Genomic DNA, 288,358 nt, shown 5'->3' with positions numbered 1-288,358 from the left:
GAGCAACATCAGCTTCGGCAGACCTGATCCAACTTCGTCAAGGTAACCGAAGCATGGGACAATATGTCATCCAGTTCCAGACGTTGGCTGCAGAGATCCAGTGGAACAACCAAGCTCTGGTAGCAGCCTTCTGGCACGGACTTTCGGATCGGATCAAGGACGAATTGACAACCCGTGACATTCCTGTTCAACTGCCTGATTTGATCTCCCTATGTATTAAGCTGGACTCTCGCATCCGCGAACGCAATAATGAACGCGCTCGGAGTGAGTCTCGCAGACCAAGGTACATACCTCCTGTACAGTTCCAGTCTCCCTCTTCTGACGAGCCTATGCAGATTAATAGGTCCCGCCTATCTCCTGAAGAGCGGGCAAGAAGAATACGGGAGAGGCTCTGCCTGTACTGTGCTGCTGCGGGTCATCAAATTAACTCCTGCACGATGCGTTCGGGAAACGCCAGATCCTGACTTGTAAGGGAGGAGTCAAGTTAGGATCTCTCAGTCAAGCTCCTTCCCAACAAGACCTCATTCTTCCAGTGACGCTAGAAACCTCCGTTGGGCTCCAGTCTGCGTCAGCATTAGTGGACTGCGGTGCTGCAGGAAATTTTATCACCCAAGCTGCCGTAAATAAATTTCGTCTGTCTACCTGTGAACTTTCTTGTCCTGTATACATTACTGCTGTGGATGGTAGTAGAATCTCTAAGGGGAACATTTCACATCAAACTACCCCAGTGGTTCTGGGAGTTGGATTTCTTCATTCAGAACTGATCAAGTTCCTGGTCATCCCTCAGGCCACCCAGGAGATTGTCTTGGGCATGCCTTGGCTCCAGCTACATAACCCACAGTTCAACTGGACAACGTTGCAGCTTACCTCATGGGGTTCACATTGTCACCAATCCTGCTTAGCCCAAGTGTGTCCCATTAAATCAACCGAAGTAAAGTCACAGCTAAGTCTTCCAGCAGTTTATCAAGACTTCGCAGACGTCTTCTGTGAAAAGGCTGCTGATATTCTGCCGCCCCATAGGGAATGGGATTGTCCCATCGATCTCCTTCCTGGCAAGAAGCCACCTAGGGGGCGCACCTACCCTTTATCTGTTCCTGAAACAGAGGCGATGAGTAATTACATCAGAGAGAATCTCCAGAAAGGATTCATCCGTCCGTCATCATCACCCGCTGGTGCAGGTTTCTTCTTTGTCAAAAAGAAGGATGGAGGACTGCGTCCATGCATTGACTATCGGGGTCTCAATGACATTACCATCAAGAATAGTTATCCTTTACCACTCATTACCGAACTTTTTGATAGAGTTAAGGGGGCCCGCATTTTCACCAAGTTAGATCTCCGCGGTGCCTATAATCTCATCAGAATCCGGAGTGGTGACGAGTGGAAAACAGCTTTCAACACTCGAGATGGCCATTATGAATACCTGGTAATGCCATTTGGGTTGAGTAATGCTCCAGCGGTATTCCAACACTTTGTGAATGAAATTTTTCGAGATGTGCTGTATAAATACCTCGTTGTCTACCTAGATGATATTCTTATCTTTTCTCAAGACCTTCCATCTCATCGCCTACAAGTCTGTGAAGTTCTCCGACGTCTTCGTGAGAATCGTCTCTACGGGAAACTATCTAAATGCACCTTTGAAGTTCCCTCTATACCCTTTCTGGGTTATATAATCTCCGGATCGGATCTTCAGATGGACCCGACGAAATTGGAAGCCATTGCCAACTGGTCCATTCCAACTTCCCTCAAAGCTATCCAGCGGTTCCTGGGTTTCGCCAACTACTATAGAAAATTTATTCGAGGATTCTCCACTCTCATCGCTCCTATTACCAACCTGACTCGGAAAGGGGCAGATCATTCCAACTGGTCAGAAGAAGCCTTGGCAGCCTTCCGGAAAATCAAGCTAGCCTTTATGTCTGCTCCAGTGCTGTCACAGCCAGATGTCGACAGACCATTCGAGTTGGAGGTAGACGCCTCTACAGTTGGGGTAGGTGCTGTTCTCTCCCAGAAGGGATCTGATGGGAAAGTCCACCCGTGTGGATTCTATTCTCGCAAGTTTCTTCCTGCAGAAGCTAACTACTCCGTGGGAGATCAAGAGTTACTGGCAATCAAGCTGGCTCTCGAGGAATGGAGATATCTCCTAGAAGGGGCCAAACATCCGTTTAACATCTTCACGGATCATAAGAACTTGCTTTATTTAAAAGCAGCCCAGTGCCTTAACCCTCGCCAGTCCAGGTGGGCTATGTTTTTCTCACGTTTTAATTTTAAGCTTCATTTCCGCCCAGGTTCACAGAATGTGAAAGCCGATGCATTATCCCGATCCATGGAATCTGAAGAAGGAACATCTGACTCTGTGCCACATTCCATCCTGAGTCCCGTGGTTTTCGCTGCCTCTCAAGTCTCCCCAGCTCCTCCTCCTGGTAAGACTTTTGTTTCCTCAGAGCTCCGTCCCAAGTTGCTATCTTGGGCCCATCAGTCCAAGTTCACTGGTCATCCTGGTGTCCTGAAGACATTCAAGTTCCTTTCCGCATCATATTGGTGGCCAAAGATGAAAATGGACATCCAGGATTTCGTGGCATCCTGTCCTAAATGTGTGCAGCACAAGACTCCTCGTCAGTCACCAGCAGGTCAGTTACAACCCTTGTCTGTCCCTAGTCGTCCTTGGTCTCATCTGTCCATGGATTTTATCACTGACCTTCCATCTTCTCAGGGACATAATACCATTTGGGTTGTAGTGGACAGATTCACCAAGATGGCTCATTTCGTTCCCCTCCAGGGTCTCCCTTCTGCCCCGAAACTTGCCCAAATCTTCATACAGGAGATTTTCCGCTTACATGGTTTACCCTCTGAAATAATATCTGATCGGGGGGTACAGTTTGTAGCGAGGTTTTGGAGGGCCCTCTGTTCTGCCATGCAGGTAAAATTGAAATTCTCGTCATCATACCATCCTCAGACGAATGGGCAGACAGAGAGAGTCAATCAAGAACTTGAGACTTTTTTAAGGTTATATGTGTCATCTTCCCAGGATGATTGGTTCAATCTGCTCCCGTGGGCCGAGTTTGCCCATAACTTTCGATATCATACTGCCACTGATACGACACCATTCTTTGCAGTTTATGGGCAACATCCCCGTGTACCTGAATTCCAAGAGCTTCCTCATATGGATGTTCCAGCTGCCACTTCTGCACTAACTCAGTTTTCAACCATTTGGAAAAAGATTCACGTTTCCCTCAAAAAAGCCTCCAGTCGATATAAGATCTTTGCCGACCGCAAGAGACGTGCGGTTCCCTATTTGAAACCTGGGGATCGAGTTTGGTTATCAACCCGCAACCTTCGTCTCAGGGTTCCTTCCATGAAGTTTGCACCACGCTTCATTGGTCCTTACCCTATTGAGAGTGTCATCAACCCAGTGGCTTACAAGTTGAAATTACCATCTTCACTTCGTATACCTAATGCCTTTCACATTTCTCTCCTCAGACCTTTAGTTCTAAACCGCTTTCAGAATACTCTTCCAGCAGGTCCCAAGATCCGAACTCAGCGGGGCGTGGAATTTGAGATCAACAAGATTCTGGACTCCCGTTGCCGGTATGGACGTCTCCAGTACCTGGTCGATTGGTGCGGTTATGGCCCAGAGGAGAGAAGCTGGGTGAATTCATCTGATGTCCATGCTCCTAGGTTGGTCCGTGTTTTCCACAGCACTCATCCCTCCAAACCACGTGGGTGTTCGGTGTCCACCCCTAAAGGAGGGGGTACTGTCAGGAATCGACTTACCAGGCTGACATCCGTCCGCCGCTGCGGACTCCGTCCTGGCTCCCTGCGGTCACCGGTCGCCTATGCCCCTGCCATGGGTCATCATCTGGATCCTGGGGGCACTGCTGAGACAGCAGGCGTGTAGCGCGCCGCGTCCCCGCTGGGCCGCGGCGTGGGCGCCGCCATGACAGTCTGCAATAGCCAGTATGCTGCGGCCAATCCGGTGCGTGGCCGCACCCACCTTTCCTGCACTCATCCAATCCCTGCGTACCATGGGGTATATAGGAGGCTACAGGTACAGCTCACAGGCATCCTGGACTTTGTGTCTATCTGCGACCTACATGAAAGGATCGGTTCCTGTCTCTCCTGAGTTCCTGGTTCTCTGCTAAGAACATTATACTCCTGGTTACTCTGCATTCTCCCGTGGAACTTCAAGGCTCAGCAATACCTGCAACCTGCATAAGGCCTCACACTCATCACCACCTTGTGTGCTTCAGCCTGCAGTTGAAGACAAACTCCAGGTGCGTTCATTTCCTCCACCTGTGACACAGCTTGCTGCTGCCAGTGCCCATCACCTGCACTGTGAGTCGGTCTCCTGCTTATGCTCAGGTTTGCCATATCATCTACTGCCTAGTTTCCCGTTTTAACCCTGCACTGGTTTCCAAGCCAGAACCATTCCATAAGACATTCTGCTCTTCTGATTTATATTCTGGATATTATTTCTCAAATTCATTTATCATTCATTTGCCATAGACTTTCAGATTCATTACTGAGTGATTGACTTTTTTCACCTGTTATTATTATTTCTGCTGCAATAACTGTTATACATCTGCCTAATAAAAATACCTTTGCGCTCATGCGCAGGAACGTTATTCAACCTCCTCGTTTCCTTCCTTCCACCTCCACTGACCCACTAGCGCCCCCTCCGGGGACACAGACCAAACACAATCTGACACCACCCACCAGTGTTTTATCCCTAGCCGCCACCCTCCCGAATCTTAGCCCTAGCTGCCACCCCCTGTGTCTTAGACCCATTTGCCACCCCAGGCGGGTTAGGGTAGAGGGAAGGGGTAAAATAATTACCCTGTCCTCTGTCAGCATTCTAATTGTCAGGATGCCGGTGTTGATCATAGGTTTCGCGTCCTGTCCTTCCAAGGTGAAAATTAGCTAAAAGTGGAACATTTGTTGTTGTTTTTTTGTTTGTTTTTTAAATATGAAATCCATAACCTGCACTGATAATAATTCACATTATTGAAAACTACTGAAAAGCAGACAGTCCTACTGTAATACCAGCTGTCAGAGTAATTATGTTACAGATGTGGGTTAAAAAAAAAACACCTTATGTAAATGAGATTGAACATACACATGAGATTTGCTTTGAAAACAAATATTAAAAACTCTAAGCATTATTTTCCTCATTATATTATAATGTGGAAATTAATGTATGCCCTGTATATAGTATCTGGTTTCATAAACCCATGCCAGGTGATACTTAATAGATTAAATTGTGCTAACTGCAATTCTAAAGCTAACCCCACATGGTCTCAGCAGTGTATCTGAGGGTGTGGTTGGGTAGTGGTGTCCCTCCAAGGGGTGACACCAAAATGACTCCTCCTCCTCAGTGACAGGAGCCAATGTGCTGCACTGGGACATTAGGTGCATCGCTCTGATCCTGTGTAGGAGCAGGCAGAGACTCTGGGGGCAGCCCAGCATCTCCAGGAATGCTGGGCATTCCCCAGAAATAATTAAAACTGCCCCTTTTCTCTGACGTCCTAAGTGGATGCTGGGACTCCGTAAGGACCATGGGGGATTAGCGGCTCTGCAGGAGACTGGGCACAACTAAAGAAAGCTTTAGGACTACCTGGTGTGCACTGGCTCCTCCCACTAAGACCCCCCTCCAGACCTCAGTTAGATTCTTGTGCCCGGCTGAGCTGGATGCACACTAGGGGCTCTCCTGAGCTCCTAGAAAGAAAGTATATTTAGGTTTTTTATTTTACAGTGAGATCTGCTGGCAACAGACTCACTGCAGCGAGGGACTAAGGGGAGAAGAAGCGAACCTACCTAACAGGTGGTAGTTTGGGCTTCTTAGGCTACTGGACACCATTAGCTCCAGAGGGATCGACCGCAGTACCCGACTTTGGTGTTCGTTCCCGGAGCCGCACCGCCGTCCCCCTTACAGAGCCAGAAGCATGAAGAGTCCGGAAAATCGGCGGCAGAAGACTTCGGTCTTCACCAAGGTAGCGCACAGCACTGCAGCTGTGCGCCATTGCTCCTCATGTACACCTCACACTCCGGTCACTGATGGGTGCAGGGCGCTGGGGGAGGCGCCCTGAGGGCAATATATGACACCTTGGCTGGCAAATCTACATCATATATAGTCCTAGAGGCTATATAGATGTAAAATTACCCCTGCCAGTATTCCAGAAAAAGCGGGAGAAAGTCAGTTGAAAAAGGGGCGGGGCTTCTCCCTCAGCACACTGGCGCCATTTTCTCTTCACAGTGCAGCTGGAAGACAGCTCCCCAGGCTCTCCCCTGTAGTTTTCAGGCTCAAAGGGTTAAAAAGAGAGGGGGGGCACTAAATTTAGGAGCAATATATGTATACAAGCAGCTATTTGGGGAAAAATCACTCAGTTATAGTGTTAATCCCTGCATTATATAGCGCTCTGGTGTGTGCTGGCATACTCTCTCTCGGTCTCCCCAAAGGACTTTGTGGGGTCCTGTCCTCAGTCAGAGCATTCCCTGTGTGTGTGCGGTGTGTCGGTACGGCTGTGTCGACATGTTGGATGAGGAAGGTTACGTAGAGGCGGAGCAGAGGCCGATAAATGGGATGTCGCCCCCTGTGGGGCCGACACCAGAGTGGATGGATAGGTGGAAGGTATTAACCGACAGTGTCAACTCCTTACATAAAAGGCTGGATGACGTAACAGCTGTGGGACAGCCGGCTTCTCAGCCCGCGCCTGCCCAGGCATCTCAAAGGCCATCAGGGGCTCAAAAAACACCCGTTACCTCAGATGGCAGACACAGATGTCGACACGGAGTCTGACTCCAGTGGCGACGAGGTTAAGACATATACACAATCCACTAGGAACATCCGTTACATGATCTCGGCAATGAAAAATGTGTTACGCATTTTCTAACATGAACCCAAGTACCACATAAAAGGGGTTTTATTTTTGGGGAGAAAAAGCAGCCAGTGTTTTGTTCCCCCGTCAGATGAATGAATGAAGTGTGTAAAGAAGCGTGGTTTCCCCCGATAAGAAACTGGTAATTTCTAAAAAGTTACTGATGGCGTACCCTTTCCCGCCAGAGGATAGGTCACGTTGGGAGATATCCCTTAGGGTGGATAAGGCGCTCACACGTTTGTCAAAAGGTGGCACTGCCGTCTTAGGATGCGGCCACCTTGAAGGAACCTGCTGATAAAAAGCAGGAGGCGATCCTGAAGTCTGTATTTACACACTCAGGTTATATACTGAGACCTGCAATTGCCTCAGCATAAATAGGGCTGCTGCAGCGTGGTCTGATACCCTGTCAGATAATATTAATACGCTTAGACAGGGATAATATTTTGCTAACATTGAGCATATTTAAGACGTTGTCTTATATATAAAGGATGCACAGAGGGATATTTGCCGGCTGGCATCCAGAATTAATGCAATGTCCATTCTGCCAGGAGGGTATTATAAACCCGGCAGTGGACAGGTGATGCTGCCTGTAAAAGGCACATGGAGATTCTGCCTTATAAGGGTGAGGAATTGTTTGGGGATGGTCTCTGGGACCTCGTATCCACAGCAACAGCTGGGAAGAAATTTTTTTACCTCAGGTTTCCTCACAGCCTAAGAAAGCACCGTATTTTCAGGTACAGTCCTTTCGGCTTCAGAAAAGCAAGCGGGTCAAAGGCGCTTCCTTTCTGCACAGAGACAAGGGAAGAAGGAAAAAAGCTGCACCAGCAGCCAGTTCCCAGGATCAAAAATCTTCCCCCGCTTCCTCTGAGTCCACCGCATGACGCTGGGGCTCCACAGGTGGAGACAGGTGCGGTAGGGGCGCGTCTCGGGAACTTCAGGGACCAGTGGGCTTGCCCACAGGTGGATCTCTAGGTTCTGCAAATAGTATCACAGGGATACAGGCTGGAGTTCGAGGCGACTCCCCCTCGCCGTTACCTCACATCAACCTTGCCGGCTGCCCTCGGAGAAAGGTAGTACTGGCGGCAATTCACAAGCTGTACTTCCAGCAGGTGAAAGCAAGGTACCCCTCCTTCAACAAGGCCGGGGTTACTATTCCAAAATGTTGTGGTACCGAAACCAGACGGTTCGGTGAGACCCATTCTAAAATTGAAAGCCTTGAACACTTATATACGAAGGTTCAAGTTCAAAATGGAATCGCTCAGGGCGATTATTGCAAGCCTGGAGAATTTCATGGTATCACTGGACATTAAGGATGATTACCTGCATGTCCCTATTTACCCTCTTCACCAGGAGTACCTCAATATTGTGGTACAGGATTGTCATTACCAATTCCAGACGTTGCCGTTGGTCTGTCCCCGGCACCGAGGTATTTACCAAGGTAATGGCCGAAATAATTATCCCGTACTTGGACGATCTCCTTATAAAGGCGAGGTCCAGGGAGCAGTTGTTCGTCGGACTAGCACTATCTCGGGAAGTGCTACAACAGCACGGCTGGATTCTGAATATTCCAAAGTCGCAGCTGGTTCCTACGACGCGTCTACTGTTCCTGGGTATGGTTCTGGACACAGAACAGGATAAAAAGGGTTTCTCCCGGAGGAGAAGTCCAAGGAGTTGTTGTCTCTAGACAGAGACCTCCTAATACGTATACAGGTGTCGGTGCATCAATGCACGCGAGCCCTGGGAAAGATGGTAGCTTCTTACGAAGAAATTCCATTCGCCAGGTCCCATGCAAGGATTTTCCAGTGGGATCTGTTGGACAAGTGGTCCGGGTCGCATCTTCAGATGCATCGGCGGATAACCCTGTCTCCAAGGGTCAGGGTGTCGCTGTTGTGGTGGCTGCAGAGTGCTCATCTTCTAGGGGGCCGCAGATTCGGCATACAGGACTGGGTCCTGGTGACCACGGATGCCAGCCTTCGAGGCTGGGGGGCAGTCACACAGGGAAGGAACTTCTAAAGCTATGGAAAAGTCAGGAGACTTCCCTACACATAAATATTCTGGAACTGAGGGCCATTTACAATGCCCTAAGTCAGGCTAGACCCCTGCTTCAACACCGGCCGGTGCTGATCCAGTCAGACAACATCACGGCGGTCGCTCATGTAAACCGACAGGGCGGCACAAGAAGCAGGATGGCGATGGCAGAAGCCACAAGGATTCTCCGATGGGCGGAAAATCATGTGTTAGCACTGTCAGCAGTGTTCATTCCCGGAGTGGACAACTAAGAAACCTCCACCCGGGAGAGTGGGGACTTCATCCAGAAGTCTTCCAAATGATTGTACACCGTTGGGAAAGGCCACAGGTGGACATGATGGCGTCCCGCCTCAACAAAAAGTTACAAAGATATTGCGCCAGGTCAAGGACCCTCAGGCGATAGCTGTGGACGCTCTGGTAACACCGTGGGTGTACCAGTCGGTGTATGTGTTCCCTTCTCTGCCTCTCTTACCCAGGGTAATGAGAATAATAAGAAGGAGACGAGTAAGAACTATACTCATTGTTCCGGGTTGGCCAAGAAGAGCTTGGTAACCAGAACTCCAAGAAATGATCTCAGAGGACCCATGGCCTCTGCCGCTCAGACAGGACCTGCTGCAGCAGGGGGCCTGTCTGTTCCAAGACGTACCGTGGCTGCGTTGACGGCATGTCGGTTAAACGCCGGATCCTGAAGGAAAAGGGAATTCCGGAGGAAGTTATCCCTACGCTATTTGAAGCTAGGAAAGAAGTGAACGCAAACCATTATCACCGCATATGGCGGAAATATGTTGCGTACTGTGAGGCCAGGAAGGCCCCAAAGGAGAAATTTCAGCTAGGTCGATTTCTGCACTTCCTACAGTCAGAGGTGACTATGGGCCTAAAATTGGGTTCCATTAAGGTCCAGATTTCGGCTCTATCGATTTTCTTCCAAAATTGAACTGGCTTCACTGCCTGAAGTTCAGACTTTTGTTAAGGGAGTGCTGCATAGTCAGCCCCCGTTTGTGCCTCCAGTGGCACCGTGGGATCTCAACGTGGTGTTGGATTTCCTGAAGTCGCATTGGGTTGAGCCACTTAAATCCGTGGAGCTATAATACCTCACGTGGAAAGTGGTCATTCTGTGGGCCTTGGCGTCGGCCAGGCGTGTATCAGAATTGGCGGCTTTGTCATACAAAAGCCCTTATCTGTATTTTATATGGATAAGGCGGAATTGAGGACTCGTTCCCAATTCCTTCCTAAGGTGGTATAATTTTTTAATGTGAACCAACCTATTGTGGTGCCTGCGGCTACTTGGGACTTGGAGGATTCCAAGTTACTGGATGTAGTCAGGGCCCTGAAAAGTATATGTTTCCAGGACAGCTGGAGTCAGGAAAACTGACTCGCTATTTCTCCTGTATGCACCCAACAAGCTGGGTGCTCCTGCTTCTAAGCAGACGATTGCTCGCTGGATCTGTAGCACGATTCAACTTGCACATACTGCGGCTTGACTGCCGCACCCTAATTCTGTAAAAGCCCATTCCACGAGAAAAGTGGGCTCTTCTTGGGCGGCTGCCCGAGGGGTCTCGGCTTTACAACTTTGCCGAGCTGATACTTGGTCGGGTTAAAACATTTTTGGAAGAGTCTACAAGTTTGATACCCTGGCTGAGGAGGACCTAGAGTTTGCTCATTCGGTGCTGCAGAGTCATCCGCACTCTCCCGCCCGTTTGGGAGCTTTGGTATAATCCCCATGGTCCTTACGGAGTCCCAGCATCCACTTAGGACGTCAGAGAAAATAAGATTTTACTCACCGGTAAATCTATTTCTCGTAGTCCGTAGTGGATGCTGGGCGCCCATCCCAAGTGCGGGTTGTCTGCAATACTTGTTTATAGTTATTGCCTAACTAAAGGGTTATTGTTGAGCCATCTGTTGAGAGGCTCAGTTATATTTCATACTGTTAACTGGGTATAGTATCACGAGTTATACGGTGTGATTGGTGTGGCTGGTATGAGTCTTACCCGGGATTCAAAATCCTTCCTTATTGTGTCAGCTCTTCCGGGCACAGTATCCTAACTGAGGTCTGGAGGGGGGTCTTAGTGGGAGGAGCCAGTGCACACCAGGTAGTCCTAAAGCTTTCTTTAGTTGTGCCCAGTCTCCTGCGGAGCCGCTAATCCCCCATGGTCCTTACGGAGTCCCAGCATCCACTACGGACTACGAGAAATAGATTTACCGGTGAGTAAAATCTTATTTTTTTCTGCCAAGCACATGTCTTTCCAGTATATGGGGAGGGGGGCGGTATTACCTCCCAGCTGTCCCGATTTTCTCTAGACAGTCACATTTTTTGGGACTGTCCCGCTTTCCCACCCACAAGTCACGGTGTGTCCCACAGTAGGGGGGGGGGGTTGAGAGGCTCCTGTCACTCGCTGCCAGCGGTGAATAGACGGTGTGAACATGAGGGTCCCTCTCTGTCCACAATGTTGGGAGGTGACACCCTTGTGGTTTAGTCACTGTAACAGTTACTGTAGTATGACAGTAGTGCTATGTCAGCTAGCTGTAAATGTCTTGGAGGGGATGTAGTCATGTGACCGGCAATCAGGAGACTGACGGTCACATAACCTTCCACTACATCCCGCTCTCTCACAATCCCGATGGTCGCCATGCCGACCAACAGGGACTATTCCCACTCGTGCGTGTCCACAACACCCATAGAGTGGGAATAGAACCCTTGGCGACCGCTGGTCGCCACCGAGCACTCAAGGGGCTTACTGCACTCGCATATGCACTGTGTGCCATATATATATATATATATATATATATATAGTCCTTGGTGTCCGGCACCCCTAAAGAATGGTAACAATGGCCCAGGTGCCCTCTGTACTAAATAGTATATTGTCAGGTGTCACATCATATAAGCCAATGTTACGAGGCCCGTAGCCCAAAGGGGCAAAGGAGAGGCTACGGGCCCCGGAACATTGCTTGTTTGATGTGATACCTGACAGTATACTTGTAACACTTGAAAAGACCTGCCTGAGTGCCGATATATTTATATATTTATATATCTATATGTGTATAATATATATATATATATATATATATATATATATATATAGTACGTTGAAGCGGGCGGCACTCAAGCAGACTCATAAGAAGTGAAAAAAAGCGGTCCGTTTATTGATTTGGATCAATAAACGGACCGCTTTTTTTCACTTCTTATGAGTCTGCTTGAGTGCCGCCCGCTTCAACCTACTATATAGAGGACTTGCATTGTCTCTCAAGGAGGGCACCGCAGCACATTGCTTTTCGGAGAGGGAGTGCCGGGACGGTTTACCTTGTGTGTATATATATATATATATATATATATATATATGTATATATATATACACATACAAAAATAGACATATCTATATATAGATAGATATATATATATATATGCATATACATATATACACATACAGTATAATATATATACATATATACACATACTGTATATATAATATAAATAATAAACAATATATATATATATATATATATATATATATATGAATAATATATATAATATATATATATATATATATATATACATATTTATATATAACATATATATATATATATATATATATATATATCTATCCAAAAAGAGTACAGGCACTCACCACTTCCTTGATGATGAAAAATTTATTACAACTCACAGGTGTATCTCACATAGAGACAGTCAACAGCATGTCAGCAAAAGATGTCGACGTTTCGGCTCCATCTGAGCCTTTTTCAAGACAGATAGAATCACATCAGGTTCACATCCAGCAGCCCGTAACACACACCAAACCCTGAAGCACTTTTATAGCAGAGGCATATCGCAAACCCCGCCCATCAATCAACCAACCAACCAACAGGAAGTAGCTAAAACACTAATACTGCAGTGTCTAATCTGGAATATAGATATAGCCCATCCACTGTGTCATAGCGCCAAACATATACATAGCATGTGGACACATTAAAGTGTGTTGTTGGTCCATCAAAAGCGGCTAATTGCGGCTAGTAGCTGCGATGCCGGAAGTGATGTGCGTTCCATTACCCGTGGAACGCACTCGTCAAAATTGTTAATTGCGGATGTTGGCCATGGTACTGGAAGTGGTGTGCGTTCCACTGCCCATGGAACGCACCCATGTGACCGAAAACACAGGCTGCGTAAGACTGCTACCGGCCGTCGCTAAGCAACCTCACTGACAATACTGGTCACTGTGATGCACGTAATAGAACTGCATAACGCGATCACATGACCTGACTGAGCTGGCATGACAACAAGAGGAAACAAAATGATAGAAACCATAGTTATATCGTATAGAGTGTGTGAATCAGATGAAGCACACCAAACAAATATTAGATGCATTGAGCATGAATATGGACTCCATAACAGTCCTGGGTAAGGAACAAACACTTATCGCGATACACACATACTTGTTCAATTTCGATAAAAAATAATAATTTATATCACAATAAACACATATTTGTTCAGTTTCGATATTAACACAACCTAAGATAACCATATTCCTATGGTGAATACTGGTAGCCACCAGATAGTATCCAGGTGGCCCACCCACACTCCCCTATATGTAGACAGAACAGTTCATAAAAACTATCAAGATAAGCTGGAGGATGTGTAATGCAAAAATGCTAAGTCTAAAGAATATGGAAATACATATCCCAGGACATGTATGATTGCATATATGTGTGTTGTTTTGTTTGTGGTCTTTTATATTGTCTTCTATGTTGGTGATTACCCTGGATTACCTAATGGCAGAGGCTATATCACACACCCTATATGGATTCCATTATGTCCTGGGATATGTATTTCCATATTCTTTAGACTTAGCATTTTTGCATTACACATCCTCCAGCTACCTGTTGGTTGGTTGATTGATGGGTGGGGTTTGCGATATGCCTCTGCTATAAAAGTGCTTCAGGGTTTGGTGTGTGTTACGGGCTGCTGGGTGTGAGCCTGATGTGATTCTATCTGTCTTGAAAAAGGCTCAGATGGAGCCGAAATGTCGACATCTTTTGCTGACATGCTGTTGACTGTCTCTATGTGAGATACACCTGTGAGTTGTAATAAATTTTTCATCATCAAGGAAGTGGTGAGTGCCTGTACTCTTTTTGGATATGTTTTGGACTTCTTTGGACGATCATTTCGGCGATGGGTTCTGTTTTACAGCCACTGGCAATTTAAATTGATTCATTTCTTCAACCACTTGTAACGATGATGCCTAGTTACATTAGGGACACTGCGGATCTGCTTGACAAGATAGACTCCCTTGGCGTTATACCTGAGGATGCCTGGTTAATAACTATGGACATTCAGTCCTTGTACACAGTTATTCCGCATACAGAGGGCCTAGAGGCTATGCGTGATGCTTTGATTGCGGGTCCACCTGAGGGTCCACCATCTGAACTTTTGCTTGAACTTGCGGGTTTAGTATTAAAAAAGAACCATTTTGCCTATGGCAAGGACTTCTACATCCAGTGTAGTGGTACTGCGATGGGGTCAAATTTGGCCCCATCATATGCCAACTTATACATGCACAAATATGAATCTAATAATATCATACCAAGGTTTGGGTCTAAGTGTCTATTTTTTGTTTGTTATATTGACAACGTTTTCATTATTTGGCTAGGGACCGACACGGAGTTCTATGAGATGATTGATTATCTTCATAGTCTAGATAGCCCTATCCGCTTCACATATCACATTGACCGTGACTACAAGGTGGAGTGCAAGAGACTGCTCAATGACGAACAGACGTATAGTAAACTACCTCATGATCCTTCATTTGCGTATTTTGCCTCGCTCAGGACATTCCATAGGATGCTGGAGGCTACCAGCAGTAGGAGACAGACCACAAGACATCACAATTTACAACGAGAAGAAAGGGAGGCTCTCCAAAAACTGAGTAAGAGAAAAGACATTGTGATCCGTAACGCGGATAAGGGAGGAGCTATAGTGATCCAGGAGGTGACTGACTACAAGGCGGAGTGCCAGAGACTGCTCAATGACGAACAGACGTATAGTAAACTACCTCATGATCCTTCATTTGAGTATTTGGCAGAATTAAAGTGTATTTTGCAGCAAGCAAGGGATGAGGAAATTATTTCATCTGAAGTGCTACAGAAATTGGTGACTGAATATCCGGTGTCCCCACTGTTTTACACTATCCCCAAGGTCCATAAGGACGCGCAGAGACCACCGGGCAGCCCAATTATATCTGCCCGGGGGTCTCTGTGTGAGCCAATTGCGATCTTCCTGGATAGTTATTTGCAACCCTGTATACAGGGTACTTTCACTCACCTTAAGGACTCAACTACCTTATTACATAAATTTTCTTCTTTTGATCAGATTCCAACCGACATTACATTAGCCACTATTGATGTCACAAGTTTGTACACTTGCATCCCCCACGGGCAAGGGTTGCAGGCGGTTAGGCAATTGATCACAGGCAACTCTGCATATGTGGGCCCGGACATAGATTTCTTTATGGCATTACTGGAGTTTACACTAACACACAATTTTTTCAGTTTTGACGGACAATTTTACAGGCAGCTAACGGGGTGTGCCATGGGGTCTTCCGTGGCACCCTCGTTTGCGAATGCCTTTATGTGGGATGTGGAACGTAATCTGTTCTTCACTGATAGCAAGATATCTAGCAGATTATTTCTATATTATAGATATATAGATGATTTGCTCCTGATGTGGCATGGAAAGGTGGTTGATCTGGAAGAGATTGTCTTAAAGCATAATATCTCGGACAGTCCAGTAAAATTAACAATGGACAGCAGTCCCAGAGAAATCTGTTTTCTAGATCTTAAAATAACAATTCAAGAAGGCCAGTTGATGATGTCTTTGTTCAGAAAATCCACTGACCGCAATACCATACTGAGGTATGAAAGCTGTCATCCAGCATCCACAGTGAGAAGTGTGCCCTATTCTCAATTCTTGAGAGTATGTAAAAGTAATAGTTGCACACAACAGAGAGATATACAACTATATGAGATGGAGCTGAGATTGAGTGCTAGAGGCTACCCACGGCAGTTATTGGCTCAAGCAAGAGAGAAAGCTGAAAGAACCAACAGAAGAGGAGAGCCTTAAACCCAAGAAGGTGAAAGAACTGGGTGAAGTAATTCCCTGGGTTTGTGAATTTGATGTTCATAGCAACCAGACATGTAAGGAAGTCAGGCGTTTATGGCCCATGGTGGCCACTGATCCAGATTTACCTATGTTTCGGCACCAACGGATTATGCCCAGCTACGTAAGAGGCCGAAGCATTAAAGATATGGTACTCAAAACCGACATGGCCAAGTTTAAAGTAGCACCTGAGCATTTTTTAAAACGAAAAAACGGTTGTTTTAAGTGTACGGTATGCACAACGTGCTCGCACATGTCAGTGGGAGATCACATCGTGCATCCATGTTCAGGAAAAAAGTTTCCAATAAGATGGCCCCTGACCTGCACCACCAAGTTTGTCATCTATGCGATCATCTGCCCATGTGGCAGGTATTACATCGGCAAAACTGAGTGTTCCTTCAAAATCAGGATGGCACAGCACAGGTTGGCAATAAGAAATGCCCTTGCCTCAGGCAAGGGGGACCAACCTGTGGCTAAACATTTTGTGGAATATAGACACACGATGGCCACCTTTAAACATAGAATCATTGATCACGTGTCAGACTCCATGCGGGGAGGCAATAGGGGTAGGAAACTTCTGCAGCTAGAATCCATGTGGATTCATAGGTTAAATACCCTCAAACCAGCAGGTCTAAATGACAGTATAGGCCTCATCAATTTTATTTACGTCCTGATCACAAAGAATTCCAGCAATAGTGGTCCTACATATAAGGACTTATCATTTGAGTTTATGTAGTCTTGGACAACAGAACTGAGGAAAGGGATTTTAGTTGATATAGTAACAAGTGAGCAATATATATATCAGAAAAGAGGAGCTTGTAGTGGAAATTAAGGCACCTTGGGAACAAACAGGGGTTTGAGAGTTTTTTTATCATTATGTCTTTTTTTATATACAGCAAGGTATATTGTTGGTATATACTGAAAAATGCTTTTATGTTGTTGTGGTAAGCACCTGATATTTTAACACTCACAAATGTTTTAAGAATATATGATAGAGTATGCACTGATTTATTTTAAAGCCGTGTCGTATTATACAGTATTCACGGCGCTTTGTTTACACTGGTATTTATGTTTTTTTGTTGTAGACTCTAAGCTGGGTTGCTATGGATGCGCCTCCCGGCGCCGACGCGTCACTTCCGGTGAGACGACGGTGACGTCAGTCTGAGGCCCGGGACGGCGCGGCAAGCGACCTCGGACAGAAGGGTATGAACTGTAGGAGGGGGTAAGTTGTATTTAAACTCACTGTTGTTTGTATTGCACTTATCCTGACGAAGGGGGAAACCCCGAAACGTTGATTCTGCACCATTACAGTTTGGGGTATATTTACTAAGGTCCCGATTTTGACCGAGATGACGTTTTTTCTTCAAAGTGTCATCTCGGGAATTTACTAAACTCAAATCACGGCAGTGATGAGAGCATTCGTATTTATTTGGAAGTTCTTGTAAAAAAATACGAATGAATACACCTTCGGCCAAACGCGGCTGTTTAGGTATGAATCACGGTCATTTACTAACCATTCGTATTTGTAATGTGTACTGTGAAAATGCATTTGCGGTCGTGAAAAAATACAAATCGTAAAAAAGTCCTAAAAAAAAGTAGACCTGCTTTTGATAAGCGTGTTTACATGTGTATTCAATTATCCATTCGTCACACCTGAATGTTTGGCCCTATAAAAGAGTCCCAGGCACATTTTGAATAACTCTCACTCTGAAATGGCTGCTGCTGTGTGTGCTACTGATTTTTTGGTTGCTGGGGGATACCTGAGACTGCTCCATGAGTCTTCAAGAAATCAGGGCCAGGTAAGTGAACATGGTCAGCAGGTTGTACAGGTGCCGCGGAGGCTGCGCCGGCCTCGTTTTTTTAGGGGGCGTTTAAACTTAAACGCATTGTCTGATGATAGGGTCATACAGATATTTCGGCTAAATAGAAGCAACATTTTCCGTCTGTATGACCTTGTCAAACTGGACCTAGACCCTGAGACAGCATGCTCTCGCTCTGTCTCAGGCCTGCACAAACTCCTGGCTGTGTTGCACTTTATGGCTACTGGGAGCTTCCAGGCTGTGACAGGCGACGTCATTGGTATCTCCCAGCCCACCTTTTCCAAATATTTGAATCAGGTGAGTTGAAATATACATACACGTCTATGTCTAAGTGTTGCTTCTGTTAGGTCTTAGAACACAGTATTGTATTGATTACAGATCATGACACTCACCTTATATTTATTAATGTCCACTCAGGTTTTGGATGTCTTGGAACCCCATATAGATGCCTCTATCTGCTTCCCTACCCAGGAGTCGCAGTGGCATGCAGTCAGGGTAGCTTTCTATGAGCTTGCTGGCATGCCCAATGTGCTGGGTGCCATAGATTGCACACACGTTGAGCTGAGACCACCTAGGGGCAGGCAATATGTCTTTACCAATCGGCATTCTAGACAATCAACTAATGTCCAGGTGGTTTGTGATGCAAATCTAAAAATTATGAGTGTGGTTGCAGGTTACCCTGGTGGCTGCCATGACGCCTTCATCCTCAGTCAGTCATCCCTCTTTGATAAATTTGAGGACGGACAAATGCCTGATGGCTGGCTGCTGGGTATGTTCCAAGTGTGTTGTGTGTATGTGTGGTAACTTAAAACTCCTGTTTTTTTTTAGGTGTTTTTTCAAAATACACATGTACTAATGTTGGCTATATCTGTATTTCAGGTGATGGTGGTTATGGCTGCTACTCTTGGCTACTTACTCCATTGTCCCAACCTGATTCTCCTGCTGAACACAATTACAATCATGCACATAATCTACGTGGAATGTGATAGAAAGATGTTTTGGGGTGCTGAAATCTAGGTTTCGGTGTCTGGATAAATCTGCTGGGCTTTTGTTGTATAGTCCCTCAAAGGTGACTAGGATTGTGTTCTGCTGCTGTTTTCTTCATAATCTGTGTTTGTCCCAACATCTGCCACATGTTGATGAAGAAAACAGTCAGCAAGTAGGTGAGTTAGAAACATCTGGTGACAGTGTGAGTACAGATGTAGGGAGGCAGGTAAGGCAAGAAGTTATTCTGCGTTATTTTTCCGGTAAGTATTGTTTAGTTTCAAATAGCCTTGACTAACCACTTTTATTAAATGTATTGTAGGTGTGAATGTTTTTTTTGTTGTGTTTTTTTTTTTTTTTATAATACTGGTCTGTACATTTATACTGTAATTTGACTAACTTACAGTGTCACTCATTACCCCATTAAACCATACACATTGCGTCTTTTAAAATGATTTGCACGGACACAGGCATTTTTGGGTAAACAATACCAAAAAATTTATTTTGTAACAAACATTTGATGCATCCTTCCTTATTTTTTTTTTTTTTGTGCTGGGTGCAGAGGATTGACCAGGTTCGGTGGCCCGTGTTCTGCTGGAGCGTCTAACAGGGGAGGTAACTGGGGTCTGGCTTGGTGTAGTAGTTCCGGAGCTTGAGCTGACTTGTTGGGATGCCAACACATTAATGCTTTGGCTGAGGTTGTGTATGCTTGCATTCAGTTGGTTATTTGTGGCAGTGTTGCTGGCAATAATTCTTGATAAATTTTCGTGGACCACTTGGTTGTGTTGTATTATTTGGATTAGGGCTTGTTGCTGCCGCTGTTGTTCATCGATGATTCTTGTTAAATTGGCAAGCATTTGACTGTTGTCTGCCCTCATTTGTTCCATTGAATTTGCTATTCTGCCTACCTGAACTATCAGTCTGCCTGAGTTCCGACTGATGCGAGGAAGATGATGGGGCAGACTGGCAAGGTGTTGGGTGTGGGTGTTCAGGCAGGCATAGTTTTGTGCCTGTTGTGTGGCCCAACTGTTCCAAAAGTCAGGGGACATTTGTTGCTGGGGTGTTGTTGGCATCAATTGGGGGCTAACGGATGTTTGGGGTGTTTGTGTTATGTCCTGCTGCGGGGTTGGCTGGGTAGGATCGATGGGCTGCAGGTGTAGTGTGTAGGTAGGCTGCTGGTCACTTTCCTGCTGTGCGTCCTCGACCATGATGGGTGGTTCTGTATGGGGTTGATAACAGCCACTATTTAGCATAAATAATATTTCTTTGCTTGACCAAAACATGGCTTACTTAATAATACTCATGTTGAAAATGTTTCAGAGTTTGTGTGCTCAAATTACCTAGGAAGCTTACCTTTTGAAACACATATGTGCCTTCTAATTTTCAAAACTCAATTGTAAAAATAATTTGTTAGTTCTCGGACTCTAAGCCATAATTAATTTGCAAACACGAAGAACTTTCGCCATTTTACATTAATGCATTTCCAGATTGTGTATGCCCCTTCCTTTTGTGAAACACACACAATGCATTAAATGTGGTTTACACACTCATAAATTGATAAAGCCAGTCAGTGTTGTGTGTGTGTAACTTTTTAAACTAACAAATAATACTTTTTAAAACCAAAAAAAACAGGTAAATGTCTTAAGGTGGCCTATGTTTCGAAATGGAGATGTTGGCCACGGCAAACATTTGGATTCAAGATTACATTTACGTTTAAAAAAAAGAAGAAGATTTAAACAAAAAATGGTTGCTATGGCCAACATCACATCTGAAAATGTAAACTAAAAAATGACAAAAATAACATGTGCTTGTTGTTTGTGATTATTGGCTGGAATAAGAAATTAAACAAATATAATTCTTTTGACACTACACAAACAGTGGTGCAGATGAATTAACATGGAGAAGACCTAAGGATTTGTAAAGCCAATGATATGTGCAAGGTGATAAAGGCACAAGCCAAACAGGGACGAACAGATTTTTAAATGTTTTATTTTACACTTTTTCAGCATAGAACACCTTGCACATATCAGTGGTTTTTCAATTCATTAAGCCTTATCCAGGTTAATTCATAGACCACACTGTTTTGAATTTTTGTGACAATTATCTTTTATGTTTACTCACCAGACAGCTGAGGTGATTGTGGCTCCTCACTTTGTGGACTTGCCAAAATTGCCTGTGGTGGCAGGGGCAACACTGCGGAGATGCGCCGCCGGGGTGGTGATGATGGAGCAGCAGACTCAGCCTCAAGATGACGTCTCTTGGTTGGCCTCCTAGGCACACTCACCGAGCCCTGTGATGGTCGCCTTAGTGGAGGGCGGCTTGCAGAAGAAGAACCTATGTGATAAGAGAAACATTAATATTTTGATCTTCAATGTGTTTGCAGAATATGTGATTACAGTGAATTCTTACCTGCATTCCCACCATCTGCATCACTTGGCAGTGTTGGCTGTGGCCTGGCTGTGGTGCTTCTCTGGCGTACTGTTGAAAAAATAAGAATTTACTTACCGATAATTCTATTTCTCGTAGTCCGTAGTGGATGCTGGGAACACCGTAAGGACCATGGGGAATAGCGGCTCCGCAGGAGACTGGGCACAAAAGTAAAAGCTTTAGGACTACCTGGTGTGCACTGGCTCCTCCCCCTATGACCCTCCTCCAAGCCTCAGTTAGGATACTGTGCCCGGACGAGCGTACACAATAAGGAAGGATTTTGAATCCCGGATAAGACTCATACCAGCCACACCAATCACACCGTACAACCTGTGATCTGAACCCAGTTAACAGCATGATAACAGAGGAGCCTCTGAAAAGATGGCTCACAACAATATTAACCCGATTTTTGTAACAATAACTATGTACAAGTATTGCAGACAATCCGCACTTGGGATGGGCGCCCAGCATCCACTACGGACTACGAGAAATAGAATTATCGGTAAGTAAATTCTTATTTTCTCTGACGTCCTAGTGGATGCTGGGAACTCCGTAAGGACCATGGGGATTATACCAAAGCTCCCAAACGGGCGGGAGAGTGCGGATGACTCTGCAGCACCGAATGAGAGAACTCCAGGTCCTCCTCAGCCAGGGTATCAAATTTGTAGAATTTAGCAAACGTGTTTGCCCCTGACCAAGTAGCTGCTCGGCAAAGTTGTAAAGCCGAGACCCCTCGGGCAGCCGCCCAAGATGAGCCCACCTTCCTTGTGGAATGGGCTTTTACAGATTTTGGCTGTGGCAGGCCTGCCACAGAATGTGCAAGCTGAATTGTACTACAAATCCAACGAGCAATAGTCTGCTTAGAAGCAGGAGCACCCAGCTTGTTGGGTGCATACAGGATAAACAGCGAGTCAGATTTTCTGACTCCAGCCGTCCTGGAAACATATATTTTCAGGGCCCTGACTACGTCCAGCAACTTGGAGTTCTCCAAGTCCCTAGTAGCCGCAGGTACCACAATAGGCTGGTTCAAGTGAAACGCTGAAACCACCTTAGGGAGAAATTGAGGACGAGTCCTCAATTCTGCCCTGTCCGTATGAAAAATTAGGTAAGGGCTTTTATAGGATAAAGCCGCCAATTCTGAGACACGCCTGGCTGAAGCCAGGGCCAACAGCATTACCACTTTCCATGTGAGATATTTTAAGTCCACAGTGGTGAGTGGTTCAAACCAATGTGATTTTAGGAACCCCAAAACTACATTGAGATCCCAAGGTGCCACTGGAGGCACAAAAGGAGGCTGTATATGCAGTACCCCCTTGACAAACGTCTGAACTTCAGGAACTGAAGCCAGTTCTTTCTGGAAGAAAATCGACAGGGCCGAAATTTGAACCTTAATGGACCCTAATTTTAGGCCCATAGACAGTCCTGTTTGCAGGAAATGCAGGAAACGACCCAGTTGAAATTCCTCTGTAGGGGCCTTCCTGGCCTCGCACCACGCAACATATTTACGCCAAATACGGTGATAATGCTGTACGGTTACATCCTTCCTGGCTTTGATCAGGGTAGGGATGACTTCATCCGGAATGCCTTTTTCCTTCAGGATCCGGCGTTCAACCGCCATGCCGTCAAACGCAGCCGCGGTAAGTCTTGGAACAGACAGGGTCCCTGCTGGAGCAGGTCCTTTCTTAGAGGTAGAGGCCACGGGTCCTCTGTGAGCGTCTCTTGAAGTTCCGGGTACCAAGTCCTTCTTGGCCAATCCGGAGCCACGAGTATAGTCCTTACTCCTCTCCTTCTTATGTTTCTCAGTACCTTGGGTATGAGAGGCAGAGGAGGGAACACATACACTGACTGGTACACCCACGGTGTTACCAGAGCGTCCACAGCTATTGCCTGAGGGTCCCTTGACCTGGCGCAATACCTGTCTAGTTTTTTGTTGAGGCGGGACGCCATCATGTCCACCTTTGGTTTTTCCCAACGGTTCACAATCATGTGGAAGACTTCTGGGTGAAGTCCCCACTCTCCCGGGTGGAGGTCGTGTCTGCTGAGGAAGTCTGCTTCCCAGTTGTCCACTCCCGGAATGAACACTGCTGACAGTGCTATCACATGATTTTCCGCCCAGCGAAGAATCCTTGCAACTTCTGCCATTGCCCTCCTGCTTCTTGTGCCGCCCTGTCTGTTTACGTGGGCGACTGCCGTGATGTTGTCTGACTGGATCAGCACCGGCTGACCTTGAAGCAGAGGTCTTGCTAGGCTTAGAGCATTGTAGATGGTGTGAAGTGATGTCTCCAGGCTTGACCACAAGCCCTGGAAATTTCTTCCCTGTGTGACTGCTCCCCAGCCTCTCAGGCTGGCATCCGTGGTCACCAGGACCCAGTCCTGAATGCCGAATCTGCGGCCCTCTAGAAGATGAGCACTCTGCAACCACCACAGGAGAGACACCCTTGTCCTTGGTGACAAGATTATCCGCTGATGCATCTGAAGATGCGACCCGGACCATTTGTCTAGCAGATCCCACTGGAAGGTTCTTGCGTGGAATCTGCCGAATGGGATTGCTTCGTAAGAAGCCACCATCTTTCCCAGGACCCTTGTGCATTGATGCAATGAGACTTGGCCTGGTTTTAGGAGATTTCTGACTAGTTCGGATAACTCCCTGGCTTTCTCCTCCGGGAGAAACACCTTTTTCTGGACTGTGTTCAGGATCATCCCTAGGAATAGAAGTCGTGTCGTCGGGATCAGCTGCGATTTTGGAATATTGAGAATCCAACCGTGCTGGCGCAGCACTATCTGAGATAGTGCTACTCCGACTTCCAACTGTTCCCTGGATCTTGCCCTTATCAGGAGATCGTCCTAGTAAGGGATAACTAAAACTCCCTTCCTTCGAAGGAGTATCATCATTTCGGCCATTACCTTGGTAAAGACCCGGGGTGCCGTGGACAATCCAAACGGCAGCGTCTGAAACTGATAGTGACAGTTCTGTACCACAAACCTGAGGTACCCTTGGTGAGAAGGGTAAATTGGGACATGTAGGTAAGCATCTTTGATGTCCAGAGACACCATATAGTCCCCTTCTTCCAGGTTTGCAATCACTGCTCTGAGTGACTCCATCTTGAATTTGAACCTTTGTATGTAAGTGTTCAAGGATTTTAGGTTTAAAATTGGTCTCACCGAGCCGTCCGGCTTCGGTACCACAAATAGTGTGGAATAGTACCCCTTTCCCTGTTGTAGGAGGGGTACCTTGATTATCACCTGCTGGGAATATAGCTTGTGAATGGCTTCCAATACTGCCTCCCTGTCTGAGGGAGACGTCGGTAAAGCAGACTTTAGAAAACGGCGAGGGAGAGACGTCTCGAATTCCAATTTGTACCCCTGAGATACCACCTGAAGGATCCAGGGGTCCACTTGCGAGTGGGCCCACTGCGCACTGAACTTCTTGAGACGGGCCCCCACCGTGCCTGAGTCCGCTTGTAAAGCCCCAGCGTCATGCTGAGGACTTTGCGGAGGCGGGAGAGGGCTTTTGTTCCTGGGAACTGGCTGTTTGTTGCAGCCTTTTTCCTCTCCCTCTGCCACGGGGCAGAAATGAGGCGCCTTTTGCCCGCTTGCCCTTATGGGGCCGAAAGGACTGCGCCTGATAATACGGTGTCTTCTTAGGTTGAGAAGCTACCTGGGGTAAAAATGTGGATTTTCCAGCAGTTGCCGTGGCTACCAGGTCTGATAGACCTACCCCAAATAACTCCTCCCCCTTATAAGGCAATACTTCCATGTGCCTTTTAGAATCCGCATCACCTGACCACTGCCGCGTCCATAAACCTCTTCTTGCAGAAATGGACAGCGCGCTAACTCTTGATGCCAGTCTGCAAATATCCCTCTGTGCATCACGCATATATAGAAATGCATCCTTCAAATGCTCTATAGTCAGTAATATACTGTCCCTATCTAGGGTATCAATATTTTCAGTCAGGGAATCCGACCACACCAGGCCCGCACTGCACATCCAGGCTGAGGCGATTGCTGGTCGCAGTATAACACCCGTGTGAGTGTATATACATTTTAGGATATTCTCCAGCTTCCTATCGGCAGGTTCCTTTAGGGCGGCCGTATCAGGAGAGGGTAGTGCTACCTGTTTAGACAAGCGTGTGAGCGCTTTATCCACCCTAGGGGGTGTTTCCCAACGTGCCCTATCCTCTGGCGGGAAAGGGTACGATGCCAATAACTTTTTAGGAATTATCAGTTTTTTATCGGGGGAAACCCACGCCTCATCACACACTTCATTTAATTCCTCGGATACAGGAAAAACTACAGGCAGTTTTTTCTCACCAAACATAATACCCTTTTTAGTGGTACTTGTATTATCAGAGATATGCAATACATTTTTCATTGCTTCAATCATGTAACGTGTGGCCCTAGTGGAAGTCACGTTTGTCTCCTCATCATCGACACTGGAGTCAGTATCCGTGTCTGTGTCTGCCATTTGAGGTAACGGGCATTTTAAAGCCCCTGATGGCGTTTGAGACCCCTGGACAGGCACAAGCTGAGTAGCCGGCTGTCTCATGTCGTCAACTGTCTGTCGTAAAGAGCTGACACTGTCACGCAATTCCTTCCATAAGCTCATCCACTCAGGTGTCGACTCCCTAGGGGGTGACAACTCTATAATAGGCAATTGCTCCGCCTCCATCTCATTTTCCTCCTCAAACATGTCGACACAATCGTACCGACACACCGCACACACACAGGGAATGCTCTGATAGAGGACAGGACCCCACTAGCCCTTTGGGGAGACAGAGGGAGAGTATGCCAGCACACACCAGAGCGCTATATATAGACAGGAATACCACTATAAAATGTGCTTTTCCCTTTATAGCTGCTGTTAGTATCAAAACTGCGCCAAATTAGTGCCCCCCTCTCTTTTTTACCCTTTTCTGTAGTGCAGGACTGCAGGGGAGAGTCAGGGAGACGTCCTTCCAGCGGAGCTGTGATGGAAAATGGCGCCCGTGTGCTGAGGAGATAGGCTCCGCCCCCTTCTCGGCGGCCTTTTCTCCCGCTTTTTGGTGAGTTCTGGCAGGGGTTAAAATACATCCATATAGCCCTGGGGGTTATATGTGGTGTATTTATGCCAGCCAAGGTGTTTACATTGCTGCTCAGGGCGCCCCCCCCTAGCGCCCTGCACCCTCAGTGACCGAAGTGTGAAGTGTGCCTGAGTAACAATGGCGCACAGCTGCAGTGCTGTGCGCTACCTTGTTGAAGACTGATGTCTTCTGCCGCCGATTTTTCCGGACCTCTTCTTGCTTCTGGCTCTGTAAGGGGGCCGGCGGCGCGGCTCTGGGACCGAGCTCCGAGGCTGGGCCTGTGTTCGGTCCCTCTGGAGCTAATGGTGTCCAGTAGCCTAAGAAGCCCAATCCACTCTGCACGCAGGTGAGTTCGCTTCTTCTCCCCTTAGTCCCTCGATGCAGTGAGCCTGTTGCCAGCAGGTCTCACTGAAAATAAAAAACCTAAAACTAAACTTTCACTAAGAAGCTCAGGAGAGCCCCTAGTGTGCACCCTTCTCGGCCGGGCACAAAAATCTAACTGAGGCTTGGAGGAGGGTCATAGGGGGAGGAGCCAGTGCACACCAGGTAGTCCTAAAGCTTTTACTTTTGTGCCCAGTCTCCTGCGGAGCCGCTATTCCCCATGGTCCTTACGGAGTTCCCAGCATCCACTAGGACGTCAGAGAAATGTGAAAAAACATTATGAACATACTTTGAATACTCATTGTTATCTGAATTTCCTTATTGTGATGTAAACATCTGGAACCTAATGATAAGTAAACAATTTTATGTATATTTTTTTCTGGATGACTTCATTGGGTGTGTATCCTTTAAATAAGAATCAATTACACTAATTAATCCATACACAAAGCCAAATAATGCACAATATTATAATGGTGTTTTTAAAACAAAACATAGCTTGACTCAACAACAATATTGCACGCTAAGCTTACAAATTTTTAACAACAAATACAACACTAGCCTTAAATATCTGCATAAAAATGTTTTTGTCAAAAAAATATGCCTATAAATTTTTAAAAAAAAGGACAACACACAACAACACACAATAAACAGAAATGCAAATAAAGCATTTATTTTGTGTTTAAAAAAAAAACAGTTATGGACAAGCTGGGCCTCTGAATATGTAGTAAAACTACACATACCAGCATGCACTGCAACAGATGTAGCGTTCACTATTAACAAAAATTAGGCAATGCATGATGGGACTTGTAGTTTGCCAACACCTGTAGAGCCACAGGTTGGCCAGGCCTGCACGACATCACCAACACAAGGTAACAATTAACAAAGTGACAATCATAATTAGCAGGATTAAATTACAAACAACAAATGACAACACACAGATGTTAACACTTTTTAATTTTTAACAAATACTCACCATCCTGCCTTGGCCGGTCAGAATCCCGGACATGAAGCGCACCAACCACTTCGGGTGGAATAAGGGAACGCACAGGCTCATCCCAATCCCGATAAGAAGCACGGAAGGGGGGTCCACCCCCGGTTTGGCGGGCTGATTTGGCCTCCTTGGCCATCTTTGCCTTGACACGGCGCTTTATATCATAAAAGCGCTTGCGACATGTGTCCTCAGTCCGCCTCACCACACCCTCACTATTCACTGCCGCAATGACTTTCCCCCACAGTACAGACTTCCTACGTGTGGACACCTTGGCAGCATCATGGCCAAACAACTGCCGATGATGCCTCATCAGCTCCTGCACCAAAGCCATGTTTTCAGCATAGCTGAATTTCACATTGCGCCCAGTCTTTGAAGTGGTGCGTGGCTGCGGAGCCACAACACCATCACTATCACTGGAGAATGCAGCAACAGGGACCCCCTCCTCCCTCTCACTAACCTCCTCCACCTCACTCACCTCTTCCCTCACACTAACCTCCTCCACCTCACTCACCTCCTCCCTCTCACTCACCTCCACCAACACACTGACCTCTGACTGGGACATAATCCCGACAAACTACAAATAACACAGAGAGAAAAAAACAGAAAACACACTCCTCCACTACCACTACACACCACACACCCAACACACACACACACACACACACACACACACACACACACACACACACACACACACACACACACACACACACACACACACAATTACAATAGACTTGAAAAAAAAAACAAGGACAAAAAAGTAGACAAACTTTGAAAAAACTACACAACAAGTATGACAAGACTACTTACACACACAGTACAGCACTCAACAATCGCAAAAATCCACAACAAATCCACCAAAAACTCCAGAAAACTCACCAACTCCTAACACACCTTCCTCTCTCCTCTCCACTAGCTAAACCCACGAGGTGCGGTCGGTTTGGGGCGTTTTTTTAGTAATGTGCACAGACACTCCTCCATCACGAATCAAACCAATCACGAACGAGAGTGACAAAAACGAAACTTAAGAAAAAAAAGCGGCCGTGAACGGACAAACACTGCCATGACTAAAATGTGACGCAGCCGTAAAAAAAACACATAACACGGCCGCAAAACCACTAAATCGGCCGCATTCTACCAAACAAAACTACGAATGACATCGACATGGCAAAACACGAAGTAGAAAAATACGACAGCTTAGTAAATTAGTCGTAATAAATTCAAAAAGTTGCAAAATCACACTTTCGATGTCATTCGTGTTAGATCTTTAACCTCAGCCGGGAAATTACGAATATTAGTAAATATACCCCTTTGTTGTTATTTCACAAGACTCCGAGTGCCGCCTCATCATTATCGTTTGGTGTTATGCAAAGGGTTTTACCCCTGGAGTAGGGCACCTGAGCAAGTCAGCCCCATAGCAGGGGCTGAGCCGAGTGCCGGAGCAAAAACGTGTGTGTATTAGGTCCCAGGGTGCCGTGCAGGCACAGGGGTCCTCAGCTCAGGGCACAGGGCAATCTTCATCGGATACAGACTTTCCTATTCCTCATGAACACTTCTTCTGCACGTGTCACTTTTTTGTACATTTATGATAAAGCACTTTTTTGGTTTGCACCGCACTTTAAGCTTCCGCAAGGATGACGGCTCCTGCCATGGACCAAGGTGATTTTACTTCTTTTTTACTACATTGTGATACCTATGAGACTTTAAGTTTCTCTGACCTGGAGGCAGAGAACATTTTACATAAAGATCCCATTTTTTCTGAAACACAAGCTACCACAAATGAGGATGCTTTTAAAAACCTTTTGCGCTTAAAGAAAAGAGAACTAGACTACTTATACCACAGCCGCACCTTATCCGACTACTATAGAGCCAAACAGCTACCCAGGGGGTTCAGAGTGCACAATGTGCCTACGATTGGCAGATACAGCATGGAATTCTGCAAAAAGTGGATCTCCATACTTAATAAATGTTCCATGGATTTGATCCTGCTGGTTATTGATGAATCAACGAGGGAACACACCAAAACCAGAGAAGTGATTGACACGTTTGAAAGGGAACACGCGCAACTACTGGCAGCTGAGCAGTCCGTGAGCTGGCTCACCAGACTTAAAGAACAAGTGGACCAATATAAAAACAACCTATTAAAGTTCAAGAAAGAAAAACTCGTCAAAGTGCAGCTGGATTATGCTCACCATCGAGTATACCCATGGCTGGGGTCCACAATCACTGCCCACCCAGGAGGAAAGTTTCAACGCTATCGGAGGGAGAGACAGTCAGTCCGGTTCGAAAACACCTCGGCCAGTAAATCGGATGAGGGCCGCAATTCTTCACCGTCTTCTTCACAACGTGAGACCCCTTTAGGGACCAACACCCATGCTGGGGCCCCGGCACGGGGAAGAAACAGAAATGCACTAGACGGGGCGGACAAAACAAAAGACAGAACCTGGCCAAAATTGCCCAGGGGGAAGAAACATTAATATTTAACCTGTCCAAAACCACACTTTCTCCAGCGGAAACAAAAGTCCTTAGTAAGGGGCTTTCATATGTACCCACGAATTATGGTGATGACTTCAAATGGAGGATTAACACCTTCAAATTGCACCGCACTTTAAAATTGAAAGAACATTTCAGTAAACAGCCACCGATCAAACAAAAAGCACCTTTACCTCCTAGGATCCAAAAACTAGGCCCCAAGTCCCGGTTTGATCCTATCTCTCACAATGCCTCGCTCAGGACATTCCATAGGATGCTGGAGGCTACCAGCAGTAGGAGACAGACCACAAGACATCACAATTTACAACGAGAAGAAAGGGAGGCTCTCCAAAAAGAGAAAAGACATTGTGATCCGTAACGCGGATAAGGGAGGAGCTATAGTGATCCAGGAGGTGACTGACTACAAGGCGGAGTGCCAGAGACTGCTCAATGACGAACAGACGTATGGTAAACTACCTCATGATCCTTCATTTGAGTATTTGGCCGAATTAAAGTGTATTTTGCAGCAAGCAAGGGATGAGGAAATTATTTCATCTGAAGTGCTACAGAAATTGGTGACTGAATATCCGGTGTCCCCACTGTTTTACACTATCCCCAAGGTCCATAAGGACGCGCAGAGACCACCGGGCAGCCCAATCATATCTGCCCGGGGGTCTCTGTGTGAGCCAATTGCGATCTTCCTGGATAGTTATTTGCAACCCTGTATACAGGGTACTTTCACTCACCTTAAGGACTCAACTACCTTATTACATAAATTTTCTTCTTTTGATCAGATTCCAACCGACATTACATTAGCCACTATTGATGTCACAAGTTTGTACACTTGCATCCCCCACGGGCAAGGGTTGCAGGCGGTTAGGCAATTGATCACAGGCAACTCTGCATATGTGGGCCCGGACATAGATTTCTTTATGGCATTACTGGAGTTTACACTAACACACAATTTTTTCAGTTTTGACGGCCAATTTTACAGGCAGCTAACGGGGTGTGCCATGGGGTCTTCCGTGGCACCCTCGTTTGCGAATGCCTTTATGTGGGATGTGGAACGTAATCTGTTCTTCACTGATAGCAAGATATCTAGCAGATTATTTCTATATTATAGATATATAGATGATTTGCTCCTGATGTGGCATGGAAAGGTGGTTGATCTGGAAGAGATTGTCTTAAAGCATAATATCTCGGACAGTCCAGTAAAATTAACAATGGACAGCAGTCCCAGAGAAATCTGTTTTCTAGATCTTAAAATAACAATTCAAGAAGGCCAGTTGATGACGTCTTTGTTCAGAAAATCCACTGACCGCAATACCATACTGAGGTATGACAGCTGTCATCCAGCATCCACAATGAGAAGTATGCCCTATTCTCAATTCTTGAGAGTATGTAAAAGTAATAGTTGCACACAACAGAGAGATATACAACTAGATGAGATGGAGCTGAGATTGAGTGCTAGAGGCTACCCACGGCAGTTATTGGCTCAAGCAAGAGAGAAAGCTGAAAGAACCAACAGGGACGAGAGCCTTAAACCCAAGAAGGTGAAAGAACTGGGTGAAGTAATTCCCTGGGTTTGTGAATTTGATGTTCATAGCAACCAGACATGTAAGGAAGTCAGGCGTCTATGGCCCATGGTGGCCACTGATCCAGATTTACCTATGTTTCGGCACCAACGGATTATGCCCAGCTACGTAAGAGGCCGAAGCATTAAAGATATGGTAGTCAAAACCGACATGGCCAAGTTTAAAGTAGCACCTGAGCATTTTTTAAAACGAAAAAAAACCGGTTGTTTTAAGTGTACGGGATGCACAACGTGTCAGTGGGAGATCACATCGTGCATCCATGTTCAGGAAAAAAGTTTCCAATAAGATGGCCCCTGACCTGCACCACCAAGTTTGTCATCTATGCGATCATCTGCCCATGTGGCAGGTATTACATCTGCAAAACTGAGTGTTCCTTCAAACTCAGGATGGCACAGCACAGGTTGGCAATAAGAAATGCCCTTGCCTCAGGCAAGGGGGACCAACCTGTGGCTAAACATTTTGTGGAATATAGACACACGATGGCCACCTTTAAACATAGAATCATTGATCACGTGCCAGACTCCATGCGGGGAGGCGATAGGGGTAGGAAACTTCTGCAGCTAGAATCCATGTGGATTCATAGGTTAAATACCCTCAAACCAGCAGGTCTAAATGACAGTTTAGGCCTCATCAATTTTATTTAGGTCCTGATCACAAAGAATTCCAGCAATAGTGGTCCTACATATAGGGACTTATCATTTGAGTTTATGTAGACTTGGACAACAGAACTGAGGAAAGGGATTTTAGTTGATATAGTAACAAGTGAGCAGTATATATATCAGAAAAGAGGAGCTTGTAGTGGAAATTAAGGCACCTTGGGAACAAACAGGGGTTTGAGAGTTTTTTATCATTATGTCTTTTTTTATATACAGCAAGGTATATTGTTGGTATATACTGAAAAATGCTTTTATGTTGTTGTGGTAAGCACCTGATATTTTAACACTCACAAATGTTTTAAGAATATATGATAGAGTATGCACTGATTTGTTTTAAAGCCGTGTCGTATTATGCAGTATTCACGGCGCTTTGTTTACACTGGTATCTATGGTTTTTTGTTGTAGACTCTAAGCTGGGTTGCTATGGACGCGCCTCCCAGCGCCGACGCGTCACTTCCGGTGAGACGACGGTGACGTCAGTCTGAGGCCCGGGACGGCGCGGCAAGCGACACCGGACAGAAGGGTATGAACTGTAGGAGGGGGTAAGTTGTATTTAAACTCACTGTTGTTTGTATTGCACTTATCCTGACGAAGGGAGAAACCCCGAAACGTTGATTCTGCACCATTACAGTTTGTTGTTATTTCACAAGACTCCGAGTGCTGCCTCATCATTATCGTTTGGTGTTATGCAAAGGGTTTTACCCCTGGAGGAGGGCACCTGAGCAAGTCAGCCCCATAGCAGGGGCTGAGCCGAGTGCCGGAGCAAAAACGTGTGTGTGTATATATATATATAGATTAGAGATGAGCAGGTTCGGTTCCTCGGAATCCGAACCCCCCCGAACTTCACCCATTTTACACGGTTCTGAGACAGACTCGGATCTTCCCGGCCTGCTTGGTTAACCCGAGCACGCCCGAACGTCATCATCCCGCTGTCGTATTATCGCGAGATTCGTATTCTATATAAGGAGCCGCGCGTCGCCGCCATTTTCACTCGTGCATTGGAGATGATAGGGAGAGGACGTGCAGCGTTCTCTCAGTTGTGTTCAGTGTGCTGCAAATATCTGTGCTCAGTGTGCTGCAAATATCTGTGCTCAGTGTGCTTGCAAATTTCTGTGCTCAGTGTGCTGAAAATATCTACGTTCTCTGCTTGAAAAACGCTCCATATCTGTGCTGCATTGTAGTATATAGTAGAAGGACAGTGCAGAATTTTGCTGACCAGTGACCACCAGTATTATATCAGTACGGTACAGTAGTCCACTGCTCTACCTACTTCTGTGTCGTCAAGTATACTATCCATCCATACCTGTGGTGCATTTTGGGTGGTCTTCAGTATGCCGACTGATGGGATCCCAGAGCACAGTATACCGGCGCCGGGATCCCGACAGCCAGCATACCGACACTTATTCTCCCTCGTGGGGGTCCACGACCCCCCTGGAGGGAGAATAAAATAGCATGGCGCACATAGCGCGCCACCGTGCCCGTAGCGTGGCGAGCGCAGCGAGCCCGCAAGGGGCTCATTTGCGCTCGCCACACTGTCGGTAAGCCGGCGGTCGGGCTCCCGGCGCCGGTATGCTGGTCACCGGGAGCCCGTCCGCCGGCATACCATAGTGAACCCGTGCATTTTAGTTGTGCGCAGTATATATAGTAGGAGGACAGTGCAGAATTTTGCTGACCACCAGTATATAATATATAGCAGTACGGTACAGTAGTCCACTGCTCTACCTACCTCTGTGTCGTCAAGTATGCTATCCATCCATACCTGTGGTGCATTTTAGTTGTGCGCAGTATATATAGTAGGAGGACAGTGCAGAATTTTGCTGACCACCAGTATATAATATATAGCAGTACCGTACAGTAGTCCACTGGTATCTATGGTTTTTTGTTGTAGACTCTAAGCTGGGTTGCTATGGTCGCGCCTCCCAGCGCCGACGCGTCACTTCCGGTGAGACGACGGTGACGTCAGTCTGAGGCCCGGGACGGCGTGGCAAGCGACACCGGACAGAAGGGTATGAACTGTAGGAGGGGGTAAGTTGTATTTAAACTCACTGTTGTTTGTATTGCACTTATCCTGACGAAGGGGGGAACCCCGAAACGTTGATTCTGCACCATTACAGTTTGTTGTTATTTCACAAGACTCCGAGTGCCGCCTCATCATTATCGTTTGGTGTTATGCAAAGGGTTTTACCCCTGGAGGAGGGCACCTGAGCAAGTCAGCCCCATAGCAGGGGCTGAGCCAAGTGCCGGAGCAAAAACGTGTGTGTATATATATATATATATATATATATATATTAGAGATGAGCGGGTTCGGTTCCTCGGGATCCGAACCCCCCCGAACTTCACCCATTTTACACGGTTCTGAGGCAGACTCGGATCTTCCCGGCTTGCTTGGTTAACCCGAGCATGCCCGAACGTCATCATCCCGCTGTCGTATTATCGCGAGATTCGTATTCTATATAAGGAGCCGCGCGTCGCCACCATTTTCACTCGTGCATTGGAGATGATAGGGAGAGGACGTGCAGCGTTCTCTCAGTTGTGTTCAGTGTGCTGCAAATATCTGTGCTCAGTGTGCTGCAAATATCTGTGCTCAGTGTGCTTGCAAATATCTGTGCTCAGTGTGCTGAAAATATCTACGTTCTCTGCTTGAAAAACGCTCCATATCTGTGCTGCATTGTAGTATATAGTAGGAGGACAGTGCAGAATTTTGCTGACCAGTGACCACCAGTATTATATCAGTACGGTACAGTAGTCCACTGCTCTACCTACTTCTGTGTCGTCAAGTATACTATCCATCCATACCTGTGGTGCATTTTGGGTGGTCTTCAGTATGCCGACTGACGGGATCCCAGCGCACAGTATACCGGCGCCGGGATCCCGACAGCCAGCATACCGACACTTATTCTCCCTCGTGGGGGTCCACGACCCCCCTGGAGGGAGAATAAAATAGCGTGGCGCACATAGCGCGCCACCGTGCCCGTAGCGTGGCGAGCGCAGCGAGCCCGCAAGGGGCTCATTTGCGCTCGCCACACTGTCGGTAAGCCGGCGGTCGGGCTCCCGGCGCCGGTATGCTGGTCACCGGGAGCCCGTCCGCCGGCATACCATAGTGAACCCGTGCATTTTAGTTGTGCGCAGTATATATAGTAGGAGGACAGTGCAGAATTTTGCTGACCACCAGTATATAATATATAGCAGTACGGTACAGTAGTCCACTGCTCTACCTACCTCTGTGTCGTCAAGTATACTATCCATCCATACCTGTGGTGCATTTTAGTTGTGCGCAGTATATATAGTAGGAGGACAGTGCAGAATTTTGCTGACCACCAGTATATAATATATAGCAGAACCGTACAGTAGTCCACTGGTATCTATGGTTTTTTGTTGTAGACTCTAAGCTGGGTTGCTATGGACGCGCCTCCCAGCACCGACGCGTCACTTCCGGTGAGACGTCAGTGACGTCAGTCTGAGGCCCGGGACGGCGCGGCAAGCGACACCGGACAGAAGGGTATGAACTGTAGGAGGGGGTAAGTTGTATTTAAACTCACTGTTGTTTGTATTGCACTTATCCTGACGAAGGGGGAAACCCCGAAACGTTGATTCTGCACCATTACAGTTTGTTGTTATTTCACAAGACTCCGAGTGCCGCCTCATCATTATCGTTTGGTGTTATGCAAAGGGTTTTACCCCTGGAGGAGGGCACCTGAGCAAGTCAGCCCCATAGCAGGGGCTGAGCCAACTGCCGGAGCAAAAACGTGTGTATATATATATATATATATATATATATATATATATTAGAGATGAGCAGGTTTGGTTCCTCGGGATCTGAACCCCCCCGAACTTCACCCATTTTACATGGTTCTGAGGCAGACTCGGATCTTCCCGGCTTGCTTGGTTAACCCGAGCACGCCCGAACGTCATCATCCCGCTGTCGTATTATTGCGAGATTCGTATTCTATATAAGGAGCCGCGCGTCGCCGCCATTTTCACTCGTGCATTGGAGATGATAGGGAGAGGACGTGCAGCGTTCTCTCAGTTGTGTTCAGTGTGCTGCAAATATCTGTGCTCAGTGTGCTGCAAATATCTGTGCTCAGTGTGCTTGCAAATATCTGTGCTCAGTGTGCTGAAAATATCTACGTTCTCTGCCTGAAAAACGCTCCATATCTGTGCTGCATTGTAGTATATAGTAGGAGGACAGTGCAGAATTTTGCTGACCAGTGACCACCAGTATTATATCAGTACGGTACAGTAGTCCACTGCTCTACCTACTTCTGTGTCGTCAAGTATACTATCCATCCATACCTGTGGTGCATTTTGGGTGGTCTTCAGTATGCCGACTGATGGGATCCCAGAGCACAGTATACCGGCGCCGGGATCCCGACAGCCAGCATACCGACACTTATTCTGCCTCGTGGGGGTCCACGACCCCCCTGGAGGGAGAATAAAATAGCGTGGCGTGCGTGGCGCGCATAGCGCGCCACCGTGCCCGTAGCGTGGCGAGCGCAGCGAGCCCGCAAGGGGCTCATTTGCGCTCGCCACACTGTCGGTAAGCCGGCGGTCGGGCTCCCGGCGCCGGTATGCTGGTCACCGGGAGCCCGTCCGCCGGCATACCATAGTTAACCCGTGCATTTCAGTTGTGCGCAGTATATATAGTAGGAGGACAGTGCAGAATTTTGCTGACCACCAGTATATAATATATAGCAGTACGGTACAGTAGTCCACTGCTCTACCTACCTCTGTGTCATCAAGTATACTATCCATCCATACCTGTGGTGCATTTTAGTTGTGCGCAGTATATATAGTAGGAGGACAGTGCAGAATTTTGCTGACCACCAGTATATAATATATAGCAGTACCGTACAGTAGTCCACTGCTCTACCTACCTCTGTGTCGTCAAGTATACTATCCATCCATACCTGTGGTGCATTTTAGTTGTGCGCAGTATATATAGTAGGAGGACAGTGCAGAATTTTGCTGACCACCAGTATATAATATATTGCAGTACAGTACAGTAGTCCACTGCTCTACCTCTGTGTCGTCAAGTATACTACAAAAGTTCAGTAAAATGACCCAAAAATCTAAATTAAAAGCGTCTGATGAGAAGCGTAAACTTGCCAATATGCCATTAACGACACGGAGTGGCAAGGAACGGCTGAGGCCCTGGCCTATGTTCATGGCTAGTGGTTCAGATTCACATGTGGATGGAAGCACTCATCCTCTCGCTAGAAAACTGCAGTGCCACTCCTAGATGGGCCAGGTGTTTGTGTCGGCCACTTGTGTCGCTTAGCTTAGTCACACAGCTACCTCATTGCATCTCTTTTTTTCTTTGCATCATGTGCTGTTTGGGGACTATTTTTTAAATCTGCCATCCTGTCTGACACTGCAGTGCCACCCCTAGATGGGCCAGGTGTTTGTGTCGCCCACTTGTGTCGCTTAGCTTAGCCATCCAGCAACCTTGGTGCACCTCTTTATTTCTTTGCATCATGTGCTGTTTGGGGACTATTCTTTAAATCTGCCATCCTGTCTGACACTGCAGTGCCACTCCTAGATGGGCCAGGTGTTTGTGTCGGCCACTTGTGTCGCTTAGCTTAGTCACACAGCTACCTCATTGCACCTCTTTTTTTCTTTGCATCATGTGCTGTTTGGGGACTATTTTTTAAATCTGCCATCCTGTCTAACACTGCAGTGCCACTCCTAGATGGGCCAGGTGTTTGTGTCGGCCACTTGTGTCGCTTAGCTTAGTCACACAGCTACCTCATTGCACCTCTTTTTTTCTTTGCATCATGTGCTGTTTGGGGACTATTTTTTAAATCTGCCATCCTGTCTGACACTGCAGTGCCACTCCTAGATGGGCCAGGTGTTTGTGTCGGCCACTTGTGTCGCTTAGCTTAGTCACACAGCTACCTCATTACACCTCTTTTTTTCTTTGCATCATGTGCTGTTTGGGGACTATTTTTTAAATCTGCCATCCTGTCTGACACTGCAGTGCCACTCCTAGATGGGCCAGGTTTTTGTGTCGGCCATTTGTGTCGCTTAGCTTAGCCATCCAGCGACCTCGGTGCAAATTTTAGGACTAAAAATAATATTGTGAGGTGTGATGTGTTCAGAATAGACTGGAAATGATTGGAAATTATGGTTATTGAGGTTAATAATACTATGGGATCAAAATGACCCCCAAATTCTATGATTTAAGCTGTTTTTGAGGGATTTTTGTAAAAAAAAAACAACCGAATCCAAAACACACCCGAATCCAACAAAAAAATTTCAGGGAGGTTTTGCCAAAACGCGTCCGAATCCAAAACACGGCCGCGGAACCGAATCCAAAACCAAAGCACAAAACCCGAAAAATTTCCGGTGCACATCACTAAATATATATATATATATATACATACCCTCCAACTGTACCTTTTAGGCAGGTACAGTACCTTTTTTTTATGGTCTGTACCCATTTTTGGCTCTCCAAACTTCCACTGAAAGTATAGGAAAAGGGGTGCGGCCAAGCCCCCTTCTACCCATGGCCACACACCCTTTCCTAATTTGTTCCTATTTTTATGTGGAAAATGTTGGAGGGTATTTATATATACTGCATATATATTCCCCATAGATTGTAAGCTTGCGAGCAGGGCCCTCCTACCTCTATGACTGTTTGTTTTTACCCAGTTTTGTCTTCTAATTGTGTCCAGTTGTAAAGTGCAATGGAATTTGCTGCGCTATATAAGAAACTGTTAATAATAATAATAATATGGGGTCTCGTGAGGATATTTAATAGTATGTGCATACATCTTTATATTTGCATGCTCCATATTGTGTTCCGTCCTCCATCTGTACGTTTATTACTGCCCCTCTCCCCTCCCTCCTTCATATGTACTGTATTGTGCCCCAGTGCCTGTGTTTTCCCTATTATGTTGTTTACAAGTGCAAACTACCCATTGGGCTGTAAGATCTGTACTGTCTGTGGTCCCAGAGAAACCCCCATGGGTTACTTACCTAAAAGTTGTTTCCTTAGGGTGGTCTTCATTTTGCCGGCGGTCGGGCTCCCGGCGACCAGCATACCGGCGCCGGAATTCTGACCGCCGGCATACTGACACTTCTTTTCCCTCTTGGGGGTCCACGACCCCCCTGAAGGGAGAATAGATAGCACGCCACCGTGCCCGCAGCGTGGCGAACGCAGTGAGCCCTGAAGGGGCTCATTTGCGTTCGCCCAGCTGTTGGTATGCCGGCGGTAGGGATTCCTGCACCGGTATGCTGGTCGCCGGGAGCCCGACCGCCGGCATACCATACTACACCCGTTTCCTTGTTTTCCCTTGTAATTGGCAGGGTTCCTCTTACAGGCAGCAGCAGCAGCATTACAGTGACGCTGCCGGGAGCAGAAATGTAGTCAGGTGTTGCTTGCTGCTGGAGAGCCGGGATCCAGGGGCCTGGAGGTGGTGCATCAGGGCTATGAGGAGCGGCAGTGGGGGCGCCCCTCAGGAGCCATAGTTACATCCACCTCTTATGTGCCTCCACATGACCTGATGTTACATGTGTCAGTGCTGAGACACTATGTGGCACAGTCTGATAGTGGCAGCTGCCCCTGATTGGACGCACAGAGACATCCTTCAGTTTATTGCTATATTTATTCAGTGGCTCCCTCCATGGTCCAGCGCCCCTAGGCAGCCGCCTAACGCTGCCTGATGGCAGAGCCGGCCCTGTACATAGTGCTGTAACTGTATTACTTCGTGTGCTAGGTAATCTAGATATAATTGTATCTTTTTTTATTGACCTTACCTGTGTGATCTCTGAAGCTTTTTTTTTCAGGCAATGTTTATGGAGTTTTCAAGTATGATTATAAAAGAAAGAGGGTGAGACTTCCGGTGGGCGGGGCATCAAGTATGGCCGCATTTTAGTTCAGCTTCTGACACAGGCTACGGGATAATCATTATTTCTATGTTTTAATAGCCCTTTCATTATTTCTATGTTTTAATAGCCCTTCGGGGTGCTGTGGTCACACTTAACGGGAGGGTGTGATCTGAGGTATCCGCGGATACCCGTTTTGCTGAGGAAGCCTCTACCTGCACCGGAGTCCGGCCGCATCTGTTGGTGGCCTGCATGACAGCCGGAACTTCTGGAGCGAAACCTGGCGTGGGCGCTGGAAATGCTGTGTGCCTGCTATTACGGGCTATAACTCCCGACATTTCCCCCACAGCTAACAACCTCCTGTACTGAGGGCTAGCCGGACTGTGCTAGCTATACACAGCCATCCCGGTGCTTTCCCTATACGTTACCTGCCCGTGCCCCGGAAACTTTACGGACTGACAGCTGACACTGTGCCCTAGTTTGCCGCCGATGCCCCGGAGATCATCGTGGGGAGGTGGAGATCGAATCGGGAGAGGCTCCTTATTGTGGCCGTACCTTGGCGCCCTCAAACGGTTTGCGCTGCTGCCTCGAGCCCCTGTGTGACGACCGGCTCGGCATCCTGTGCGGATCGTCCAGAAGACGGAGGCCCCTGTCGGGTTCGGACTGCAGACGGTGCGGGTGCATGCGGGTCGAGCTTACCTGCGGGACGTCCGGGAGATCGGGATCCGTGCCCCCTCCCACCCTGTCTGAGATGGCTGCAGCTGGGAGTCCCTGACTGCTGAGAGCTGCTGCCCGGGTATGTGAGATCTGTTGCCGCCGGGGGCCCTCTGAACCCTGCGGGTGGCTCGGCTGCTCTCCCGGCTCCTTGCTGAATTGCGGGGGCGCCCGTGTCTCTGCTCCGTTGCCGAGTGGACGTCGGCTCTCTCCGCTCGCCTAGCCACTTGCTCATCTGATCTCCCAGCTGACCCCTGTTTACTTGCTCTGCGCATTGCAGCATGGACGCGGGTTAACGCCGATCACCGAAATACCCCCTGTCTCAGCCTACTGTGGTCGGCCAACACTGGGACACTGGCAGCTAATCCTAGGGATGATTTCAGGCTCATAGTATTCATCTACGGGTTATGCTGGTGACCCCATCGGTGCCCTCTCCTCTGCTGGACACTGGATGCACTGCGATCCTTCTGCTGAGAGTCCGATATTACACTATATGCTACGACCTGGTTGACTAGCTAAAAGTCTGGGTTTTCACAGACTCCCCAGGCACTACCATTGTTTGTTTCCCCTGCCTTCTTTTACTAACATTCTCTTCTCCCCTTTTCTGCTACCCCATACTTGATACCATCCCCCCTCTTGTGTGACCCTACTCCGTCCCTTACAGTGCGCCCCCCCCCCCCCCCCTTCCTGCCTGATTACATTTACCCTTGCTTGATTACTTTTTTCCTTCTCCCTTTTTATATTTGTGACCTGTGCACCTACTATAATACCTGAGGGCATCATTCAAGTGCGACAGTTTGGCTATTTCTCTAGCTGTTCCATGGCCTTCTCCCTCCGGTATGCTGGTATAGAGGTGTATCCATATTCCTTAGCAGCCGTACTGTTGCCCACTACAGTGCTCCCTTAGCTGATCCCTAGTTAGGGCTGTTATCCTCTCACGTTGTCTCCGGAATCCACTAGCAGCTGTGGAGATGCTCTGGACTGCACTCCGGTTGTTTGGGTGTGTGGTGGGGTTACTGTGGGGAGGCTCTGTGATGCTCACCTGCCTACCAGTCTGAAGTTGCGAGACGCTCTCATTGCAGGGGGACATTGCAGTCCAGTGTGTATTTGGAGGGGTGCTGGGAGGTTTGTGAGAGGGTTGGGGGACTTCTCCTGGAACATTATAGGAGACCATACGGCTAACTCCTAACCTTGCGAGTACACTCAGCATCGCAGGTTCTACAACGGAACCTGGGTGTTCGAGGGGAGTTATTCTGGAACATCGTCCTCCTGTTCCTTGTACAGGGTGGAAGTACAGTTTATTTTATTTTGAAAGCTTACTGTAACATATATTCGCTTTACTGTAAGTAACTGTATATAAGCTAGATACACGTGAGTACTTCACATATACCGTGTAATTGTTCAACTACTGCTATCACATTAGTCCGCACTATGGTTCTTGTCTCTCTTTTTGTTTTGGCAGTCTGAGACAGTTTTCATTTCATGTAAAAGTGTATGGTTATTTTTGGGCTCCCAGATCTAGGTCCATGTAATCTGAATTCATAATTTCTTCATACTTTGAAGTAATATTAGTGGTTTTACTGATTATATTGGAGCTGTAACTGACGGAGCAGTGCCATCTAGTGGCTCTCTAGTTGAAGGTTTATAGAGTGGATGTATGTCCATTCCACATTTTTCTGATAATTTTAAATACGCCTTCCATTCTGCCGACTCCTACTGAAGGCTAATTGTGACATTTGTTATTTTTCTCACACTAAGGATTGTATGTGATATTTCTTATTTTTCTCTCGCTGAGTATTATATGTGAAGTTTGTTATTTTTATCTGACACTTCTATACTGCTTGACACCTTAAATTGTCCTATAGCACATGTTTCTGTACACACCTGTGTCTGCCGTAGCTTGTTGCCGGAGACATTCCCGGATGTTTTTATTGAGATTTCAGTGGTTATAGGCTATCACTGAGCTGCTTTCCGTCGCTCTGCAGCTTTTTCATAATTCTAGATGTAATATCACAGTGTATATGGCTACGGCTTTCCTTTTCTTCTAGTAAGGATGCTGAACAATTGAAATATGTTCTAAATAATTTGGTTTAATTTCACACTATCGCCCGTACCTCATGTATATCTAGTTCTTTTTAGCACTGTTACCTGTGACTGTTCAATCGGTGACTTCAGGAGACACTGATTACTCTATACCTCATTCCCTAGGGTATGGACAAATACCTTGACAAAAACATGCCTCCAAAACAATCAAACACCTCCTATAAAGCGGGGAAGGGGAAAGAGGCACCCCCTTAGTTGGGTCCGTCTTCTCCTGCTGGTCCTGAGGCGGAATCACCTAGCTTAACCCCCCCCCCCTTCCTTGACAGCTAAAGAGATTTCGGATCTTCTTATGCCCCTGCTAAACAAACGATTCGATGATCTTCAAGCCCGCTTAGACGCGGGACTGGCTCGCATAGACTCACATGCGACGCGTATCTCTGCGTTAGAAATGAGAATGAGTGATACTGTGGACCTGGTCCAATCTTGTCAGGAGGAGGTATCAACCCAGGGTAAATCTACACAACAACTGCAGGAAAAAGTAGACCTGGAGAATAGATCCCGTAGGAACAACCTTAGGTTTATAGGTATACCAGAGTCCTTGATGGGCCCAGCCCTTTCCTCCTATCTTAGCACGGACCTCCCCACCTTGCTGGGAATCATAGATGACATTGAGGTCCCATACGTTGAAAGAGCTCATAGGTTGGGAGCGGTGCGGGACGGGACGCAGAAGCGTTCTCGACCAGTCATTGCCCACTATTTAGACTATAGGGCTAAGGAACAAATTTTGGCTGCGTACCGTAGAACCAGGGAATTGTTAGTCAAGGGTCACAAAATCTTGATATTTCAGGATTTTTCAGTAGCCGTGGCTCAGAAGAGAAAATAATTCTCTGCCGTTTGTTCCTACCTACATAACAAAAACATTCGATTTGGCCTGCTATACTCGGCTAAATTGCGGGTCTTAGAGAATGGAAATCAGGTATTCTATACAGACCCGGAGGTGGCGAGCTCACACTTTCTGACTCGCAGGTCCCCATCGAGATCGCCTATTAGTTAGGGTATCGGTCGTAGGACCGCCATGGGTTAAGCAGTTTATGTACCCTCGCCTCGGGCGTTTGTGTGTTTATCTACCATTATTTCTTGTTCCTTTTTTTTGTTATATTTCTTTTTAAATATAGCATCCCTTCTTAATAATTTTGTAGTTATTTTTGATAGTGTTCAGTGTGCGCACCACTAGACCTAGTTGGTGCCCACCAAGGTTATGGTTGTTAAGAAATTTTTTGAAAATGGAGTTATGAGTCATTATGGTTTATTATTAACATTTCAAACAGTACAATTGTGCAATGTATTTTATGTCACATTGGTGTTCATGCTTTTAAAATCTATGCTGAAATGGAGACCTTGGGTTAGGGGGGAGCCGCCATTGTGTACCTGAATATATTGATTATCTGTCAGACATTTCACTGCCCCGTGGGGGTTGGGTAGCCATGCCGTCTGAAGTTTCTTCCTCGTCTGAGGTATTGCCCCCGAAATCTATACAATTTATTTCTTGGAATGTTGGTGGTCTAAACTCCCCAGTCAAACGACATTGTGTGGCCACGCACCTCAAATGTTCTCACCCAGATGTGATTTTTTTACAATAAACTCATTGGCTGACAGGCGAAGAAAATGTATTAAAGGCTCCTTGGCTTGGCTCCTGTATCTCTGCTCCTTTTCGCAAGAAAGCCAGCGGGGTAGCCATACTTTTCCGAAATAATCTTCCTGTTACTGTTTTGGCAGAAGTTATTGATCCCGAAGGCAGATACATAATATTGGATATAGAGCTTTTTCATACTAAATTTACCCTTGTCAACCTGTATGCCCCGAACGTTAACACGCACGTGTTTATTCAGGACCTCAGTCACATTCTCCAAGGTAAAACTAACTTTCCCTTGATAGTGGGTGGGGATTATAACATGGTAGATGATCCCACAGTTGATAGGTCACCGATTATACCAAGAACTACTGACCCTCATAGTAAACACTTATTGGCATTTCGAGACTCATTAGACCTTTCTGATCTATGGAGATTGCTGCACCCTGCCGACAAAACACATACCCACCTGTCACTGGCCCACGGGACATTGTCTCGTATTGACAAGTTCCTAATTGCCGATGACTTGATCTCTCATGTCGCTGGGGTGGATATACTTGATTTCTGATCATGCCCCTGTCACGCTGGCACTCGCCCATCCTCATATGCATTTAACAGACCATATTTGGCGATTCCCGCAATACCTGGCTGACTCAGAAGACTTTAAGTTATATCTCACATACCATTGGACTAACTATGTTGATGAAAATATAGATTACTGGGATAGACCCGACATCTTTTGGAATGCCTCTAAGGCAGTGATGAGGGGTCATATTATTAGCTATGTCACCCGGAAAAAAAGGGAATCCAAAATGGAATATACTGCACTGAAAGCAGCAATGTCTATGGCTTTCCGAACCTATACTTCCACACCCACGGATGCCGCTCTCACTGAGTACAAACAAGCCAGACGCCTGCTTGAAACTTACTTAGCAACCCAGGTGAAACACTCGTTAGATTTTACTAAAAATAAATTCTATAGATGGGGTAATAAGGCTGGTAGGTTGCTGGCGGTCATTTCCCGACCTCCCAAAAAACGACATACCATAACTGCTATACACCACCCCGTGTCAGGTCGTATTATTACCAAATCTCAGGAAATAGTAGCGCAATTTCAAACCTACTTTCAGTCCTTGTTTAGTTCTGCACAGGTAGATGCCGATGTACAAACACAATTGCTCACGGATGAGGTGCTGCCTCCTTTGACTCAGAACCAGAGAGAAGCCCTTGTGGGTAATATTTCGGCGGAGGAAATTAACATCACCATTTCCAACTTGCCCCATGGTAAATCTCCAGGTCCTGATGTCCTGTCGGGAGACTATTATCGCATATTACAAACCCATATTGTTCCTGCTTTATTAGAGTTGTTTCGAGCTATACATGAAAGAAGCTCTCCGTCCCCTCTATTTAATGAAGCGTTTATTACCCTTATCCCTAAACCCGGTAGGGACAAAATTTTCTCTCTTCTTACAGACCAATCAGTCTATTAAATGTCGACTATAAATTATTGGCTAAAATAATGGCATTACGGCTCCAATCCATCCTCCCAGATATCCTCACCACGACGCAAATGGGATTTGTGACTGGCAGACATGCGGTTAAGGCAATTCGCATGGCACTGGCGGCAGTGGCAGCATCCCAATCTCCATGTACAGACTCGAATATGCTTCTTAGCCTCGACGCCAATAAGGCTTTTGACATGGTTCTGTGGCCACATTTGTTTACAGTATTGGGAAAAAGAGGCTTTGACACGGACTTTATTAACTATATTCGTTATATCTACAACAAACCATCTGCCTCTCTTTTGATAAACGGGATCAGGGGTCAACGGTTCTTTTTAGAAAGGGGCACCCATCAAGGATGCCCTTTATCACCGCTACTATTTAATCTTGCGCTTGATCCACTCCTTCAAACACTACAGGATTGGCCGGCCTTTCGGGGTATAAGCGTGGGTGGGCAGGGAATTAAACTATCAGCCTTTGCCGATGATATCCTTCTCTATATATCTGACCCAGAGCACTCCCTTACTCTAATTTTAGAAAAAATCCAATTGTTTGGCCACATTTCGGGTTTTAGTATTAACATGGACAAATCTAAAGCGCTATTGTTGTACGGTAATACCACATGTCCGCATTGGACTTCACATTTTCCACTGCCCTGGGTATCGACGTACATCTCATATTTAGGAATTATGGTGCCACGGTATATGTCTGAATTGTACAAACTCAATGTGAGCAAGGCCATACGTACTCTAACTAATGATATTAAGGAATGGGAACGTCTTCCGCTGTCATACTTGGGCAGGGCTAACCTACTTAAAATGGTGGCTATACCACGCATATTGTACCCACTACAAACGCTCCCTGTATTGCTGACTAAAAAGGACGCGCAATTGATAAATACACTTATCAGAACCTTTATATGGAAGGGGGGCCATGCACGTATTGCTTTGCGTAAACTTGTCCAGCCCAAATCCAATGGTGGAATTAATTTCCCCCGATGTGGTAGTTTATAATCAGGCCGCACTTTTGAGACATTTGAGGGATTGGCTACAAAACAGCTCTGCATATCTGGAAAACATTTTCTAACAAACATGGACTTAACGTGTTTTCTCCACCAACATGATCAGAAAATACTGGATCATATTAAGTCAAACCCGCTTTTGTGGTCTACCAGGAGAATATGGCACATATTGCGCCACAATGCGAAATTGAATCAATATCATTCTTTACATCTACCCTTAATCAAAAACCCAGAATTCTTGGACGGCATGGCTGCTCACCCCTTTACAGTGTGGAGGGAGGCTGGTATAACATCAATTCGATCATTGGTATCGGTGGAAGACCACCGTTTGCTCACTTTCTCAGAGGTATCAACGAAACATGTTGTGGTTGCTTCGTCTCCCCTTCCATTTTTGCAAACACAATTTTATGTTAGACATGTTCTTACACATTTTGCGGAGGGGGATTGGATTAACTCCCTAGACAGCCTCTTATTGCACCCCGTACCTAGTCATAAAACCATATCTATACACTATACATTTTTAAGGACAATATTAGATCATGCTACCGTAGCAGGCGGCATGTGCAAATGGTTGACTCACTTTCCTGGTCTGACTATACCCGTGAAGGAAAAAGCCCTATTATATTCCCGAAAAGGTCCTGTCAGCGAGTATGTACACCAAATTATTTCTAAATGTATATCATAATACTTATTTATCCCCGCTACGGCGTTTCCATATGGGAACATTGGAAATGCACTCCTGCCCAAAATGCCACCAGAGTGGGGCGGATACTTATCATTGTTTATGGGCATGTCCTATTGTGCAATATTTCTGGCACCTTATTAGGAGATATGCAGAAGCTAAACTAATAACTTATGTGCCATTTACCCCCGAATGGGCAGTTTTGGGTATCATTGATCCCACTCTCCGAATGTCATCGGAATGCAAAAAACTACTGATAGCCCTCAGTGCAGCGGGGAAAAAGACGATACTACAAGGGTGGATAGACAGCACGCCTCCACAGATACCTTTATTTTTGACTAAATTGCACCACCTATTCAGGATGGACTGGGTGGAAGCCATTGTGGATAGGGGTAAACAAGTGGGTCATTTTTTTCACTCCCTGGGAATCTTATATTTCCACTCTACCCCTCACCACACGGCTGCAAATTCATAACAGTTCAAAGAATACCACGTGGTACCAGACTAGATTAGCAGCACAAGACCAACCTGTATCTTTGGTCTGAGGACTGACGACTGTGGTGGCTCACCTTAGGGCTACCTGTATCATTCATAGTAACACGAGTGACCCAAATGAATGACTATACACCATATATAATCCTTTATTACTTTACATAACAATAGAAACATAGAAACATAGAATTTGACGGCAGATAAGAACCACTTGGCCCATCTAGTCTGCCCACTTTTTTTTATCCTTTAGGTAATCGCAACCCTTTTTGAACCTTAATTCTTTGTAAGGATATTCATATGCCTATCCCAAGCATGTTTAAATTGCTCTACAGTCTTAGCCTCTACCACCTCTGATGGGAGGCTATTCCACTTATCCACTACCCTTTCTGTGAAATAATTTTTCCTTAAATTTCCCCTGAACCTGCCTCCCTCCAGTTTCAGTGTATGTCCTCGAGTTCTAATACTTCTCTTCCTTTGAAAAATGTTTCCCTCCTGAACTTTGTTAAAACCTTTGGTATATTTGAAAGTTTCTATCATGTCTCCCCTTTCCCTTCTCTCCTCCATACTATACATGTTAAGATCTTTTAGCCTTTCCGGGTAAGTTTTGTGATGTAGGCCATGCACCATTTTAGTTGCCCTTCTTTGTACACTCTCTAATGTATTTATATCCTTCTGGAGATATGGTCTTCAGAACTGGACACAGTATTCCAGATGAGGCCGCACCAATGGCCTATACAGTGGCATTATTACTTCTCTTTTCCTGCTACTGAATCCTCTCCCTATGCAACCAAGCATCTGACTTGCCTTTCTCATTGCTTTGTTGCATTGCTTTCCTTCCTTTAAGTCACTTGAAATAGTGACTCCTACATCCCTTTCCTCCTCAGTAGTTTCCATTATAGTACCCTTGATACTATATTTAGCCTTTAGATTTTTGAGACCCAAGTGCATGATTTTGCATTTTTTAGCATTAAACTGTAGTTGCCATGTTCTTGACCATTTTTCAAGCCTAGCTAGGTCATCAATCATTTGTTTTACCCCTCCCGGTGTGTCTACCCTGTTGCATATCTTTGTATCATCTGCAAAAAGGCACACTTTCCCTTCAATACCATTTGCAATGTCACCAACAAAGATATTAAAGAGAACTGGTCCGAGTACAGATCCCTGGGGTACTCCACTGGTAACATTTCCCTCCATAGATTGCACTCCATTTACTACAACTGTCTGTTTCCTATCCTGCAACCAGGTTCTTATCCATTTAACTATTCTATAATCCACCCCCACACTTTCAAGTTTCTTTAGCATTCTGCGATGTGGGACAGTGTCAAATGCCTTACTAAAGTCTAGATATGCTACATCTACAGCTCCCCCTTGATCTATTATTTTCATCACAGAGTCAAAAAAGTCAATAAGATTTGTTTGGCATGATCTCCCACCAGTAAATCCATGCTGTTTTGGATCCTGTAAGTTGTTTGATTTAAGATATTCTACAATCTTTCTTTTAGTAGTTTTTCCATTACTTTCCCTACTACTGATGTAAGGCTTACTGGTCTGTAGTTACTTGCTTCTTCCTTGCTTCCACTTTTGTACAATGGAACTACATTTGCTGTTTTCCAGTCCTCTGGAATGGCACCTGTATTTAGTGACTGGTTAAATAATTCTGTTAATGGTGCCACCAGCACATCTTTTAGCTCTTTTAGTATCCTTGGGTGTATCCCATCTGGCCCCATTGATTTATCCACTTTTAGTTTTGAAAGTTCAGTTAGGACCTTCTCCTCTGTAAATATACTTTCATCTACCTTATTTTTATTAATGTCCTTGCAACATAACTGGGGCCCCTTCCCTTCTACTGTAGTAAATACTGAGCAAAAATAATTATTTAGGTGATCTGCTATTGCCTTGTCTCCCTCCACCAAATTCTTACTCTCTGTCTTAAGTCTTATTATTCCTCCATTTGATTTTCTCCTTTCATTTATATATTTTAAAAAAGTTTTGCCCCCTTTATCTACCGACTGGGCCATTGTCTCCTCAGCTTCTGCCTTTGCACGTCTGATCACTTTCTTAGCATCCTTCCGTCTGTCAAGATACACCTCTTTGTCATTATTATTTTGAGTCTGTTTGTATTTCCTAAAAGCCATCTTTTTTTGCTTTCACACTAGTTGATACTTCTTTTGTGAACCACATTGGCTTCCTTTTCCTGGTGCTTTTCCTAACCCTTTTGATACAAAGGTCTGTTGCCCTTAGTATTGCACTTTTCAGTTTTTCCCATCTCTCCTGCACTCCTTCCAAGTTCCTCCAGTCCGCCAATGAATCACTTAAACATCTCCCCATTTTTGCAAAGTCAGCATTTCTAAAATCCAACACCTTTGTTTTTGTGTGACAGGAGTTGGATCCTGTCTTTATACTAAACCATACTGCTTGATGATCACTGGATCCCAGGTGCTCACCCACATATATGTCTGATATCCTGTCACCATTTGTAAGAATCAAATCTAATATTGAGTCTTTGCGAGTGGGCTCCCTCACCAATTGCTTGAGAGATGCTCCCTGTAAGGAATTTAGAAATTTGTCACTTGTAGCTGAACTTGCAAAGGACCCCTCCCAAATTACATCAGGTAAATTAAAGTCTCCCATGATTATAACATCTCCCTTTAAAGCCATTTTAGAGATGTCCAACAATAGGTTCCTGTCCAAATCCTGCCCCTGGCCTGGTGGTCTATAGATCACCCCAATGTGAATAATGTCCTTCTCCCCAGTTTCCGTGGTGACCCAAAGGGCCTCAGTTTTGTCCTCAACATTTTGTATTAAAGTAGCATTTATGCTTTTTTTCCACATACATTGCTACCCCTCCTCCTATTCTTCCCATTCTATCCTTCCTAAATAAATTGTATCCTGGTATAGCTATGTCCCAGTCATGATTCTCATTGCACCATGACTCAGTAATTGCGACAATATCCAGGTTATCCCTTGTCATTATCGCAATTAGCTCTGGAATTTTGTCTCCTAAGCTCCTAGCATTTGCACACATACTGTAGCTTTAAGAATTTTGTCTGTGCATCTGTTATTAGTAGCCATGTCCAGACAGTACAAAAAATAACAAGTTTAAAGTTGAAATTACCTGTTTGGTGATGTTGTTCAGTGTTTGTTTGTCCTCCCCCCAATCAAATATGTGACTTAATTGTATAACGCACGATTGTGACTTTTCTTCATTCCAAATGTTACTGTTTTTACATTATCTTTGTATGTACAATCCATAATGTCTCAATAAAAACTGTTTAAAAAAAAAAAAGAAAGAGGGTACAGAAGGAAGAAACAGTGAATGGGGTATGTAAATTTTTCATGAAAATAGATCAGCAAGAATTCTCCAGTCTGGTATAAGTTTAATTTGCTGGCTGTCGGGATCCTGGCGTTCAGGATACCACCGCGGGAATCCCAGCAGCTGGCAATGCCGTCAGCCGGACTACCGCCTCAACAGGACTATTCCCACTTCTGGGTGTCCACGACACCTGCAGAGTGCGAATAGAACCTGTTGCGAGCCACCGAGCCCGTAGCATGGCGAGCACAGCGAGCTCACAAGGGGACTCTTTGTGCTCGCCCCACTGCCGGCATACTGGCGGCAGGGATGCTGCTGTCGGTATATTGTCGGTCGCCGGTAAATCATACTGAACCCTCCATTCTAACAGACTAGTAATAAATATAATTGCTTTGCTATCTGAATAAAGGTAATAAAGGTTTTCTGAACCTGTAAGCCCATTCGTAGACCTACATTTGTCAGAGTGCTGCTTCTCTGCAAAACCTTTTCTAAGAGACTGCATATGTAATATGATAATGGAGAACGAATGAGAAAACTACTAGCAACATGTAATACATTAGGTTTCTTACATGTGGAATTACCTATAGTAGGGAGTTACTACTACTGTGTGTGGGGTGTAGTATGGTTTGCCGGCGGTTGGGGTCCCGGCGACCAGCATACCTGCGCCGGAATCCTGTGCGCCGGCATACCGACAGCTGGGTGAGCGCAAATGAGCCCCTTGCAAGCTCGCTGCGCTCAGCACGATGCGGTCACGGTGGCGCGCTATGCGTGCCACACTATCTATTCTCCCTCCAGAGGGGTCGTGGACCCCCAAGAGGGAGAACAGATGTCGGTATGCCGGCGGTCAGGATTCCAGCGCCGGTATGGTGGTTGCCGGTAGGCTGGCCGCCGGCATACTTAATACCACCCCTGTGTGTGCACCACTTCCTGCAATTAGCCATGTTTAGTACTTGGAGCACACCACACATAGAAATCCCTGTTACAGAGCCATGGACGTCTGCATTTCTGACAATCCTCGCATTGTTTCTCTTTGTCTTCCAGGTATATGGATGATCATTCTGTAAACTCTGAAATGAGTGCTGCAGTTCTGAATGTTAATGGACGTCACTAATGCAGAGTGCTCTAGCCAGACAGCCAAACAACAGAGCAATGTGCATTTATTATATATGCAGGCTAAACACATTTAAAGGAGCATTATATTCACTTTGGTAAATATGGCTTAATAGCTCATATGGATAAGAAGAATCTATGGTACTGCATATATTTATGGAATACATAATTTAATAATACATATTCTGCCACTTGTAATAATTTTGATGGTAGATAGGGGGTAATTCAGCCTGATCGCTCGCTAGCATTTTATGCAGCGCTGCGATTCGGTCAGAACTGCACATGTGTATGCACCGCAATGCGCAGGCACATCGCACATGTACAAAGCGGATCGCCGCGCAGCGTTGGGTTTGTGCGAAGAATCCATTCACACGGGCGTCTGCAAGGAGATTGACAGGAAGAAGGCGTTTGTGGGTGGCAACTGACCATTTTCTGGGAGTGGTTGGAAAAACACAGGCGTGTTCAAGCGTTTGCAGGGAGAGTTCCTGACGTCAATTCCGGTCCCGGACAGGCTGAAGTGATTGCAGCGGCTGAGTAACTCCTGTGCTACTCAGAAACTGCACAAGATCTGTTCGTACAGCTCTGCTACACATGCGTTCGCACACTTATCCTAGCAATCAGGTCTGCATTAGGCCCAATGACCCAAGTGTCTTCAGTCAGTATTTACTATTAATGTACAAGATCGTGCGGTCTGAAAGACGCCAGTTTACGTAGGAATATAACCAATGTCATTATACATCAGATGTTCAACCAGACAATACATTGTAACAGAAATTTTTGTTGCAGGGATAAATGTGAAGTGCCCTGGTCAAACAATTTTAATTTAGTGTTTGTTTGTTAATTTGATATACCATTTGTATCAGTAATATGTTTATTTTACAGTTGGACATATTTACTAAAGGTCAGTTTTGATCAGCTTTGTTTTTCAAGCTGCTAAAACGCACACTTACTAACATTCAAAAATAGTTAGTAAATGTGTTTTAGCCTCAGCATTGATTTTAAATTGGTTATCGATCCTAATAAATATTCCCTCTTGGTGTCTTAAGATTCCCGTGCCCCAGCCTTTTCTTCTAAGCCTGCAGACTGTGAAGAGTCTCCATTCCCTTCTCCCTGCCCCCCCCCACACACACACACACTCACACTTGCAAAGCGAAAATACACTCCCTATGGGCGGCGACTATCTGTTCGCAGCAGTGCAAAAAAAACCTAGCGAGCGATCAGGTCTGAATTAGGCCCGTGGTACTGTTCTATTACAATTTATGGATCATACTTTATTTACTTCAATAAGTCAGGCAAATTGCAGATCCCAAAATCACACATACAGGTAGGAGGCGTAAAAAGAGAAGAAGCAAGTATGACTCTATTCAGGCACTACTAGGGTAGTTTTCCTGCAGCAGCTGTAAAACAAGGGATCGTCCATCGTTAGGATAGGAAAACACTGCAATGGATGTAAATAACAGCGCTCTGTAATATTTTATTGCAAATAAATGAGTATGTGAATTAAAACAGATTGAATGGATAAAAACATATTTAATAATGATCACGGATTAAAAATGCTTATGTAGGACATGCTATCAAATACCATAAGAAGAACCCCAATACCTCAAATCCATAATCTCCATAGGTATCTCTCTGTCAGAGGAAGAGATAATACTGGGTGACTGTTCCTCAGTTACTTTGTCCCTGAAGTAGAACTTCCTTTATGTAAGTATATATTGCCCAGCAATAAGGTATATTGGGGGTCATTCCAAGTTGATTACTCGATAACTAGTTTTAGCAGCCGTGTGTCACTGGCCTAGACTGAGGGTGTTGTGAACTCGGGGATTCTTCCAATGGTTGGGAAGAGGAACCACAACTGAGCTGGAAAAGGGGAGGCCTAATATAGGATTTCCTCATACAGGACGCTGACAGTGGAGTTTGATGAAATATGGAAGAGCTTTATTGCAGGGAAAAACAACTTAAAGTCAAATGCCAAAAGGGATAAATGAGGGAAATGTCCAGACCCACTGAAGGGTTTTGTGAGCAGTATTAGAGATGCTGGTAATTGAAGAAACTGTGGGTGATGTTTAAAAGTCACTGATAACTTGAGGAACTTATAAATGATGATTAAAGGCACAGATGGTTGAAGAACTTGTGAGCGGTGACAGAGACGCTGATGATGTGAAGAACTGAAGTGAAGGGGATTTTAGACGCTGTTTGATTTGTAGAACTTGTGAACGGTGACTGAGACGCTGGTGATGTGAGGAACTGAAGTGCAGGGGTTTTAGACGCTGTTGATTTGTAGAACTTGAGAACGGAGACTGAGACGCTGATGATATGAGAAACTGAAGTGCAGGGGTTTTAGACGCTGTTATTCTGTGGAACTTGTGAACGGTGACTGAGGCCCGCAGCCACGCTGATTCCTAGGAGTACTGGTGACTGGAACGCAGAGAGATATACCGGCCGCTGAATACACTGGAACCGGTGCAGCGAACTGGCAGCTGGAAATGCCGGAGACACTGGAGTACAACTGCAGAGATCCTTGCCGGGAACAAGAGCACTGGCATCTACGTCAGGGGAAGACGATACTCAGGCACTGAAGCTCTGTCCGGCGTCTGACTTTGAATCTCCCGCCAGCGCTGGATTGGCGGAGCAGTCTGATGACGTCACCTGCCCCCTGTCCACGTGATGCCGGGTGTCATGGCGGCGCCCATGCCCCGGAGAACCGCCGGGAGCCGCGCCAGCCAGACGCCGGAGCCCGTGGCCCACCGAAGGCAAAGGCCGCTACACCGACCAGCAGACACGCAGGGGTAAGCGCGGCGAACGCCGCCTCTGGTGTGTGACACCGTGCAAACGCTATGCCGCCGCCCACTGGGGAGTGTATTTTAGCTTAGCAGAAGTGCGAACGCTTGTGCAGCCGAGCTCTGCAAAAAAAGTTTGTGCACTTTCAGAGTACCTCTGAACCTACTCAGCACTTGCGATCACTTCAGCCTATTCATGTCCGGATTTGACGTCATACACCCGCCCAGCGAACGCCCAGCCACGCCTGCATTTTTTCAGAGACTCCTGCGTTTTTACAAACACTCCCTGAAAACGGTCAGTTGACACCCAGAAACGCTCCCTTCCTGTCAATCTTTTTGCGGCCGTCATTGCGAAGAAAAACTTTGCTAGAACCTGTGCACAACCACAACAGGCTTTGTACCCGTACGACGCACGTGCGCATTGCGGCCCATACGCATGCGCATAAATGCCGTTTTATCACCTGAACGCTGCGCTGCGAAAATGGGCAGCGAGCGATCAACTCGGAAATGACCCCCATAGTTACCACATCCGTGCACAGATCACCAGGGTCCTTAAAGATAACAGAAGGACTGCATCACAACCACAAAACGCTGGAACTTTATGTGGCCTCTCCTCGCAGCAAACATGAGAACACCAAGACCAGGCTTAGCACCTCTCTGGCTGAGAACATCAAGCCTGCCCCCGGCCTAACCCCCAAGATGAACAGGGAACTGTGGGGCACAGGACCAGGTTCAGCAGGGACATCCCCATTGCTTCGGAGTATTGAGTATGCCCCCCACATTCTCCTACCCACCCGTACTAGGATCTGATCAAAATGTTAGCCCAATCCTACTCTGCCACTAGTTACCTGCTATTTTTTTTTTTCCCCTCCATTGCTCGCTTCCACCCCACCATGTGTTTTTCCTGTAATGTTTACCTCCACTGATTGCACACCTTTCCATTGTGCCCTACATGCAGGGTACATCATACTACTACATAAGCATCAGTTTTCCCATATATGACCTTGGCCCTTGTATGGCTCACCTCCCACAGTGTAACCTCCAAAGTGCGCCCAACATGGCTGCCCCATATGGTACACTTGTGGATGGGATGAAAAATACATAGGCCTGATGGTTTTGATGGAACCCTACTCTGAACTGTAGGACTCTGAAATCACCCCCATTTTGTGTCATCACTTCTAGGGGTGGACTATCCCACCCTGGGTAATCCTACGCCGAGCGCCTAAGATGGCTGCTGCACCTGGTACCTTGTGAGGGTGGAATACACAACCCTTGGAAGTTATTACCCAAAATGCCTGCACCAATCCTGCGTTATGCTTTCTGTGGGCTTAAGGTTTTCTTTTATGTCTGTTGCTTATCAATTGTTGTATTACTCAAATCCTCTGTATCATGTGCATTGTTTTTGATGTCTGTAAAGCGCCTTGAGTCCTGTTGGAGAAAGAGCGCTATATAAATAAAATTATTATTATAAAGTGAAAATCACAATGCCCAGGAATAGGATCCCTCATGTGTGTGGTGTTTCTGGCGTGGTATGTCCACACTGTAGTAGATAAGGCTGGATTGTCCAACATACAGTGATCAGGTTGGTTAGATCTGGAATTTTGGTTCAGGCAACCTTGTAGTAGATACATAAGCCTTGTGAGGTAGCTAGAAGTAGGGGTATCTACACACCTGATGCGTTTCACTGTGTATGTTCACAGCTTTTTCAAAGGTAACTGTGTCCTAATCGGGTTTAGATACCCTTACCAATATGGCTGATGATTAGCACCTGTCAACGATTATCCAACCATTTGTTAAATGACATACTACATGTGTTTAGGAGGCAGACCTATCCTATTACAAATTCTGTATAAATAAAATGTAATTCTCCTGTGTTAGATGTCCTAGTGTGTAAAATGCAGACACATTCAGTAATAAAACTGAGTTATTTAAACCTGATCCAGTATAAGTTTTTTTGCTAAAAATGTCAAATAAAGTGTAAATACTGTAGATATTATTTAAATAATGTGATAATGAAAAAAAAAACTATTTTGGGACATTTTTGAAAAACATGTTTTATAGTTTTTAAAAACAAAAAAGTTTGCTGTGTTAGATGGAGGGGACAGAGTGAGGGGACAAAGGGCTTGACTGAGCCATGGCAGCAGGGGGTGGAGCCACACAGAGTATAGGACGGAACAGGGGCAAGCAGAGGTCAGAGATTGAAGTAACCCGGCATATCTATATATAGAGATATAAAATAACAATGGTGAGCCCACTCGCGAGAAAGGTATAAAACAACTTTACTCATAAAATCAGTGCTCACGTACATCTCAGTTTAAAACATCAAGTGTGTGAGCATTGAGTTTGAGTGAAGTTGTTTTATATCTTTCTCACAAGTGCGCTCTCCATTGTTATTATAATTTCCTAGAGATTTGACCCCGTGGCTTAGAGTCAGCAGCATGGGACATGTTCTAAAAAAACCTTGGAGCAACAGAAACTCCAAAGCGCAATACCGAATATTACGAACATATGTGTGCGTGTGTATATATATATATATATATATATATGTATATGTTTCTAAAAATACCCTCTCACCAAAGCTCACCCGACAAGGAAAAGGCTCTATGGCCAATCAGTAAATAATTGCCAATTTGTTTATTTTTGGTAAAAAAAAATAAAACATAAATAATTCATAAAAAATGCTTACAGCGTGAAGAAGGTGACAAAGTATCAACAATCATTGTACAGTTGAAGTAATGGTACGTATATACCGCCCACCATCCTTACAGGTGTGAGCTTTGTTGGCAGGATCCTCCCGCTTAGTGTATGGACACAGCACCAGAAACCCTTTGTTTTGATCTTTGTTAAGCGATGCAGAATCCTTGTGGCGACATATAATTAAAGAATAATAATAATAATAATACTTACAAAAAATGATCAGAAGATCCCACAATTAATCTTTTTTTAAATTAGAAGTGGCATTGCAAGTGGTGAAAAATAACTACAAGCTTTACTACCAGCTTATTCCTGTATTAGAGGGAGGCAGTCAATTGACCGCTGGTTGGGATCCCAGCGGTCAGGATACCGACACCGTAATCATGACACCAGCTGAAATACCGGTGGTCAGAGTCCTACCCGCCAACTGGTTCCCCCACTTGTGTGGTGGTCCACGCTACCACCCGAGGGGGAATAGAATCTTGTGGTAACCGCAGCGAGCCTGCGTGGGGACACGCTGTGCTCACCGCCGGGATCCCAACAGCCGGGATCTCATACTGACACCGTATTATATACAGTACCAAAAGTCCACAAGGACTTGAATAATCCCCCTGGCAAACCTATTATACCTGCCAGGGAGTCACTATTTGAACTGGTGTCGGAGCTCCTTGATGCATTATTACAGCCGCATGTGGTTAAGCAGCCAATATATTCTAAAAGACATTGCTAAATTCCAGAATCCCCTCACCCAGTTTAGTAAAATGAAGAATGATGTTATGCTATGTACAATGGACCTATGTATACATCCATACCACACATAGAGGAACTACTGTTAAATCATTTCTGTCCAGTCTCCAGGAGCCTTTTGAATTGGATGTAGAAGTTTTTCTGCAACTCTTACCCCTGGTGATGGAAGAAGCCAACAGACTAACCTCATCAATTAAATTCACGTTCCATTATAGCCGTACTGTAATTCATTATCTGGATGTGACAGTGAACATACAGGCTGGCAAACTATTTACGTCTGTTTATTACAAAGATACCGACAGGAATATAGATGCAAGCAGTCATCATCCTAGGGCTTTGAAAGATGGATTTCCCTTTTCACAGATGCTCTGCATCGCAAGAATTACTAGTGATCCTACGGAATTACCCGCAGCCCTCAGTGTGGTTATTAATACATTCAAACAAAGGGGCTATAGCTTCAACCTGCCAAATATAAGGTACTTCAAAAGGACAGATCATGTAATTTAAATACATCTAAGGTCTCACCCGCCAACCAAGTGATTCCGAGAGCAACAAAAGCATGTGCCCGAAAATTACCACTGATCAGGGATAGCCAGCCTTTAAAAATTCTAAGCCAGTGACTTGTTATAAACGTGGTAAGGATCGCAAAGATCTCTGGGTTAGCACTGACGTGACTGATTATGCTCCAGTTACAGGTATTTTTGGCCAAATGAAGAAGTCAGGCTACCATAGATATCCATCATGCTTCACGTGTGGATACCTCGTGACCGGCTCATTCTTCAAACATCCTCATTCAGACATAACATTTAAGATTAAACGGGTGTGGATCATTAGATCGACAGTGTCTAGGTCGACCACTATAGGTCGACAGTCACTAGGTTGACAGGGTCAGAAGGTTGACAGGATCAGAAGGTCGACATGTTCTAGGTCGACAGGTCAAAAGGTCGACATGAGTTTTTTATGTTGTTTTGGTGTTGTTTTCTTCGTAGAGTGACCGGGAACCCCAATTAGTGCACTGTGTCCCCTCGCATGGCTCGCTTCGCTCGCCATGCTTCGGGCAAGGTGCCTCGCTCCGCTACCGCTTCAGTCGGCACAGATTACCGTTCCAATCGTAGTCCACGTGGATCGTTAAGTATGAAAAAGTAAAAAAAAAATTTAAACTCATGTCGACCTAGAACATGTCGACCTTCTGACCCTGTCGACCTTCTGACCCTGTCGACCTAGTGACTGTCGACCTATATTGGTCGACCTAAACATTGTCGACCTAGACACTGTTGATCTTCAGACCGGATCCCGATTAAACATGTACTAAACTACTCGGCCAAAGACATTATTTACTACATCACTTGTCCATGCGGCCTATACCATATAGTTAAATTCAATTAAATTCAATTAAAAACAGGTTCTATGTAGAGATGAGCGGGTTCGGTTCCTCGGAATCCGAACCCGCCCGAACTTCAGTTTTTTTTACACGGGTCCGAGCGACTCGGATCTTCCCGCCTTGCTCGGTTAACCCGAGCGCGCCCGAACGTCATCATCACGCTGTCGGATTCTCGCGAGGCTCGGATTCTATCGCGAGACTCGGATTCTATATAAGGAGCCGCGCGTCGCCGCCATTTTCACACGTGCATTGAGATTCATAGGGAGAGGACGTGGCTGGCGTCCTCTCCGTTTATAGAGATTCGAGAAGAGAGTGAGACAGAGAGAGACACAGTAGTAATTTTGGGGAGCATTAGGAGGAGTACTACTACTACTAGTACTTGCTGAAGTGATAGAGATAGTGTGACTGTATTATCTGACTTGTGGGGGAGACACTGACAGTGGGGAGCAGTTAGAGTCTGAGAGCAGGACTCAGGACTCAGGAGTACATATAACGTACAGTGCACACTTTTGCTGCCAGAGTGCCAGCCACACTGCCATTGTTTGTGACCACACTGACCACCAGTATAATATATATTGTGATTGTCTGCTTAGGACTCAGGAGTACTACTTGCAGTTGCAAGTTGCTGATAGTGTGACCAGTGACCTGACCACCAGTTTAATAATCACCACCAGTTTATGAGTTTATATATATATATATATATATATATATATATATATATATATAATTGTATATAATATATATATAATATTGTATACCACCTAGCACCTACCCGTGTTTTTTTTTTTTTCTTTCTTCTTTATACATACTACTATAGTAGCTTACTGTAGCAGTCTGCGGTGCTGCTGAGCTGACAGTGTCCAGCAGGTCCGTCATCAGTCATTACATAATAAATATATATACCTGTCCGGCTGCAGTACTAGTGATATTATATAATTATATATATATATATATATATATATATATATATATATATTGATTTCATCTCATTATCATCCAGTCTATATTATCAGCAGACACAGTACGTTAGTCCACGGCTGTAGCTACCTCTGTGTCGGCACTCGGCAGTCCATCCATAATTGTATACCACCTACCCGTGGTTTTTTTTTTTCTTCTTTATACATACTACTATAGTAGCTTACTGTAGCAGTCTGCGGTGCTGCTGAGCTGACAGTGTCCAGCAGGTCCGTCATCAGTCATTACATAATAAATATATATACCTGTACGGCTGCAGTACTAGTGATATTATATATACATATATATTGATTTCATCTCATTATCATCCAGTCTATATTATCAGCAGACACAGTACGTTAGTCCACGGCTGTAGCTACCTCTGTGTCGGCACTCGGCAGTCCATCCATAATTGTATACCACCTACCCGTGGTTGTTTTTTTTTTCTTTCTTCTTTATACATACTACTATAGTAGCTTACTGTAGCAGTCTGCGGTGCTGCTGAGCTGACAGTGTCCAGCAGGTCCGTCATCAGTCATTACATAATAAATATATATACCTGTCCGGCTGCAGTACTAGTGATATTATATATACATATATATTGATTTCATCTCATTATCATCCAGTCTATATTATCAGCAGACACAGTACGGTAGTCCACGGCTGTAGCTACCTCTGTGTCGGCACTCGGCAGTCCATCCATAATTGTATACCTACCCGTGGTTTTTTTTTTCTTTCTTCTTTATACATACTACTATAGTAGCTTACTGTAGCAGTCTGCGGTGCTGCTGAGCTGACAGTGTCCAGCAGGTCCGTCATCAGTCATTACATAATAAATATATATACCTGTCCGGCTGCAGTACTAGTGATATTATATATACATATATATTGATTTCATCTCATTATCATCCAGTCTATATTATCAGCAGACACAGTACGGTAGTCCACGGCTGTAGCTACCTCTGTGTCGGCACTCGGCAGTCCATCCATAATTGTATACCACCTACCCGTGGTTTTTTTTTTTCTTTCTTCTTTATACATACTACTATAGTAGCTTACTGTAGCAGTCTGCGGTGCTGCTGAGCTGACAGTGTCCAGCAGGTCCGTCATCAGTCATTACATAATAAATATATATACCTGTCCGGCTGCAGTACTAGTGATATTATATATACATATATATTGATTTCATCTCATTATCATCCAGTCTATATTATCAGCAGACACAGTACGGTAGTCCACGGCTGTAGCTACCTCTGTGTCGGCACTCGGCAGTCCATCCATAATTGTATACCACCTACCCGTGGTTTTTTTTTTTTCTTTCTTCTTTATACATACTACTATAGTAGCTTACTGTAGCAGTCTGCGGTGCTGCTGAGCTGACAGTGTCCAGCAGGTCCGTCATCAGTCATTACATAATAAATATATATACCTGTCCGGCTGCAGTACTAGTGATATTATATATACATATATATTGATTTCATCTCATTATCATCCAGTCTATATTAGCAGCAGACACAGTACGGTAGTCCACGGCTGTAGCTACCTCTGTGTCGGCACTCGGCAGTCCATCCATAAGTATACTAGTATCCATCCATCTCCATTGTTTACCTGAGGTGCCTTTTAGTTGTGCCTATTAAAATATGGAGAACAAAAATGTTGAGGTTCCAAAATTAGGGAAAGATCAAGATCCACTTCCACCTCGTGCTGAAGCTGCTGCCACTAGTCATGGCCGAGACGATGAAATGCCAGCAACGTCGTCTGCCAAGGCCGATGCCCAATGTCATAGTACAGAGCATGTAAAATCCAAAACACCAAATATCAGTAAAAAAAGGACTCCAAAACCTAAAATAAAATTGTCGGAGGAGAAGCGTAAACTTGCCAATATGCCATTTACCACACGGAGTGGCAAGGAACGGCTGAGGCCCTGGCCTATGTTCATGGCTAGTGGTTCAGCTTCACATGAGGATGGAAGCACTCAGCCTCTCGCTAGAAAAATGAAAAGACTCAAGATGGCAAAAGCAGTAGCACCGCAAAGAACTGTGCGTTCTTCGAAATCCCAAATCCACAAGGAGAGTCCGACTCCAATTGTGTCGGTTGCGATGCCTGACCTTCCCAACACTGGACGTGAAGAGCATGCGCCTTCCACCATTTGCACGCCCCCTGCAAGTGCTGGAAGGAGCACCCGCAGTCCAGTTCCTGATAGTCAGATTGAAGATGTCAGTGTTGAAGTACACCAGGATGAGGAGGATATGGGTGTTGCTGGCGCTGGGGAGGAAATTGACCAGGAGGATTCTGATGGTGAGGTGGTTTGTTTAAGTCAGGCACCCGGGGAGACACCTGTTGTCCGTGGGAGGAATATGGCCATTGACATGCCTGGTGAAAATACCAAAAAAATCAGCTCTTCAGTGTGGAAGTATTTCAACAGAAATGCGGACAACAGGTGTCAAGCCGTGTGTTGCCTTTGTCAAGCTGTAATAAGTAGGGGTAAGGACGTTAACCACCTCGGAACATCCTCCCTTATACGTCACCTGCAGCGCATTCATAATAAGTCAGTGACAAGTTCAAAAACTTTGGGTGACAGCGGAAGCAGTCCACTGACCAGTAAATCCCTTCCTCTTGTAACCAAGCTCACGCAAACCACCCCACCAACTCCCTCAGTGTCAATTTCCTCCTTACCCAGGAATGCCAATAGTCCTGCAGGCCATGTCACTGGCAATTCTGACGAGTCCTCTCCTGCCTGGGATTCCTCCGATGCATCCTTGAGTGTAATGCCTACTGCTGCTGGCGCTGCTCTTGTTGCTGCTGGGAGTCGATCGTCATCCCAGAGGGGAAGTCGTAAGCCCACTTGTACTACTTCCAGTAAGCAATTGACTGTCCAACAGTCCTTTGCGAGGAAGATGAAATATCACAGCAGTCATCCTGCTGCAAAGCGGATAACTGAGGCCTTGACAACTATGTTGGTGTTAGACGTGCGTCCGGTATCCGCCGTTAGTTCACAGGGAACTAGACAATTTCTTGAGGTAGTGTGCCCCCGTTACCAAATACCATCTAGGTTCCACTTCTCTAGGCAGGCGATACCGAGAATGTACACGGACGTCAGAAAAAGACTCACCAGTGTCCTAAAAAATGCAGTTGTACCCAATGTCCACTTAACCACGGACATGTGGACAAGTGGAGCAGGGCAGGGTCAGGACTATATGACTGTGACAGCCCACTGGGTAGATGTATGGAACAGCAGCGGCGGCACCAGTAGCAGCATCTCGCAAACGCCAACTCTTTCCTAGGCAGGCTACGCTTTGTATCACCGCTTTCCAGAATACGCACACAGCTGAAAACCTCTTACGGCAACTGAGGAAGATCATCGCGGAATGGCTTACCCCAATTGGACTCTCCTATGGATTTGTGGCATCGGACAACGCCAGCAATATTGTGTGTGCATTAAATCTGGGCAAATTCCAGCATGTCCCATGTTTTGCACATACCTTGAATTTGGTGGTGCAGAATTTTTTTAAAAATGACAGGGGTGTGCAAGAGATGCTGTCGGTGGCCAGAAGAATTGCGGGACACTTTCGGCGTACAGGCACCACGTACAGAAGACTGGAGCACCACCAAAAACAACTGAACCTGCCCTGCCATCATCTGAAGCAAGAAGTGGTAACGAGGTGGAATTCAACCCTCTATATGCTTCAGAGGTTGGAGGAGCAGCAAAAGGCCATTCAAGCCTATACAATTCAGCACGATATAGGAGGTGGAATGCACCTGTCTCAAGCGCAGTGGAGAATGATTTCAACATTGTGCAAGGTTCTGATGCCCTTTGAACTTGCCACACGTGAAGTCAGTTCAGACACTGCCAGCCTGAGTCAGGTCATTCCCCTCATCAGGCTTTTGCAGAAGAAGCTGGAGACATTGAAGGAGGAGCTAACACAGAGCAATTCCGCTAGGCATGTGGGACTTGTGGATGGAGCCCTTAATTCGCTTAACAAGGATTCACGGGTGGTCAATCTGTTGAAATCAGAGCACTACATTTTGGCCACCATGCTCGATCCTAGATTTAAAGCCTACCTTGGATCTCTCTTTCCGGCAGACACAAGTCTGCTGGGGTTCAAAGACCTGCTGGTGAGAAAATTGTCAAGTCAAGCGGAACGCGACCTGTCAACATCTCCTCCTTCACATTCTCCCGCAACTGGGGGTGCGAGGAAAAGGCTCAGAATTCCGAGCCCACCCGCTGGCGGTGATGCAGGGCAGTCTGGAGCGACTGCTGATGCTGACATCTGGTCCGGACTGAAGGACCTGACAACGATTACGGACATGTCGTCTACTGTCACTGCATATGATTCTCTCACCATTGATAGAATGGTGGAGGATTATATGAGTGACCGCATCCAAGTAGGCACGTCACACAGTCCGTACTTATACTGGCAGGAAAAAGAGGCAATTTGGAGGCCCTTGCACAAACTGGCTTTATTCTACCTAAGTTGCCCTCCCACAAGTGTGTACTCCGAAAGAGTGTTTAGTGCCGCCGCTCACCTTGTCAGCAATCGGCGTACGAGGTTACATCCAGAAAATGTGGAGAAGATGATGTTCATTAAAATGAATTATAATCAATTCCTCCGTGGAGACATTGACCAGCAGCAATTGCCTCTACAAACTACACAGGGAGCTGAGATGGTGGATTCCAGTGGGGACGAATTGATAATCTGTGAGGAGGGGGATGTACACGGTGATATATCGGAGGATGATGATGAGGTGGACATCTTGCCTCTGTAGAGCCAGTTTGTGCAAGGAGAGATTAATTGCTTCTTTTTTGGTGGGGGTCCAAACCAACCCGTCATTTCAGTCACAGTCGTGTGGCAGACCCTGTCACTGAAATGATGGGTTGATTAAAGTGTGCATGTCCTGTTTATACAACATAAGGGTGGGTGGGAGGGCCCAAGGACAATTCCATCTTGCACCTCTTTTTTCTTTAATTTTTCTTTGCGTCATGTGCTGTTTGGGGAGTATTTTTTGGAAGGGCCATCCTGCGTGACACTGCAGTGCCACTCCTAGATGGGCCCGGTGTTTGTGTCGGCCACTAGGGTCGCTTATCTTACTCACACAGCTACCTCATTGCGCCTCTTTTTTTCTTTGCGTCATGTGCTGTTTGGGGAGGGTTTTTTGGAAGGGCCATCCTGCGTGACACTGCAGTGCCACTCCTAGATGGGCCCGGTGTTTGTGTCGGCCACTAGGGTCGCTTATCTTACTCACACAGCTACCTCATTGCGCCTCTTTTTTTCTTTGCGTCATGTGCTGTTTGGGGAGGGTTTTTTGGAAGGGCCATCCTGCGTGACACTGCAGTGCCACTCCTAGATGGGCCCGGTGTTTGTGTCGGCCACTAGGGTCGCTTATCTTACTCACACAGCTACCTCATTGCGCCTCTTTTTTTCTTTGCGTCATGTGCTGTTTGGGGAGGGTTTTTTGGAAGGGACATCCTGCGTGACACTGCAGTGCCACTCCTAGATGGGCCCTGTGTTTGTGTCGGCCACTAGGGTCGCTTATCTTACTCACACAGCTACCTCATTGCGCCTCTTTTTTTCTTTGCGTCATGTGCTGTTTGGGGAGGGTTTTTTGGAAGGGCCATCCTGCGTGACACTGCAGCGCCACTCCTAGATGGGCCCGGTGTTTGTGTCGGCCACTAGGGTCGCTTATCTTACTCACACAGCTACCTCATTGCGCCTCTTTTTTTCTTTGCGTCATGTGCTGTTTGGGGAGGGTTTTTTGGAAGGGCCATCCTGCGTGACACTGCAGTGCCACTCCTAGATGGGCCAGGTGTTTGTGTCGGCCACTAGGGTCGCTTATCTTACTCACACAGCTACCTCATTGCGCCTCTTTTTTTCTTTGCGTCATGTGCTGTTTGGGGAGGGTTTTTTGGAAGGGCCATCCTGCGTGACACTGCAGTGCCACTCCTAGATGGGCCAGGTGTTTGTGTCGGCCACTAGGGTCGCTTAGCTTAGTCATCCAGCGACCTCGGTGCAAATTTTAGGACTAAAAATAATATTGTGAGGTGTGAGGTATTCAGAATAGACTGAAAATGAGTGGAAATTATGGTTTTTGAGGTTAATAATACTTTGGGATCAAAATGACCCCCAAATTCTATGATTTAAGCTGTTTTTTAGTGTTTTTTGAAAAAAACACCCGAATCCGACAAAAAAAATTCGGTGAGGTTTTGCCAAAACGCGGTCGAACCCAAAACACGGCCGCGGAACCGAACCCAAAACCAAAACACAAAACCCGAAAAATTTCAAGTGCACATCTCTAGTTCTATGTCCTAATGACCATTTTAAGTATACCAAAAGATAAACCGAAAGGATAGTTTAATAATTCATGCATTTAATACTCAAAAAAGAACAATAAAAGAGGTACACAAACAGAGGCGGACTGGCCATAGGCTTTACAGGGAAGATTCCCGGTGGGCCGACGCACCCGTGGGGCCTGTTTTGTTTGAGGACATGTGGTCCTTTTTATAGACATAATGAATAAGATGCAAATTAATTTGCATATATGAAAATTACTTTGCTACTTAGCCTGTGATTGCAGATGATCTAGTATATGCTCTGTCTGCCTGCTTGGCTGACATATAAGATTGAGTGAATAGTGATTGGGATACGGTTGGTGTAATAAGCAAGAAAATATATCTTTCTAAAGAATTATATAGTTTCCGAAATTCTAAAGGTGTATCATATAATGTGCTCATAATATTTAATTTTATTTCTTTTTAACTTCCCCCTTGATGCTGGACATGCCCACTATCTGGAAAGCCTTGGGGGGAGGGTGCTGCTGCCATGGCCCATGGCTAGACCTTACACCTCTGGTGCTGCCCATGTGGGGCCACTAGTAAAAAAATTTCCAGGGCCGCTTTTTGTTCCCAATCCGCCCCTGTACACAAAACTAGATTATGTTATAAGAAAGAGTTTTAAAATATGAAATAATACCTTACACATTACAATTCCAAACTACGCCCTTATCTTAAGTCTGCAATATGAGGGTCCTGCAGCTGCTGCTGCACTTTATACAATATTGGGGGTCATTCCGAGTTGTTCGCTCGCTAGCTGCTTTTAGCAGCATTGCACACGCTAAGCCGCCGCCCTCTGGCAGTGTATCTTAGCTTAGCAGAATTGCGAACGAAAGATTAGCAGAATTGCGAATAGAAAATTCTTAGCAGTTTCTGAGTAACTCCAGACCTACTCACAGATTGCGATCAGCTCAGGCCGTTTCGTTCCTGGTTTGACGTCACACACACGCCCTGCGTTCGGCCAGCCACTCCCCCGTTTCTCCAGACAATCCCGCGTTTTTCCCTGGCACGCCTGCGTTTTTCCGCACACCCCCTGAAAACGGCCAGTTTCCGCCCAGAAACACCCACTTCCTGCCAGTCACACTCCGATCACCTCAACGATGAAAAGTCTTAGTTCGGACGTGAGTAAATCTACTAAGTTTTGTGCTAAAATACTTACTGCATGCGCACTGCGTACCATGCGCATTTTTGCGTTAATCGCTCCGTTGCGAAAATTGCCAACGAGCGAACAACTCGGAATGACCCCCATTGTTTGTTACCCTCAGCTCAGGCCCAGAATATTACATGGCCAAGGCTGCTGCTGTTTACTAAGTGTGTTTTTACTCATATTATAACAGAACTTATGACTAGGTCTAGGTGGTCACAGACACAGTCAGTCAGTCATACAGGAACTATGAGAGCAGCACTACTCCTCCTCCCTGGTGCAACACATGACAGAACAGAACAGCCAGGGGCGGGCGTGCGCTGCGAGGAGGATAATGATTGTATTTACTGGGGTCACATAGAGAGTCACAGACAGTGCAGTGCCGGCGGTGGCGCGGCCCGCCACCGCTAGTATTAGCGTCGTGTGGGTCCGCGATAAGCAGCAGCACGGGGCGGGTGGCAGGTGGCAATAACCGGAGGAGCAGGCGGCGTTGTGGGAGGTGGCAGGGTGAGGTCCGTGCGCCGCTTTCATGACGTCCGCACCCGCTGCGCCCCCCCCCCCCCCAGGATTCGGATTCTCGCTCCAGGCTGGTTGATCAGGCAGGCAGGCGGCGCTAGTTAGCAAACAGTTCGCAGAACCATACCTAACATTAGTATCGGTTCTGTGGACCGGTGCGAACTGGCTGAATCCCACCACTGGATGACCAGCAGGATGTTTAAAGAGAGGATGGTACTTCATAGATCGCTTATCAAGTTGGCACTAGCGGACAAAGATGTAGACCAGCCTGTTGTACCAACACTTTAAAATGATGAAACACCCTTTGTCAGCATTAAACTATGAAATTATAGATCATGTGCTCCTCTCTCCCTGAGGAGATCAGAATGCAGCATTACTTATACTTGAATCCCTCTGGATCTACACAAAGGACACATTATACCAAAGAGCAGTGCTTGAAGTGTGTTCCCCCCCCCCCCCCCCCCAGCGCAAAGGAATTGTGCGAGCCACAAAAATAGGGCCACAAAAAGAAATGGGCGTGGTCACGCATAGTATCCCCAATTCAAATTACGCAGCACAATAGCACAATCTTATTCACATTACACTACATAGTAGTTTCCCATGGGGGTAATTCCAAGTTGATCGCAGCAGGATTTTTGTTAGCAATTGGGCAAAACCATGGGGGTAATTCCAAGTTGATCGCAGCAGGAAATTTTTTAGCAATTGGGCAAAACCATGTGCACTGCAGGGGAGGCAGATATAACATGTGCAGAGAGAGAGAGATTTGGGTGTAGTGAGTTCAATCTGCAATCTAAATTGCAGTGTAAAAATAAAGCAGCCAGTATTTACCCTGCACAGAAATAAAATAACCCACCCAAATCTAACTCTTTCTTCACATGTTATATCTTCCTCCCCTGCAGTGCACATGGTTTTGCAAAATTGCTATCAAAAATCCTGCTGCGATCAACTTGGAATTACCCCCCATATTCATGGTATGGCACACATTAGTGCCCCTTATAAACAAAGCCCACAGTAGTAGCACCCCTAATACACACAACACCCACAGCAGTAGTGGCCATTATAAAATTCCCACAGTAGTAGTGCCCCTTATACAATGCCCACTGTAGTGGTAGTGCCCCTTATGTAGAACCCATAGTAGTGGTGCCCCTTATACAATGCCCACAGTAGTAGTGCCCCTTATGCAATGCCCTCTGTAGTTGTAGTGCCCCTTATGTTCCCAGGAGTGATGCCCCTTATGAAAAGCCCCCATATGCAATACCTTAATTAGCAGTGCCCCCAGTAGTAATGCCCCCAGTGTTAATGCCCCGTGTAGTATTGCCCCCAGTAGTAATGCCCCTGTGTCATATTGCCCTTGTGTAGTAGTGCCCCCTGTAGAAGTGCTCCCTGTAGTAATGCCCCATGTAGTATTTCCCCAGTAGTAATGCCCACCATAGTTATGCCCCCATGTAGTATTGCCCCAGTAGTTATGCCCGCCGTAGTTATGCCCCCTTGTAGGAGCGCCGCTTAAAACACACACACAAAAAAATAATAATAAACACAATACTCACCTAAAGCCCCGCTCCTGCGTCCAACTGCTGCTGTCTTTCTGGCTGCCTGCTCCTCGGAAGTCGGAACTATGGGAGGGACGTCTTGATGTCTCTCCCATAGCGCATACCGCCAGCGCCGGAAGCCAGAGTGAGATCCTGCTTCCGGCTGCCGCTGTGGGCAAGGAGCCGGGCACTCGCTGGTAACAAAATCTCAGCGGGCGCCCGGCATCTCCCTGTGCGCCAGCTGACGCAGTTCCGCCCCGTTCCAGCTAACTTTAACCCCTGCCCAAGAGGACTTAGGGTGTGTACACACGGTGAGATCCTTGCTATGTCCTATTTTTACTTGCGATTTCCCTTGAACTCCCCGGAGCCCAGATAGGACAGATTTTGACTAACTTTTCTTGAGATATGGACTATGTGTTCTTACGATTTTGGCTTATGTGAGATTTTGGCTTATGTGAGATGTCATTGACATGTGAGAAGAACTAGATAGTACACCGATCTAGCAAGGATTGACTTGCCTGCACAGTCTATCTTTTCTTGCGATGCCGACCTGGCGGGACCGCGCATCGGGATCGCAAGGTGACTTTCACCTTGCGATCTGCACTAACTTTTCTTACGATTTTGACTATATAGTCAAAATCTTAAGAAAAAATCTCACCGTGTGTACACACCCTTATTTATTTCTTTTTACTTTCAATCTTTTTCTATTATATTTGCTTTATCTAATCACTTTTACAAATGTAGAAGATACTAGCTCCCAGAATTGCATAGCAGGAAGCAGGGACGTTTTAAGAGAGGAGCAGTCCCGCGTGCAGCCTCCATTGCGGCCCCCCTCCTCTCCGGCAGCAAGTAGACAGGTCTCCGGGAACTTGGCGCCCATGCCTTGTTCCACGGGACATCGCCAATGTTCATGCACAAATCACTCGGAAATGGCCGCAGTGGTCATTTTCTGAGTGATTTCTGTCTGCAGCACCTTGGGACTCCAGAGGGGTAAGTATAATATATGGGTGCAGTGTGTATGGTGTGGGCCGCCTGGACCAAGGGGCCCGTGTGCACCGCACACACTGCACCCATTACAGAAACGCCTATGACAGGAAGCGAAACTTACAGCGGAATGTAACAATCTACACCCACAGGAACAGAGGCTCTAAATGAGCCAGTCCCTGTGATGTGTTCAGTGTGGTGGCAGGGCTCCTGCACATGTGCAGTCCCACTTACCTCACATGTGTGACCAGCCATTGCTGGGGAAGATCCCAGGAGAACCCTCTGCCGGCTAATTATATGAAGTATGGCACATAGGATACAATTGGCAAATGGGGGTAATTCAGACCTGATCGCTGCTGTGTGTTTTTGCACAGTGTGCAATCAGATCTGAACTACGCATGCGTATGCACCGCAATATGTAGGCACGGCCGGCGGCTGCTACGGGGATCAGCACTCTGCAACGGGATGGTGTGAAAAATCCGAACAATCGGGCGTTTGCAAGGTGATTGACAGTAAGCGGACGTTTTACAGGAGTGTCCGGAAAAACAGATGGGATCAAGCGTTTTCAGGGAGGGTGTCTGACGTCAGCTCCGGCCCCGATCAGGAGGATACAATCGCAGCGGCAGAGTAAGTCCTGGGCTGCGCAGATACTGCACAAAATCAGTTTGTACAGCTCTGCTACACATCCGAATGCATACGTACACAGCGAATTCTCCCTCCGCCTGTAGGCGGCGACTATCTGATCGCATGGCAGCAAAAATCGCAGCCTAGCGATCAGGTCTGAATTACCCCCAATGTTTCCTACAGGGGCCCAGTTCAGAAATGCTTCACATTTCTATGGGTAGCAGGAGCATGGCTTCCCGCTACCTCATTATAGTACCTCTGCCGGCTTCCCTGTGGCTGTTTCGGGTAGCAGCAGCATTGCTCCCCGCTGCACCAATCTGGTCTTCAAGCTACACTGTAAGGATAGCAGGAGCGTCCATACACACGTTCCCCGCTACCATACGATATGCCAGGGGCAAACGGCCTATGATGAAAACGCATTGTAAGCCAAGATGTAGGAAGACACATCTGTTTGGGGGTTGCTGCTGCTGTCGGCAATAGAGGGATTGCAGCAGATTACATAAATACTGTATCTACTGCGGTCGCTCAGTAATCTGTTTCCTTGTAGTCCTAGCTGCTCTGCAGCCAACGGGTTGTGGGAGCTGCTGGGCTTCTCAATCATTGTGGCCATCAGTGATCTGAACATACTGGCGGCGAATCCGGTGGTGCAGTGGAACCAGGAGATCTCTTTGATATAGATGGCTGCTGGATGATTATCTTCCGACAGCCGCCTAGTGGGCATTTCTGACTGGTTGCATCAGATGCGACCATGTTGGGGGAAAGCCCGGACTGGCATGGTCTCATCTGATGGGACCACACCAGGCAAGTGGTTAAAATACACATATTACTTTACTCATTGTAGTTCCATTTTCACAGAAATACTACACTACAAGGCAGCGGTTCCCAAACTTTTTTGAATTACAGCACCTTAGAGAGTCAGAATTTGTTTCACGGCACTCCAAGGTCAAAAGTTTCTTATTATGAAATTCAGAAAGAAATATATAATTAAGTAAATTGTGTTAATATGTCATTCTTAGGTTCAATTATGTGGTGAGGGACAGGATTCGCTTGTGTTTGACCACATATTTCATGACTGGAAGCCACAAGCACTTTTTTTGTCTATTATATTGGGCCTAATTCAGACCTGATCACTAGCAAGCGATTTTTGCACTGCTGCGATCAGATAATCGCATCCTACAGGGGGAGTGTATTTTCGCTGTGCAAGTGTGCGAACGCATGTGTAGCAGAGCTGTACAAACAGATTTTGTGCAGTCTCTGCACAGCCCAGGACTTACTCAGCCGCTGCGATCACTTCAGCCTGTCCGAGACCGGAATTAACATCAGGAACCCTCCCTGCAAATGCTTAAACACGCCTGCGTTTTTCCAAACGCTCCCAGAAACGGTCAGTTGCCACCCAAAAACGGCTACTTACTGTTAATCTTCTTGCGAACGCCCGTGCGAATGGATCCTTTGCACAAACCCATCGGTTTGGAAACCCACCTCCTCCACAGCCCTGTACAGTAATTCCAACAGAAAAGCCTGCATCACCACCTACATCAATCGATGATGCAGGCAGAGGTGTAGCTAGGCGACATGGTGCCCAGAGCAAGGGTATGTTTTGCCCCCCCCCAACTGAATTGGGGGGCTAGCCAAAATGTGGTTACATTTGGAAAGAAACAATATTTAAACATCCTAAATTGGTGACAGGGCCGGTTCTAGATCTAGTGGAGCTCATGGCGAAAGTTTTCTTTGAGTGCCTACCCCATGTTTAAAATAGGGTCAGTGCATTGCGAAAGCTTGCAACAACACTATAGGGGCATGGCTTCATTGGAATGGTGCGTGGCCACAGAATAGTACCAATTCACATTACACCACACATTAGTACCATTTATACATGTTATGCCACACAGTAGAGCCCCTTATACACGTTACACCACACAGTAGAGTCCTTTATACACATTACACTATGGTTGAGCCCCTTATACACATTATACCATGGTAGAGCCACTATGGAAGTAGCTGTATTTAACTATTTACTTGTTTAATTCTAAAAAATGAAAAACGCTATATATGCCCCAACTGACCTGACCTCACAACCCCTCAATTTCTCATTGAAAAAAAAAGCCCCAAATGTGAACCCCCAGCAGACCTGATAACCTCCCTAATCTCTGAATGGAAACAATGTCCCAAAATGTACCCCCTCAGATATGATAATCTCCCAATGCCTCAATGAAAATAATGCCCCAAATGTAACCTCCCACCCACAGACCTGACCCCCACAAATGCTCAATGAAAATAATGCACCAAAATTGCCCCCCTGACTTCATAATCCCCCAATGCCTCAATGAAAATAATACCCTGGAACTGTCATCTAAGACCTGATAACCCCACTATGCTTCAATGAAAATAATATCCCAGAATTGCCTGAGGGGAAGAGAGAGCTGTGCCGCAGCAGCCTGATTGGCAGAGAGAGCTGCACTGCAGCAGCCTGAGGGGAAGAGAGAGGTGGTGCTGCTGCAGCCTGAGGGGCAGATGGAGGTGCTGCAGCTTCGAATGCAGAGAGAGGTGTTGCAGCAGTAGCTGGGGCAGAAAGAGGTTGCTGCAGCATTAATGTAGAGAGAAGTGCTGCTGCAGCCGCGGCAGAGATAGGTGCTGCAGCAGTCGGGGCAGAAAGAGGTGCTGCAGCAGCAGCAGGGACAGAGAGAGAGAGTTGCTATAGCATCAATGTAGATAGAAATGCTGCAGCAGCCAGGGCAAAGAGAGGTGCTACAGCAGCCGGGGCAGAGAGAGGTTCTGCAGAAGCGACATGTGCTGCAGGTTCCAGGAAAGAGAGAGATGCTGCAGAATAGAAGTAACCCTGCTGCACTGCTACAAGCAGACAGTGAGACATATAAAGGGGACGGGCAGAGTTCCAGCATGTGCGGCTGTCAGTGTCTTCTGCTGTCACCTATGGCCTGCCCTGTACTCTACCTAGTCTCCGAGTACTATTCAATAAGCGCTGCCTATGCGTCTCCTCCGTCTGCTCCTTGGCTGCCAGTAGGGGGTGGCGGGCAGCAGCGCGCCCTCTAACTTTTTCGGCGCCCGGAGCTCGCGCTCCACCGGAGCCACCCTTGCTGCACCCCTGGATGCAGGTGGTGCTAATGTCACTGATGAGCTGCAGTCACCTCCCCTTCCTCACGTCTTGGCACCTCCATGGTCTTTCTCCACGTGTCCCACCCCTCCTGGTACTCATACACACTGTGTCTGTCGGACGGCGTTCATCCCCTCCTCAGGTCCCAACGGCTTCCTTTTCCGGTACAGAGTATGGGATGCCATGCCTTCACTGCCTGCTGCTACAGACAAGATGAGAGGAGGCTGGAGGGACACAGAGAGGCGGGGAAGCTGCTAGAGGGACACAGGACATGGAGCTGCTGAAGGGACACAGGTTGTGAGCTGTGGGCATTATGTGTATAAGGAGCACTACTGAGTGATGTAACATGAATAAGGGGCATTACTATGTGTTGTAATTAGAGATGAGCGGGTTCAGTTCCCCAAGAACCGAACCCCTCCCCGAACTCCACGTGGTTTATACGGGTCCGAGGCAGGCTCGGTTGTTCCCGCCTGACTCGGAAAACATGAACAAGGGAAAACGTCATCATCATCCCGCTGTCGGATTCTCGCGATATTCGGATTTCATATAAAGAGCCGCGTGTCGCCGCCGCCATTTTCACTCGTGCATTGTGGAGCGAGCAGAGAGGACGTGGCTACGTTCTCTCAGTGGCAACTCTCAATATCAGTGCTCAGTATCAGTGCTTATTGCTGCTCACTAATGCAAGTACAGTGTCTCTCTTGTGCTGCATCTTGCTGCTCAGTGTCAGTTCTCAGTAGTATCATCATCAGTGCTCAGTATCACTGCTCATTGTCTTGTGCTGCATTGTGGTGCTCAGTAATACTACAGTACATTACTAATACTAGTCCAGTGTCTTGAGCTGCATCTTGCTGCTCAGTGTCAGTTCTCAGTAGTATCATCATCAGTGCTCAGTATCACTACTCATTGTCTTGTGCTGCATTGTGGTGCTCAGAACTACTACTACAGTACATTACTAGTACTAGTCCAGTGTCTTGAGCTGCATCTTGCTGCTCAGTGTCAGTTCTCAGTAGTATCATCATCAGTGCTCAGTATCACTGCTCATTGTCTTGTGCTGCATTGTGGTGCTCAGTAATACTACAGTACATTACTAATACTAGTCCAGTGTCTTGAGCTGCATCTTGCTGCTCAGTGTCAGTTCTCAGTAGTATCATCATCAGTGCTCAGTATCACTACTCATTGTCTTGTGCTGCATTGTGATCAGTACTACTACTACTACTACAGTACATTACTAATACTAGTCCAGTGTCTTGAGCTGCATCTTGCTGCTCAGTGTCAGTTCTCAGTAGTATCATCATCAGTGCTCAGTATCACTGCTCATTGTCTTGTGCTGCTCAGTACTACTACTACTACTACTACTACTACTACAGTACATTACTAATACTAGTCCAGTGTCTTGAGCTGCATCTTGCTGCTCAGTGTCAGTTCTCAGTAGTATCACCATCAGTGCTCAGTATCACTGCTAATTGTCTTGTGCTGCATCGTGGTGCTCAGTACTACTACTAGTACAGTACATTACTAATACTAGTCCAGTGTCTTGTGCTGCATCTTGCTGCTCAGTGTCAGTTCTAAGTAGTATCATCATCAGTTCTCAGTATCACTGCTCATTGTCTTGTGCTGCATTGTGGTGCTCAGTACTACTACTACTACAGTACATTACTAATATTAATCCAGTGTCTTGAGCTGCATCTTGCTGCTCAGTGTCAGTTCTCAGTAGTATCATCATCAGTGCTCAGTATCACTACTCATTGTCTTGTGCTGCATTGTGATCAGTACTACTACTACTACTACAGTACATTACTAATACTAGTCCAGTGTCTTGAGCTGCATCTTGCTGCTCAGTGTCAGTTCTCAGTAGTATCACCATCAGTGCTCAGTATCACTGCTCATTGTCTTCTGCTGCATCGTGGTGCTCAGTACTACTACTACAGTACATTACTAATACTAGTCCAGTGTCTTGTGCTGCATCTTGCTGCTCAGTGTCAGTTCTCAGTAGTATCATCATCAGTTCTCAGTATCACTGCTCATTGTCTTGTGCTGCATTGTGGTGCTCAGTACTACTACTACTACTACTACTACTACTAATACTACAGTGCATTACTAATATTAATCCAGTGTCTTGAGCTGCATCTTGCTGCTTAGTGTCAGTTCTCAGTAGTATCATCATCAGTGCTCAGTATCACTGCTCATTGTCTTGTGCAGCATTGTGGTGCTCAGTAATACTACAGTACATTACTAATACTAGTCCAGTGTCTTGAGCTGCATCTTGCTGCTCAGTGTCAGTTCTCAGTAGTATCGTCATCAGTGCTCAGTATCACTGCTCATTGTCTTGTGCTGCATTGTGGTGCTCAGTAATACTACAGTACATTACTAATACTAGTCCAGTGTCTTGTGCTGCATCTTCCTGCTGTAGGGTGCTGTGGCAGTGTCCTGTCACTGTGCATAGGTCATCATCATTCCAGTCACAGTGGTATCTGGTATCTATCTTTTGGTATCTAATTCCAGACATTACTGCCGTCTAATTCCAGATATATTGCTGACCACCAGTATATATAGCAGTACGGTACAGTAGGCCATTGCTATTGATATATTACTGGCATATAATTCCACACATTAAAAAATGGAGAACAAAAATTTGGAGGGTAAAATAGGGAAAGATCAAGATCATCTTCCACCTAGTGCTGAAGCTGCTGCCACTAGTCATGGCAGAGACGATTTAATGCCATCAACGTCGTCTGCCAAGGCCGATGCCCAATGTCATAGTAGAGAGCATGTAAAATCCAAAAAGCAAAAGTTCAGTAAAATGACCCAAAAATCTAAATTAAAATCGTCTAAGGACAAGCAAAAACTTGCCAATATGCCATTTACGACACGGAGTGGCAAGGAACGGCTGAGGCCCTGGCCTATGGGGGTCATTCTGAGTTGTTCGCTCGTTGCCAATTTTCGCTATATTGCGATTAGTCACTTACTGCGCATGCGCAAGGTTCGCAGAGTGCATGCGCTTAGTTATTTTACACAAAAGTTAGGTATTTTACTCACGGCATAACGAGGTTTTTTCATCGTTCTGGTGATCGTACTGTGATTGACAGGAAGTGGGTGTTTCTGGCCGGAAACTGGACGTTTTCTGGGCGTGTGCGAAAAAACGCTGGCGTTTCTGGGGAAAACGCGGGAGTGTCTGGGCGAACGCTGGGTGTGTTTGTGACGTCAAACCAGGAACGAAACTGACTGAACTGATCGCAATGGCTGAGTAAGTCTGGAGCTACTCAGAAACTGCTAAGAAATTTCTATTCGCAATTCTGCTAATCTTTCGTTCGCAATTCTGCTAAGCTAAGATACACTCCTAGAGGGCGGCGGCTTAGCGTGTGCAATGCTGCTAAAAGCAGCTAGCGAGCGAACAACTCGGAATGAGGGCCAATGTTCATGGCTAGTGGTTCAGCTTCACATGACAATGGAAGCACTCATCCTCCCGCTAGAAAAATTAAAAGAGTTAAGCTGGCAAAAGCACAGCAAAGAACTGTGCGTTCTAAATCACAAATCCCCAAGGAGAGTCCAATTGTGTCGGTTGCGATGCCTGTCCTTCCCAACACTGGATGGGAAGAGGTGGCTCATTCCACCACTTGCACGCCCTCTGCAAGTGCTGGAAGGAGCACCCACAGTCCAGTTCCTGATATTCAAATTGAAGATGTCACTGTTTAAGTACACCAAGATGAGTATATGGGTGTTGCTGGTGCTGAGGAGGAAATTGACGAGGAGGATTCTGATGGTGAGGTGGTTTGTTTAAGTCAGGCACCCGGGGAGACACCTGTTGTCCATGGGATGAATAAGGCCATTGACATGCCTGGTCAAAATACAAAAAAAATCACCTCTTCGGTGTGGAATTATTTCAACAGAAATCTGGACAACAGGTGTCAAGCCGTGTGTTGCCTTTGTCAAGCTGTAATAAGTAGGGGTAAGGACGTTAACCACCTAGGAACATTCTCCCTTATATGTCACCTGGAGTGCATTCATCAGAAGTCAATGACAAGTTCAAAAACTTTGGGTGACAGCGGAAGCAGTCCACAGACAATTAAATCCCTTCTTCCTCTTGTACCCAAGCTCCTGCAAACCACACCACCAACTCCCTCAATGTCAATTTCCTCCTTAGACAGGAAAGCCAATAGTCCTGCAGGCCATGTCACTGGCAAGTCTGACGAGTCCTCTCCTAACTGGAATTCCTCTGATGGATCCTTGAGTGGAACGCCTACTGCTGTTGCTGCTGCTGGGAGTCAATCGTCATCCCAGAGGGGAAGTCGGAAGACCACTTGTACTACTTCCAGTAAGCAATTGGCTGTCCAATAGTCCTTTGCGAGGAAGATTAAATATCACAGCAGTCATCCTGTTGCAAAGCGGATAACTCAGGCCTTGACAACTATCTTGGTGTTAGACGTGCATCCGGTATCCACCGTTAGTACACCGGGACTTAGAGAATTGCTTGAGGTAGTGTGTCCCCGGTACCAAATCCCATCTAGGTTCCACATTTCTAGGCAGGCGATACCGAGAATGTACACAGACGTCAGAAAAAGTGTCCTCAGTGTCCTAAAAAATGCAGTTGTACCCACTGTCCACTTAACCACGGACATGTGGACAAGTGGAGCAGGGCAGACTAAGGAATATATGACTGTAACAGCCCACTTGGTAGATGTATTGCCTCCCGCAGCAACAACAGCGGCGGCCCCAGTAGCAGCATCTCGCAAACGCCAACTCGTTCCTAGGCAGGCTCTGCTTTGTATCACCGCTTTCCATAAGAGGCACACAGCTGACAACATCTTACGGAAACTGAGGAACATCATCGCAGATTGACTTACCCAAATTGGACTCTCCTGGGGATTTGTGATATCGGAAAACGCCACCAATATTGTGCGTGCAAATTCCAGCATGTCCCATGTTTTGCACATACAATTAATTTGGTGGTGCATAATTTTTTGAAAAACGACAGGGGTGTGCAGGAGATGCTGTCGGTGGCCAGAAAAATTGCGGGCCACTTTCGGCATTCAGCCAACGCGAGCTGAAGACTGGAGTGCCAGCAAACACTCCTGAACATGCCCTGCCATCAGCTGAAGCAAGAGGTGGTAACGAAATGGAATTCAACCCTCTATATGCTTCAGAGGATGGAGGAGCAGCAAAAGGCCATTCAAACCTATATATCTGCCTACGATATAGGCAAAGGAGGGGGAATGCACCTGACTCAAGCGCAGTGGATAATGATTTCCATGTTGTGCAAGGTTCTCCAACCCTTTGAACTTGCCACACGTGAAGTCAGTTCAGACACTGCCAGCCTAAGTCAGGTCATTCCCCTCATCAGGCTTTTGCAGAAGCAGCTGGAGAGATTGAAGGAGGAGCTAAAACGAAGCGATTCCGCTAGGCATGTGGGACTTGTGGATGGAGCCCTTCATTCGCTTAACCAGGATTCACGGGTGGTCAATCTGTTGAAATCAGAGCACTACATTTTGGCCACCGTGCTCGATCCTAGGTTTAAAGCCTACGTTGTATCTCTCTTTCCGGCAGACACAAGTCTGCAGATGTTCAAAGACCTGCTGGTGAGACAATTGTCAAGTCAAGCGGAACGTGACCCGCCAACAGCTCCTCCTTCATTTTCTACCGCCACTGGAGCTGCCAGGAAAAGGATAAAATTTCCAAAACCACCCGCTGGCGGCGATGCAGGGCAGTCAGGAGCAAGTGCTGACATCTGGTCCGGACTGAATGACCTGCCAACGATTACTGACATATCGTCTACTATCACTGCATATGATTCTGTCACCATTGAAAGAATGGTGGAGGATTATATGAGTGACAGCATCCAAGTAGGCATGTCAGACAGTACGTACGTATACTGGCAGGAAAAAGAGGCAATTTGGAGGCCCGTGCACAAACTGGCTTTATTTTACCTAAGTTGACCCCTCCCCCCTCCAGTGTGTACTCCGAAAGAGTGTTTAGTGCAGCCGGTCACCTTGTCAGCGATCGGCGTAGGAGGTTACTTCCACAAAATGTGGAGAAGATGATGTTCATCAAAATGAATTATAATAAATTCCTCCGTGGAGACATTTACCAGCAATTGCCTCCAGAAAGTACACAGGGACCTGTGATGGTGGATTCCAGTGGGGACGAATTAATACTCTGTGAGGAGGAGGATGTACACAGTGAAAGGGGTGAGGAATCGGGGGATGAGGATGAGGTGGACATCTTGCCTCTGTAGAGCCAGTTTGTGCAAGGAGAGATTGATTGCTTCTTTTTTGGTGGGGGCCCAAACCAACCAATCATTTCAGCCACAGTCGTGTGGCAGACCCTGTCGCTGAAATGATTGGTTTGTTAAAGTGTGCATGTCCTGTTTATACAACATAAGGTTGGGTGGGAGGGCCCAAGGACAATTCCATCTTGCACCTCTTTTTTTTATTTATCTTTGCATCATGTGCTGTTTGGGGACTATTTTTTTAAGTGCCATCCCGTCTGACACTGCAGTGCCACTCCTAGATGGGCCAGGTGTTTGTGCCACCCACTTGGGTAGCTTAGCTTAGTCATCCAGCGACCTCGGTGCAAATTTTAGGACTAAAAATAATAGTGTGAGGTGTTCAGAATAGACTGGAAATTAGTGGAAATTATGGTAATTGAGGTTAATAATACTATAGGATCAAAATTACCCCCAAATTCTATGATTTAAGCTGTTTTTGAGGGTTTTTTGAAAAAAAAACACCCGAATCCAAAACGCAACCGAATCCGACAAAAATTTTCAGGGAGGTTTTGCCAAAACGCGTCCGAATCCAAAACACGACCGCGGAATCGAATCCAAAACCAAAACACAAAACCCGCATAATTTGAATTGGGTACATTATTGTGTGACCACGCCTCTTCCTTGTGAGACCATTGTCAGCTTTTAAAGCATGGGAGGTAGGGCACAAATGTATAGTTTACAGGGGAGGGGTGTCCTAATAGGAAAAGGAGGGGGGTGGGGGTGTAGGTGGCAGAGGAAATTAGTTCCATCACCTCTCCAGGATCACTTTAAGCCCTGCTGACACTTATTCATTTAATCAGTTACCTGCCCATCACTACATGTGCTGTATCTGCACCAGGGCCGGATTAAGGTAGGGGCGACAAGGGCGGTCGTCCCGGGGGCCCCCACACATTAGGGGCCCCCACATACAGCTGTCGTTAAGCTGAGTATTACTCCTCCAGCAGCTGAGCTGTGCAGCCACCAAGGAGGTCGTCGGCGTCCAGCGAGTGAAATAATGTAATACAGTAGGCAGGAGATGGCAGCAAGGGGTGCTCCAGCGCTCTGGTCTTACCGCCGGCTGCTGCTTCATGTCCGTGTGGTCCCTGCCTCACCCGCGGATGAGGAGTTCCGCACTGTCCGATCACCCGCTGGAGAGACCTGGCTACCCTCACTTCTCCTCCGGCCTGTGGATCATGTAAGTGAGCTGCAGCCTTCCCTCCCTCTCCGCAGCAGCCACCCTGTCCCCCTCCTCCCTGTGCGGCGGCGGACCCCGATATTTGCAGCACCAAAGCTGTGTATTCCTGCTGTGTGTGGGATTACTGTGTGCCATGCTCCTGCTGTATGTGGGGGTACTGTGTGCCATGCTCCTGCTGTGTGTGGGATTACTGTGTGCCATGCTCCTGCTGTATGTGGGGGTACTGTGTGCCATGCTCCTGCTGTGTGTGGGGGTACTGTGTGCCATGCTCCTGCTGTGTGTGGGGGTACTGTGTGCCATGCTCCTGCTGTGTGTGGGGGTACTGTGTGCCATGCTCCTGCTGTGTGTGGGGGTACTGTGTGCCATGCTCCTGCTGTGTGTGGGGGTACTGTGTGCCGTGCTCCTGCTGTGTTTGGGGGTACTGTGTGCCGTGCTCCTGCTGTATGTGGGGGTACTGTGTGCCATGCTCCTGCTGTGTGTGGGGGTACTGTGTGCCATGCTCCTGCTGTGTGTGGGGGTACTGTGTGCCATGCTCCTGCTGTGTTTGGGGGTACTGTGTGCCATGCTCCTGCTGTGTGTGGGGGTACTGTGTGCCATGCTCCTGCTGTGTGTGGGGGTACTGTGTGCCATGCTCCTGCTGTATGTGGGGGTACTGTGTGCCATGCTCCTGCTGTGTGTGGGGGTACTGTGTGCCATGCTCCTGCTGTATGTGGGGGTACTGTGTGCCATGCTCCTGCTGTGTGTGGGGGTACTGTGTGCCATGCTCCTGCTGTGTGTGGGGGTACTGTGTGCAATGCTCCTGCTGTGTGTGGGGGTACTGTGTGCATGCTCCTGCTGTGTGTGTGGGTACTGTGTGCCGTGCTCCTGCTATGTGTGGGGGTACTGTGTGCCATGCTCCTGCTGTGTGTGGGGGTACTGTGTGCATGCTCCTGCTATGTGTGGGGGTACTGTGTGCCATGCTCCTGCTGTGTGTGGGGGTACTGTGTGCCATGCTCCTGCTGTGTGTGGGGGTACTGTGTGCCATGCTCCTGCTGTGTGTGGGGGTACTGTGTGCCATGCTCCTGCTGTGTGTGGGGGTACTGTGTGCCATGCTCCTGCTGTGTGTGGGGGTACTGTGTGCCTTGCTCCTGCTGTGTGTGGGGGTACTGTGTGCCATGCTCCTGCTGTGTGTGGGGGTACTGTGTGCCGTGGACCTGCTGTGTGTGGGGGTACTGTGTGCCATGCTCCTGCTGTGTGTGGGGGTACTGTGTGCCATGCTCCTGCTGTGTGTGGGGGTACTGTGTGCCTTGCTCCTGCTGTGTGTGGGGGTACTGTGTGCCATGCTCCTGCTGTGTGTGGGGGTACTGTGTGCCGTGGACCTGCTGTGTGTGGGGGTACTGTGTGCCGTGGACCTGCTGTGTGTGGGGGTACTGTGTGCCGTGGACCTGCTGTGTGTGGGGGTACTGTGTGCAATGCTCCTGCTGTGTGTGGGGGTACTGTGTGCCATGCTCCTGCTGTGTGTGGGGGTACTGTGAGCCATGCTCCTGCTGTGTGTGGGGGTACTGTGTGCATGCTCCTGCTGTGTGTGGGGGTACTGTGTGCCATGCTCCTGCTGTGTGTGGGGGTACTGTGTGCCATGCTCCTGCTGTGTGTGGGGGTACTGTGTGCCATGCTCCTGCTGTGTGTGGGGGTACTGTGTGCCTTGCTCCTGCTGTGTGTGGGGGTACTGTGTGCCATGCTCCTGCTGTGTGTGGGGGTACTGTGTGCCATGCTCCTGCTGTGTGTGGGGGTACTGTGTGCCGTGGACCTGCTGTGTGTGGGGGTACTGTGTGCCGTGGACCTGCTGTGTGTGGGGGTACTGTGTGCAATGCTCCTGCTGTGTGTGGGGGTACTGTGTGCATGCTCCTGCTGTGTGTGGGGGTACTGTGTGCCATGCTCCTGCTGTATGTGGGGGTACTGTGTGCATGCTCCTGCTGTGTGTGGGGGTACTGTGTGCCGTGGACCTGCTGTGTGTGGGGGTACTGTGTGCCATGCTCCTGCTGTGTGTGGGGGTACTGTGTGCCGTGGACCTGCTGTGTGTGGGGGTACTGTGAGCCATGCTCCTGCTGTGTGTGGGGGTACTGTGTGCCGTGCTCCTGCTGTGTGTGGGGGTACTGTGTGCCGTGCTCCTGCTGTGTGTGGGGGTACTGTGTGCCATGCTCCTGCTGTGTGTGGGGGTACTGTGTGCCGTGCTCCTGCTGTGTGTGGGGGTACTGTGTGCCATGCTCCTGCTGTGTGTGGGGGTACTGTGTGCCGTGCTCCTGCTGTGTGTGGGGGTACTGTGTGCCATGCTCCTGCTGTATGTGGGGGTACTGTGTGCCATGCTCCTGCTGTGTGTGGGGGTACTGTGTGCCGTGCTCCTGCTGTGTGTGGGGGTACTGTGTGCCTTGCTCCTGCTGTGTGTGGGGGTACTGTGTGCCATGCTCCTGCTGTGTGTGGGGGTACTGTGTGCCATGCTCCTGCTGTGTGTGGGGGTACTGTGTGCCGTGGACCTGCTGTGTGTGGGGGTACTGTGTGCCATGCTCCTGCTGTGTGTGGGGGTACTGTGTGCCATGCTCCTGCTGTGTGTGGGGGTACTGTGTGCCTTGCTCCTGCTGTGTGTGGGGGTACTGTGTGCCATGCTCCTGCTGTGTGTGGGGGTACTGTGTGCCGTGGACCTGCTGTGTGTGGGGGTACTGTGTGCCGTGGACCTGCTGTGTGTGGGGGTACTGTGTGCCATGCTCCTGCTGTGTGTGGGGGTACTGTGTGCCATGCTCCTGCTGTGTGTGGGGGTACTGTGTGCCATGCTCCTGCTGTGTGTGGGGGTACTGTGTGCATGTTCCTGCTGTGTGTGGGGGTACTGTGTGCCGTGCTCCTGCTGTGTGTGGGGGTACTGTGTGCCATGCTCCTGCTGTGTGTGGGGGTACTGTGAGCCATGCTCCTGCTGTGTGTGGGGGTACTGTGTGCCATGCTCCTGCTGTGTGTGGGGGTACTGTGTGCCATGCTCCTGCTGTGTGTGGGGGTACTGTGTGCATGCTCCTGCTGTGTGTGGGGGTACTGTGTGCCGTGGACCTGCTGTGTGTGGGGGTACTGTGTGCCGTGGACCTGCTGTGTGTGTGGGTACTGTGTGCCGTGCTCCTGCTGTGTGTGGGGGTACTGTGTGCCGTGGACCTGCTGTGTGTGGGGGTACTGTGAGCCATGCTCCTGCTGTGTGTGGGGGTACTGTGTGCATGCTCCTGCTGTGTGTGGGGGTACTGTGTGCCATGCTCCTGCTGTGTGTGGGGGTACTGTGTGCCATGCTCCTGCTGTGTGTGGGGGTACTGTGTGCATGCTCCTGCTGTGTGTGGGGGTACTGTGTGCCATGCTCCTGCTGTGTGTGGGGGTACTGTGTGCCGTGGACCTGCTGTGTGTGGGGGTACTGTGTGCCATGCTCCTGCTGTGTGTGGGGGTACTGTGTGCCATGCTCCTGCTGTGTGTGGGGGTACTGTGTGCCGTGGACCTGCTGTGTGTGGGGGTACTGTGTGCCGTGGACCTGCTGTGTGTGGGGGTACTGTGTGCCATGCTCCTGCTGTGTGTGGGGGTACTGTGAGCCACTGCTTTGTGTGCAATTAGTGGGGGCCCCACACAACTTTGTTGCCCTTGGGCCTCCACAAGACTTAATCCGGCCCTGATCTGCACTATAGTGACCCTATGAAACCTGCAAGTACAGGGACACCTGTCTGCAAACATTAGCATCCTGAGGATGGACATCCCAGAGAGGCTACAAGATGGGAGTTAAGCCTAAGACACAACCATCAAACCAGGGCATGGAGTTACACATACTCGGACGATTACATATAGAACAGAATTTACAAGAGATTCAGTGAAGGAAATTACATCATTGTATGAGTAATAAGCTGTTAGTCATGGATGTATTACACTAATCATTAGAGTGGCCTGGGAATAACATGCAGACCAAGTCTTGACCCAGCAGTTGCTTCTGATTTATCACAAATATATGTAGTAGAGAAAACTACATGATGTTTTTTCATAAGCCTATCACAAGGTTTGATTTACATTTTAACAGCAGTCTTAGTTAATTACATACATTTTAATCTAATACCCCTTTTACACCTACGAGCACGGGTCGCAGCCGGGAGCCTGACACGGGAGCTGCCCCCTGCTGCGACCCGTGCTCGGTCCCTTTCCCATTAGCAGTCACAACCCGGCATATGCCGGGTTGGTGACGCTTCTAGCTACACGGCAGGGGCGGCGCAGGGAGATCACATGATCTCCCAGCGCCGCCCATCCATACAGTGTAAACGGGAGCCGTGTCGCATCGACACGGCTCCCGTTTACACTACACCCTACCCGGATCATTCCCGTGTCCTACCCAGGTAAATAGCCGGGTAGGATTCACGGGTCACTTGATCCGGGTTTACCCTTTTCCACTTGCCAAAAACACGGGTAAATGCGCGCCCCCGTGCATTTACCCGTGTTTTTTGAGCTAGTGGAAAAGGGGTATTAGACTCTTCTAACCAGTAATAGGAAATATGACACCTGAAATGTAAAAAGAGAAAAAAAGAGAAGAAAACAACATAATGTAGAGGAGGGACATCATAACAGATGTGCTAAAATCGATATGAAGCGATTTTTGCACATCTGCGAATGCGCGTATGCCGGTAAGGCAAGGTCCTAAACTGAGTTCTCTTCAGAACGCAGTTTAAGACCCGGAGGGGGATGGGAACAGGGCATGGACACTGCGTTTTGGGGGCATCAGCACTCCGTTTAAGGGGCATGGTCCAGAAAACAAAGGCGTGTCTGCAGAGCCGGCCCTAACCAATATGATGCCCTAGGCAAGATTTTGGCTGGTGCCCCCTAGCACCGCCGCTAGTTCTGCAGGAGAAGCCTGGCATGAGTCAGCTGGCAGCTCTGCTAACGTGGGGCGCCTTTTGTTTATGAAAATGCATCTTATTTGCATTACTATGTGGCTAGGATGCACAAGCAGGTTCTGCTGATTAAAATGATATGCAGCATGCCTACATTCTGTGTGCGACTGCGGCTGTATCTGCATACAAAATGCTACATTACAGTGATTTCCAGGAATGCACTGCAACGTAGCATTTTATATGCAGATACAGCCGCAGTCGCACACAGAATATAGGCATGCTGCAGAAGCTGTTGGTGCCCCTAAGCATACCAAATGCCCTAGGCAGTTGCCTAGTTTGCCTATGCCTAAGGCCGGCTCTGCGTGTCTGGACCGTTGCTAGGGCAGGGCGCTGCATCTGCATGAAGTCACACGCATTCTCTGAAACCCTTAACATGGCAGGTAACTGTCTGCCTTCGCAGCTAGGATGCCTAGGCAGAGGGATACTCGAAACATGCGAAAGCTTTGACGCAGTGCGACGCTCTTGTATGTCTGTGTGTGTGTGTGTGAGGGGGGCAGGATCCGGCATGTGTGGCAGACTTGCCCTGTGCTGGGCATCCCCCGCATGCCAAAGAATTTGATCGTAGAGGTGCGTTTTTTCGAATTAGGCCCAGATTTTTTTTATTGGGGATGTTGAGACAACACGCAACTCAACTAGCCCTAGACTTTCCAGAATATCAAGTCTACTTGCCAATAAGTGGCTGTAGGGTTGGTTTACTCTTGCTGCTTATTGTAGCAACAGATTAAGGGGCTAATTCAGTAAAGATCGTGAAAATTACAAATTTGCAAAAACTGTGACCAATCTCAAAATTGCAAAAGCACGCCCAAACGGAAAATCTGCAACTCTAATTTAATGCTACAAAAAAAAGGTGGTGTTGTCAAAATTGCTAATTTTGCGTTGATATTTAAAAATCCAGTTTTTTTGCGTAAAAACTTACACTTATTCACAATTTTTGCGTAAGCAACTGTGTTTTAACCAGAAATATTGCACTACCGTTCATATCTTTGAGTGTGGAGGCACAAGTGATGAACGATGCGCGGCCCCGCGCTCGTTCATCGCTGGTGCCTCGTCGCCTGTGCATGCAGGCCAATATGGACGATTTCGTCCATATTTGCCTGCACTTCTATGGAGCCAGGTGACGGGGGAGTGAAGAAACATCACTCGCCCCGTCACTGCCCGCCCGCCGCCGGGTCTCTCGTAGGCCGTATCCACCGTCAGGCAGCTCGGCGGCGGATCAATCAATGTGTAGGGCCCTTTACAAACAAAACAACAATGTTTCCTACTCAACAAAGATTATTGAATATATGTTTGCTTGTCAAGGTAAAAAAAAACATTACACATGTATGTGGGTATGTTTCCTGTAAATAATAATTGTTTGTTGCTTTAAATAATAAAACAACTCAGTTTAAAAAAAAAAAGCCGTTAACCTAACAAAACAAAACAAAACTTGCTTGTAAATGTTATTGTACATGTTTGTAGGAAAACAATGAAAACAAGTGTTTTCCTGACAAACCTAGTTTGTTATTAACTTTAAACATTATTAGGTAACTAACATAAATTTTATAGTAATACATATGTTAAATAGTTTAAACTCCCTTACAAGTTGTGAAGTTTCAAAGCAGCTGAATAAACTGCATTTTGGTCTTCAGTGTGAGCCGCTTCAGCTGGGGGTAATGAAGCAATGATTGCAGTATATAATACATTGAACATTCTACAACTGAGGTCAGCTTGTGCAGATTTTAAGGTAGACCTGTAGTCACTCAGAAACTGCACACCATAAATGTGCGATCTGTTGCAAAAAATGCGTATGCACTGCCTATTGAAAATCTGCACAACACGCCCCTGCTCGTAATTTTTGCGAGGTCAGCCCCTTAGTACGCCCCCTACACGCCTAATTTTCATAGGGGGTCATTCCGAGTTGTTCGCTCGCAAGCTGCTTTTAGCAGCTTTGCACACGCTAAGCCGCCGCCTACTGGGAGTGAATCTTAGCTTATCAAAATTGCGAACGAAAGATTAGCAAAATTGCGAATAGACTCCTCTTAGCAGTTTCTGAGTAGCTCCAGACTTACTCGGCATCTGCGATCAGTTCAGTCAGTTTCGTTCCTGGTTTGACCTCACAAACACACCCAGCGTTCGCCCAGACACTCCTCCGTTTCTCCAGCCACTCCCGCGTTTTTCCCAGAAACGGAGCGTTTTTTCGCACACACCCATAAAACGGCCTGTTTCCGCCCAGAAACACCCACTTCCTGTCAATCACATTACGATCACCAGAACGAAGAAAAAACCTCGTAATGCTGTGAGTAAAATACCAAACTGCATAGTAAATTTACTTGGCGCAGTCGCACTGCGGCCATTGCGCATGCGCATTAGCGACTAATCGCTCCGTTGCGAGAAAAAAATACCGAGCGAACAACTCGGAATGACCCCCATAGTCTAGATGCAGTTTTTTGCTAAATCTGAAAAGTTGTAATTTTAGACATAGATTTTACTTTGCGCATGCGCACTATGCATTTTTTCGCAATTTTTACGATTTAGCATTCCTTCTTGAATTAGCCCCTAAAGCTGGGTCACTGGCATATTTATAATGGGTGCAGTGTGGCTTACACAGTAATTGTTTCCTCTCCCTACCAGCCAGCCAGCCAGCCAGCAATTCACCGCTCTATGGAGCAGAAAACCACCCGATGACAGGCTGGGAGCCATGGTAGCATCGGCCCCCGGGCCAGTCATCTTTTAAACTGTATTTGTAGTGAATTGATGGTGACTGAGTGCAGGGCAGAATACCATGCATCTTGCTAGGAAAAATGGCCACTTATAGCTGCATGTGGGAGACTGTATACAGAAGTCACTAGCAGGGGAACCAAATGGGGAAGACTGCTAGAACGTACCAGAGCCCGGGCTTGTCTTTTGGTGGCTGATATATTACTGCCCACAGCTTCAAAGCCATCGAAACTGTGCAAAGGAGAATTAAGCAAAATTGAACTTTGTGAATGTAAGGACCATACACATTGATATATTCGTATATGGGGGGGGGGGGGGGGGGGGTAATTCAGATCTGATCGCTGAGCTGCGATTTTTGCTGTCCTGCGTTCAGATAGTCGCCGTCTTCAGGGGGAGTGTACATTCTCCGTGCAAGTGTGCGATGCTATGTGTACACCAAGCTGCTAAAATCCAGTTTGTGCAGTCTCTGCGTAGCCCAGGAATGACTCCTTCAGTGCGATCACATCAGTCTTATCAGGGCCGGAGCTGTCGTCAGACACCCTCCGTGAAAATGCTTGGGCACGCCTGCGTTTCTCAGAACACTCCCAGTAAACGGTCAGTTACCACCCATAAACGGCTTCCTCCTGTCAATCACCTTGCGAACTCCCATGCACACTGATTTTTTGCATCATCCTGCCGCTGACCACCATTGTGGTGCATATATATGCGCATTTAGTACCTGATCGCCCACTGTGCGAAATCGCACAGCAGCGATCAGATCTGAATTACCCACATGGTACACATTGGTATGGCTGCTACTACACTCTAGGGACTTGAATGCATCTGTAGTCTGTGTGCTGAGCACCAAAACACTAATTTATAGTGTCTCCTGTGAGGGAAGTGGGAGAGTGACGCAGCTCAGAGGTGGGAAATCTTCTGTAAATGGCACCCAGAGCTGGGGGGAGGGGCTACAGGTCAAGCGCCATCTCCCCTATGCTGGTCTTCCACCCCAGGTACTGCAGGGCCATATTACACTAGGTGTTAATAAACCTAGACCTGTGCCCTTATGCCCTGGTGGTCTAGTGGGGTCCCTACTCGGTGACAGTGTCCACGCCAGCTACGCGGTCCGTCTCCCCAGACCATGGTCGTAACGCAATTTAATGGCGGGTCCCGCTAGGAGACCGACCCTCTTACCTGCCTCACAGTAGCAGCTATACAAACCCAGGGAGCATTCCACGGCTGTGCCTAAGACCGTGGACGTCGTCACAGCAAGTACCTGGGCAAGCCAACGAGAGTATGTGGCGCTGCTTAGGAGGTGATGGAGCTGCAGCGCTAAAGTCACCCTGACTTACAGCACTGTCAGCTCAAGAAAAAAAAAAAAAGTGAATTTCTTGGAAAAAACAAAAGCTTTCAGGAATGCCTGCGCAGCCCTCCTGTGCTACTGCAGGCACCAACTAGAAAATTGGGGCAAATGTGCCAACTGTGGGATTGTTCTTCCAAAATCAGGATAGTTAGGAGGCATCACAAACCAGTAATGGAGCTTTTGTCTTGCTACTGATCAGAGCAGATGTAACCGGTAAGTATCTGTGGAGTGTTGTTGTGAGTGCAGGTGTCGGTGGACATACCTGGATTCTTCACCCGGAATCATCTCCTGAACCGGATCCCACTGCGGGAACTCTAGGCAGGGGGACGAGGAACCCCTACCCCAGATGACCCAACACAATAGTCACATGTTAGGACGGTGACAAAAAGAGTTATTACTCAGGATCAGAATGGTCACCGCTGTGGAATTAATTAGTTAAGAGGCAAAGCAATGCATAACATAAATCAAGTAATACAAACTTGAATATACAGTAGTATTGCAAATATCAGCATGAAATTTCCTTGCACACGTGTAAGACCACAATATACCGTTCACTTTTACATTACGTAAGATATTAATCATGTGAAGTGACTCTAAACATCCTATGGGTAGCAGTTTAACCCTTCTCAAGATGCAAGTTAGTCTAACCAATGCCTATACATAGTTAAAAGTTCACGTTCAGAAGCAGTAGGAATATACTAAAGTTCAGAAGCGTAAAAGATATATTAATTGCAGACTCAACGTTAGCATGTCAAGTTAGTTGCTGGCAGTCAGTAACTGAGGCACAGTATGAAGAGTACTGTTCCATGCAAAGCGGACGGGGTATGTAAGTACTCAACTATGTTCAGTCAGTACGTAATAACGGCAGTCCCCAACTTAAAAGCAGGTAGTTGTGAAACATACAGGCACTCAGGTGATTGCAGATGAGTAGGTCAGAGGACCAATAGCATACAGGCAGCAGCAGGGTTCAATGAGAATGCAACTAAAGATCAGTTTTCAGTCAAAGCCGTAAGAATTTAAGCACAGCTGGTAGTTGCAGGCTATATTAGTAGCTGAGACTCTGAATAGCTAGAGTGTGTTCACAATACATATTCAGCATCCCATGAAAGGTGCAGATAGATTGCAGGCAAGGTATAATAAAGCAGGCTGATACAAGCTGTGGAGCGTCTAAAATACACAAGGGGTCCGCTCTTTCCTGTCACCCTGTTCACTACGGCAGTTTAGAGTTTATTTTGCTACCTGGCGCCTGCCTTTTCTGAGGTAAATTATAACCAAAAAGGGTCATGCTGGTCATTAAATGGACTCCCCTGTTGAAAGGTACAATATTTAATACTGTCCAATACTCTTAATACCTGTGTCTGCCAAGTAAAAGGAAGAGCGTCTCTATCTCTCATCTGACCCCTATTCAGCTGTGTATGCGGAGCTGGGTGACTCTGGGTTTCTAACTGAGGGCATTAGCTGGAGTGTTTGTGCGTCAGAGGTAGGTACCTGCTATCAGCAGCCTCACCCACTCCCCTCTATCACCTGAGACCTTTCCCGGCAGCTTCTCTCAGTACTGGGCAGGCTGGTGTCACTGCAGTGGCTGGCAGCTCTCACAGCAGTCTCCTCAGCGGCAGCTCCGCTCTCCACAGCGTGTCTCCTCACAGCGGTCTCCTCAGCGGCAGCTCCACTCTCCACAGCATGTCTCCTCAAACACACACTGATGCGAACCCCGTCTCCTCTTTTTCCCGGTCTGCCACAGCCAATCAAAACTCCATCAGCCTTCTCACTCCCTTCTCCATTATAAGTAAGTCCAAGGGTCCTAGTGCCTGTCTGCTCACCGGTCCTGCTGGCATCTCCCAGGCAACAGCAGAAGGGAGTGTTAACCCCTTCAGCATTAACAGGATGGGTAGTAATGGAAGCACAGCAAGGGGAAAATTCGGGAACCTTACTCATGTCTTATCCAATCCGACAGTTGCCTGCAATGCATACCTTTTGTAGTACAAATTGGTCCAGTTCAGAGTGTCACATATTCCTCCGCTAAAAGCATGCGTGTCCTCACGCAAGTTGCCACAATCAAGAGTTCTGAGCCACAGTTCTGCAAATCCTCACTCAAGTTTCTGAGTTGGACAAATATTCGTGAGTGCAAGGAAAATACTCAAGATAACCACATACACATTACATTATATACACTTTGATAAGTATGCATATACAGAAGCAGCGGTTAAACAAGCATACTGCATTATAAAATTTTAATCGCAGTACCTTAGAGGTAGCGTACCTCTTGTACTGCGTTCTGGCCTCTTAGGAACTGGGGTTTGCGCCCCTTCGGCTGGATCGGGTACAATACAAAGTGTGTCATCACATTCAATAGATATCTCTTCCCTGGGTCTTGGGGCTACCGGTTTCATTGAGCTATGTGTTGTGCTACCCATAAATAGTAAGAGCTCTATGGGGTCATGGAATGGAATGCCCCCTGGGTTTCACCGCCATTCTGCCAGAGGTGAGTCTTTCTCTACTGCCGGAACTTCAAAGGTGCAGAACTTCACCTGGTCACGGGAAACGGTACTCAAATGTCTATCAGGTCTCTGGATTTGGTAAGTGTATAGTCCATTAGCTGGAACTCGGACAATAACATAGGGAACATCTTCACACATGGCAGTTTGCTTGATCAGTGATTTTTCCTTTTCCAAACTTTATCTCCGATCTTGAGAGGCATTGGCCAGACATTCAAATTGTACTTTTTCTCCTGATGGTGATGCACCATTTCCATGCGTTGTTCAACCAGTTGCCAAGCTGTTTCTATCCGGTACTGATGTTCTTGCATCCAGTCAGTCCACATGTTGTCAGGCTCCTCCACCATTGGCATCAGCTCTAAATCCTTTGGGAGTTTGCCCTGTCTCCCGAACATTAGGTAGAATCCCGTGGAGCAGTGTTCTGTATTATTATAAAGGAAAGTCAGTTCCAGAAGGAGGTTAGGCCACTGGGTACGCTTCTCTGCTGAAAGACTTCGGAGCATTCCAATTACAGTCTGGTTGGCTCTCTCACATAGGCCATTCCCCTGTGGGTGATAGGCTATAGTCCACAGTTTCTTGCAACCGTAGAGAACAGAGTTCTTGAAACAACTGGGAATCGAACACAAGGCCTTGGTCAGTAAGAACTTTATCGGGGTAGCCATAAGGGCATACGAAGTGCTTGAGGAACAGTTCAGCCGTTGCTTTTGCTGTCAAGTCACGTGCTGGCACCACCAACAAAAATTTGCTGTAGTGATCTGTAATGGTCAGAGCATACTGGCACCCAGTGGAGCTATGTTCAAGTTTCACATGATCTAATGCAACAATTTCAAGTGGACGGGAACTTTGTATCGGATGTAGAGGATCTTTTTGGGATGAGTCAGCTGGTCTCTTCAGATTACATATCCTTCAATCACGACACCACTTGCTGATATCAGATATCATCCCGACCCAAAAGAATCTCTGTCGGAGCATTACCTCTGTCTTCTGGGTCCTGAAGTGCCCCGACTGACTGTAATATGCATTAAGCACGATGTCAGCTTGCTGTCTAGGTACTACAATTTGAGAGATGGGCTGGTGGGTGCAGGGATCAAGGCTGGTGCGGACAACAAGGCCCTGTCGGAGGCTGATTTTGGTCTTGGTGGTGCAACAGTTTAATCAGTTCAGAATCAGCAGCGGCTCTCTGGGACTTTTAGATTACTTTTGCTGTGGATGAGGCCCATTAGGTCTTGTAACACAGGACTCGCTTCCTGTACTTGTTGCCAGTCGAACCCAAGACTACTTGGCGAAGCATTTTCAGAGGTGAAATCTGCAGTGGCGGTAACAGGGTCAGAAGTAAATATTGGTTTCCTTTGCTTTGGAGGCTTACACACAGGGGTCTCAATGTCTTCAGACCATTCCTTTTCCTCCTTTGCGACATTGGCGGTTGGGAGGTGAGACAAAGCATCAGTGTTTCCATTGGACTTGCCACTTCGGTAAGACACTGTATATCTAAAGTTGGCAAGACGTACCATCCATCGCTGCTCTAACGCTCCAAGATGGGCAGAGGACAAATGCGCCAATGGATTATTGTCCGTGACGATTATCTGACTGTGGCAGTCAGATAATTCTTGAACTTTTCGGTGACAGCCCAGATGAGGGCAAGGAGCTCCAGTTTAAAGGTTCTATAGTTTTCACTGTTTCTTTCTGTCTTCCTTAGACCTCTGCTGGCATAAGCTATAACTCTCTCTCTCGTCCATCTTGTATCTGAGAGAGTACCGCTCCCAGTCCACAGTGGCTGGCGTCCGTATAGACCTAAAAAGGTTACTCATAGTCCGGATATGCAAGAAGAGGGGCTTCCATTAGTGACAACTTCAACCATTCAAAAGCGTTCTGTTGCTCCTCTGTCCATGCGACCAGTGCAGTACTTCGCCTCTCTTGACCTTACTTGCCTCGTACTAACTCATGAAGCGGTGCTGCCACATTGGCGAAATGTTGGATAAAGCATCGACAATATCCCACGAAGGCAAGAAAGCTGCAGGCGTCTTTCACTGTGTGGAGTACAGGCCAGTCCCGCACCACCTGTATCTTCTCGGGGTCAGGCTTCACCCCTTCAGAGCTAACTATGTGGCCCAGATACTGCACACTTGGTTTTAGAAGATGGCACTTGGACGGCTTTAACTTTAGACCACATTTGGTCAATTGGACAAAGACTTCCTCTAGATGTTGCAAGTGCTCATCATAGAACTTTGAGAATATGATGACATTGTCAAGGTACAACAGGACCACCTTGAAGTTCCTGTGCCCCAAACAGTGCTCCATAACTCGTTGAAAGGTGGCAGGAGCATTGCAAAGCCGAATGGCATGCGGTCAAACTCGAACAGACCCATGGGGGTCGTGAACACGGTCTTCTCCCTGTCTTCTGGAGTCTTTGGAATTTGCCAGTATCCGCTCGTCAGGTCAAGAGTTGAGAAGTACTGAACTGTCTTTAGCGCTGTTAACAATTCCTCTATCCGGGTCAGTGGATAAGCATCTTTGTACGTCACTGCGTTCAGTTTTCGATAGTCGATGCAGAATCTGAGGCTGCCGGGTTTTTTCCACACAATCACTAATGGTGCTGCCCATGGACTTTGGCTTTCACGTATCGCACCGGCTTCTTTCATCTTATGTATCATGTTTCTCACCAGTTGGTACATGGCAGGTGGTACAGGACGGTGTCTTTCCTTTACTGGCGGGTTAGTTCCCATAGGAATGTGGTGCTGGACTCCCTCAGCCTTCCTGTAATCTGATGGGTGCTGACTAAAGGCTTTGGAATTCTAGCGCACAAACTCTAGTATGCCCTCACACTGACTCTCTGAAGTATCTGGACCGCCGATCTGTACTTCACTCCAGCATGGAGCTTCACCAGTGGTCATACTTGTCTAGCCAGCCACCGCTCTCTCAGGAATCTTGGGTAAAGCCTCACCAAGGACGTCTTGAATGTCTACCAGAATTACTCTAGCCTCCGGACAGTGACAAAAAAATCGGACTGGATAGCTATGTGGGTTTAATATCCGGACAGGTACTCTCCCACGTGTCCCTTTACCCAACGTTCGTGCCACCGTTAACGGTTGCTGTCCATCGTAGTCACAGGGTTCCAGGATTGCCTCATAATCTCACTAGAGATGAGCGGGTTCGGTTTCTCTGAATCCGAACCCGCCAGAACTTCATGTTTTTTTTCACGGGTCCGAGCGACTCGGATCTTCCCGCCTTGCTCGGTTAACCCGAGCGCGCCCGAACGTCATCATGACGCTGTCGGATTCTCGCGAGGCTCGGATTCTATCGCGAGACTCGGATTCTATATAAGGAGCCGCGCGTCGCCGCCATTTTCACACGTGCATTGAGATTGATAGGGAGAGGACGTGGCTGGCGTCCTCTCCGTTTAGAATAGATTAGAGAGACACTTGATTTACTAATTTTGGGGAGCATTAGGAGTACTCAGTACAGTGCAGAGTTTTGCTGATAGTGACCACCAGTTTTATTTATAATCCGTTCTCTGCCTGAAAAAAGCGATACACAGCACACAGTGACTCAGTCACATACCATATCTGTGTGCACTGCTCAGGCTCAGGCCAGTGTGCTGCATCATCTATTATCTATATATAATATTATATATATCTGTCTGACTGCTCAGCTCACACAGCTTATAATTGTGGGGGAGACTGGGGAGCACTACTGCAGTGCCAGTTATAGGTTATAGCAGGAGCCAGGAGTACATAATATATTATATAGTGAGTGACCACCAGACACACAGTGCAGTTTATTTAATATATCCGTTCTCTGCCTGAAAAAAGCGATACACACAGTGACTCAGTCAGTCACATACCATATCTGTGTGCACTGCTCAGGCTCAGGCCAGTGTGCTGCATCATCTATATATATTATATATCTGTCTGACTGCTCAGCTCACACAGCTTATAATTGTGGGGGAGACTGGGGAGCACTACTGCAGTGCCAGTTATAGGTTATAGCAGGAGCCAGGAGTACATAATATTATATTAAAATTAAACAGTGCACACTTTTGCTGCAGGAGTGCCACTGCCAGTGTGACTAGTGACCAGTGACCTGACCACCAGTATATATAATATTAGTAGTATACTATCTCTTTATCAACCAGTCTATATTAGCAGCAGACACAGTACAGTGCGGTAGTTCACGGCTGTGGCTACCTCTGTGTCGGCACTCGGCAGCCCGTCCATAATTGTATATACCACCTAACCGTGGTTTTTTTTTCTTTCTTTATACATACATACTAGTTACGAGTATACTATCTCTTTATCAACCAGTCTATATTAGCAGCAGACACAGTACAGTGCGGTAGTTCACGGCTGTGGCTACCTCTGTGTCGGCACTCGGCAGCCCGTCCATAATTGTATATACCACCTAACCGTGGTTTTTTTTTCTTTCTTTATACATACATACTAGTTACGAGTATACTATCTCTTTATCAACCAGTCTATATATTAGCAGCAGACACAGTACAGTGCGGTAGTTCACGGCTGTGGCTACCTCTGTGTCGGCACTCGGCAGCCCGTCCATAATTGTATATACCACCTAACCGTGGTTTTTTTTTCTTTCTTTATACATACATACTAGTTACGAGTATACTATCTCTTTATCAACCAGTCTATATATTAGCAGCAGACACAGTACAGTGCGGTAGTTCACGGCTGTGGCTACCTCTGTGTCGGCACTCGGCAGCCCGTCCATAATTGTATATACCACCTAACCGTGGTTTTTTTTTCTTTCTTTATACATACATACTAGTTACGAGTATACTATCTCTTTATCAACCAGTCTATATATTAGCAGCAGACACAGTACAGTGCGGTAGTTCACGGCTGTGGCTACCTCTGTGTCGGCACTCGGCAGCCCGTCCATAATTGTATATACCACCTAACCGTGGTTTTTTTTTCTTTCTTTATACATACATACTAGTTACGAGTATACTATCTCTTTATCAACCAGTCTATATTAGCAGCAGACACAGTACAGTGCGGTAGTTCACGGCTGTGGCTACCTCTGTGTCGGCACTCGGCAGCCCGTCCATAATTGTATATACCACCTAACCGTGGTTTTTTTTTCTTTCTTTATACATACATACTAGTTACGAGTATACTATCTCTTTATCAACCAGTCTATATATTAGCAGCAGACACAGTACAGTGCGGTAGTTCACGGCTGTGGCTACCTCTGTGTCGGCACTCGGCAGCCCGTCCATAATTGTATACTAGTATCCAATCCATCCATCTCCATTGTTTACCTGAGGTGCCTTTTAGTTGTGCCTATTAAAATATGGAGAACAAAAATGTTGAGGTTCCAAAATTAGGGAAAGATCAAGATCCACTTCCACCTCGTGCTGAAGCTGCTGCCACTAGTCATGGCCGAGACGATGAAATGCCAGCAACGTCGTCTGCCAAGGCCGATGCCCAATGTCATAGTACAGAGCATGTCAAATCCAAAACACCAAATATCAGTAAAAAAAGGACTCCAAAACCTAAAATAAAATTGTCGGAGGAGAAGCGTAAACTTGCCAATATGCCATTTACCACACGGAGTGGCAAGGAACGGCTGAGGCCCTGGCCTATGTTCATGGCTAGTGGTTCAGCTTCACATGAGGATGGAAGCACTCAGCCTCTCGCTAGAAAAATGAAAAGACTCAAGCTGGCAAAAGCAGCACAGCAAAGAACTGTGCATTCTTCGAAATCCCAAATCCACAAGGAGAGTCCAATTGTGTCGGTTGCGATGCCTGACCTTCCCAACACTGGACGTGAAGAGCATGCGCCTTCCACCATTTGCACGCCCCCTGCAAGTGCTGGAAGGAGCACCCGCAGTCCAGTTCCTGATAGTCAGATTGAAGATGTCAGTGTTGAAGTACACCAGGATGAGGAGGATATGGGTGTTGCTGGCGCTGGGGAGGAAATTGACCAGGAGGATTCTGATGGTGAGGTGGTTTGTTTAAGTCAGGCACCCGGGGAGACACCTGTTGTCCGTGGGAGGAATATGGCCGTTGACATGCCAGGTGAAAATACCAAAAAAATCAGCTCTTCGGTGTGGAGGTATTTCACCAGAAATGCGGACAACAGGTGTCAAGCCGTGTGTTCCCTTTGTCAAGCTGTAATAAGTAGGGGTAAGGACGTTAACCACCTCGGAACATCCTCCCTTATACGTCACCTGCAGCGCATTCATAATAAGTCAGTGACAAGTTCAAAAACTTTGGGTGACAGCGGAAGCAGTCCACTGACCAGTAAATCCCTTCCTCTTGTAACCAAGCTCACGCAAACCACCCCACCAACTCCCTCAGTGTCAATTTCCTCCTTCCCCAGGAATGCCAATAGTCCTGCAGGCCATGTCACTGGCAATTCTGACGAGTCCTCTCCTGCCTGGGATTCCTCCGATGCATCCTTGCGTGTAACGCCTACTGCTGCTGGCGCTGCTGTTGTTGCCGCTGGGAGTCGATGGTCATCCCAGAGGGGAAGTCGTAAGCCCACTTGTACTACTTCCAGTAAGCAATTGACTGTTCAACAGTCCTTTGCGAGGAAGATGAAATATCACAGCAGTCATCCTACTGCAAAGCGGATAACTGAGTCCTTGACAACTATGTTGGTGTTAGACGTGCGTCCGGTATCCGCCGTTAGTTCACAGGGAACTAGACAATTTATTGAGGCAGTGTGCCCCCGTTACCAAATACCATCTAGGTTCCACTTCTCTAGGCAGGCGATACCGAGAATGTACACGGACGTCAGAAAAAGACTCACCAGTGTCCTAAAAAATGCAGTTGTACCCAATGTCCACTTAACCACGGACATGTGGACAAGTGGAGCAGGGCAGGGTCAGGACTATATGACTGTGACAGCCCACTGGGTAGATGTATGGACTCCCGCCGCAAGAACAGCAGCGGCGGCACCAGTAGCAGCATCTCGCAAACGCCAACTCTTTCCTAGGCAGGCTACGCTTTGTATCACCGCTTTCCAGAATACGCACACAGCTGAAAACCTCTTACGGCAACTGAGGAAGATCATCGCGGAATGGCTTACCCCAATTGGACTCTCCTGTGGATTTGTGGCATCGGACAACGCCAGCAATATTGTGTGTGCATTAAATATGGGAAAATTCCAGCACGTCCCATGTTTTGCACATACCTTGAATTTGGTGGTGCAGAATTTTTTAAAAAACGACAGGGGCGTGCAAGAGATGCTGTCGGTGGCCAGAAAAATTGCGGGACACTTTCGGCGTACAGGCACCACGTACAGAAGACTGGAGCACCACCAAAAACTACTGAACCTGCCCTGCCATCATCTGAAGCAAGAAGTGGTAACGAGGTGGAATTCAACCCTCTATATGCTTCAGAGGTTGGAGGAGCAGCAAAAGGCCATTCAAGCCTATACAATTGAGCACGATATAGTAGGTGGAATGCACCTGTCTCAAGTGCAGTGGAGAATGATTTCAACGTTGTGCAAGGTTCTGATGCCCTTTGAACTTGCCACACGTGAAGTCAGTTCAGACACTGCCAGCCTGAGTCAGGTCATTCCCCTCATCAGGCTTTTGCAGAAGAAGCTGGAGGCATTGAAGAAGGAGCTAAAAGGGAGCGATTCCGCTAGGCATGTGGGACTTGTGGATGCAGCCCTTAATTCGCTTAACAAGGATTCACGGGTGGTCAATCTGTTGAAATCAGAGCACTACATTTTGGCCACCGTGCTCGATCCTAGATTTAAAGCCTACCTTGGATCTCTCTTTCCGGCAGACACAGGTCTGCTGGGGTTGAAAGACCTGCTGGTGACAAAATTGTCAAGTCAAGCGGAACGCGACCTGTCAACATCTCCTCCTTCACATTCTCCCGCAACTGGGGGTGCGAGGAAAAGGCTCAGAATTCCGAGCCCACCCGCTGGCGGTGATGCAGGGCAGTCTGGAGCGACTGCTGATGCTGACATCTGGTCCGGACTGAAGGACCTGACAACGATTACGGACATGTCGTCTACTGTCACTGCATATGATTCTCTCAACATTGATAGAATGGTGGAGGATTATATGAGTGACCGCATCCAAGTAGGCACGTCACACAGTCCGTACTTATACTGGCAGGAAAAAGAGGCAATTTGGAGGCCCTTGCACAAACTGGCTTTATTCTACCTAAGTTGCCCTCCCACAAGTGTGTACTCCGAAAGAGTGTTTAGTGCCGCCGCTCACCTTGTCAGCAATCGGCGTACGAGGTTACATCCAGAAAATGTGGAGAAGATGATGTTCATTAAAATGAATTATAATCAATTCCTCCGCGGAGACATTGACCAGCAGCAATTGCCTCCACAAAGTACACAGGGAGCTGAGATGGTGGATTCCAGTGGGGACGAATTGATAATCTGTGAGGAGGGGGATGTACACGGTGATATATCGGAGGGTGAAGATGAGGTGGACATCTTGCCTCTGTAGAGCCAGTTTGTGCAAGGAGAGATTAATTGCTTCTTTTTTGGGGGGGGTCCAAACCAACCCGTCATATCAGTCACAGTCGTGTGGCAGACCCTGTCACTGAAATGATGGGTTGGTTAAAGTGTGCATGTCCTGTTTTGTTTATACAACATAAGGGTGGGTGGGAGGGCCCAAGGACAATTCCATCTTGCACCTCTTTTTTCTTTTCTTTTTCTTTGCATCATGTGCTGATTGGGGAGGGTTTTTTGGAAGGGACATCCTGCGTGACACTGCAGTGCCACTCCTAGATGGGCCCGGTGTTTGTGTCGGCCACTAGGGTCGCTAATCTTACTCACACAGTCAGCTACCTCATTGCGCCTCTTTTTTTCTTTGCGTCATGTGCTGTTTGGGGAGGGTTTTTTGGAAGGGACATCCTGCGTGACACTGCAGTGCCACTCCTAGATGGGCCCGGTGTTTGTGTCGGCCACTAGGGTCGCTAATCTTACTCACACAGCTACCTCATTGCGCCTCTTTTTTTCTTTGCGTCATGTGCTGTTTGGGGAGGTTTTTTTGGAAGGGACATCCTGCGTGACACTGCAGTGCCACTCCTAGATGGGCCCGGTGTTTGTGTCGGCCACTAGGGTCGCTTATCTTACTCACACAGCGACCTCGGTGCAAATTTTAGGACTAAAAATAATATTGTGAGGTGTGAGGTATTCAGAATAGACTGAAAATGAGTGTAAATTATGGTTTTTGAGGTTAATAATACTTTGGGATCAAAATGACCCCCAAATTCTATGATTTAAGCTGTTTTTTAGTGTTTTTTGAAAAAAACACCCGAATCCAAAACACACCCGAATCCGACAAAAAAAATTCGGTGAGGTTTTGCCAAAACGCGTTCGAACCCAAAACACGGCCGCGGAACCGAACCCAAAACCAAAACACAAAACCCGAAAAATTTCAGGCGCTCATCTCTAAATCTCACCCCCCAGGGCCGATCTGGGCGTTGCACCACACTACATGCTCAGAATCTGGTCGCAGGATGACGTGCTGATGATCGGTGATCCTCACCTTTCCAACTTCTCCTCTTATATTGGTGAATCTCTTTTGCCCCTCAAGCAACCTGACTGTCTGCTGTAGAGTCTTCCGCTCCATTGGGTCTGCGGACCGCATTTCCAACTTAAGAGCTTCCGCCAATGCATCATGGCAGTTCTTTAAGACATTCATCCCTAAGATGACTGGAGGTAAATATTCGTTCTACGTAGTGGTGACCAGACACCCTTGCCGCTCCATGTTAGCCTTGCCGACAGTAAGTTCAGCCTCCCAATAGCCGCGGAACTTGATTTGCTGTCCACTACTGGCCAATAGGTGTAACCAGGTATTTGGTGGGCTTACTATCTCGGATTTGTCCCAGTGTCTCTGAAACTCTGCAAGTTGGATTATTGTCACCTGTGAGCCTGTGTACAGAAGAGAAGATACCTATACCCTGTTAACTTGAATCTTTAGGTGAGGACACTCTCCGACATATCGAGGCCACCACCCCAGCTTCGATGGACCTACTGATGCATCTACACCTGAGGGTCGGTCCCTCGCCTCGGGGTCGGGTCATTTAAAGACTCATTGGGACACTGCCTCTCAATGTGCCCACTCTGTTTGCATCGCCTGCATATAGGTCTTCATTGGGCATCAAATTGATCCATGGGGCATCACTCCGATTCACGTGGCACATCCCACCACTGTCGTCCTTTTTTACCTTGATCCCAGCGCCATCCCTTGCATTTAGCTTCAGCCTGTTCCAGACGTATTTCTTTTAGCTCTTTCATCAACTCGTGGACGACACTGGTGAGTGCCCCCACTTGGTCTTGACCAACTTGTAACTGTTGCACAGCAGTCCCTCTTGAGACAAAAGGTTCGGCCACCTGACTTAGTTGTGTCTCCGTACATTCCACTCTTGAGTGGCCCCGACACAGGGGGTCATTCTGAGATGATCGCTCGCTAGCAACTTTTTGCAGCGCTGCAATCAGATACTCGCCCGCCTATGAGGGAGTGTATTTTCGCTTTGCAAGTGTGCAAACGCTTTTGCAGCCGATGGCACAAAAATGTTTTTTGCAGTTACTGAGTAGCTCTGGACTTACTCAGCCGCTGCAATCACTTCAGTCTTTTTGTTCCCAGAATTGGCGTCAGACACCCACCCTGCAAACGCTTGGACAAACCTGCGTTTTTCTAAACACTCCCAGAAAATGGTCAGTTGACACCCACAAATGCCCTCTTTCTGTCAATTACCTTGCGATCGGCTATGTGAATGGATTCTTTGTTAAGTCCATCGCCCAGAGCCGATCCTCATTGTACCTGTACGACGTGCCTGCGCATTGGGGTGCATGCGCATGCGCAGTTTTGCCGAGATTTAACCTGATCGCAGCGCTGTAAAAAGTTGTTAGCGAGCGATCAACTCGGAATGACCCCCACAGTCCCATACTCGACATGTGTATTTTGATTAAGGCCTAAGATGTCCATCATCGCCACCTTGAACTCTGAAAAAGTGCAGACAGGGTTCTGATGCCTCGACATCCGCAACTGAGCTATTGTTGCTACCCCCTTGCTCCTTCTATAAGCAAGTTTATCATGGTCTCATCTGCTTCCTCAGTCTCTTTTGTATCTCTGGCCTGTATCGCCTGCATGGCTTCTTGTAGCCCCAGTGCGAACTCTCATGTTGTTGTTGCTTCCGGGCATACAGACGACCCTTTAACTCTGCGATTGTCTGTAAGTTGAAGATACCGGCCAACTTATTCAAGATGCTATCAGCTGACTTTCACTCTTCATCAGACCAGGATCTTACTTCCCGTAATGCTGCACCTTTTAGTTGCCCAATGACGACCTCCGCTTTTTATTCCTTGTTAAGGGGGTACGGCCTGAACATAGATCTTACATTTTCTTTACATTCTTTAAAAGAACTCGTGCCAGCTGTTTTAGTATCTCCTGAGTATATGGGAAGCCATGGGGCCCCAAATTAATAAGGCATTATGATTGGTGCAGCCTGCGGTGTTGCAGCTGGTGGTGACTGGCCAGGTGAAGCGGATAGTCTGTGGTCAAAGTGGGCGTCTGAGGTTCCTCTGATTCCGACATCCTGAATCCTGTTCATGGATGCCAAGTTGTAACAGGTAAGTATCGGTGGAGTGTTGTTGTGAGTGCAGGTGTCAGTGGACTTGAACCCTAGGCAGGGGGATGAGGAACCCCCACCCCAGATGACCCAACACAATAGTCACCACATGTTAGGACGGTGACAGAAAGATTTATTACTCAGGATCAGAATGGTCACCGCTGTGGAATTAATTAGTTAAGAGGCAAATCAATTCATAACATAAAGCAAGTAATACAAACTTCAACATACAGTAGTATTGCAAATATCAGAATGAAATTTCCTTGCCCACGTGTAAGACCACAATATACCGTTCACTTTTACACTAAAATATTAATCACGTGAAGTGACTCTAAACATCCTATGGGTAGCAGTTTAACCCTTCTCAAGATGCAAGTTAGTCTAACCAATGCCTATACATAGTTAAAAGTTCACGTTCAGAAGCAGTAGAAATATACTAAAGTTCAGAAGCGCAAAAGATATATTAATTACAGGCTCAATGTTAGCATGTCAAGTTAGTTGCTGGCAGTCAGTAACTGAGGCACAGTATGAAGAGCACTGTTCCACGGAAAGCGGACGGGGTATGCAAGTACTCGACTAAGTTCAGTCAGTACGTGATAATGTATCCAAACAGACAGGTAAGTGAGTTGGTTGCAAGCAGCAAGCATAGGACTCTGGCTAGTCACAGTGGGAGCCGGCTAACAAATTCATGCAGTCTCCAACTTAAAAGAAGGTAGTTGTGAAACATGCAGGCACTCAGGTGATTACAGATGAGTAGGTCAGAGGACCAGTGGCGCACCCAGGGGGGGTTTCCGAGCACCCAGAAACCCCCCTCCACCTAAAAAAAATGTTTGTTTGTTTTTTTATAGCTGCATGAGTATTATTAATGGCTGTCTAGCGTCCTTTGCAGCCTGCTGTCTTCCTGGTGGCACTTGTAAGTGCTTAATAAAAGTCTATTTTATTTTAATTATAGTACATATATATCCATGTGCATACATATATACACATGTGTGTACATACATACATATAAACACACACATATATGATAGATATATATATATATATATATACATGTGTATATATACATGTACTGTATGTATGTATGTGTATATATATATATATATATATATATATATATGTATGTATGCATGTTTAATATGCTATGTATATGTATGTATATATACTGTATATAAATATATATATATATATAAGGTGTATATATGATATATATACACACACAGACATACTAGTTTTACAGACCCAGCATATGCTGTGTCACCTCAGTCCCCACCCCCGTGATTGGCTCCACCCAGTTCTGGAACCCCCCCCCATGCAAATCCTGCGTTTGCCACTGAGGACCGATAGCATACAGGCAGCAGCAGGGTTCAATGAGAATGCAACTAAAGATCAGTTTTCAGTCAAAGCCGTAAGAATTTAAGCACAGCTGGTAGTTGCAGGCTATATTAGTAGCTGAGGCTCTGAATAGCTAGAGTGTGTTCACAATACAGTTTAGTGTCCCATGAAAGTTGCAGATAGATTGCAGGCAAGGTATAATAAAGCTGGCTGATACAAGCTGTGGAGTGTCTAAGATACACAAGGAGTCCGCTCTTTCCTGTCACCCTGTTCACTAAGGCAGTTTAGAGTTTCTTTTGCTACTTGGCGCCTGCCTTACCTGAGGTAAATTATATCCAGAAAGGGTAATGCTGGTCATTAAATGGATTCCCCTGTTGAAAGGTACAATATTCAATACTGTGCAGTACTCTTAATAGCTGTGTCTGCCAAGCAGGGGTGTTTCTACAGAGGAGGGGACCCGTGTGCACCTCCGGGTGGGCCCCCTCCTCTGCACGACATTGTAGACTCCGGCATTGTACCGGAGTCTACTGCGCATGCGCAGGTCTCCTGAAACATGGCACCTGCCATGATCTGGAGACCAATTTGTCTACCGCGCATGTGCGGTGGCCATTTTGGCTGTGACTTCTGGCGCAATCACAGCTCCCGGTGCTGGACTCCGGAAAGGTAAGTAATAAAATGAGTGCAATGGGTGCGGTGTGGGCCCCCCTGGACCCAGGGGCCCGTGTGCACTGCACCCATTAAAGAAACGCCAATGCTGCCAAGTAAAAGGAAGAGCATCTCTCTCTCTCTCATCTGACCCCTATTCAGCTGTGTATGCGGAGCTGGGTGACTCTGGGTTTCTAAATGAGGGCATTAGATGGAGTGTCTGTGCGTCAGAGGTAGGTACCTGCTATCAGTGGCCTCACCCACTCCCCTTTATTACCTGAGACCATACTTGCCTATTCTCCCGGAAGCTACGGGAGGCTCCCATTATTTGGGGTAGCCTCCCGTACCCCGGAAGAGTAGGCATGTTTCCCGCATCCTGCTCGCACCCTAGTGATGCAGGCAGGATGGAGAGATAATCTCCCGTTTTGCGGGTCCATGGGGTGGGTAAGGTTTTAAAATGACCCAAATTGCGTCATTTTAGCCCCGCCCCCTTCCCACAGACCCGCGAATCGTGGATTTTCCCTATGTGGGGGCGGGGCTTGATGATGTCACAGCCCGGCCTCACCCCCCGAAGTCTCCTGCAGCGTCTCCTCTCCGGGCTTCTCCCGGAGAGGAGAAATTTAAGGTAAGCAAGCATGCCTGAGACCTTTCCCGGCAGCTTCTCTCAGTACTGGGCAGGCTAGTGTCACTGCAGCTGCTGGTGGCTCTCACAGCGGTCTCCTCATTTGCAGCTCCGCTCTCCACGGCGTGTCTCCTCACAGCGGTCTCCTCAGCTCTGCTCTTCTTTCCACGGCGTGACTCCTCATAGTGGTCACCACAGCGGCAGCTCCTCTCTCCACAGCGTGTCTCCTCTCACATACACTAATGCGAACCCCGCCTCCTCTTTTTCCCGGTCTGCCAGAGCCAATCAAAACTCCTTCAGCCGTCTCACTCCCTCCTCCATTATAAGTAAGTCCAAGGGTACTAGTGCATGTCTGCTCACTGGTCCTGCTGGCGTCTCACAGGCAACAGCAGATGGGAGTGTTAACCCCTTCAGCATTAACAGGATGGGTAGTAATGGAAGCTCAGCAAGGGGAAAATTAGAGGACCTTACTCATGTCTTATCCAGTCCGACAGTTGCCTGCAATGCATACCTTTTGTAGTACATATTAAGGGGGTCCAGTTCAGAGTGTCACATAGACATGCCCCATCAGGCTGATAACGCAACTGGTAGGAGGGGTCAGGGCCACTGCCAGGCTGTTTGCACACACTGGGGCCCATCATAGGCAAATGGGGAGTAAGGGGGGGAGAGGGTTCTAGTTGCCTGGAAACCCCCCTTTACACGGACTTATCTAGTGGCTTAAATAATGATCACAATAGCATTAGTAAATAATATGATTTTAGTATAAGGGACAGAATGAAGCTGTTGCGCAAGTCCAGTTCAAGTGTGCTAGCCTAGCCCTGCAGCTGCTACCTTAATGTGGTTGATGGCTCTGTAGATGTGATGTCTGAAGTATTACATACACTGCACTTGTACAGACTATAGTTTGCTAATTATGCCTTATTCATGGCCTTGCCACACTCACTCTGAAGCCAAGCATTTGGAAACCCCCCTCTAGAAATACTGCATTTGCCCCTGCCCATTACTCCTGTTACTACCCTTGCTCACAGCTTCACACAGCAGTAAATCAGCCATGTATGTACTAGAATAAGGATATCAATCAGAACAAGTACTTATTATGATGTCAGTATGTAATGCTCACTTGTAAAAACACAAAGTACTCAAGACAAAAGTATTTTTGTTTCCAAGACTACTTATGTGTGTTACTGGATGACTGCTCAGCTTAGATAGCTGTTTATTAATATGACATTTCTGGCTCTTTGCTGGTAGAACTTGGAAACTATTGAAGCATTTAAATATGCTTGTGTAATGCTATTCTTTGACCCACAGCAATCTGTAATAGGTAACACATGGATATTCTTGTGTCACAGGAAACACTAACAGTAAATTATTTTCAATAAACCGATGATAAAAAGTAAAAACATATGATAGCCACTTCCTGTTACTATAATTATTACAGACTTTTCTCATGTATTATATGAAAAGATGATGAGTAAAGCGGAGAGGTGACAGAAAATATGCCAGGAGCAGGGCCATTTCTGGGGCCAGACGAGCCCTGCAATCACATGGGGTGCCTGCAGCCAGTGTCTGCACAGTATTCAATGCGGTCTGGCTGTCTGCCTGGAGTACTGTTGAAAATGTCCCTCCCAAAATGGCCGCCACCTCAGAGGAGACAGTTCTGAAGGATGCTTAGAGGAAGGACATTTTGGGGGTATCCGGTCTTTAGGTCGACAATGTCTAGGTTGACCACTATTTGTCGACAGTAAGTATGTCGACATGGTTTCTAGGTCGACCTGTACTCTATGTCGACATGTAACTAGGTCGACATGACAAAAGGTCAACATCAGGTTTTCAAAAATTATTTTCATTTTTTGAACTTTTTCATACTTTACGATCCATGTGGACTACAATTGGGAACGGTAACCTCTGCCAAGTGCAGCGGTAGCGGAGCGAGGCACCTTGCCCGAAGCATGGCGAGCGAAGCGACACGGAGCACTAACTGGGGTTCCCCGTAATTTTACGGAGAAAACGACATTAAAGTAAAAAAAACTAATGTCGACCTTTTGTCATGTCGACCCAGAGTCCCTGTCAGGCCCGGCGGTACCCGCTCAGCAAAGGGATGCAGTGCAGGTAGGCGCCAGGCAGGAAAGATGCTTTACCTGCTCTGCATCCCCGCTGCTGGCCGAGTACGACTGATGCTGCCAGCTGCCGCGGCGCCTGTCATATTATACGACAGGCAGCGGCGCCGGCAGCTGTGTAGAAACTGGATTAAAGTGCAGCTCCTCTCCGGCACTACAATGGAGTGATCCAGGATGCAGCAAACCCCCTCCCTCAGCGTGTGGTACGTCGGTAAGCTCCACCCCCTTATGTCCTGCGGTGCATCATCACACTGCTGCTGTGGCCTGCCTTGCCCCCACAGTCCCACTCCCTTGTCAGCAGCGCAGCCCCCAGCAGTGCATATTAAGAAGAAGCGTTTCTCCTGGACCCACAGCAGCACCGGATCCAGTAACTCAGCATCCTGAGTGCAGCACTTCAGGTCACTGGGCTGGTGGTGGGCACGGGGGCGCAAGGATTAGCATAACCACTCAGACTGTGTCATCAGTGGTCTCTCTGTTCTATCACTGTTTCAAACACCCCCACTCCCGTATTCTATCCTACCCATTATGTAAAACCCACCCCATGTAATGTACTATTCCATCCCTCCCTGTTCAGTCCCAGCCATTGTGTCACCCGCCCCATGATCAGTCCTGTCACTGTGTCACCCCCCCTCCCATGTCCTGTCACTGTGTCACCTCCTCCCGTGTCCTGAAACTGTGTCACCCCCCCCATGTACTATCACTAAGTCACCCCCGTGTCATGTCACTGTGTCACCCCCCTTCCGTGTTCTGTCTGTGTCACCCACTGGTGTCCTGTCACTGTGTCACAACCCCCCCATGTCCTGTCACTCTGTCACCCCCCATGTCTTGTCACTGTGTCACAACCCCCCTCTGTGTTTTGTCCCAGCTATTGCCTCACGACCCCCCCCCCCCCCTACATCTTCTGTCCCAGAATAATAACATGAATAACGGGCAACACGAATAACATGAATAAGGCGCATTATTGTGTGGTGTAATATAAATAAGGGACACTATCATGTGGCGTAACACGAATAAGGGGCAACACCGTGTGATGCAGCGTGAATAAAGGCCACTACTGTGTGGTGTAATGTGACTAAGGGGCACTACTGTGTGGCATAGTTTGATTTGGTGGTACCAATGTGTGGCCACGCCCCTTTCTTGTGAGACCACACCCTTTTTTTGTGTCATGAAGTATAGGAGGGAAGGCGCAAATTTATAGTTCGCAGGGGGGGCGCCGAACACCCTAGCACCGGCCCTGGTCCCTGTCTACCTAGAAACTTTGTCGACCTACTTACTGTCGACCAATAGTGGTTGACCTAGACACTGTCGACCTAACTCTAGTCTATCTAACATACCACACCCCATTTTGGGAGGGACATTTACAAGAAGCTAAGGGCAAGGAGTCAGGTGCGAACAGCCGTACCCGGAAGTGCCAGGACCGCTGACTCATCGTGGGAGGGTTCAGAATCAAGATCAAGAAGCTGCAGCTAGAGGTGGCGTTAGCATGAAATGGTCTCACCCCTGACTACGAGAAAGTAGTGTGGCATAAATTATAATAGGCAAACAACATAAAATGTTGTGATGGGCATAATAGGGTGTCAGGGGCATTACTGTGTGGGGCATAATTTGGTGTCAGGGACATTAATGTGTAGGGTATAATATTGTTTCAGGGGCATTTCTGTGTGGGGCATAATATGCTGGAAGGGGCATTACTACATGAGACATAATATGGAGTCACGGGCATTCCTAGCAGCATAATATGGTGTCAGGGGCATTATTATGTGCAGCATAATATGGTGTCAGGGGCAATCCTGTGTTAGGCATAATATGGTGCAAAGAGTAGTGTTGTGTGGGGCATAATATGTGTAAGGGGCACTTAATGTTATAAGGGGCATTACGGTGTGTGACATAATGTGTAAGGGGCCTTACAGTGTGGTGCATAATGTGTAAGGGGCATTATGGTGTGCAGCATAATGTGTAAGGGGCATTATGGTGTATATCATAATGTGTAAGGGGCTTTACGGTGTGGTGCATAATGTGTAAGGGGCATTACGGTGTGGTACGTGATGTGTAAGGGACTTTATAGTGTGGTGCATAATGTTAAAGGGGCATTACTGTGTGTGTAATAATGTGTAAGGGGCATTACGGTGTGGTGCATAATGTGTAAGGGGCTTTAAGGTGTGCAACATAATGTGTAAGGGGCATTATGGTGTATAGCATAATGTGTAAGGGGCTTTATGGTGTGGTGCACAATGTGTAAGGGTCATTACGATGTGGTACATGATGTGTAAAGGACTTTACAGTGTGGTGCATAATGTTAAAGGGGCATTACTGTGTGTGGTGCATAATGTGTAATGGGCTTTAAGGTGTGCGGCATAATGTGTAAGGGTGCATTTTGGTGTAGCATAATATGTAAGGGGCTTTATGGTGTGCTGCATAATGTGTAAGGGGCATTACCGTGTGGTTCATAATGTGTAAGGGCAGGGCTTAAAGTGGCCCTGGAGAGGTGGTGCAACTGTGCTAGGGTTTTTGGCATCCCCTGCAAACTATAAATTTGTGCCCCGCCTCTCATACTTTATGAAGGGACAGTGGTCTCACAAGGAAGGGGCATGGTCACACAATAGTGCCCCCAATTCAAATTATGCCGCGCACAAGCACAATCTTACTCATATTACACCACAGGCATTGCACCTGATTCATAATACACCACTTTAGTGATTCCCCTTTTCATGTTATAACACACAGTAGTGCCCCTTATTCACATTACATCACGCAGTAGTGCCCCTTAGTCACATTACACTACACAGTGGTACCCTTTATACACATTATGCCACAGAGTAGTGTCTCTTATACACAATTCCCCCAGTAGTAGCTCTACTTACGGGTGGTATTCATGTGACCGCCGGTCAGCTGACCGACAGTCACATTACCTCCTCCACCAGCCCGACGGGTCACTGTCCCGATGGTCGGCATGCCGAACAACAGGGACTATTTCCACTCGTCGGTGTCCACGACACCCATAGAGTGGGAATAGAACCCGTGGCGACCGCAAGTCGCCACCAAGCCCGCAGCGTGGCGAACGAAGCGAGCCCGCAAGAGGCGTGCTGCACTCGCCCCTCCCCGACGGGATCCCGGCGTCGGTATGCTGCCGGGATCCCGGCGTCGGTAAGCTGACCGGCGGTCAGGAGACCGCCGGTCAACCGTACTACACCCCTACTTACACATAATGCTTACAGTAGTAGTGTCTCTTATACACATATTGACCACAGTAGTGCCACTTGCACATAATGCCCACAGTAGTGTCACTTATATACATAATGCCCACAGTAGTGCCCCTTATACATATAATGCCCACAGTAGTGCCTCTTATCTGCCTCTGTCACTCCAGCAGCTCACTGCTCTGTGTCCCTCCAGCCTCCTCTCACCATGTCATCAGCATGCATAGAGACTGCTCCTCTTCGTGGGTCTTTTTCACTTCAGTGGCGGTGATGGCATGACATCACATACTCCATGCCGGAAAAGGAAGCTGCTGGGACCTGAGGAGAGAATGAATGCTGTCTGGCATACACAGTGTGTGTTAGTACCAGGAGGGGTGGGCCACAGGAGGAGGAGGACCATAGATCTACCAGGACCTGATGAAGTGGGAGGTGGCTGCTGCTTCTCAGTGACACTAGCACCACCTGCATCATCTATTGATGTCCGTGGTGGGGTGGGCTATTCTGTTGTAATTACTGTGCAGGGTTGTAGAAGAAGTTCCGCCTACAATTACAAGTGATGGAACTTAGTTTTGTACCTTTTCCCCATCACATTAACCCCCGCATTACTATGAGGAGGACAAATTACAAATAATGTAAGGGGCATGAATCAGGAAAAAAAATTCACTGTGGTGACCAGGGTCAAAAAACAGTGGTGTGCAGGGTCAAAAACTGGGATGTATGGTAGTCTTTCCCGGCAAGGTCACGTCCGTTGAGGCAGGGGCGTCGGAATGGGGGGGGCAAGGGGGCAGTTCGCTCCCCCCAAACATGAGAGAGGCGCCATCCACCCGGGAGCGCGATTGCCCGCTGAGCCTGCAGCTGCCACCACTAGCGGCAGCATTCCCCGCTGTGTAAAGTGATAGCAGCGGTCAGTGCCGGCGCATCCCTCTGAGCAAAGGGATGCGGCCGGGGCAAATAACTTGAACGGTGGCTCTGCTACTTTCTACTGTAAACGTGTTTGTATACAGTAGCTACTGTATAAGCACAACACGTTCCGACCACACAGCGGGCGCCGGCCACTGCTGTGTGACACTGTCCACGAATCCGCAGCACGACAATGCGGCACACGGTGCATCGCATCCAGGAGGTCGGCGCACACCAGGTAACGTCCACCCCTCCCTCTGTATCTGCTGCTTATCGCCACCGCGATCGGAGCTCAGCTCCGATCGGGCAGCTCATACAGCAGGGAGTCAGGGACATGTCACACAGCAGTGGCCGCAGGCGCCCGCTGTGTGGCCGCACTGGCCGGGACGTGTTGTGCTTATACAGCAGCAGCTGGAGCGGAAAGCAGGGCAGTGGGCAGCAATAAAAATGGCCACTGGAGGAGGGCTGCTGCGCTTGCCCAGCCGCAGCAACTCCTCCTCCTACCAAACAGTCCCTACACTACAGCCTGCCAATCACGGAGCCGCTTTAACCCTGCCAACCCCACAGGGAGCAGAGCCTGAGGAGCGGACGCACAGCTAGCCAGTAAGCTTTACTTTAGTGAAAAATGTTTTGTTGAAACTTAAAATCAACTTAGGCTTGCTGAGCTGCCTCCTGTGGTGGATATACAGGTGCTGTGTGCTGGCCGGGTGAGGGGTGATTGCTGTTGGGTGTACCTGTGATCTATTCTGCTAGGTGAGATGTGCTGTGGAAGGAGAGGGCAGGGAGTTTCTGTATGAGGGGTCACTCACTGTCACCCTGTGTATATGTCCCTCTGTCCCCGTGAATGTCCCTCTGTCTCCCTGTATATGCTTGCCGCCGTCACCCTGTGTATATGTCCCTCTGTTTCCGTGTATGTCCCTCTGTCTCCCTGTATATACGTGCTGCCGTCACCCTGTGTTTCTCAACCTGTGTATATGTCCTTCTGTCCCCGTGTATGTCCCTCTATCTCCCTGTATATACGTGCTGCCGTCACCCTGTATTTGTCACCGTGTGTATATGTCCTTCTGTCCCCGTGTATGTCCCCCTGTATATGTGCCGCTGTCACCCTGTGTTTGTCACCCTGTGTATGTCCCCTCTGTCACCATGTGTATGTCCCTGTGTGTCCCTGTGTATATGTGCTGCTGTCACCCAGTGAATACGTGCCACTGTCACCCTGTCTATGTCCCTCTGTCCCCCTGTGTATGTCCCTCTGTCTCCCTGTATATACGTGCTGCTGTCACCCTGTGTATATGTCCCTCTGTTACCCTGTGTATCAGGGCCGTAACTACCTGTGTGCCAGGTGTGCCTGGCACACAGCACAGTTGCCCTGAGGGCGCAACGGCCAGCAGCATGTAATGAGTCAAATTGACTCATTACATGCCGCCTCTGTTGTGTGTGCCGTGCGCCGCCACCGCGCTGTGGAGGAGAGAACAGCGCCGGGCTACGGAGAAGGAGGAGGAGGGAGGGGGACTGGAGCCACAGCAGCGCTATTTCATTGGTAGTAAGCGCCGCTGCAGCTGTCCCCTCTCCTTCCGTATAGGCTGCCCGGCGCCGCTGTGGATGCTGGGATGCGGTTCCTCCATCCCAGCATCCACAGCAGCGCCGGGCAGCCAATACGGAAGGAGAGGGGACAGCTGCAGCGGCGCTTACTACCAATGAAATAGCGCTGCTGCGGCTCCAGTCCCCCTCCCTCCTCCTCCTTCTCACCTGCCTCCGGAGCTGCCAGCACGAGGAGCCTGACTGCCAGCGGGAGAGATGGTAAGTATCTCTCTCTCTCTCTCTCTCTCTCTCTCTTGTCTGCCGTTATGTATAAAAAGGGGGACTGTGCCTGCTGCAATGTGTAAAAAGGGGGACTGGCTGCCGTTATGTGTAAAAAGGGGGATGCTGTCTGCCGCAATGTGTAAAAAGGGGGACTGTGCCTGCCGCAATGTGTAAAAAGGGGGACTGGCTGCCGTTATGTGTAAAAAGGGGGAGTGTGCACTGCCGTAATGTGTAAAAAGGGGACGCTGTCTGCCGTAATGTGTAAAAAGGGGTACGCTGTCTGCCGTAATGTGTAGAAAGGGTGACGCTGTCTGCCGTAATGTGTACAAGGGGGACGCTGTCTGCCGTAATGTGTAAAAAGGGGACGCTGTCTGCCGTAATGTGTAAAAAGGGGACGCTGTCTGCCGTAATGTGTAAAAAGGACACGCTGTCTGCCGAAATGTGTAAAAAGGGGGACTGTCTGCTGTAATGTGTAAAAGGGGGACTGTCTGCTGTAATGTATAAAAGGGGCTCTACCTGGTGTAGTAGCACTACTGTGCAGCGTAATTTGAATAATGGAGACTACTGTGCACCGTAGTATGGATTGGTATTATTTTGTGGCCACACCCCTTCCCCATGAAGCCACTGCCCCTCTCTTGCATGGGAGGGGGGGCGCCAATACCGTTTCTTGCACACAGCGCTAAAATGCCTAGTTACGGCACTGCTGTGTATGTCCCTCTGTTACCCTGTGTATGTCCCTCTGTTACCCTGTGTATATACTAACCGTGGGGTAGGGAAGTAGAGCACAGGGATGAGAAGGAGAGGCGAGATGAATGAGGAGGAGTAGGCGCTCTACAATGTAAATAATGGGCTCTGTCAGGCATATTGTGTGTAAGGGGGTTCTACCAGAGTTCCGTACAGGAGTTCCGTACAGGTACAAGTGACCCATCTAAGGTGTCCAGTAATTAGGGGCGCCAAACTGAGATTTTTATCCTGCCCCCCCCAACTGAAAAACGTTCTGACGCCTCTGCGTTGAGGCCACAACCCTTTTTACTGGTCGCACTGGGAGCCAAATTGTGTACAAATAACTCTGCCAGGAACTATTTTGATGGCACTTACTACAGAGTGAGAGCAGAATAACTGTACAATGAACATTACATTTAGACAAAAGTGTTATGTGGGAGGGGTGTAGTATGGCATGCCGGTGGCCGGATCCCGGCGCCGGGATCCCGACCGCCGGCATACCGACAGCTGGGCGAGCACAAATGAGCCCCTTGCGGGCTCGCTGCGCTCGCCACGCTGCAGGCACAGTGGCGCACTAAGCGCGCCACACTATTTATTCTCCCTCCAGGGGGGTCGTGGTCCGACCCCCAAGAGGGAGAATAGTTGTCGGTATGCCGGGTGTCGGGATTTTGGCGCCGGTATACTGAGTGCCAGGATCCTAACAGCCGGCGTACTGAATACCACCCATGTGGGAGCTAGATGAGGAAGACATGCTCATTCTGCAGCTCTGACTATGGGACTAATTCAGATCTGACCGCAGTAGCAAATTTGTTAGCTAATGGGCAAAACCATAGGCCTAATTCAAAGTTGATCGTAGCCATACAAAATTTTGCACGGCTACGATCATTTACTCTGACATGCAGAGGGACGCCCAGCACGGGGCTAGTCCGCCCCGCATGTCAGGCCCTACCCCCGCCGCACAAGTACAAAAGCATCTTACAGCGGTAATACTTTTGTACTTTACAAGTAGCTCCCTACCTGCGCAGTTCCTGCGCGCTGACAGGGAGCTACTCGTCGCTGTCCGGGTCACAGCGGCTACATGTGACGTCACGCATCCGCCACGGCCCGCCCCCCGCATGGTCTGGGTATGCCTACGTTGCCCGGACCACGCCCCTAAAACGGCAGCCAAACTTGCAATCAGGCAGAGACGATCGCAGGGCTGAGATGGCCATCGACTGTCTGGCATGTGCCGGCGCATGCGCAGTTCAGAACTGATCGGCTGCTGTGCGAAAATGCACAGCAGCGATCTGGTCTGAATCAGGCACCATGTGCACAGGATTGGCAGATATAACATGTGTAGAGAGAGTTAGATTTGGGTGGGGTGTGTTCAAACTGAAATCTAACTTGCAGTGTAAAAATAAAGCAGCCAGTATTTACCCTGCACAGAAACAAAATAACCCACCCAAATCTAACTCTCTCTGCACATGTTATATCCCCCCCCCCACCTGCACTGCACATGGGGGGTGATTCAGACCTGATCGTAGATGTGCTAAATTTAGCACATCTACGATCAGCTTCCCTGACATGCGGGGGGACGCCCAGCACAGGGCTAGTCCACCTGACATGTCCACCTGACATGTCAGGCCATCGCACAGCGGCGGAAGAGTACGGAAGAGTAGCTCCCTGTCAGCACAGCTCCTGCACACTGACAGGGAGCTACTCGTCGCTGCTCATGTCGCAGCGGCTGCGAGTGTCGTCATGCAGCCGCCACGGCCCACCCCCCAAACGGTCCGAACATGCCTGCGTTGCCCGGGCCGCGCCCCCTAAACGGCGCCCAAACGTCCTCGGCCCGTCTCCTCCCGCCCAGCGACCGCCTCTGCCTGTCAATCAGGCAGAGGCAATCGCAGGGCCGAGACAGCCATCGGCTGTGTGGCATGCGCCGCATATGCGAAGTTCAGACCTGATCGCTGCTGTGCGAAAACGTACAGCAGCGATCAGGTCTGAATTAGCCCCATGGTTTTGCCCATTTGCGAACAAATTTGCTGCTGCGATCAGATCTGAATTACCCCTTATGATCAGGGGCGCGGAGAGGGGTAGTCCTATAGAGGGGAAGTGGTTAACATACCACCAGTCGGGATCTCAGCGATCACAATACAGATGCTGGAATCCCGACAAGCGGTGAAATGCAGACGCCAGAATCCCAGTGACACAGGCTATTCTCCCTCTGTGGGTGTCCATGACACCCATAGAGGGAGAATATAACCTGTGGCGAGTGCAGCGAGCTACCGTGCCCACAACATGGCAAATGCAGCGAGCTTGCAAGGGGCTTTCTAGCGCTCGCCCCACTACTGGCATACTGGTGGCTGGGCTCCGGCTGTCATTATTGTGACGACCGGCATCCTGGCCGCCGGTATATCATACTGAATCCCTATAGCAGAGGTTCCCAAACTGTGTGCCGTGGCTCCCTGGGGTGCCTCGGGACACTTGCAGGGGTGCCCTGGGTTGGTGGTCCAGGACCAATTCAAATTATTCGTGGTCAATATAATAGGCAAAACCAGTGCTGGTGGCTGCCAGTCATAAAATATGTGGCCAAACAGAAGCAAATCTCGTCCCTCACCACACAACTGACCCTAAGGATGACATATAAACGCGATCTACTTAATGTAATATTTCTTTCTAAATTTCTCAATAAGAAATATTTGGCCTAGGGGTGCCGTGAAAAAATTTCTGATATTTTAGGGCGCCGTGATTCAAAAAAGTTTGGAAACCACTGCCCTATAGAGATTATGCTTGCGAGCAGGGCCTTCCTACTGTACCTCTATGACTGTCTGCTATTACCCAGTCTTGTTTTTTCACTGTTGTTTCCAATTGTTTTGTTTTATGTTATCACTGTTTCCAATTGTAAGAGCAACTGAATCTGCTGGGCTATATAAGAAACTGTTAATAAATAAATAAATTAATAAATAAATAGTAGCTGGTACTGTGGAGGGGACTGGCAGCGCAGCTGAGTTGTAACCATATGTTCCCCGTTACCTAAAGTCTAAAGTAAACTGCACACAATGTAATGTAATAATTACTTTTTTCTTGCATTGTTTTATTTGCAAACAGACATTGTCAGACATAACCATATTGAGCGGAGCATAAAAATCAAACTCATACAGTGAACACATTCAATGCCCTGGAACCAGCCAAACTCAATTAAAAATCAAACCAGTATCTCAGCCCATAATCTACTACAAGACATTTTGTGGATCATTTGCTCCACATGGTAATATACCTAAATTAAGATCTCCATTAGTAAAGGGACAAAGGTTACCTCAGTCTGTCCTCCCCCTATCCCCTCACACTCCTCTATCCCACCCCCTCTATCCACTGCTCTGACTGCAGCTCTGTCTCATCCCCCCCCCCCCCCCAATTGCTCCACCCAGTCCCCCACCCGCCCCATACTTATTCCGTTTCCTCATGGTCCAGTAGGTCAGTCTCCATTGTCCAGTTGGAGCCACTGGATGGGCGGCACGGTGTCCCAATAAGTACAATGGGGTAAATTTACTAAGGCAGGAGTTTTCTTTTTTTTTAGAAATGGTGATGTTGCTCATAGCAACCAATCAGATTCTACCTAACATTTATCTAACTGCTTCTAGAAGATAATAGATAGAATCTGGTTGGTTGCTATGGGCAACATCACCAGTTCTAAAAAAAACTCCCACCCTAGTAAATTTACCCCAGTGTTGGAGATGGAACAAACCCTAGCAGATTATTATATAGCCTTAGAATATATAATAGAATCATGTATTTAGACTTTTGCAGCAATATTTTTATATCCTCAGGGATTTTAACTCTCGACCTTTGGGGAAAAAAGGAACTGTCTGGGAAAATCCAAAGGTATGTTGGGAGCTGTAATGTCATAGCAAATCAAACCTCTTCAGGCACAAAACTACCTGTATATGTAATTTCTCTAACGTCCTAAGTGGATGCTGGGGACTCCGTCAGGACCATGGGGTTTAGCGGCTCCGCAGGAGACAGGGCACAATAATAAAAGCTTTAGGATCAGGTGGTGTGCACTGGCTCCTCCCCCTATGACCCTCCTCCAAGCCTCAGTTAGATCTTTGTGCCCGGCCGAGAAGGGTGCAATCTAGGTGGCTCTCCTGAGCTGCTTAGAATAAAAGTTTAAGTTAGGTTTTTTATTTTCAGTGAGTCCTGCTGGCAACAGGCTCACTGCTACGAGGGACTTAGGGGAGAGAAGTAAACTCACCTGCGTGCAGGATGGATTTGCTTCTTAGGCTACTGGACACCATTAGCTCCAGAGGGAGTTGGAACACAGGTCTCACCCTGGGGTTCGTCCCGGAGCCGTGCCGCCGACCCCCCTTGCAGATGCCGAAGTTGAAGAGGTCCAGAGGTCCAGAAACAGGCGGCAGAAGACTTTCAGTCTTCATAAGGTAGCGCACAGCACTGCAGCTGTGCGCCATTGTTGTCAGCACACTTCATACCAGCGGTCACTGAGGGTGCAGGGCGCTGGGGGGGGCGCCCTGGGCAGCAATGTATTATACCTTTTTTATGGCTAAAATACATCACATATAGCCCTTGAGGCTATATGGATGTATTTAACCCCTGCCAGATCTCACAAACTCCGGGAGAAGAGCCCGCCGTTTTAGGGGGCGGGGCCTATTCTCCTCAGCACACGGCGCCATTTTCCTGCTCAGCTCTGCTGTGAGGAAGGCTCCCAGGCTCTCCCCTGCACTGCACTACAGAAACAGGGTTAAAACAGAGAGGGGGGGCACTTATTTGGCGATATGATTACATATGTGAAAATGCTATAAGGGAAAACACTTGTATAAGGGGTTGTCCCTGTATAATTATAGCGTTTTTTGGTGTGTGCTGGCAAACTCTCCCTCTGTCTCCCCAAAGGGCTAGTGGGGTCCTGTCCTCTATCAGAGCATTCCCTGTGTGTGTGCTGTGTGTCGGTACGTGTGTGTCGACATGTAGGAGGACGATGTTGGTGAGGAGGCGGAGCAAATTGCCTGTATTGGTGATGTCACTCTCTAGGGAGTCGACACCGGAATGGATGGCTTATTTAGGAATTACGTGATAATGTCAACACGATGCAAGGTCGGTTGACGACATGAGACGGCCGGCAAACAAATTAGTACCTGTCCAGGCGTCTCAGACACCGTCAGGGGCTTGTAAAAACGCCCATTTACCTCAGTTGGTCGACACAGACACAGACACGGACACTGACTTCAGTGTCGACGGTGAAGAAACAAACGTATTTTCCTTTAGGGCCACACGTTACATGTTAAGGGCAATGAAGGAGGTGTTACATATTTCTGATACTACAAGTACCACAAATAAGGGTATTATGTAGGGTGGGAATAATCTACTTGTAGTTTTTCCTGAATCAGATAAATTAAAGTGTGTGATGATACGTGGGTTTCCTCCGATAGAAAATTATTGGAGGTATACCCTTTCCCGCCAGAAGTGAGGGCGAGTTGGGAAACACACCTTAGGGTGGATAAGGCGCTCACACGCTTATAAAAACAAGTGGCGTTACCGTCTCCAGATACGGCCGCCCTCAAAGAGCCAGCTGATAGGAAGCTGAAAAATATCCTAAAAAGTATATACACACATACTGGTGTTATACTACGACCAGCAATCGCCTCAGCCTGGATGTGCAGCGCTGAGGGGGCTTGGTCGGATTTCCTGACTGAAAATATTGATACCCTTGACAGGAACAATATTTTATTGACTATAGAGCATTTTAAGGATGCATTTCTATATATGCGAGATGCGCAGAGGGATATTTGCATTCTGGCATCAAGAGTAGATGTGATGTCCATATCTGCCAGACGATGTTTATAGACACGACAGTGGTCAGGTGATGCAGATTCCAGACGGCACATGGAAGTATTGCCGTATAAAGGGGCGGTCCATCGGACCTGGTGGCCATGGCAACAGCTGGAAAATCCACTTTTGTTACCCCAAGTCACATCTCAGCAGAAAAGGACACAGTCTTTTCAGTCTCAGTCCTTTCGTACCCATAAAGGCAGGAGGGCAAAAGGCCAGTCATATCTGCCCAGGGTTAGAGGAAAGGGAAGAAGACTGCAGCAGGCAGCCCATTCCCAGGAACAGAAGTCCTCCACAGCTTCTGCCAAGTCCGCAGCATGACGCTGGGGCCATACAAGCGGACTCAGGTGCGGTGGGGGGTCATCTCAAGAGTTTCAGCACGCAGTGGGCTCACTCGCAAGTGGACTCCTGGATCCTACACGTAGTATCCCAGGTGTACATTGGAAATTCAAGACGTCTTCCCCTCACAAGTTCCTGAAGTCTGCTTTACCAACGTCTCCCTCCGACAGGGAGGCAGTATTGGAAAAAAATTCACAGGCTGTATTCCCAGCAGGTGATAATCAAAGTACCCCTCCTACAACAAGGGAAGGGGTATTATTCCACACTATATTGTGGTACTGAAGCCAAACGGCTCGGTGAGATCTAAAAGATTTGAACAATTACATACAAGGGTTCAAATCAAGATGGAGTCACTCAGAGCAGTGATAGCGAACCAGGACGATATGGTGTCACTGGATATCAGGGACGCTTACCTACATGTCCAAATTTTGCCCTTCTCACCAAGGGTATCTCAGGTTCGTGGTACAGAACTGTCACTATCAGTTCAGACGCTGCCGTTTGGATTGTCCACGGCACCCCGGGTCTTTACCATGGTAATGGCCGAAATGATGATTCTTCCTAAAAGAAATATGGACGCTTTCCTGATAAGGGCAAGGTCCAGAGAACAGTTGGCGGTCGGAGTAGCACTATCTCAAGTAGTTCTACGACAGCACGAGTGGATTCTAAATATTCCAAAATCGCAGCTAATTCCGACGACACGTCTAATGTTCCTAGGAATGATTCTGGACACAGTCCAGAAAAGGATGTTTTCTCCCGGAGAAGAAGACCAGGGAGTTATCCGAGCTAGTCAGGAACCTCCTAAAACCAGGAAAAGTATCAGTGCATCATTGCACAAGGGTCCTGTGAAAAATGGTGGTTTCTTACAAAGCGATCCCATTCGGTAGATTTCACGCAAGAACCTTTCAGTGGAATCTGCTGGGAAAATGGTCCGGATCGCATCTTCAGATGCATCAGCGGATAACCCTGTCTCCAAGGACAAGGGTGTTTTCTTCTGCGGTGGCTGCAGAGTGCTCATCTATGAAAGGGCCGCAGATTCGACATTCAGGACTGGGTCCTGGTGACCACGGATGCCAGCCTGAGTGGCTGGGGAGCAGTCACACAAGGAAAAAATTTCCAGGGAGTGTGATCAAGTCTGGAGACTTCTCTCCACATAAATATACTGGAGCTAAGGGCAATTTACAAGGCTCTAAGCTTAGCAAGACCTCTGCTTCAAGGTCAGCCGGTATTGATCCAGTGGGACAACATCACGGCAGTCGCCCACGTAAACAGACAGGGCGGCACATGAAGCAGGAGGGAAATGGCAGAAACTGCAAGGATTCTTCGCTGGGCGAAAAATCATGTGATAACACTCTCAGCAGTGTTAATTCCGGGAGTGGAAAACTGGGAAGCAAACTTCCTCAGCAGGCATAACCTCCACCCGGGAGAGTGGGGACTTCAGCGGGAAGTCTTCCACATGATTGTAAACCGTTGGGAAAAACCAAAGGTGGACATAATGGCGTCCCGCCTGAACAAAAAACTAGACAAATATTGCGCCAGGTCAAGGGACCCTCAGGCAATAGCGGTGGACGCTCTGGTAACACTGTGGGTGTACCAGTCAGGGTATGTGTTCCCTCCTATGCATCTCATACCAAAAGTACTGAGAATCATAAGAAGGAGATGAGTAAGAACGATACTCGTGGTTCCGGATGGGTCAAGAAGGACTTGGTACCCGGAACTTCAAGAGATGCTCACGGAAGAACCGTGGCCTCTACCTTTAAGAAAGGACCTGCTCCAGCAGGGGCCTTGTCTGTTCCAAGACTTACCGCGGCTGCGTTTGACGGCATGGCAGTTGAACGCCGGATCCTGAAAGGGCATTCCAGGAAGGATGTAACCACAAAACATTTTCACCGCATTTGGCGAAAATATGTTGCGTGGTGTGAGGCCAAGAAGGTCCCTACAGAGGAATTCCAACTGGGTCGTTTCCTACATTTCCTGAAAACAGGACTGTCTATGGGCCTAAAATTAGGGTCCATTAAGGTTCAAATTTCGACCCTGTCAAATTTCTACCAGAAAGAACTGGCTTCAGTGCCTGAAGTTCAGACGTTTGTAAAAGGGGTACTGCATATACAGCCTCCTTTTGTGCCCCCAGTGGCACCTTGGGATCTCAATGTTGTTTTGAGTTTCCTAAAGTCACATTGGTTTGATCCACTCACCACTGTGGAATTAAAATATTTCACATGGAAGGTGAAGATTCTATTAGCCCTGGCTTCAGCCAGGCGTGTGTCAGAATGGGCGGCTTTATCATATAAAAGCCCTTACTTAATTTTTCATTCTGACAGGGCAGAATTGAGGACTCGTCCTCAATTTCTCCTTAAGGTGTTTTCTGTTTTTCACATGAACCAACCTATTGTGGTACCTGCGGCTACTAGGGACTTGGAGGACTCCAAGTTACTTGACGTTGTCAGGGCCCTGAAAATATATGTTTCCAGGACGACTGGAGTCAGAAAATCTGACTCGCTGTTTAGCCTGTATGCACCCAACAAGATGGGTGTTCCTGCTTCTAAGCAGACGATTGCTCGCTGGATTTGTAGTACAATTCAGCTTGCACATTCTGTGGCAGGCTTGCCACAGCCAAAATCAGTAAAAGCCCATTCCACAAGGAAGTGGGCTCATCTTGGGCGGCTGCCCGAGGGGTCTCGGCTTTACAACTTTGCCGAGCTGCTACTTGGTCAGGGGCACACCCTGACTGAGGAGGACCTGGAGTTCTCTCATTCGGTGCTGCAGAGTCATCCGCACTCTCCCGCCCGTTTGGGAGCTTTGGTATAATCCCCATGGTCCTGACGGAGTCCCCAGCATCCACTTAGGACGTTAGAGAAAATAAGAATTTACTTACCGATAATTCTATTTCTCGTAGTCCGTAGTGGATGCTGGGCGCCCATCCCAAGTGCGGATTGTCTGCAATACTTATACATAGTTATTGTTACAAAAATCGGGTTATTCTTGTTGTGAGCCATCTTTTCAGAGGCTCCTTCGTTGTTATCATACTGTTAACTGGGTTCAGATCACAGGTTGTACGGTGTGATTGGTGTGGCTGGTATGAGTCTTACCCGGGATTCAATATCCTTCCTTATTATGCACGCTCGTCCGGGCACAGTATCCTAACTGAGGCTTGGAGGAGGGTCATAGGGGGAGGAGCCAGTGCACACCACCTGATCCTAAAGCTTTTATTATTGTGCCCTGTCTCCTGCGGAGCCGCTAAACCCCATGGTCCTGACGGAGTCCCCAGCATCCACTACGGACTACGAGAAATAGAATTATCGGTAAGTAAATTCTTATTTTTCTTATGTAGGTTCAGTGGGGTGTGGATCGTAGGGTCGACCACACTTAGGTCAACAGTCATTAGGTCGACCACTCTTGGTCGTCAGTGACCAGGTGGACACCTAAAATAGGTCAACACGGTCTTTAGGTCACCATAAACAAGGTCAACGTTGAAAAAGGTCGACAGGAGGTTTTTTTTTAAATTGGTGTAATTTTCTTTGTAAAGTGAACGGGAACCCCAATTAGTGCACCGTATCCTTGCATGGCTCGCTCGGGCAAAATGCCTCGCTCCGCTACCATTGCGCTCGGCACATGTTACTATTCCCAATCGTAGTCCACGTCGATCGTAAAGTATGAAAAAGTTCAAAAATGAAGAATTTTTTTTTTTTAACTCATGTCGACCTTTTTCCATGTGGACCTAGCACATGTCAACCTAGTGACCATGTCGACCTAGAGACCATTCCGACCTAATGCATGTCGACCAATAGTGGTCGACCTAGAGACCGGATACCGTTTCAGTGATGGAAGCTTGGCGACATTACTCAGCTGTACCTTAACCATCTGAAATTGAGTTTACTCTCGGAACATGAGATAGCAGACAAAAGATAATAAATTTACCTCAACTCACAATTGAATTTATTTTCTCCAGATTGCGTTGTCTGGTCTCCGCTTGCAAATGATTGTCTTCTGCTTCATGTTTGTTTTTTATTTCTGTTTTTCTCCTATTACCTGGCAGAACTCTCAGCATTTGTTTTGTGTGTGTTTTAATCAACATATTTTCCTTGAGGGCTGAGGCGCTTTCATACAGTGTCACAGATGCCTTGCAAACCAGCATAATCTGGACATTTTGTTCTCAGCCAAATAGATGCAGCTATGTGAGCATTTTATATACAGCAGCCTCACCCAAGAACATAACATTTCTAAAGAGTTCATGTCATGCACAATTAATATGGCTCCATTTCCAACTGTCTCAAACATGGCATAGTTCTCTTGTTTACTGTAAATTACTGTGCATTTGCTCTGAGCTTTAGGTCAGCTGATCTATGGAACAAAAGTAAGTCAAAATCTCATATTGCTGCAGCGCAATAACTAACATCTAAGAATAGAAATAGCCAGAATTGTTAGTGAGCTCTTGACAAAATCTATTGCAGCTCAAAATATTCCTGGCGCCTATAAGCGGCAAATGACTGTCTCTATAAAGCGCAATATAAATGCACTCTGGGGTTTTGGGACTGTGGGGGAGATGTACTAAGCAGTGAAAAGTGTGGAGAAGTGAGCCAGTGGAGAAGTTGCCCATGGCAACCAATCAGCTGCTCTGTATAATTTTATAGTATGCAAATTAAAAATGTTACGTTAATGCTGATTGGCTGCCATGGGCAACTTCTCCACTGTTTTCACTGCTTAGTACATCTCCCCGTGTTTGTCTTTTGAAGGTATTCTATGTACTTTGTATTATCACTGTATGGCTCTGAAGACACCTTACGGTGACCTATAAATAAACATTAAAAATTGTTTATGATAATAATTATCCTTATTTATGTAGTTTAAACTTACCTCACATTACGGGTACCAGGGGTATGTGGTCATTCAGCTGCTGTAGAACTACACATCCTAGCATTAGGGCAAGCAATATGAGCAGAGATAATTAGCTCTGGAAGTAAGCGTGTGGGGTGTGGTAGGACATGTCGGCAGTCATAATGTCGACATGAGAATCTTTACATGGCCATAATGTTGACACTGACCAATCCACATTCATCATGTAGACAGTGACGAAATGTCGAAATGTTAGAAATATCCCTGTGTCCCCAGTGATCACTTATCTACTCCTGGTGGCTGGAACAGCTTCCGAGCAGCTGCCTGTCACTTCTAGGATCAAACCACTTATATTCTAGCTAACCGGTAAGTATTTCTCCCCTATCCCTAATCCTCCCTCTAAAGGGCCCTACACACTGGGCGACCCGCCGCCGAGCTGCCTGATGGCCGATACGGCCGGCAGGCAACCCAGCAGCGGGGGGCGGGGGGTTGGGAAGGTGATGGGGGGAGTGAAGTTTCTTCACACCCCTCGTCACCCGGCTCCATAGCAGTGCATACTAGTATGGACGAGATTGTCCATATTGGCCTGCATGCATAAGCGACGGGGCACCAACGATGAATGAGCGCAGGGCCGCACATCATTCATCATTGGTGCCTACACACTGAACATTAATGAACGAGAACATTCATATCGTTCATTGACATCTTTAAGTGTGTAAGGCCCCCTATAATCTCACCCTACTCCACCCCCTCCCCTGCAGCCTAACCCTAATCCTCCCACCCACAGCCTAACCTTAATGTCGACATTCTGACAATGTTGACGTGTTGCCTGTTCAAACTTTAACAATGTTGATATAACTGTTGACATTGTGGTGTTGATGACCTAATGATTACTTTCTGCATGCACTATAACTTCTGCTACATATGCTGGGGAGAAATGCATGTGCTCTAAGATCTGTACTTCATGATCTTGTTTGTTTATAATGTAGCAATTTGTTTGTAGACTGAGTGTTCCTCATACAGTATGGGCTGTAACACACGGGCCGGTTTCTCCCGGATGGCAAAAAGCCGGACAAACTTTGTCCGGCTTTTTGCCATCCTGGAGAAACCGGCAGAGTCTGTCACACAGGACGGCTTTGAGCCGTGTGTGATGCTGTGCGCATGCGCAGCATCAGACACGGCTTGAAAAAAAAAAACGTTGTGTGTGAAAGCTCCCCTTCACACACACGGTTTACTGGCTACAAAGACGGCCCGGCGCCAGCCCGGCAGCCGGATCTTCCAGTGGATAGTTCTGGTTGCAACCCGGCAGCCGGGCCAGGGCCGTGCAGTGTGAAAGGCCCTGTAGCCTCTCACTGTTCATTACAATGCCGGCACGGGAAAAAGCCATCCGGCTTTTTCCCGGCCGGCAAATGCCGGCTCGTGTGTTTTAGCCCTATGTGGCTTCATACAAATACATCATTCCTTTCAGTTGTAGACCTTGAGCTTGAGTTAGAGTTGTTTTAATTGCTTATAACAACAAAGATGCAAATATTCTGTTCATTTGCTGACATCTGACCTTACTACTTTTAAAGAGCAGTTGTCTGGATGATCTGAAGAACTGTCTGTTTTCGATGAATGTCAGCCATTCATTCTTCTTTAGTATCCAAGCAATCGAAAACAAATTACTGACATTCTCTTTTCTTCATGGTTACATTTTCACACAGTGCAGGGCCTATTTTGTGTCCACTGTCCTCAGAATATGACATGTAGCTTCAGTGGACTGTAATAAATATACTACAAATTTTAACTGCTGTATTGAAATCTTAGGAAACTAACAACAACAATTATTATTATTTTATTTATTTCAATGTTGGTTTTCACTGGTAAGTGGATCGTGGCAATACTGGCATTACACGTGACCTATCGTCTAACTGTATTTTCCACTGGTTCTGATCAGATGTTCTGTTCCTTACACTCAGATAGTTGCAACTAGTTGAGTCTAAGGGGTATACTTACTAAAGTGCGAATTTACAAAAGTGGAGATCCTGCCCATAGCAACCAATCAGATTCTACTTATCATTTATCTAGCACCTTCTAGAAGATAATAGCTAGAATCTTATTGGTTGCTATGGGCAACATATCAACTTTTGTAAACGCGCACTTTAGTAAATATACCCGTTTAACCGTAAAAGGCTTACAGCTTTAACAGAAGTACGTTTCATGTGTATTAGCTATATCTAATCTACTGTACAAGATTATATTATTGCTGCATTTGTGTCCATTGTATACTTGTAAATGGTATGCAGTCAGATAGTCAACATTAACATCATAAATTTCGACATTACATCATTGTCAACATGCTAAATATCATCATTAGTGTTCACTCTAGGTGTCTTTCACAGGGCGCTGCGCCCTGCCCCTTTTTTAGACACCTGAATGCCGCCCTGCCCTCCCGCCCCGCACTTTGCTGCCCGCCGGACCCCGCCACGCCGCCGGACACATTACTGCAGTGTGATTACTGCAGTGTGCTTAATCACACTGTCTACCTGCATGAGAGACAGAGACCTCCGCGGCCCGCCCCGTCCCACCCGTCCTTAGTTGTCAGCCGCCGCATCTCCCCTCCTCTGCGAGAGACAGGAGGGCTGGGTTTGCCTCTCCCGCCGAGGCAAACCCAGCGCTCCCTCCTCTGTGCTGTGTGCATGGCCAGACACCCGCGGGCAGCCCCCATCTCCCACCAGCCAGTGCCACTGGCCAGCGTACCCACCTACCGGAGTGTGACCCTCAGCTGCCAGAGTGTGAGTAGATATACACAAGGTAATGTACATGTATTTTAATGCATTGCCATATCCTGCCCCCCCCCACCCCCTGCATGTGGCCCCATTTACCCCCAGCCTTTGTGTGTGGCACACTTTACCCCCCTCACCCTGGTTTGTGCCCCCCCTTGTGTGTGACACCTTGTGCCCTCCTGCCCCCCCCAACCCTCTGTGTGTGGCCCCACTACCCCTTGTCTTATGTGTGTGCGGAACCATCTACCCCCCCCCCCCCAACCCCCTGTGTGTGGCCCCACTACCCCTTGTCTTATGTGTGTGCGGAACCAACTACCCCCCCCCCCCCTCCTCCTCCCATGTTGTGTGGCCCCCTGTGCCTGCTGCACTTTGAAAATATCTGAGTGCCTCTGCCTGGTTCCAGTATCCTGCATCTACAGGGTGTATATATATATATATATACATATACATGAGAAGCGAGGTAAACAGGCGGCACTCGTCAGGCTGAATAAACGTGGTAAATTTATTGGCTAAAGGCTTTATTAACCCGATATCGCGACATTGGGTTAATAAAGCCTTTACTACAAGCATCTGGTTGGAGATACATCTATTTCAAGTTCTGACTGTGATCACCTGACTGTAAAATCCTCACATCAATTGGAATATGTTTATGCATAAGACTGTAACATTGTTTTATTGAATTTTTAGAATTTTGTACCAATGACGAACGTTTAGGATAAATATCGTTTGTTTCTGTATGAATAAAAACTTTTAATTATTGTCATACAAAAGGCATATTGGCTCCCACGAGAATCCTTTTCTATTCCATATATATATATATATATATATATATATATATATATAATCTATCAGTAACGGCCGGCACTCTGTCCTGGATGTAGTAAGCGCCTTGGTGCCCTCCTTACCACTCGAAGAAGTGGAATATAGAGACGGAAGAGATTAGGCGGCACTCACAGGACTGAATATGAAGAAATTAATATCGAGGCAACTAGTGCCTAATTATCATCAACGTTTCAGTTTTATTTAATAAAAAATAGTATCCTGACGAAAGTTTTTTTTTAAATAAAACTGAAACGTTGATGATAATTAGGCACTAGTTGCCTCGATATTAATTTCTTCATATTCAGTCCTGTGAGTGCCGCCTAATCTCATCCGTCTCTCTCTCTCTCTCTCTCTCTATATATATATAACAACTTTAAATTTTAGTCCATGGGGCCCCCCTGCTCTTTAGTGCTCCTGGCCTCCCAGAGCCTTAATCCAGCTCTGCAGGGATCATTGTGGTGGCCATTTTCAACTAGCTCCGCGGTGTGTGAGGGGGGAACCAGCGCGATCAACCTCCGCAGCATCAGCCCCCAGTAAGTAAAATTGGCAGAAAAAAAAGCGGAGATCAAAAATGTGCCCTACCTGGTGCAGTGTGTCTCAGTGCTCTCTACCTGGTGCAGTGTGTCTCAGTGCTCTCTACCTGGTGCAGTGTGTCTCAGTGCTCTCTACCTGGTGCAATGTGTCTCAGTGCTCTCTACCTGGTGCAATGTGTCTCAGTGCTCTCTATATGGTGCAATGTTTCTCAGTGCTCTCTACCTGGTGCAATGTGTCTCAGTGCTTTCTACCTGGTGCAGTGTGTCTCAGTGCTCTCTACCTGGTGCAGTGTGTCTCAGTGCTCTCTACCTGGTGCAGTGTGTCTCAGTGCTCTCTACCTGGTGCAATGTGTCTCAGTGCTCTCTACCTGGTGCAATGTGTCTCAGTGCTCTCTATATGGTGCAATGTTTCTCAGTGCTCTCTACCTGGTGCAATGTGTCTCAGTGCTTTCTACCTGGTGCAGTATGTCTCAGTGCTCTCTACCTGGTGCAGTGTGTCTCAGTGCTCTCTACCTGGTGCAGTGTGTCTCAGTGCTCTCTACCTGGTGCAATGTGTCTCAGTGCTCTCTACCTGGTGCAATGTTTCTCAGTGCTTTCTACCTGGTGCAATGATTCTCAGTGCTCTCTACCTGGTGCAATGTGTCTCAGTGCTCTCTAACTGGTGCAGTGTGTCTCAGTGCTCTCTACCTGGTGCAATGTGTCTCAGTGCTCTCTACCTGGTGCAGTGTGTCTCAGTGCTCTCTACCTGGTGCAATGTGTCTCAGTGCTTTCTACCTGGTGCAATGTTTCTCAGTGCTCTCTACCTGGTGCAATGTTTCTCAGTGCTTTCTACCTGGTGCAATGTTTCTCGGTGCTCTCTACCTGGTGCAATGTGTCTCAGTGCTTTCTACCTGGTGCAATGTTTCTCAGTGCTCTCTACCTGGTGCAATGTTTCTCAGTGCTTTCTACCTGGTGCAATGTTTCTCAGTGCTCTCTACCTGGTGCAATGTGTCTCAGTGCTCTCTACCTGGTGCAATGTTTCTCGGTGCTCTCTACCTGGTGCAATGTTTCTCGGTGCTCTCTACCTGGTGCAATGTTTCTCTGTGCTCTCTACCTGATGCAATGTTTCTCAGTGCTCTCTACCTGGTGCAATGTGTCTCAGTGCTCTCTACCTGGTGCAATGTGTCTCAGTGCTCTCTACCTGGTGCAATGTGTCTCAGTGCTCTCTACCTGGTGCAGTGTGTCTCAGTGCTCTCTACCTGGTGCAATGTGTCTCAGTGCTTTCTACCTGGTGCAATGTGTCTCAGTGCTCTCTACCTGGTGCAGTGTGTCTCAGTGCTCTCTACCTGGTGCAGTGTGTCTCAGTGCTCTCTACCTGGTGCAATGTGTCTCAGTGCTTTCTACCTGGTGCAATGTTTCTCAGTGCTCTCTACCTGGTGCAATGTTTCTCTGTGCTCTCTACCTGGTGCAATGTTTCTCAGTGCTCTCTACCTGGTGCAATGTGTCTCAGTGCTTTCTACCTGGTGCAATGTTTCTCAGTGCTCTCTACCTGGTGCAATGTTTCTCAGTGCTCTCTACCTGGTGCAATGTTTCTCGGTGCTCTCTACCTGGTGCAATGTTTCTCGGTGCTCTCTATCTGGTGCAATGTTTCTCGGTGCTCTCTACCTGGTGCAATGTTTCTCAGTGCTCTCTACCTGGTGCAATGTTTCTCAGTGCTCTCTACCTGGTGCAATGTGTCTCAGTGCTCTCTACCTGGTGCAATGTTTCTCGGTGCTCTCTACCTGGTGCAATGTTTCTCGGTGCTCTCTACCTGATGCAATGTTTCTCAGTGCTCTCTACCTGGTGCAATGTGTCTCAGTGCTCTCTACCTGGTGCACTGTGTCTCAGTGCTCTCTACCTGGTGCAATGTGTCTCAGTGCTCTCTACCTGGTGCAGTGTGTCTCAGTGCTCTCTACCTGGTGCAATGTGTATAGGAGGTTCTGCCTGGTGCAGTGTGTATTAGCTGCACTACTGTGTGAAAAACAACACCCCTAAATTTTTGCTGCGCGCCTCCGACGCGCACTGTCCATTCTTTAGCATGTGGGAATGGGAGGGCCAAGCATTATAGTATGTACCTAATTTTGCCCTTCTAACTGAAAAATGTGCCCTTCCGAATGAAAAATGTGCCCTCCCCGTGATCAGCACCCTGCCCTAAAAAATTCCTAGAGTGAACACTAATCATTGTGAACGCCATCCTAATTTACTGAACCTTTGCAGGCATGGCCAGTTTATTCTTTGCGTGTCTAACCATGGCCGCAACTAGGAGAGGGGGGGGGGGGCTAGGGGCATGTGACCCAAGCTCTGGATCAGAGGGGCACCAGGGCAGTCAATATAACCGCCATAACAAACCCTCTGCAGCTGCGGTTGCAAGGAGCCGGAAGCACTGCAATGAATAAACTGAAAGTAAACTACAGCTCTTCCAAGGGCTACTGGGAACTGTAGTTTATTTTCCGTTTTTTCACTGCAATGAGCCCGGCTCTTTTCAACCACAGGTGCAGAGGGAGGAGGTGTCATGGGGAGCCAGATTAAGAGGGATCAAGGCCCGGGGGCAAGTTACCTCAGCCCCCCAAGTCTTTCATCAGCCATGTCCAGTCACAGTGCAGCCGGAGGTGCAGCCTGAAAAGGGGGCCGGACTACAAGGCACTGCACTGTCAGTGCCAGGCCAGCATGCAAGAGTATCTCCCTCACCCCTCTCTCCCATCTCGCTCTCTCCCCCGTGGGAGGGGTGCAGTGTAATTAGAATAAGTTTGCACTACCTCGTGGCGCAGTCAGTAGCGGTTCTTGCTATGGGCAAGCAGGCTTTTTGCCCGAGGCGCCACTGTCCCCAGGGCGCCGCCACCGCTGTGGCAAGAGTCGCTACTGATCTCCTCTCCCCGGCTGCAGCAGGCGCCACTGACAAACACTAGAGGTCATAATTGGATATATCGGTGGTTATATAGGCTTCCCACGGTATTTATAGCTCCATAATTCCAAAACATTCCAAGAGCACCAATGCAGAAAAGAAATCTTAGTCAAGTGAGTACATATAAACACCACACAGACGAATCCTCGTGTTCAAAGGTATATAAACACAAGGATTCACTTATCATAAGACAAAAAATTAAATACTAAATATTAAAGCCTGTGGGTCAGGGGGTGCCGTGTAGCCATGGCCAGCAAGCTCAACGGTACCAGAACACCCCAGCACTGTCAGGATAACGGAAAAATAGAAAAAATAGAGTAAAAATGTATTGAAAATGGACGTAGATCTATATGAACATATGGAGCGGATTCTGTTCATTGAGTCCATTAGGGGACACTGTCCCGAGAAAGTGGATCCAGTAGGCTTCTCTCTTTAATAGGAGCTTGCCCCTATCGCCACCCCGGGGTAATGGTGGAACCCACAATACTAAAACCAAACTTTGGTGGAGACAGAGTGCGCAATTAAACCAAGTGAATCAGCCCAGTGAAAAATACAAAAGGAAGTTTCACCTGCTTCCAAGACAATTTCAATACAGACAGATAGTATTCCACTCTGGCGCTTCACTAAGCTTACATAGTAACATAGTAACATAGTATCTGAGGTTGAAAAAAGACAATTGTCCATCGAGTTCAACCTATTTGTGGTCCTCCTATGCATGATGATTTGACTAAATTTTCTGACTGATGCTGCTGTCAGCCGTTGCATTTTATCCCTATTTATAGTAACTATAATGCATGACTATGCACCATACCCCTGGATATCCTTATCCATTAGGAATTTATCTAACCCATTCTTAAAGGTGTTGACAGATTCCGCCATTACAACTCCCTCGGGCAGGGAATTCCAAACACGTATTGTCCTTACCGTGAAAAAGCCTTTACGCCGTATTGTGCGGAATCTCCTCTCCTCTAACCTGAGCGAGTGTCCACGAGTCCTCATGTATGAGAATATCTTCATATTCTTAGAACCTATGTGTACCTTACATCCAATTTTTAAAAACGGGATGTGGTTCACAGGGAAAAGAAAAAAACAATATAGTGCAGAGACCTTTTTTTTTTTGGAGTCAATGTATCGTAAGAGACAAATGTAAAAACAAATCCAGTTTCTATCCTACACATTTAAAGGGTAGTTGCATAGATTGCTTTCAGAAAGTAGTGACAGATGAAGTAGAAAGGTGTATTGATGCTAATAAAAAACGAAAGAATAGAAAATACAATATGTCTAGAAAAGAATTGCTGGCCATAAAATCTCTACAGGAAGATACTGATTTGATTATAAAACCAGCAGATAAGGGGGGTGAAGTGGTCCTTATGGACAAAATAGAATATGTGAAAGAAATAGACAAACAATTAAATGAGGGATGCACTTACAAACGTTTGAAAAATGACCCCACAAATCAAATCATAAGTGCACTGTCTGAATTAACATCCAAAGCCCTCTCTAATGGCATCAAATCTAAAGATGAGTTTGAATTTATCAATGTTAAAGACCCTAGCGTACCCACTATTTATATTTTACCTAAGGTACATAAGGATCCACTCCACCCCCCGGGAAGACCAATCATATCAGGTTGTAATGGCATAACTGCCAACCTTTCTGCATTTATTGATTCCTTCTTGTAGCCTTTAGTGGTTAAAAGTAAATCTTACTTGAAAGATACAGGAGACACTTTAAGAAAACTACAACTTATTGATTGGGATACAAACTGTTTTTTATGTACAGCTGACGTAAGTACACTGTACACCATAATCAAACCAACACAAGGTTTAGAGGCGGTATCATATTTTTTAGATAAAAGTGATATGGAGGATTCATTGAAGGAATTTGTATTGGAAGGCATAGCCTTTATTTTGAAAAATAATTATTTTTATTTTCATGGAGACTATTATCTCCAACAGGTTGGCACTGCCATGGGCCCCAGGTTCGCCCCTAGTTATGCCAACTTGTTCATGTCATACTGGGAGGAGTTGGCAGTGTGGCAGGACGAGTTGGCAGGGGCGGGCCTGGTGTCATGGTATCGCTTTATTGACGATGTCCTCTTCATATGGAGAGGAAGCGAAGAGAGCCTTGATTCCTTCTGTGAAAAATTGAATCATAATGATAAAAATATTAAGTTAGTTTATACTTCAAGTAAAAAAGAAATAAACGTTTTAGACTTAAATATATACATTAAAAATAATAAGTTGGCAACACAAATTTTTAAGAAACCGACAGATTCAAATTCTTTTATTGAGAAAGATAGTCAGCACCATGCAAACTGGTTGGAGGGAAGACCCTTCAGTCAGTTTGTAAGAGTCAAATGAAATTGCTCTGAAATTCAGGTTTGTAATACACAACTAGATCAAATGTCGAACTGCTTTGAAAGTAAGGGTTACCAGAAATAAAAACTACAGGTTGTCAAAGAAAAAGTTGACTTGATGCCTAGACAAGAATTATTAACTGAAAAATCTAAAAAACCTCCTTCAAAAAATTTAGAATGGTCCTTCATTTCTGGCTTTAGCTGTTTACATCGAGAGATAGAAAAGATTTTTCTTAAAAATTGGAAACTTCTGGAACAAGATCCTGTTTTAAAAGGGAATATACCCACAAGACCATCCTTTATTTACAGGAAGTCGAAATCACTTAAAGATAAACTTGTTAAAAGTGCATTAAGTGATAACAAAAGGAGTAGTGAACGTGTACGTGGCTTTCACAGATGTGGGTCCTGCCTGGTATGTCGAACGGTTAAAACTACCACTTCGAAATACAAAGAGATTACTATTAATGGTATACGTTATAAGATCAACCAATTTATTACGTGTACAACGAAGAATGTGATCTATGTAATAGAGTGCAAATGTGGTTTACTATATGTAGGTAAGACCACTAGAATGTTAAAAGTGAGACTTTGTGAACATATATATAACATCGGAAAAGGCCTTGAAACGCACACCCTCTCAATGCACTTTAAACAATGTCATAATTCTAAAGAATGTGACATAAAAATTTTTTGGGGACTAGAGCAGGTTGTAGGAAACTGGAAAAATAAAAATATAGAAACCAGATTAGCTAAAACAGAAATTAAATGGATATTTGATTTAAAAACCTTGGTACCACGTGGGCTAAATGGTGAATTTGAATTGAAGTGGTTTTTAAATGAATGAGATATTTTTATTATTCTGTTTTTAACATATTGTATTTTTATTTTACTTTTTGGACCTGTGCCTCTCGCTTTTTTAATATATGAATGGACTTCCGCTATTGTAAGAGTCAGAACATATGTGAACAGCATACATAAATGGAGACAGAACCACGTCTGATGGACTTCCGCTATCACGGCGCCTTGGCACGCTCGTGAACCGCATAGACAGGAAGCCGGAAGTGCAATTAGACATCCGGCGATGGAACGCAAAACCACGTGACCGGAAGTCACGAACGGCCGGGATTTCCAAATGAACTTTTACGTTTTTACAGCTGTTTGTGATTAAATGGGAGGATCTTGGTGGGTTTATAAGGAAGGGCATTTTAGCTTAGCATTATCCGCTTTTGAAAAAGGGAAACCGAAACGCGTTAAGCGGGTCTGCACCACTATCCCGCTGTCTGCCTGAATACCATCGCTGTCCCCTGGAATAGGTGAGCTACATGGTTCCCGGGACTGTAGCCTACCAGCAGTTTGTTTGTGATCTCTGCGTTCCGGTGGGATCACTTGTGGCATCTGTGGGAAGTGATATAGAGATTCTACATGCTTTTATCTTTTCATGTGATGTAAGTGCAAATTTGTCAAAATAAAAATCTATATACTTTTAAGGACGTCTGCACTATAAGCCTCTTTTTGCTCTATGTGTGTGAACTATTGTGTTTTACCCTTGTGGTAGACACATACACATCACATTTAGGTTGGAACTATGGAGAAAGAAGATTAATTCCTCTTGAAGCCAGTATAAGAGAAAGAAATTGTGACGAGCTCATTTTTACAAGTTAATTTGTGAGTGTACATTTGTCTCTTACGATACATTGACTCCAAAAAAAAAAAAGGTCTCTGCACTATATTGTTTTTTTCTTTTCCCTGTGAACCACATCCCGTTTTTTAAAAATTGGATGTAAGGTACACATAGGTTCTACGAATATGAAGATATTCTCGTACATGTAAGCTTAGTGAAGCGCCAGAGTGGAATACTATCTGTCTGTATTGTAATGGTGGAACCCAGTCAATCATCATGCATCTTAGAGTTGAAAGTTGATGTTGAAGTTGCAAGAAGTGTGCAGCGACAGGTTTGTCGGTTTTGCCGGTTAAGTATGCCAAATGAATTGAGGATCGGTGTTGGTTCATTCTCTCACGGAACGATCTGATAGTCTTACCGACATACATCTTCCCACAGGGACAAGTCAGAAAATAGATGACGTGATCCATCATACATGTCAGGTGGTGTCTGAGTTTTATCTTCGTGCTATAAAGCGGATGGCTGAAGAACTGCCTAGTTGTCATGGATCTGCAAGTGGTACATTGCAAGCACCTGTAGCAGCCATATCGTTTATTCAGCCATTGGCCCTTACTGGACACAGCGGGTTTCATTGTTGGTCTGAGGAGCATATCCTTCAAATTGCTCCCACGCTGTATACTTAATAGGGGTGGCGCCGAACCGATGGTCTTGAATTTGGGATCACTTTTAATGATATGCCAGTTCTTCTTTACCGATTTTTGCACAATTGGTAATCTAGTGTTGCAACTAGTTTTGAAAATGATACGTTCGGACCCAGTGGCTCTGTGAGCAGTGGTATCCCCTGTATTATGCAGTCTATGAGCTTTAACCAGACAGTCAGAGATAACTTTCTTTTATAACCGCGTTCCACAAAACGCTCGGCACACTCCTTAAGTTGTTGTTCTGCCATACTCCCATCAGAGTTGTTTCTAAGAACTCTTAAACATTGTGAGACAGGTAAGTTGGACTTGAACCTCTCTGGATGATGACTGGTAGCCCATAGCAAGGTATTACGGTCCGTGGGTTTCCTGAACAGGGTGTACTCCAAGCATGGAGGATTTTTAAAAATGGTAACGTCCAAAAAATTTATAGACACGTCGTCTATAGCTGCAGTAATTCGAATTGGGGTGTCCAGCCCGTTGAGCTCACTGACCATGTTCTCAAAAGACTCAATGTTGCCCTTCCAAACCATGAACAGGCCATCTATGTATCTTTTGTAATAAATCAGGTGTTGTGCAAACTTGGCCTGGATGTACGCAATTTCATATTTGGCCATGTACAAATTGGCGAACCCCGGAGCCAAATTTTCATACATGTATAAGCCAAATTCGACCCCATCGCGGTCCCGGTCCGTTGAATATAGTATTCATCCTGGTACTGAAAATGATTGTGTGATAGGACAAGACCAATCAGATCTAACATGAACTCAATGGGTGGTCCCTGATAAGGGCCATTCACTAATGCCTCCCTCACAGCTGCCAAACCCTCCTCATGAGGTATGACAGTATAAAGTGAGCTGACGTCAAGAGTGGCAAGGTAACAGTCAGAGGAAATGTCACACAATGAGGTGATTCCCTTTAAAAAGTCACTGGTGTCTCTAACATAGCTAGTCATGGATTTCACACAGGGCTGTAAAAATGGTCAACAAATATAGCAAGTGGTTGCAGAAGCGAACCACGAGCTGATATAATGGAGCACCCTGGGGGCTTAACAATAGATTTGTGGACTTTAGGGAGCGTGTATAAAACAGGACAAATTGGAAATTTGACTGTAAGGTATTCAAGAGTCTCCTCAGTGATCTGTGCATTCTGGAGAGCAGAGTGTATATATGTACTGTATATATTCACAGTACATATTGCTTGCCCCGCATGCAGAGAGTTATACATGTATGAATACTGTATAATAATACATAGATATATTTAGATGTACAAGATCTATTTCACATGAAAATCTGACTGTATATCAATCACTATTCAGGCAGGTTATCTTGACTCATGAAGTTTCAGTTTACACGTCAATCCAGTAGATGGCACACCAAGACAAATAATACACACAATGGTTACGCATGATACGAGTTGATATATACCATACAGTCGCTGGTCATGTTACTTGCAACCTTTTGCTGTTGGGTTGCTAGGCAACGTATTGGTACTACTCTCTTTGTAAAATTTGTTCTGCTGAGCAATAACAGACATCTACGCGAGTGAGGCTGTGGGAAAACGCTTATATACAGTAAGTCTACCAAGAAATATGAATAGAAGTGACTGATGTGGAATTGAATATGCTCAGTTACAGATTTACAGTGTTATTACTATTTTAGGTGCATGGCCTGTTAACCACTTGCCTGGCATGATCGCATCAGATGCGACCACACCAGCAGGCTGGGCTTTCCTTGAGATGGTCGCTGCTGCTTTGCGCCCAGTGTTTCACGTTCACTGCTGAATACAGTGATCGGGCAGCCCAGTGTCACCCCCCCTCTCACCCCACATCTCCTCCCCCACCCCTTCCCGTACCAGCGACGGTTAGCTATGTTCCGATGTTGACTGATATTTGAAAAATGATTTTTTTTTTAAACGACAACATTTTTTTCTTTCATTTTCTAATAACATTTTTGTGGAGAACTTTAAATACATGTTCTTCACCTAATTCACTCATTAAAAATAAAACAAAACAAAAAACATTTTCAGAGCGGTTTTCAAAAGAAAAAAATATCTCCAGTTAAGTTGTTAAACAAGTATTTGGAAGGAAGCGCAGAATCCCTACTGAAACATTTTTAACACAGAAACAGGTAACCAAAAATGTAGCATCTTATATGAAACAAAACATAGTTTATGAGTTTGAATATATATATATATATATATATATATATATATGTATCTTTAAATCATCCAGCACTCCTGATATGGGAAAAAGAACAGTGGCCTGGGTGCCCTTGCTATAATTAAATAGTCCCTGTATTGCTGAATAAGCAAATGGCACGTCACTCCAGGTTACTAAAAAAAAGGATTAAAATCCTTTTTTCAGTAACCTGGAGTGTCGTGCCATTTGCTTATTCAGCAATAGAGGGACTATATATATATATATATATATATATATATATATATCTTAAAGTCTTTATTTAATGTATGATTTTCATATAGTGGTATATAGATACTTTGTTAATATATCTGTACCGTTATAAAATGTCTTTACTCATAAAGCCATTTCAAAATTGAAACATTTCTCAACATGAAAATCATCTGATCGTATATTTATGATACAAAGGACTAAGAAACTGTAAAAGTAGTATATTCATATATACAAGACTTTACTAGTCATGTTCATCTCATCATGCATGCGTAGTACACTCTTTGTAGACTAAAGGGGGGTACACACGGAGAGATCCGTGTTTAAAATATAAGCAATCTGACTAGATTTTAAGCACGGATCTGCAGTGTGTACGCAGATCCGTGCATGCAGGCTCAATCTAGCGGGTCGCTCACTTCAGCGTTGTGTGAAGTGAGCTGCCCCCCGTTGTCGTCCCCCCTCGCCCAGCACATTGCACTGTGCTGAGCGGGGGGAGACCTGTGTGCTGAGCGGTCTTTGTTAAGATTGCTCAGCACACATCTCTCCCATCAGTACTGGCCTTTAAGGCCCCATACATCTGCAATCACAAAATGAATCACTAAGGGGGTCATTCCGAGTTGTTCGCTAGCTGTTTTCGTTCTCAGCGCAGCGATTAGGAAAAAAGTGGCACTTCTGCGCATACGTATGGGACGCAATGTGCACGCGCGGCGTACTTTCACAACAGCTGATGCAGTCTCACACAAGGTCTAGCGATGCTTTTCAATCGCACTGCTGGCCGCAGAGTGATTGACAGGAAGTGGGTGTTTCTGGGTGGTAACTGCCCGTTTTCAGGGAGTGTGTATAAAAACGCAGGCGTGTCAGATACAAACGCAGGCATGCCTGGGGAAACGCAGGCGTGGCTGGCCAAACGCAGGGCGTGTTCGTGACGTCAAAACAGGAACTAAACAGTATGAAGTGATCGCAAGCTAGGAGTAGGTCTGGAGCTGCTCAGAAACTGCACAATCTTTTTTTGTAGCAGCGCTGCGAACCTTTCGTTCGCACTTCTGCTAAGCTAAGATAAACTCCCAGAGGGCGGCGGCTTAGCGTTTGCACGGCTGCTAAAAACAGCTAGTGAGCGAACAACTCAGAATGAGGGCCTAAATCTGTGATTTGTTTTCCTCCAGTTTGAAGATTCCCAATCCACCAATCCGCACCCATACATTACAGATATGTATCAGTGACTAGCAGATCATTTGCAACAAATGATCTTAAAAGGCTCATCAGTTTAATAGAAATTGTCTGCAAATCGTCTGATTGTTACCATGCACTAGCAAACTATAACCCCGATTGTTCACTGAAATTCAACATGTTGAAACACCTAATTTAGCAAATCTGATCACTGATCACTTTTTGATCAGAATCGACAATTGGTGATTGGCATTCATTTGCAATTTTCGGGGAAAATCTTCTGCAATACGCCAAATTGTCCCAATGAATCACAGATGTTTGGAGGCCTTAGGCCATCACTACACTCAAGACAAAAACAACAAAACACAAATTCATTATATTCTATTATTCTATTATTTTAAGATGTTCCAATCACAAACTCCTACCAGAATCAAAATATACATTTTGTAAATGGCATACAGGACAGGAAAAGTAGTACTAAGCTCAGAAATCAGGGCTCTGCACAAGTTACATACTACAAGTTATACATTTGTTGAGCAATTTAGAAAATTCTTAAGTGTAGATTATTTGAATTGAACAATAGTTACCCAGATGATTTATCTTGCTGCATTTGACCAGAGTAGGATGCACACAAGTGAAGACTATGGGGGTCATTCCGCCATGATCGTAGCAGCACAGCTACGATCACTTACACTGACATGCGGGGGGATGCCCCGCATGTCAGGCCGGCTTACCCCGCACAAGTACGAGTAACTCCCAGCCAGCACAGCTCCTGTAGCTGCCCGGGGAGTTACTCGTCGCTGCCTGGGTCGCAGCGTCTGCATGTGACGTCACGCAGCTGCTGCGGCCCGCTCCAAGCACGGTCCCATGGCCACAAAACGGCGGCCAAACGCCGCCCCCTCCCGACCAGCGACCGCTTCTACCTGTCAATCAGGCAGAGGCGATCGCTAGGCAACGACAGCCGTCGGATGTCTGCCATGGGCCGGCGCACTGCGGTGCCAGCGCATGCGCAGTTCTGATCTGATCACTGCGCTGCGATGAACTGCAGCGAGCGATCAGGTCAGGATGACCCCCTATGTTAATGAATATAGATGAGATGTGAGATTTATTGTTATTCACGGCCAGTGCATGGTGTTAGTCTAAGAATAATTTAAGATTAAATACATTTATGTTATTTATAGTGCTGAAGCTGAACTTAACCTAACATATTTGTAAATAACAACAATAATAACATAATCAGCATATAACATAAATGTGTTCCCAAAACACATCAACCCGCAACACAGTTATCAAATATTGTGATTTGATTAATATAGCATGTAGCTTCACAATACACTGTCAAACCTTACTGATTCCAAACACTTTCTGCAAAGGAAACTGCTACTATATGAATATATTATGGGCCCTACACACTTGCCGATGTGTGCAGCCAATATGAACGATAAATCGTTCCCAGACATGCGGGGGGACGCCCAGCACAAGGCTAGTCCGCCCCGCATGTCAGGCCCTGCCCCGTCACACAAGTACAAAATAATTGCACGGGCGGCGATGCTTTTGTACTTGAAGAGTAGCTCCACACCAGTGCAGCTCCTGCAGGGAGCTACCCGTCGCTGTGAGGGTTGCAGCGGCTGCGTGTGACATCACGCAGCCGCCGCAGCCCACCCTCCCCAACGGTCCCGGGCATGCCTGCATTGCCCGGATGGCGGCTCCTAGACGGCGGGCAAACAGCGCCCCCTAAACTGGCGCCCCGTAAACCGCGCCCCCTAAACGGCGGCCAAATTCCGTCGGCCCACTCCCTCCCGCCCGGCAGCCTGGCATGCGCAGTTCAGACCTGATCTTTGCTGTGCGAAAACGCACAGCAGCGATCAGGTCTTAATTAGCCCCAGTGTGTATTAACCAACGATGAATGATGCGCATCCCCGCAGTCGTTCATCGTTGGTTTTCTCTCGTTCTGTATACCAAGCCAATTTGGATGATGGTCGTTAATCGTTGAAATCGACCATCGTCCAAATTGGAAACGTCGGCAAGTGTATAGGGCCTATTAGTTAGGGAAGTATATAAAAAGCACTACGGTATAAATGTAAAAAGAAATATTAAGGGGCGTAGTTATTAAAGCTAGAGAGAGAGAAATTACTAGCCAGTCAGCTTCTGCCTTACATTTTACAGGCTGTGGGGGGTTATTCAGCATCAGTAAAATCGCAAGCGGGAAGCCGCCCGGCATGTGTAGCGCCACCCAGCAATGTGATCACATTTCAAATGTGATCACATTGCAGAAATCAGGAAATAACGGTAGCCCCCCCCCCCCCACCCCCCCTGCATACGCAGCCAGTTTATGCACGCATGCGCACCGGCGCAAAATTTCCGGATGTAGGAATCACAGGCAACGCCATCCATACACGCCTGCGTTTGCCCAAACCACTTCCCACCAACGCTGCGTCGCCACTCTATAATGCCCGCCGCATATCAATGGCTATGTGATTGCATCATGTCGAGGTGCGATCGCATAGTGAAAGCCTATCCATGCGCGATGTGGTCGCAATGCATGCAGTCGGCCGCTATTCGGCTGATCTGCAAATGCGCAGAATAGCGATTGAATGAATACCCCCCGTGTTTGAAAAATGGTTTAGCTGGTACTTTATTTCTCACAACTTTATCTCTCCTCAAGCTTTGATAAATAACCTTAGCTTTTTTTTAAATATAATTAAATATTTAAAACTATGCAGAGACACTGCCAGTGTTCTGATGGTAGTTCCATCTATGCCCTGCAGAAAGGAACACATTTTATAACTCGTGTTATTCGTGTCACACAGCCAGGGTTAGGTCCTTAGCCCACTTGATTCTAGCATCTACCGTTAGGTTATTGTGTATAACTTTTGGGACTGGCATTGGTATCTCCTCTTCTTGAATACACTCTGCCCGGGGAGGAATGGTATATTATTAATAGCCCAGACTCTTCCTCATATTGTTATCTATGTATATTCGCTCCCACACCCTGCACCTTCATGCACATTACGTTTTCGGATGAATGTAAGGGGAAGGACGAGGTGGGGAAAGTCTCTTGTGTGTCACTGCCATGTCCTGAGAAAGGACCCCCTCTCTAGCCCCCTCCTCTCTGCCTGGTGGCAGCAGCGGGGTGGGGGCGTATGCGCGTCACTACTGGGATGTGCACTGCACCGGCGTAATGCAGGAGAGGAAGGCAGGAAAAGCTGCTGGAGTTGTGAGAGAGAGAGGGGGAGCCAGCAGGCTGGGTACAGGGAGGCATTCCTCGAGCAGCTCATTCCCTGCCATATGGTCTCACAAGGAGAGATGAGTACAAGCTGATTCAACGGATTCTTCTACAGTCTGGATCAGGGTGAGTGAGGTCAGCTGAACCTCTCTAAACTTTGCCGGGTGTGTATAGGGGGCTGCAGGGCTGTGTGATGCTCTGCCTGTTGACTGCACTCCATGTACTTATAGCGGTATGCTATGCTGGTCACTGTGTGATGCTCTGCACACTGACTGCGCTCCATGTACTTATAGTGGCATGCTATGCTGGTTACTGTGTGATGCTCTGCACACTGACTGCGCTCCATGTACTTATAGTGGCATGCTATGCTGGTCACTGTGTGATGCTCTGCACACTGACTGCACTCCATGTACTTATAGCAGCATGCTATGCTGGTCGCTGTGTGATGCTCTGCACACTGACTGCGCTCCATGTGTACTTATAGCGGCATGCTATGCTGGCCACTGTGTGATGACCTGCACACTGACTGCGCTCCGTGTGCTTATAGCAGCATGACTGACTGTTCTCCATGTACTTATAGCAGTATGCTATGCTGGTCGCTGTGTGATGTTCTGCACACTGACTGTGCTCCATGTGTACTTATAGCAGTATGCTATGCTGGTCGCTGTGTGATGCTCTGTACACTGACTGCGCTCCATGTGTACTTATAGCAGTATGCTAAGCTGGTCACTGTGTGATGCTCTGCACACTGACTGCACTCCATGTACTTATAGCAGCATGCTATGCTGGTCGCTGTGTGATGCTCTGCATACTGACTGCGCTCCATGTGTACTTATAGCGGCATGCTATGCTGGCCACTGTGTGATGACCTGCACACTGACTGCGCTCCGTGTGCTTATAGCAGCATGACTGACTGTTCTCCATGTACTTATAGCAGTATGCTATGCTGGTCGCTGTGTGATGTTCTGCACACTGACTGTGCTCCATGTGTACTTATAGCAGTATGCTATGCTGGTCGCTGTGTGATGCTCTGTACACTGACTGCGCTCCATGTGTACTTATAGCAGTATGCTAAGCTGGTCGCTGTGTGATGCTCTGCACACTGACTGCACACCATGAATACTTATAGCGACATGCTATGCTGGTCGCTGTGTGATGCTCTGCACACTGACTGCACACCATGAATACTTATAGCGGCATGCTATGCTGGTCACTGTGTGATGCTCTGCACACTGACTGCACACCATGAATACTTATAGCGACATGCTATGCTGGTCGCTGTGTGATGCTCTGCACACTGACTGCACACCATATTTACTTATAGCGGCATGCTATGCTGGTCGCTGTGTGATGCTCTGCACACTGACTGCACATCATGAATACTTATAGCGACATGCTATGCTGGTCGCTGTGTGATGCTCTGCACACTGACTGCACACCATATTTACTTATAGCGGCATGCTATGCTGGTCGCTGTGTGATGCTCTGCACACTGACTGCACATCATGAATACTTATAGCGGCATGCTATGCTGGTCGCTGTGTGATGCTCTGCACACTGACTGCACATCATGAATACTTATAGCGGCATGCTATGCTGGTCACTGTGTGATGCTCTGCACACTGACTGCACACCATGAATACTTATAGCGACATGCTATGCTAGTCACTGTGTGATGCCCTGCACACTGACTGCACACCATGTGTACTCAAAGCAGCATGCTATGCTAGTCACTGTGTGATGTCTGCCACACTCGGGGACTGGGACTGTAGTGGGGGCTGCACCGTTACATCAGATGTAAAGGAATCAGGGGAGTACCATGATAATCTAGATACAATGCAGACTATGTGGTGAGCTGAAAGGAATGCACAGACGCACGTGTTGAATTGTACTTCAAGGGACTGAGCTGCATTGGTACCTGAGTCTTGTGACACCACACAGCAGAATAAGGCAATGCCACATATGTACGTTCCCCTCATTCACCCAGTGGCGTGAGAGGCTTGGTGTGACTTAGTACATAGACCCCTTAGACACAGGTAGCTATTCCCTTATGAGAAGTACTTTTTTTCCTAAATGGGATCTGGTCTGAAGATCGACACTGTCTAGGTCGACCACTATAGGTCGACAGTCACTAGGTCGGCAGGGTTGGAAGGTTGACAGGGTTTCTAGGTCGACATGTCAAAAGGTCGACATGAGTTTTTAAAAAAAAAAATTCTTTTTTTGAACTTTTTCATACTTAACGATCCACGTGGACTACGATTGGAATGGTAATCTGTGACGAGCGAAGCGAGGCACCTTGCCCGAAGCATTGCGAGTGAAGCGAGCCATGCGAGGGAACACGGTGCACTAATTCGGCTTCCCGGTCACTGTACGCAGAAAACGACCCCCCCCCCCCCCCAAAAAAAAACCACAAAAACTCATGTCGACCTTTTGACCTGACGACCTAGCACATGTCGACCTAGAGACCCTGTCGACCTTCCAACCCTGTCGACCTAGTGACTGTCGACCTATAGTGGTCGACCTAGACACTGTTGATTTGATGATCCCACATCCTCCTAAATGTTATGTTATTCACATTGTAGCTACACACAAAGTTGCTCAGTGTACCAGTCACACTAGAATAGTACTTTTGTCACAAAGACTTGGTATAAAGTTGTATAACGATGCGTGGCACGGCGTGGGTTGTTCTCTATCTTCTGCCTTTTGTACCAAGATTTGAGAGACATTTACTAAGCAGTGATAAAAGTGGAAAAGTGGGCCAGTAGAGAAGTTGCCCATGGCAACCAATCAGCATTGACGTAACAGTTATAATTTGCATACTATAAACATATACAGAGCAGCTGATTGGGTGTCATGGGCAACTTCTCCACTGGCTCACTTCTCCACTTTTATCACTGCTTAGTACATGTCCCCCTTAATTAGTCGCACACAAAAGTACATAAAATGCCAGCGGCGGTAGATGGCGTACCCCTGTATTGTACTTGTGTCGCATTAGAAAAAGGTGTCTGGTGGGACCCTTGGAGTGGCTAAGTCTGTGGTGCGATAGCAGCAGAAGTGTCATCACATCTGTAGATGGAAGATTGTAGCACAAAAGGGTGTATATGGCTCTAATGTACTACAATATCAGTCATTATATTTTCACTTAGCTTCGTTATAATGTCTTTTCCGTTTTGAAATACTCCATTAAATGTTCGGTACAATAGAATAGTGCTAATGGCATGACATTATCAGAGTGATAGATATTGTACTGTGCACTTACTTGGTATTGAAATATAGGGACATTTCCAAGGACAGCATATTCCAGGGACAATGCTTTAAAACCTGGGATTGTCACTGGAAATTAGGGACAGTCGGCAACTATGCAATATAGCAACCAAATGACTAAAGGGCCCTACACATTTAAAGATCCGCCACCGAGCTGCCCGACGGCGGATACGGGTGACCCGGGGCAGGGGGGGCAGTGACGGGGGGAGTGAAGTTACTTCACACCCCCCATCACACGGCTCCATAGAAGTGCAGGCAAATATGGACGAGATCGTCCATATTGGCCTGCATGCACAGCCGACGGGGCACCAGCGATGAACGAGCACGGGTCCGCGCATCGTTCATCGCTGGTGCCTCCACAATCAAAGATATGAACGGTATCTCGTTCATTAATGAATGAGATCGTTCATATCTTTGAGTGATATCGCCCAGTGTGTAGGGCCTATAAGTGCTGTCCTTGTGCAAGGACAGTGGGCGGGATGTACTAATGTACATCGCCGCCCTGCGCCACGATGCTGATCGCATATGTACTAACATATGCGATCAGCATTGCGGAGGACAGCTCTTTCGATAAGAGCTGTCCTCCGCGATGCGCAGCGGCAGCCTGACTTCCGGGATTCGGCCCCAGGAGTCAGTCTGCGCATGCGCGGGGGTGACGGGGGCGGCCGCAGGGCATGCTGGGAGGGATCCGATCGGATCCCTCACACAGCGCCGCGGGAGAGAAGCCCATAGGCTTCTATGGACGTACGCCAGCTAAAGCTGGCGTACCTGGCGTACCCCGCCGCGGCGCTGTCCTGCCGGCCGGGGGTTAGTACATCAGGAAAATGCGGTAAACAGGGAGTTTACCGCATTTTTCGCTTAGTACATCCCGCCCAGTTGTGTTTTGCTGTGTTACAGTGTGTAGCTACATTGTGTTGCCTGTTCACAGGTAGATTCACTGACTTAATACGTTTTCAAGGATTTAGCTTTACAAGCAGAACAGATGTCCAAGAGTAATAACCCTGGTTAGTGTGTCCCTGCATCTGCTCTGTTTGCGTGGGTTGCTGAATCTTTTTTTAAACTATTGCCGTGCTATGGAATGGTCTTGTACGCTATGGAATGGTCTTGTATGCTATGGAATGGTCTTGTATGCTATGGAATGGTCTTGTATGCTATGGAATGGTATACAGTTACCTGTGAAGTAATGTTTACTAGTGTATATCATGTTTTACACTGCTGTTCTGTTCATGTGCTCAGCACATTTACTAAGATTCCTTGTCCCATTTACTTTACAACTGATTCTGGTGCCTGCTGGATATGGATACAGTGACTGTATCATCATTTATTAAGCCTTGGGTGGAGATAAAGTACCAGCCAATTGGCTCCTAACTGCCATGTCTCAGACTGAGTTTGAAATGTCAGTTAGGAGCCGATTGGCTGGTACTTTATCTCCATCCAAGGTTTAGTAAATAGACCCCATAGTCACAGGTTCAATATTGAAGAACTGCATGGGGCAACTAAAATGGTGCATGGCCTACATCACGAAACATAACCAGAAAGACTAAAAAAATCTGAATATGTATAGTTTGGAGCAGAGAAGGGAAAGGGGGGACATGATAGAAACTTTCAAATATATCAAGGGCTTTAACAAAGTCCAGGAGGGAAACATTCTTCAAATGAAGAGAAGCAATAGGACACGAGGACATGCACTGAGGCTGGAGGGGGGGAGGTTCAGGGGAAATTTGAGGAACAATTACTTCACAGAAAGGATAGTGGACAAGTGGAATAGCCTCCCATCAGAGGTGGTAGAGGATAAGACAGTAGAGCAATTTAAACATGCATGGGAAAATCCTTACAAAGAAATAAGGATCAAATAAGGTTTGAGATAAAAAATATGGTAAAAAAAAAGGGGCAGACTAGATGGGCCAGGTGGTTCTTATCTGCTGTCACATTGTATGTTTCTATGATTGATTTTTTAATTAACTGGATTGTTTACGACAGACTTTGCCACCTGTGGCTCACTAGTGATGACGTGAAATGGTTGGGTTTGTAGTCCCAGTTTAGCCATAAAGATGCCAAAGGCCCTATTGCTTAGTGAAGAAAGAAGCCATTTAGACTGTAAACAAAGGGCAAATGTAGGTACCAGGCTGCCCCTAGGCACAACATTATTGCCTGCTAAAGCAGACCACTCCTCACCCTCCACCGCCTCCCACAACACAATTTACTGCAAATTCCCCCCCTTATACCCAATAATGAAAAAAGTTGTAATGTAAAAAAATATCATCTTACCAATAGCCTAGCAGGGCTCTCACGCAGGGGAGACTGCTGTACTGCGCTCCCCCCCACCCCCCAGCAAATGACACCCCAGACACTTGTCTCAGGAGCCTAGTGGGAAATGCATCTCTGCTGTTCCGTGCCACACACCCCTGCCCAGCAAGTGTCACCGCATACACGTGCCTCAGGAGCCTAGTGGGAAATGCATCTCTGCTGTACTGCGTCCCCCCCTGTCCAGCAAGTGTCACCCCATACACGTGTCTCAGGAGCCTAGTGGGAAATGCATCTCAGCTGTACCACGCCACATCCAGCAAGTGACACCCCATACATGTGTCTCAGGAGCCTAGTGGGAAATACATCTCTGCTGTACCGCGTTCCACCCCCCCCCCCTTGCCCAGCGAGTGTCACCCCATACACGTGCCTCATGAGCCCAGTGGGAAATGCATCTCTGCTGTACCGCGCCCCGCCCAGCAAGTGACACCCCATACATGTGCTTCATGCGCCTAGTGGGAAACGCATCTCTGCTGTACCGTGCTCCCCCCCCTCCCTCCCAGCAAGTGTCACCCCATACACGTGTCTCACGAGCCTAGTGGGAAATGCATCTCTGCTGTACCGCGTCCCCCGCCCAGCAAGTGTCACCCCATACACGTGTCTCACGAGCCTAGTGGGAAATGCATCTCTGCTGTACCGCGTCCCCCCGCCCAGCAAGTGTCACCCCATACACGTGTCTCACGAGCCTAGTGGGAAATGCATCTCTGCTGTACCGCTTCCCCCCCCCAGCAAATGACACCCCAGACACTTGTCTCAGGAGCCTAGTGGGAAATGCATCTCTGCTGTTCCGTGCCACACACCCCTGCCCAGCAAGTGTCACCGCATACACGTGCCTCAGGAGCCTAGTGGGAAATGCATCTCTGCTGTACTGCGTCCCCCCCTGTCCAGCAAGTGTCACCCCATACACGTGTCTCAGGAGCCTAGTGGGAAATGCATCTCAGCTGTACCACGCCACATCCAGCAAGTGACACCCATACATGTGTCTCAGGAGCCTAGTGGGAAATACATCTCTGCTGTACCGCGTTCCACCCCCCCCCCTTGCCCAGCGAGTGTCACCCCATACACGTGCCTCATGAGCCCAGTGGGAAATGCATCTCTGCTGTACCGCGCCCCGCCCAGCAAGTGACACCCCATACATGTGCTTCATGCGCCTAGTGGGAAACGCATCTCTGCTGTACCGTGCTCCCCCCCCTCCCTCCCAGCAAGTGTCACCCCATACACGTGTCTCACGAGCCTAGTGGGAAATGCATCTCTGCTGTACCGCGTCCCCCCGCCCAGCAAGTGTCACCCCACACACGTGTCTCACGAGCCTAGTGGGAAATGCATCTCTGCTGTACCGCGTCCCCCGCCCAGCAAGTGTCACCCCATACACGTGTCTCACGAGCCTAGTGGGAAATGCATCTCTGCTGTACCGCTTTCCCCCGCCCAGCAAGTGTCACCCCATACACGTGTCTCAGGAGCCTAGTGGGAAATGCATCTCAGCTGTACCACGCCACATCCAGCAAGTGACACCCCATACATGTGTCTCAGGAGCCTAGTGGGAAATACATCTCTGCTTTACCGCGTTCCACCCCCCCCCCCCCTTGCCCAGCGAGTGTCACCCCATGCACGTGCCTCATGAGCCCAGTGGGAAATGCATCTCTGCTGTACCGCGCCCCGCCCAGCAAGTGACACCCCATACATGTGCTTCATGCGCCTAGTGGGAAACGCATCTCTGCTGTACCGTGCTCCCCCCCCTCCCTCCCAGCAAGTGTCACCCCATACACGTGTCTCACGAGCCTAGTGGGAAATGCATCTCTGCTGTACCGCGTCCCCCCGCCCAGCAAGTGTCACCCCATACACGTGTCTCACGAGCCTAGTGGGAAATGCATCTCTGCTGTACCGCGTCCCCCCGCCCAGCAAGTGTCACCCCATACACGTGTCTCACGAGCCTAGTGGGAAATGCATCTCTGCTGTACCGCTTTTCCCCGCCCAGCAAGTGTCACCCCATACACGTGTCTCAGGAGCCTAGTGGGAAATGCATCTCTGCTGTACCGCGTCCCCCCGCCCAGCAAATGTCACCCCATACACGTGTCTCAGGAGCCTAGTGGGAAATGCATCTCTGCTGTTCCGCGCCACCCCCTCTGCCCAGCAAGTGTTACCCCATACACGTGCCTCAGGAGCAGGGCCGGTTCCGGGGCTTCTTGCGCACCGGGCGGCATTAGGGGGCGTGGCTTCATACAGGGGGCGTGGTCAGTTACGCCCCCTGTACTGTAGTAGGATGTGCGGTGCGCGATGACGTCATCGCGCACCGCACAGCAAAGGTCCCCTCCACGAAGGAAAACTAGACGCTAAGCGTCTAGTTCCCTTCGTGGAGAGGACCTTTGGTGTGCGGTGCGCGATGACGTCAACGCGCACCGCACATCATTACAGTTAAGGTTCTCTCCAGGAAGGGAAAGTAGACGCGTAGCGTCTAGTTTCCCTTCACAGCGGGCAGCCCACGAAGGGAAACTAGACGCGTAGCGTCTAGTTTCCCTTCACAGGACAGCGGGCAGCGGGGGACACCACAGCAGCAGCGGATCTTGCCATGGTGCGGCGCCCTCCGGAAGGCGGCGCCCCGGGCAAAAGTCCTGCTTGCCCGTGGCAAGATCCGCTACTGCTCAGGAGCCTAGTGGGAAATGCATCTCTGCTGTAAACAGCGCTCTTTCACCTTTTGATTTCACTGAATATCTTGTTTCTCACTGTGGGGGAGAAATACTAAGCATTGGAGAGTGATAAAGTGGAGAGAGATGAAATTCCAGCCAATCAGCTCCTAACTGCCATTTATCAGGCTGTGTGTTTGAAAAAGTACAGTTAAGCCCAGTACTCACGGGCCGATCAAGGAGAGATGCGTGCTGAGCAAACCGCTCAGCACACATCTCTCCTGCCGCTCAGCACAGCGCGATCTGTGCTGAGCGTGCGGGGGGAGACGGGGGGGGGCCGCTCACTTCACCCAGCGGGTGAAGTGAGCGACCCGCTAGATTGGCCTGCATGCAGGCCAATCTAGCAGCGGCGATAGCGATGTGCGGGGCCGCGCATCGCTATCGCCGAGGGGGCTACACACGGAGCGATCCTGCCGATATTCTAAGCAATCTAGTCAGATTGCTTAGAATATCGCTCCGTGAGTACCCCCCTTTAGGAGCTGATTGGTTGGTACTTTATCTCTCTCTACTTTATCACCCTCCAAGGCTTAGTACATCTGTCTCTGTATGTTCAGTTTTAAACTGGGTACACACCTATACAATTGATATTGGCTGATTGGTATAAGTGTGTATGCAGGAGCGTTAGCCGATAAATGGCTTAAAACGCTCCTCAAAGGTCAAATCGGGAGGTCGGTATCTGATATACAGTTTAATATTTTATATGCCGCCCTCCCAATCCCATGAAAAAACATACACCCTGAGCTATTTCTAGTTCAGTGTGTACAGGGTCACCAGGGGTTACACTGAGCGGATAAACGCCCCAGGGACAGGAGCGTTGAATCCATTCAGTCAAGTGATCAGCATAGTGTACCCAGCATTACTCCCTGATTGTACAGAACCGCTGAACATACATGCACTAAATAAATAATAATAATTTACTAAATTGTCAGTGTTCAAATCCTGCTATTTTTTGTATTTTTTTTAACTTTAAATATCTCGGGACTACTACATAAGATATTTGTAGGTTTTTAATATTGATCAGAAACACTTGCTTATTTATCTGTTCATAAGTGTGCCATAGTATTGTTGCACAGTGGAGAGTTCATATTACCTATTTGATATATAATTTTGGTGGTTCAGTATCTAATGTCACGGGCACTTGTTAACAAAGTGCATTACCCTTTAAACGTAAATATTTTGTTCAAAATTTTAGCACAATATTTCTCATACATTAACATGTGCTAGTAGTACAATAGGGTGTTATTGTTACAGCTCAACATATGAAAAGCACATTTAAAACTTGGTGACAGTGTATCTACATTGTGTGATTCCAAGCATTGTGATCCACTCTTCCAACACAAATGTGTGAATGAGCTTTAATAGTATAACTTATTGCAGCTACTGTTAGTCCAATTATAGAATTATGAAGACGCTGAATATACAGTCTTGTATGTCCAAAATGTCCCACACAGTCAGTGCAGAGTCATGCAGCTATGTGTTCAGACACATCAAACAGGGATGCTGGGAAGTGACATTCAGAAAACCCTCCAGCGTATCCTTTTTCCTTTCAGTCCAGTATTCACTACAGTATTTCTCAAACCACATTCGTGCTGATCACAAAATGAGTCCTTTGCAGTTGCCATGGAGACTAACCATAGCACCCTTGGACACGTTCAGCACTGTTCCTTCAGTCCAGAGCATGATCATTAGGAACGTGAAAGGACTGTGTGCCTAGATATGATGAAGTGCAATCAATAACTATTCCAGGTGACATTTAAAAGTATTTTGAAAGCCTTTTGAAGTTTTTAACAATCTCTGATAGACTCCATTCAGACAATTTTCATTTTGTCAGACAATTCTGGATATTATTTACCTTGATGGTGAATAAGAGCTTTGTAAACTAGGGATTGTAAATCTATAACACTCACCATAACTCAAGGTAGCTCTTTGTTAAACTCAGAACCTTTCAAACTGATGGGAAGGAGATACTGTATGTATCTCCTTCCCATCAGTTTGAAAGGTTCTGAGTTTAACAAATAGCTACATTGAGTTATGGTGAATATATTATTCCTGCTTGAACTTTACATATTATGTTCCAGTGTGTTTTGAGTACTTGCATTTACTGTACCAAAATATAAAATCAATTCACCAGGATGTGAAAAGTGCTGGCAAGTAGGTCCCAGAGCTATTCAATTCAGCACTCTGTTCTGTCGGAGTATGTCAATACTTGTGCCTTGGGAGGGTGGGACAGATCTAAGAGAGAGGATAAATGTGGGGGGGGGGGGGAGGGGGGGGGCAAATATGAGACAGGAGGGTTATAGAGGGGTGTGGTTCGTTTTATCGACAGTGCCTAGGTCGACAATGTTTAGGTCGACCACTGTAGGTCGACAGTCACTAGGTCAACATGGATGGAAGGTCGACATGTGCTAGGTCGACAGGTCTAAAGGTCGACAGGAGGATTTTTTTTTGTGTCGTTTTCTTCGTAAAGTGACCGGGACCCCAAATTAGTGCTCCGCGTCCCCTCGCATGGCTCGCTTCGCTCGCCATGCTTCGGGCATGGTGCCTTCGCTCCGCTACCGCTTCGCTCGGCACACTTTACCGTTCCAATCGTAGTCCACATGGATCGTTAAGTATGAAAAAAATCCAAAAATAAATAAAGAAATAAATTGAAAAACTCATGTCGACCTTTAGACCTGTCGACCTAGCACATGTTGACCTAGAAACCCTGTCGACCTTCCATCCATGTCGACCTAGTGACTGTCGACCTATAGTGGTCGACCTAAACATTGTCGACCTAGACACTGTCGATCTTCAGACCGGATCCCTTATAGAGATGACAGATACCCCTTAGAGACTGAAATGCCAGATTGTACCCAGTATTTGTACATGGGTCCAATCTGGGTGTGACCCAGCTGAGACCGAGACCCCTTTCAAAGTGGCAGCTGGACCCACCTTATTGCTGGGTCAAGTGTGACTGGACATGTGAGCAGAGTCGGCACTTGGAGATGGGATCATCTCCTAGTGCCGGCTCTCCCTGCGCTGTAAATGGATGCCGGGTCACATCGATTCGGCATACTCATTTAAACTGCACCGCAGCCCAGGTCCTTCCTGGGGCCAACCCCGCAAACTAGCCGCGTTGGATCCTTGGGTCACTGGACCCGGGTTAACCCTTTTCCAGTGAACCACTCCCGACTTATCACAGCAATAACCCGAGTTTTTGCTGCAGTGGAAAAGGGGTTATGTAGCCCATACACTTATGAGATAATCTGTGCTATCCTTTTCGACCACATCTGTGAGAGAAATCGAAGGATTGTATGCACATTTTAGGTACCTTGAGACGCGATGCGCGGGCACGCCGGTCGAATATCGCGTCTCAAGATATTATGTGCTGCACATAATATTTCTCGCATCGCAGTGCGATCGCATGTGGTTTTAAACCCACATGAGATATATCGCACTGCGATGTGCGATGGAAACCCGCCAGGAGCGGCCAGAGGCCGCTCCCACTCGGCGGTGACGTGCCCATCACGTGATTACCATGTGATCTATCGCATGATCGCATGGTAACCACTTTGGCAGTTCAGGTGCGATTTGATCGCACCTGAACTGCCGGTGCGATGCCCGTCGCATCGTGGGGCATCGCACAAAGTGTATGGGCACCATAAGAGAGAGAGATGAGAGAGAGACTTAGAAGAAAAAGACACCTTGACAGTCACAAGAGATGAGTCACAAGTCCTAGTATACAGTAAATTACTAAAGTGTTCTTCATTTAAATATATCCATCAAACCTACGTCTTTTCTGTAATTCTGTGCCAGAATACAAATTCTAACCCGCGCACATCTTTGTGAGCAGACTGGCCCAATCCGCATGCTTGGTCATAGCCGTCATCATGATCACTTACCACTTGCACCAGCCATGTCCCTGGTATAACAGAATACGTCTGAAAGCTGGTGTGTCTATGCATATAGGGCCTAATTCAGTAAGGATTGCAGTTTCTGCTAAAATGCAGTTTCTGCGGTCAAATAGTTGCCACCCAGAAATAGTGAAAAAACGCCCATTGGAAAATTGCGAATGCATCGAAATATGCGGTCTGATCGCAAAATCATTATACGCAATTGCTGGAACATCGAAGATTTTTTCTATCTGCGCCAGGCAAGGTCGTCCACAATTTTTGTTAAACAAGAGGCTGGAAGTGGTCATCGCTGACATCAGAGGCCCTCCTTAAAAACGCCTGGGCACGCCTGCGTTTTTTCAGACACACCCAGAAACGGCGGGTTTCTGCCCAGAAACGCCAGCTTCCTGTCACTCAAACAGCGGCTGCATTGCGATCACAATGTGTATGCATTTTTAGTCGCTGTTTTTGCTAGCACATGCGCAATGTGAACGCTATGCATGCGCAGTTGTTCGATAATTGGCCGAATTGCGATTTGCTAAATTTGCGTTCCTTACTGAATCAGGCCCATAGCCCGCATCCACCACCCGTGTCAGTGGGAGAGTCACAGCAGTAGAAGTCATCTGCTTTGTTTTGAAATCTCATCTCTTGTCCTGTATCAAACTCAGATAATGATGCAGGATGTGGTTTCCGTTGTCTGTAATAGAATGGAAAGGTAATATATAATTAAACAGTCCAGGTTTTAGGGATATCCCTGCTTTTGCACAGATGGTATAATCAAACTGACTAAGGTACTAATTAAATCACCTGTGCCTAAGCATGGATATCCTTAAAACCTGGACTGTTGTGGTGCCTTGAGGACTGCATTTGGGAACCGCTGGCTTACAGGGAAATATATCCTGTCTTTGAAGACGTTCTGTAGGGACTGGTGTGAGACCTTGCCTACCTTGTTTATGCTTAAAACAGAAGTTTCATTTGGATTTAGAACCCGGAAAAACTGGAGTCTGCTAATGAGAAACAGAAGATTCCTTTGTTGAGCCTCTTTTAGAAGTTTTAGTTAAAGTAAACAATATGTCTAGTTTATTTTTTAGTTTATATACATCATCATCTTTGCAATAATCTCTGTGGAAGAATGAAGAGCAGATATTCTCAAGGGAAGTGCCTATTACTTTGCTGCAGCCATTTATATCAAAGGAAGTGTTATATCTGCAGTACATGCATTAGAGGCCTTTATGGCTTTCCAATATATTTACTCACTTGTTTACCTCTGCCAAGATTTTTATGGCATGTGGAGTGTTGCAGATTTATGAAGGGAGTTCAAGAATCCAGATAAAAGACCAAAATAAAGGCAAATGTTAGCTGTTCCAGTCATAAAATTCTAAAGTGTTACTGAAAATTTATTTTTGATCAAAGATTTAAAAAACTGATTTCTATATTATTATATTTCTCTAACGTCCTAGTGGATGCTGGGGACTCCGTCAGGACCATGGGGATTAGCGGCTCCGCAGGAGACAGGGCACAAAAATAAAGCTTTAGGATCAGGTGGTGTGCACTGGCTCCTCCCCCTATGACCCTCCTCCAAGCCTCAGTTAGGTTTTTGTGCCCGTCCGAGCAGGGTGCAATCTAGGTGGCTCTCCTAAAGAGCTGCTTAGAAAAAGTTTTTAGGTTTTTTATTTTCAGTGAGTCCTGCTGGCAACAGGCTCACTGCAACGAGGGACTTAGGGGAGAAGAAGTGAACTCACCTGCGTGCAGGATGGATTGGCTTCTTAGGCTACTGGACACCATTAGCTCCAGAGGGATCGAACACAGGCCCAGCCATGGAGTCCGGTCCCGGAGCCGCGCCGCCGACCCCCTTACAGATGCCGAAAAGCGAAGAGGTCCAGAAACCGGCGGCAGAAGACTTTTCAGTCTTCATGAGGTAGCGCACAGCACTGCAGCTGTGCGCCATTGTTGTCACACACTTCACACCAGCGGTCACGGAGGGTGCAGGGCGCTGCAGGGGGCGCCCTGGGCAGCAATGAGAATACCTTGTTCTGGCTAAAAAATACATCACATATAGCCCTTGGGGCTATATGGATGTATTTAACCCCTGCCAGGTCTCACAAACTCCGGAGAAGAGCCCGCCGAAATAGGGGGCGGGGCCTATCTCCTCAGCACACAGCGCCATTTTCCTGCTCAGCTCCGCTGCGAGGAAGGCTCCCAGGACTCTCCCCTGCACTGCACTACAGAAACAGGATAAAAAAGAGAGGGGGGGGCACTTTTTTTGGCGTTTTTGATATATATTAAGCTGCTATAAGGGAGACAACACTTCTATAGGGTTGTTCCTATATATTTATAGCGCTTGGGTGTGTGCTGGCAAACTCTCCCTCTGTCTCCCCAAAGGGCTAGTGGGGTCCTGTCTTCGATAAGAGCATTCCCTGTGTGTCTGCTGTGTGTCGGTACGTGTGTGTCGACATGTATGAGGACGATGTTGGTGTGGAGGCGGAGCAATTGCCGGTAATGGTGATGTCACCCCCTAGGGAGTCGACACCGGAATGGATGGCTTTATTTATGGAATTACGTGATAATGTCAGCACATTACAAAAATCAGTTGACGACATGAGACGGCCGGCAAACCAGTTAGTACCTGTACAGGCGTCTCAGACACCGTCAGGGGCTGTAAAACGCCCTTTACCTCAGTCGGTCGACACAGACCCAGACACGGACACCGAATCTAGTGTCGACGGTGAAGAAACAAACGTATTTTCCAGTAGGGCCACACGTTATATGATCACGGCAATGAAGGAGGCTTTACATATCTCTGATACTGCATGTACCACAAAAAGGGGTATTATGTGGGGTCTGAAAAAACTACCTGTAGTTTTTCCTGAATCAGACGAATTGAATGAAGTGTGTGATGAAGCGTGGGTTAACCCCGATAGAAAACTGCTAATTTCAAAGAAGTTATTGGCATTATATCCTTTCCCGCCAGAGGTTGGGGCGCGCTGGGAAACACCCCCTAGGGTGGATAAGGCGCTCACACGCTTATCAAAACAAGTGGCGTTACCGTCTCCTGAAACGGCTGCCCTCAAGGATCCAGCAGATAGGAGGCTGGAAACTACCCTGAAAAGTATATACACTCATACTGGTGTTATACTGCGACCAGCCATCGCCTCTGCATGGATGTGCAGTGCTGGGGTGGTTTGGTCGGATTCCCTGACTGAAAATATTGATACCCTGGATAGGGACAGTATTTTACTGACTATAGAGCATTTAAAGGATGCATTTCTATATATGCGAGATGCACAGAGGGATATTTGCACTCTGGCATCGAGAGTAAGTGCGATGTCCATATCTGCCAGAAGAAGTTTATGGACGCGACAATGGTCAGGTGATGCGGATTCCAAACGGCATATGGAAGTATTGCCGTATAAGGGGGAGGAATTATTTGTGGTCGGTCTACCGGATTTGGTGGCCACGGCAACAGCCGGGAAATCCACCTTTTTACCTCAGGTCCCCTCCCAACAGAAAAAGACACCGTCTTTTCAGCCGCAGTCCTTTCGTTCCTATAGGAACAAGCGGGCGAAAGGACAGTCATATTTGCCCCGAGGCAAAGGAAAGGGTAAGAGAGTGCACCAAGCAGCTTCTTCCCAGGAGCAGAAGCCCCCCCCCCCGGCTTCTGCAAAGCCCTCAGCGTTGGGGGGTCGACTCAAGAATTTCAGCGCACAGTGGGCTCACTCACAGGTGGACCCCTGGATCCTGCAGATAATATCTCAGGGTTACAGGTTGGAATTCGAGAAGTCTCCCCCTCGCCGGTTCCTAAAGTCTGCTCTGCCAACGTCTCCCTCAGACAGGGCGACGGTATTGGAAGCCATTCACAAGCTGTATTCTCAGCAGGTGATAGTCAAGGTACCCCTCCTACAACAGGGAAAGGGGTATTATTCCACACTTTGTGGTACCGAAGCCGGACGGCTCGGTAAGACCTATTCTAAATCTGAAATCTTTGAACCTGTACATACAAAAATTCAAGTTCAAGATGGAGTCACTCAGAGCAGTGATAGCGAATCTGGAAGAAGGGGACTTTATGGTGTCCCTGGACATCAAGGATGCTTACCTGCATGTCCCAATTTGCCCTTCACATCAAGGGTACCTCAGGTTCGTGGTGCAAAACTGTCATTATCAGTTTCAGACGCTGCCGTTTGGATTGTCCACGGCACCTCGGGTCTTTACCAAGGTAATGGCCGAAATGATGTTTCTTCTACGAAGAAAAGGCGTATTAATTATCCCTTACTTGGACGATCTCCTGATAAGGGCAAGGTCCAGGGAACAGCTGGGGGACGTAGTAGCACTAACCCAAATAGTGCTGCAACAGCACGGGTGGATTCTGAATTTTCCAAAATCTCAATTGACCCCGACGACACGTCTGCTGTTCCTGGGAATGATTCTGGACACGGTTCAGAAAAAGGTGTTTCTTCCGGAGGAGAAAGCCAAGGAGTTATCCGAACTTGTCAGGAACCTCCTAAAACCAGGGAAAGTGTCTGTGCATCAATGCACAAGAGTCCTGGGAAAGATGGTGGCTTCTTACGAAGCGATTCCATTCGGCAGATTCCACGCACGAACTTTTCAGTGGGATCTGCTGGACAAATGGTCCGGATCGCATCTGCAGATGCATCAGCGGATAACCTTGTCGCCACGGACAAGGGTGTCTCTTCTGTGGTGGTTGCAGAGTGCTCATCTGTTAGAGGGCCGCAGATTCGGCATACAGGACTGGGTCCTGGTGACCACGGATGCCAGTCTGAGAGGCTGGGGAGCGGTCACACAGGGAAGAAACTTCCAGGGAGTATGGTCAAACCTGGAGATGTCTCTTCACATAAATATACTGGAGCTAAGAGCGATTTACAATGCTCTAAGCCTGGCAAAACCCCTACTTCATGGTCAGCCGGTGTTGATCCAGTCGGACAACATCACGGCAGTCGCCCACGTAAACAGACAGGGCGGCACAAGAAGCAGGAGAGCAATGGCAGAAGCTGCAAGGATTCTTCGCTGGGCGGAAGATCATGTGATAGCACTGTCAGCAGTGTTCATTCCGGGAGTGGACAACTGGGAAGCAGACACGATCTACACCCGGGAGAGTGGGGACTTCATCCAGAAGTCTTCCACATGATTGTGAACCGTTGGGAAAAACCAAAGGTGGACATGATGGCGTCTCGCCTCAACAAAAAACTGGACAGGTATTGCGCCAGGTCAAGAGACCCTCAGGCAATAGCTGTGGACGCTCTGGTAACGCCGTGGGTGTTCCAGTCAGTGTATGTGTTTCCTCCTCTGCCTCTCATACCAAAAGTACTGAGAATTATACGGCAAAGGGGAGTAAGAACGATACTCGTGGCTCCGGATTGGCCAAGAAGAACTTGGTACCCGGAACTTCAGGAGATGCTCACGGAAGATCCGTGGCCTCTACCTCTAAGACGGGACCTGCTTCAGCAGGGACCGTGTCTATTCCAAGACTTACCGCGGCTGCGTTTGACGGCATGGCGGTTGAACGCCGAATTCTAAGGGAAAAAGGCATTCCGGAAGAGGTCATTCCTACACTGGTAAAAGCCAGGAAGGAGGTGACTGCACAACATTATCACCGCATTTGGAGAAAATATGTTGCGTGGTGTGAGGCCAGGAAGGCCCCCACGGAGGAATTTCAATTGGGTCGATTCCTACATTTCCTGCAAACAGGATTGTCTATGGGCCTCAAGTTGGGGTCCATTAAGGTTCAAATTTCGGCCCTGTCGATTTTCTTCCAGAAAGAATTGGCTTCAGTTCCTGAAGTCCAGACTTTTGTAAAAGGAGTACTACATATACAGCCCCCGGTTGTGCCCCCAGTGGCTCCGTGGGACCTTAATGTAGTTTTGGATTTTCTCAAATCCCATTGGTTTGAGCCACTCAAATCGGCGGATTTGAAATATCTTACATGGAAAGTAACCATGCTACTGGCCCTGGCTTCAGCCAGGAGAGTGTCAGAATTGGCGGCTTTATCGTATAAAAGCCCATATCTGATTTTCCATTCGGACAGGGCAGAACTGCGGACGCGTCCTCATTCTCTGCCTAAGGTGGTGTCAGCGTTTCACCTGAACCAGCCTATTGTGGTGCCTGCGGCTACTAGCGATTTGGAGGATTCCAAGTTGCTGGACGTTGTCAGGGCATTGAAAATATATATTTCAAGGACGGCTGGAGTCAGAAAATCTGACTCGCTGTTTATACTGTATGCACCCAACAAGCTGGGTGCTCCTGCTTCTAAGCAGACGATTGCTCGTTGGATTTGTAGCACAATTCAACTTGCACATTCTGTGGCAGGCCTGCCACAGCCTAAATCTGTCAAGGCCCATTCCACAAGGAAGGTGGGCTCATCCTGGGCGGCTGCCCGAGGGGTCTCGGCATTACAACTCTGCCGAGCAGCTACGTGGTCGAGGGAGAACACGTTTGTAAAATTCTACAAATTTGATACCCTGGCTAAAGAGGACCTGGAGTTCTCTCATTCGGTGCTGCAGAGTCATCCGCACTCTCCCGCCCGTTTGGGAGCTTTGGTATAATCCCCATGGTCCTGACGGAGTCCCCAGCATCCACTAGGACGTTAGAGAAAATAAGATTTTACTTACCGATAAATCTATTTCTCGTAGTCCGTAGTGGATGCTGGGCGCCCATCCCAAGTGCGGATTGTCTGCAATACTTGTACATCGTTATTGTTACAAAGAAATCGGGTTGTTATTGTTGTGAGCCGTCTGTTCAGAGGCTCCTACGTTGTCATACTGTTAACTGGGTTCAGATCACAAGTTGTACGGTGTGATTGGTGTGGCTGGTAAGAGTCTTACCCGGGATTCAAAATCCTTCCTTATTGTGTACGCTCGTCCGGGCACAGTATCCTAACTGAGGCTTGGAGGAGGGTCATAGGGGGAGGAGCCAGTGCACACCACCTGATCCTAAAGCTTTATTTTTGTGCCCTGTCTCCTGCGGAGCCGCTAATCCCCATGGTCCTGACGGAGTCCCCAGCATCCACTACGGACTACGAGAAATAGATTTATCGGTAAGTAAAATCTTATTTTTTGTTATTTACGGTAAATTGCTATTGCTATCCAAGAGATACGGGGAGTATCCAATTAGCCGTGATAATGCAATCCGCGATTGCGGCTTAAGTTATCGCACCAATCTCCTGAAAAAAAACGGCATATCGCTGACTGTGCGCTACTGTTTTTCACACCTAACCTATTCCAAAATAGCGAAAACGGGATTCGCGTAGTAATTCTAGCTGGCAAAACCAAATATAAGTAAAGGAGAAAATGGAGAAATCTACCTGTATCCCCAAATAAGCCAAACTAATATAGGAAAACCTTATAGAAGTCTATTAGTGGCCATAATAAAATAATTTGCTGTCATTTATATCGGGTCAAATTGCTGTTATATGCATTATTATTTTTTTTTAAATGTGAAAAAATTATAGAAAGCTATTGGTTTTTTTTACAGCAAAATAAGTGTTCTCATTAAATTTAGGGTACATAAAAATGGCTATAAGTATATATGTGGGTCATTTTAGGGGACTTTAAAAAAAAATGGGAACAGACCAATTACTCCCACCTGCAAGTCTAAAAACACTTGTCCCACTTATAAGCACACCAAAATACCTGCCCCATACCTTCTACCCCAATTTCCTTCACTTTGCATTTTTTTTTACTAAAAAATGACATGACATTATTGGCCAATTAGATTAATTAAAAACGTCTTTGTGCCTAATTAGTCATTCAGTGGGATGTCCCAGGGGTTCTGAATCAGATCCACATATTATCACCTGCTCAGAGATGGTGATGAGAAATTTGCGATTAACCCTATGGGAACCTTTCGCCAATAACTTTTTTCCACTAATTGCATCCCGAATGATCACAAATGTGATAAAAAAAGCCCTGTTTTTTTTTTATTGTGAAACCATGTTATCGTGGCTAATTGGATACCGCCCACAGTGTTAAACAATATGTATTACATGCAAGACACTGCAGTTTTGATGCTATAAAACCACAGTTTTATATTGTTTATTACAATCAAATAAATCAGAGACTCAGACGCTGGAGTCTTCTGGTTCTCAGGTGGATAAATAGCATGATTGTACTTATTAGTAATTAGTGCAGCTCATTACCCCCTGCATGTATCCATGCATCATCTACTGTGTAGGGATAATATGTACCGCTGAAAGAAATGCCGCTTTCAGACATGTGACCCGGAAATTTGAAGGGTCCAGCAGCCTGCAAATTCTCAGGTCTTAGCTCCGTGACCCTGGTGGGGAGCAGGATCATGAACTCTGGATTGTTTCCTTTCACACATGCAGAAATTCTGGTTGAAGCTTGTTCACGTGCAAAAAACGCGGGACTTGGTTGTATGTGTGAAAGGGGTAATAGAAGACTGTATCACCATATCATTTTCAATAAGAAGTGTGTCCTACTGCCAATGTATGTAACCAACAGTTAACAGTTCTTTAACAGTCTTTCCTGCCAGAGTATAGGAGGAGTTTGTGCATGCATATTCAGATTCACTTAGCAGTCTTTTAGCTATAGTTCCAGCTTCCAATATATCAAACAAAGGACCCTTAATAGCAAAATCTGCAATCCCCTCTGTAGCATGTGCTGGGGGCCACGCAGCGAAGGGCAAGGCCGCCTAGCGTACTAACTCCCGCCCAGCGGCTGTGATCGCAGTAGGATCACAGCTGACCCCCTGCAGCCACAATTGTGGCTGACCCCCTGCAGCCACAGCTAGGCTACGTAAGCAGGCGATCCGCCGCCATTTTTCCATCGGAGCGGCCGCGTGTGAAGTCATGCAGCCACCCCCGAAAACGTCACCTATCCGCCCCTGCAATGACCCGTCACCGCCCCCACCCGCCCTGTGAATGCCTCTACCTGTCAATTGCAATGACGGGACCTGCGCGTGTGCAGTGGGGCAGGGGACAGGGATATTGCGGTCGCATCGCGTTGCAACAGCATGCACTTAAAGCAGTCTTGCTGGAAAAAAAAACTTTCTTCAGCTAGTCAGATACGTTTCCTCGCCCACAATGACGGATTCATCAGAGGAAGTGTTAATAGACCACACTCATCAGTTCAGCAATAACACTAAAATATTGTAACATTTCCAACCAAGCAAGCCACATTCCTTACGATCCCTGCTCTCCCTGGAAAGACAGATCAGTATAGGGGAATGATAACACTATTACATATTTACTTCAGATATGGTACAAAATAATTTTACATTGCTGCATTGGGTCATTTAAAAATGAAGACTTTATGCTGATATCAGGGTGCCTTGTCATTCAGCACAATAATTTTGTCACTGTCCATTGGAGTGTTTGTTGCTCTTTCAAATTACTTAAACCATGCATAAGTAATAGAAGTCTACGTGTAAGTTAATAATTGCACATTTTCAGAGATCAGTAGCTACTAGATGTTCCTGTGCCATATATTTTGGTCAATGTTTATTGAAAAGTTAAAATGTAAAACTAGATCACATGATTTAGAACACTCCTTGCCCATTCAAGGAAATAGAAACTTGCTTCTTCTACATGTTCAGTCAGAGAGATTGCTGGAGTTTTGGTACTACTCCCTGCGAAGTGAGTATCATTAGCTAGGAAATGATGCATTTCCTGCCACCATCTGCTATTCATAGATCTGCTTAGTGGCGGATCCAGAAACAAAAGACATCAGTAGGGCACCATAATACAAATAATTATATGGTTTACTTACATCCTTCTAAAAACGTGTCTTTCTAGACCCGTACACACTAGTCGATATAGTAAACGATGTCGCTCATTTTGATCCTTCCTTAGTGACATTGTTTACTATATTGCCCAGTGCGTATGCAGTAATCGATAAACGATGTGCGGCCCCGCGCCTCGTTAACGAGGCTCGCTGTCGCCTGGGCAGGCAGCTCAATTCGGGCTCATCTTCCAACGCTGCATGCACAGCCCGGTCGCGGAATGACGTCACTGTGTGATATTGCTAGCAATATCTCACAATGTGTATGCCAACGTCTGGCTGCCCAGGCTGGTAGGGGGACACACTAGGCAATGTCACTTATGGAGCCCATCGCCTAGTGTGTACCCACCTTTTGAATAAACGTTTTATTGAAATTTTCAAATATTGTCAGTGTATATAAAAGTCAAACATAAAATGGAGAAATTGATGAATACATAACAGTATGAAATGGTCAGATAACAAGAGGTGGATGGCAGTGTCCACACATTTCAAGGCATAGAAGGACTGTGCAGTATAACAACTATGCAGATAACAGGTATTACATGGGCTGTGTTGGATGATGTTAAATCAACAATAGCACTGAATGGCGGCACTTGCATCACTAACATAAATAAACCATACCAATGAAAATTAGAATTAAAGTTGGGGAGTGTGGGGGACTAACAGCTTTCATACTTTATTTGTCAGGGGAAGAAACCCTGTATTGCCCTCTCAAAACTTACCCTCCCCAGAGCACAGGGAGGCTTTGGTCTACCAGACGTCACTGCCTTTGCACAGGCAGCTCTCTTCCGCTACATATCAGACTGGTTTAACCAAAACCCGATGTATACCAACAAAGATTTAGAAGAAGCACTCTTTTTTTTTTTTTCCCCTTTCTCCCCTAGTGCCTTAATGCATACTCCCAAAAAACTAATCCCAGTGCCCATTAGTTCTAACATATTGTTTACCAACACGTATAGAAGCTGGTGCGCCATAAACAAGCGCATAGCCAGAGACCATACTGACACTCCTTTTACCACCTTCTGGGGCAACCCTTGCTTTACCCGGGGACTGGATAATCTCCTTTATTTGCAATGGAAGGCGAAAGGAATAATCGCTATAAAAGACATTTTTTTTTATCCAGGAGGCATAATACATACTTTTGATTATCTACAAAACACTTTCTGTCTACAGAAAGGCTGGTTCTTTATGTATCTTCAAGCCAGGCATTTTGCCCAAACCAAAACTATTAAACCACACGCATCCCATCCTAATGACCGTATTTTGGAAACCATGACTTTCCTTAAACTAAAGCCATACAAACTACGCTACTTATACCCTTTCCTTTTAGAACCAGCTGCAGCTAAAACCTGGACTTGTACCCTCAGGAGCTGGTCAAAAGACATTCCGTCCATACAATCTCCCAACATATGGACAGATCATTGTGAGGCTACTCTCAAACTAATCCCCTCTGCAGCAATGCAGGAAACTCATCTTAAGATCATCCATAGAGCATTTATTTCACAATCACAAAGGAAATATATGGTACAAGATGAAACAGGCAGATGCCCGAAATGTACTGCCTCAGAGGCCAATTTTGATCACAACTTCTGGGAGTGTGGCAAAATTAGACGCTTCTGGGACAAGGTACTCGCATATATTAATAAACTTTTTCTTTACATCTCATCAAACTCCCTGTCCCATGCCTACTTCTGAAATTTGATGATTGGGATCTAGGTGTACATAAACAGCAAGTAATCCCACTGCTAACGGTTATCTTGCCATTGCCAGTAAACTCATTTTGTCTCACTGGAATTCTAAATCCCCCCCCCCCCCCCCCCACCACCACCCTTTTTTGCACTAAGTCCAATTGGAAGTTTTAAAAATACTTTATTACGAGCGCAGAGCTACATTCCCAGAAGTTGAAACTGGTGTAGAGAGATTTTATAAGAAATGGGGTAGCTACATAGACCAGCTCCCCAAAAGAATACAAAACCAGATTCAAACAGTATTTGAAGAACTGGTATTTGAGAAGACAGAGTACATAATCTCCTTTTCCTGTGATGGCATTCTCATGTCTTGAGTTGCACTTAAACCCCCCCCCCCCCCCCCCCTTTTAGACCCCCACACTCCCCAACTTTACTTCTAATTTTCACTGGTATGGTTTATTTTCGTGTACCCACCTTTTGAATGAATTGCCAATTTAAATAACTCACTGAAATAAATAAATAAAAAAGATTATATATATATATATATATATATATATTAATAGTAATATTTTGACCATTATTTAACTGTTATTTATATAGTTTACACATATTCCAGAGAATTTAACAGAGAATATTTCAATCATACAAACTAGTCCCTGCCCCAGTGCAATTTATAATCTATGGGATCTATTTACTTAGCATTGGAGGGAGATAGAGTGGAGATAGATAAAGTACCAGCCAATCAGCTCCCATCTGTCATGTTACAGGCTATGTTTAAAACATGTCAGTTAGGAGCTGATTGGCTGGTACTTTATATCTCTCCAAGGCTTAGTAAATATACCCCTATATTCCCTATCACTTGATACACACTAGGGTTAATTTTTTGGTCAGAAGCCAATTGACCTGATAAGTATGTTTCTGGAGTGTTAGGGGCAACCGGAGGAAACCCACGTAAACACAAGAAAATTCAAACTCCACACATACAGTAAAGTCCTAGTATGATCATTGTGAAGCTCAGTTTATTGTTATTACTGGAAGCTCACCCATCATGAGACTGCGCTCTCCTCAGAGACTGTAATGAAATTTGAATTTGAAAATCGACACGGACTCAGTGGAAATATCCCTACTTCAGATTTACTCCTGGATCTGCTCATCCTGTATTAAGATTCCTCTATGGTGTGTGAGGAAGAATGAGTGAAGATACATAGCAGGAGAGTATCTTTATGAGCATTCTAGAGACGCTTCACATCTTCCAGAATCACAAGTACCCCACAGCTTACCGCTGTTTGCCACTGTACCACTGGCGACATCTATAGATGGCGACAGCGATATGCTCCCCATTGTCTGCAGTGGGGACCCAGCAATAACCTTTCCAGCATCAGTGAAGTCTTTCAGGCACTGCCGAGATCCCACCAAGTGATAGTGTAATGCGCGTGTGCAGACTGGCCGCCGCGCAGCGATAGGATGCCAGCAGCTGCCTGAAGGGTGCGGCCGAGGAGGGAAATGTCGCTTGACCTCCCTGGAGGGTAAGTGATGTTAAACACTGATGTCATATTTGTTAGTATCACTGCAATAGTAAACAAAATATGCAGTTGACAATACATAGCCTTAGATGGGGCCCTAGGTGTTTATTATTCCTTACATTTTGGCCAGTAATATGACCTGACTCATTTTGTGTCACTTAAAGAGATTGCGGAGCACCGTCTGTTCACCAAGGGTCAGCATCCAGCCTTTTCAGGATACAGGAAATTGTTATTGTATTTACTGTTTTATGGAGTTGTCTGGACTGATGCTCCAGGTCTAGCTCAGATACTTATGGAATAAAGAAGGATGTCTATATATTGCTATAACACTATATATAATACTATAATCTAAAATACAAAAATAATATTATATAATATAATTATATATGTCTATAGTACTAATCGCCCCTTCTGCCAAAGGGACGTTGTGCTTTCCTGCTAGGATATGTATTAGTGTATGTATGTGTCTGGGTATAAATCCGCATATTGGGGGTAATTCCAAGTTGATCGCAGCAGGAAATTTTTTAGCAGTTGGGCAAAACCATGTGCACTGCAGGGGTGGCAGATATAACATTTGCAGAGAGAGTTAGATTTGGGTGGGTTATTTTGTTTCTGTGCAGGGTAAATACTGGCTGCTTTATTTTTACACTGCAATTTAGATTGCAGATTGAACTCACCACACCCAAATCTATCTCTCTCTGCACATGTTATATCTGCCTCCCCTGCACTGCACATGGTTTTGCCCAACTGCCAACAAAGTTCCTGCTGCGATCAACTCAGAATTACCTCCATTATATGTAGTATTCATAGTATATGCATATTTGCTCATGTTTTCTGACTGATAATGTTCATCCAAGCAACCTACAGCCCTCATCATGTCATGCTTCCTGAATTTTAAGATATTATAATGTTTGGTATTTTAAATACTCTTCAATAAATACCAACCTATAAAGCAGAGAGAATAAAGTACACTGACAGTATTGCTTCTGAAAATATATATATATTTTTTTTAAATGAGGGGACTTTTATTTTGCATTTTTGTCAGTATTGAAAATTTGGAACACAGCTTTTTAGGGGCAATTTTTTAAAAACATGGGGCTGTCCCTGGAAATGAGAAGCAACTGACAACAATGAATGTTTATATGCATACTGCATAGCTGCTGGCTTTCAGGACATCCAGTGGCAATGCTGCATCATGTAGTGGCTTGCGGGGCATAATGATGCAATTCTCAGCAAATTGTATAATCAAGCTGACTTCATCAAGACCACTTTGATATAGGTCTGATTCATAATAGCACGTAGCTCCCAATACAGATGATCAAGCAGTTTGCTTTGCATACTGCCCATGCTTATAGAGCATTCATACTGTAGGTACCAAATACCCCTTTCACATCTCCAATGCTGGATCCCGGAATTGGAAACGTATCCTTGCCGGGTGGGATCCAGCACTGGAGACTCTGCTACCCCCTTCGCTGGCTTCCAGACCTGGCAATATACCGGGTAAGTTGCCATAGCGGTGGTGGGCAGAGCCGGCAGCGGGGGTGGAGGCGGCGCTGGGAGATGAGCTCATCTCCGCGCCACCTCTCCCCATCTAGTAAATGGAATCCGTTTACGCAGCCACTGACCCGGTATTTAAACCGGGAATAACCTTTCTTATAACGCGGGTTGAATTACCGGGTCAGACGATCCAGGAATTCGGACATGGCGCTTTCACACCGCACATTGACCCGTGTCGACCCGGCAATATGCCGGGTTATTCGTGCGATGTGAAAGGGGTATTTGTGTATCTGCGGGTGATTCTGAGTCAGACATACCAGACACTTCTTGCTGTTAGGGAAATGGGCAATTCTGGCTGAGTCGTGTGTATGCGGTGTGTATGCCACATCCGCTGCACCCAGAATAGGATAGGTATAATTATCAATGATACGTTTGCACACTGATGGTAATGTGTATGCAGATACATATGCCTTATGTGCGACTCAGAATCAGGCACACTGTATGTATGTAGTTTCATACATGTGAGTGTGTGCGTATGTGTGTATATATATATATGTGTATATATATATATATGTGTGTATATATATATATATATATATATATATATATATATATATATATATATATATATATATATATATATATATATATATATATATATATATATATATATATATATATATACACATACAGGTTGAGTATCCCATATCCAAATATTCCGAAATACGGAATATTCCGAAATACGGACTTTTTTGAGCGAGAGTGAGATTGTGAAACCTTTGTTTTTTGATGGCTCAATGTACACAAACTTTGTTTAATACACAAAGTTATTAAAAATATTGTATTAAATGACCCTCAGGCTGCGTGTATAAGGTGCATATGTAACATAAATGAATTGTGAGAATGTAGACACACTTTGTTTAATGCACAAAGTTATAAAAAATATTGGCTAAAATCACCTTCAGGCTGTGTGTATAAGGTGTATATGAAACATAAATGCATTCTGTGCTTAGATTTAGGCCCCATCACCTTGATATCTCATCATGGTATGCAATTATTCCAAAATACGGAAAAATCCCATATCCAAAATACCTCTGGTCCCAAGCATTTTGGATAAGGGAGACTCAACCTGTATATACATACATACAGGTTGAGTATCCCATATCCAAATATTCCGAAATACGGAATATTCCGAAATAGGGACTTTTTTTTAGTGAGAGTGAGACAGTGAAACCTTTGTTTTTTGATGGCTCAATGTATACAAACTTTGTTTAATACACAAAGTTATTAAAAATATTGTATTAAATGACCTTCAGGCTGTGTGTATAAGGTGTATATGAAACATAAATGAATTGTGTGAATGTACACACACTTTGTTTAATGCACAAAGTTACAAAAAATATTGGCTACAATGACCTTCAGGCTGTGTGTATAAGGTGTATATGTAACATAAATGCATTCTGTGCTTAGATTTAGGTCCCATCGCCATGATATCTCATTATGGTATGCAATTATTCCAAATTACGGAAAAATCCCATATCCAAAATACCTCTGGTCCCAAGCATTTTGGATAAGGGATACTCAACCTGTATATATATATATATATATATATATATATATATTGTAACACTGTAAGGGTGCAAGGTGCCTTTTCCTGGGGAATATGGCAGCACGCAGCAGCTGAGGAACAACACAAGTCCAGTTTCTGGTACAACTGACCCCGGCCAGTTTTATTGAAACAGAAAATAAAACAAACCCCAAAATAAAAATACCTTGCCTGTCCGGCACTAACTAAACATAAGATGTTCCTAACTGTCACTAAACAAAACACAGAGTTCTTCAGTACATACTGTATAGCTTACTTGCATCAGAAAGCGTGTCTCTCACACACAGATCCTGCAGCCTTCCCAGGCAGTCTGCCCATACTAATCAGGTTAGAAGCACTATATCACTCTTACACAGCTGAAACCCTGATTTGGCCTCACAGAGGCCAAAGACCCGAACTGGGCCCAATGTCTAGAACTCGCCTTATCTCTCTCTCAGAGCCTTTACCCAGCTTTTACAGCAAACTGAAAAGGTTCAGACAAAACAAAAAGCATTTTTCCTAGAAGTTAACATTTTCTAAAACATGTAAGACAAGAACCTGGGACAAATATACCTGCCCTCAAACACTATCCCAGTGTTCTTGTCACATATCCCCCTCCCCTGTTTCGACCTAGGGGCCGGAACACTTGTAGCCCCCAAACAGAAGATGCGAGACAATGCATCTGCGTTGGCCAATTGTGTTCCCGGTCTATGTTCGACAGTAAACTTAAAGTCCTGCAACGCTAGAAACCATCTAGTTACACGAGCATTCTTGCCTCTATTTACATACATCCATTTTAAAGGGGCATGGTCTGTCACTAGTCTGAATTGTCTACCCAAGAGGTAATATCTCAAGGTATCTAGTGCCCACTTAATGGCCAAAGCCTCCTTTTCCACAATGGCATACCTTTTTTCATGCTCATTGAGTTTCCTACTCAAATAAATGATAGGGTGTTCGTCCCCATCTCTGGTTTGGGACAGCACAGCACCTATCCCTACCTCTGAGGCATCTGTCTGTACCACAAATTCTTTTGAAAAATCTGGTGTTATCAACACCGGTTGTGAACACAAAGCCACTTTTAACGCTTGGAACGCATTTCTGCATCAGGGTTCCATTTCACCACATTTGACTGCTTCCCTTTGGTAAGGTCTGACAACGGCACCGCTGTGGTCGCAAAATTAGGAATAAACCGTCTATAGTACCCAGTAATTCCCAAAAAAGCCCTTACCTGTTTTTTATTCACTGGACGAGGCCAGTTTTGAATAGCATCAACTTTATTCAATTGGGGCCTAATCAGACCTCTGCCTATGGTGAAGCCCAAGTATTTGACCTCCTCCATTGCGAGGCAGCACTTCTTTGGGTTAGCAGTTAACCCTGCCTCTCTGATTGAGTCCAGTACTGCTTGTACTTTAACCAAATGTGACCCCCAGTCTGTACTGTGAATTACCACATCATCCAAATAGGCAGCTGCATATTTTCTATGGGGCCTCAAAATTTTATCCATCGCCCGTTGAAAGGTTGCTGGAGCCCCATGCAACCCAAAGGGTAACATCTTATACTGGTACAGCCCCTCCGGAACCGAAAAGGCTGTTTTTTCTTTGGCGCTATCAGATAAAGGTATTTGCCAGTAACCTTTGGTCAGGTCCAATGTGGTGAGAAACCTGGCTGTTCCCAGCCTTTCTACAAGCTCATCCACACGGGGCATGGGGTATGCGTCAAACTTGGACACCTCATTTAACTTACGAAAGTCATTACAGAAGCGTATGCTACCGTCGGGCTTCGGGATGAGCACTATGGGACTGGACCACTCACTGTTAGACTCCTCTATGACTCCAAGTTCTAACATGGTTTTAACTTCCTTAGAAATAGCTTCTCGCTGAGCTTCAGGAATCCTATATGGCTTTAAATGAACCCTGACCCCTGGTTCTGTGACAATGTCATGTTTTATTATGGTCGTTCGGCCAGGCAGCTCTGAAAATACCTCCCTATTTTGGATGAGAAATTCTTTAACCTGATTGTTCTGATCAGCTGATAATGTCTCTGACACCTTCACTGCGGGAAGCAACCGGGGTGAAGACACCGAAGGGCAAGGCTCCGCTGACAGAGACAACCTATCTTTCCAGGGTTTGATTAAGTTAACATGGTAGATCTGTTCGGGTTTTCTCTTTCCCGGCTGGTATACTTTGTAATTAACCTCATTCACTTTTTCCCTAATCTCAAATGGACCCTGCCATTTAGCTAGGAATTTGCTTTCCACAGTGGGTACCAAAACAAGAACTCTATCTCCAGGAGCAAATTCCCGTATCTTGGCACTCCGGTTATAGACCCTCTGTTGAGCACTTTGGGCCTGTTCCATGTGCTCTCTGACAACAGGTACCACGGCTGCAATCCTATCCTGCATTTGTGTTACATGCTCAATAACGCTTCTATAAGGAGTGGGCTGTCCTTCCCACGTCTCTTTGGCAACATCCAACAGCCCTCTGGGGTGTCTACCATACAACAAATCAAATGGAGAAAACCCCGTAGAGGACTGAGGAACTTCTCTGATGGCCATTAACAAGTAGGGCAACAAACAATCCCAGTTTTTCCCATCTCTCTCAACAACCTTTTTTAACATACTTTTTAATGTTTTATTAAACCTTTCCACCAACCCGTAAGTTTGGGGATGGTAGATGGACGTCCTGAGGTGAGTGACCTTAAATAACTTGCACAATTCTTTCATGATCCTTGACATAAATGGAGTACCTTGGTCAGTCAAAATTTCTTTTGGTATTCCCACTCTACTAAATACCTGCACCAGCTCCCTAGCTATCGCCTTGGTTGTGATAGTGCGTAAAGGGACAGCCTCAGGATATCGAGTGGCATAGTCCATAATTACCAGGATATACTGATGGCCCCGAGCAGACTTTAACAAGGGCCCCACGAGATCCATGGCTATTCTGTCAAACGGGACCTCTATAATAGGCATGGGAACTAGTGGGCTCCTGAAATGGGGTCTAGGGGCATGATACTGGCATTCAGGACAGGAAGAACAATATTCAGACACTTCTTTATAAACCCCTGGCCAAAAGAACCTTTGTAAAACTCTTTCAGTGGTTTTTTCTGCCCCTAAATGTCCTGCGGTAACGTGACTATGAGCTAAATCTAGTACCGTTCTCCGATAAGGCTGGGGAACTACCAGCTGTTCCACCACATCCTCACCCCTTTTGACAATGTGGTACAAGAGCTCATTACAGATGGCCATGTGGGGATACGTAACCCTGTCACCTGGTACCACAGGTTCCCCATTAACAATCTTAACATTCTCTCTAGCCTTTATTAAGGTAGGATCCTTTAACTGTTCAGACGCAAACAGATCCTTCTTTACCTCCAGGTCAGGCACGCTTTCAGTTCTAACTACTATGTCTCTGTTCCCGGCAAGAGGGTCCTCACTGGACTCCCCATCTGTCACTTCCCCAGCCAAACTAGCAAAAGGCAAAGGGCCAGAAAGTTCCGAAGACCCACGTACATCCAAAAAATCACCGGTATTATCAACTGGCTTTTTACTTCTCACATCTGTTGATAACCGTGATTCCCACAGTTTCCAAAAATGAGGAAAATCCCTCCCTATTATGGCCTCATGCACCAAGGTAGGGACCAGTCCCACTTTAACCATTGCTGACCCACAACAAGTTTCTATATTCACCTCAGCAGTGGCATAATATTGGGTATCCCCATGTATGCAAGTTACCCCAATAGGTATTTGCTGGACCTTTAAGGGGTTCACTAACCCAGCTTTCACGAGGGTAACTAAACTTCCTGAATCTAGCAAGGCCTCTACCCGGTTACCTTCTAAGAACACATCACACATTTGTTTTTCCAGCTCAGGTGAAGGTACCACAGTACAGGCTAACCTAGCAAAGAAAGACATTCTGCGACATTCAAAGGCAGCATCACATTGCATGGGTTCTTGCGTGACTGGGCAATTGGCAATAACATGACCTGGCATACCACACCTAAAACATTTAACCACACGATTATCAACCCATTTGGGCAGCATAGACCGTTCTAGCACCATTGGCCTGTTTCCAGGGCCAGTGTTTACAGTCTCTCCAGCCTTGCGTTCTCTTAACCGCCCAGCAACGTTTTCCCACGGAACAGTCTTACCAGTCTTTACTGAAGGGCGCTGTCGAGGATCTATGGGTTGCTGGGTGGTCATCAGTAGTTCCTCTGCTGCCAAATACCTCTCTACCATGTCCACTAATTGGTCAGCAGTACCCGGGTTTCCATGGCTCACCCACTTGCGCAGGACCATGGGCAAAGATCTCAAGTAGCGGTCCATGACGACTCTTTCCACCATCTGGGGACCAGTTAATGTCTCTGGCTGCAGCCATTTTTTTGTTAGCTGAATAAGGTCGTGCATCTGGGAGCGCGGAGGCTTCTCCATGGCGTACAGCCAACGGTGCACCCGTTGCGCTCGTACTGACAGCGTGACTCCCAGGCGGGTCAGGATCTCAGTCTTTAGTTTATCATAGTCCCGAGCCTCAGCAGGGCTTAAATCAAAGTAAGCTTTTTGGGGCTCACCTGACAGGAAAGGTGCCAGCAGACTGGCCCACTGTGCTTTCGGCCAGTTCTCACGCTCGGCAGTCCTTTCAAACGTGGTCAGATAGGCCTCCACATCATCAGCCTCTGTCATTTTCTGCAGGAAGTGACTGGCTCGTATAGAACTAGAGCTGGTTGGAGCACTGACGGCCACATCTCCAACCCGAGCTGCAAGTCTCTGCACCACTTCTGCTAAGGCCTCTCTATCCTGACGCTGTAGTCTCCAATTTTCCTCCATTGCCACCTGCTGCTGTCGGTTGGCCTCCTGCTGAGCCGCTGTAGCTTGCAGCAAGGCTTTAAGCAGATCCTCCATGTCAACAGATTTTTCAGGTGGCTTTGCAGCTGCTTTCACCCAGGACATATATCAAACCCTCAGGGGTGAGTCTCAGTAACTTCACACTGGGCTGTATCTGCATAAACCACCGTTTTCTGCAGGCCTCACAAAGCTGCTGCTTTCACTTATGCGCAGAACGGCCTGCTCGCATTCTCCACCAAGTTGTAACACTGTAGGGTTGCAAGGTGCCTTTTCCTGGGGAATATGGCAGCACGCAGCAGCTGAGGAACAACACAAGTCCAGTTTCTGGTACAACTGACCCCGGCCAGTTTTATTGAAACAGAAAATAAAACAAACCCCAAAATAAAAATACCTTGCCTGTCCGGCACTAACTAAACATAAGATGTTCCTAACTGTCACTAAACAAAACACAGAGTTCTTCAGTACATACTGTATAGCTTACTTGCATCAGAAAGCGTGTCTCTCACACACAGATCCTGCAGCCTTCCCAGGCAGTCTGCCCATACTAATCAGGTTAGAAGCACTATATCACTCTTACACAGCTGAAACCCTGATTAGCCCTCTGTGAGGCCAAAGACCCGAACTGGGCCCAATGTCTAGAACTCGCCTTATCTCTCTCTCAGAGCCTTTACCCAGCTTTTACAGCAAACTGAAAAGGTTCAGACAAAACAAAAAGCATTTTTCCTAGAAGTTAACATTTTCTAAAACATGTAAGACAAGAACCTGGGACAAATATACCTGCCCTCAAACACTATCCCAGTGTTCTTGTCACAATATATATATATATATATATATATATATATATATTTATTTGTATTTATCTGTGTTTTTCTGCATATAAATGTGTACATGTCAATGTATGTGTATATATGAGTATTAGAGTAATTAAAATACCCCTTCGTTCCTGTATAATATAAGCAGAAGATCAGGAATAATCACAGATGTGATGTCTATAAGGCATTTGGCCTGTGGCATACTGAAGTAGTGTATATATGTGTGTGTCACAAAATACATGCTGGATTTTTAATTGCATTGTCTAGAAATCTCACCGGAGGAAACATGACCTTACGTCTATGGCTGGCCAAAATTAGATATTGTACCTTATCATTTTGGTAAACGGCAGCTTTATGTCTTCTCTAGGGAGTTCTTCATAGTATGAAATGTACTAGAATACATCTATTCATACTGCCAAGAGAAGGTCTAGACTGTAAAAGAAAGTATTCAGTGAAAAGTCTTGGAAGCTATGTTTACCAGGTAAATGAAAATCTGGATGACTTAAATGAGTCCTTTTATTTTACCGAAAGGAATACAGATGCCTATCTATTCCAGGTGTACAGATTCATACTGTTCTTGGCGAATAGGAAAATTTTCCTTAGGTTTTTCAACAGCTTAAATATATATTTAAATAAGTTCTGCAAATAGTGACTCCATTTAAACTAGCCCTGAATGTCTATAGCTGGGAGTTTTTCTCTTGCAGTATTCATGAGTGAATTACACTGATTGTATCATCAGTGTTAATGCCATTAGCCATTGGGGACATGGTTGATGACATAAGGGGTAGCGCCATATTTATCTACTCTCCTGAAAGTTGTGGGAGACTCACGTTTTTTTGGATAATCCCCCACACCTCCAAATTAGCAGGTGGATCTCCTGCTTCCTGCCCATTTCCTAGTAAAGTGGGCAGGATGGGGCGATAATACTGGGAATTGCGGCTCCGTTTGGAGTGTCCAGGGCTGAAATGACGGGGCTAAATCTTGCAAATCCCTGCGTCTTCCTCGTTGATCCACAAGTCGCAGCATTTTTTTGATGACAGGGACGGTGAGAGTCCAGCCCCGCCCCCAAAGTGGCCAGCTGCATCTGCTCTCCAATATGTAGGCAAGTGTGGTAGGGCTTTCGTGACAGGTACTAAATATGTTATAAAAAGAGCAAGAAGGACTTGAACCACCATAAAATAGGAGACTTCATTTCTTAACAGAACATCAAATCTTTTTTTGATTTAGGAACAAGGCAAGAGTTTGATGGCCCTATACAGTACTTCTTTTTGTTTGAAGATCAAATACAGATAAATTCCTCAGCTTAAATTCAATGGCATGAAAGTATAAGAGAACAGAGTGGCTGATTCAGAGTTGCATCCATTGTAGCTGCAAAAAATGTCTGTCCGTCTGCATTCAGAGTTAAGCTGTGTACATACCCGTATAGCAGAACAGTGCGCCCCCAGCTTGATCTGCTGCTGACAACCGTACACACATATACAATACTGAGGTGAATTGTATATGTATGTACGGACGTCTATAGAATTGGGAGGTTTGCCCAAAAGATATTAAACAGCACATACGATAAGAACTCTCAATCCCGACTGTTGCAGGACCGTTATAAGAAACTTATTGGCTAACACTCCTGCATCAGCACTGCATGCACACCTTTACAATAAACGCACGTTCTCCTGATATCGGGAGAGCAGGTCGACGATGGTATAGGTATGTACCCAGCTTTAGTCGCAATCTGCTGCACCAATCTGCTGCACCACTTTTATCCATCTGCTTGGGAAAGTCATCACTATCCATACACAACTGCACCAGTGGCGGAACTAGCGAGCGGTGGGCCCAGGTGCAACAAAATGCTCCCCCCCCCCCCCCCCTCCTCATCCCATCCAAGTCCACCCCCTTACCCCTGGAGAGGATCTGGTGAGGGGGACCTGCTCAGGGTCAGGGAAATGGATACCTAGCAGCAGTGCTGTAACTAGACATTTTAGCACTGGGTGCACAGTAGTCTCCATTATTCAAATTACGACAGTAGCGCCACTACACCAGGTAGAGCTCCTTTTACACATTACGGCGGACAGATTCCCCTTTTTACACATTACGGCAGACAGCGTCACCTTTTTACACATTACGGCAGAGTCCACCATTTATACATTACGGCAGACAGCGTCCCCTTTTTTACACATTACGGGAGACAGTCCCCCTTTTTACACATTACGGCAGACAGCGTCCCCTTTTTACACATTACGGCAGACAGCGTCCCCATTTTACACATTACGGCAGACAGCGTCCCCATTTTACACATTACGGCAGACAGCGTCCCCATTTTACACATTACGGCAGACAGCGTCCCCATTTTACACATTACGGCAGACAGCGTCCCCTTTTTACACATTACGGCAGACAGCGTACCCTTTTTACACATTACGGCAGACAGCGTCCCCGTTTTTACACATTACAGCAGACAGCGTCCCCTTTTTACAGATTACGGCAGACAGCGTCCCCTTTTTTACACATTACAGCATGCAGCGTCCCCTTTTTACACATTACGGTAAACAGCGTCCCCCTTTTTACAGATTACGGCAGACAGCGTCCCCTTTTTACAGATTACGGCAGACAGCGTCCCCTTTTTACACATTACGGCAGACAGCGTCCCCTTTTTTACACATTACGGCAGACAGCTTCCCCTTTTTTACACATTACCGCAGACAGCGTCCCCTTTTTACACATTATGGCAGATAGAATAGATAGATAGATAGACAGACAGACAGAAAGAATAGATTATACTTACTGTCTCCGCTGGCAGTCAGGCTCCTCGGTGCAGCAGCTTCTGATAGATCCCGGGCAGGGGAGAAGGAGGAAGAGGGAGGGGGACTCGGGAGCCGCAGCAGCGCTATGTAATTGGTGGAGGCGCCGCTGCAGCTGTCCCTCTCCTTCCACAGAGGCTGTCCACCATCGCTGTGATGAGGGAAACGCATCCCAGCATTCACAGCGGAGGCCAGCCTATGTGGAAGGAGAGGGACAGCTGCAGCAGTGCCTCCACCAATTACACTGCGCTACTGCGGCTCCCTCCTCCATCTCCCTCCTCCTCCGCCCCCCCTGTGGCCGTTGCGTCCCTGTGCTCTTCTCGGCGACGGCGGTGGCCCGCAGCACACAGCGGCAGGCGGCATGTAATGAGTCAGTTTGACTCATTACATGCCGCGCTGGCTTTGGGCCCCTTGACAGTGGTGGGCCCCAGTGCAAGGCACCGCATGCACTGGTGGTAGTTCCGCCACTGAATTGCACCACCCCTATCCTTAGTGCAAGACTTGCATCTGAAAGCAGACTGATTTCTGTGTATGCTCACCTCTGTGTAGCCCATAAATACGTCTGCACGCTCGGAATCAAATACACTCACCTTGTACAGGGCTTCTAGTTGGTATTATAACAATAAAAAGGTTTCTCATACGTCCTAGAGGATGCTGGGGACTCCAAAAGGACCATGGGGTATAGACGGATCCGCAGGAGCTTGGGCACACTAAAAAGACTTAATACTGGGTGTGAACTGGCTCCTCTCTCTATGCCCCTCCTCCAGACCTCAGTTAGACTTTGTGCCCAGAAGTGAATGGACACACACTAGGGGAGCTCTCCTGAGTTTCTCTAAAAGACTTTTTGTTAGGTTTTTTATTTTCAGGGAGACCTGCTGGCTACAGGCTCCCTGCAGCGGGGGAGTGAGGGGGGAGAAGCAGGACCTACTTCTGTGAGTTTCAAGGCTCTGCTTCTCGGCTACTGCACACCATTAGCTGCAGAGGGTTCGATCACTTGGTGCGCCTAGCTGCTTGTTCCCGGAGCCACGCCGTCACCCCCTCACAGAAGCCAGAAGTCGGGTGAGTATGAGAAGATCAGAAGACTTCAGGACGGCAGAAGACTTCAGTGACAGAAGGTACAGCACAGCGGTAACGCTGTGCTCCATGCTCCCACACACATCACCAGTGGTATATTACTGGGTGCAGGGCGCTGGGGGGGGGGGGGCGCCCTGGGCAGCATGCTTCTGAAGTTTTTTTAGTGCGGCAGATGATTGTGGGTGCCCCGCACCGACTACAGACCCCCGCCGGCATCTTTTTACATTTTGAATTTGGCGGTCCGGAGCGCGCCGGGAAGGGGGCGGAGCTTCGGTCCGCAGCTCACCGGCGCCATTTTCTCTGCACCACGCGGCTAAGGAATGAAGACGCTGCAGGGGCCTCCACGCTTCCAGTTTCTCCAAGTAACGGGGGGCTTACTCTGTGGGGGGCCGCAGTGTTTGGTGCTTATTTGTATATAGGCAGCGCTGGGTACATATATAGCGTTTTTACGATATATGGGCGCTGGGGGGGGGGTGAGCTGGCATACTCTCTCTGTGTCCTCTGTCTGGGCTCTCTTGTAGGCCTGTCACCTAGAAGGGACGTTCTGGGTGTTGGAGTGTGTCGTTACTGTGTGTCGACACGTCTGAGGCGGAAGCTTATTCTTCAGAGGCGGTTATTGGGGGAGTGGATGCAGAACTAGAATTGGGAATGTCGACGCAGCCGACACCAGATTACTAGCATTACTCAGTACGTTAAACTTGAGTGTAACTTCATTATCAAGAGGTTAGTCAAGTCTGAGGAACAGACCCGGGTGTGTAAAAAGTCCATGAAAGAGGCTGTGTCTCAGGTTTAAACCCCATCTGGGTCCCAAAAACGGCCATTTAATCAGGTGGGAGATACTGATACCGACACGGACTCTGATTCCGAAGTCGATTTCACTGAGGCAGCGTTACATCCACGTTTAGTTAAGATGATGGTGGCTATAAAAAATGTGTTACACATTTCTGATGAACCTGCGGTACATGTTCAAGGGAAAGAAACCTGAGGTAAAATTTCCCCCCTCTCATGAAATGAATACTCTTTGTGAAAGAGTCACCGGTTAAGAAATGGCAGATTCCCAAGAGAAATTACATGGCGTATCCTTCCCCCTATGACTGGGAAAAATGGGAGACATCTCCAACTGTTGATAAATCTCTATCCCGTTTGTCTAAAGGGGTGTTTGTATAAAACATGATAGGGGAGATACAATTGTTTATGGATGCCCTGTCAGCATCAACGGTATTGCCTGGGTAATAAATTATCTCGCGGATCTGGCCTAGTACCTGTAAATATATGTATAGGTATATGGGCGGGGAGTGTCATCAAAATTGTATTTGTATACTTCCCTCAGACCCCTCGGGGTTCCGTTATTATTATTTTTATTTTTTGCCAACTTACGATTAATTGCTGTCGACATTTACTAAGTTTCTGTCGACCATACCGTTCCTGGTAGATCCACATCAGGGGCATGTCAGTACAGGGTCATACACATTTGCAACACATTACTGTCACTAGGGACCTGACAGGTCTGGACAATCCACTTGCGTATGGGTTATATCTATATGCGTAGATATAGGTTATATATGCATGGTTAGGATATATGTGTTTTATTGTGTATGACATGATGTATATCCATGAATGCTGAATTAATGGTATTCTTATCATGTGCTGGTCGCTCTGTTGATTACGCTCTAGATTGGCCGTGACGAGTTGGTTTCGATCCTCTCAAGGAGTCCGAATATTATTCTCTTCACAATGGGTAGAGAAAATTATGACAGTCAACTCCTGGTCGACGCGGAGTCTAGTCGCAAAGGATCATACACAGACAGCTAAGTGAAAATGTATTTCTATACTTTGACCTTATTTGCATTCTATGCACTTGAGGGAGTGTTGTAGTCGGGTAAACATCCGATAGAATATCCTACCCAGAGTGGGTAGGCTTGTCTATATTTATTTTTTCCTTATAACATTACAGCAGGCTGCCACGGGACAGCAGGTGGTGTGACCGGGAAAAAATTGCGGAGAAGGTCTCCGGGAGATGCTGGTGGGAGGTATACAGCTGGTTGGTGTGGCCTCTCTTCAGTCAATCTCGGCGGTATTCGCTGGTAAGTCTAAATTCGTGAGTTAACCTACTTCACAACGGTTGGCGACGCATTCTTTTGTGGGATGCAGTCGTTTTCACCGGTTCGATACCGTTCTTTTTTCCTTTTCTCTGTAGACAGTGGAAGGTGAAAAGGTAAGTGTTCTGCAGCCTTGTTAGGTTCGCAGAAGTGGAAGTAGTTTTCTGTTTCCACTACATACACCACTTGTCGCTGAGTCTATCTGACTGGTCCCCGCTCCGGTGACCACTTGTCTACTAATTTTCAGTTAGTCCAGGAATAGACTAGGACCTGTGAGTTATTTATAGAAGCCAAAGGGGAACATTCTGAGTTGCGGTTGTTTCCCCTTGCTATTTTTTCTAATAGTTCTTGCCTTTCCCCCATGGAAGGGGAGGTAGCACGCGACGCCATACAGAGGTGCATCACGTTCAGGACATTGTCTGGTTGTCCCTGTAAGAAGGTGCATATCATTGTTTATCTCTGACTGTTCTTCGGAGCAGGGATTGGCCTGGTGTTTCCGACGACGCAGATGTCTGAAGTGGGTTTCAGAGTTGATACTGACCGGTTAAGGTTCGGTGTGTTTCCTGTGGAAAGAGGTCTGAGGATCCAGAGTGGGATCGGCTTTGAGGTTACACCTCATCAATAAGTTCCATTAATAAGGCAGATGGATGCGGCATAAGAAGCCTTTTGCGGTGAGCAGGTCTAATACCAGAACGGGTTTCATGGGACCAGTTAGAAATGTGGTCCGGGTCTCACCTGCGCATGCACCGGACTATAATCAAAACGGTCAGGACGTCGCTCCCGTGCTGTCTGCTCGGTTCTTTCCTTCTAGAGGAATGAAGGTTGGGGATCCAGGATTAGATCCTGGTGTCCGTACATTCAGATCTCCGAAGCTGGAGAGCAGTCCTTTGCAAGGGACGTATTTCCAGAGGATGTGGTCAAGTTGGGAAACTTGTCTGCTGTAAGTTTTCTTGAATTAAGAGCTATTTTAGGTGAACATAGTCTTCGTGTTCTGCCCGTGTTAATTCTACCAGACGACTTGTCAGCAATGGCATAAGTAAGCCGCTAGGGCGGAACAAGGAAAAAGCGGAACTGACAGAAGATGCATAGTTTGCAGTTGAGTGGGAAGTCTGGTGAACGCTATATTAACAGCTTTCGTTCCGGAGGCAAACGACGGAGAAATAGATTTCCTCTGCGGACACGATATCTAGCCGGGAAAGATTCTGTCATCATCGAGATGCTTTCCCTGACGTGACAAGTCTTTGTGGAGTGTCGCAATTGGTCATGTTGGCGTCTCTCTTCAACGAGAGGCCTCGAGGTGATTGTTCCAGGTTAAGGGACACTCAAGATATAGCAGTAGACATCCTCGTGACACCGTGGGTGTTTTTAGTCGGTCTAGGTGGCCTCTCCATTTTCACCTTTCTGACAGTGGTAAGCGTAAGATGATCTGAGGCTCCGATGATCCTCTTAAAATACGGTTTAGCCAGCGAGGGTTGGCTATCCAGTTTTTCATGATTTACTCATAAGAAATTACTGCCCTCTTCCTTTACGTGAGGTAATGTTACAACAAGATCAGGGCGTGTATTAGGACGTACCGCGGCTGCGTCTGGCGACGGGACGGTTGAATGTCATGTCCTAAGTCGAAAGGTTGTTCCCAGTGAAGTAGTTTCTTCAATTCTTCAGGCTACGAAAGAACTGACGGCACAACGTTTCCACCGTTGTTGGAGTAATTATGTGTCTCGGTGTGTATCCAGGAAGGCTCCTTGGAGGACTTTCAGCTAGCTCGTGCTTAGCCATACAAGCTGATGTGGAGGAAAGCCTAATAAGTTCCTGTATGAAATTTCTCTCTTGGAAAGTGGTCAGGCGATTGACTTTGACGTCCGCAAGGCGGGTGTCGGAAGTGGTGATTTTGCCTCACAAGAGCCTTGTTTGATCTTTCAGGTGGATAGAGAGGAATTGAGTTCCCGGTTGGTACTTCTACCAAGAGTGGTTTCTGGTTTTCACTAAAATCGGCCTATGTTGATGCCGGGGGTTACTTAGGCATTAGCCGGTTCAAATTCCCTTGGTCTAGCCTGGGATTTGAGTATGTAGGTCATCAATTTGGCTCCGTTTGGAAAAACAGAGGCCCTGTGGGTCTGGTATGCTCCCATATTGATTTGGGAGACTGTTTTATACAGTCAGTTACATGCTGAATCTGTGATGAAGTTTGGCATGTTCGGTCTAAGGCTGCTTTGCCGTCACCAAGGTCGGTGGAGATTTCTTCTTGTGGGAAGATGGGTTTTTTCTTGGGCGGATGCCCGAGGAGTCTTGGCGATTCAACTTTGTCGAGCGAATTCTTGTTCAGGGTCAGATGCTTTTACTATGCTTTACAAGTTTGATACCCTGATTTTGGGGACCTTCTGTTTGCTCACTCGGTGCTGCAGAGTTGTCCGCACTCTCCCGCCCGTTTTGGAGCTTTGGTATAAACCCCATGGTCCTTTTGGAGTCCCCAGCATCCTCTAGGACGTATGAGAAAATAGGATTTTGGTACCTACCGGTAAATCCTTTTCTCTTAGTCCGTAGAGGATGCTGGGCGCCCGTCCCAGTGCGTTCTGTGTCTGCAGTTATTGCTTTTGGTTACACCCTGGTGGTGTGTTTTCTCTGTCGGGCAGTTGCTACCGTTGTTCATGCCATGGCATGCGGGGTCTTAATTTCGCTTATGTGGACACACGGTTTGTGTTACATATTTTCTCAGCATGTGGCTGTGTTTTGCTCATGCTGTTGCTTAGTATTCTGCTGAATGCCACGTTCTACGGTGTGTTGGAGGTGTGCGCTGGTATAACACTCACTGTGTTTGTAACAATAAATTCTTTCCTCGAAATGTCCATCCCTTCTGGGCACAGTTTTCTAACTGAGGTCTGGAGGAGGGGCATAGAGGGAGGAGCCAGTTCACACCCAGTATTAAGTCTTTTTAGTGTGCCCAAGCTCCTGCGGATCCGTCTATACCCCATGGTCCTTTTGGAGTCCCCAGCATCCTCTACGGACTAAGAGAAAAGGATTTACCAAAATCCTATTTTCTAAGCTTTCCAATAGAGCAAGTATTCTGAATAGAATCTAAAAACAGCAAAGCTGAATACACTCTCAAGAACTGAGGGGTCTATGTACTAAGCCTTGGCCAGAGATACAGTGGACGGAGGTAAAGTACCAGCCAACCATCTGTTCTTTTTCAAACAAAGGGGCGGATTTATTAAGCCTGGTGAAGTGATAAAGTGGAAGGTGATTACGCACCAGCCAATCAGCTCCTAACTGTCATTTTTCAAACCCAGTCTGTAACATGGAAGCTAGGAGCTAATTGGTTGGTGCGTTATCACCTTCCACTTTATCACTTCACCAGGCTTACCAAATCTGCCCCACAGTCTGTAACATGGCAGTAAGGAGTTGATTGGATGGTACTTTATCTCTCTCCACTTTGTCTCTCTCCAAGTGCATAGACACCTGAGTCTTATGGGAATCTTGAATAACTACCCTTACACATTTCACGTCTCCCCTAACACGCTTCTTTAGACAATAGTGACTTGCAGAAATTAAGTATCATTTATATAAATTTGAGTTCAAGTCAAAAGACTTCAGTCAATGATAGAAAAATATTATGTAATGCATTTCATACGCCTGGAAGGGATTACCCCAGATGTTGGGTCAGGATGCTCTATTAAGCATTTGGCAGTGAAGGAATGTTTTTGGGTTGCTGGACAGATGTTCTAGTGGTTGTTTAGTTTGGGGTGGAGCTTTGGGCGTGGTTTAATATTAAATTGATGAAGTTTCTACCTCTGCCTTTAGATAACTAAAGATTATGCCTCTGCCTCTATCTTTAGATAACTCAAAGGCTAATTGGTTGAAAATGTAATTGATAAATTGGTATTTAAAAAAGTTTTTATTATGTGGGTTCCTTTTAATATAGCCATAAAATACTACGGGCAGTATCCTATTAGCTGCGGTGAGTTACCGCAGCTAAATTATTCCCCCGGGGCTATCTAATTAGCCCTGTAATTTGCCCTTAATTAACATTGTTAAAAAAATAATATTGCTCTCTGATACCACTTTCAGACATACGACCTGGGAATTTCCCTGCTCATACCCAGGTTTTTCACCTTTGAAAAATCCTGGGTTTTTGCTTTAGACCCCCTTTCACACTCCACCTGAGACCTGGCAAATTCCCAGGTCATCCCCTTTCAGACATAACTAAAGATCGAGGATATATAATATACCTAACTGCGCCCAACCCCTGGTAGTTGTGTGTCTGTTGCGGCCGCGTTCGTGAGGAGTCCGGGTGCGGGTGAGCGCCGGGATTCTGCAGGGGCTCACCCGCACCCGGACTCCTCACGAACACGGCCGCAACGGTAAGCACACAGATATCCATCTGACCGCATACAGAGATACGGGACGCCGGTCTCTGTCACCAATTTAAGAATTATAAGGACTTTATTTTAACATCACTTAAGGATTTAGGACGTTACCCAGTTGTTTACCTTTGTTCCAAAAGGACACATTTAGCCACAAGAGGCTAAAGAACTTTATGAACTTTACTTTGGGGAAAACGAACGTTACATGGTTAACTAACGAGTACCTCACCGCATTTAATAAAATTACTTTAATTTAACATTCATATTGGTCATTATCACTTACAAGAACATAGGTTCCAGATACAATAGTACAGCTGGTGCAGTTACCTGAGACACACAACTACCAGGGGTTGAGCGCAGTTAGGTATATTATATATCCTCGATCTTTAGCTATAACCAAAAGGGATTGGACACCCCTTGAACTTGCAGCACACCCCGACCCATTTATATTCAATCACCCCAGTGCGCAGATTACCAATTTTATGTTATACCTTTCAGACATAAGCCTGGTCTGCCCTGGCATTCTAACTCTGGCTTCAGTCTTGCCAAGAGTCTTACTCAAAATGTGTGTCTTATTCACATTAATTAAACAACCAGAAGCAACACAATTACTTTGATACATTACACTGCTCAATTTGATGTGTGACATATCTACAACTGTGTGCAAGTGGGTCTGATTCTGTAGAGAAAGTGCTACGATGCAGCGTTCGCAGCTTTTCATAACTCCAACGTTCCATTGTACTTCATCTGCGACTGTGTATGTGTTTAAAACTAATTCATGTGGGGCTAAAGTCACAGCCCAACGTCTCTAGTACACTGTGTGGTGTTCTGCTGCATCTGCAATGCAAATAAGATGGCGAATTTAGAGAGAGTGCGCTAAACTTCTCAGAGTGGCTCAGTCGTGCTGGTGATCCCGTGCCGACCGCATGGCATATTAATGCTGGTGTATGAGGACACATCTGTATGATGATGGTCACTATGTCAACAGGGTCTACATATCGGCAAGCAGCATGTCGACACCGACAAAATGTCAACCCGCAATTTCTCTATCGTCCTAGTGGATGCTGGGGTTCCTGAAAGGACCATGGGGAATAGCGGCTCCGCTGGAGACAGGGCACAAAAGTAAAGCTTTCCGATCAGGTGGTGTGCACTGGCTCCTCCCCCTATGACCCTCCTCCAAGCCAGTTAGATTTTTGTGCCCGGCCGAGAAGGGTGCAATCTAGGTGGCTCTCCTAAAGAGCTGCTTAGAAAAGTTTAGCTTAGGTTTTTTATTTTACAGTGAGTCCTGCTGGCAACAGGATCACTGCAACGAGGGACTTAGGGGAGAAGAAGTGAACTCACCTGCGTGCAGGATGGATTGGCTTCTTGGCTACTGGACATCAGCTCCAGAGGGACGATCACAGGTACAGCCTGGATGGTCACCGGAGCCTTGCCGCCGGCCCCCTTGCAGATGCTGAAATAAGAAGAGGTCCAGAATCGGCGGCAGAAGACTCCTCAGTCTTCTAAAGGTAGCGCACAGCACTGCAGCTGTGCGCCATTTTCCTCTCAGCACACTTCACACGGCAGTCACTGAGGGTGCAGGGCGCTGGGAGGGGGGCGCCCTGGGAGGCAAATGAAAACCTATTTTGGCTAAAAATACCTCACATATAGCCTCCGGAGGCTATATGGAGATATTTAACCCCTGCCAGAATCCGTTAAGAGCGGGAGACGAGGCCGCCGAAAAAGGGGCGGGGCCTATCTCCTCAGCACACAGCGCCATTTTCCCTCACAGAAAGGCTGGAGGGAAGGCTCCCAGGCTCTCCCCTGCACTGCACTACAGAAACAGGGTTAAAACAGAGAGGGGGGGCACTAATTTGGCGTTAGAAATATATAAAAAAGATGCTATAAGGGAAAACACTTATATAAGGTTGTCCCTATATAATTATAGCGTTTTTGGTGTGTGCTGGCAAACTCTCCCTCTGTCTCTCCAAAGGGCTAGTGGGTCCTGTCCTCTATCAGAGCATTCCCTGTGTGTGTGCTGTGTGTCGGTACGTGTGTGTCGACATGTAGGAGGACGATGTTGGTGAGGAGGCGGAGCAATTGCCTGTAATGGTGATGTCACTCTAGGGAGTCGACACCGAAATGGATGGCTTATTTAGGGAATTACGTGATAATGTCAACACGCTGCAAGGTCGGTTGACGACATGAGACGACCGACAAACAATTAGTACCGGTCCAGACGTCTCAAAAACACCGTCAGGGGTTTTAAAACGCCCGTTTACTTTAGTCGGTCGACACAGACAGGGACACTGAATCCAGTGTCGACGGTGAATAAACAAACGTATTCCTTATTAGGGCCACACGTTAAAGGCAATGAAGGAGGTGTTACATATTTCTGATACTACAAGTACCACAAAAGAGGGTATTATGTGGGATGTGAAAAAACTACCATAGTTTTTCCTGAATCAGATAAATTAAATAAAGTGTGTGATGATGCGTGGGTTCCCCCCGATAGAAAATTATGGGCGGTATACCCTTTCCCGCCAGAAGTTAGGGCGCGTTGGGAAACACCCCTTAGGGTGGATAAGGCGCTCACACGCTTATCAAAACAAGTGGCGGTACCGTCTATAGATAGGGCCGTCCTCAAGGACCAGCTGACAGGAGGCTGGAAAATATCATAAAAAGTATATACACACATACTGGTGTTATACTGCGACCAGCGATCGCCTCAGCCTGGATGTGCAGAGCTGGGGTGGCTTGGTCGGATTCCCTGACTAAAAATATTGATACCCTTGACAGGGACAGTATTTTATTGACTATAGAGCATTTAAAGGATGCATTTCTATATATGCGAGATGCACAGAGGGATATTTGCACTCTGGCATCAAGAGTAAATGCGATGTCCATAACTGCCAGAAGATGTTATGGACACGACAGGGGTCAGGTGATGCAAGAGGAGTTATTTGGGGTCGGTCCATCGGACCTGGTGGCCACGGCAACTGCTGGAAAATCCACCGTTTTTACCCTAAGTCACATCTCTGCAGAAAAAGACACCGTCTTTTCAGCCTCAGTCCTTTCGTCCCTATAAGATCATATCTGCCCAGGGATAGAGGAAAGGGAAGAAGACTGCAGCAGGCAGCCCATTCCCAGGAACAGAAGCGTTCCACCGCTTCTGACAAGTTCTCAGCATGGCGCTGAGACCGTACAGGACCCCTGGATCCTACAAGTAGTATCCCAGGGGTACAGATTGGAATGTCGAGACGTTTCCCCTTCGCAGGCTCCTGAAGTCTGCTTTACCAAGGTCTCCCTCCGACAAGGAGGCAGTATGGGAAAAAAATTCACAAGCTGTATTCCCAGCAGGTGATAATTAAATTACCCCTCCTACTACAAGAAAAGGGGTATTATTCCACACTATATTGTGGTACTGAAGCCAGAAGGCTAGGTGAGACTTATTCTAAATCTAAAATTTTTTTGAACACTTACAAAGGTTCAAATCAAGATGGAGTCACTCAGAGCAGTGATAACGAACAGGAAGAAGGGGACTATATAGTGTCCCGGGACATCAGGGATGCTTACCTCTATGTCCCAAATTTGCCCTTCTCACTAAGGGTACCTCAGGTTCGTGGTGCAGAACTGTCACTATCAGTTTCAGACGCTGCCGTTTGGATTGTCCACGGCACCCCGGGTCTTTACTAAGGTAATGGCCGAAATGATGATTCTTCTTCGAAGAAAAGGCATCTTAATTATCCCTTACTTGGACGATCTCCTGATAAGGGCATAGTCCAGGGAACAGTTGGAGGTAGGAGTAGCACTATCTCGGATACTGCTACAACAGCACGGGTGGATTCTAAATATTCCAAAATCGCAGCTGATCCCGACGACACGTCTGCTGTGCCTAGGGATGATTCTGGACACAGTCCAGAAAAAGGTGTTTCTCCCGAAAGAGAAAGCCAGGGAGTTATCCGAGCTAGTCAGGAACCTCCTAAAAATAGTGCATCATTGCACAAGGGTCCTGGTAGAAAATGGTGGCTTCCTACGAAGCAATTCCATTCGGCAGATTTCACGCAAGAACTTTTCAGTGGGATCTGCTGGACAAATGGTCCGGATTGCATCTTCAGATGCATCAGCGGATAACCCTATATCCAAGGACAAGGGTGTCTCTCCTGTGGTGGTTATAGAGTGCTCATCTTCTAGAGGGCCGCAGATTCGGCATTCAGGATTGGATGCTGGTGACCACGGAGCCCAGCCCGAGAGGCTGGGGAGCAGTCACACAAGGAAAAAATTTCCAGGGAGTGTGATCAAGTCTGGAGACTTTTCTCCACATAAATATACTGGAGCTAAGGGTAAATTTATAATGCTCTAAGCTTAGCAAGACCTCTGCTTCAAGGTCAGCCGGTATTGATCCAGTGGGAAAAACATCACGGCAGTCGCCCACGTAAACAGACAGGGCGACACAAGAAGCAGGAGGGCAATGGCAAAAACTGCAAGGACTTTTCGCTGGGCGGAAAATCATGTGATAGCACTGTCAGCAGTGTTTTCATCCCGGGAATGGAAACTGGGAAGCAGACTTCCTCAGCAGGCACGACCTCCACCCGGGAGAGTGGAAACTTCATCGGGAAGTTTTTTCCACATGATTGTAAACCGTTGGGAAATACCAAAGGTGGACATGATGGCGTCCCGTCTGAACAAAAAACGGGACAGGTATTGCGCCAGGTCAAGAGACCCTCAGGCAATAGCTGTGGACGTTCTGGTAACACCGTGGGTGTACCAGTCGGTGTATGTGTTCCCTCCTCTGCTTCTCATACCTAAGGTGCTGAGAATTATAAGACGTAGAGGAGTAAGAACTATACTCATGGCTCCGGATTGGCCAAGAAGGACTTGGTACCCGGAACTTCAAGAGATGTTTACAGAGGTCTTATGGCCTCTGCCGCTAAGAAGGGACTTGCTTCAGCAAGTACCATGTCTGTTCCAAGACTTACCGCAGCTGCGTTTGTTGGCATGGCGGTGGAACGCCGGATCCTAAGGGAAAAAGGCATTCCGGAAGAGGTCATTCCTACCCTGGTCAAAGCCAGAAAGGAGGTGACCGCACAACATTATCACCACATGTGGCGAAAATATGTTGCGTGGTGTGAGGCCAGGAAGGCCCCACAAAGAAATTTCAACTCGGTCGATTCCTGCATTTCCTGCAAACAGGAGTGTCTATGGGCCTCAAATTGGGGTCCATTAAGGTTCAAATTTCGGCCCTGTCAATTTTCTTCCAGAAAGAATTGGCTTCAGTTCCTGAAGTCCAGAACTTTGTCAAGGGAGTATTGCATATACAACCCTCTTTTGTGCCTCCAGTGGCACTGTGGGATCTCAACGTAGTTCTGGGATTCTTCAAATCACATTGGTTTAAAACCAGTCAAATCTGTGGATTTGAAGCATCTCACATGAAAAGTGACCATGTTCTTGGCCCTGGCCTGGACCAGGCGAGTGTCAAATTGGTGGTTTTTTTCTCAAAAAAGCCCATATTTGTTTGTCCATTCGGACAGGGCAGAGCTGCGGACTCGTCCCCAGTTCTCTCCCTAAGGTGGTGTCAGTGTTTCACCTGAACCAGCTTATTGTGGTGCCTTGCACCTACTAGGGACTTGGAGGACTCCAAGTTGCTAGATGTTGTCAGGGCCCTGAAAATATAGGTTCCAGGACGGCTGGAGTCAGGAAAACTGACTTGCTGTTATCCTGTATGCACCCAACAAACTGGGTGCTCTTGCTTTTAAGCAGACTATTGCTAGTTGGATGTGTAATACAATTCAGCTTGCACATTCTGTGGCAGGCCTGCCACAGCCAAAATATGTAAATGCCCATTCCACAAGGAAGGTGGGCTCATCTTGGGCGGCTGCCCGAGGGGTCTCGGCTTTACAACTTTGCCAAGCGGTTATTTAGTCAGGGGCAAACACGTTTGTAAAATCCTACAAATTTGATACCCTGGCTAAGGAGGACCTGGAGTTCTCTCATTCGGTGCTGCAGAGTCATCCGCACTCTCCCGCCCGTTTGGGAGCTTTGGTATAATCCCCATGGTCCTTTCAGGAACCCCAGCATCCACTAGGACGATAGAGAAAATAAGAATTTACTTACCGATAATTCTATTTCTCGGAGTCCGTAGTGGATGCTGGGCGCCCATCCCAAGTGCGGATTATCTGCAATACTTGTACATAGTTACAAAAATCGGGTTATTATTGTTGTGAGCCATCTTTTCAGAGGCTCCGCTGTTATCATACTGTTAACTGGGTTTAGATCACAAGTTGTACGGTGTGATTGGTGTGGCTGGTATGAGTCTTACCCGGGATTCAAAATTCCTCCCTTATTGTGTACGCTCGTCCGGGCACAGTACCTAACTGGCTTGGAGGAGGGTCATAGGGGGAGGAGCCAGTGCACACCACCTGATCGGAAAGCTTTACTTTTGTGCCCTGTCTCCTGCGGAGCCGCTATTCCCCATGGTCCTTTCAGGAACCCCAGCATCCACTACGGACTCCGAGAAATAGAATTATCGGTAAGTAAATTCTTATTTTTAAACCAAACACTAACATATCTACTGTCTTTTCACTATGTAGGCATGTCGACAAGCCAACATTTTGCAGATGCCGGCATGATAGATGTCAACACTTCAACAATGGACATAGTGATTGTTGACATGGTGACTGCATACCCCGAAAGTAGGTCAGATGGTGTATTTGTCCAAGGTTTATGTCTCTAGCAATGAGGGCAAGCAGTACAGTGCTTGTGTGACATCACCCATAGGGTAATTATAGCTCTTACAATTTGACTCATACTTCTAGATAATATTTAGTTGCTTGCCTGGAAGGGAGAGAGAAGTGGCTAAGGAACATGGCACAGTGAATTGCATCATTGGAGCCCAGGGCTGGCTCCAGGCCTACTAGCACCCTGAGCGAAAACATGTAAAAGCGCCCCCCCCCCCCCCCCCCCCCGTGTGCGCGCCGAAGGTGCGAGCTTCAGGGAAAGTGGGCATGTCCTCTTGGAAAGTGGGCGTGGACTCATAACGTCATATTATTAGACTATAAATAAATATGTTTTCACACCCCCTCTACGCACACAATTAGCAGCCTTACACATAACAGCCACAGTAGTGTTCCTTACACACAATGTCTCCAGTATAGTGTCAGATACACATAATGTCTCCAGTATAGTGCCAGATACACAATGTGCAGTGCCAGATAGACATGATATGCCCCCCAGCAGTGCCAGCTACACACAATATGCCCCCCAGCAGTGCCAGCTACACGATAGTGTTCACTTTTTAGGGCAGGGAGGGCACATTTTTAAGTTAGGAGGGCAAAATGATGTACATACTGTAATGCTTGGTGCTCATCTACCTAAATGGTAAAGCATGGACAGTGCGCGCCGAAGGTGCGCAGCAAAAATTTAGGGGCGTTGCTTCGTGGGGAAGGTGCGTGGCCACATAATAGTGGCAATTCGCATTACACCACACAGTAGTGCAGTTAATACACACTGCACCAGGTAGAACCTCCTAGACACTTTGCGCCAGGCAGAGCACGTTAGACACTTTGCGCCAGGCAGAGCACGTTAGACACTTTGCGCCAGGCAGAGCACGTTAGACACTTTGCGCCAGGCAGAGCACGTTAGACACTTTGCGCCAGGCCGAGCACGTTAGACACATTGCCTAGCCACAGACGCCTAGCGGGAACACTACATGATATGCTCCCCAGCCATGCCAGCTACACATGACATGCCCCCCAGCAGTGCCAGCAACACATGACATGCCCCCCAGCAATGCCAGATACATAAATGGCCACACAGTGCCAGATATGTCCCTACATAAATGCCCCCACAGTGCCAGATACAGAAAAGCCCCCACAGTGCCAGATACAGAAATGCCCCCACAGTGCCAGATAAATGCCCCCACAGTGCCAGATAAATGCCCCCACAGTTCCAGATAAATGCCCCCACAGTGCCAGATAAATGCCCCCACAGTGCCACATAAATGCCCCCACAGTGCCAGATATGCCCCCAGCAGTGCCAGCAACACATGACATGCCCCCCAGCAATGCCAGATACATAAATGGCCACACAGTGCCAGATACGTCCCTACATAAATGCCCCTACAGTGCCAGATACAGAAATGCCCCCACAGTGCCAGATAAATGACCCCACAGTGCTACATAAATGCCCCCACAGTGCCAGCTATGACCCCACAGTGCCAGATAAATGCCCCCACAGTGCCAGATAAATGCCCCCACAGTGTCAGATATGCCCCCACAGTGCCAGATAAATGCCCCCACAGTGCCAGATATGCCCCCACAGTGCCAGATAAATGCCCCCAGTGCCAGATAAATGCCCCCACAGTGCCAGATAAATGCCCCCACAGTGCCATCCATAAATGATTCACCACCCTCCCCCCATACCTGCGGCGTTGGAGGGGGAGGAGTACTGCTGTCCGGGTGCGGGCGGGTGCAGTGCAGGTCCGGGGGCGGGCGGCCAGGAAGCCTCCAAGTCCAAGGCGCTTGTGTGCGCTGTGCGCGCGGCGTCTGACGTTAGACACCGGCGCCGCTCAGCGCATATAGCGCACACAAGTCAAGGACGATGCTGCAGTGCACAGGGCCGGCTCCATGTTCGAATATGGCGGCGCCCATTAAAGGTGGCGCCCTGCGCGGCCGCTCTATTCGAACATGCCTAGAGCCGGCCCTGTTGGAGCCCCTACCACCCACTGTGCCATGCTGTGATTTGCAACATGTGCAGGGAGTGGCTGGGTCATCACAAAATGCACCATAAAGGTCCCAGAACACCCACCTTACTCAGAAAGTAGACATGATCTGGATGTGCAGGGGAAATGTCCGGTGGATGATTTTACAGTGATGACTTGAGCTCAGAGGTGCGTTCAAAGCCTCTCTGTTCACTACATAATGTACCATGTGATTGGTTGCCATGATAACTACACAGTACTGTGCAAACTGTTCAGAACTATAAATAACTAGTGGCAACTATAAATGAACGTGGCATCTGCGTGGCCACCTCAGACACCCTTCCCCCTCAGCTCTCCTTGTCCCCGCCCCCTCCATACTGCTGTACTTCCATCCGCCATTCCCAGCCCTCTTCTCTCCCATTGTTGCGCACACGTGCGTATCACGTAATAGGCATGGCATGTACAGTGGGAACTGGGTGTGTGCCGTGCATGATAGTTTTGACCTGTACATGCCATCAGACAGATGTGCCCAATGACCTAATTTAAGTCGGGGTCAATTTTTATAATAATAGACTAATAGTAGCCTGAAGAAACAAACGAAGGAAAAAGGCCTGTCTAGCTTCCTCTGATAGCCTCCCACGGGTTTTATGTAAAAAGGAAACAAATATTTTTTGTTTTATAGAATTATTATTATTATTTTTTATAATTAAAAATAGCCCCAAAACTAGGGGTGCAAGTGGTGCCCCCTGGGGGGAGGCACCTTAACTGTACCCTGCTGCAGTGCTGCCCGGAGCTTCCTTTGTATGCGCTAAGCATGTACCCTGCAATCTCTACAAACGCTCAGATGGTCTGGGGGTGCTGCACGTCCCATTGCAGGTATACTGCCACCCTGTTATGCCGCGGTTGGTTCTAAATCGGAGTGGGAGAAGGGACCTTCTGACGTCACTAGGGGAGGAGAGACGTCACCAGGGGGAGGAGCTACGGACGAATTACTAAAGGTAATAGTTGGTGGCGTGGATAGTAGAGGACCTATCCCGCTGGCCTAGCTCCTCCCCCTTGTGTCGTGCCTCTTCCCCCTGACGTAAAAGGTCCCTTAGGCCACTTGAATCTAGCATCAACCCTCATGGCGATAACTTATATGTCAATGTATAAAGTGACAATTCGTGTAATGATGGTGCATGATAGGATAGATCAGGGGCTCTCAACTCCAGTCCTCAAGTACCACAAACAGGTCATGTTTGTAAATTTGGTTAATCATGCACAGGAGAGTTTTAATCTACTTTGCCTTGTCATACCTGCCAGCGGCATAATCGCCATGAGTGTTGCTGGTGTGTACCTAGAATGGAAACGTTATGATTTGTTTATACTATGTGGAGCACAGTGAGTGCTGTCTGGAGTGTAACATAAAAATAACATGAAAACTTATTTACAGGCAGCATTGGGACAAATGGACAGACTCCCCAGGAAATCCTGCTCTCTGTCCTTGTTTCTTTTTACTATTTATTAGTAATATAAATGTTTAGTTGCTGGTGAAAGAGAATTTATTCAACAAGTAAGCAGCACAGTTTATGTCCTGGACCCACTTACTGAGTGTTCTGGAGATCTCCCCTTCTGTTAGGGAGGGGACATGTTTATAACTTAAAGTATGTTCACTTGGTAGAAGAATGCAGACACAAACAGTGTTTCCAATCTAGAAGATATCTTTAAAAATGTATTTGCTTCTCACATCTAAGCTCCTGCCCTCCCCTAAAACAACACACTGTACAGTATTTAGGACTTGTGTTCTATCTGTGCTTGTTTTGTACTGTAACACACAGAAGATAGCTCTCTGGATCTGCTTGGCTATAAACCTTTTATCACATCCTTCAGCTGACAGTTTATTCATTATTATCATTGGGATTTGGTCCACAAAGAGAATGAATTAAGCGTTTTTCCAGTTGACTTTTTTATATAATGATCCTTCGTACACTTGGGGCCTGATTTCAGTTATATGGTATTGCACAGCCGCAGGGAAGCGGATGTGCAATATCGTACAACTACAATGCTAATGCAGCAGGAGGCACCTGTAGGAAAAGAGGCCTCCTGCATGTATCTACGATCCGAGTGCTGCGTCTCAACCCTTGGCCATCTGCGTAAGCCGTAGCTATTTTAGACTGGCCATCGGAACTGGTCAGCCGGGTTCAGAAAGTCTGCGTCCGACAAATCGGGTGGTCTTCAGTATGCCGCCGGCTGGGATCCCGGTGATCAGCATACCGTCGCCGGGATCCCGACCACCGGCATGCTGACACATATTCTCCCTCTTGGGGGTCCACGACCCCCCTGGAGGGAGAATAAATAGTGTGGCGCGCACAGCGTGCCACCGTGCCCGCAAGGGGCTCATTAGCGCTGGCCCAGCTGTCTGTATGCTGGCACCGGTATGCTGGCCCCCGGGATCCCAGCCGCCGGCCACTCATACTACACCCGACAAAGCAGGCCCTGGGCTTGGCATGCCTACAAAAGGGCACAGCCACAGACCCTGCTTCTCCCCCTTAAATGCAGCAGAATGATTGATGCGGCTAAGGGGGGCTGCAAACAATCCCGCAGGACCATTGGGATTACACACAAATTGTAATCAGGCCCAATATTTTTCTGTAATTGTTCCTTTATATTGGGAGTTTCCTCTGCAGCGACTGTGTGCTAAGCAAGTCTCCTCGCTGAGAGTGTGTAATGGCTAAGTAGTATGACAACATAACTGTTTTTTAACACTTTATTTACATTAAATAAAAAGAGAATTTTTTAGGTACTTATCTACATTAAGTGTTAAGAGTTATCCCTCTCCTACTGTACCACAGCTGCAGAGGAGTTCTGTAGACAGAGACAGCGATCACTGCGGAGCAACTTTTTGAACTACTTGTTTATATGTTTTTATTTTCTAATTATGATATAGTGCCAGGGCTTGACTAATTTTATGAAAACTAGGAGCCAAAACGAAAGTGTAGGAGCAAGACCCCCCCCCTCCCCCCCCCCCTACAAACTACCATTCCCCCCTGCCCAAAGCCACGTTACTGTACAGCTGTCTCCCACCCCCTGGACAAACCAACCCCCAGACAACTAAGGGGGTACCCCCAGGCAACAACTCCCCCCCCTCCCCCAATCCCCCCCTTCCCCCGTGGCCACATTAATGAGCAGATAACCCCAACCCCCATGGCCACACAGCTAACCCCTCCGTAGACCTACCCCGTGGCCACATCACTTCCCCCTCCAAAGCCGCAATCCCCGGCCACACACAGACGCTCTTACCGTGGAGTTGTATGCAGTAATTTGGAGACAGTAATCAGCGCAGGCTGGGACAGACAGGCACTCAGCACATGCACACCTGTGCATGAAATGGCCGCCGCAGTACAGGCACGGTCACAATTCTCCACTGGGGCCGATGAGGACCTGCTCCTCCCCCCGGATCCCCTACACATTCTGTTAGCCAGGCAGCATGGCGACCTGGCCCCTGGAATTTGTTAAGCCATGTATCATACTGTATTGCAAGTGTTTCATTAATATGGTTTGAATGAATAAAAAACTATTTTCTCTTAAGTCCTAGAGGATGCTGAGGTCCATTTTAGTACCATGGGGTATAGACGGTTCTGCAGGAGCCTTCGGCACTTTAAGACTTTTTAACGGTGTGAACCGGCTCCTCCCTCTATGACCCTCCACCAGATCTCGGTTTAGAAAATGTGCCCAGGAAACTGGATGCACACCAGTGGAGCTCTACAGAGTTCTGCAGGAAAAGACTTTGTTAGGTTTTATATTTTACAGGGAAGCTGCTGGCAACAGTCTCCCTGCTTCGTGGGACTAAGGGGGTAAGGGGTGGGGGGTGGGGGGGGGAGTAGGAACCAACTTCTCCATTAGTTCAATGGCTCTGCTTCCGCTGACAGGACACCATTAGCTCTTGAAGGGTATTGAACACAGCCCTTGCCTGGCTGCAGCTCACTCCCACAGCACTGCCGCCACCCCCTAACAGAGCCAGAAGTCAGAAGACTAGTGAGTATTTACCGGAGACCTGCGGAGAGGGGTCCTCCGGTCATCGAGGCGGAATAAAGGTACCAGTGCAGTGTGGGACGCTGCGCAGAAACATGTCTTTCAACACAAGGGTGCAGAGCGCGCGGGGGGAGGGGCGCTCTGGGGGACATGGCAAAATCCTTACTCTCACTGGCATAGCAGTACATACATGTGAGCCGCTGATGTACATACCCCTGCCAGTATAAATATTTTAATCACTGAGGTAGAATTGTGCCATTACAGGGGGGGCGGGGCTTCTCCTCAGACTTGCCAGTAACACTCATTGGGCGCCATTTTCTCATGCCGAACTGCCAGAGTGCTGATGAACGCTGCTTCTCCTCACACATCGCTGATACAAGTACCAGGGTGTTATAGAAGAGGGAGGGGAGCACATATTGCATTAGGTCTGGGGACTTAATATTGGAAGACAGCGCTGTGGTTGTATATATTGTATGCAATACATATAGGGTGCTTGGTGTGGACTGGCAAATCCCTCTTGGTCCCTCTGACAGACATTAGTGTAAGTCTGTCCCCAATAGCTCCCCTGTGTGAAAGTGTTGTGGCTGTACAAGTGTGTACCATGTCTAGAGAAAGCTCTTCCCCAGAGGAACCCATTTTGGATGCACAAGAGTGTTCTGAGCCTGTGTGGGTGAGAAAGTTGCAGAGTAATATGTCTAAGCTGGCAAAAAAAGTCTCAGAGTCTGAACAACAGAAAAAGTATTGGAGACAGTCTGTGGAGGATGCACTGTTTGCTGATCCCTCCACGTCATCCACTCGGGACCCCTCCCAGTTCCCAGAAAGGTCTCTGGCGCAGATTATGCAAAGGGACACTGACACAGATTCCGACACTGAGGTCGACACTGGGGATTTGAGAGGGGTAGACCCCAAACTAGCCAAGAGCATGCAATGTATGATAGTCGCTATAAAAGAGATGTTAGAATTTACTGACACAACACCTCCACTGAGGAAAAAGATTATTTTAAATTAAATAAAAAACAGGTGGTGACTTAAATGCATTCTTTGAAGTTTGCTATTCCTGGAAGGTTGCGTGTAGCGTACCCTTTCCCTGAAGAGGACAGGCGTAAATGGGAGTCACCCCCAATGATAGACACCTCAGTCTCCAGGCTGTCGAAGAAAATCATTTTGCCTGCCCCAGGGTCAGCTTCATTAAAAGAACCTGCTGACCGCAAATTAGAAACGACTTTAAAGTCCATCTATATTGCTACGGGTACGTTACTCAGGCCTACAATTGCTTCTGCGTGGGTAGGTAACGCAGTGGAAAAATGGGCAGACAACTTGATTGTTAATATTGACACTGTCGATAAAGATGATATGCTTCTAATTCTAGGTCATATCAAAGATTCTGCAGGTTACTTAGTTGAGGCTATGAAGTATGTTGGTTTACTTGGTTCAAGATCCTCGGCTATGGCAATTTCAGCCTGCAGGGCACTCTGGATACGCCAATGGAATGTTGATGCAGAATCCAAAAGAAATATTGAGGCGCTACCCTACAATGGTGAGGTCCTCTTTGGAGACAAGCTGGATGCCATGATATCAACTACTACATCTGGAAAATCAGCATTTCTGCCGTCGGTAGCTGCACCGGCTAGAAAAGTGTATCATTCTCATACTATGCAGTCCTTTCGGCCCAACAAGTACAAAAAGGCAAAGGGTACCCCCTTCTTCGCAGGAAGAGGTCGAGGAAGAGGTAGGAAACCTACAACACCATCAGGCTCGCAGGAGCAGAAGTCAACAGCTACTTCTGCTAAAACCACGGCATGACGCTGGGGCTCCCCTGCGGGAGTGCGATCGGGTGGGGGCGCGTCTACTGTTCTTCAGCCAGGTCTGGGTTCACTCAGATCTGGATCCTTGGGTATTACAGATAGTATCTTAAGGTTACAAGTTGGAATTTCAAGACCTTCCCCCATGCCGATTTTTCAAATCAGCCTTACCAGTTTCTGTTCAGGACAGAACAAAAGTGCTGAACGCAATACAGAAATTAGATCACGACGAAGTAGTTTCCTTGGTTCCTACCGAACAACAGAACCTAGGATTTTATTCAAGCCTGTTTGTAGTGCCGAAGCCAGATGGCTCAGTCAGACCGATTTTAAACCTAAAAAATCTGAATCTTTATTTGAAAAGGTTCAAATTCAACATGGAGTCCCTGAGAGCGGTGATCTCCGGCTTGGAGGAAAAAGAATTTCTGGTGTCGATGGACATCAAGGATGCTTATTTGCATGTTCCCATTTTTCCTCCGCATCAAGCATACCTGAGGTTTGCGATTCAAGACTGCCACTACCAGTACCAAACATTACCTTTCGGGCTCTCCACGGCTCCGAGAATATTCACCAAGGTGATGGCGGAGATGATGGTTCTCCTTCGCAAGAAAGGAGTCAACACCAGAGCATGGTCAAACAAATTTTGAGACCAGAACGAGTATCAATTCATCAGTGCATTTGCCTGCTGGGGAAAATGGTAGCGGCTTACGAGGCTCTACAATATTCCATGCCAGGGTGTTCCAGTGGGACATACTGGACAAGTGGTCCGGATCGCATCTACACATGCATCAACGGATAATCTTGTCAAAGAAAGCCAGAATTTCGCTCCTGTGGTGGCTACAAAGTTCTCACCTCCTGGAGGGACGCAGGTTCGGGATTCATGCCTGGATCCTGGTGACCACAGATGCAAGTGTCCGAGGTTGGGGAGCAGTCACGCAAGGGGAAAGCTTCCAAGGAAGATGGTCAAGTCAAGAAGTACTCCTTCACATAAACATTCTGAAATTGAGAGCTGTGTACAACAGCCTTCATCAAGCGGCACACCTTCTTCAAGGTCGTCCCGTACAGATCCAGTCAGACAATGTAACGGCAGTAGCTTACATAAACCGTCAAGGTGGAACACAAAGCAGAGCGGCAATGGCAGAGGTGACAAAAATACTCCTCTGGGCAGAGAGACATGCAAAAGCTCTGTCGGCAATTTTCATTCCAGGAGTGGACAACTGGGAAGCAGACTTCCTCAGCAGACACGATCTCCATCCAGGAGAATGGGGCCTCCACCCAGAGGTCTTTGCGGAGGTAGCAAGTCGTTGGTGCATTCCTCAAGTAGTTATGATGGCATCATGTCTCACAAGAAGCTTCAGAAATATTGTTCCAGGTCGAGAGACCCACAAGCAATAGCAGTAGATGCACTGGTGACCCAGTGGGTGTTCCAGTCGGTGTATCTGTTCCCTCCACTTCCACTAATACCGAAAGTTCTCAAGATCATCAGAAGAACAAGGGTTCGAGCAATTCTCATTGCTCCAGACTGGCCAAGGAGGGCTTGGTATCCAGATCTTCAGGAGTTATTACTGGAAGATCCTCAGCCCCTTCCTCTTTGCGAGGACCTGCTTCAGCAGGGGCCGTTAGTTTATCAAGACTTACCGTTGCTGCGTTTGACGGCATGGCTGTTGAGCGCCAGATCCTAGCCCGTAAGGGTATTCCCAATGAAGTCATTCCCACACTTATTCTGGCCAGGAAAGGGGTAACGTTCAAACATTACCATCGTATTTGGAGGAAATACGTATCTTGGTGTGAAACCAAGAAGTCTCCTGCGGTGGATGCTATCTTGAGATTAGGGTCTATCAAGGTCCAAATTTCGGCCTTGTCCATTTTCTTTCAGAAGCAGTTGGGTTCCCTTCCTGAGGTTCAGACGTTCGTGAAGGGAGTTCTGCGCATCCAACCTCCCTCTGTGCCTCCTGCGGCGCCATGGGATCTTAATGTGGTGTTGCAGTTCCTTCAATCGGACTGGTTTGAGCCTCTGCAAGAGGTGGAGTTAAAGTTTCTCACTTGGAAAGTGGTCATACTGTTGGCCTTGGCTTCAAGCAGACGAGTGTCTGAATTAGGAGCTCTGTCACACAAGAGTGCTTATTTGATTTTTCATGAAGATAGGGCTGAACTGAGGACACGTCGGCACTTTCTTCCGAAGGTTGTGTCTTCTTTCCATATCAATCAACCTGTGGTGGTGCCAGTGGCTTATGACACCTCAGCTGTTTCAAAGTCCTTGGATATCATCAGAGCATTGAGGACCTATGTTGCAAGAACGGCTCGGATAAGGAAAACAGACTCTTTTTGTTTGTCCTTTATGACCCCAACAGGATTGGGGGTCCTGCTTCTAAGCAGACTATTGCGCGCTGGATTCAGCACGCTCATTCCACGGCTGGATTGCCGTTACCGACTTCGGTAAAAGCCCACTCTACCAGAAAAGTGGGTTCGTCCTGGTCGGCTGCCCGGGGTGTCTCGGCATTGCAAATCTGCTGAGCTGCTACTTGGTCGGGTGCAAACGCGTTTGCTAAGTTTTACAAGTTTGACACCTTGGCTGCTGACGACCTTAAATTTGGTCAGTCAGTTCTGCAGGAGCATTAGCACTTTCCCGCCCGTACTGGGAGCTTTGGTACATCCCCATGGTACTAAAATGGACCCCAGCATCCTCTAGGACGCAAGAGAAAATAGGAGTTTAATTACCTACCGGTAAATCATTTTCTCATAGTCCGTAGAGGATGCTGGGCGCCCGCCCAGTGCTCATTTTTTCCTGCAGAATTATGTTTATCTTTTTACACAGGTTCTCATGTGTTAAGATGTTTGCATCGGTTGCTGTTGCGTTATGCATGCACGTTAGCATGGGTTATGTTAAAGGCCATGTTAGGCAGCATGTTTTTTGTACGGTGTGAGCTGGTGTGAATCTCGCCACTAGTTTACTGTAAATTCTTCTCTCGAAAATGTCCGTCCCCTCGGGCACAGTTCCTATACTGAGGTCTGGAGGAGGGGCATAGAGGGAGGAGCCAGTTCACACTGTTAAAAAGTCTTAAAGTGCTGAGGGCTCCTGCGGAACCGTCCATATACCCCATGGTACTAAAATGGACCCCAGCATCCTCTACGGACTACGAGAAAAGGATTTACTGGTAGGTAATTAAAATCCCATTTTTTCAAACCCTTTCTCCAGTTTGTAAATCAGCACTGCTTCTTTATCATACTCTCTTTATTTATGGTGGTTTTAATAACCTTCACGTAGCTGCTTTAACCCACTGATATTGCTCAGCGTCTGATATATATTGTATACAATATGCTTAGGACTTGTGTTATTTCTTTACACCCTAACCTTCAAAAGGTTAACGCATCATAACCTAGCATTCAAAGGTATGACAAGGTATAACACAGCCATTCATTATGCATACCTCCCAACTGTCCCGATTTTCGTGGGACAGTCCCATTTTTTGGAGACTGTCCCGCTGTCCGCCCGCAGGCAGCAGTGTCCCGCGGTGGGGGGGATAGTTGGGAGGCTCTTGCGCTCGCTGCAGAGCAGGATGAGTAGACGCTGTGCGCATGCGCACACAGCGTCTGTTCACGGAGACAGAGGGACTGGGGGCATACCAGCAGCTCACTGAGCGCAGGCCATGCCCCCCATAGTGACGAGAACGGGGGCCGTGGCTCGTGATCGTGGCATTGCCACGAGGCTACGCCCCCTTTCCTTGAAGCCATGCCCATTTTCCATAGCCACGCTCCCTTTTCGTCGGTGAGCACGGGGGTGCCTCTTCAAGATCTTGTATAGTTGGGAGGTATGCATTATGTATTTCATTAAAATCTTATAGATTAATTAGACTAATAGGGAGGGAGGTAAAGGAAGAGGAATGGAGAGAAGAGACAGAGAGATGTAAGGAAGAGGGAGAAATTGGAGGAAGAAGGAGAAAGAGTTGAGAAGAAGAGAGAGACTGGAGGAAGAGATAAGATAGACATTAATGGAGGAACGACAGAAAAAGAAAAGATGTCAGGAAAAGAGAGTTGGCATGGAAAGACAGATTGGAGAAGGAGGGTGAGATAGGGATGTCAAGAATAGGGAGAGTAGGTTGGGGAGAGATGGGAGGAAGATAGGAAAAAGGGAGACTGATGGAAGAGTGAGTGATTGATATGGCAGGAAGAAGAGGAGGGAGAGACATGGGAAGAAGATGGGCCAGAGAGGTGGAAGAGTGAGAGATTAAACAAAGACAGCAAGAGAGAAAGGGAAAGAAAGGTGAGGAGAGATGGGTGCCGAGAGGGAGATGGGAAGAAGATGGGTGCCGAGAGGGAGATGGGAAGAAGATGGGTGCCGAGAGGGAGATGGGAAGAAGATGGGTGATGAGAGGGAGATGGGAAGAAGATGGGTGATGAGAGGGAGATGGGAAGAAGATGGGTGACGAGAGGAAGTTGGGAAGCTACTTAGGAAGTTACACTTATGTACAACTCGCGTAGCCTGCAATAACATGCAAACAGTTCTGCTTCAGCCCCAAATTTTTGTATTACTTTTTTATAGTGGCACTGTCTTATTGTAACTGGCATATAGGGGGGGAATTCAATTAGCCTCAATTTTCTTCACTTATTTCGCTATTTACTATTATTTCTCTAACGTCCTAAGTGGATGCTGGGGACTCCGTAAGGACCATGGGGAATAGCGGCTCCGCAGGAGACTGGGCACATCTAAAGAAAGCTTTAGGACTAACTGGTGTGCACTGGCTCCTCCCCCTATGACCCTCCTCCAAGCCTCAGTTAGATTTCTGTGCCCGACGAGAAGGGTGCACACTAGGGGCTCTCCTGAGCTTCTTAGTGAAAGTTTTAGTTTAGGTTTGTTATTTTCAGTGAGACCTGCTGGCAACAGGCTCACTGCATCGAGGGACTAAGGGGAGAAGAAGCGAACTCACCTGCGTGCAGAGTGGATTGGGCTTCTTGGCTACTGGACATTAGCTCCAGAGGGACGATCACAGGTTCAGCCTGGATGGGTCCCGGAGCCGCGCCGCCGGCCCCCTTACAGAGCCAGAAGAGCGAAGAGGTCCGGAGAAAGCGGCGGCAGAAGACGTTCCTGTCTTCAAATAAGGTAGCGCACAGCACTGCAGCTGTGCGCCATTGCTCTCAGCACACTTCACACTCCGGTCACTGAGGGTGCAGGGCGTTGGGGGGGGCGCCCTGAGACGCAATAAAACATGACAGAAATACCTTACATGGCAAAAAAAAATGCATCACATATAGCTCCTGGGCTATACGGATGCATTTAACCCCTGCCAGAATATACAAAAAACCGGGAGATAAGGCCGCCGAAAAGGGGGCGGAGCCTATCTCCTCAGCACACTGGCGCCATTTTCCCTCACAGCTCAGTTGGAGGGAAGCTCCCTGACTCTTCCCTGCACTACAGAAAGGGTTAAAAAAAGAGAGGGGGGCACTATTTAGGCGCAGTATTAAAACATACAGCAGCTATAAGGGGAAAAACACTTATATAAGGTTATCCCTGTATATATATAGCGCTCTGGTGTGTGCTGGCATACTCTCCCTCTGTCTCCCCAAAGGGCTAGTGGGGTCCTGTCCTCTATCAGAGCATTCCCTGTGTGTGTGCTGTGTGTCGGTACGTTTGTGTCGACATGTATGAGGAGAAAAATGATGTGGAGACGGAGCAGAGTGTCTGTAACAGTGATGTCACCCCCTAGGGGGTCGACACCTGAGTGGATGTACTGTTGAAATTTACGTGACAGTGTCAGCTCTATATAAAAAAACAGTGGTTGACATGAGACAGCCGGCTACTCAGCTTGTGCCTGTCCAGACGTCTCATAGGCCGTCAGGGGCTCTAAAGCGGCCGTTACCTCAGATGGCAGATACAGACGCCGACACGGATACTGACTCCTGTGTCGACGGTGAAGAGACAACCGTGATTTCCAGTAGGGCCACACGTTACATGATTGAGACAATGGCAAATGTTTTTATACATTTCTGATAATACGAGTACCACCAAAAAGGGGTATTATGTTCGGTGAGGGAAAAACTACCTGTAGTTTTCCTGAATCTGAGAAATAAAATGAGGTGTGTGATGATGCGTGGGTTTCCCCCCGATAACAATTGATAATTTCTTAAAAAGTATTGGCTGCATACCCTTTCCCGCCAGAGGTTAGGGTGCGTTGGGAAACACCCCCTAAGGGGGATAAGGCGCTCACACGCTTGTAAGAACAAGGGCTCTACCCTCTCATGAGATGGCCGCCCTTAAGGATCCTGCTGATAGAAAGCAGGAGGGTATCCAAAAAGGTATTTACACACATACTGGTGTTATACTGCGACCAGCAATCGCCTCAGCCTGGAGGTGCAGTGCTGGGTTGGCATGGTCGGATTCCCTGACTGGAAATATCCTAGATAAGGATAGTATATTATTGCCTATAGAGCATTTAAAAGATGCATTTCTATATATGCATGATGCACAGCGGAATATTTGCCGACTGGCATCAAGTATAAGTGCGTTGTCCAATTCTACCAGTAAAATGGTCAGGTGATGCGGATTCCAAACAGCATTTGGAAGTATTGCCTTTGAAAAGGGACATTTGGGGTCGGTCTTTTAGACCTGGTGGCCACGGCAACAACTGGGAAATCCACGTTTGTACCCCAGGTCGCCTCTCAAAATAAGACGCCGTATTATCAGGCGCAGTCCTTTGTTGGCAAGCGGACAAAAGGTTCCTCTTTTCTGCTCGTGACAGAGGGAGAGGAAAAAGGCTGAAGAGATTAGCCAGTTCCCAGGAACAGAAACCCTTTCCCGCCTCTGCCAAGCCCTCAGTATGACGCTAGGGCCTTACAAGCTCAGGCACGGTGGGGGCCCGTTCTCAATGAATTTCAGTGCGCAGTGGGCTCACTCGCAAGTAGACCCCTGGATCCTTCAGGTAATATCTCAAGGGTACATATTGGAATTCGAGACGTCTCCCCCTCGCCGTTTCCAAAAGTCGGCTTTACCGACGTCTCCCTCTGACAGGGAGGCAGTTTGGGAAGCCATTCACAAGCTGTATTCCCAGCAGGTGATAATCAAGGTACCCCTCCTGCAACATGGAACGGGGTATTATTCCACACTATTGTGGTACCGAAGCCAGACGGCTCGGTGAGACCGATTCTAAATCTAAAATCTAAAATCTTTGAACACTTACATACAGAGGTTCAAATTCAAGATTGAGTCACTCAGAGCAGTGATTGCGAACCTGGAAGAAGGGGACTACATGATGTCTCGGGACATCAAGGATGCTTACCTTCATGTCAAAATTTACCCTTCTCACCAAGGGTACCTCAGGTTATGGTACAGAACTGTCACTATCAGTTCAGACGCTGCCGTAGGGATGGTCCACGGCACCCCGGGTCTTTACCAAGGTAATGGCCGAAATTATATCCCTTCGAAGGAAGGAAATTTTAGTTATCCCTTACTTGGACGATTCCCTGATAAGGGTAAGATCCAGGGAACAGTTGGAAGTCGGTGTAGCACTATCTCAGGTAGTGTTGCGGCAGCACGATTGGATTCTCAATATTCCAAAATCGCAGCTGGTTCCGACGACTTGTTTTCTGTTTCCTAGGGATGTTCCTGGACACAGTCCAGAAAAAAGGTGTTTCTCCCGGAAGAGAAAGCCAGGGAGTTATCCGAGCTAGTCAGGAACCTCCTAAAACCGAACCAAGGCTCAGTGCATCAATGCACAAGGGTTCGGGGTAAAAATGGTGGCTTCCTACGAAGCAATCCCATTCGCTAGATTCCACGCAAGAACTACTGGACAAATGGTCCGGGTCGCATTTTCAGATGCATCAGCGGATAACCCTGTCACCAAGGACAAGGGTATCCATCCTGTGGTGGTTGCAGAGTGCTCATCTTCTAGAGGGCCGCAGATTCAGCATTCAGGACTGGGTCCTGGTGACCACGGATGCCAGCCTGCGAGGCTGGGGAGCAGTCACACAGGGAAGGAATATCCAGGGCTTAGGGTCAAGCCTGGATACATCACTACACATAAATATCCTGAAGCTAAGGGCCATTTACAATGCTCTAAGCTTAGCAAGACCTCTGCTTCAAGGTCAGCCGGTGTTGATCCAGTCGGACAACATCATGGCAGTCACCCACGTAAACAGACAGGGTGGCACAAGAAGCAGGAGGGCAATGGCAGAAGCTGCAGGGATTCTTCGCTGGGCGGAAAATCATGTGATAGCAATGTCAACAGTATTCATTCCGGGAGTGGACAACTGGGAAGCAGACTTCCTCAGCACGACCTCCACCCGGGAGAGTGGGGACTTCACCCAGAAGTCGTCCACATGATTAAAAAACTCGACAGGTATTGCGCCAGGTCAAGAGACCCTCAGGCAATAGTTGTAGACGCTCTGGTAACACCGTGGGTGTACCAGTCAGTGTATGTGTTCCCTCCTCTGCCTCTCATACCCAAGGTACTGAGATTGATAAGATGGAGAGGAGAAAGCACTATATTCGTGGCTCCGGATTGGCCAAGAAGGACTTGGTAACCGGAACTTCAAGAGATGCTCACGAAGGATCCGTGGCCTCTACCTCTAAGAAGGGACCTGCTCCAGCAAGGACCCTGTCTGTTCCAAGACTTACCGCGGCTGCGTTTGACGGCATGCCGGTTGAACACCGGATCCTGAAGGAAAAAAGGCATTCCGGATGAAGTCATCCATATCCTGATCTAAAGCCAGGAAGGATGTAACCGCAAAAACATTATCACCGCAATTGGTGAAAATATGTTGCGTAGTGCGAGGCCAGTAAGGCCCGACGGAGGAAATTCAACTAGGTCGATTCCTACATTTCCTGCAAACAGGAGTGTCTATGGGCCTGAAATTGGGGTCCATTAAGGTTCAGATTTCGGCCCTGTCAATTTTCTTCCAAAAAAGAACTAGCTTCAGTCCCTGAAGTTTAGACGTTTGTAAAAGGGGTACTGCATATACAGCCTCCTTTTGTGCCTCCAGTGGCAATTTGGGATCTCAATGTAGTTTGGGTTCCAAAAGTCACATTGGTTTGAACCACTTAAATCTGTGGAGTTAAAATATCTCACATGGAAAGTGGTCATGCTGTTGGCCCTGGCCTGGGCCAGGCGCGTGTCAGAATTGGCGGCTTTATCCTGTAAAAGCCCTTATCTGATTTTCCATTCGGACAGGGCGGAATTGAGGACTCGTCCTCAGTTTCTCCCTAAGGTGGTTCCAGCGTTTTCACCTGAACCAACCTATTGTGGTGCCTGCGGCTACTAGGGACTTGGAGGAATCCAAGTTGCTGGATGTTGTCAGGGCCCTGAAAATATTCCAGGACGGCTGGAGTCAGGAAATCTGACTCGCTGTTTATCCTGCATGCACCCAACAAGCTGGGTGCTCCTGCTTCTAAGCAGACTATTGCTCGTTGGATTTGTAGTACAATTCAGCTTGCACATTCTGTGGCAGGCCTGCCACAGCAAAAATCTGTAAAAGCCCGTTCCACAAGGAAAGTGGGCTCATCTTGGGCGGCTGCCCGAGGGGTCTCGGCTTTACAACTTTGCCGAGCAGCTACTTGGTCAGGGGCAAACACGTTTGCTAAATTCTACAAAATTGATACCCTGGCTGAGGAGGACCTGGAGTTCTCTCATTCGGTGCTGCAGAGTCATCCGCACTCTCCCGCCCGTTTGGGAGCTTTGGTATAATCCCCATGGTCCTTACGGAGTCCCCAGCATCCACTTAGGACGTTAGAGAAAATAAGAATTTACTTACCGATAATTCTATTTCTCATAGTCCATAGTGGATGCTGGGCGCCCATCCCAAGTGCGGATTGTCTGCAATACTTGTACATAGTTACAAAAATCGGGTTATTATTGTTGGGAGCCATCTTTTCAGAGGCTCCTCTGTTATCATACTGTTAACTGGGTTCAGATCACAAGTTATACGGTGTGATTGGTGTGGCTGGTATGAGTCTTACCCGGGATTCAAAATCCTTCCTTATTGTGTACGCTCGTCCGGGCACAGTATCCTAACTGAGGCTTGGAGGAGGGTCATAGGGGGAGGAGCCAGTACACACCAGTTAGTCCTAAAGCTTTCTTTAGATGTGCCCAGTCTCCTGCGGAGCCGCTATTCCCCATGGTCCTTACGGAGTCCCCAGCATCCACTACGGACTATGAGAAATAGAATTATCGGTAAGTAAATTCTTATTTTCATGCTATTCAATTATCCCGTTTTTTCACCTGAAAAATATCGATTTTCTGGTGAAAACACACAAAATCTGTGATAATGGACTCATGCGGCTTCGCAAAAATGGGCTGTTTATTTGGAATTTTTTGGGAGGTCGCTGAGGTTCCGAAAAAACCTATGATAATAGCTGCTGGTGGGCGCGCTTCGGTGCTAATATTGTATAGCCCTGGGAGATCAATTAGTCTCTGGTAAATTACGTGGTTAATTGACTTCCCCCCATAGACATCAAATTAAATAAATTTGTATAAAAACTAGTGTTACAAATATGTGTTTAGATACCGTTTGAATGGAAAGGTAAAAATTATTGTTACAAGTGACATCATCTAAATTTTTTATATACATTTAGGGGTATATGCAATTGCGGTCGAATTCCCGAAATACGGGACTTTTTCGCCCAAAAAAAAATCCGACAATGCAATTCAGTACTTTCCGTCAAAAAAACGGACTTTCAAAATTCGACTTTTTGAAATTCGACATTTGTCAAATTCGACATTTCTGCAATGGTATAAATGCGGCAATTCGACAAAAGTATATTCAATTGAAGTTTGGAAATTCGACAACAGTGCTTTTAGACAGTAAATTCGTCATTTTCAATCCGCTACACATTGGAGGGTGAATCTAATAAAAAAAATTGAAAACATGTTTTTTTTGGTGTTTTTTTTTTATTGGTAATAGCATATCTATTTATATTAGAAGGGATTAGGTACTTGGTTTGTCTTTTTGGGAGGCACAAGTATTATTTATATATTTTTAAAAATATATATATATATTTTTTTAGATGGAATGGTAAAATCCCGGAAAAAAATGGCGTGGAGTCCCCCCTCCAAAGCATAACCAGCCTCGGGCTCTTCGAGCCGGTCCTGGTTCTAAAAATCCGGGGGGAAAATGGACAGGGGATCCTCCGTATTTTTAAAACCAGCACCGGGCTCTGCGCCTGGTGCAAAAAATACGGGGGACAAAAAGAGTAGGGGTCCCCCGGATTTTTTACACCAGCATCGGGCTCCACTAGCTGGACAGATAATGCCACAGCCGTGGGTCACTTTTATACAGCGCCCTGCGGCCGTGGCATTAAAATATCCAACTAGTCACCCCTGGCCGGGGTACCCTGGGGGAGTGGGAACCCCTTCAATCAAGGGGTCCCCCCCCCAGCCACCCAAGGGCCAGGGGTGAAGCCCGAGGCTGTCCCTCCCCATCCAAGGGCTGCGGATGAGGGGCTGATAGCCTTGAGAAAATGACAAGAATATTGTTTTTTCCTGTAGTACTACAAGTCCCAGCAAGCCTCCCCCGCAAGCTGGTACTTGGAGAACCACAAGTACCAGCATGCGGGAGAAAAACGGGCCCGCTGGTACCTGTAGTACTACTGGAAAAAAAATACCCAAATAAAAACAGGAGACACACACCTTGAGAGTAAAACTTTGTTGCACACCTGCCGACACACACATACTTATCTATGTTGACCCGCCGACTGCCACGTCTCCTGATCCGACGATCCGGGGTGCCTGTGAATAAAATTATACTCGCCTCAATCCAGTGTCCAGATATAAATCCTCGTACTTGGCAAAAAAAATAAACGAACACCCGACCAAGCCGGACTGAAAGGGGTCCCATGTTTACACATGGGACCCCTTTCCCCGAATGCAGGGACCCCCCCCCCCCGTGACTGCTGTCACAGAAAGGTCTCTTAAGCCAATCAGCGAGCGCAACGTCCTGGCACTCTGCTGATTGGCTGCACGTCTGAGCTGTCAGACAGCGCATCACAAAGCCTCTCCATTATACTCAATGGTGGGAACTTTGCGGGTAGCGGTGAGGTCACCTGGCCGCGGGTAACCCCACCGCTGACGGCAAAGTTCCCACCATTGAAAGTAATGGAGGGAGCTGTGCGATGCGCTGTCTGAGCTCACACGCGCATACAGCCAATCAGGTGAGTGCAACGAAGTAGCGCTTCCTGATTGGCTGAAGGGACCTCTGTGACAGGAGTCACGTGGGGTCCCGGCATTCGGGGAAAGGGGTTCCATGTGTAAATATGGGACCCCTTTCAGTCCGCTGGTCCGGGTATGCGGTTTGTTTTTTTAACAAGTACGTGGATTATACTCTGGACGTGGATTTATCTCTGGACGCTGGAAGGTGAGTATAATTTTTTCACAGGTACCCTCGGATCGTCGGAGACTGTGGCAGTCGGCGTGTCAACATAGGTAAGTATGTGTGTGTCGGCAGTATGTAATAAAGTTGTACTTGTCACGGTGTGTGTGTCCTGTTTTTATTTGGGTATTTTTTCCCCAGTAGTACTACAGGTACCAGCGAGCCCGTTTTTCTCCCGCATGCTGGTACTTGTGGTTCTCCAAGTACCAGCTTGCGGGGGAGGCTTGCTGGGACTTGTAGTACTACTGGAAAAAACAATATTCTGACATTTTTCTCAAGGCTATCAGCCTCCCATCCGCAGCCCTTGGATGGGGGGGGACAGCCTCGGGCTTCACCCCTGGCCCTTGGGTGGCTGGGGGGGGACCCTTGATTGAAGGGGTCCCCACTCCCCCAGGGTACCCCGGCCAGGGGTGACTAGTTGGATATTTAATGCCACGGCCGCAGGGCGCTGTATAAAAGTGACCCCCGGCTGTGGCATTATCTGTCCAGCTAGTGGAGCCCGATGCTGGTGTAAAAAATACGGGGGACCCCTACTCTTTTTGTCCCCCGTATTTTTTGCACCAGCACCAGGCGCAGAGCCCGGTGCTGGTTTTAAAAATACGGGGGATCCCCTGTCCATTTCCCCCCCCGCATTTTTAGAACCAGGACCAGCTCGAAGAGCCCGAGGCTGGTTATGCTTTGGAGGGGGGACCCCACGCCATTTTTTTTCCGTGTTTTTTCCCGTTTTTTAAAAATCTGAACAAAATACGTCAAATCGGCCGTTTTTCGTCAGCGGGACTGTCGAATCCGTTTTTTATTGAATATGGTCAATTTCGGCACCCACTTCCCGAAATTAGACGGTCGAATTGTGTCGAATTAAAAAACGGCCGAAAAATTGCCGCGATTCGCCGCTAATTGCATATACTTCTTAACGCAGTACATTACTGTATTTTCAACAATACGTGTTGCCTTTAAATTGAGTGGCACAAGTTAATACAGTTAGAATCACTCCGTTACCAACACTTATCATACACCTATGCGTTTGATGTGTGTGTTTTACAGGCAAGTGCATTTAATATGCCAGCGGGTACTTAGCCTAGGAAAGTTGACTGTATCAGGCCCATTTTAAGAGCATTAGTGAGTTGGGCACTGATGTTGGGTTACAGTGGGCAGTTTACAGAAGCAGGAGACAGTCTCCTGACAGCCATAAAACCCAGTCCATCTGACTGACAGATATTGTAGCTTGATTCATAACTTCACATAGCAACCTAAGGGGGACATTTACTAAGCAGTGATAAGAGCAGAGAAGTGAGCCAGTGGAGAAGTTGCACATGGCAACCAGTCAGCACTGAAATAACATCTATAATTTGCATACTATAAAATGATACAGAGCTGCTGATTGGTTGATGGGGCCATGTCTCCACTGGCTCACTTCTCCGCTCTTATCACTGCTTAGTAAATGTCCCCCTAAGTTTGGCATTTTGCATGGTGATCTGCTTAGCCAGGGAATCTCAATCTGTGAAGCTCCAATGGAGAGTTCTTGTGCTGATGTTGCTTACAGAGACGGTTTAAACTCAGTAGTGAATGTTGCAACCAGGAGCAGACGATTTTTATGCTCTACGTGATTCAGCACTCTGTGGTCCTGTTCTGTGAGTTTCTGTGATCTATTGTTTCATGGCTGAGCTGTTGTTGCTCCTAGAAATATGACGAGTTGTTAGGAAGCCATCCTATGCCAGTGCCATGCTGAAAGTTACGAAGCTCTTCAGTACGGGTGGTCTTCAGTATGCCGACTGACGGGATCCCGGCGCACAGTATACCGGCGCCGGAATACCGACAGCCGGCATACCGACACTTATTCTCCCTCGTGGGGGTCCACGACCCCCCTGGAGGGAGAATAAAATAGCGTAGCCACCGTGCCCGTAGCGTGGCGAGCGCAGCGAGCCCACAAGGGGCTCATTTGCGCTCGCCACACTGTCGGTAAGCCGGCGCCGGTATGCTGGTCGCCGGGAGCCGACCGCCGGCATACCATACTGAACCCCTTCAGTACCACCCGTTCTGCTGCTAATGTTTGACTGTGCAGATAGCATTGCTTTCGATAATATTTTATGCATCTGTTAGCAATGGGTGCAGCTGAAATAGTTAAACAAGCTAATTAGGGTTTTCCACATTCTTTTGGACATGTGTAGGCATATTCAATTAGCGGTGGGGTTCACCTCATGACTAATTGTCAGCTAATTATCACACAGCATGTGGAAGGGCTATTCAGTTAAATAGCCTTTTCCCTGCTCCTAAAATCCAGGATTACCGCGCAGAAACTCACTCAATTCAGTGCAAACTGCGGAATCAATGGTTTTTTCCTTTGCATGAACCCCATATTGTGCCCTTTTTCTCACGCGGTTGAACCCCCACTAAGTTTTTCAAGGCTCTTCCGAAAATCCAATACCTAGGGTTCACTGTAGGGTTAGTAATATTCTATGATGCAGCACATATTTTGTACCACCAGTAAGTAATAGTCAACAATGTAGATGTATTGTGATTTTTAGTGTATAAAGTCCCATTTTCCATGCTACGCTTGCATTATCCAAGCTACAGGACACCATTTAGGACTGAGCTCACTGGAGGTCCTCTGGTATCTTTCCTTTGTTTCAACTAAAGTCTCAAAAATGAAACACAACCTAATTTATAGCTTGATTCCATTTTGTAACGTGCACAGACACAGGGGTCTATTCATGAAGCAGTGAAAACTGGAGAAGTGAGCCAGTGGAGAAGAACCAATCAGCATTGAAGTAACATTTATAATTTGCATACTATAAAATTTTACAGAGCAGCTGATTGGTTGCCATGGGCAACTTCTCCACTGGCTCACTTCTTCACTCTTTTCACTGCTTCATGAATAGACCCCTCAGTCTTACTTACACTGGTTCAGAAATAAAACCAATATGCATTGACTCATGGCCAAAGGGTAACACACTGTAAAGTTTAAATTATTGACTTTCTGCTGCGGGGTACACTGGGCTCCACAAGTCTGGACAATGGGGTGTAGAGTAGGATCTTGATCCGAGGCACCAACAGGCTCAAAGCTTTGACTGTTCCCAGAATGCACAGCGCCGCCTCCTATATCACCCCGCCTCCCAGCACAGGAGCTCAGTTTGTTAGTTGGTGCTGCAGTAAGCAGGCACTTAACATAAGGGCTGCTCCATGCAGCCCTAAAAAGGCTTTTTTTCTGAAGAAAATGTGAAGACTTCAGGGCAGCAGCAGGGGTAAATGTCTTCTGACATTCTCTGCTGCAGCTCCAGCTCTCCCCAGCGGCGCTGTACACTCCCGAGCCCTGGTTGCCGGGTACCTACAGCGGAGGCTCCGGTTTACTTCACGTTAGGCACACACGGCTGGGGCTCTCCAGGATCGCGTGGCCGCGCTTCGGTAGGTGGTAAGTGGGTCCCGCTCGCGAGACCCGGTCTTTATCGCGATCCGGCGCGGTCAGTGGGAGGCGGGCCGCGCGTGCTGGCGGTGGACAATGTGGCAGTACAGGTGATCCCACTAGATCACCAGGGCATGGGCGCAGGTCAGGTTTTCTCTTAAAACTGATTTATCTGACGTCCTAGTGGATGCTGGGAACTCCGTAAGGACCATGGGAATAGCGGCTCCGCAGGAGACTGGGCACAACTAAAGAAAGCTTTAGGACTACCTGGTGTGCACTGGCTCCTCCCACTAGGACCCTCCTCCAGACCTCAGTTAGAATTTTGTGCTCGGCTGAGCTGGATGCACACTAGGGGCTCTCCTGAGCTCCTAGAAAAAGAAAGTATATTTTAGGTTTTTTATTTTCAGTGAGATCTGCTGGCAACAGACTCACTGCTACGAGGGACTTAGGGGAGAGAAGCGAACCTACCTGCTTGCAGCTAGCTTGGGCTTCTTAGGCTACTGGACACCATTAGCTCCAGAGGGATCGAACACTGGGCCCGTCCATGATCGTCCGGTCCCGGAGCCGCGCCGCTGTCCCCCTTGCAGAGCCAGAAGCAAGAAGATCTTCCTCAAAATCGGCGGCTGAAGACTCCTGTCTTCATTAAGGTAGCGCACAGCACTGCAGCTGTGCGCCATTGCTCCCTGTGCACACCACACACTCCGGTCACTATGGGTGCAGGGCGCTGGGGGGGGGCGCCCTGGGCAGCAATTTGAGTACCTTACAGGTGGCAAACACACATAATATAGCTTACTAGGCTATATATGTGTGTAAAATACCCCTGCCACGTTAATTTAATAAAAGCGGGAGAAGTCCACCGAAAAAGGGGCGGGGCTATCTCCCTCAGCACACTGGCGCCATTTCCTCTCACAGCTCCGCTGGAAGGATCGCTCCCAGGCTCTCCCCTGCAGTTTCAGACTACATAAGGGTAAAAAAGAGAGGGGTGGTACTAAATTTAGGCGCAATTCTGTGTAATAAGCAGCTATAAGGGAAATCACTGTGAGTAGTGTAAATCCCGGCATTATATAGCGCTCTGGTGTGTGCTGGCATACTCTCTCTCTGTCTCCCCAAAGGGCTTTGTGGGGTCCTGTCCTCAGTCAGAGCATTCCCTGTGTGTGTGCGGTGTGTCGGTACGGCTGTGTCGACATGTTTGATGAGGAGGCTTATGTGGAGGCGGAGCAGGGGCCGATAAATGTGATGTCACCCCCTGCGGGGTCGACACCTGAGTGGATGGATATGTGGAAGGAAGTACGTGACAGTGTCAACTCCTTACACAAAAGGTTTGACGACATGACAGATGTGGGACAGCCGGCTTCTCAGCCCGTGCCTGCCCAGGCGTCTCAAAAGCCATCGGGGGCCCTAAAACGCCCGCTACCGCAGATGGCAGATACAGACGTCGACACGGATACTGACTCCAGTGTCGACGACGGTGAGACCACGGTACATTCCAATAGGGCCATCCGTTACATGATTACGGCAATGAAAGATGTGTTGCACATTTCTGATCTTTACCCAGGTACCACAAAAAAGGGTATTATGTTTGGGGAGAAAAAGCAACCAGTGGTTTTTCCCCCATCTGATGAGTTGAATGAAGTGTGTGATAAAGCGTGGGCTTCCCCCGAAAAGAAACTGGTGATTTCTAAAAGATTACTAATGGCGTACCCTTTCCCGCCAGAGGATAGGTCACGTTGGGAGACATCCCCTAGGGTGGATAAAGCGCTCACACGCTTGTCAAAAAAGGTGGCACTACCGTCTCCGGATACGGCCGCCCTAAAGGAGCCTGCAGATAGAAAGCAGGAGGCTATCCTGAAGTCTGTGTATACACACTCAGGTTTTATACAGATGTGGATAAATCCACAGGGAACCAGCGCTCAAACCCTATTTGTAGTGGTGAATGATACGGTTATAAAGAGAAACTAAAATCAATAATGAAAAAGCAGGTAATATACTTAAGGTTGTTTATTCTAAGATGCTGAGATACTTTCTTTCCCAACAGGTATAAATTCGGTTTAAAAGTCAATCAGTGATTGGGGCACGCTCCTGGTTTGAGCTTAAATTCTGAAGTGCAAGGTTCAATTGAAAGAACAAATGCTGTAATCTTTGTAAAGTCGAAAAAAAGAAAAAGAAAAATGCCACAAAAAAATATTAATGATATGTACTAAAGTCCAAACGGTTTACAAGTCTATACAGACAGCGGCGTCCCGCTAATCTGTGCTCTGAAGTGAAGGATTCTCTTGTGAAGTGATGAACAGTTGACAGCGGTAGTGTATGCTTTGGTTAGAGTGGAGAATAAGGACCCTGGACTGGCGCTATTCCTCCTGTAGGAGGAGGAGAGGCGCAGAGAACCCATTTCTACACTCAGGTTTTATACTGCGACCGGCTATTGCTTCAGCATGGATGTGCAGTGCTGCAGCCACGTGGTCAGATTCCCTGTCTGATAACATTGATACCCTGGACAGGGACACTATATTGCTAAACATAGAGCATATTAAGGATGCACTCTTATATATGAGAGATGCCCAGAGGGATATTTGCCGGCTGGCATCTAGAGTAAATGCAATGTCCATATCTGCCAGGAGGGTATTGTGGACCCGGCAATGGACAGGTGATGCAGATTCTAAAAGGCACATGGAGGTTTTGCCTTACAAAGGTGAGGAATTGTTTGGGGAGGGTCTCTCGGACCTTGTCTCCACAGCAACTGCTGGAAAGTCGACATTTTTACCCCATGTTCCCTCACAGCCAAAGAAAGCACCGTATTATCAGGTACAGTCCTTTCGGCAACAGAAAGGCAAGCGGGTTAAAGGCGCGTCCTTTCTGCCCAGAGGCAGAGGCAGGGGGAAAAAGCTGCACCATACAGCCAGTTCCCAGGAGCAAAAGCCCTCTCCCGCTTCCTCTAAGTCCACCGCATGACGCTGGGGCTCCACAGGCGGAGCCAGGTGCGGTGGGGGCCCGTCTCCGGAACTTCAGCGACCAGTGGGCTCGCTCTCAGGTAGATCCCTGGATTCTACAAGTGGTATATCAGGGTTACAAGCTGGAATTCGAGACGTCTCCCCCTCGCCGTTAACTCAAATCAGCTTTGCCAACAACTCCCCTAGACAGGGAGGCAGTGCTGGAGGCAATTCACAAGCTGTACTCTCAGCAGGTGATAATCAAGGTACCCCTTCTGCAACAGGGAAGGGGTTATTATTCCACGTTGTTTGTGGTACCGAAACCGGACGGTTCGGTGAGACCCATTTTAAATCTAAAATCACTGAACACTTACATAAGAAGGTTCAAGTTCAAAATGGAATCGCTCAGAGCGGTTATTGCGAGCCTGGACGAGGGGGATTATATGGTATCACTGGACATCAAGGATGCTTACCTGCATGTCCCCATTTACCCTCCTCACCAGGAGTACCTCAGATTTGTGGTACAGGACTGTCATTACCAATTCCAGACGTTGCCGTTTGGTCTATCCACGGCTCCGAGGGTATTTACCAAGGTAATGGCAGAAATGATGATACTCCTTCGAAGATGGTAGCTTCTTACGAAGCAATTCCATTCGGCAGGTTCCATGCAAGAATCTTTCAGTGGGATCTGCTGGACAAGTGGTCCGGATCGCATCTTCAGATGCATCGGCTGATAACCTTGTCCCCAAGGGCCAGGGTGTCTCTACTGTGGTGGCTGCAGAGTGCTCATCTTCTAGAGGGCCGCAGATTCGGCATACAGGACTGGGTCCTAGTGACCACGGATGCCAGCCTTCGAGGCTGGGGGGCAGTCACTCAGGGAAGAAATTTCCAAGGACTATGGTCAAGTCAGGAGACTGCCCTACACATAAATATTCTGGAACTAAGGGCCATTTACAATGCCCTAAGTCAGGCAAGGCCCCTGCTTCAACACCAGCCGGTACTGATTCAGTCAGACAACATCACGGCGGTCGCCCATGTAAACCGACAGGGCGGCACAAGAAGCAGGATGGCGATGGCAGAAGCCAAAAGGATTCTCCGTTGGGCGGAGAATCACGTGTTAGCACTGTCAGCAGTGTTCATTCCGGGAGTGGACAACTGGGAAGCAGACTTCCTCAGCAGGCACGACCTCCACCCGGGAGAGTGGGGACTTCATCCAGAAGTCTTCCAAATGATTGTACACCAGTGGGAAAGGCCACAGGTGGACATGATGGCGTCCCGCCTCAACAAAAAGCTAAAAAGATATTGCGCCAGGTCAAGGGACCCTCAGGCGATAGCTGTGGACGCTCTGGTAACACCGTGGGTGTACCAGTCGGTATATGTGTTCCCTCCTCTACCTCTCATACCCAAGGTACTGAGAATAATAAGAAAGAGAGGAGTACGAACTATACTCGTGGTTCCGGATTGGCCAAGAAGATCTTGGTACCCAGAACTTCAAGAAATGATCTCAGAGGACCCATGGCCTCTGCCGCTCAGACAGGACCTGCTGCAGCAGGGACCCTGTCTGTTCCAAGACTTACCGCGGCTGCGTTTGACGGCATGGCGGTTGAACACCGGATCCTAAAGGAAAAAGGCATTCCGGAGGAAGTCATTCCTACGCTGATTAAGGCGAGGAAAGATGTGACCGTAACACATTATCACCGTATTTGGCGAAAATATGTTGCTTGGTGTGAGGCCAGAAAGGCCCCAACGGAGGAATTTCAACTGGGTCGTTTTCTGCACTTCCTACAGTCAGGAGTGTCTATGGGCCTAAAATTGGGTTCCATTAAGGTCCAGATTTCGGCTCTGTCCATTTTCTTCCAAAAAGAACTGGCTTCACTGCCTGAAGTTCAGACTTTTGTTAAGGGAGTGCTGCATATTCAGCCCCCGTTTGTGCCTCCAGTGGCACCGTGGGATCTCAACGTGGTGTTGGATTTCCTGAAGTCGCATTGGTTTGAGACACTTAAAACCGTGGAGCTAAAATACCTCACGTGGAAAGTGGTCATGCTGTTGGCCTTGGCGTCGGCCAGGCGTGTATCAGAATTGGCGGCTTTGTCGTGCAAAAGCCCTTATCTGATTTTTCATGTGGATAGGGCGGAATGAGGACGCGTTCCCAATTCCTTCCTAAGGTGGTATCAGCTTTTCATGTGAACCAACCTATTGTGGTGCCTGCAGCTACTCGGGACTTGGAGGACTCCAAGTTGCTGGACGTAGTCAGGGCCCTGAAAATATATGTTTCCAGGACGGCTGGAGTCAGAAAAACTGACTCGCTATTTATCCTGTATGCACCCAACAAGCTGGGTGCTCCAGCTTCTAAGCAGACTATTGCTCGCTGGATCTGTAGCACGATTCAACTTGCACATTCTGCGGCTGGACTGCCGCATCCTAAATCTGTAAAGGCCCATTCCACGAGGAAAGCGGGCTCTTCTTGGGCGGCTGCCCGAGGGGTCTCGGCTTTACAACTTTGCCGAGCTGCTACTTGGTCGGGTTCAAACACACTTGCAAGATTCTACAAGTTTGATACCCTGGCTAAGGAGGACCTTGAGTTTGCTCATTCGGTGCTGCAGAGTCATCCGCACTCTCCCGCCCGTTTGGGAGCTTTGGTATAATCCCCATGGTCCTTACGCAGGGCCGGTTCAAGCCCGCTCTGCGCCCCGGGCAGGAAACGGGGCGTGGCCTAATACAGGGGGCGTGGTCAGTTACGCCCCCTGTACATTACTAGCGCCGCTTGACTGCTGAGCGGTGCGCGATGACGTCATCGCGCACCGCTCAGCAAAGGTACACTCCACGAAGGGAAACTAGACGCTACGCGTCTAGTTCCCTTCACAGGAGGCGGGGACACAGCGGGCAGCGGAGGCGGACGGGGGACACAGCGGGCAGCAGTGGCGGATCTTGCCACGGTGCGGCACCCTCCGGATGGCGCCAGCGCCCTCCGGAAGGCGGCGCCCCGGGCAAAAGTCCTGCTTGCCCGTGGCAAGATCCGCTACTGTCCTTACGGAGTTCCCAGCATCCACTAGGACGTCAGAGAATATTTCTCGTAGTCCGTAGTGGATGCTGGGCGCCCATCCCAAGTGCGGATTGTCTGCAAAACTTGTATATAGTTATTGCTTAACTAAAGGGTTATTGTTATGAGCCATCTGTTGGTGAGGCTCAGTTGTTATTCATACTGTTAACTGGGTATAGCATCACAAGTTATACGGTGTGATTGGTGTGGCTGGTATGAGTCTTACCCGGGATTCAAAATCCTTCCTTATTGTGTCAGCTCTTCCGGGCACAGTATCCTAACTGAGGTCTGGAGGAGGGTCATAGTGGGAGGAGCCAGTGCACACCAGGTAGTCCTAAAGCTTTCTTTAGTTGTGCCCAGTCTCCTGCGGAGCCGCTATTCCCATGGTCCTTACGGAGTTCCCAGCATCCACTACGGACTACGAGAAATAGATTTACCGGTGAGTAAAATCTTATTTTTAATATCGCCCACAGTACCCGGTGGTTTTGCCAGCAAGGGAGATAAGGCTTAGACCTGAAGCCCTTCCCCCAGCCCCAGGGCGCCATTTCCAGCAAGTGTTCCCGCCCTGGAGCTGTATCTCTGTCTTTTCCTCACTCACTGTCAGTGTCTGCTGCGCCATTACTCCTCAGCTCACTGTTCAAGGGACTGCTTGGGCAAATCCTCCTATGTAATGCCGCCTGGTTGTCAGCGCTGTGCCTTTACATGACACTTAAGTATTCTACCTGCCTTTTTAGTCAGTGTTAGTAAGAAAGAGTGCATTTAGTCAGGGGTTTATAGTACAATTACCCTGTGATATACATCCAGTTACTTACTGTGTAGTGTTATATCTATTGACTATATAGCTGTGTAAGCTAATCCAGTGCAGTATTATTGTCTGTAATAACCTCTGCATTGTACAAACTGTGACTATTTGTGTGTGCATTGATAGCTGAGTGGTGTCCATCTCGTGTCTTTCACTCAACTTGCTATCCCTATATTCTATAACCTGAGGGGGCTTGGTGCATCAGGTGTTATCTAATATAGGATTTTCACAAAGATATACTGTATTACGTATTTTTCTCTGTGATTTAGTCACCATGTCTCTCCTTTATCTCTGCTGGTTCTGACTACATTGCACAGGGGTTTGGGTTTAGGGATATAGTGCTGCTAATAATTGTACTGTGTTACCTCATACTGCAAGTTATATCATGTCTGCTTCTGAGGGTAACGGTTCTGGGGCGGAACACACTGCTGGTGTTGCTGAAGCCACAGGCACATATGGGGAGAATATAGCAGCTGTGGGCTCTGGTTCTGGGGGCTCCTTGCCCCCCAGTGGTACTGTGGCAACGGAGGCACATACTGACCCTCCGTGGTCGGCTTTTTCCACGCTTCTTCATATGCTAGTTCATAAACTAACACCCCCTATGGGACCCCCAATGCCGGTACAACCGTATGTGGTCCCTGCAGCTAACGATTTATCTGCTCAATTAAAGAAGTTGAACCAGTCCCTGACTACTAAAAAGTCTGACCAACGCTCGTCTAAGTCCAAGAGGTCCTTAAGCGAGCGCTCGTCTCCTCACAATCCACTGCTGTCACTGACACCTCGTCTGATGAAGACAGCACATACACTGACCCCACAGGTTCTGACTCGGACACGGCTGACGGGGAGGGTAGTTCACATGTGGATGTTCCTGATCTTGTGGAGGCTATCAAGTTAATTCTGCAGATTACGGATGATCCCGAGCCATCCGTTCCTACTAAAAAACTAGATAGGTTCAAGTGTCAGAAGGTGATTAAACAAGTTTTACCTCACTCTGACCACCTAGTGGATATACGTCAGGAACCCTGGCAAAGCCCGGGTACGAAGTTTGTGCCTCAAAAGAAGATGCTGGCTCGCTATCCCCTCGCGCCAGAGCTGTCTAAGAATTGGGAAACGCTTCCTCCAGTAGACTCACATGTGGCTAGGATGGTGGTTTCCTCAGCTCTACCTGTCACTACCGTCACATCTCTAAAAGATAAAAGAGCCTACGGAAGACGGGGCGAGCCTCCCCCTGGGGGATCCCACGGTGGGGGGCCAGCTTCTAGGGTATATCCAGGAATGGTTGAAGACCACTTCAGATACCTGGGTACTGGAAGTCGTCACTCGAGGTTAAGCCATAGCCTTCAAAAACCGACCCCCTCTTCGATTTTGCCAGACAGACGTCCCGTCGGACCAGACAAAGGCAAACACTCTGCATTCGGTGGTACAGACCCTCCTGGATACAGGAGTTGTAGTACAGGTGCCTCTTGCTCAGAGGGACCGGGGGTACTATTCTCCGCTGTTTCTAGTCCCGAAACCGAATGGGTCCTCCCGGTCCATTCTCAACCTCAAGGCACTGAACAGGTTTGTGAAGGTTTCCAAGTTCTGTATGGAAACCCTTCGCTCTATAGTTCTGGCCTTGGAACCTGGGGACTACGTGGTCTTCCTGGACATACAGGATGCTTACCTGCATATTCCTATAGCAGTGTCACATCAACAATACCTGAGGTTCGCTATTGGCAACCTCCATTACCAGTTTCAGGTGTTACCTTTTGGTTTAACAACGGTTCCGCGAGTCTTCACCAAAGTTATGGTGGTGATGACGGTGGTACTCCGCCGTCAAGGGGTCAGGATACTGCCGTATCTGGACGACTTGTTAATCCTGGCAAATTCCCCAGATCTTCTCCTGCGTCATCTGGATATGGCGGTCCGGTTTCTACAAGCCCATGGGTGTCAGCATTCGACATGGTGGAGTATGCTCAATTCCATTCTCGCCCCCTCCAGAAACTGATTCTAGCCAAGTGTGACGGCCTGCCTCACCGGATCAGGTCTCAAATTATCTCTTTGACTCCGGAGGTCCGTCTGTCGCTGCTCTGGTGGCTCCAGGAACAAATTGTGCAGGGGCCTTCCCTTCTGGATAGCCAACTGGGTCCTGTTGACGACAGATGCCAGTCTAAGAGGTTGGGGCGCGGTGCTGGAGCAGCACTCCTTGCAGGGTCGGTGGACCAAGGAGGAATCTCTCCTTTCGATCAACATTCTGGAATTGTGGGCAGTCTTCAATGCGTTGGACCTAGCCCAGCATTTGATTCAGAACCGTCCTGTTCAAGTACAGTCGGACAACGCCACCACAGTGGCTTACATAAATCATCAAGGTGGCACTCGAAGCCGTTTGGCAATGAAGGAAGCCTCACGTATTCTACGTTGGGCAGAACGCCATCAACCGGCAATATTCATTCCGGGAGTCCTGAATTGGGAAGCGGACTTTCTCAGTCGTCAGGACGTGCATGCCGGCAAGTGGGGCCTCCATCCAGGAGTGTTTCAACTCCTAGTGGAAAGGGGGGGCCTTCCAGATGTGGATCTGATGGCGTCTCGACACAATCACAGGGTTCCGGTCTTCGGAGCAAGGACAAGGGATCCTCAAGCAGCATTCGTGGATGCGCTGGCGGTTCCGTGGAGGTTTCAGCTGCCGTACGTGTTCCCTCCGGTGTCACTCCTGCCCAGGGTAATTCAGAAGTTCAAGCAAGAAAAAGGAAATCTGCTTCTCATAGCTCCGGTGTGGCCCAGACGGCACTGGTTCTCAGACCTGCAAGGCCTATCGTCAGAGCGTCCACTTCTACTTCAGCAACGCCCAGACCTTCTCATTTAGGGCCCTTGTGTCTACCAGGACCTAGCCCGACTATCTTTGACGGTGTGGCTCTTGAAGCTTCCGTCTTGAGGGCTAAGGGTTTTTCTGAAGAGGTCATTAAAACTATGTTGCGGGCCCGGAAACCGGCTTCTGCTCGGATTTACCATAGGGTCTGGGATTCATACTTTGTTTGGTTATATCTAACAATTATGATGCTTCCAAGTTTAGTACAGCCAAACTGTTGGCTTTTCTGCAGCAGGGCCTAGATTTAGGCCTGCGTCTGGCCTCCTTCAAGGTTCATATTTCTGCCTTGTCGGTGAGGTTTCAGAAAAAAATTGCGACTTTACCTGATGTTCATACTTTCACTCAGGGTGTGTTGCGTATCCAACCTCCCTATGTCCCGCCTGTGGCTCCTTGGGACTTGTCGGTGGTTTTGGAGGCGTTGCAGGAGCCTCCATTTGAACCTCTTGGTTCAGCTGACCTTAAGTGGCTTTCCCTTAAGGTGGTGTTCTTGCTGGCTATTGCCTCTGCTAGAAGAGTGTCGGATCTGGGTGCCTTGTCTTGTAGTTCCCCATATCTTATTTTTCACCGTGACCGGGCGGTTCTTAGGACTCGTCCCTGATATTTACCTAAGGTGGTTTCTTCGTTCCACTTTAATCAGGAGATTGTGGTTCCAGCCTTTGTCTCTCCTGATTTGTCTCCCAAAGAGCGGTCTTTGGATGTGGTACGGGCTCTCCGTATCTATGTGAAGAGAACTGCTTCTATTCGAAAATCTGATTCTCTCTTTGTTTTGTTTGCTCACAAGCAGACCCCTGGCCAGATGGATTAGAATGGTGATTGCACATGCTTATGTGCAGGCTGGTCTGTCGGCTCCTGCTCACATTACGGCCCATTCTACTTGGTCTGTTGGACCTTATTGGGCGGCCCAACGCGTTGCGTCCCTTGAACAATTGTGCAAGGCGGCTACGTGGTCCTCCGGGAACACGTTCATAAGGTTCCATGCCTTAAATACTGCAGCTTCCCAGGATGCTTCCTTTGGACGCCGGGTTCTTGTGCCCGCTACAGTGCCTCCTTTCCCATAAGGAACTGCTTTAGGACATCCCCACTGTCCAGACTTGTGGAGCCCAGTGTACCCCGCAGCAGAAAACGAGTTTTATGGTAAGAACTTACCTTTGTTAAAACTCTTTCTGCGAGGTACACTGGGCTCCACAAGGCGCCCACCCTGACGCACTTAGCTTCTTTGGGTTCATATGGCATTAGCCGCTGACACTACTCCTGTCGTGAGAGTGTGGTGTATGTGGCTACTAACCGTTGTCGTCTCTTTTCCTGCTACTGCATTGGGCTGGTTAACTAAACTGAGCTCCTGTGCTGGGAGGCGGGGTGATATAGGAGGCGGCGCTGTGCATTCTGGGAACAGTCAAAGCTTTGAGCCTGTTGGTGCCTCGGATCAAGATCCTACTCTACACCCCATTGTCCAGACTTGTGGAGCCCAGTGTACCTCGCAGAAAGAGTTTTAACAAAGGTAAGTTCTTACCATAAAACACGTTTTATTCTTTTATTGTGATTTGGATCCATTGCAGACATTTTTGCATATACTCAGAAAAAGAAGTCAGTTAACATGATTTCAGCAACAGTAATTTGCCAACCATGAATCATGAGAAGCAGCTGTTGGAATTGGCCATAACACCTAGCAACTTGTTTTCTAATAAACTAGCTGGAGTACCAGGCGTTGCCCGGGATTTTAAGAATGTCTGTTTACACAAATAAATTTAAATATTAAACACACAGTATAAATAACATTGTAGATAGCTGAATACCCGTGCTTCGCTATGGGATGAGGATGGTAAATGAGAATGATAGTTGTTCGTTAATTTACGTTTGTTGGAGATCTAGTATATAGGCATATCTTGCTTCCCTGATGCACTTTGTGAAGTGGCTGGACCCCTTTTTGGTCCCCCAAGGGACCCTGCTCTTCCCACTATACAACTCTCAGTCTGTGGCTTCCTGCTGCCTCCATTCCCCTCCTCACATCATGTCAGTGCCCTTGTGAAATTATCGTTTTTTTTACAGTTTCTTATATATTGCAGCATATTATGTATCTCCTGATATACTCTGTGCTGCTGGGGGTCCGTGCTACTTCCACTATATAACTCTGTGTGTGGGTTTGTGCTACCTGCATTCCCCTCCTCACATCATGTCACTGGCCCTGTCACATGCAGACCTGTCATCACTGACATATTATGCATGTCCTGATATAGTCTCCAGGCATTCCAGAGTTATGCTGTGTGGTGAAAAACTCTGTGCTGCTGCCTCACCCCTAGGGGTTCTAGGGGTGTCTTAACCCCACAGTGTTTGTTCCCAGCTTGTACGTCATATGTGTACCAAGTTTGTTGTAAATTGGTCCAGGCATTCGGGAGTTATGCTCTCTCCTGAAATACTCTGTGCTGCTGTCCCACCCCTAGGGGTGTCTAACCCCCACAGAGTTTGTTCCCAGATTGTAAGTCAGATGCGTACCAAGTTTGGTGTAAATTGCTCCAGGCCTTCCACAGTTTTGCTGTCTGCTGACATACTCTGTGCTGCTGTCCCACCCCTAGGGGTGTCTGACCCCCACAGTGTTTGTTTCCAGAGTGTACGTCATATGTGTACCAAGTTTGATGTAAATTGCTGCAGGCATTCCAGAGTTGTGCTTTCTGCTGAAATATTCTGTGCTGCTGCCTCACCCCTAGCGGTGCTAGGGTTGTCTTCCTCCCACAGTGTATGTTGCCAGTTTGTAAGGCATATGTGTACCAATTTTTGAGTACATTGCTCCAGCAATTCTGGAGTTATGCTGTCTCCTGATATAATCTGTGCTGCTGTCTGCCCCCCTAGGGGTGCTAGGGATTTCAAATTGTTTTAGTTGCCGCCACCGTGTTTTAATACGCTTGTATGTAAAATTTCACGATCTTCGCTTGTAAACTGTGGATTTGTATAGAAAGACAGAAGGACAAATTTTCATTTTTATATATTAGACCGGAATTTTAAGAATGTCTGTTTACAAAAATAAATGTAAATATTAAACACACAGTATAAATAACATTGTAGATAGCTGAATACCCGTGCTTCGCTCTTCCCACTATACAACTCTCAGTCTGTGGCTTCCTGCTGCCTCCATTCCCCTCCTCACATCGTGTCAGTGCCCCTGTGAAATTATCGATTTATTTACAGCTGTCCGCTGACTGAGGGGAATTTTCGCACAGCGTACACAAGCATTCGCACACTTGCACAGGGCGAATTTTCACTCCACCTTGGCGGCGACTATCTGATCGCAGGACAGTGTAATTTGCAGCAAAGCGATCAGGTCTGAATGAGGCCCATCGCCTCTTCAAACTATCCCGGAGTGGCATCTGATATATTGCCTTTATTACTGTGAAAATGATCTTACTCTATTTCTTACGCTACCTATGTAGGTTCACATTGTTCCCTTTTGTTTAACTGCATCCCTAAAGGCCAGTACTCACGGCTGTGGAGGGTACTCACGGAGCGATCATGCTTAAAATCTAAGCAATCTAGTAAGATTGCTTAGATTTTAAGCAGCGATCACTCCGTGAGTACCCCCCTTAACTCCTAATGTATGTCTTCAGAGAACATCAAGTGCTGTAAAGTGAACTTTTTAAATAAGAGAGATAGAGAGATATGCTACATCTGGTAGCCATTGTGTGATATGTAATCGGCAGCTTCTTTAGTGCTAAGGGGTTCCCATTTCAGTAGGAAGTAAAATGTAAACTGTGTATATATAGCTATTATTATTATTATTATTATTAGTTTGTGCAATATACGTAGCAGGAAGTATCATTTTTTCCCTCAGCATTTTATCACCAATTATGTGCCTCCTCTGAGATAATCTATGTGTGATGCAGGCTTTCTGGAGCCTGTTCATGCAATTAGACTTCATCTGTAATGTACTCTGCTCTGATTCTGGAACAGGCATTATCTAATAGAGAACTATAGTACTATAATTGTAATGCTTAATTCTTCATTATATAGCCTTCCAGCATTTCAAGTTCCACCACAGAGACTCATTGGTAAAAAAAAACTGCACTATGGACATCAAGAGTAATAAGGCTAACCAACAACATTTAAGAATTAACACGCCCAAATAATGTAACACCCTGTGACTAATCCAAGGTAGACTTACATCAAATTCATGTAGAGTAACCAGATGATTATAAAAATGTTGCAGTTATTAAATTCAATGGCCACCTTGAACGGGATGGTATCGGTATCCCGGCGCTTGGGACGCCGGTGCACATAATCTCGACACTTGCTAGGGGAGCATTTTAACCCTCCACCTTTACCACCCTAACCCTCTCCCCCCACTGCAGTCTAACCCTAGTCCTCCCTTACCACAGCTCCCCCTTCCCACACACACACCTGCGGCCTAACCCTATCCAGCCCTGGCATACTTAGGTTCAGGATGGTGACAGTCAGGATTCCGGCACCGGCATTGTGACCACCTGCCGGCATACTGAACACCGGTATGCTGACTGGATCACCCTTGAACAGATTTAACCTGCATTCTATATAGCAATTCAATAACATTTGCAATTTCTACTATTTAAAATTTCCCTCCTTAACTGTCCTAAAACCAGTGCCCACTAATTTCTATGTACAGGGTGTCTGTAATTAAAGTTCTCCTATTCCAAGCAGTCTACAACAATAAATACTTATCAGAATGTCGCCAGATTTTCAGTACATCTTAATTCTGGAGAAGGGGAAGGAAATTCACACCCCAAAAAGTTCAGAAGGGTGTGAGCAGAAACCTGCTGTAATTGCATGCAGCGGGCTTACCACGGGCTGTTATTGAATAGCTCTGGCCACTGCTACAAGCCCTCGGTAAACCCCGAAGGTGATTGAGTTTGCTCCTTAGTTTTAGTTTCCATGTCAAATCATGTTAATCAATTTCACACATTTGAAATGCTAAATCAGTGCTGTAGACTTGTTACTGTTTTGCATCTCAAGGTGAACACAGCTAATCTGTCACACCGCATGCATTTACATTACGGATACAGAAGCAGATAACACACACTGATATGCAAACTGCGTAAGATAAACATAATGCTGAGGAAATGACTTCTGGAGCAAATGTATCACTGTATGACTTCATTGTTGTGTTAAACGGAAGCAGCCAGTGCTTATTATGACAGAACAATAAAGTGTCTGAAAGGGTTAATTGGAACTTCTGCTGTCCTATATTATCCCATTGTGTTTTGTGGTTGCTGGCAAGAATAACCGGAAACCTGTGCACAAACTTAGAAGCATAAATGCTCCTCTTCTGTAAGATATCTTTAGTTTCAACTGGCTGAGCTTTGTTTTCTTGTCTGGGTATAATCTACTAAAAGGGACATTATGCTGAAAACATAGTAGATTGCATCCGGAAAGTATTCACAGCGCTTCACTTTTTCCACATTTTGTTATGTTACAGCCTTATTCCAGAACGGAATACATTTTTTCCCTCAAAATTCTACACACAAGGGTGGTCATTCTGAGTTGTTCGCTAGCTGCATTCGTTCGCTGTGCAGTGATGAGGCAAAAAAAAGGCACTTATGCGTATGCGGCGCAATGCGCACGCACAGCGTACTATTACAACGAACGATGTAGTTTCACACAAGGTCTAGCGATGCATTTCAGTCGCACTGGATGCCGCAGAGTGATTGACAGGAAGAGGGCGTTTCTGGGTGTCAACTGACCGCTTTCAGGGAGTGTTCGAAAAAACGCAGGCGTGCCAGGGAAAACGCAGGCGTGGCTGGGCGAACGCAGGGCGTGTTTGTGACATCAAAACAGGAACTGAACAGTCTGAAGTGATCGCAAGCGCTGAGTAGGTTTTGAGCTACTCTAAAACTGCACAAAAAAACTTTGTAGCCGCTCTGCGATCCTTTCGTTCCCACTTCTGCTAAGCTAAAATACACTCCCAGTGGGAGACGGCATAGCGTTGGCACAGCTGCTAAAAACTGCTAGCGCGCGAACAACTCGGAATGACCACCAATACCCCATAATGAGCCAAAAATTTTTTTTTCAGATTTTTGTAAATGTATTAAAAAAAAAATAATCACATGTACATAAGTATTCACAGCCTTTGTTGATGCACCATTGGCAGCAATTACAGCCTCAAGTCTTTTTGAATATGATGCCACAAGCTTGGCACACCTATCTTTGGGCAGTTTCGCCCATTCCTCTTTGCAGCACCTCTCAAGCTCCATCAGGTTGGATGGGAAGCATCGGAGCACAGCCATTTTCAGATCTCTCCAGAGATGTTCAATCGGATTCAATTCTCTGGCTGGGCTACTCAAGGACATTCACAGAGTTGTCCTGAAGCCACTCCTTTGCTATCTTGGCTGTGTGCTTAGGGTCGTTGTCCTGCTGAAAGATAAACCGTTGCCCCAGTCTGAGGTCAAGAGCGCTCTGGAGCAGGTTTTCATCCAGGATGCCTCTGTACATTGCTGCATTCATCTTTCCCTCTATCCTGACTAGTCTCAGTTCCTGCCGCTGAAAAATATCCCCAGAGCATGATGCTGCCACCACCATGCTTCACTGTAGGATGGTATTGGCCTGGTGATGAGCGGTGCTTGGTTTCCTCCAAACATGATGCCTGGCATTCACTCCAGAGAGTTCAATCTTTGTCTCATCAGACCAGAGAATTCTGTTTCTCATGGTCTGAGAGTCCTTCAGGTGCATTTTGGCAAACTCCAGATGGGCTGCCATGTACTTTTTACTAGGGAGTGGCATCTGTCTGCCCACTCTACCATATGGGCCTAATTGGTGGATTGCTGCAGAGATGGTTATCTTTCTGGAAGGTTCTCCTCTCTCCACAATGGAATGCTGTAGCTCTGACAGAGTGACTATCGGGTTCTTGGTCACCACCCTGACTAGGGCCCTTCTCCCCAGATCGCTCACTTTATAAGCCGGCCAGCTCTACGAAGAGTCCTGGTGGTTCCGAACTTCTTCCATTTATGAATGATGGATGATGGTTCCTCTGTGCTCATTGGGACCTTCAAAGCTGCAGATATTTTTCTGTACCCTTCCCTAGATTTGTGCCTCAAGACAATCCTGTCTTGGAGGTCTACAGACAATTCCTTTGACTTCATACTTGGTTTGTGCTCACACATGCACTGTCTTATATAGACAGGTGTGTGCCTTTCCAAATCATGTCCAGTCAACTGAATTTACCACAGGTGAACTCCAATTAAGCTGTAGGAACATCTCAAGGATGATCAGTGGAAACAGGATGCACCTGAGCTCAATTTTGAGCTTCATGGCAAAGGCTATGAATACTTATGTACATGTTATTTCTTAGTTTCCAGGAACAGCAGCAGCACCTGAGCCGTGTAGCCCCGCCCTCTCCTAGGAGAAAGAGCAGAATAGGAGGAGAGACCCTTTCATATAGGCCTGGCCTGGCAGTCCACTATAGGCAAGCTTGCCTATTTTTTAAAACTATTTTCCAGAAGATTATACAAGTAGAATGTGCTGATTAATGTGATATGTGACACATGTATACTGTGCGTGATTGAGTGTGTATACGGAACAAAATATTGTATTGTATTGGAAAAATTCTGTGACTGCTACATTGTAGCATTTTATTTACAGATTCATAGACTCAGTCACACACAGATATACAAGTGTCTTATATCATATTAATCAGCAGTCTCCTTGTGCGTCCTAGTCGCATCGCTTTGTGACTAAGACTTTTATAAAAATAATAAAATATATTATCACTTAGAAGGGCAAAATATTCACTCTTAATACAATTTTAATACTATATAAGCAATATCTGCAGGGGGATGATATCGGGATCCTGGCACTTGGATCCTTGCCAGCAGTCAGAATACCGACAGAGCTATCCCACCCCGCATAATTCCGACACCTGGTAGGCAAGTAGTCTAACCCATCCTGTCTACCCCCTAACCTAAACCCACCCTCCCCGCACTCAACCTAACCCTAACTGTCCCCCCTTAGTGCCTAAAGGTGGGTACACACTAGTAGATATATCTGCAGATCAATTGATCTGCAGATATATCTATGTACGGATCTGCAGTGTGCATACACACTGCCCGATCCGTCGGGGGACTGACGTCATGAACTGGGTGGGCACGCCCGCCCAGTTCACCTGTCAATCATCGCCGGCCGCCGCAGCATGTGTACGGGCGGTCGGACGACCGCCCCGTACACACACAGCGACGCGCCAATATATCGTTAGATATATTGGCCGTCGGCTGTGCTGCGCAGTAGGCGCGATACGTCTGTGAACGACGGAGTTCACAGACGTATCGCCCGTACACACTGGCCGACGGTCCCGCGATGTATCGGCCGTTCAAGAGAACGGCCGATATATCGACCAGTGTGTACGGGCCTTAACTCTAACCCTCCCCCGCAGCCTAATGGTCCACTTACTGTATATCCAATATCGTTTATTTCAAACATTCAACATGCACTATTCCTATATAACACAATTATTTAAAATGCAGAGTTTTGGAAGCCAGTCCCCACTGTGCCTTGCTCAACCTCCCCCTCTTTCTGTAGATCAGGGGTGGGGAACATCAGGCCCGCGGGCCGTATAAGGCCCGCAAAGCCACTTGATCTGGCCCTCCCAAGCTCACCTAACCAAGGGAGATGCTGAGCGCCCGCTGAGATTTTGTTACTAGCGGGCGCCCGGCTTCTTCCCCTCAGCAGCTCATGCCTGAGCTCTGGCTTCCGGCTTTGGCAGTGTGCGTGTGTGCCTGTGCGGTGCTATGGGAGAGATGTCATGACGTCTCTTCCATAGTTCTGAGGAGTGGGCAGCCAGGCAGAGGGCAAGGGTCCGGAAGCAGGAGCAGGGCTGGTGAGTATTGTGTTTTTTCATTCGTTTAATGTGTGTGTGTGTGTGTGTGTGTGTGTGTGTGTGTGTAAGCGGTGCTACTAGGGGTCATATCTAATGAGGGCCTATCTACTGGGGGCAGGCTAATTTTGTACTTGATAATTTTTGTATGGCCCCTGAAGGTTTTTATAAATATCCAAACGGCCCTTGGTAGAAAAAAGGTTCCCCGCCCCTGCTGTAGATAGATATAAGTCCTTCTCCTGGTGATCTAGGCAACAACCTTGCAGTTCTGGTAATCTGTGGTCATCTGAACAAATTAATATTACCGCACATTAACAGAACTGCGAGGCTGCAGTCCCATTCATTCCCCATCTCCTCATGTGTTATTTGTAGTGATGTGCACCGGCAATTTTTCGGGTTTTGGGTTCGGTTCCGCGGCCGTGTTTTGGGTTCGAACGCGTTTTGGCAAAACCTCATCGAAATTTTTTTGTCGGATTCGGGTGTGTTTTGGATTCGGGTGTTTTTTTCAAAAAACACTAAAAAACAGCTTAAATCATAGAATTTGGGGGTCATTTTGATCCCATAGTATTATTAACCTCAATAACCATAATTTACACTCATTTTCAGTCTATTCTGAACACCTCACACCTCACAATATTATTTTTAGTCCTAAAATTTGCACCGAGGTCGCTGGATGACTAAGCTAAGCGACCCAAGTGGCCGACACAAACACCTGGCCCATCTAGGAGTGGCACTGCAGTGTCACGCAGGATGGCCCTTCAAAAAAATACTCCCCAAACAGCACATGACGCAAAGAAAAAAAGAGGCGCAATGAGGTAGCTGTGTGACTTAGCTAAGCGACCCTAGTGGCCGACACAAACACCTGGCCCATCTAGGAGTGGCACTGCAGTGTCACGCAGGATGGCCCTTCAAAAAAATGCTCCCCAAACAGCACATGACGCAAAGAAAAATGAAAGAAAAAAGAGGTGCAAGATGAAATTGTCCTTGGGCCCTCCCACGCACCCTTATGTTGTATAAACAGGACATGCACACTTTAACGAACCCATCATTTCAGCGACAGGGTCTGCCACACGACTGTGACTGAAATGACTGGTTGGTTTGGGCCCCCACCAAAAAAGAAGCAATCAATCTCTCCTTGCACAAACTGGCTCTACGGAGGCAAGATGTCTACCTCATTATCATCGTCCGATTCATCACCCCTTTCACTGTGTACATCCCCCTCCTCACAGATTATTAATTCGTCCCCACTGGAATCCACCATCTCAGGTCCCCGTGTACTTTCTGGAGGCAATTGCTGCTGGTGAATGTCTCCACGGAGGAATTGATTATAATTCATTTTAAAGAACATCATCTTCTCCACATTTTCTGGAAGTAACCTCGTACGCCAATTGCTGACAAGGTGAGCGGCGGCACTAAACACTCTTTCGGAGTACACACTGGAGGGAGGGCAACTTAGGTAGAATAAAGCCAGTTTCTGCAAGGGCCTCCAAATTGCCTCTTTTTCCTGCCAGTATACGTACGGACTGTCTGACGTGCCTACTTGGATGCGGTCACTCATATAATCCTCCACCATTCTTTCAATGGTGACAGAATCATATGCAGTGACAGTAGACGACATGTCAGTAATCGTTGGCAGGTCCTTCAGTCCGGACCAGATGTCAGCACTCGCTCCAGACTGCCCTGCATCACCGCCAGCGGGTGGGCTCGGAATTCTTAGCCTTTTCCTCATACCCCCAGTTGCAGGAGAATGTGTAGGAGGAGCTGTTGACGGGTCGTGTTCCGCTTGACTTGACAATTTTTTCACCAGCAGGTCTTTGAACCTCTGCAGACTTGTGTCTGCCGGAAAGAGAGATACAACGTAGGTTTTAAATCTAGGATCGAGCACGGTGGCCAAAATGTAGTGCTCTGATTTCAACAGATTGACCACCCGTGAATCCTGGTTAAGCGAATGAAGGGCTCCATCCACAAGTCCCACATGCCTAGCGGAATCGCTCTGTTTTAGCTCCTCCTTCAATGCCTCCAGCTTCTTCTGCAAAAGCCTGATGAGGGGAATTACCTGATTAAGGCTGGCAGTGTCTGAACTGACTTCACGTGTGGCAAGTTCAAAAGGTTGCAGAACCTTGCACAACGTTGAAATCATTCTCCACTGCGCTTGAGACAGGTGCATTCCACCTCCTTTGCCTATATCGTGGGCAGATGTATAGGCTTGAATGGCCTTTTGCTGCTCCTCCATCCTCTGAAGCATATAGAGGGTTGAATTCCACCTCGTTACCACCTCTTGCTTCAGATGATGGCAGAGCAGGTTCAGGTGTTTTTGGTGGGGCTCCAGTCTTCTGTACGCCGAAAGTGTCCCGCAATTCTTCTGGCCACCGACAGCATCTCTTGCACGCCCCTGTCGTTTTTTAAATAATTCTGCATAACCAAATTCAATGTATGTGCAAAACATGGGACGTGCTGGAATTTGCCCAGATGTAATGCACGCACAATATTGCTGGCATTGTCCGATGCCACAAATCCCCAGGATAGTCCAGTTGGGGTAAGCCATTCTGCGATGATCTTCCTCAGTTGCCGTAAGAGGTTTTCAGCTGTGTACGTATTCTGGAAAGCGGTGATACAAAGCGTAGCCTGCCTAGGAACGAGTTGGCGTTTGCGAGATGCTGCTACTGGTGCCGCCGCTGCTGTTCTTGCAGCGGGAGGCAATACATCTACCCAGTGGGCTGTCACAGTCATGTAGTCCTGAGTCTGCCCTGCTCCACTTGTCCACATGTCCGTGGTTAAGTGGACATTGGGTACAACTGCATTTTTTAGGACACTGGTGACTCTTTTTCTGACATCTGTGTACATTCTCTGTATCGCCTGCCTAGAGAAATGGAACCTAGATGTTATTTGGTACCGGGGACACAGTACCTCAATCAAGTCTATAGTTGGCTCTGAAGTAACGATGGATACCGGAACCACGTTTGTCACCGCCCAGGCTGCCAAGGCCTCAGTTATCCGCTTTGCAGCAGGATGACTGCTGTGATATTTCATCTTCCTCGCAAAGGACTGTTGGACAGTGAATTGCTTACTGGAATTAGTACAAGTGGTCTTCCGACTTCCCCTCTGGGATGACCATCGACTCCCAGCAGCAACAACAGCAGCGCCAGCAGCAGTAGGCGTTACACTCAAGGATGCATCGGAGGAATCCCAGGCAGGAGAGGACTCGTCAGACTTGCCAGTGACATGGCCTGCAGGACTATTGGCTTTCCTGGGTAAGGAGGAAATTGACACTGAGGGAGTTGGTGGTGTGGTTTGCGTGAGCTTGGTTACAAGAGGAAGGGATTTACTGGTCAGTGGACTGCTTCCGCTGTCGCCCAAAGTTTTTGAACTTGTCACTGACTTATGATGAATGCGCTGCAGGTGACGTATAAGGGAGGATGTTCCGAGGTGGTTAACGTCCTTACCCCTACTTATTACAGCTTGACAAAGGCAACACACGGCTTGCCACCTGTTGTCCGCATTTGTTATGAAATAATTCCACACCGAAGAGCTGATTTTTTTTGTATTTTGACCAGGCATGTCAATGGCCATATTCCTCCCACGGACAACAGGTGTCTCCCCGGGTGCCTGACTTAAACAAACCACCTCACCATCAGAATCCTCCTTGTTAATTTCCTCCCCAGCGCCAGCAACACCCATATCCTCATCCTGGTGTACTTCAACACTGACATCTTCAATTTGACTAGCAGGAACTGGACTGCGGGTGCTCCTTCCAGCACTTGCAGGGGGCGTGCAAATGGTGGAAGGCGCAAGCTCTTCCCGTCCAGTGTTGGGAAGGTCAGGCATCGCAACCGACACAATTGGACTCTCCTTGGGGATTTGTGATTTAGAAGAACGCACAGTTCTTTGCTGTGCTTTTGCCAGCTTAAGTCTTTTCATTTTTCTAGCGAGAGGCTGAGTGCTTCCATCCTCATGTGAAGCTGAACCACTAGCCATGAACATAGGCCAGGGCCTCAGCCGTTCCTTGCCACTCCGTGTCGTAAATGGCATATTGGCAAGTTTACGCTTCTCCTCAGACGCTTTTAATTTTGATTTTTGGGTCATTTTTTTACTGATCTTTTGTGTTTTGGATTTTACATGCTCTGTACTATGACATTGGGCATCGGCCTTGGCAGACGACGTTGATGGCATTTCATCGTCTCGGCCATGACTAGTGGCAGCAGCTTCAGCACTAGGTGGAAGTGGATCTTGATCTTTCCCTATTTTTTTAACCTCCACATTTTTGTTCTCCATATTTTGCGCACAACTAAAAGCCACCACAGGTATACAATGTAGATGGATGGATAGTATAGTATTATTACTTATGGACGACGAGTGACGACACAGAGGTAGGTACAGCCGTGGCCTACCGTACTGCTATATATAATATATACAGAATAATAATAACGGACCTGGTGGACACTGTCAGCAGACTGCTAAACTAGTATGAAGAAAAAAAAGCCACCACAGGTATACAATGTAGATGGATGGATAGTATACTATTATTACTTATGGACGACGAGTGACGACACAGAGGTAGGTACAGCCGTGGCCTACCGTACTGCTATATATATAATATATACAGAATAATAATAACGGACCTGGTGGACACTGTCAGCAGACTGCTAAACTAGTATGAAGAAAAAAAAGCCACCACAGGTATACAATGTAGATGGATGGATAGTATACTATTATTACTTATGGACGACGAGTGACGACACAGAGGTAGGTACAGCCGTGGCCTACCGTACTGCTATATATATAATATATACAGAATAATAATAACGGACCTGGTGGACACTGTCAGCAGACTGCTAAACTAGTATGAAGAAAAAAAAGCCACCACAGGTATACAATGTAGATGGATGGATAGTATACTATTATTACTTATGGACGACGAGTGACGACACAGAGGTAGGTACAGCCGTGGCCTACCGTACTGCTATATATATATAATATATACAGAATAATAATAACGGACCTGGTGGACACTGTCAGCAGACTGCTAAACTAGTATGAAGAAAAAAAAGCCACCACAGGTATACAATGTAGATGGATGGATAGTATACTATTATTACTTATGGACGACGAGTGACGACACAGAGGTAGGTACAGCCGTGGCCTACCGTACTGCTATATATATATAATATATACAGAATAATAATAACGGACCTGGTGGACACTGTCAGCAGACTGCTAAACTAGTATGAAGAAAAAAAAGCCACCACAGGTATACAATGTAGATGGATGGATAGTATACTATTATTACTTATGGACGACGAGTGACGACACAGAGGTAGGTACAGCCGTGGCCTACCGTACTGCTATATATATATAATATATACAGAATAATAATAACGGACCTGGTGGACACTGTCAGCAGACTGCTAAACTAGTATGAAGAAAAAAAAGCCACCACAGGTATACAATGTAGATGGATGGATAGTATACTATTATTACTTATGGACGACGAGTGACGACACAGAGGTAGGTACAGCCGTGGCCTACCGTACTGCTATATATATAATATATACAGAATAATAATAACGGACCTGGTGGACACTGTCGGCAGACTGCTAAACTAGTATGAAGAAAAAAAAGCCACCACAGGTATACAATGTAGATGGATGGATAGTATACTATTATTACTTATGGACGACGAGTGACGACACAGAGGTAGGTACAGCCGTGGCCTACCGTACTGCTATATATATAATATATACAGAATAATAATAACGGACCTGGTGGACACTGTCAGCAGACTGCTAAACTAGTATGAAGAAAAAAAAGCCACCACAGGTATACAATGTAGATGGATGGATAGTATACTATTATTACTTATGGACGACAAGTGACAACACAGAGGTAGGTACAGCCGTGGCCTACTGTACTGCTATATATATAATATACTGTATAATAAATGGACCTGGTGGACACTGTCAGCAGACTGCTAAACTACTAGTATAAAGAAAAAAAGCCACCACAGGAGTGTTTTTCAGGCAGACAAACGTATACTGGACTGGTGGTCACTGTCAGCAAAACTGTGCACTGTACTCCTGCTATAACTGCTCCCCAGTCCCCACAATTAGGCAGTGTGAGCAGTGCACTCAGCTCAGATATATCATGCAGCACACTGAGCACAGATATGGTATGGAGCGTTTTTTTCAGGCAGAGAACGGATTAAACTGGTGGTCACACTCACTACTATCAGCAAAACCCTGCACTGTACTCCTAACAGCTGCTCCCCGTCCCCAATCCTCCCCACAATTATAACAATGTCACTCTTAGTCTTTTCTATTATGACTATAACGGAGAGGACGCCAGCCACGTTCTCTCCCTATCAATCTCAATGCACGTGTGAAAATGGCGGCGACGCGCGGCTGCTTATATAGAATCCGAATCTCGCGAGAATCCGACAGCGGGATGATGACGTTCGAGCGCGCTCGGTTTACCCGAGCCACACGGGAGAATCCGAGCACGGCTCGGACCCGTGTAAAAAGGCTGAAGTTCGGGGGGGTTCGGTTTCCGAGAAACCGAATCCGCTCATCACTAGTTATTTGTAGTCAAAAGCTCTTAGCACAGTGGTTTGGATTTTCTTTGGTATTGCCTTGTTTATTTAACAGTACTACCCATTTGGTGTTGATACTAACCACTGTTCTTCAATTATATTTGAAAGCGCAACTAAAGTTCCATAAACAAGTATAATTATTCTGTAGGTAAAACTGAAAGAAATACTGAGTTGTCTCTTCTCTGTGAATAATTAAATTACAATAATTACTTACTGTCACAACTTTCTAACTGTAGATGTTGATGTTATTGCTGACTGCTTACTGGGGAAGATGTACTAAGCCTGAAAAGTGATAAATATCACTGTGATAAAGCACCAGCCAATCGGCTCCTTACTGCCATGTCACAGGCTGTGTTTGAAAAATGACAGTTAGGAGCCGATTGGCTGGTACTTTATCACAGTGATATTTATCACTTTTCAAGCTTAGTACATCTGCCCCACTGTATGTTACACTTGTGATTAAGGTTAAGGGACAATTTACACTCTTAACCAAACTCAGTATGTCTTCAATTTAACTGCAGAGGGGCAAATACAGAAACATTAACAGACAGGGTTAATTGTTTGGGGAATTGTCCTACCGCTCTGTGATAGTGCCGGCGAATGTTATGTTTGAAGGGGTGTAGCTAGTGGGTGGGGCAGGGCTTAAGGTATAAAGTTTTTTGGCTGTGTGCAACAGTGATGGAAATCCAGCCTGCTAACATAGCAATAACTGAAATGATTTATTAAAGCAAGTAAAGTCACTATTTCTCATTAAGATAAATGGCTGCAGAGACAGACTGGGGGTCTGAAGCTCCCCCTGTATTCTAGCGCGCCCTAGGTGTGCACACACAAGGTGTGCAGTAACGGCTCGTGGGGGCATGGCCTAGCGGCACGCCCCTATCTTTTTAAAAGTCGAGCAGACGAGCAGATCGCCGGGAGGCTCTCTATGTGCCATGCGGCATACGGCCAAACAGAGCTGTTCGGTCAGGCTGTTATGCTGGACCTTCTGGCCCTGAATGTCTGTTTATAATAGGGTTGGGTACAATATCCGGGTGGTCTTCAGTATGCCGACTGACGGGATCCCAGCGCACAGTATACCGGCGCCGGGATCCCGACAGCCGGCATACCGACACATATTCTCCCTCGTGGGTGTCCACGACCCCCCTGGAGGGAGAATAAAATAGCGTGGCCGTAGCGTGGCGAGCGCAGCGAGCCCGCAAGGGGCTCATTTGCGCTCGCCACACTGTTGGTAAGCCGGCGGTCGGGCTCTCGGCGCCGGTATGCTGGTCGCCGGGAGCCCGACCGCCGGCATACCATAGTGAACCCCAATATCCTGGTGCTTAGGATGCTGATGGTCAGAATACCCACAGAGGAATCCCAATGTTCAAAATCTCAACGGATTTTGGAAAGTTTTGTAACCCTAACTTATCCCTCCAGTAGCCTAACTCTAATCATCTCCTCTCACAGACTAACCCTAACCCACCCCTCTCCTGCAGACTGACCCTAAGGGCTGTTTCACACTGGCCGGGTAGCGCTGGCCGGCAAAATACCGGACAGCTTTTTGCTGCAACCATCCTGCAGAGACACATGAAGAGTAATGTGTAAATTCACACGGCATGGCCCCGGCACGGCTGCCGAGTTGGAGCCGGAAATATTCACTGAAAGGTCCGGCTGCCAGGCAGGGGCCATGCCCTCCTTGTAGGCAGTGAACCGTGTGTGTGAAGGGGAGCTTTCATACACAACGGTTTTTTTAGCAGCCTGCTCAAAGCTGTTGTGTGTGAAAGACCCTGCCGGATGGCAAAAAGCTGGACAAAGTTTGTCCGGCTTTTTGCTATCCAGTGAAAACTGGTGTATGTGAAACAGCCCTAACAGTACCCTCCCACAACCTAACCTTTCAGCTCACAGGCTCCCATGCTGATGAGCTGAAATGTGCAAAAAGTGACCTCTCTCTAACGTCCTAGTGGATGCTGGGGACTCCGTAAGGACCATGGGGAATAGCGGGCTCCGCAGGAGACTGGGCACTCTAAAGAAAGATTTAGTACTATCTGGTGTGCACTCGCTCCTCCCTCTATGCATCCTCCTCCAGACCTCAGTTAGAATCTGTGCCCGGCCGAGCTGGGTGCTCCTAGTGGGCTCTCCTGAGCTTGCTAGAAAAGAAAGTATTTGTTAGCTTTTTTATTTTCAGAGAGCTTCTGCTGGCAACAGACTCTCTGCTACAAGGGACTGAGGGGAGAGAAGCAAACCTATTCACGGCAGCTAGGTAGCGCTTCTTAGGCTACTGGACACCATTAGCTCCAGAGGGATCGAACACAGGTACCTAACCTTGATCGTTCGTTCCCGGAGCCGCGCCGCCGTCCTCCTCGCAGAGCCAGAAGAACAGAAGCAGCAGAAGCAAGAAGACATCGAAATCGGCGGCTGAAGACTCCTGTCTTCACTTAAGGTAGCGCACAGCACTGCAGCTGTGCGCCATTGCTCCCACAGCACACCGCACACTCCGGTCACTGTAGGGCGCAGGGGTGGGCGCCCTGGGCAGCAATTAAGTACCTTTTTGGCAAAAAGAGGCATATATACAGTCTGGGACTGTATATATGCCCGAGCCCCCGCCATATTTTACACATTAAAAGCGGGACAGAAGCCCGCCGCTGAGGGGGCGGGGCCTTCTTCCTCAGCACACCAGCGCCATTTTCTCTTCACAGCTCCACTGGAAGGACGCTCCCCAGGCTCTCCCCTGCAGTATACAGGTGCATTAAAGGGTAAAAAAGAGAGGGGGGGCACATAAATTTAGGCACAGTATATATATATTAACAGCAGCTACAGGGTAAACACTAAGGTACAGTGTAATCCCTGGGTTATATAGCGCTGGGGTGTGTGCTGGCATACTCTCTCTCTGTCTCCCCAAAAGCCTTTGTGGGGTCCTGTCCTCAGTCAGAGCATTCCCTGTGTGTGTGCTGTGTGTCGGTACGCCTGTGTCGACATGTTTGATGAGGAAGGATACGTGGAGGCAGAACAAGTGCAGCTGAGTGTGGTGTCGCCGCCGACGGTGCCGACACCTGATTGGATGGATATGTGGAAGGTGTTAAATGATAATGTAAACTCCTTGCATAACAGATTGGATAAAACTGTAACCGGGGGACAGTCGGGGTCTCAACCCATGCCTGATCCTACAGCGCAGAGGCCGTCAGGGTCTCAAAAGCGCACACTATCCCAGATAGTTGACACAGATGTCGACACGGAATCTGACTCCAGTGTCGATGACGATGAGGCAAAGTTGCAGCCTAAAATGACTAAAGCCAACCGCTACATGATTGTAGCAATGAAGGATGTATTACACATTTCTGAGGAAAATCCTGTCCCTGACAAGAGGATTTATATGTATGGGGAGAAAAAGCATGAAGTGACTTTTCCCGCTTCACATGAATTAAATGAATTATGTGAAAAAGCATGGGATTCCCCTGACAGGAAGGTGATAGTTTCCAAGAGATTACTTATGGCGTATCCTTTCCCGCCAACGGACAGGTTACGCTGGGAATCCTCCCCTAGGGTAGACAAGGCGTTGACACGCTTGTCCAAGAAGGTGGCCCTGCCGTCTCCGGCCGCCCTTAAGGATCCTGCGGATAGAAAGCAGGAAGCTATCCTGAAGTCTGTTTATACACATTCTGGCACACCGCTGAGGCCAGCAATTGCTTCGGCCTGGATGTGTAGTGCGGTAGCTGCATGGACGGATTCTCTGTCTGAGGAGTTAGATACCCTGGACAGGGACACTGTTCTACTGACCCTGGCACATATCAAGGACGCGGTCCTATATATGCGGGATGCCCAGAGGGACATTTGCCTGCTGGGCTCTAGAGTTATCGCAATGTCCATTTCTGCCAGAAGGGTCTTATGGACTCGGCAATGGACAGGGGATACCGACTCTAAAAAACACATGGAGGTTTTACCTTATAAGGGTGAGGAATTGTTTGGGGACGGTCTCTCGGACCTAGTTTCCACAGCTACGGCTGGGAAGTCAAATTTCTTGCCTTATGTCCCTCCACAACCTAAGAAAGCACCGTATTACCAAATGCAGTCCTTTCGTTCTCAGAGGAGCAAGAAGGTCAGAGGTGCGTCCTTTCTTGCCAGAGGCAGGGGTAGAGGAAAAAAGCTGCACCATGCAGTTAGTTCCCAGGAACAAAAGTCTTCCCCGGCTTCCACTGAATCCACCGCATGACGCTGGGGCTCCACAGGCGGAGCCAGGAGCCGTGGGGGCACGTCTCCGACTTTTCAGCCACCAGTGGGTTCGCTCACAGGTGGATCCTTGGGCTATACAAATTGTGTCTCAGGGATACAAGCTGGAATTCGAGGTGATGCCCCCTCATCGTTACCTAAAATCGGCCTTACCAACTTCCCCCATGGAAAGGGAGATAGTGTTGGAGGCAATTCACAAACTTTTTCTCCAGCAGGTGGTGGTAGAGGTCCCCCCCCTTCAACGGGGAAGGGGCTACTATTCCACTATGTTTGTGGTACCGAAACCGGACGGTTCGGTCAGACCCATTTTAAATTTAAAATCCCTGAACATTTATCTGAAGAAATTAAAGTTCAAAATGGAATCGCTCAGAGCGATCATTGCAAGCCTGGAGGAAGGGGATTTTATGGTGTCTCTGGACATCAAGGATGCTTACTTGCATGTCCCCATTTATCCGCCTCATCAGGAGTACCTCAGGTTTGTGGTACGGGACTGTCATTACCAATTCCAGACGTTGCCGTTTGGCCTGTCCACGGCACCGAGAGTTTTTACCAAAGTGATGGCGGAAATGATGGTGCTCCTTCGGAAGCAAGGGGTTACAATTATCCCATACTTGGACGATCTCCCCATAAAGGCGAGGTCCAGGGAGCAGTTGCTGATCAGCGTAGCACACTCTCAGGAAGTGTTGCGTCAGCACGGCTGGATTCTGAACATTCCAAAGTCGCAGCTGATTCCTGCGACGCGTCTGCCCTTCCTGGGCATGATTCTGGACACAGACCAGAAGAAGGTGTTTCTCCCGGAGGAGAAGGCTCAGGAGCTCGTGACTCTGGTCAGAGACCTCCTAAAGCCAAAACAGGTGTCGGTGCATCGCTGCACGCGAGTTCTGGGAAAGATGGTGGAGTCATACGAAGCCATTCCCTTCGGCAGGTTCCATGCGAGGATCTTTCAGTGGGATCTGCTGGACAAGTGGTCCGAATCGCATCTTCAGATGCATCGGATGATCACCCTGTCCCCCAGGGCCAGGGTGTCTCTTCTGTGGTGGCTACAAGGTGCTCACCTCCTCGAGGGCCGCAGATTCGGCATACAGGACTGGGTCCTGGTGACCACGGATGCAAGCCTCCGAGGGTGGGGGGCAGTCACTCAAGGAAGAAACTTCCAAGCGTTTTGGTCAAGTCAGGAGACTTGTCTGCACATCAATATCCCGGAACTAAGGGCCATATACAACGCCCTGAGTCAAGTGGAGCCTCTGCTTCGAAACCAACCGGTGCTGATTCAGTCAGACAACATCACGGCAGTGGCCCATGTAAACCGCCAGGGCGGCACAAGAAGCAGAGTGGCAATGGCAGAAGCCACCAGGATTCTTCGGTGGGCGGAGAATCACGTACTAGCACTGTCAGCTGTGTTCATTCCGGGAGTGGACAACTGGGAAGCAGACTTCCTCAGCAGACACGACCTCCACCCGGGAGAGTGGGGACTTCATCAAGAAGTCTTCACGCAGATTGCAAATCGATGGGAACTGCCACAGGTGGACATGATGGCGTCCCGTCTCAGCAAAAAGCTAAAAAGATATTGCGCCAGGTCAAGGGACCCTCAGGCGATAGCTGTGGACGCACTAGTAACACCGTGGGTGTTCCAGTCGGTCTACGTGTTTCCTCCTCTTCCTCTCATACCAAAGGTGCTGAGAATTGTAAGAAAAAGAGGAGTGAGAACATTACTCATTGTTCCGGATTGGCCAAGAAGGACTTGGTACCCGGAATTGCAAGAAATGCTCACAGAGGACCCATGGCCTCTGCCTCTCAGACAGGACCTGTTACAACAAGGGCCCTGTCTGTTCCAAGACTTACCGCGGCTGCGTTTGACGGCATGGCGGTTGAACACCGGATCCTAGCAGAAAAGGGCATTCCGGAAGCAGTTATTCCTACGCTGATAAAGGCTAGGAAGGACGTGACAGCAAAACATTATCACCGTATATGGCGAAAATATGTTGCTTGGTGTGAGGCCAGCAAGGCCCCTACAGAGGAATTCCAGCTGGGTCGATTCCTGCACTTCCTACAGTCAGGTGTGACTATGGGCCTAAAATTAGGGTCCATAAAGGTCCAGATTTCGGCCCTATCCATTTTCTTTCAAAAGGAGCTGGCTTCACTGCCTGAGGTTCAGACGTTTGTTAAGGGAGTGCTGCATATTCAGCCTCCTTTTGTGCCACCAGTGGCACCTTGGGATCTTAACGTGGTCTTGGCTTTCCTGAAATCCCACTGGTTTGAGCCACTTAAGACGGTGGAGCTAAAGTATCTCACGTGGAAAGTGGTCATGCTGTTGGCCCTAGCCTCAGCTAGGCGTGTGTCAGAATTGGCGGCTTTGTCATGTAAAAGCCCCTATCTGGTTTTCCATATGGACAGGGCAGAATTGCGAACTCGTCCGCAGTTTCTGCCAAAGGTGGTGTCATCTTTTCATCTGAACCAACCCATTGTGGTGCCTGCGGCTACTCGTGACTTGGAGGATTCCAAGTTGCTTGATGTAGTCAGGGCTTTGAAGATCTATGTTGCCAGGACGGCTGGAGTCAGGAAGACTGACTCGCTGTTTATCCTGTATGCATCCAACAAGCTGGGTGCTCCTGCTTCAAAGCAAAGCTCGCTGGATCTGTAACACGATTCAGCAGGCTCATTCTGCGGCTGGATTGCCGCATCCAAAATCAGTAAAAGCCCATTCCACAAGGAAGGTGGGCTCTTCTTGGGCGGCTGCCCGAGGGGTCTCGGCAATACAGCTTTGCCGAGCTGCTACTTGGTCGGGTTCAAACACATTTGCAAAGTTCTACAAGTTTGATACCCTGGCTGAGGAGGACTTGGTGTTTGCCCATTCGGTGCTGCAGAGTCATCCGCACTCTCCCGCCCGTTTGGGAGCTTTGGTATAATCCCCATGGTCCTTACGGAGTCTCCAGCATCCACTAGGACGTTAGAGAAAATAAGAATTTACTCACCGGTAATTCTATTTCTCGTAGTCCGTAGTGGATGCTGGGCGCCCGTCCCAAGTGCGGACTTTCTGCAATACGTGTATATAGTTATTGCTTAATAAAGGGTTATGTTATGTTGGCATCCATTGGTTGATGCTCTGTTGGTTGTTCATACTGTTAACTGGGTAAGTTTATCACAAGTTATACGGTGTGATTGGTGTGGCTGGTATGAGTCTTACCCGGGATTCCAAAATCCTTTCCTTGTAATGTCAGGTCTTCCGGGCACAGTTTCCTTAACTGAGGTCTGGAGGAGGGGCATAGAGGGAGGAGCCAGTGCACACCAGATAGTACTAAATCTTTCTTTAGAGTGCCCAGTCTCCTGCGGAGCCCGCTATTCCCCATGGTCCTTACGGAGTCCCCAGCATCCACTACGGACTACGAGAAATAGAATTACCGGTGAGTAAATTCTTCTTTTTTTTGGTCGCACCCAGCACTTTGGTCGGTTGAGCCGTTTTACGCAGCTAAACCCGGTCTGTCTGGGCGTGATCAGTGCGATAAAAATAAAAACCTAATTGCGCCCTGTGATCTCCCATCACTTTAGATGGGAGATTGGATGCGAAAACGAATGAATCGCCTCCAAAGTGTGTATTTTTCTTAAATAAATTAGATTCACAAGAGAATACACAAATATAAATATTTATAAGTGGAAATTTTTAGTATACACAAAGCGATCAAAAATATACAACATACTGTAATGGGTGAAATTCAAATGTTTGAAAAGTCAGACGGGTGTCTGTTTTTTCCTGTCTATTAGATAGGAAAAAACAGACTCCCAACTGACTTTTTAAACATTTGAATCTCCCCCAATATGTTTTACTTCAATTAAATAAAAAGCCTGGTATTTATATGCATGACTGGAGAAAAATAAGTGTCAGGTTTGAGCTGATAAGAATCTAGCTGTACATGCCTGGCTTTTGTTCTTTATATGAAAAATGCACCAAGGTTATACAAAGCTAATTACATTTTCTAAGATCTAAAAGATGTAAAGTTCTGCTGCGTAGATGTAATATGTGTTTAGCCTGAGCTTTTATGGTTAGCACTGCAGCATATGTGTAACCCCTCAGGATGATGACAGAGTATTAAGGAGAGAATTTTCTGCCTTGCTAATAAGATTGTGGTATTTATTCTCTACAGGACAATGATTCCAGTAACTGAATTCCGTCAGTTCTCAGAACAGCAGCCGGCATTCCGAGTGCTGAAGCCTTGGTGGGATGTGTTCACGGACTATCTCTCTGTAGCCATGCTCATGATAGGGGTGTTTGGCTGTACACTGCAGGTATTTATTATTGTGCTTGTGATCTGTATTACTACAGATGGAGCCCTGCTCATCTATCCCTGTGATAGGATTAACTGAGCCAGGGCAGTCGGACTTAATCCCCTGCAGTAATGACTTAATCCCCTGCTGTATTGTCCTCTCTGTATTGTATTGCAGCTGAGAAAAATAGATGAAAGACTTATGCTAATAAACCTTGGTGCACCTAGGTGCAACAGGGTAGGCTAGATGAGCAAGGCTCCATCTGTAGGTTTCTGAACACCTCTGGAAGGGTGGTAACAAATGGGCTGACCTTAGTATTCCAGGTCGGCTCTCGCGCTAAGGATCTGGAGCACTTCTGCCTTCACTGCAGCCCATTAGTGTGGTCGCACACAGACTAATAGTGGTGATCTTCAAATCTCATTGTCCGTTGTGCCCAATAGTGATCCTATTGATTTCTGTAGGAACAGTATCTTGCACTGTTAGTTTTTGGTCAGCATGCTGTAATATTGGATTAACCGTCTGATACAGCATTGTAGGCCCTGTGCAAAGAAATGCACTGGGGTCCCTACACTCTGTCACAGGAACCAATTAAAAAAATAATATGTCCCTCCTGCGGTCTTGCGCCATTTCTCCACATGCTTCCATACAGTTAATGGCTGTCAGAACACTGATTGGTGGCATCCACCAATCAGCATGCTGACAGCCATTCACTGTCTGGCTGCAGCTGGGAGGCAGGTAGAGAATGCTGCTTGGCTGCTCTGATTGTGTGACCACCACCCACCTCTGCTCGCAGGCTCTAGAATTGTGGGGCCCTAGGCAGCTGCCCAGTGTGCCTACACATTAAGGTGGCCCTGGTCTGATTCTCACTGCAACATTGCAAAAAAAGGGGCCAGCTTAATAGTGATGAGCGGATTCGGTTTTACTCGGTTTTACTCGGTTCTCAAAACAGAATCTTATTGACTCACTGATGTCACGTGTTTTGGATAGCCAATAAGATTCTGTTTTGAGAACCGAGTAAAACCGAGTAAAACCGAATCCGCTCATCACTAAAAAAGTATTCATATGAGGCAATATTTAAAGGATTGAAAGTGGGTGGGATTTAACCTGAAGATTACAAGTCAGCAAATTGTTATCATAGGATGTAATGTATTAAACAGGAAGTTGAGATGGCTACGCAGGGATACATTTTTTCTGGTACCCTTTTCCCTACCAGCAGAACTGTGATGTGCTCAAGTCGAGGATCCATACAGGACATGAGATACTCCTCCTTCACACCCATCGGGTGCCTCAAAAGATTCAACATACCTCCAACATTGTGAGTGTGGGGATCCATGCTATAGAAGTGCCATGACCTGCGCTAAGCTGACCCTTATCTTCCGCCGGTCCCCTCTAGTGGCCCTATAGCTTCCGTGTCCACTAGTGACATGCTATGCAGAGCAACAGTGAATTGGACATACCCATACTTGCCATATCCATAATTAACAATGTTCTGGCTTCCCCCTTGACATACAATGCAGACATTACCGACAGAGTGAATGGGGGGAGGGGATGCTACAATTACGCGATTCAGTGGAAATCACGTTATTGGCAGTCTGGACCGCCCACTTTACTCATGAAGTGGGCAGAGCCAGGCGTATATGGTGCAGCCAAACTAAAGAAGAAAGAAAAGACTCTGTGGGCGCACTATTTGATAATCAGAAAAAAAAATGGAGTATGTGTCAATTAATACATGATATTTTATGAATACATTTTTGAAAATTGGACATTTGATGTATCCTAAACAAACTAGTGAGTAAACAAACAATTTACATGTATATTAAAAGAAAAGAAAAATTACCCTCTGAAATAATCTATTATTCGTATGGATCAAATATATGTATCAGGACCAGCTATGGTAAATATATTGGGGACACACGGGTATGCTTAAGGGTTATATACAGGGAAGAGCTGATGCTAGATGATAATTTATGCGTAGATTAGAGGAGTCCACATGATGTACCAAAATACATATATGTTGGAGTGCTAATTAAATAAATTAAAGAAGAACTGGAAGAGGTGGAAGAAATTCCAGAAAGTATAGGTAGTTAGTGAATCTGCTGTCAGTGTTAAGGCCCGTACACACTGGCCGATATATCGGACGTTCTATTGAACGGCCAATATATCTCAGGACCGGCGGACAGTTACAATTGCTGCCTTTGATACCATTCCAGCTGCATTTCCTAGTGTATTAATAACACAGTTATAATTTTATTTTTCTCCATGATATAATACCATTAGTGCTAAATCTATTCTTATGATTTACAACTAGAGACTTTCAATTAATTGGTCAATTCCCTTTTGTCTAACAATACTCTATTTTATTGGAGTAACTACTATCTACTTTTCTGACTTGATTTCCGGACTCTCACCAGCGATCCAGTGGTATACGGTGGAATAGGATATGCCCCGCATATTTATCACTGCCTAACGCTGGCAGCAGATCCACCTATCCATTTCCTACCCTTCTCTAATTCTACACAACTCTTTTCATATCCAGTCTTATGTGAACTCTCATCAGTGATCCCGGAGCAGGGACAGTATTTGTCCTACTATCATACCACACTGTAAACGCCCGACTCCGTCTGATATTGGAAGCTAAGCAGTGTTGGCCTGGGTCAGTACTTGGATGGGAGACCTCCTAGGAAGACCTAGTTTAGTAGGGACCTGGATTGAGTGGATTATTCCATGCCTAACACTGACAGCAGATTCACTAACTACCTATACTTTCCAGAATTTCTTCCACCGTTTCCAGTTCTTCTTTGTTTTTTAATTAGCACTCCAACATATATGTATTTTGGTACATCATGTGGACTCCTCTAATCTACGCATAAATTATCATCTAGCATCAGCTCTTCCCTGTATATAACCTTTAGGCATACCCGTGTGTCCCCAATATATTTACCATAGCTGGTCCTGATACATACATTTGATCCATACGAATAATAGATTATTTCAGAGGGTCATTTTTCTTTTCTTTTAAAATACATGTAAATTGTTTGTTTACTCACTAGTTTGTTTAGGATACATCAAATGAACAATTAATAAATAATTTATTAATAAAATATCATGTATTAATTGACACATACTCCAGTTTTTTTCTGATTATCAAAGAATGCTCCCACGGAGTCTTTTATTTCTTCTTTAGTTTGTCTACTATATTACTGACTCAGGGTGCACCACCAGTATCATTATTGGGAATCTTCCTCCCGTATACTAATTAATCCTGGTTCCTTTCTCATTTTCGTTTTCATCTATATTTCATTAAAATATCTTAAGATCAGTGCGGTATCCCCCAGTTTTTTTGTATGTGGTGCAGCTCCAGAGACTTGATTGCTCTTCCGGGGGGCCGGGATGGGTATACATCCCATATGCCAGCTAGATTGAGACAATGCAGTACTGACTGTGATGGTGGAACAGCGTCCCCAAATTAGTATTGTCCCACAAAAATCAGGATGGCTGAGAGGCATGGATTCAGTCACCTATGTGTGAATGGTTGCACACTGCATAAAAAACAAAACTGCTCCCTGCAGAAATATTAATATACATGGCAGAGGCTGTCATAATCAAGCATTAGTCTCCCGCTACATTCAGTTATTGCAATGCGTCAATTAAAGTTAACTCCCGTGGGAGTATAGCTTAGAGAAATTGTACTTTCACATCTGATTTCATAATTGGGCTGTTTGTTTCTTGAGACTGTTCCCTTGTTGCTGTAGAGACAACATTGCAAATTGATCACCTGTTTGTTTCCGTCTACATTCATTTTGTATGTACCAGAACTAACAATGTTAATGATAATGTTATTACAAGACATTTTCTCTAAGCTACGCAAGTATAAAATATTCCTAGCGGAGATCAGGCTATCTCGCTCATCTGAATTTGTTTATTCCTTTATATACAAGTCTCCATTCTTCATCCATTACTTTACCCATGGACACTTTACACCCATATGAACTCAGAGCCTTATTCAGGTTTGTTAGCAAACCAAAAAAAGTTAGCAATTGGGCAAAACCATGTTGCACTGCAGGTGGGGCAGATGTAACATCTAACAATATGAATTGTAGTGTAGAAAGTAAGCAGCCATTATTTGCCATGCACAGAAACATTATAACATACCCAAATTTACTGGGTATGGTAAGACCCAGATTATTTCCCCACAGCGCACCTAGCAATTACTGCATGTTTTGCATATTTTAACATAAGCTTGTGCACCAAGCCTATGGTATGGCATCAAGACATGTGCTACAGATATGAATACATAACTGAAATACATATAGTAAGTAGAAAACCTACAGATTTATTTTCCAAAAATGCTGTTCCCTGACATGACGTTATCACCATACACCAAGTTGGCAAAGAATTTCATCTGCTGAAGAAGAAATCTGATCACACTACACACCTCAATCTTACAACTGCTGTTGGGACAGTATGGGGGTGATTCAATTGTTTATGCTTGTCCGATCTCCCATCTAAAGTGATAGGATAGCAGGAGTGCTTATTAGTTGTTTTTTTTTAATGAGTTGATCATATCCTGCAGTGCCGGATTTAGCCACGTAAAACCCACAAACCCCAATGAAAGTTTTGGGTGTGACATGAAAAGGGCCATTTTGCAGAAATGCCGGTGTCGACAGCTGTTCACGCCCAAACAGAGCAACAGTTGAATTGCTCTGTCCGTCGCCTGGCAGTGACAGTCGCCACCGAAAACAATTGACTTCCCCCAGGAGCAGTCTAATGGCGGTGAGGGGAAGCAGTGGTCTACCTGTTTTAACCTGTTTTGAGATTAGAATGAAAATAGAAAACATCACCTTACTTATTAGTATTATGCTGCATCACAGAATTGAATTAGCCACTGCAGCAGCTGCTTGCTTACAATCTATTGCTGTGATGGACTTTTTTTTAAAATTAAAATTAGTACTGTTGTCATGACACAGGGGTTTCTATACACTGTTTCTACACCCAAAACCTGTCTGATCTGGGCCCACTGACTCTGTTGCCGTATATATTTTGATGGTTAATATTTCTTCAGTCCTATATAATGCTGAGTCAGCTTATTAGCTTACTTTGGCAATAAGTAAACTTTCCTTTGCCTTTATTTTCAGGTCATGCAGGACAAGATCATCTGTCTGCCAAAAAGAATATATCCAGTTCAAAACTCTTCCAACTATAATGCTTCAAGCACTGTGGTCACTAATGTGCCGGTTCCAGCTCCCAAACCAACAGCTCCTTCTGGGACTGTAGAAATGAAAGGATTAAAGACAGACTTGGATCTTCAACAATACAGTTTCATCAACCAAATGTGTTACGAGCGTGCTCTTCATTGGTACGCAAAGTATTTCCCTTACCTGGTTCTCATTCACACTTTAATTTTCATGGTTTGTAGTAACTTTTGGTTTAAATTTCCCGGATCAAGCTCAAAAATTGAGCACTTTATCTCCATATTAGGGAAGTGTTTTGAGTCACCATGGACAACCCGAGCTTTGTCTGAAGTCTCCGGGGAGGAACCAGAGGAAAAGGACAACCGTAAAAACAATCTAAGCAAGTCCATTGCCAGTCCAACCACCGTGGAGACCCCTCTTGTGAAAACTCAATCATTAAAGTCCATACCTGAGAAATTTGTGGTTGATAAGGCTACTGCTGGAGCCCTGGATAAGAAGGAAGGGGAACAAGCCAAGGCCTTGTTTGAGAAAGTTAAGAAATTCCGTCTCCATGTTGAGGAAGGTGATTTGCTTTACGCCATGTACGTACGCCAAACCATCTTGAAAGTTCTTAAATTCCTCATTATTATCTGCTACAATAGTGCACTTGTTTCAAAAGTACAGTTTACCGTGGATTGCAATGTTGACATACAAGATATGACTGGATATAAAAACTTTTCCTGTAATCATACAATAGCACACTTGTTTTCTAAGCTGTCCTTTTGTTACTTGTGCTTTGTTGGTGTCTATGGATTTACTTGCCTGTATACACTGTACTGGCTGTTCTACCGGTCCTTAAAGGAGTATTCTTTTGAATATGTTCGACAGGAGACGGGTATTGATGATATCCCAGATGTTAAGAATGACTTTGCCTTCATGTTTCACATGATTGATCAGTATGACCCACTATACTCCAAAAGATTTGCTGTTTTTCTCTCGGAAGTCAGTGAAAACAGATTGAAGCAACTAAACTTAAATAATGAATGGACAGCTGATAAGTTGAGGCAAAGGCTACAAACAAATGCCTACAACCGATTGGAGATGCAATTATTTATGCTCTCCGGCCTTCCAGACACTGTATTTGAGATTACAGAGCTGCAGTCTTTAAAGCTAGAAATTATTAATAATGTAATGATACCAGCAACAATTGCTCAGCTTGATAATCTTCAAGAATTGTCCTTATATCAGTGTTCCGTAAAAATTCACACAGCAGCCTTAGCTTTTCTAAAAGAAAATCTAAAGATCTTGAGAGTGAAGTTTGATGACGTCCGAGAACTTCCACCATGGATGTACAGCCTGAGGAACCTGGAGGAGCTATACTTGATTGGCTCTTTAAGCCCTGATGTATCCAAAAACATCAACCTCGAATCTTTCCGTGAGCTCAAGAGTCTCAAGATACTATTCATCAAGAGTAATTTATCCAAAATTCCTCAAGGGGCTGTTGATGTTTCTGGCCATCTGCAGAAGATGTGTATCCAAAACGATGGCACAAAGCTGGTGATGCTGAACAATCTAAAGAAAATGGTCAACTTGACCGAGCTGGAGCTAATACACTGTGACTTAGAGCGCATACCTCATGCGATTTTCAGTCTTCTAGTTCTCCAAGAACTGGATCTGAAGGAAAATAGTCTCAAATCCATCGAAGAAATACTTAGTTTTCAACATCTGCGCAAACTCACCATCTTAAAGCTGTGGTACAACAGCATTACTTATATTCCAGAACACATTAAAAAACTCTCAAGCTTGGAAAGGCTTTACTTCAACCATAACAAGATAGAGGTGCTGCCTTCTCACTTGTTTTTATGCCACAAACTCCGATACTTAGACTTATCTTATAATGATATTAGATTCATTCCCCCTGAGATTGGGGTCCTCCAAAGTTTACAGTATTTTTCAATTTCTTGCAACAAAGTGGAAAGTGTGCCAGATGAACTGTACTTCTGCAAGAAACTGAAAACCTTAAAAATTGGGAGAAATAACTTGTGCTCTCTTTCTCCAAAAATTGGCAACTTAGTGTTCCTATCATATCTGGATATTAAGGGTAATCACTTTGAAACTTTACCGCCAGAACTTGGAGATTGTAGGGCCCTGAAAAAAATTGGACTTCTTGTAGAAGACACTTTGTTTGAAACACTTCCCTCTGATATTAGAGAACACATGAAATCAGAATAAAACATGTATGCTTACTGTCAGCATCTACTGCTGTAATAACCTTTGGGAAATGTATAATGATGTCATTGTAGTGGGCTTTCTACATTATTACTGGACCCAAAACTGCAATGATGTTTTCTTTTAAATGTGCTACTCATTCTGGGCATTTTGGGCCTGATTTAGAGTTCTACGCAAAACTAACAGTCGGGAGTTGTGCACTGGTAGTCTGTGCATGCGTTTAATTCACTTGTGCATGTGCTGCAATGGTCTTGCGATGGTAATCGCTAAAAAGATTTATTTGCAAAGTGATTGACAGGGACTGTTTGGAGAAGGTAACGAGGAGTAGTAGCAGAAACAGACATACAGGCATATCACAACTGTTTTGGGTTCATATTACTGCTTGCCACTGCGATCCCGCACACAGTAGAATATTACTTCCTGTGGCCCTAGGACTACTCTGATGGTCGATGTTTACCTGATGTGCATCTTTGTACACAAGTGGTGGATCAGAGAGGCAGATTATGGGCGTCTTTGTACAACTGCAGGCGGCTGCGACATTAGCATATCTTCATATAACAGCTGCGTCCAAATTCGCAGCTGTTAATGCATTCGCATACATCTCTGAATCAGGCCCCGTGTTAGTGCACATGTCGGGTGCTGTTCTTCAGCACTTTATCAGGCTGAGTAAGGTTATTGACTATAAAACAATATGGTATTTTTAAAACAATCTATTGCAGGGCAATATATGTTTTTGGGATCTCAATAGACTTTCATTGGGGCTTTTAAATGCTCAGGTACTGTCTGTAGTTCTGAGAAACATTTCTATTTTGGTAAAAAAGAAAAATAATTATATCTTGCTGTACAATTATACTTGTGTTTATTGTGATACTGTTACGGGGACCAAGATATCATATGTGCATTACGTATATGTGTTTTATATAACTGAATGAACTTCAGTGACTAGTCCTTTAAGAATGTTAATTTGTGCCTTATTTTGCCTTTACTGATGCAGTACATGGGTGTTTTTAACTGCTTGATACTAGACCCACCCACACTGTAAAAATGATTTGGACTATGAATAAGCTGGTTGCCACTTCCCAGTACTAATGATTCATGGTTCTAAAAGTCAGTCCTTTGTTTTTGTATTATATTTTCATATTGGCCAGTTTTAATGTAATTACACATAGCGTGTATACGTTTCTAGTAACATTACCCTTCTCTCTAAGGGTTCTTATAATATAAAAAAAATGTGGTAGAAAAAATCCATTATGCCGGGTTGCACTGAACAAGTAAAACAAACACAAGGGCAGACTTATCATTGAGTGATATTCTTGTTATGAATGATAGTGATAATGATGTTGTGTTTGAAAAACATCAGGAGCTGATTGGCTGGAGCACCGTTTAACATTCGTAACAAGCAGGGGCGCCAGAATGATTTCACACAGGGGGGGGGGGGGCAAGTTTGAATTTCATTTTTGCGCCTCTCCTTCAACCCCCCTCCTCCCCCTCCCGTGGTGCCGGTCTCCTCTCCTTCAAACCCCCCCCTTCATCGGTGCAGGGGAGCGCTTACCTCTGTATCCCCGTGGGCGGCTTTTAAAGTAGTGTGCTGCCGCAGGCAGGGTGCAGTGCCTCTTCTGTACTGGCCGGCTGTCTCTTCTTTGGTGATGCATTACTGGGAGGAGGCGTCGCATTCCGGGACCACAGCCACGCCTCCTCCCAGTAATACATCACCAGTGAAGAGACAGCCGGGCAGTACAGAAGGGGCCGCGCACCCTGCCTGCGGCAGCACATTACTTTTAAAGTTGTAGCCGCTTACGGGGATGCGGTAGGAAGCGCTCCCCCGCACCAGCGCCTGCGCCTGGATCATGTTTGGGGGGGTCAAGCTGCCCCCTTGCCCCCCCCCCCCCCCGTTCCGACGCCTATGGTAACAAGTGATAACAAGAATATAACTCATTGTTAAATCTACCCTATAATTGTGTAGCTTTCATTAGATTATTTTTTTAATTCTTTAATAATCACATAACTTTGAAAACTGAAAACCACTGCCGTAATTATAAATAAAAAAGGACAGGACTTGCAATGTAGAGTAAGTGCACTGTTTTCAGATTGCATAGAGAGGTTGACCTAGTTGACTGAGCCACAAATATCAGGAACTGATTACTATGGATCGGATCTAAATTTGCTGCAAAGGGGCCTACTCTGAGTTGGGAGCAAAGCAGGAAAGGCAAATAACTGCACCTGGACAAACCATGTTGCAATGCAAAGGGTGCAATTTAGTTTCTTATATTTGTATGCATAGTAAATACTGGCTGGTTTTGCATGTAGCCCACAAATGCTGGACAGCTTTATTTTTACATTGCAATTTAGATGTGAGTTTGGACGCAACCCTGCCAGATCTAAATCTCTGCACATTTCCTATCTGCCCCACCTGCAATGCAGCATGGTTTTACCAAGGAGCACAGTTACAGATGTGTCCTCATAATCTAAAGGCCCCCATCCACTAGTGCGAGGTATCGCATGTCAACCATGAAAATCAAACATCTAAATCTACCTGGAGGCCATGAGTAAATGGAGAGGAAGCACAAAAAAAATGATTTAACCAAGTGTGGTTTTGATTGAAGAAAATGTATATGGACTGTTAGAAATTGTAAAGTAGATTCCATTCCATAGATAAACCATACCTTCTGCACAATGGAACTGAGGGTAGGAGGACCTTTCCAAGAGAGAGAAATTTGATGTGTGCTTGGGGATATCATGAAAGGTTAAAGGGAAGAGAGAGTAATATAGGGCAGAAGGTGCATGAATTTAGTTTATGCGCCATATGTGGCGATCTACAATACTCTAGATATGGCAATTTTTGTGCAGTCCCAAAAGATGTAGAGTAGGGTGCCCGCCAATCCACAATCTCACCAACATAGAGCCTCCGGATACATTTTATGAATCCGACTAGGGACTACAGTAGGAGCCATCAGTGAAACACCTTAGAGGAATTTTCTCTAATGCATTTGCAGGAAGAAGAGGTGATAGTATTGGATCTGATCTGGAACCAGAACTCAGAATTGATAGTTCCCCTCCCAATGGCCCTCATTCCGAGTTGTTCGCTCGTTATTTTTCCTCGCATCGGTGCGATTAGTCGCAAACTGCGCATGCGCAACGTTCGCAGTGCGCCTGCGCCAAGTAAATTTGCTAAAAAGTTTGGAATTTTACTCACGGCTTAACGGAGAAATTTCTTCGTTCTGGTGATCGGAGTGTGATTGACAGGAAGTGGGTGTTTCTGGGCGGAAACTTGCTGTTTTATGGGTGTGTGCGAAAAAACGCAGACGTTTCTGGGAAAAATGCGGGAGTGTCTGAAGAAACGGGGGAGTGTCTGGGCGAACGCTGGGTGTGTTTGTGACGTCAAACCAGGAACGAAACTGACTGAACTGATCGCAGTGTAGGAGTAAGTCTCGAGCTACTCAGAACTGCTAAGAAATTTCTATTCGCAATTCTGCTAATCTTTCGTTCGCAATTCTGCTAAGCTAAGATACACTCCCAGAGGGCTGCGGCTTAGCGTGTGCAAAGCTGCTAAAAGCTAAACTCGGAATGAGGGTCAATGTTCTTCTCCCAAGGCAGCTCATGGGGATCTTTTTCAAGAGTATGTGCTGCCAGTAATGCTGGGTACACACTAGACGACATGCAAATGATACGATGTCGCTCACGAGTTACCTGGAACTCCAGGACAAACGATATTGTGCTTACACACTGAGTGATTTTACAAACGACCAAACGATATACGCGAGTCGTTCTATACTACCAAATAAGTTGCAGCCTAATTTAATATATTGGCCCTCATTCCGAGTTGATCGGTCGCAAGGCGAATTTAGCAGAGTTACACACGCTAAGCCGCCGCCTACTGGGAGTGAATCTTAGCTTCTTAAAATTGCGACCGATGTATTCGCAATAATGCGATTACTAACTACTTAGCAGTTTCAGAGTAGCTCCAGACTTACTCTGCCTGTGCGATCATTTCAGTGCTTGTCGTTCCTGGTTGACGTCACAAACACACCCAGCGTTCGCCCAGGCACTCCCACCGTTTCTCCGGCCACTCCTGCGTTTTTTCCGGAAACGGTAGCGTTTTCAGCCACACGCCCCTGAAACGCCGTGTTTCCGCCCAGTAACACCCATTTCCTGTCAATCACATTACGATCGCCGGAGCGAAGAAAAAGCCGTGAGTAAAAATACTTTCTTCATAGTAAAGTTACTTGGCGCAGTCGCAGTGCGAACATTGCGCATGCGTACTAAGCGGATTTTCACTGCGATGCGATGAAAAATACCGAGCGAACAACTCGGAATGAGGGCCATTATTCGTCGTTTGTGGCATACACACTGCTCCTAGATGTTAGCAACATTTTCAAAATGAAGCTGCATGTACAGATGACGAGAACCCCACTAGCATGGGAGTGCGCATCACTAGCCCTATAGTGCGTACACACTGAACGATTTTAAGAATTTGTCGTAACGAATGGTCTTTATCAGCAAGTTCGTTTATAATGTCGTCTAGTGTGTACCCACCTTAAAGGGTCGTATTCACTGGCCAATTTGGGGAGAGATGTGTGCTGCTGCTCAGCACACATCTCTCCCCCCGCTCAGCACAGCGCGATGTGTGCTGAGCATGCGGGGGGAGACGGGGGCGGGCGCTCATTTCACCGAGCGGCTGAAGTGAGCGACCTGCTAGATTGGCCTGCATGCAGGCCAATCTAGCGATAGCGATGCGTGGGGCTGCGCATCGCTATCGCTGTGAGGGGTACACACGGAGTGTTCGCTGCTTAAAATCTAAGCAATCTAGTCAGAAGCAGTAAATGGAAGACAAACTGTCCTTTGGAGGGGGATCTAAGCCAAAGGAATAATACCTGGGCAGTACGTAGTGTGCTTCTGCGTCAATTGCTTTTACAGCCCGTAACAGCCAGAAAATTCCCTTGTGTATATATACTGACATTTTTGAAAATAGTAAACCATTTACTGTGAGTAAAAATACTCCTGTTTTTCATCACTAAAAATATATTTCAATGGTATCCAGAGGTTAACAGAGAAGGTTTGCACCAGCATCGCACTATTCATCATAGTTAATAAACCAGGCACTTGATATGTTTACTGTGAAAACGTGAACGGGTCCATTTAATCTTGATTCTACTTTTCAGGGTGGTAGCAAATATTTGTACATACAGCTATTTACATATATATGTAGCTTTCTATTCTTTTGAGTTCACAAGTTAGTATATCATGTTGCTGGCATACTTTACTAATTTTGGGACATTTAGTCCATGAGTTCTTATTAACTCATTGTGCTACTGTGAGCAAAATATACAACAAAACACTCTTCTTATTTATAATTTCACAACAATATTTTCAATAGTAAATTTCTCAGAGTGTTAGACATCACTTTTGGTAACGGCCCACGTGAAAATCTGGTAATCAATATATCACATTAGTGGTGAAAGTTGTCTACTCACCTATAGGTAAATGTATTTTAGCAGCTATAATACTCATTAACGAGGTGAAGCAGGAAGGGACATCGACAAGATGTATTAACATCTTGTCTGCCAAAGCCTCTGGCGATGTCCCCCTGAGCTCAGAGCGCGTCAGCTCAGAGGTGACGCGCTCTGTCTCCTTCCCGGCCGGCTCCTCATGCACGGGATCTCGCTACTCACGTGAGCTCCCCAGTGCAGTCCAAGCCGGCACCCGCCACAGGTGGTTAATGGGCATCGCCACCTGCAGCTGTCTAAATCGATGCAATGCTGACCGTTCATACATTGTCCACGCCTATCGGCCTGCTAACTTTTAGATAGCAGCGCTGATAAGGACAGGGGCGCGTAGCCATCGCTGCCATCATACATGGGGGAGAAGTGGTATAGCGCACATAACGTGCGCTGATACCGCTTCTCCCCCATATTTACAGATAATACATTTACCCTCTATTGGTATAATGGTTAGCATTACTGCCTCACAGCACTGAGGTCATGGGTTCAATTCCCACCACTGCGCTCATTGTGTGTAGGTTGTATATGCTGAAAATGGATTACTAATGCGACAATACGCGCGTCCTAATGTGTACAAATCTATGCGATCGCCCCTCTTTTCCGTATGCGAGAACAGTTATCATTATCAGCAACACTTGCACCTAAAATCTGGGAGGGGTGACATGGGCGGTCGTCCCGTGGCCCCAGCACATTAGGGGGCCCCACACGCAGCTGTTTTTAGCTGATTAATAGCTGTCAATTAATAGAAGCAGCTGAGAAAGCGTCTGTAGTGAATCACCTCACAATCACGAAAGACAGTGTCCGTGAGCCGGCCCCATCACGCTAGTCCTCCCTTGGCTGATGCACCATGACGGTCCGGTAATCCGGCCCTGCCTACGACCTTCTAAGTACAGACTGATTTTGGCACCCAGAATGCATACACACAACTCCGCATAGTGAGTAACTCTGGCTACATACTCACAGGACAGTCGGGTATGGGAATGAGTAATGAAAGAAAGAAGCCTTACTATGGCCAGTCAGGGGCAATTAATGGCTGCTAGGCACCCAAAAGAAACAGAAATTATTTATTTATTTATGAATTAATTAATTAATTGTACATTTTTAAACCTCACTCACCATGAAAGTCTTTCCACTTGAATCAATACATTTGTCCAAACGGTCTTTCAATTGCTCAAAACATTTTTTAAACTCCTCTTCATTGATGCCTTTGAGTATTTTTGCCGTTTTTTGTCTTCTCAATATCAGCAAAACATTTTCCTTTTAAGGTCTCTTTTCATCCAAGGAAATAAAAAAAAAGTTGCATGGGGCGAGATTAGGTGAATACGGTGGGTGAGGCAAAAGGTGTTATGTCGTTTTTGGTTAAAAATTGCATAACACTCAGCTCTGTGTGGGCAGATGCTATGTCATGAGGGAAGAACCAGTCACCTGTGCGCCACAAATTGGGACATTTTTTTTGTGAAATTATGACTCAGCCTTTTCAAAACTTCCAAATAAAAACTTTGTAGCGGTTTGTAGTATAACAAAAGTTTCGGCCACATTTTTTCCTAAAAGGAATTTTTTTTTCACAGCAGCGCATTGTTCATGTGAATCAGCCATTACAAAAATAGGCGAAAGAGTGAATAACTTGTTGGAGGAAAAAAATCACTGCAGTCAAACGCTACCTTCCCCCGCAATGTCAGCGGGAATACTGGCTTAGAAGGGTTCCGCAAACATGGTTCCCGTACTACAAGCGCCCTGCCCTCTAGAACACAATTCCTGTTTCTTTTGGGTACACTCATATATATCTACATAATATAATGCTAATATTTGCATATCCGTATGCAGCTGGAATCACTTTTCTGCAAATTCATTCAATATATCTATTCTCTATGTGACATTTGAGCTATGAATAACTGAAGTCTCTGGGTATTTCAGGTCATTACCAGCTGAAGGGTCTCTTATGTTTCATGGTCTGTGTTGGTTTGTCACAACAAGAATGGAAGTTACAGCTGTAGTCTTTATCATGCCAAATAAAATAATCAAATCCGTTGCTTCACATCCAATTGGAGCATGAAACCCTTCTCCAGGCAATGTGAGCTGGTAAAGAAAGCATTAAGGCCCAGATTTATCATGCCTTGTAAATTCCATAGTGATAAAGTACCAACCAATCAGCTCCTGTCATTTTTCAAACACAGCCAGCAACATGGCAGTTAGGAGCTGATTGGCTGGTACTTTATCACAGTGCAATTTATTACTCTCCAAGGCTTGATAAATCTGGGCATAAATGCTTTATGTAATGAGAAATCCACCCAGATCGACTGTATTGCAGATGTAGAATGTAAGCTCTCACGAGTAGGGCCCTCTTCCCTCATGTGCTTATCCTTTTCTTACGTTAATAATCAACTGCCCAAATCCTGCCGTTTTTTGTCCACCTTGAAACTTATCTCTATGTCGTTTACTGGTGTAGTTATGCTTCGTTACCCTGTACTTGTCCTATATTGTCTTCAACTGTAAGTCACTGTTTTCCTGTTTTGATTATGTGCATATGTACTCTGTAATTGGGCGCGGCGGAACCCTTGTGGCACCATATAAATAAAGGATGATAATAATAATAATAATAATAATGTATTAAGCCTGGTGACAGCCTAATGACAGTTAGGAGCTGATTGGCTGGTGCGTTATCACTTTCCAATTATTACTGCTTTATCACTTCTCCAGGCTTAATACATCTGTCCCCTGCTTGGGGTCTGGGACTCCAGGTCGACAACAAAAAGGTCGACACACCTTAGGTCGATGCCAATTGGTCGACACACCTTTGGTCGACATGGACAAAAGGTCGACATGGACAAAAGGTCGACGTGGAAAAAGGTCAACATGAGTTTTTTATGTTTTTTTGGTGTCGTTTTCTTCGTAGAGTGACCGGGAACCCCAATTAGTGCACCGCGTCCCCTCGCATGGCTCGCTTTGCTCGCCATGCTTTGGGCATGGTGCCTTCGCTTCGCTCGGCACAGATTACCGTTCCAATCGTAGTCCACGTGGATCGTTAAGTATGAAAAGGTTCCAAAAAAGAAAAAAAAATGTGAAAAACTCATGTCGACCTTTTTCCATGTCGACCTTGTTCCTGTCGACCTTTTGTCCATGTCGACCTAAGGTGTGTCGACCAATTGGCGTCGACCTAAGGTGTGTCGAACTTTTTGTTGTCGACCTGGAGTCCGGATACCCCTGCTTGCCCCTGTCCCATCATCCACTCTCTCTCTGTCCTTGCCCCATGCAGTCACCTCCATCCGTCACCTCCATCTAAGACAGTAAACTTTTGTTGTTCAGTGTAACCCTAAACCAGTGTTTCTCAAACCTGAAACACAATCTCAGGCTTAAATATTTTTTAGAACACAGAGCTTAGAGAGAAGAGTTACCCCTCTATATAAAAAAAAAAAGAATCCCCTAATGCTGGCCAGGGACCTACTGCTCATCAGAAAACAGGGATCCTAGCTGTGTACCCATGTAATTAGTTGCCATGGCCACATTATATAAATAACTACATGCAGTGTTTAATTTCCATGTATTGTAAAAGTATCTACCGTAAAAGCTGAAAAACAAAGAACAGTTTCAAGGACAAACTGACGTGTCTTCCACTAATGGGAATCCCTCACTCAGTATTAAGTCGTTTGGGTGGCCTGATATGATAATTTCTCAAGAACTTTGTTTATATTTGTGATAATACAATAGCGAGATACCAGAATGATGTTCTTAAGTAATGTTTAATATGTCCATCTCCATATAGTACACAGTATTTTTAGGCACGTTTTATGGTGCAGTTTTACTATTTTGTCATTTTTGTTTATTTGATAACCATTTCTAGCCAGCTGTGCCTGTAACTCATGTGATAACATGCATCTTATCTGAATGTTCTTTATGTTACAAGCAAACTGTGGTATGTAAATGAAGACAAGTCACACAATAAACTTATATGACTAATATGTGTAAGATTTTCTTGCAATTTCTGCACTAAGGTCTTTAAATAATAAGCCACCTGATTTGATCCATATTTTAAATGTTTTTCATAAAGCGTTATAGAGGGGGAGATTAATCAAGGCTTGGAAACAGATGATGTGGAGAGAGAGAAAGTACCAATCACTTTACACTGTCACTTTGCAGGCTCTGTTTGAAATATGACAATGACAAGGTTTTTCCCAGTGTGAAAAGGTCGATTCGGGTTGTGCATCCAGGGTCACGACCAGGGTTGGCTGCAGTGCCTAAAAGGCTGCCGATTGGTGGGCTCAGGAGCGCTGAGAGATGACATAATTTGCAAGCGTCCTGTGTTAACCGCTTCAGTGTGATAGAGGTATAAGGAGCTGATTGTTTGGTACTTTATCTCTCTCGGTATCCAGACTGGGTGTGGTGGTATGGAAGGTCGACCACACTTAGGTCGACAGTGTCTAGGTTGATCACTATTGGTCGACAGTAACTAGGTTGACAGGGATTGTAGGTCGACAGAGTTTCTAGGTCGACAGGTCAAAAGGTTGACGTGTTTTTAAATTTTTCTTGGTGTCGTTTTCTCCGTACAGTGACCGGGAACCCCAATTAGAGCACAGTGTCCCCTCGCTTGGCCCGCTTCGCTTGCCATGTTTCGGGCAAGGTGCCTCGCTCCGCTACCAGGTTACTATTCCCAATTGCAGTCCACGTGGATCGTTAAGTATGAAAAAGTTTCAAAAAAGAAAACAATTGTGAAAAACATGATCATGTCGGCCGCTTGACCTGTCGACCTAGAACATGTCGACCTAGAGACACTGTCGACCTAGTTACTATCGACCAATAGTGGTCGACCTAGACATTGTTGACCTAAGTCGACATAGAGACCGGATACCATCTGGACTATAGATCTACATTAAAAAGGTCTACAGTCAATAGGTCTACTACTAATGGTAGACATGCATTAGGTCAACATGTAAAAAGGTCAAAAGGTCGACATGTAAAGGAAAACAGTCTAATAAGTCGACAGGGTCAAAATGTCGACATGACAATGGTTGACACACATGATTAAAAGTTTTTTTCATTTTCTTAAACTTTTTGATACTATACCATCCACAAGGACTACGATTGGGAATAGCAACCTATGCCAAGCACAGCCGTAGTGGAGCAAGGCACCTTGCCCGAAGCAAGGCTGGTGAAGTGGTACACTAATGGGGCTAGTTTGTTGCAGAAAAGGGCCAAAACACCCCCCCCCCCCCCCCCCAAAAAAAAAAAAAAAATTAATATATATATTTGTGTCTACCTTTTTTGTGTCAACCATTTCCATGTCAACATTTTTACCCTGTCGACCTTTCTCTTTTTTCTTCAAAATATTTTATTGGACATTCACAAAAAATATAAGCATACATTACAGTATACAACAACTTAAGGTGATAACAGCGGATCAACATGGCATAATAGAAAAATAAACATCAATGGTCAGGCAAAGGAAGAAACGAGTTACAAACTATGTCAGTTTCACAATTCCTAGAAAGGGGGGCGACCTAGGATAAGCAATTCAAGATTGTACCAAGTGGTATGTTTTACAGCCTGTCGAAGGGGAATTTTGATAGTATCATCGGGCATCTGTACATAAGGGAGCCAAATATCAAAGAATTTTTCAAGTTTACATTCTTTATCAATAGACATCTCAAGCCACTCCATATGGAATAGGTATGATAACCTTGGCAATAACAAAGCTAGGGACAATGAATCAGTAGCTATCCATTGTGACAGGATAGCCTTTTTGCTTGCAGCTGCTATTTTAGTCAACAGCCTGCGTTGGCCAAGGGACAGCCCAGGCGTTGAAGATTGACAGTGGACGTCCCAAATTTCCCATTCAGGGGTGGCCACCACATCGATATGCAGTTTATTTTTAACATAGCTTTGTACTAAATCCCAGAACTTGAGGACTTCAGGACAGCTCCATAAACAGTGATATATATCTGTCTCAGGCGCTCCGCATTTAAAACATTTGGAGTCAGGAGCCGTACCCATTTGGAATCGTAATTTCGGTGTGATATAGGAGCGATGTAATATTTGGTAGTTCATTTCAGCATATGATGCTGACGAGTGAGTTTTGTTGATTTTGTTAAATGCTGTGAGCATATCAGATGTGGTGATAGTTGGGAAGTCCACTGCCCATTTAGTCAGTCCTGATTGTGTAGTTTCCCAGTCTATGATTCTTTTGAGACATGTGTAAAGAAAGGCCGTAGAATAGTGAACCTTAGGTGTGGCTTGTAGAACAACATCTAAATTGTTAGTTTTTTCTTGTACTGTCATTGTGGCTAATGATTTGTAAAGATAGCTACGAATCTGAAAGTATACAAATAGTGGGATTGGAAGTTGTGGAGACCTCTCGCAAAGAGTAGAATATGTGCACATCTGGTAGGTGTCTCGGTCAATCAACTGGTACAGTAATCTAATGTCTTGATTTGCCAGAGCAACCAACGTGTTATGTATAGTCGTCCTGCGAAACTCTGGGTTGTGTGATAAGGGGAGAAAGGTGGTGTTATGGCTGGAGACGCCCATCCTAGAACGTGCTTGTCTCCAAGCCGTGCATGTTGACATTAATAGGATGTTACTTCGTATCTGAGGGGGGAGAGAGGACGGACGAGTGTGTAGCAAGCTAACGAGTGGGGTATCAGGACAAAAGTCCTGTTCCAAAACGGTGTTAGCGAAAACCTCCGTCCCATATATCCAGTCGACTGCGTAACGATAATTTGCAGCCAGCATATAACTTCTGATGCAGGGTAAATTGACACCAGCCAACTTTTGCGATTGGCACAACTTAAATAGCGAAATTCTAGGTTTTTTATGTGCCCAGATAAATTCACTAAAGGCCCTGTTGAGAGTTTTCAGGTCTGCCTCAGATATCAGTAAAGGTAGCATTTGAATGGAGTATAGTAATCTCGGGAAGGTGATCATTTTAATCAACTGACATCTGCCTAGATAAGAGAGGGGTAAGTGCTTCCGTTTCTGAAAGTCGTCTAGGATACGTGCAATGACTCGTGGGAAGTTGTATCTATATAAGTCAGCTGGGTTAATAGGTGTTTTAAGGCCTAGGTATGTGATCGTCTGTTTTGCCCATTGAAAAGGGAATTGGTCATCCCAGTCGTAAGTCGCACCGGGATGGAGGGCTAGAGCTTAAGTTTTAGATTTATTGATCTTGAACCCAGAAATTGATTCAAAAACCGTCAGCAGAGACAATAAGCTAGGAAACGCATCTTTGGGATTCGAGAAGTATAGCAGTAAGTCATCGGCATAGGCCGTGACTTTAAGGTCCTGATTACCAATTTTAATCCCTCGCCAGGCGGTATTGAGGTGACAGTGTCTGATGAGCGGATCCAGTGCAAGGTCAAATAAAAGTGGGGATAATGGACATCCCTGTCTCGTGCCTCTATGCAACATAAAGTTATAAGTGTTCATTCCATTCACTGTGAGGAATGCGGCCGGAGAGGCATAAATGGTGCGGAAAAATTTAACAAAATCAGCCCCAAATCCCTGACAGTGAAGGACTCTTAGCAGATGTGACCACGACACACGGTCAAATGCCTTATCAGCATCGCAACTCACCAGCAGGGACATTCCCCCCGGTGACTGGGTTGACGTGGTCAATGCCGCCAACAATTGTCTAATATTATGTACTGAAGTTCTTCCCATCAGGAAGCCGGTCTGGGAACGGTGTAATATCGTGTGCAGTATAAGTTGCAGCCTATGCGCCATAAGAGCAGTTAGAATCTTAAAGTCCTGATTTAGGAGGGAAATTGGGCGATATGACTGAACTTGGGTGGGGTCTTTCCCCGGTTTTGGTAGTACTATCACACGAGCCTGATTAAAAGTAGGAGGAGCAACATTTCCTGATAAAATGGAATTAATTAGTGATAGGAGATGAGGTGTAACATGGGGTAACAATAATTTATAGTACTCTGCACTCAAACCGTCTGGGCCAGGAGATTTGCCGTTAGCTAATTGCTTAACCACCGTCAATAATTCTAAGTCGGTGACCGGTGCCATAAGGGAAGTTCTGTCGTCTTCAGTCAGTGTAGGGGATCCGGCAGAGCGGAGGAAGGCCATGCCTCCAATAGGGTCATCCGGTGGGGCAGTGTAAAGTTCCTTATAATAGGTCAAGAAGGAGTCAGCGATGACTGTTGGGTCAGAGGACAGTTGAGGGCCTGTATGCAGGGATAGGATAGTTGGGGTGGGGCGCTGACTACGAACCATGTTCGCTAGAAGCTTGCCTGCCTTGTTACCCCACTTATAATATCTATGTTTTTGAAAATCCAGGGCGTATTGTGCTCTTTCCATGCAGAGAGTATCATAGAGGTGTTTTGTTTCGGTATAAGTTCTACGGTTATCATCTGTTGGGGAAGATAGCAGTTGTGCATATAAATTAGTGAGTGCCAGACCCAGGTCCCGATATCGCTGATTAAGGTTCTTACGCTTATTTGCAACATATGCAATTACGTAACCCCTCATCACCGGCTTGGAGGCAGACCAGAAGAGATTTATATCTCCTTCGTGCTGAGCATTGTCTTTAGCATAATGTATGAAATTAGTCTCTAAGAAAGTCTTAAATTCAGGAGAGGAGATGTGTATAGGTAAGAGGGAAATCTCCAATTAAAAGAGGTAGTTTTGGGAGACTGCAGACCTAATGTGTACCATGTGGGTGCATGGTCAGAAATGGCAATGTTTTCTACTTTGGAGTCACCTACCCTGGAGAGCAGTGTATCAGAGAGCATCCAGTAGTCAATTCGGCTGGAAGTAGCATGTGGGTGTGAGAAGAACGTATATTCTCGGCTGACAGGATGCTGATGTCGCCAAGGATCTACCAAATTAAGTGAGGACGATAGAAATTGTAATGCGGCTGGTGTGGAATGTGTGCGGCCACTAGATGTATCTGATCTATCCAAAGTCGGGTGAAGTGTAGAATTAAAATCTCCCCCAATAATTAGCCTGCCCTCAGCCCATTCCTGAAGTCGGACATATATATCCGTGAAGAAAGCGTTATGTTCTGAATTAGGTGCATATAAAGTCACAAGGGTATAAAGTTCCCCTTCCAGTTGTAATTTTATAAACAAAAACCGGCCTTCATCATCAGTACGGGTATCTAATATAGTATATCTGAGAGATTTGTGGAATATAATTATCACACCCCGAGGCCGATTTGTAGTCTTGGAACCAATTGTCCCTCAGGACATTAGGGTCTCCTAATTTCCAGTGCGTCTCTTGTAGCATCGCAACATCTGGCCGTAGACGCTTTAGGTGCTGCAATATCTTCCTACGCTTAAACGGGGTATTTAAGCTTTCAACGTTCCAAGTAAGGAACTTGAGGCTTGTCTTAGTCTCCGAAGAAACCGCCATTTCAAACAAAGATCAACCGGTGCCTGTCCTGTCGGACGTGCAAAACATTAATATAATAAACCATGTGGCTTCTCCTATCCCAGCGAGTAGGGAGGTCCAACTATTGTAAATACTGATAAATCTATACCATGTGATCAGTAGGAAAAACTGTTGTATGCAAAATGTGTCCATTTTCTAATGTTGTTTTTTTAACCCAAAACAGTGGTGTGTCCATTTTCTAATGTTGTTTTTTTAACCCAAAACAGTGGTGTGTCCATTTTCTAATGTTGTTTTTTTAACCCAAAACAGTGGTCCAAAGGACACTTTATAAACCATAAACATAATTCTATCTAAATAAACATAAAAGGGAGGGGGAAGAAAGGGGATCAGGATTAAGAAGAGAGGGAGAAGGGGGAGTTCCTGGGTTGGGATATCCAGGAACAGTCAGTTCCACAAATATACTGTGCAGCAATAATCATAACAATAAGGCAGTTTGTAATCAGCCATACATTACCAAACATGAAAGCAGTAAGAAGGATGAGTAATATTCTGAGTCCATGGGAAAACATGTTATAAGTCTTTGTCTCTGGAGGCCGGCGAGGACGGACCTCGTAACGATTCCGCAAACGTCTTGGCTGCTGAAGAGGTGTCGAACAAATACGTTTTCCCATTATATTGAGCACGAAGCTTTGCTGGATAAAGCAGTGCGAAACGGATTCCCTCTTCAAATAGGATTTTGCAAGCTGGGGAGAATTCCCGCCTTCTCATGGCTACACTATACGAAAAGTCTTGGAACAGAAGCAACTTATCGCCGTGATAGGCGAGGCCTTGAGCTTTGCGGTATGCTTCCATCATCTTGACCTTGTCCGTGTAGTTAAGAAATTTAAATATAACTGGCCGGGGTCTGCGGCGATCTGCCTGGAAGTCAGGACCAATGCGGTGAGCTCGCTCAATCAACATGGATTCGCCTTCCGTCAAACAACCGAGTTCCGTCGGTAGCCAGGCAGAAACCAAGGACATCAACTCCCGATCAGCCGGAGGTTATTTCGACGATTACGATTTTCTAAATCTTTTCTTGTATTGCAGAGATAGTGGATGTTTGACTATCGACGACAAAACGTGTCGCCGTCAGATCATCTTCCAGGTTCGAGACACATTATTCGGCCTCATCTAGCCGGGAGCTGTGCTCTTTTAGCTGCGTCATGGTGGAGTCAATGGCGTCTTTCAGACCAGCGAGTTTCCTATCCAACAGCGGTGATCCAACAGCGGTGAGAGGATGTCAGAGATTTCCTGCGCCCTGGTCACTGCGTCTGCCGTGTATCTAGAGGGGTCCGGCACACTGTCCAAGACATTGGCGTTGGGTGAAGGAGGTGGAGAACATGCGTGCATGGAGGCCGAGGCCCTAATTTCCTTAGTTTTCGCCGGTGCGGATCCGCGACCCCCTCGCTGAGATTTCGCCACATATTTATTCATGACAATAAAAAGAGGATGCGTCGTGTCACGATGAGAAAGTAGATGAAATCAGTTATCCTGCCCTGCAGGGAGTATTGTGTCTGTTGAGTTACAAGTGCGTGGGCACAGCTGACTACAAAACGGCACGTCGAGCGCTTATGGGATAATATATATTCTGCGCGCAGCAACTCCAGAAGCTATGCGAGGGTCAATGATCTCTCCTCTCTCTCCGCAGATAAAAGTGTCGGCACAAATGGGAGGTAGGCAGGGTTGTAGGGAGTGCAAGTAATCCCTCTTCTCCCGAGGGGAGCAGAGTAGGAGGGCTGCTCTTATGGTTCTTGTGGCGCCTGTGGTCTGTGAGAGGCACCAGGCAGGGACTCAGGCAGCAGGGGATCATGCAGGGCGCAGCCAGCAACGTTAGAGAGCACACTGTTGGTGAATTTTATATTGTATGTTTTATGTGGCCCAGCTGAGGGGTCCGGTGCGGATAGAAGCTGTACTTGTAGTGCGGGGGAGGGGGGGGGGGGCCTACACGGCGTTCTCCCCGGACATCCAGGGGCGTCTCCAGCGGCGTCTCCTCTCCGGAGGCTTAGCTCCGTCCCGTTGCCTAGCAGCGTCCGCTGTTACGAGCCGGAGCACAGGGACGCGGGGAACCATCTGCAGTAATCCGCTTCGCTCGTCCCGGACGGCAGGTAGGCCACTCAAAATGGCGGCCGCGGCCAGCAGACGCCACAGCTGGCGTCTGAAATCCGGGGTTGGAGGCGGTGGGGAGCCGGGGTGATGGTACCCTCTTGTCCACCTCTATCTCCGCCAGGCCCTGTAATATTTTGAGGGTCTGGAGTGCGATGTAAATCCCCTTTTCTCTAACGTCCTAGAGGATGCTGGGACTCCGTAAGGACCATGGGGATAGACGGGCTCCGCAGGAGACATGGACACTTTAAGAAAGACTTTGACTCTGGGTGTGCACTGGCCCCTCCCCCTATGCCCCTCCTCCAGACCTCAGTTTGATACTGTGCCCAGTGGAGACTGGGTGCATTTCAGGAGCTCTCCTGAGTTTCCTGTAAGAAAGCATTTTTGTTAGGTTTTTTATTTTCAGGGAGCCTGCTGGCAACAGACTCCCTGTATCGAAAGACTGAGGAGAGAGAAACAGACCCACTTCTCTGAGTTTCAGGGCTCTGTTTCTTAGGCTACTGGACACCATTAGCTCCAGAGGGATCGGTACGCAGGTCTCACCCTCGCCGTCCGTCCCAGAGCCACGCCGCCATCCTCCTCGCAGAGCCGGAAGAAAGAAGCCGGGTGAGTAAGTGAGGAAAAGACCATCTGAGGCGGCATAAGACACCTTGATCGTCACTGAGGTAACGCACAGCACGGCAGCTGTGCGCCATTGCTCCCCTTCACCTCACACACCTCGGTCACTGTAAGGGTGCAGGGCGCAGGGGGGGGGGGGGCCTGGGCAGCAATATAAACCTCTCTTATGGCAAATACACATATATACATGTACAGCTGGGCACTGTACATGTATATAAAGAGCCCCCGCCATGTTATTGGAAAATTTGAGCGGGACAGAAGCCCGCCGCCGAGGGGGCGGGGCTTCTCCCTCAGCACTCACCAGCGCCATTTTTTCTCCACAGCACCGCTGAGAGGAAGCTCCCCGGACTCTCCCCTGCTTGACACACGGTGAAAGAAGGGTTTTTAAAGTAGATGGGGGGCACATAATTGGCGCATATATACAACAACAGCGCTACTGGGTAAACATACTGTGTTTTTTCCTGGGTCATATAGCACTGGGGTGTGTGCTGGCATACTCTCTCTCTGTCTCTCCAAAGGGCCTGGTGGGGAACCTGTCTTCAGAAAGAGCTTCCCTGTGTATGTGTGGTGTGTCGGTACGTGTGTGTCGACATGTCTGAGGTTGAAGGCTCACCTAAGGAGGAGGGGGAGTGTATGAATATTAGGTCTCCATCGACAATGCCGACACCTGACTGGATGGATATGTGGAATGTTTTAAGTGCTAATGTTAATTTATTGCACAAAAGACTAGACAAAGCTGAAGCTGGGGTACAGTCAGGGAGTCAACCCATGCCTTTCCCAATGTCGCCTGGACCTTCGGGGTCTCAGAAGCGCCCACTATCCCAATTAGTTGACACAGATACCGACACGGATTCAGACTCCAGTGTCGACTACGATGATGCAAAATTACAGCCAAAGGTGGCTAAATGTATTCGATATATGATTATCGCAATAAAAGATGTTTTGCATATCACCCCTGTCCCTGACACGAGGGTACACATGTATAAGGAAAAGAAACCTGAGGTCTCCTTTCCCTCCTCACATGAGCTGAACGAATTATGCGAAAAAGCGTGGGAAACTCCAGACAAAAAACTGCAGATTTCCAAAAGGATTCTGATAGCGTATCCTTTCCCGTCGCAGGACAGGATACGCTGGGAATCCTCCCCTAGGGTAGACAAAGCTTTGACGCGCTTATCAAAAAAGATAGTGCTTCCATCCCAAGATACGGCTATCCTCAAGGATCCTGCTGACCGCAAGCAGGAGGTTACCTTGAAGTCCATTTACACACATTCTGGTACGTTACTCAGACCGGCTATTGCGTCGGCCTAGGTTTGTAGTGCTGTAGCAGCATGGACAGATTCCTTATCAGCGGAAATTGATACCCTTGATAAGGATACCATTTTAATGACCCTAGGGCATATAAAAGATGCTGTCTTATATATGAGGGATGCTCAAAGAGACATTAGTTTACTGGGTTCCAGGATAAACGCTATGTCTATTTCTGCTAGGCGTGTCTTATGGACCCGACAGTGGACAGGTGATGCCGACTCCAAGAGACATATGGAGTTGTTGCCTTACAAGGGTGAAGAATTGTTTGGAGAGGGCCTCTCTGACCTCGTCTCCACGGCTACGGCAGGTAAATCAATTTTTTTGCCATATATTCCCTCACAATCTAAGAAAGCGCCTCATTATCAGATGCAGTCCTTTCGTTCCAATAAAAGCAAGAGAGTACGTGGATCGTCCTTTCTTGCCAGAGGTAAGGGCAGAGGGAAAAAGCTGCACAACACAGCTAGTTCCCAGGAACAGAAGTCCTTCCAGGCCTCTGCAAAATCCACTGCATGACGCTGGGGCTCCCCTGAGGGAGTCCGCTCCAGTGGGGGCACGTCTTCGACTGTTCAGCCACATCTGGGTCCACTCACAGGTGGATCCCTGGGCAATAGAAATTGTTTCCCCGGGTTACAAGCTGGAATTCGAAGAGGTGCCTCCTCGCCGGTTTTTCAAATCGTCCCTACCGGAAAAACCCCTGGAAAGGGAGATAGTGTTGCATGCGATTCACAAATTGTGTCTTCAACAAGTGGTGGTAGAGGTTCCCCTGCTTCAAAGAGGGAAGGGGTACTACTCAACTCTGTTTGTGGTCCCGAAACCGGACGGTTCGGTCAGACCCATTTTGAATTTAAAATCCCTGAACCTTTACTTAAAACGGTTTAAGTTCAAGATGGAATCGCTCAGAGCGGTCATCGCCAGCCTAGAAGGGGGAGATTTTATGGTATCTCTGGACATAAAGGATGCATACCTGCATGTTCCCATATATCCTCCTCATAAGGCGTACCTGAGATTTGCGGTACAGGATTGTCATTACCAATTTCAGACGTTGCCGTTTGGGCTTTCCACGGCCCCGAGAGTTTTCACCAAGGTAATGGCGGAAATGATGGTGCTCCTGCGCAAGCAGGGTGTCACAATTATCCCGTACTTGGACGATCTCCTCATAAAAGCGAGATCACGGGAGAAGTTGCTGAACAGCGTATCGCTTTCACTGAATGTGTTACAGCGACACGGCTGGATTCTCAATATTCCAAAGTCGCAGCTGAATCCTACAACTCGTCTGCCCTTCTTGGGCATGATTCTGGACACAGACCAGAAGAGGGTTTTTCTTCTGACGGAAAAAGCGCAGGAACTCATGACTCTAGTCATGAACCTGTTGAAACCAAAACAAGTGTCAGTACATCATTACACTCAAGTTCTGGGAAAGATGGTGGCAACATACGAAGCCATTCCATACGGCAGAATCCATGCAAGGACCTTCCAATGGGACCTATTGGACAAATGGTCCGGGTCACATCTGCAACTGCATCAGCGGATCACCCTGTCCCCCAGGGCCAGAGTATCTCTCCTGTGGTGGCTGAAAAGTGCTCACCTTCTAGAGGGCCGCAGGTTCGGCATTCAGGACTGGATCCTGGTGACCACAGACACGAGCCTCCGAGGTTGGGGAGCAGTCACACAGGGACGAAATTTCCAAGGCCTTTGGTCAAGTCAAGAGACTTGACTTCACATCAACATACTGGAATTAAGGGCCATATACAACGCCCTACGTCAAGCGGAGATCTTACTTCGAAATCGACCAGTTCTGATCCAGTCAGACAACATCACCGCAGTAGCTCATGTAAATCGCCAAGGCGGCACAAGGAGCAGAGTGGCGATGGCGGAAGCCACCAGAATTCTTCGCTGGGCGGAGAATCATGTAAGCGCTCTGTCAGCAGTGTTCATTCCGGGAGTGGACAACTGGGAAGCAGACTTCCTCAGCAGACTCGATCTGCATCCGGGAGAGTGGGGACTTCATCAGGAAGTCTTCGCGCAGATTGCAAGTCGGTGGGGACTGCCCCAAATAGACATGATGGCATCCCGTCTCAACAAAAAGCTACAAAGGTATTACGCCAGGTCAAGAGACCCTCAGGCGGTAGCTGTGGACGCCCTAGTGACACCGTGGGTGTTCCAGTCGGTATATGTGTTTCCTCCTCTTCCTCTCACACCCAAGGTGTTGAGGATAATAAGGAAAAGAGGAGTGAGAACAATTCTCATTGTTCCGGATTGGCCACGAAGGACCTGGTATCCGGATCTGCAAGAAATGCTCACAGAAGATCTGTGGCCTCTTCCTCTAAGGCAGGACCTGTTACAACAAGGTCCCTGTCTGTTCCAAGACTTACCGCGGCTGCGTTTGACGGCATGGTGGTTGAACGCCGGATCCTAGCGGAAAAGGGTATTCCGGATGAGGTCATTCCTACGCTAATTAAGGCTAGGAAGGACGTGACGTCTAAACATTATCACCGAATATGGCGAAAATATGTTTCTTGGTGTGAGGCCAGGAATGCTCCTACGGAAGAATTCCATCTAAGCTGTTTTCTTCACTTCCTACAAACTGGAGTGAATTTGGGCCTAAAATTAGGCTCCAATAAAGTTCAGATTTTGGCCTTATCCATTTTCTTTCAAAGGGAATTGGCCTCTTTACCTGAAGTACAGACTTTTGTGAAGGGAGTACTGCATATTCAGCCTCCTTTTGTACCTCCGGTGGCGCCTTGGGACCTTAACGTGGTGTTAAGTTTCCTTAAGTCACATTGGTTTGAACCACTTAAAACAGTGGAGTTGATGCTACCTGTTTTGTGTTCTATCTCCACCTGTTTGATATTATCTTGGCCCTCACCTCCATGCCCCCATCTCCCCCTCCCTTCTCCTCCCATCCACTCCCCTATGCTGCTCGATATAGTGGTATTGGCTAGGAGCAATGTCCTCCTCGCTGTATACGGTTACTGCCCCAGTTGACTTACCGTGAAGTCACATTCTCGTTGTTATTGCGGGACCCCCCGGTGGGTCTTGTTTCTTTTTCTCGTTTCTATGTCTATATTGCCTTTTTGTCTACCCCTTCCCTCCCTCTCTCCGGTGTCTCTCTCTCCTCTCCATTACCTGTGGGATTGTAGGATGTTTTCATTTGTGATTGCCCCCAGTCATATGTCTTATGTCTGCCATTAAAGTGGGTAAGTGGAACGTGGGGGGTATTCACTCTCCCATCAAATGGAAGAAAATACTGCTTTATTTAAATAAAATGCATATGGATCTAATGTTTTTGCAGGAAACGCACCTTCTTTCCCCGGAGGCCCAAAAGCTGGGTGTCCTCGGTTGGCAGGTGCTTTCTGATGCTCCTTACTCCTTTAAGGCGAGGGGTGTACTTATCCTTGCTAAACGCAACCTGCATATAGAGGTTCTCACCTCTTTGTGTGATCCTGCTGGTAGATTCCTTATTCTTGAGAATTTACTTCAAAACACCAAATATGTTTTATGTACTGTTTATGCCCCAAATTCTTATTCGAAGGTATTTTTCAAGAGTCTCATTACTAAATTGTACCCATTTATGTCTCTCCCAATGATTGTGGGCGGAGACTTCAATGTTGTGGTCTCCGCTTATATGGACTCGAATTCCTCCGCTCGTGCACGCCCTCCCCCTGCCCTAGGTGTCCCCTTCTTTGCTCAGCAATTACATCTGACTGATGCTTGGAGATTCCTTCACCCTACTGATAGGGAGTACTCGTGTCTCTCGGCTGCCCATGGCACCTTGTCCAGAATTGATTTTTTTATTGCTGTCGGATTCTCTGATCCCTCAAAGTAGTGAGGCTCAGATGGAAACGATATCCCTTTCTGATCATGCCTTGGTCTGGGTTTGCTTAACTACTTCGCTAGATCGGGGCTCTTTTAAGTGTTGGCGTTTCCCGACTTCCTTCACCTCCTCATTGCAGTTTCGGAATAGGTTGGAGGCATTTTGGGAGGAGTTCAGACTGGATAATGCAAGCACTTTTGAGACTGATCCTTTACTGTTTTGGCAGACCTCCAAGGCAGTTCTCCGGGGTAGGCTTGTGGAATATGTTTCCTTGAGAAAGAAGCAGTTTCTTTCTGAATTTAAAACATCTCAACGATGCTTAACGGATGGTTACCAACAATTTAAACAGTCTCCCTCTCCTGCCTCAAAGAAAACATACTTAGAATGTAAATCCCAATTTAACACTGTATTAGCACTAGTGGGAGATCGTCATACCTTTCACAAAAACCACAGTTTTTACAGATTTGTCAATAAAACAGGCCGTCTCCTTTCTAATCTTCTGCGGGGATCTGTGCCTTCCTCGGTGATCCAGTCGCTTAAACGCGGTGATGGCTTGTTGGCTACTACGTCTGTAGACATGGCGCAACTCCTCTCATAATTTTACACGGACATTTATGCCCATTCCCGTTGATGTCCCCACTAAAACTTCTTTCTGGCATTCTGTCTCCCTACCCCAAATCCCGCCTTCGGTTGCTGAGGGCTTGTGCTCCCCAATTACTGCTCGGGAGGTGGAGGCTGCTATCAAACATTTAAAACCCTTAAAAGCCCCTGGACCTGATGGGTTCTCTGGCGAATTCTATAAAATGCTCCAGCCTAAACTGCTGGATATTTTGGTTCTGGTGTTTAATGCAATTCTAACCTCTCACTCCCTCCCTTTATACTTTAATGATGCTCTGGTCCGTCTTCTTCCCAAGCCCGGGAGAGATCCCCATCTCCCCGGCTCCTACCGCCCCATTTCTCTCCTCAATGTTGACTATAAACTTTTTACAAAAATTATTGCTGACAGATTAAAGGGAGTGCTTCCCTCAATTATTCATCCGGATCAAAACGGTTTCATCTAGGGTATGCATTCCACTAATAATATCCGTAAAGTTCTTGCAGCGGCTAGCTGGTTGCACTCCAGCGGAGACCCAGACCCCCAATACGTCCTTTCATTGGACACGGAGAAGGCGTTTGACCTTGTTACTTGGGATCACCTGCATACCACGCTGGAGAAGTTTGGGTTTCCGCTGGACCTGATCAACATGCTCCGAAATTTATATTCCCCCTCCTCTTCCCGTATTATGTGTAATGGCTACTTATCTGCACCCATTCCCCTTCACAGGTGCACCAGACAGGGCTGCCCCCTCTCCCCACTCTTATTTGCCATCGCCATAGAGCCCTTGGCGATTAAGTTGCGTCACCTTCCCGGATACTCTGGAGTTCTGGTCCGTGACCATGAGCTTCGTGTGAGTTTATTCGCGGATGATATGCTCTTCTTTATTTCAAATCCTGAAACCTCTATCCCACCAATTATGCAAGTCATTACTGAGTTTGGTACCTTTGCAGGGTATCGTGTTAATGCTTCTAAGTCTGAACTCTTCCCCCTCACTCCGGCTGCTTGTACGCGCACCTCCTCACCTGTCCTTACTCAATTCCAGATGAATACTATGAAACTTAAATATTTGGGTATATATGTTCCAGTAAATATCTCAGATTTATATTCGGACAACTATACAGAGGTTTTTAACAGGGTGTCACAGTTGCTGTCCACCTGGTCCTCTCTACCTGTCTCTCTATTAGGGAGAGTAGCCATCCTGAAGAGCATTGTGTTCCCTAAAATCTCTTATCTCCTCCAGATGATCCCTATCCAGCCCCCTAGCAAAGATTTATTGTTATATGATAAACTGTTTTCTAAATTCCTTTGGAACCATAAGAGATCTCGGATCTCCCTTCCTAAGTTTAAGCTTCCTCGCGCTAAGGGTGGGCTGGCTGTCCCTGATCTCTTGGCATTCTTCCGGGCTGTGAATTTTAGATATATCTCGCATTGGCTATTAGGCACCTCCTCATATGTTAATTATGATGTAGAGCAAGATCTTGTGTATCCCTACGATCTCAGAGCGTTGCTACACACCCCAAAACCCCTCCTCCCATCTCTGGCGTGTTCTAATATTCTTTTTTGCTCTTGGGGACCCATATACAAAGCTCTACACCGGAACCCAGAATATTCCCCTTTTATTCCTTTTTTGCGGAAACCCCTGTTTCACTCCACCTATTGACAATACCAAATTCCTTGCGTGGAAGTCTAGGGGCATTGCCCCTATTCGTGACGTATTTGACCCGGGTGGACTTGTGCTGTCATTTGCGGAATTAGCCGAGAGACACGGTGTGCCCTCATCTGATTTCTTTATGTTTCTCCAAGTTCGTCATTTTGTACAATCTCTCCCCATCCCTCCTGTGCACGAGCGGAGGATGGACCCTCTGTCCCCCTTATTGGTCACGTTACCGACTCTTTCATACAAAGTCAGTTGGTTGTACCAGGATTTGTTACCTAGTAAGCCTGATGTTCTCTGGCCCCCTATGTTATCTAAATGGTCAAGTGAGTGGTCCTGGGATCCGGAGGTGAACTGCTTCCTTTACCCCCTCCCCTCTATCCTGAAAGCCCTGCATTCTGCTCAGCTTCAGGAAATCCACTTTAAATTCTTACATCGGGCTTATATTGCCCCAGGACAGCATAAATATATGGTCTCTACAGACTCTGGACACTGTCTCAAGTGTAAAGCACCGAATGCCCTTTTTATGCACAATTTCTGGCACTGTCCAAAGATTAAAAGGTTCTGGAATAAGATACTGTGGTATGTAAGATCTACTTTCCAGATTGTGCTCCCTCTGGACCCAGCAGCACTCCTTGGCCTTAACGCTACAGCCTGGTGTTTACCCCCCTCTCAAGCTCATTATGTCCCGTTTCTGTATGTTTTGCTGACTTTGGGAAAGAAATTAATTTTAAATCATTGGATATATAGAACTTCTCCCTCTCTTGCTAACCTCAAGTCCCTTCTTACTACTACGTTATATTTTGAGCGTCAATCTACTCTCCCAGACCTTGACCGTAATGCTCTGCGCTTCTACAAGAAGTGGGGACCGTATATTGACTCTCTGCCATCTCCCCAACAACTCCACGTTCTAAAAATATTTGACTCCCTTAGTTGGGATTCTTATCGCAAATTATGTATTTCTATTGGTGATAATCCCCTTCTGGCCCCTAGGTGACACTCGTTCCCTTCCCATTGGCACGGAGCGGGATGGTCCCTTCGCTACTTATGTGTGTGCCGTGCTTCACAGGTTTTAGCATCTGCAACCCCCCCCCCCCCCCTCCCTATTAATTCATATCCATGTCTCTGTTGTTCTGCTCTTTTTCTTTCTTTCTTTTTCTTTCTTTTTCTTTCTTTCTTTTTCTTTCTTTCTTTCTTTCTTTCTTTCTTTCTTTCTTTCTTTCTTTCTTTCTTTCTTGCTGTATTATTAATTTCATTAGTATGTATTAG

At 46.8% G+C, this 288,358-nt stretch overlaps 1 protein-coding gene and 1 pseudogene across 1 annotated transcript; both read left to right on the top strand.

The window, feature by feature from the left end:
- The first annotated feature begins 146,676 nt into the window (after nt 1-146,676).
- On the top strand, nt 146,677-263,819 carry LRRC8C (leucine rich repeat containing 8 VRAC subunit C). Its single transcript, XM_063939937.1, has 3 exons — nt 146,677-146,987; nt 254,607-254,748; nt 259,863-263,819. Exons 2-3 carry the CDS (start codon nt 254,611-254,613, stop codon nt 262,128-262,130), a joined length of 2,406 nt encoding a protein of 801 aa, XP_063796007.1. The 5' UTR covers nt 146,677-146,987; nt 254,607-254,610; the 3' UTR covers nt 262,131-263,819.
- LOC134962325 (5S ribosomal RNA) lies at nt 257,311-257,429 on the top strand (annotated as a pseudogene).
- Nucleotides 263,820-288,358: the final 24,539 nt, after the last annotated feature.

The sequence above is a fragment of the Pseudophryne corroboree genome, chromosome 9 (assembly GCF_028390025.1).
Source record: "Pseudophryne corroboree isolate aPseCor3 chromosome 9, aPseCor3.hap2, whole genome shotgun sequence".
In the NCBI taxonomy this organism is placed as follows: Eukaryota; Metazoa; Chordata; class Amphibia; order Anura; family Myobatrachidae; genus Pseudophryne; species Pseudophryne corroboree.
This window is presented reverse-complemented; position numbering and strand designations above follow the sequence as displayed.

Excerpts from the sequence above, each read along its gene's own strand:
- LRRC8C (XM_063939937.1), top strand. The coding sequence starts at position 254,611 with ATGATTCCAGTAACTGAATTCCGTCAGTTCTCAGAACAGCAGCCGGCA. Across the intron at positions 254,749-259,862 it reads TGTTTGGCTGTACACTGCAG|GTCATGCAGGACAAGATCAT; the intron begins GTATTTATTATT and ends CTTTATTTTCAG.